Source organism: Thamnophis elegans, chromosome 14 (assembly GCF_009769535.1).
Source record: "Thamnophis elegans isolate rThaEle1 chromosome 14, rThaEle1.pri, whole genome shotgun sequence".
NCBI classification, from domain to species: Eukaryota; Metazoa; Chordata; class Lepidosauria; order Squamata; family Colubridae; genus Thamnophis; species Thamnophis elegans.
Genome location: NC_045554.1, coordinates 17,184,628 through 17,468,417, shown reverse-complemented (window position 1 = coordinate 17,468,417; position 283,790 = coordinate 17,184,628). Strand labels below are relative to the sequence as shown.

Below are 283,790 nucleotides of genomic sequence, written 5' to 3'. Positions count from 1 at the left end.
TCAGAAGTTGTGGGAGCTTTGTCACTGGAAGCTTTCAGGAAGAGGCTGGACTGCCTTCTGTCAGAAATGGTGTAGGGTCTGCTTGGGCAGGGGGTTAGACTAGATGACCTACAAGGTCCCTTCCAACTCTGTTAATCTGTATCTATTCTCTAAAGCACCAGAGGGCAAGACAAGAAACAATGGTTGGAAACTAATCAAAGAAAGATGTAACCTGGAATTAAAGAGAAACTTCCTAGCAGTGAGGACAATGAACCAGTGGAACAGCTTGCCACCGGAAGTTGTGGGTGCTCCACTACTGGAGGTTTTTAAGAAGAGACTCTAGACACTTATCTGAAATGGTACAGATTCTTCTGCTTTAGCAGGGGGAGGGGTGGATTAGAAGACCTCCAAGATCCCTTCCAGCTCATTCATTCTACAGTATTTTATGCTGGGAAACCAAACTGCAATCTGAGCATCTCTTTTAACCTGTGAATCAACCTGGTCCTTGTAAACTTCGTTGTTTGGTATGCTGTCCCTCACACTCACACACACACACACACACACACACACACACACACAGGCTTGCCATTATACCAGTGGAAGTAACATCCCAGATGCCCCCCCTCAAGGGGGCTTGGGTTTCAGAGGTCTTGGGGAGCGGGGAGCCTCCATTGTGGCTTTTCCTGGCAGCCTCCCATGATAGACTGTCCCCAGCTTGTTTAGCTTTTGTTTCCAGCCTGACATTCGACCAAATTATTCTCCACCCAGGCCTTTCAAGATTCCTAAAAGCCAGGGGAAGCTGTGATAGTGATCCTTTTTCCTCCCTCATCTGAATGCCTGCATTGAGGCCTTGGGGCCATTGAGATGCAGAGAGCCCCATGGAAAGCTGCTTTCTGTCTCGGCCTTATGAAAATAGGGTCGGGGTGGGAGTGGGCGTGCAAGGGTCTCTCCTCCCTCCCCGCTTTGACAAAAGCAAGCTGGAATCTCTCCCCCCCCCCAAAAAAAAAACCCCACACAATGCCGGAGGGAGAGGGGCTTTCAGAAGCGCTGACACCACCCCAAAGGTCTGGAAGGGGCTCATTAAGGACATTCTGTGTCCAGGAGGAGACTGGGAAGGGCAGGGTTGTGGGGAGGCAAGCCCAGATTAAGACTTTTGAAGGACTACATGAACCCTCTGTTTAAACTAATTGCTGCCCCACAGCTCAAGGGGTCAAGTGTTTGCATTCATGGCATTGAGTGGCACTACTTGTGGGGTTGACCAGGTGAAGCATCCACTTCATTCAATGAAAGACAATTTAAAACGGCCCTTTGTGGGCGGAGGAGAGGGGCGAAAGAGGAGGAGGGAGGGAGACCAGCTCCTTCCAGAACAGAAGCTTCTGCGTTCAAATAAAAATTTTGTGTACTGCTAAGGGTTTTGAGGAGTAAGCCATTTTACATAGGCCAGAAAGAGTCAACTTTCCATCCGATTTGTAGAATGTCAGGGGAAACCTTGGGTCATTGCCTGCTAGATCTCCCTTTGAAAGGGAATAAGTTATAATGGGATGTCTATAGAGATTCTCGCCAAGGTCATTGGTTGTCCCAAAGGTGATTTTTTTTTAGGAGGCAACTGCTCTGACTGGGGAATGGAAGGATTTTTGTTCCTTGCAGACAGATGGTCATTTGCATCCTTTTAGAGAGTTGTTGAGGCCACTTGGAAGTTTATCTGTGTCCTCGGGGTCACCTGAGTGGTGCAAATGGTTCCTGTAGTCTACAGTTTTTCCCTCTGGAACTTCCATTTCCACTCCCACACCATTCAAAGGTTGTTCATCCCAAATTGTATATCTCAAAGTCTGTAGAGATTCTCAGTCATCCAGGTCATGGTTGTCCCAAAGGTGCTTTTTCCGGAGGCAACTGGACTTTCTTTGTTTTTTCTTTTGAAGATGTTTTGCTTCTCATCCAAGAAGCTTCTTCAGCTCTGACAGAAGAGTGAGGAATGGAAGGATTGATATTCCTTGCAGGTAGCTGGTCATTTACATCCTTTTATAGGGTAGTTGAAGCCCTTGGAGGTTTATCTGTTTCCTCAGGGTCCACAGGGTGTCAACCAGGAGCATCACTCAGGTGACCCTGAGGACACAGGTAAACCTCCAAGGGCTTCAGCGACCCTCCAAAAAGATGCAAATGACCGGCTGTCTGCAAGGAGTGTCACTCCTTCCATTCCCCACATCTAGTCAGAGATGAAGAAGCTACTTGGATGAGAAGTGAAACGTCTTCAAAAGAAAAACCAGAAAGTCCAGTTGCCTCCTAGAAAAGATCTTTGGGATTATAATGGGATGGCATCTTAGTCCCTATTCTCTTTCCTCTTTCCCCAAACCTGGGCAATAGGATTGGATGCAGAGTGCAGGCATGATACATGATACGGGTAGTCCTCGACTTACAACAGTTCATTTAGTGACGGCTTGAAGTTACAACGGCAGTGTGGATCCTATCAGCCCCATTATTTCACAGACAGGGTCCAGTGGGAGAGCCTTCTCTGCCGTTGCACCTACCCTGTGGAACGCCTTGCCCCACCCCCCAGGGTTAAGGTCAATCCTGACCCTTCTGACTTTCCAGACAAGCTTAGAGAGATCGTTCTGCCACTCAGCTTGGAGCATCAATAGAGGTGGCTGATGGATTGATAATGGATCCCTCCTCCCCCCATTTTTAATTGGGCCATAAAGTTCTGGATTTTATATTAACTCATATACTTTTTTATTTTATATAGTTGTTCTGACCTAGGCTTCCCCAAAAAGCCCGAGGCAGAGTCCTGGTCCCGACAAAAGTCTTTTTATTAAACGAATGTAAATTCCTATCATTCATATCCAGCAAAGGCCTGGCAAAGAGTCTTTCAAAAGAGTATTTATGACCGCAGACCTTATCTAGCTTGGAAAGGTGCCATGTAAATATTGTCCAAATGAGGTTCTGTTCAAGGAAAGACTGGACACAGAGTCTCTGAGATTCACGGACAGATCTTCACACTCCTGAAATGAATCTAATGACCAAATGAACAAATTGTTTCCTGCAAAAGCCCCCTCCCCTTTTGCTCCTCTTTTATTTCCTATGGGAGGAGCCATTCACCTTCTGTGGCTTTACTCCCAAGTCAATCCTGATTTCTGAGTTGTTGTTTTTCTTGTGGCAGCTCTGCACATTTGCACACTGAGAACAGCTCCAGCTGTTCCTCTGCCTCACTGTTGTCTAGCTCCATAGGCACTTGAACACTGCCAGACAGCCTCAGCCCTGTCTCTGCCTCTGATGCAGAGCCCTTATCTGAGCCTTCCCCAGCCTCCAGGGCTGGCCCATGCTCCTCCCCAACCTCCTCACTGTCTGATTGCTGCCAGTTCCGATGGCCACTGGCAGGCCACAACAATAGTTTTATTTTATGGCTGTAAGCCACCCAGAGTTACCTTGAAGTAAGTTGGGTGACCTCTCAACTTTATAAATAAGTAAATGTCCAAAGAAATCAAGCACACAATATTAACAGTTTACTATGATATATGAACCCAGTATATTTCCCATTATTGGTTGTTCACACAAAATCAAAATGTAGAACAGGAATAATGTGTGAGAACAACCCAGAAGAAAAGAAGGAAAAGTAAAAAAGAACCACTTGCATGTGGGCATTTGACAGAATCTATGGCAATGCCAATGACATCATCGCACAAAATGACATTTGTTGGATGTCATGATGCATGTGATGTAAAGTTCTCATTTTGCTATAAATATGCAGTATCTGCTTGGATTTTGTCAAAAAAAAAAACATTGGGTCACCTACATGCCTTTATGATTGTATTTAAAAAGAGATTAATTTATGCTGGGGACAGTCATGGGCTAAAGTTGATGGCATATTATGGTCTTTTATAACACAAGAATTAATAAGGAAACTCGAATAGCAATAGCACTTAGACGTATATACTGCTTTACAGTGCTTTTACATCCCTCTCTAAGTGGTTTACAGAGACAGCCTCTTGCCTCTAACAATCTGGGTCTTCATTATACCCACCTCGGAAGGATGAGAGGCTGAGTCAATCTTGAGTTGGTCAGGATCGAACTGCTGGCAGTCAGCAGAGTTAGCTTGCAATACTGCCTTCTAACCACTGGGAGGGAAGGGAGGGAGGGAGGGCTATAGCAATAGCACTTAGACTTATATACAGTATCTCTTCACTGTGCTTTCCAGTCCTCTCTAAGCAGTTTCCAGAGTCAGTCTCTTGCCCCCAACAATCTGGGTCCTCATTTTACCCACCTCGGAAGGATGGAAGGCTGAGTCAACCTTGAGCCTGATGAGATTTGAACTGCCAAATTGCAGACAGCCGGTAGTTAGCAGAAGTAACCTGCAGTACTGCACTCTAACCACTGTGCCACCACGGTTCTTAATATGATTCAATATGAAATTAATGTGAATTTAATATGAAATTATATGTGATTTAATATGAAAACTTTCAGCCTGATCGCTGAGAGTATTGGAAATCTCTCTTTCGTGAATATTCCTTTGGTCAAGAAATACATGATTCTGCAGAATTCATTAGCATCCTTGCCAGCATCACTGTCCTCTCTCTCCCTGAGGCTCTTGGAGTTTTCTGCTGGGATTCTCACCATTTCAACATTGGGGAACTGAAGTGTCAGTTACTGTCACCCTTCCTGGAAGGGTCAGCGAGTGATCATGTGACCTTGTCACTCACTGGCCTCCCATTCCATCTCCCTGGCTTTCTCGTCATGTGACCCTGTCAAGCATTTGGACAGGGGGCAGGCTTTGCTGTCAGCTGAGATTAACTTGCCTGGGAGAGAGTTGGCTACACTGATAAGAATGTTTGGCATCTGCGAGAGATGGAGTCCACCTCAATAAATTCACTGCATCCCCCAAGCCATTAAGTAAGAAGTGAATTTTTTTTATTTTGTTTGATCGATGGGCCAACCGACACTCCAGAATGAAGAGCTGGTCTTGAATAACATAGAATAACAGAGTTGGAAGGGACCTTGGAGGTCTTTTAGTCCAGCCCCCTGCTCAAACAGGAGATCTTACACCATTCCAGACAAGTGGATGTCCAGTATCTTAAAAGCCTCCAGTGATGGAGCAGCCACTACTTCTGAAGACAAGCTTTTCCACTGGTTTATTGTTCTTACTGTTAGGAAATTTCTCCTTACAATAGCGACCAAAATTGTGGAAACCTTTTGGGAAAAGTGTACAATATTTTTGAGGTTTGATGGCTAATAACACCACTTTTTTTGAGTAGTACCATAACATTTCATATCAGTGGAAAGATAATCTAATCAAGAATCTAATTCCATAACTTTTATAAAGGATTTTCTATTAGAATAGCAATTATAAAGAAGAAAAGTGAAACATGTAGAAAAAAAATGAGATATATAAAAATTATCACCATAGAAAAAATGAGATACACAAAAATTATCACCATGTCATTTAATACTTATGGTAGTTAGGTAACCTTTAGCATGAATTTCTGCCTTACAACATCTTCCCATGGAGTGAACCAAGTCTTTTCTGCAGCTGTTATAATGTGTAACCAAGATTGAATGATTACTTCTATTAACTGGGTTTTATTTCTGGCTATATTTGGCTATGGCTTTTCATAGAATACAAATAATTTTGTTGCATTACATTCTTGATTAAATTATCTTTTATCAATTGATATATACTTTTATGGTACTACTCCAAAAAAAGTGAAGCTATTAGCCATCAAACCTCAAAATACACTTTTCCCAAAAGGTTTCCACAATTTTGGCCACTACTGTATTTCTAGGTTGTTTCTCTCCTCAGTTAGTTTCTCTCCATTGTTTCTTCTCTTGCTTCTCTAGGTTGACTCTCTCTCCTTTGTGGTAGCCCCTCAAATGTTGAAATAGTGCCATCCTGTCTCCCCTAGTCCTTCTTTTCACTGGACTAGACATACACGATTTCTACAATATATATTAGGATGAGTCCTCTAATCATTTTTGTTGATCTTCTGTGCAATCTTTCCAGAATTTCAATGTCTTTTTTATATAGTGGTGACCAAAACTGGACACAGCATTCTAAGTGTGGTCTTACTAAGGCTAATGCCCTAAAGAAATTTATATTTTCTCAGAGATAGAAAAGGAAAAAGGGTCATTTCTGGAATAAGTTCTTCATCCATTCTGACATCTGAAGAATTCGACCCAGGTTTTGAGAAGGGAGAAAGAGCATTCTAATTCAACAGTAAGTCTGCTGTTTTGAATTGATGTGTAATCCTCTGACACAGAATAAACGTGTGCCATATTGCCCACCTCCCAAAAGAAAATGAAATAACAAATGCCCATGCCTTGGGAGAAACGAAGTAATGATAGCCACATGTCTGCAAATTCTTTCCAAACCTTATCAAATTGAAATATGTGAAGTTACTCCACTTAACCATTATCACATGGTACCATCTTAAATGAGCATATAAGGAAAAGTACTGAACTGGAAAGGAAACCCAGCTGCCTCCTTCATATATGCACCGTTATATCCATTAAGAGATTCCTCGTGATTCCCTATGATTCCCTTCACTCACTAAGGGTGTCACGTTGGTTTGGAAGAAGCTCTTTAATTCAGGCTGGAACTTCAATTCAGTCCCATCTTGCACAGGTAGTCCTCGACTTACAACAGTATATTTAGTGACCGTTCAAAATTACAACTTTGCACTAAAAATGTGAAATACGACACAGTTACGACCTTTGCAGCCTCCCCATGATCATGTGATCAAAATTCAGAGGCTTGCCACCCGCTTCATATTTATGACCGTTGTTGAGGCCCAAGGTCATGTGATCCCCTTTTGAACATTAACGAAGAAGCCAGATTCACTTAACAACCAGGTTTCTAACTTATCAACTGCAGTGATTCACGTAACAGTGGCAGCAAGAAAGATCACAAAATGGGGATCCCAATCTCTTCTTGAAAGCCTCCAGTGATGGAGCACCAACAACTTCTGGAGGCAGGCCATTTCACTGGTTAATTGTTCTCACTGTTAGGAAGTTTCTCCTTAGTTGTAAGTTGCTTTTCTCCTTAGTTAGTTTCCATGAAATGTTTCTTGTCCTGCCCTCAGGTGCTTTGGAAAATAAGTTGACTCTCTCTTCTTTGTGGCAGATCCTCAAATACTGGAATACTGCTATTATGTCACCTCTAGTTTCTTCTTTTCATTAAAGTAGACATACCCTGCTGCTAGAGAAGACTCATGTGAGTCCCTTGGACTGCAAAGCGATCAAACTGGTCAGTCCTAGAGAAGATCAACCCAGACTGCTCTTTAGAAGGCCAGATCCTGAAGAGGAAACTCAAATACTTTGGCCACCTAATGAGAAGGAAGGACTCACTGGAGAAGAGTCTAATGGTGGGGAAAATGGAGGGCAAAAGAAGAAGAAGGGGATGACAGAGAATGAGGTGGCTGGATGGAGTCACTGAAGCCGTAGGCCTGAGCTTAAATGGACTCCAGAGAATGGTCGAGGACAGGAAGGCCTGGAGAAACGTTTGTCCATGGAGTCACAATGGGTCGGACATGACTTCGCAACTAACAACAACAACAGATATACCCAATTCCTGCAACCGTTCCTTAAGTGGTCTCTAGCCTTTAATCGTCTTAGTTGTTCTTCTCTGCACTCTTTCCAGAATCTCAATTTATTATATTTGCGACCAAAACTAGTATTCCAGATGTGGGTCTTACTAAGGTTTTGTAAAGTGGTACTAATGCTTCACAATGATCTTGATTTTATCCCTTTGTTTATTTAACAAAAGATCCGGGGGGGGGGGGGGGAGGTTTTCCACAACATTATCATCCATTTCCATGGGGGGAAAGTCAGGAGAATCACTGCAGTGACAAAGAACAGAGAGCAAGAGTGGCACCAGCAATGGAACATAATGTTGGGTTAACATTGGATGAATGGAATGCCTTGCAAAAAGGCTCAACTGAGTGTTCTCTCCCACACCAACCCAAGCCACAAGGGACTTAAAATCAATGAGACTTTGCCACCCATTTCCTTGGAGAGAAATCAAGAGATTGGAAGTGACTGGTAATCTCTCATGAAGGTGAGAGATTAATTATTGGTTGCAGACAGCAAATGCCACTGCAATCATCTTTTCTTCTGAATAGGGATTTGATGGCCTATCAACCATCACGAGTGTCTAGGGAAGTGTTTCAGAAACCTCACAGCTTTAAAATCAGTGTCAGGCCTGTCCCAGCTTGGGCTCTCAGGAAAGAAAGACCCTCAACTCCTGGCCCCCCAAGGTCGAACATAACCCTGCTGCGGCCCTCAATGAAATCGAGTTTGACACCCCTGGGTTACAACGTAGCAAAGCCAGATCTGAGGATTTCCCGTGTAATTCTGGTAATTTCCCCTTCTCCTAGGCCCTCTCCCCTTAGTCATGTTGGTGGTGCCCAATAAGGTTCAAATTAGGTATTTTGGTAACAGTTCCACCTTTTGGTGCCTCCCTGATGGGCCTTTGCATTCCATTCTCAGGCGTATTCCTTGGATCATTCAACTGTTGTCTCTGGATGGAACCTCTGGTTCCTGTCATTCCCCCTCCCATCCTCCATCGCCCCCTCTCCACACTTTATGGCAGGCTGGCATCAAAGGGAAGCGAAGTGGTTTGGTGGCAGATCTGCCATTAGGTGTGTTTCAGTTCAAAAATTCCCTAGCCAGCATGCAAGTTTTCTTACACCAGAACCTCTTCCTTCAAAAATCCTAAAATCAATCAATTTGCTTTGAAATGTTTTACACTATTCTCTCTGGCTCCATTTGTTTTCATTTTTAATTCCCCCGCCCCTGTAGGGATGATTCCCTGAATATTTTAATTTTATGCTTACCCGATCAATCAAGCATTTATCTTGCTCCTATTACAGAAAGAAAAATATTTTTACAACTAATTACTGTCAAAGGTGACCTGATAATGCTTCATTAACAACCTTAGTTAATTGCCTCCCATCTGTTCTACAGAGCTAGCCATTCCCTTAGCATCATAGCTCCTCCTCGAACAAGAGTGAGATTCGTGAGTGAGTCCAGCTCTCTGGCAAAGTTCTAGGGCATGCAACCATGGCAAACATTTACATGTGGTTTCCATGGTGTTGTCTTATATAAATAAGTTGTCTAAAATGATGGAAGTAAAGAAACTTCTAACAAAGCTGCGGCAAATGGAATGATTACTGTTTAATTCTGTTTGTGTCCATTAATTGCTTATTCTCAATTAAAATCCTACCACTCGGACTCTTATCTGAATCAACCCACATAGGAACGCAGTGTTCTGTGCGCTTTCGGCATTTAAGTCATGCCAGCCACATGACCACGAAGACATATTTGGACAGCACTGGCTCTTTGACTTTGAAACAGAGATGAGCACCGCCCCCTAAAGTCAGGAACGACTAGCCCATACTGTATGTGTGAGGGGAGCCTTTACCTTTTACCTTGGCCAGGGATGGGAAGTGCTGGATGATCTCTCTACCTGGGCCACATCAAAATGCTATGTAATCTTTAAAAATCCTTTTCTGGAACTTGGCTGGAAAAGACTGTGAGTCTAGGGTTAACTTAAAATACGGGCAAAAAGGAATAATTATCTAGCTGTCTCCTTTGGCCTCTTGAGTACAAACAATGCCTTTTTTGGGCTTCAGATGGAGCCCATGCCATGCCTGGAGGAATGGAAAGCTAATGAACATTGAATGCCACCAGTGGCTCTTTCCTATCCAAAAAAACAAAAACCCTCTCCTATTTTGTCAAAAATCTGGTTCCACTGTATTAAAAACAGAAAAACTCACCTGTTCATGAGGAAATATATGCTTGCTTGCATCATGCTATCTTCTTGACTGTGCTGTCAAATGATTTTCAATTCTTAGCAACCAGATCTATTAGGAGGGGAGCCTGGAACCCCCACAGAATGCATCCCCGGGTGGCAGATTGGGGCAGTGGTGGTTTGCCAACTGGTTTACTCCCACATCACTCCTGCTCGCACGCATGTGCTGAAGCTTCTGTTTATACGCAGAAGCGTCCAGATAGGTAGGTGGAACCTCCCATCGCTGCCCCTACTGGTTCAGCTGAACTGGGCCGAACCGGGAGAAAAACCCACCAGGGGTCGGATCCGGACGCCATTACTACCGGTTTGGTAGTTTAAAAAAAATTGTTCCACGCGCATGCGCATTTTCATTTAAAACAATCTCCACATGCGCACAATATTAAAAAATGAATGAAAATTACATTTTAAAATGAAGGCGCATGTGCAGAACAGAAAATCAAGATGGAGCCGCCGATCATAGAACCGGTATGGTCACGTGTCCGCTGAAGTTACTATCTAAACGAATAGTTAGGAACCCACCTCTGCACCCCACCTCTGGATTGAGGGTTCCCTACCCAATATCAAAGCCATTAAAAAGTGAAAGGTAGAATATTTCGGACATGTGATCCGCCATCCGGGAAAATGCGGCATCCTTCACTTAATCCTCCAGGGAAAGATTGAAGGCGAAGGAGGTCCAGGCAGAAGAAGAACATCAGGGCTTCAAAATCTAAGGGACCGGTTTGGACAAAACTCAGCAGAGCTTTTTCGTGGGGCTGTAGATTAAAATAGGATCGATAACATGATCGCCATGATGAATATGGCAGAAGAAGAAAAAGAGACCAGATAGATTTTTCCTCATGATAAAACTCTAGATGGTGGACATCATAAAACCCGGGGACAGCCAAATAGAAGAAAAAGAAGTGGAGAAAATCACAAAATATAAAGACTAACCCAAAAAAAGCACAGGTAGTCCTCAACTTACAACCACAATTGAGCCAAACATTTATGTTGCTAAGTGAGAAACTCGCTAAGTAACATTTGCCCTGTTTTACAACTTTTATTGCTGCATTTGTTGTGAATCGCTGCAGTTGTTAAATTAGTAACACAGTTGTTAAGTGAATCTGGTTTTCCCATCTGACATTTGCTGGTCAGAAGGGGATCACACGACTCTGGGACACAGCAACTGTCATTTGTCAAGCAGGTAAATGATGGGAATGCTGTGATAGTCGTAAGTGTGAAAATTGGTCATAAAGTCACATTTTTCAATGCTGTTGTAACTTTGAGTGGACTGTTGTAAGTCGAGGACTTACCTGTACAGATAGTCCTCCATTTACTCCTGGTATGTTTCTGTTAATTATTATTTTGGGGCCTTCAGGTCAGTCATCACTCCTGGCAATGGGACATCCCTGCAATTTTCTTGACAAGATTCCAGAAGTGGTTTTATCTCCCGTCCTATTTCCTGAGCTGAGAGGGAATCACTGGCCAAGATCACTCAGCTGCCTTCAAGAGATTCCCCAAAGGGTCACTATCAGTGGTGAAATTCAATTTTTTTACTACCAGTTCTGTGGGTGTGGCTTGGTGGGCATGGCAGGGGAAGGACACTGCAAAATCCCCATTCCTCCCAACTATGGGGCCAGCCGGAGGTGGCGTTTGCTGGTTCTCCGAACTACTCAGAATTTCCGCTACTGGTTCTCCAGAACCTGTCAGAACCTGCTGAATTTGACCCCTGGTCACTATAAGAACTGTTGTAACTTGAGGACTATCTGTAGCTACTACCGTGTTTTCCCCAAAATAAGACAGGGTCTTATTTTCTTTTGACTCTCGAAATAAGTGCTTGGCCTTGTTTTTGGGGAGGTTTTATTATTTTTGAGGTGCAGGAGGACCCTTAACCTCAGCCCATGGTCCGCGGATCAGCTGATTCAGAGAGGGCTGGAAGTTCTGTCTGTTTCTGGCACACTATTGCCAGCCATAGCGTCGCTGGGCCTGTTGCTGTTTTGCGTCTGCCACTAAGAGAAGGGGTGCGGTAGCTAGAATTTGCGGGAGTAGCCTCCGCGAGGCCCTTCTGCATGGATGGCAGATGCATGTGGAGTTCCTGGGGCATGTTCCCCCTCTCTCCCCAGGAAATGGCGAGGACCAGCTGCACATGCGGTTAAATATTTTAGGGAAGGGATTATTTTCGGGGGGGGGAGAGCTTATTTTAGCGCATGTGCTCAAAAGCCCAATTGGGCTTATTATCCGGGGAGGTCTTATTTTCAGGAAAACAGGCCATACAGTAACTGAGCTGCAAATGTTTTTAACCCCAGAAGATGGCAGCATATTTCCTTCATGTTTTCTTTCATTGCCACCTAGTGGTCTTACTACGCTTTGCAGCCCAGATCTGCTGAACCTAAAATTGGAGGAGTACAGTACAGTTTCCAAGCCTTAGTACAGTGGGTCTCAACCTTCCTAATGCCATGACCCTTTAATACAATTCCTCATGTTGTGGTGACCCCCAACCATAAAATTATTTTAAGTTTTCCGTATTTTTTTGGAAAATATGTGTTTTCCAATGGTCTTAGGCAACCCCTGTGAAAGGGTTGTTCGACCCCCAAAGGGGTCCCGACCCACAGGTTGAGAACCACTGCCTTAGTATAAGCTAGCCAAGCACACTGTGAGAACATAACTAGCACGTAAAGTTGCTGTATTAGGCAGGCTGAGATGCCAAATTGACAATGCTTGGGATTCCATCACGGATTGAATACAGAGATGCACAGTTGAACAGAGCATGCCAATGGAGCTTAAGTTTTGAAAAACCAGCCTGCCTCTTTCTTAGGCAGAGTAGGGTGAAGAAAGAGACGTGCAAGCAGATTTCAGACTTTGTTTTCCTTATAAAGTGTTCGTTGCCGTTTCGGACTGGCATTCATAGAAGAAAAAGAGGAAACTGACATAAAGCTGTGCTCAGTGCTTGCCTTGGTACCTTTTTCCAGAATATCTTCTGCATCATTTGAAAAATGGCTTTGATGATCTTTAAATGGGATGGAAGTTCCTGTTGGAAGAAAAATCCATCTGGATCAGTTCCAAGCCAGGAGAAACAAAATGGAGCTTTCGAATCCTACCATTCTGCCATTGTCAACAGTTCTGACCGAGGCTTCCCCAAAAAGCACAAGGCAGCGTCCTAGTCCCGACAAAACCTCTTTTATTAAACAATGTGAATTCCTGAGGGTAGAGGGAACCCAAAGGTGGGACAAAAAGCAATGGGTGGAAACTAATCAAGGAGAGAAGCAACTTAGAACTAAGGAGAAATGTATTGAGAGTTAGAACAATTAATCAGTGATCAACTTGCCTCCAGAAGTTGTGAATGCTCCAACACTGGAAGTTTTTAAGAAGATGTTAGATAACTATTTGTCTGAAGTGGTTTCTTGCCTGACCAGGGGGTTGGACTGGAAGACCTCCAAGATCCCTTCCAACTCTTTTATTCTGTTCTGCTCTGCTCTATTCCTCTGATTCACATTCAACAAGGCCTGGCAAACAGTCAGAGCCGAGGTGGCGCAGTGGTTAAATGCAGCACTGCAGGCTACTTCAGCTGACTGCTAGATCAGCAGCTCAGCAGTTCAAATCTCACCGGCTCAGGGTTGACTCAGCCTTCCATCCTTCCGAGGTGGGTAAAATGAGGACCCAGATTGTTGTTGGGGGCAATATGCTGACTCTGTAAACCGCTTAGAGAGGGCTGAAAGCCCTATGAAGCGGTATATAAGCCTAACTGCTATTGCTAACTGCTATTGTCTTTCAAAGGAATATTTATGACTGCAGACCTTATCTATCTTGGAAAGCTGCCATGTAAATATTGTCCAAATGAGGTCTTGTGCAAGGAAAGACTGGGCACAGAGTCTCTGAGATTCACGAACAGATCTTCAGACTCCTGAAACAAAACTAATGACCAACTGAACAAATTGTTTCCTGCAAAACCCCTTTTGCTCCTCTTTTATTTCCTATGAGAGGGGCCATTCACCTTCCACCTGTGACTTTATTCCCTAGTCTACCGTGATTTCTGAGTTGTTCTTTTCTTCTGGCAACTCCACGCATGCACACACTGGGAACAGGCTCCAGTTGTTCCTCTGCCTCACTGCTGTCTAGCTTCGAAAGCACCTGATCACTGCCAGACAGCCTTGGCCCCATCTCTGCCTCCGACAGAGCCCTCATCAGAGCCTTCCCCAGACTCCAGGACTGGCCCATGTTCCTTCCCAACCTCCTCACTGTTCAACTCTGGCGGGCCACTACATTAACTGTCAAACTTTGCTGCAAGGAATTTTGAAATATTTGCTACAAGGAATTTTGAAATATCCTGTCTTGAATGGATTTCTGCCGTATTTGCTTTGCTTATGAATAGATACATCTAGATAGTGGTTCCACCACAAAACCGTGAAGCTCTTATCCGTGCCGACATAAGTGCAGAGGGCAAATCCGCGCCGTCCGAACTGCTAAGGAAAAAGGGGACCCTACCGCGATGACATAACCGCGGAGGGCAAATCCGCGCCTTTTGAAGCACTCAGCACCCTAAACCTAACCCTAAACCTAACCCTAAACCTAACCCTAAACCTAACCCTAAACCTAACCCTAATCTAACCCTAACCCTAAAGCAAACCCTAAAGCAAACCCCTAAACATAATCCTAACCCTTACCTTAATTTAAATCGGCTTTCTGCCGCCGCACTGTTTTAAAGCGCCCTTCTGTCGCCGTGCTGTTGTTGCGGTGGTGATGACGTCGCGGTGATGACGTCACGGCTTCAGCAACGCGGTTTTATCACCGCTATTTTGACGAGCGCGGTTTTGTCGTGCCACGCTAGATAGTTGTCTTCCTCTTTCAATAAGTTCTTTATCTCTTAAGTGCTGCCATCTGCTGTGCACTATTAAGAAAGACTTGGGAGCTGCTTCCTACCTCTAAAAATATGTTTCTCCATTTCTCCTTTAGGGAAATAAAATATTCTGCCTTTTTAATATTTCCCAAATTATATCATTCTTCTAGGAGGGGGGACTTCCTACAGCCCATAGGATTTGGGGACAGGAGTAGAGGCAGAAAAGCATTTAAGAGAGGAAATGGAAGCATGAGAAGTATGAGACTCAAAGTATCTCTGCCTTAAATGCACTTGTAGGTATAGCTTGTACAGGAGAATGACTATGGAGGCTTTCAAGATTATGTTACATTACCCTACTATCATAAAGATTTTTTCCAGAAATCTAATGCTTCTTGCTTCCTGAGTCTGCCAGACTCACAGGGCTTCACACTCAGTAAAATTTTCAGAACATGTTTATTTAACCTTTCTCTCTTTTTTATTTGTTTCATTGACTTTAACTCAATCTGAGTGGATAATAATATACTGTTGAGATGTGTGATTGGCACTATGGGACTGGTATGGGAGGGGGCTGGAAATGTCAAAATAGTGGTCACGATCATGAGATTAAAGTTCACCTCCCTGGAATTTCAGAGAAGAAAGAAATGAGAACTAGGGAAGGAACATTTTATTTATTTAGAAAATTTATGTAGCTGCCTATTCACTCACATTGATTCTCTAGGCCAGTGGTCCCCAACCTTTGCAGCTCAGTTGGGGGGCAAGAGAGGGGAACTGGGTCGCATGAGTGGTGGGCTGGTGCACACACAGCCCTTGTGCAAGTGGTGGGCCAATGCGCACACACTGAGAAAGGGAACTAGGTGTTGTGATGGATCATCACTTCCCTAGGAATCAGCAGGAAGCTGCAGCTACCAAAAAACAGCCAATGCATCAACAGAAGGATCAGAGGGATAGCATCAAGATCCCTAGAAGTGACAGTACCGATTTATACTGCACTGGTGAGACCACACTTGGAATACTGGTCACCATCATATTAAAAAGATACTGAGGCCCTAAAAAGAGTACAGAGAGGAGCAACAAAGAAGAGTGGGTCAAATTATTCTCCAAACCACCAGAGGTCAGGACAAAAGGTTGGAAACTAACCAAAGAGAGAAGCAACCTGGAATTAAGGAGAAACTTCCTCCAGAAATCATGGGAGCTCAATAGAGGGAGGTTTTAAAGAAAATACTGGACAGTCTGTTGTTTGAGGTGGTGTAGGTTCTCCTGCTTGAGCAAGGGCTGTATTAGAAGACCACCAAGATCCCATTCTTATTCTATTCTATTTAACCTAACCCTAACCCTAACCTACCAAATTATAATGATACTCTACTCTACCCTACCCTACCCTACCCTACCCAACCCGACACTACACTACACTACATTATATTATATTCTAACAGATGTTAAGGGTTCTGGAGACTAAGTCATACAATGAACAGCTACAGGAACTAGGTATGTTCAACCTAATGAAGAGAAGACTCAGTGGAGGTGTGATAGCCGTATTCCAATACTTAAATGGTTATGACAGGGAAGAGGGTGTTGAATTATTTTCCATAGCACCTCTCATTGCCCACTCTAGCATCATCTGTTAGGTTCAGGCAAGATGTTTTCATAACGGTCAGTCCAAGCACAGTATAGTATGCGGTTCCCTCCTTCTTCCAGCTGGGTGACCTTGAGGCAGCGTTTCAAGGAGACACAGAACTTACTTTCATTTCCCCAAGCATTCCCTTCTCCAGTCCTCCTCCCCACAATTCATGGCAGTCTATCACCACACAGCAGCAAAGCACAAGCCAAGCATAAAGTGGCAGCCAACACAAGCCATTCAGTTGACAGGTCTTACGAGATGGCTGCTGTGGAATCAAGACTGTCCAGTCAAGACTTCTCCAGATGAGAAGAGCAAATTTGCAATTCGCAATTTAATAAGCTTATATGCTGCCCAATCCCGGAGGACTCCGGGCGGCTTACAAATACGAGGACTCCGGGCGGCTTACAAATACGAAACAAAAACTTAGGTCTTGCCATTGAATTGAATTGAATTGAATTGAATTGATTTTATTTGTAGGCCGCCCTTTTCCCTGAGGGGACTCAGGGCGGCTCACAGAAAACCAGGGAGGGGGGAATACAGCACTAAGACGACAACACATAATAAAATAATAAGCAACATGCATACAACATTCGGGCGGGGTAATGGTCCTTATCCCCAGGCCTGACGGGTGAGCCAGTTCTTCAAGGCTGTGCGGAAGGCCTGGACGGTGGAGAGGGTACGAATCTCTACGGGGAGCTCGTTCCAAAGGGTCGGGGCCGCTGCTGAGAAGGCCCTCCTCCTTGTGGTTGCCAGCCGACATTGGCTGGCCGATGGAATGCGGAGGAGGCCTAACCTATGAGATCTTATAGGTCGTAGGGAGGTAATTGGCAGAAGGCGGTCTCTCAAGTATCCAGATCCACTGCCATGTAGGGCTTTATGGGTGATCAATAGCACCTTGAAGCGCATCCGGAGATCGACAGGTAGCCAGCGCAGCTCGCGGAGGATAGGTGTAATGCGGGTGAATCGGGGTGCACCCGCGATCACTCGCGCGGCTGCGTTCTGCACTAGCTGAAGTCGCCGGATGCTCCTCAAGGGCAGCCCCATGTAGAGCACGTTGCAGTATTCCAGCCTAGAAATCACGAGGGCCCGAGTGACTGTTGTGAGGGCCTCCCGGTTCAGGTAGGGTCGCAACTGGCGCACCAGGCGTACCTGGGCGAATGCCCCCCTGGTCACAGCCGCTATATGATGGTCGAATGACAGCTGTGAGTCCAGGAGGACTCCCAAGTTGCGAACCCTCTCTGAGGGGTGTAAAATTTGACCCCCCAGCCATTCCTGTTATCCCGCATCCTCAAGACATCTAAAATATGGGGGCTGGCCAAAGAAATTCCATTACAGATCCAGAAAGGGAATGAAGCAAGGAAAATTCTCCAGTGCTCCAAAACTTCACTATCTCTTTATTTTCTGTCCCTCACCAGATTGGAGATTCATGCTGGAAAGAAAAAGAATGAAATGGAGGAATTTTGCGGCTGGTGCTCTGGTTAAAAGGCTGGAAAGAAACAAAGCAGGATCAGATGTGGGGTGTCTGAAGGCCTATAGAAGAGTCAGCTTTTAATTACAAGCTTTGGAATTCCCTCCCAGCTGGTTCATGTCATTGTCCCGCACTGGAATGGTTTAAGAACAATGCTTTTCTGCAAGGATTCTTTTTTTCTTTCTTCTTTCATCACACGTTTTCCCTCCCGCTCACACACACATGTACCACTTGTTCCATATGTACATCTTTATAGTTTGAGAGTAGGCAAGCATGCCTGAACCTTCACGACATCAAGCCTATATCCTACTTTGCAATATAAAATGTTGTTCTTTGAAATTGGAAGCAAAAATGCAGGACCAGACAGATACTACATTAGAAGGGAGAACCAGAAGAGCAAAGGTGTTGGATACCCTTGCCAAGGAATTCAATGTAAAATTATACCACTGAGTTCAAGGAGTCAAAGCCTTTATCTCCTATTTTCCCAATATTAGTCTTCTCTGACCTGCCTTAAAAAGGTAAAGGTAAAGGTTCCCATCGCACATACGTGCTAGTTGTTCCTGACTCTAGGGGGTGGTGCTCATCTCTGTTTCAAAGCCGAAGAGCCAGTGCTGTCTGAAGACGTCTCTGTGGTCATGTGGCCAGCGTGACTCAGCGCCAAAGGGGCACGGAACACTGTTACCTTCCCACAAAGTGTTCCCTATTTTTCCACTTGCATTTTTAATGTGCTTTCGAACTGCTAGGTTGGCAGAAGCTGGGGCAAGTAGCGGGAGCTGACTCTGTTATGCGGCGCTTCGAACTGCCAAACTGCCGACCTTTCTGATTGACAAACTCGGCATCTTAGCCACTGAGTCACCACATCCCATAATGTTGTATGTATGTATGTGTTGTATGTTGTACCATACAATGTGGCCTGCCTTACTTGAGATTAAAATCCTGCAGTCAAGCGCCAGGGAAATTTGCAGATCCAGGCAGTTCAAATGTGTATTCATGGCAAGCTTAAGCTCTCTACAAGAATCCGAACTACTAACAGTTAAAGCAATTTAGCGGTAGGTAACAAATTCATGGTGGGATGGACTTAGATCTCTTGTTGGTGTGAAGGAACTCATGCAGAGGTGGTATTCAGCCACTTCTGACAGATTCTGGAGAACCGGTAGCGGAAATCTTGATTTGTTCAGAGAACCAGCAAATAGGTTGGCTCCACCCCCCACTGACTCTCAGTCTCCCAGCTGATCTTCTTTTGTTGCCCTGAACAGGAGAACGCAGCTGGAAAACAGGTCAGTGGAATGGGGAGGGAATTTTGCATTAACCTTCCCCCAGGAGTGGGGAGGGAATGGGGATTTTGCAGTATCCTTCTCCTGCCACACCCACCAAGACATGGCCACAAAGCCACGCCCACAGAACCGGTAGGAAAAAAAATTGAATCCCACCACTGGACTCATGACTGATGATGTATTGGTATCTGAAAGCAGCAAGGAGGTGTAGAATTGCTCTGTCCATTCTAGGTATTTGTACAATACTGGTGAAATGCAGGGACGTGCAGTCAGGGGAGGCAAGGGAGACAGAGCCTCACCACTGTCATCATGAAAAGAAAAAAAATGTAAAAGGAAAAAGGCAAGAGCTGAGGTCAGGCTGAGCTAGTTGCTGCCAGAGTCATCGTGGATGACTCTGCTTAGTGCTTAACTGTTTAAAAAAGCCTCTTAAAAAGTGCCCTCTACAGGAGGAGGTGGGAGAACGACGTGCCTCATCTAGTCTGGCATTTTATGATCACTCGAGCAGAGTTAAGCAAGGATTAAAAGCTGAAAAATTCCTGACATTTTCTTTTCATGAGGGGGAGGAATTCAAAGTTCATCCTCAAGTGTAGATCCCTCCCCAAGTGTAGTTTGATTGCATGCAGAGCCACGTTGCCTTTTCAAACACATACACACACAACACACACACACACACACACACACACCTGGATAAAACTATATAAGCTCAACTTCACTGATTACAAGTTTGAAAAGGCAATGTGGCTCCACCTGCAATCAAAGGCTCGGATCGGAAGGCAGCAGGGGAATTGGTGGGGGGGTATGGCAAAGGAGCTGCTTTCAAGCCATTGGAAAATATATCCAATCCAACTTCTGTGTTTGTGTTTGTTTGTTTGAGAGTGAGTGAGAGAGGAATCCAACTTCTCTGTGTGCGTGTGTCTGTTTAAGAGAGGGGGGAGGGAGGGAGAGAGGGATGAAGGAGGGGGAGGGAGAAGAAAAAGAATGAGGGAAACTTTTTCGCAAAGGAGAAAAACAAATGCTATTGCTTTAAATCAGAACTGAGCATGCCTGGCTGTGGAATTCTGGGAGTTGAAGTCTACAAGTCTAAAAAAATTTGAAACCCCTGTGTCAGTGCCTCACCAGCCATAAACCTCACCGCACGTCACTGGTGAAATGATACTGGCTACTGCCCAATACCTTGAAGGAAACATTTATTGTGAAAGCTGCAAGCCCATTTTTGTTCCTACGACCATCTGTATGTTAAGCAGCCTATCCGCATCAGTTACAAGTTCTATGTGTGTATGTGTTGTGTGCAGTTGCATGGGGGTGAATGTAAAAAGGTAGAAAAGCAGCAGGACTTTTTAAAAAAATCGATGCTCTGATTTACTGATTGTATTTTAATTTTGTTTCTCTCCTTTCTGCTTCTCCCTCTGGCCTTTGTCTGACATTGATGGGTGACATCTGGTGTGAAAGCCAACCACCTAACGTGAACATGACTTAGCCATGTCAAACAAGGCAGAAGGTATAAATCAATGGCCATCTCTAAGCACTGCTAATCAAATATTGATGGGTTGGTGCATTGAAGGTGCAGCAGGCAGCAGGGCAGGGAAAATGAGCCCTCTCCTTCATTCATTCTGCGGTATTTTTAAAAATAGCAAAAGACAATACGGTGCATCTTTAAGTCCTTGCAACTGCATGAACATATTTCAGCCTAGACCACACTGGGATGCATTTAAGAAATGAATATTAAACTATGGGCAGCTTTGGTTATATTTTATATCCCCATATGTGCAGAAAAACTCAACGCAATTAGTGAAATCTCAGCTCCTAAATACAGAAAGCTATCCCATATTCAGCAATCATTTTGGAAATATTTTTTCCAGAAATGTGTGTACAATGAAAGACATCACTTCAAAATGTAATTTTCCTTTAAAAAAAAAAAATTCTTTAGTACACCAGTAATACATTAATGTCATAGCAATGGCAAGAGCACTTAGACTTATATACCACTTTACAGTGCTTTACAACTCCCCCTAAGCGGTTTACAGAGTCAGCCTCTTGCCCGCAACAATCTGGGTCCTTATTTTACCCACCTCGGAAGGATGGAAGGCTGAGTCAACTTTGAGCCTGGTGAGATTCGAACTGCCAAATTACAGGCAGCCAGCAGGCAGCAAAAGTAGCACTCTAACCACTGCACCACCATGTCATCATAACAGCTACATATCTGATTTTAATACAGGTAACATGACCACAATTAAGCCCAAAATTTCTGTTGGTAAGTGAGATGGCTGTTAAGTGAGTTTTGCCCCATTTTGAGACCTTTTTTGACCCAGTTGGTAAGTGAATCACTGCATTGTTAAGTTAGTAGCCTGGTTGTTAATTGAATCTGGCTTCCCCATTGACTTTGCTTGACAGAAAGTCGCAAAATGGATCACATGGGACAGGGCAACCGTCATAAATGGGAGTCAATTTCCAAGCGTATGAATTTTGATCAGCTGACGATGGGGATGCTGCAATGATAAGTGATAAGTGTGAACAGTGTCATAAGTCGTCATGTTTCTTTGAACAAATCCTTAAGAATGTGTGCATTTACTTTGAATCCGTTCCCTGATTTCAGCCCTTTTAACATCCTGTCTGCTCCTTTGGGAGGAATCTGTACCTTTGCTATATCCTAACCACTCACGTTCTTACCTTGCTATGCTTCCCATCGTTCCAGGCATCACTACATCATCCCCAGAAGGCAACAGGTAACAAAGATACCAGGTGTGCACTATATGGAAAGTTTTTCCTCCTGTTCTCAGTGCCTCCCTCACCCCTCCCCAACCTGTATGTTTTCTTTATTTTTTTATTAGCTTATAATATAAAACACAAAAGTACAAAAGAAAATAGTGGGGAAAATAGGGGAGGGAAAAGTGTAGGGGAAATAAGAAAGAAAATGTGTTGACACTGTATATTTTCAAGGAAATAAGACTGAATTAAAATTTTGGTACTGGATGTTCGCTTATTCAAAACAGGGCTTCCCAGTGAAGCCTTTTGAATCATCCTTCCATCAGCAGAGTGATTGATTTCTCCATCACTCTGCTGAACACCCAATTCCCACAGCACCCTCTTAGCCCTAAAGATACAGTATTTACCCATGTAGTAGGTTATGTTACTATTATCCTTCTCATTGTTCTCATTTCTGCTCTTATCTTTCTGTATCTTATGATTTATCACTTGTTGATTGTATCATGACTGTTCTGACCCCCCCTCGTCCTACACCAAAGCATGCTGAGACAAAGATACTGTAAGGATTTATTAACACAGACAGGACCTTGGCAGCAAGCCAGCACAGTCCAGGCCTTGGCAGCAATCCAGCACAGACAATACGGTGGCAGCAATCCAGCACAGACTAACCTTGGAAGCAATCCAGCCTGCCAAGCTAGCCACGAAAGTTCTCCAACGTTAGTGAATACGTTGACTCCTGCAAAAGGGCATGTGCACAATCATTCCTTTTATAGTCTTGAGAGGAACCTAATGACCACTAGCTGAGTGCAATTATCTCCTGTAACTGTGCAACTGTTCCTTACACCTATTAGCTTTTCGGTGCCGGGCATCCAGGAACAACTCCCTTGTCTCCTCCCCACTACTCCAATGCATGACGTCGGGATCACACTCCCTTGTCTCCTCCCCACTGGTCCAAGGCTCAGGCGCCTCCTGGTGGCCAACCAGCCTCTCTGCGCCCTGATCGGAGTCGGAACCCTGTCCAGGGTCCTCCACATCCTCCAGAGCCAACTCATAGGGTCCCTCGCTGTCGGAGTCTGGTGGCAGCTCCAATGGCTCCTGCTGGGCCACAACACTGAGTAATGATTGTAACTATATTTTACAATCTATGACACTTTGTTTTCTGTATGTGCACTGAAAACTTATACACCGGACACAAATTCTTTGTATGTCCAATCACACGGTTAATAAAGAGTTCTCTTCTCTTCTCTCTGCCTCTCCTCTCCCCTATGCTCTCCTTGCCTCTCTCCTTGCCTCCTCTTCTCTTTTCTTCTCTCCCCCTCTACCCTCTACTCTTCTTTCCTCTCCACCTCTTCTTTCCCCCTCTACCCTCTCCTCTTCTTTCCTCTCCACCTCTTCTTTCCCCCTCTACCCTCTCCTCTTCTTTCCTCTCTCCTCCTCCTCTTCTCTTCCCCACTACCCTCTCCTCATCTTTCCTCTCCTCCTTTTCTCTTCCCCTCTACCCTCTCCTCTTCTTTCCTCTCTCCTCCTCCTCCTCCTCTTCTCTTTCCCTCCACCCTCTCCTCTTCTTTGCTCTCCTCTCGTCTTCTCTTCCTCTCTACCCTCTCTTCTTCTTTCCTCTCCTCCTCTTCTCTTCCCCTCTACTCTCTCTTCTTTGCTCTCCTCTCCCCTCTTCTCTTCCCCTCTACCCTCTCCTCTTCTTTGCTCTCCTCTCCTCCTCTTCTCTTCTTCTTGTCTTCCCCTCTACCCTCTCCTCTTCTTTCCTCTCCTTTCCTCTCCTCTTCTTCTCTTCCCCTCTACCCTCTCCTCTTCTTTCCTCTCTTCCCCTCTTCTCTTCCCCTCTACCCTCTATTCTTCTTTGCTCTCCTCTCCTCCTCTTCTCTTCTTCTTCTCTCCCCCTCTACCCTCTCCTCTTCTTTCCTCTCCTTTCCTCTCCTCTTCTTCTCTTCCCCTCTACCCTCTTCTCTTCTTTCCTCTTCCCCTCTTCTCTTCCCCTCTACCCTCTACTCTTCTTTCCTCTCCACCTCTTCTTTCCTCCTCTACCCTCTCCTCTTCTTTCCTCTCTCCTCCTCCTCTTCTCTTCCCCTCTACCATCTCCTCTTCTTTCCTCTCTCCTCCTCCTCCTCTTCTCTTCCCCTCTACCCTCTCCTCTTCTTTGCTCTCCTCTCGTCTTCTCTTCCTCTCTACCCTCTCTTCTTCTTTCCTCTCCTCCTCTTCTCTTCCCCTCTACTCTCTCTTCTTTGCTCTCCTCTCCCCTCTTCTCTTCCCCTCTACCCTCTCCTCTTCTTTGCTCTCCTCCCGTTCTCTTCCCCTCTACCCCTCCTCTTCTTTCCTCTCCTCCTTTTCTCTTCCCCTCTACCCTCTCTTCTTTCCTCTCCCCTCCCCTCCTCTTCTCTTCCCCTCTCCCCTCTCTTCTTTCCTCTCTCCTCCTCCTCCTCTTCTCTTCCCCACTACCCTCTCCTCTTCTTTGCTCTCTCCTCTTCTCTTCCCCTCTACCCTCTCCTCTTCTTTGCTCTCCTCTCCTCATCTTCTCTTCCTCTCTCCTCCTCTTCTCTTCCCCTCTACCCTCTCCTCTTCTTTCCTCTCTTCCCATCTTCTCTTCCCCTCCACCTTCTCTTCTTTCCTCTCCTCCTCTTCCCCTCTACCCGCTCTCCTTTCCTCTCCCCTCCCCTCCTCTTCTATTCCCCTTTACCCTCTCCTCCTTTCCTCTCTCCTCCTCCTCTTCTCTTCCCCTCTACCCTCTCCTCTTCTTTGCTCTTCTCTCCTCTTCTCTTCCTCTCTACCCTCTCTTCTTCTTTCCTCTCTCCTCCTCCTCCTCCTCCTCTTCTCTTCCCCTCTACCCTCTCCTCTTCTTTGCTCTCCTCTCGTCTTCTCTTCCTCTCTACCCTCTCTTCTTTCCTCTCTCCTCCTCCTCTTCCCCTCTACCCTCTCCTCTTCTTTGCTCTCCTCTCCTCGTCTTCTCTTCCTCTCTACCCTCTCCTCTTCTTTCCTCTCTCCTCATCCTCCACCTCTTCTCTTCCCCACTACCCTCTCCTCTTCTTTGCTCTCTCCTCTTTTCTTCCCCTCTACCCTCTCTTCTTCTTTGCTCTTCTCTCCTCCTCTTCTCTTCCTCTCTACTCTCTCCTCTTCTTTCTCTCTCCTCCTCCTCCTCTGGTGCAGTGGTTAGAGCAGTGATGGCGAACCTATGACACGCGTGTCAGTGCTGACACACGTAGCCATTTGGGGTGACACGCACAGGATTTCATGCGATTCATCCTCGGCTCCTGCACGGCCGCCGAGGATGAAAGAATCTGTGCTGGAGGAACGGGGGGGGCGGGACGTGTGATCTCCCCCGCCCACACTCACTTACTGTATCGCCGCCGCCCCTTTCTGAGCGCAGGGGCTGCTGGTAAGGCGTGCGTGCCGTGCGCACACACGTCATCAGCGCAGCGAGGGAGGACCCGCAGGAGAGGAGCGCGGGAACAGTGCGCGCCTCTCTCCAGTCAGGCCGGCACAGAGAGTCTACTCCTGGGACTGTCGGTTATGACCGCACCACACTTATCTCAATTCACGGCAGGGCTGTGGAGTCTGCTGCTTCCAGCTCCATGTCCTCATCAACATGCCGCTCCGGCCCGCCCCCGCTATGAATATTCATATTCTTCGCCCTCGCGTCACTAGGAATATTCATAGCAGGGGCGGGCTGGAGCGGCATGTTGATGAGGACGTGGAGCTGGAAGCAGCCGACTCCACAGCCCTGGTTCACGGCACCCCAAACAAGTTCAATAATATCAAGGGCAACATACGAAATCGACTGATGAACAAAGAAGTTACTAAGCAGGTATGTTAAATAATTTGTTTTTGGTTTATTAAATACAATTATATATTGCAATTATACATTTTTGTAGTTTAAACTATAAATTGCGCAAAATTATGTTTTTGTCGAAGTGACACACAACGCGAGTTATGCTCGATTTTTTGCCAATTTTTGACACACCACGCCAAAAAGGTTGCCCATCACTGGGTTAGAGTGTAGTACTGCAGGCTACTTCAGCTGACTGCTAGTTCGGCAGTTTGGCTGTTCAAATCTCACCGGCTCAAGGTTGACTCAGTCTTCCATCCTTCCGAGGTGGGTAAAATGAGGACCCGGATTGTTGGGGGCAATATGCTGACTCTGTAAAACGCTTAGAGAGGGCTGAAAGCCCTATGAAGCGGTATATAAGTCTAACTGCTATTGCTATTGCTATATTCTCTTCCCCACTACCCTCTCCTCCTCTTTCCTCTGCTCTCCCCTCCTCTCCTCCTCTTCTCTTCCCCTCTACCCTCTCCTCTTCTTTCCTCTCCTCTCTTCTCTCCTCCCCTCTCTTCTCTTTCTCTCTTCTCTTCCCTTCCCCTCTCCCCTCCTTTTTGGCTTTGAAAAGGCAAATTCAAAACCTTGCCACCCAAATTTGCTTTGTAAGCCTTCCTCAAAATGTGTTGTTTTTTTGGGAAGTGATGGTCACATTTATTACATATGTATTTGTTTCCTTGCTTCCATTATGGATTCCCTGATACCTCCTTGACACACTTCCTTTTTCTGCAGAGGGGCCTTTGAATCTCTCCCTCCAGCACTATTCTTGCCCAGCAAAAAAAGCAAGGAAGCTCTCTCTGATCTTTTTTTTTACTTCCCAGAAAATTTTACATATGGCAATGACACATGCAAGAGAGGGAGGGAAGAATGTACCATCACCCCTTTTCCACTACTGCTTGCCAAACTCAAGGAAGAAACTGCTTTTCATCTTCCTGAAATGAAGAACCGCACTGGTTCAGTGTTCATGAGATGTGTTCAGTGGTGGGATTCAAAAAATTTAACAACCAGTTCTCTGCCCTAATGAACAGCTGGGTGGCCATGGCCAGAGTGTGTGATAGGCAGCACTCGGTCACCTGCACCCCCTGGGAGCAAACATGGGCCATGGGCGGGACGCCCCTACACCCCATTTTGGGCCTAGTAGGACTCCCTGCATTTACCTAGGAGCCAAAACAGGGTGTGTGGGGACTCCTGGAAGGGGCAGGGGCAGCCAGAAATTTAACAACCAGTTCGCCCGAATTGGTTTGAACCGGCTGAATCCCACCACTGGATGTGTTCCATAATTGTGTATAATTCTATCTCCATTAATTTAGTGCCTTAAACTATCAAAAGTTAACAATGTTCAACCCAGGTTGGTGGAAATCCTTTTAGCAGTTTTCATTTTGTTTCTACTACATCTGCCCTTTGTTCATTTACTTGAAAGTCTCTTCTTCAATGGACAGACTGTTGGAGTATGGCTCCCCAATATTAATTTCAATTAATGTAGTGTAATTTTTTTAAAGCAAAAAAAGAGAGAACAAAATAATAAAGTAAGTAGGTCTACCTCCCAACTCAAGCACAGGATCAGCTAAGATCGGGGGGGGGGGGAATGTAAACTCCATTGTCAAGTAACATTGATTGTACGTCAACAGTCTTGATGTACAATCACAATTGGGACAAGAATTTCCATTGCTAAGCAAGGAAGTTGTTAAGTTGTCTAGTGAAAAGAAGACTAGGAGTAATACGATAGCAGAATTCCAATATTTGGCACAAAGAAGAGGGGGTCAGCCTATTCTCCAAAGCATCAGAAGGTAAGACAAGAAGCAATGGATGAAAAATAACCAAGGAGTGAAGCAACGTAGAACAAAGGAGAAATTTCCTGATGGTGAGAACAATTAATCAGTGGAACGCTTGCCTCCAGAAGTTGTGGGTGCACCATCACTGAAGACTTCCAAGAAGAGACTGGATAGCCGTTTGAAATGGTAGGGTCACTTGCTTGAACACAGTGTTGGGCTAGAAGACCTCCAAGGTCCCTTCCAACTTTGACAATGTTCTATGTTCTAAGTAAAATCACATCTGATTTTTTTGTCATGTTAAGCAACTCACTGCAGTTATTAAGTGAATTATGCCACTGAAGGGAAATAGTAATTAGAATTAGTGTAACTCCTGCTATCGTGCTTCGGTTTGCTGTGCTGATGCCAGGAACATCATGATCAATAGATAAGAAGGGCAGAACAAAGAGATACCCAGGGTTGAGTCAAAATAGATAAAGAGGGCACAAACACACAAAGAACAAGGAAAGCTCAATAGATAAGATGAAAACACAAAGAACAAGGAACTACCCTGGTTTGGGTCAAAGGCTATTATCCCTGATTGGTTACATGAATGTATAAGATGTTCGCCTCTTCTTAGGCTTGGCCCTTCCTTGCATGCTGGCTTCCTGTGTGCTAGGGAACTGTCCACCCAGCTATTTTGCTTGGCCAAATAAAAGCTGTTTCTTTGTCCAAGCCTCTGCTTAAATCTCTTTTTGGCATTTTTGATGACTTGATTACAAAAGGACCTTACACAATCATTAACCAATCCAGCTTCCCACATTGTTAGGGTTCCAAGTAGCAGCCCAGATGAAATCAAAACTCCAAGGCCAAAGGTTTCCTCAAAGTATAGATTTATTAGACTGGTCATATTGGCACAGCTGGTGAAAACGCAACTAAGCTTCCCGGGTCTTCCCCACACAATTCAAAATGTAAAGTTCTCCCCCCCGCCCCCATTTCACACAACCATCACATGCCCCAATAAAAACCTCTCCCAGCTCTTGATGACTCCATCCATACCCCTCTAGGTTCTGGTGAGAATGTCCTTGGTTCTCAGAGGAAAGAATTCTATTTTGGCTACATATTCTCCCAGCTATTTCTACTCCCCTTTGCCTTTCCCACAGCTCCCCCAGTTTCGGTGTGGCAATCCTGAAGACATTCAAAGGTGGCTCCGGAGTTGAGATGCGCATTGTGGGAAGGCAGTTGGGAATGACACAAATGGCAATCACATGACTCTGGTATGCCACAACCATCATAAATACATGCAAGTTGCCAAGTGCATCTGACCATGGGGATGTTGTGACAGTCATAAGTGAGAGGGCTGATCATCCTTTTTTTCAGTGCCGTAGTAATTTTGAACAGTTACTAAATGAAAGATTGTAACCAGGGGCGAAATGCTCTGAAGTCTGCTACCGGTTTGCTTCGTGCATGCATGCGCACTAAGAAGCCTTTTCTGAGTCTGCAATACCTTATTTTTTGGGAGCGTAAGACACACTTCCCCCCCACCTCAAAGAGGATGAACATTTGGGTGCGTCTTATACACCAAATGTAGCCAAAAACACGAGACAAGGAGAAGGCGATGGTCTGAGGGAATCCTTGCAGCCTGGAACAGCTGATTGGGGGTATTCCAGGAGGCTGATCCACCCGCCAATCAGCTGCTCAGACTGAATCACGCTGCAATAATGTGCAGAAGCTGACTTGGCTGTTCACTATTTGCTGAAATCACATTCAGAAAACACACACAAGTAACTGATACAGCAGGAATCAATAACTTCTCTTTATATATAGTATAACACATTAAGCAAATATACAATACCAAAAGCAGGTTTTCCAATGTGGTAACTCAGCAGAGGAGAGAAGTTTCCATTTTAGTTTCAGATATCAGCACAGCATGCATAAGGTGACCAGATTTTCAGATTGGTAAAGAGGGACACCTTTGACCCGGGGGGAGGGGGGGCTTGATTAAAAATTTTATACGGAGCAACAAAAATTTTCATACAACGCAAAAATAGTATTGTAATATTTTTTTATTTCAACATAACTACAATTTACAAATATAAATTGTAACTGTTGCCAAACATCAAAATTTTGATCGCGTGACCATGAGGATGCTGCAACGGTCGCTAAGTGTGAAAATGGTTGCTAAGTGTGAAAAATGGTCATCAGTCACTTTTTCAATGCCACTGTAACTTTGGTCACTATACCACCTTTCTTGCCACAGTTCTTAAGTGAATAACTGCAGCTGATAAGTTAGTAACATAAGTGAATCTGGTTTCCCCATTTGACTTTGTCAAAAGGTCACAAAAGGCAATTACATGATCCCAGGACACTGAAACCATCATAAATACAAATGTTCTGCCAAACATCAAAATTTTGATCGCGTAACCATGAGGATGCTGCAACGGTCACTAAGTGTGAAAATGGTCGCTAAGTGTGAAAAATGGTCATCAGTCACTTTTTTCAATGCCATTGTAACTTTGGTCACTATACCACCTTTCTTGCCACAGTTCTTAAGTGAATAACTGCAACTGGTATTTTGTATTTTGGATAGAATCTTTTTTTAAATAGTCTAAGACAATTTAAAAAAAGAATCCACACAGAATAAATTGAAGTAAAACATTTCAAACTATTCCACACAGAATAAATTGAAGTAAAACTATTTTAAAAAATTCTATGCACAATATATTTCAAAGTATTGTGCATAGAATTTTTAAATTGGCTTCACTTCAATTTATTTTGGATAGAATCTTTTTTAAAATAGTCTAAGACAATTTAAAAAAAGAATCCACACAGAATAAAACTATTTTAAAAAATCCTATGCACAATAAATAAAATATTATTTTAAAATACATTAAAAAAATAAAAGAAAAAAACCCAGCTCACTTACCAGCAGGCAGGCACTCCAAGTCAATCCAGAATGATGTAGATGTTAATACAAAGAACTGAGCAAATTAAAATGGTGAAATTAGTCCCAGGGAAATATTTTTCAAAGAAAAAGAAAAATATTTCACCATTTTTCCCACATGAGCCGACCTCCAACCTCCGTGCCCCTCCCCTCCAGGAAATCCAGGAAGGATCACTTGCACTTCTCTAGCCAAACTATTTCCTGGAGCTCTATGGTACTGGGTCATCTTTTCTTATAAAAGTAAGTAAAATGGGCGCGGGGTGGGGGGTCCGTTTTCTTGCTTTAACGTTTTATCTTCAATGAAAGTACTGAGACATAGAGAGAGGTTAGACAGAATGTCTTTTGTCTTGCCCCGGTTAGGATTTCTTAAGCAAATCCACTGGGCTTTCAACATGAAGCCAGAAAATCGGGACTTTTTAAAAACGCCCCGGGGCACGGGACAAATTGTTATAAATCGTGACTGTCCCACCAAAATTGGGACGTCTGGTCACCTTAAGCATGCAGCTTTAGTACAGAACAAGCCATGCCCCGGCTCCTTGCTGTCTCCTTCCTTGTTGCTCAAACAGCAAATACTGTTTGTTTCTAACCAGCCCCCAACTCTCTCACACACTGACAAGATACTAGCCAGATGAATATCATGGATGCTGGTATGCAGAGGCAGATTTTTTTTTCTTATTTTCCTCCCCAAAAACTAAGGTGTCTCTTATACTCCTAAAAATACCGTAAGTAGAACAGCAAGGGGGGGGGGGGACAGCTATGCTGCACAATTTAGATTTTCTACAAAGCAGGATTTCCTGCTTTCTATCAAATATTGTTGCACAGATGATAGTTGGAACTTTTATTTTACTTTTTTAAAGCATTTTTTTTACTACTGGTTCAGGCGAACTGGTAGCATTTTTACTACTGGTTCAGACAAACTGGCCCGAACCAGTAACATTTCACCCCTGATTGTAAAATGACTACCTATATAACAACCAACCAAAATTACATCAGAGGGCAATAGTGTTAATCTAAGGTTTATAAACTAAATTGGCCTTCCCCACAAATAAGGAATAAAACAGAAATCTTTTGCTGGCATTTAGAATATAGGAAAGCCCTATTTTAGGAAAGTTTACTTCCATTCACTCTCCTAAAAAATATTAAGTGAGATCTTCAGCCAACAAACAATTGTCTATCTCTAATCTTATTTTATATGCTCATATCTAAACTCTCCAAGTTTTCAATGAAATTAGTGATGCATCAAAATCTACCGTAAAAATTCTCAGTTTTCCTATGCTGCAAAATGAGTGTTTTCCTACTGTACCTAATTGTGGGGATGCTTGAGAATTTCTTTCCTATTTTTTCCCCAAGAGTGTTTTTCATCACTAAAAGCACACTCCAGCCATGAGAAATTCAGCAATATTCAGTTTACTATCTTAAAGCAATCTTAAAGCCAATCTTAAAGATTTCCTTTACACAAAATGAATAATACCTGCTCCAAAAAATGTGGGATTTTTGTTTGTTTGATACAGCGTTATCTGAGCAATATTTTTGCTCTATTGCCTCCAGCAATGCAGCCATTTGATTTCAAGTTTCACTTTGACAAATACACTGGGGGGAAAAACACTGGGGCCAGCCAGGTAAGAAATGTTACTTCCTATTTCCCCAGGTGAACCTTCACCTTTTCCATGAAATCAGTTAGGGCTACTGAAAACATTTCCCCCAGGGCTCCTTTGATTGAGAGCAAATCCTTTACAAGGTATAAGCAAAGCCCTTAGATTGACGCATCATTTTTTCCTCTTCTACCTGAGAGATTTATGAAGACAGAAAGGAAAGTATGTGCATCAGTCACAGGGATCTGTAACCGAACGCCATAAGTAGCACAAAGAGCTTGATGTAAGAAGACACAGAGGCAAAAGGGTCATTTTGTGGCTTGGACCCTCTGTGGTTCCTCCACTTTTATTCTTGTTCTGTTCTTTCCATGACGCTAAGCAAGACTGAGGCTTGGCTTGGCTCTAACTAAACAGCCAAACTGCCATCCCTTCAGGGCAGAACAAGTGAAGAAATAGATATCACAGGAATACAGAATCATTGTTATATAATATGGTAGTCCTCAATTTACAATAGTTTGTTTAGTGACCGCTCAAAGTTATTACAGCACTGAAAAAAATGACTTATGACTATTTTTCATACTTGAAGACCTCCAAGGTCCCTTCCAGCTCTATTCTATTCCTCATTTTAGTCTACTCTATTCTACTCTACTCTACTCTATTCTTAGTTCTGTTTTATTCTATTTCTATTTCTGTTCTATTCTACACCTTGTTCTATTCCATTCCATTCCATTTTCTATTCCATTCCATTTCATCCTCCCATTCTATTCTGTTCTGTTCCATTCCATTCCATCCTCCCATTCTATTCTATTCTATTCCATTCCTCATTCTATTCTACTCAACTTCTACTCTACTCTAAGTTCTGTTTTATTCTATTTCTCTTATATTCTATACCTTGTTCTATTCCATTCCATTCTGTATTCCGTTCCATCCTTCTATTCTATTCTATTCTGTATTCCGTTCCATCCTTCTATTCTATTCTATTCTCTATTCCATTCCATTCTGTTCTATTCTCTATTCTATTGTTCTATTCTATATTATATTATATTATATTCCTCATTTTATTCTACTTTATTCTTCTCTACTATATTCTATTCTATTCTTAGTTTTGTTTTTTTCTATTTCTATTCTATTCTATACCTTGTTTTATTCCATTCCATTTCCTATTCATTCCATTTCATCCTCCTATTCTATTCTATTCCATTCCTCATTCTATTCTACTCAGCTCTAAAGTTCTGTTTTATTCTATTTCTCTTCTATTTTATACCTTGTTCTATTCCATTCCATATTCCATTCTATTTCATCCTCCTATTCTATTCTATTCTATTCCATTCCATTCTCCCATTCTATTCTGTTCTATTCTATTCTCTATTTTATTCTGTTCTATTCTATATTCTATTCCTCATTTTATTCTACTCTATTCTGCTCTACTCTACTATATTCTATTCTATTCTTATTTCTGTTTTATTCTATTTCTATTTCTGTTCTATTCTATACTATGAAAGCAAAACTGGGGCAGGGCGTACGCTCCCAGGTGGCAGGAACAAGCTACCTCCCTTTAAGACCTACTGATAAGCTTTTTCACAATAAGACGTAGGCATTCCATTGATCCCCACATTTTTTCCTTCCTCTGTTTTGCTTTCTTTTTATAATTTTTTATAACTGGACGACAGATCGAAATTTAAAGAAATCCATCCAAGTAAAGAAATTTCCCACCCCGCTCTGCATGCACTGAAGTAGGCTCAGGAAATGCTGCTTGGTTGGTTTGACAGACGGGACGGATGGTTGCTGCCAATGATTAAATTCTCCATTTAATGCAGGATGAAACTGTGTCTTCTCTTCCCCATCCATCCCATCGCTGTGCCCCCAAACGGTCCCCTGATCAAAGCCGCTGGACTGACTGTTACCCGCTCCCACCCCCGCCCCCTCTGAAAAGGAGCCAGGAAATGAAGGGCCTTTTCAATCACAAAAAGTTTCCCAGCTTGAAACTCCCCTGCCTGTCAAATGCAATGATATGGCTGGTCTTCTTTTCCATTGCATTGAATTTTTTTTTCTCCCCTTCTCAAAAGGGGGGAGGGCAGGAAATCTATAGAAAAAAAATGAAACTTTTAGCACTGTAACATCACAGAAATTGATAGAAAGCCCTGCCAGATGGAACAGCAAGGGGATAAAAGGCATGCCGAAAGGCCCATAATACAAAGCAATCCCAGCAAAAAAAAAAAACAACCCTCACCCTGGTCTCAAATTTCTGGAGCACACGATGAATATCTTTACGAATAAAATCACAATTCCAGAAGCAACAGAGCTGCATGCTGATCAGAGGGGAAATACCTTTCCCCCCCTGCATGCTGTGGACCAAAGCAATTTTTTTTTAAAGTTGCCAAAATGTATTTGAAAACCCCTTTTTCTGTTCCTTGCTCCTTCTTACCACTGGTCACCAAAACTTCCAGCCAGCTGGGACTGATAACAGACTGGATTCAAAGATGAATGCAATCCACAAAATTGAATGAGTGAAAGGTGCTGATCGCAATGTTGGAAGAAATGTCCATCTGGGTTCAGTTCCAAGTGTGGGGAGAGACACTGGATTCATGGAAGCTGATTGGAAAGGTTTTAATGGTGGACAGGATCCCATGCCTTGAAGATCTTGGGTGAAGGAAGAAAAAAGGGAAGAGATGCTGAGAGTGCCTGGATATATGCCCTCTCTGGGCTTTTGAATTTGAGCTTGTGTTCTGATTGGTTGTCAGACTCCCATGGGGCCATGCAGGGGCAACTCTGTAGGCTGTCCAGAGTCCCAGGCTTGGTTGAGCCTTGCTGGGTGATGTTATCTTGCCATGTGGTGAGATGGGTAGAGGGCTAATCCTACCTTTGTTGGATCTTGGTTGAGGGCATTTGCCTATGAATAGACCTAGCTATCTCTTTACCTCTTAAGAGCAGACATCTGCTGTGGGCTATTGAGGAGGGTGGGGGTTATTAAGAGTGAGTCTGTTTCCTGCCTAAAAACATGTTTCTCCAGGGAAATGTAATATTCTGCCTTTTTAAATATTTCCTAGAATATTTCATTTTTCTAGGAGAGGGGTGGGTGCTAACTTCCTACAGCAATGTCCGACCCATTGCAACCCCATGGACAATGTTCCTCCAGGCCTTCCTGTCCTCTACCATCCTCTGGAGTCCATTTAAGCTCAGGCTGACTGCTTCAGTGACTCCATCCAGCCACATTCTTCTCTGCTGTCCACTTCTTCTTCTGGCCTCCATCTTTCCCAGCATGAGGCTCTTCTCCAGGGAGTCCTTCCTTCTCATTAGGTAGCCAAAGTTTTTGAGTTTCCTCTTCAGGATCTGGCCTTCGAAAGAGCAGTCAAAGTTGATCTCCTCTAGGACTGACCGGTTTGATCACTTTGCAGTCCAAAGGACTCGCAGGAGCCTTCTCCAGCACCAGTTCAAAGACCTCCATTCTTTGGCGCTCAGCCTTTCTTACAGTTCAACCTTCACAGCCATCTATTGCAACTGGGAAAACCATAGTCTTGACTATATACACTTTTGGTGGGGCGGGGTGATGTCCCTGCTTTTTAGTATGCTGTCTAGATTTGCCATAGCTTTCCTCCCCAGGAAGCAAGCGCCTTTTAATTTCTTGGCTGCAGCCCCCATCTGCGGTGATCTTGGAGCCAGGAAAATAAAATCTGTCACTATCTCCATTTCTTCCCCATCTATTGGCCAGGAATTCAGAGGGCCAGATGCCATGATCTTAGTTTGCTTAGATAGTTATTTCCTTATTTTCCAGAACATAAAACCCTCCAGAGATTGCTGTCTTGCAAATCTCCTTACAAGAAGAAACTATCTGGAGTAAATGATCTCAAGGCCTTCTCCTTTCCTGATCTGGTTCTTCATCCCAATTGAAGTCATTGGCTGAAATTTTTATGAAGTCCTCTTCAATCCATCATTTTTTTCCCATTGGGAGGGAAGGTGGAATTTAAATCGGATAAATAAATGAATATAGGCAATAATGATCCATCACTCCTTGATTCTGATCAGAGGTAGGTTTCAAATCCCAGCGCTACCGGTTCGCTTGTGCTTACGCACATGTGGCGCTTTTGCGCATGCGCAGAAGTGTCTGGGTGGATGGGCGGAGCCTCCCACCACCGCCAGTCATGGTTTGGCCAATCCGGGCCAATCCAGGAGCAACCCACCTCTGATTCTGATCACTGCCTGATTTGAAGGCATGGCCCAGTGGTGGGATTCAAAAAATTTTTACTACCGATTCTGTAGGCATGGACTGCTGAGCATGGCAGCGGAAGGATACTGTAAAATCCCCATTCCCTACCTACCCCACTAACCGGTGTTCCAGCTCCATTCTCCTATCAGGGCAACAAAAGAAGACCCAGCCAATCAGCTAGGGCTTGGGAAGCAGGGAATAGATTGTGGTGGAGCCAGCCAGAGGTGGTATTTGCCAGTTCTCCAAACTACTCAAAATTTTCACTACCGGCTCTCCAGAACTGGTCAGAACCGGCTGAATTCCACCTCTGGTATGTCCCGTGGCAAAGCACTCTGAAACATGATCTAGAATTCCTCAATTTCTGTACTAGCTGTCTATGAACCAATCCAGCAGACTCTGTGCTTGATTTTTTCCCCCAAAGGGAAAGAAAGAAGTTATTCAAATAACCACATAATTCATCCTTTCTTTTTACCTCTGTCTCGTCTTTTTTGAATAAGCTTTTTCATGATAATTCAATCCATGTTGGTGTCAGGAAAAAAAAACCATGAAAACTATACACTATATCAGTGATGGGCAACCTTTTTGGCGTGGTGTGTCAAAAATCGGCAAAAAATCGAGCATAACTCGCGTTGTGTGTCACTTCGACAAAAACATAATTTTGCGCAATTTATAGTTTAAACTACAAAAATGTATAATTGCAATATATAATTGTATTTAATAAACCAAAAACAAATTATTTAACATACCTGCTTAGTAACTTCTTTCATCCTCACTTTTTTCCAAGAGCTGGGAATGATTAGTTTCAAAATGTCTATTTATATTCCACGTTCTGCTTACTACCGTTTCAGTACATAGAACGCAAAATGATCTGCCATTTTTTTCTATAATGCCATACATCTCGCTCCATGTCTCTTGAAAGGGTCGGCCACTGCCACTACCACTCCCTTTACTTAACCTTTGTTTTTTATTTTTTGGGTGCTCCATCAGTGGGCCAGTGACAGCAGATAGAATTATAGATAGCCAATTAGGGGTTAACTAGCCTAACAAGCTAACACAACCTCCCCCTCACTTATCTCAGTTATTGTGGGCAATTACAAGTCCATGGCACCCCAATAGTTGCTGCTAATGGCGCTCACAGTTCCCGTTGGCACTCCACTGTTCCCTGCTGTGGTGCGGTCGTAACCGACAGTCCCAGGAGTAGACTCTCTGTGCCGGCCTGACTGGAGAGAGGCGCGCACTGTTCCCGCGCTCCTCTCCTGCGGGTCCTCCCTCGCCGTGCTGATGACGTGTGTGCGCACAGCACGCACGCCTTACCAGCAGCCCCTGCGCTCAGAAAGGGGCGGCGGCGATACAGTAAGTGAGTGTGGGCGGGGGAGATCACACATCCCGCCCCCCCCCGTTCCTCCAGCACAGATTCTTTCATCCTCGGCGGTCGCATGAAATCCTGTGCGTGTCACCCCAAATGGCTACGCGTGTCAGCACTGACACGCGTGTCATAGGTTCGCCATCACTGCACTATATGCAGCCAAAACTAGGTAATAGACAGAAGACTACCCCCCCCAAACACACACACACACACATCCGGAAGAATGTCATATGCCAGTAATTTGATCCGTGCCTTTTCTTCTCTCCTGCTTCTTGTTTGAATGGAGGCGGTCAGTTGAAAACAAATGCAGGAAACTTGCATCTCCCTCGTATGGAGTCTTCCGACAAAAGATGAAAATTTGCTCTAATTGGAAGAGATTTCCAAGGCCAGATAGCATCGTCCTCCAGTCTGTTTTTGCTATCTGCTTGGAAGACAACTCTAGAAGTCAATGGACTTATGAAGCTCTGCTATGGATGAAGGAAAACAGACTTTCAGCAATATGTAGGGGTTTTTTTTCTTTTCAAAGCATTAAACTTATCTGCATTACGCAGTTTGGGGCTGTTGTGTTCTTTCTTTCTTTTTTCCTTCTGCGTAGACCCAAAATTCAAAGCTTTGGGCATTGTTGTATATAGAACTTGAAGGAACAATATAACTTAACAATTCTGCTTGCATTGACCACTGTGTGCAGTTTTTGGTCATTGCACTTTACAAGAGTTTTTAGGTATCATCATCTCCTTTTGATGACCCCATAAATCCCTTGCATGGTGGAGTCTGGGCAATTGAATGGAGCTGAGTGCTTACTGGCCTGAGGCCCTTCCTGTCACCAAGGCAGAATTTTATTCAGCAGATAAATTCTCATTGTGGCCCAGAGAGAGAAATATCTGCCTCTACCTAGGATTGAGCTCACAGCCTCCTGATTGTGAGGGGAGAGCTCCACCTCTAGGCTACCACACCACTTAGGTATCTACGTGTATAGCCACCTAAAATGATCAAAGGAAGGGTTACAGTTGGGGGTATCTACTTGGAATGAGGGGAGATGGAGATGATGATGATGATACACACTTCAGAATCTCTGGAGACTTCTTTATCATGCTATTACTTTCATTGCATTTTTTTCTATTTCCCAGTATAACCTGTATAACCTAGTGCAACATATAAAGAACGGTTGCTGGAACTGGATATGTCTAGTTTAATGAAAAGAAGGACCAGGCGAGACATGATAGCCGTGTTCCAATATTTGAGGGACTGCCACAAAGAAGAGGGAGTCAAGCTATTCTCCAAAGCATCTGAAGGCAGGACAAGAAGCAATAGATGGAAACTAATTAAGGAGAGAAGCAACTTAGAACTAAGGAGAAATTTCCTGACAGTTAGAACAATTAATGAGTGGAATAATTTGCCTCCAGAAGTTGTAAATGCAGCAACACTAGACATTTTTAAGAAGAGATTGGATAACCATTTGTCTGAAATGGTATAGGGTTTCCTGCCTGAGCAGGGGGTTGGACTAGAAGACCTCCAAGGTCCCTTCCAACCCTGTTACCCTATTATTCTGTTAACCTCTGACAATCCTAGGATTTCTTTGTTTTTCTCAACCAAGCACTTGGCTTTTTTTATACAAAACTTTATTTTATTGTCAAGAAAAGTGCTTAATTATTCAACAGCTTTTCTTGCCCAGAGTATATGTTGTCTTAAAATAGTACAATAAACCAATGCTTTAGTCTTCCAGTGCTTCTTTAGCTAAAAAGTATGCTATTTTCAAAATCTTATTATTCCACTGTTTCAGTAGAAATCAATTTAAAAAATGTAAAAACTATATTCAAATCAAATCATTTCATATTCTCAGTCTCAGACCATACACAAGAAAAGGACTAGCAATATAATGAATAAAAAAGAATAATAAAAAGTATGAGAAAACTCTAAAGCAGTTAACAATTAGCAATTCATAATAGGAAGAAGGAATTAGATGGTTTTTAACAATTATAGCTATTGATAAAAATCTTGCAGCTTTTCTTAGAGGTTTTGGAAGAATAATTTGCCCTCACCACAATAACCTTGCTAAGCAATTTGAACCTGGCTCTCAGCATTTTCCAATGCACCTGTCACTAAATTTCCTAAAGCAGATTTACTAAGGAGTGATAGCCATTGAACACAGCGGAGCGAATGACTCCTCATGTAGGAATGAAAAATAATCCAATAATGCAAATTAAGTAGTTTTATTGTCTCAATTGTTGCTCCTGATATTTGAATTGGGTTTGCTTCATATTTGTTAAGTTTACACTGAATCGTTTATAAGGTTGTTTTCGGCTTGATGTGAAAGTGGCCAAAGTTTAAGGAGTCCCAACAACAAGCACTTCTTGCCACTTTTCAATATATATATCTATATAACTTCCTCCCTTTTCCAGCACCTTAAAGCAACAGGACATGAAATTGATTTTGAAGGAACCAAATTAATCTCCAAAACTGAACATTTCAACAAGAGAATAATTATGGAAGCCATTGAAATAGAGAAACACCCCTACAACATGAATAAACATGACGATACCTCCTGCCTACCAGACATCTGGAAACCAGCCCTAGTCAACAAACGAACCCAACCACCACCCAGGTCATTACAACACAAAAGAAAACACCAGCCTGAAGATGGCGAGTGGGATCTCGCCGAAACGTTGCCAAGACAATCTCAATCTTACACGGAAAAAGACCCAAATATGTTAAGACCTGCATGCGCGCACACAAACACGCACACACACACACACACATATATATATATATATGCGCTGTGGGGGTAAGACACCCCTAACAGCCCTGAGGGGGGGGTGTTCTGTTAAGATACAGCTGTTGTGCCTTAAAATGGCTTCTACTGTACAGTGGAGTTGCCATGGTAACAGCTTCACAGTACTCCACAAGGGATTTCCCTCTGGTAAGGGGGGAAATCCAACACAGAAATTATGTTTGGTCTGGACATTTGTGATAAACATTCATGTATTAGACATATACAGGATTGGGATAAACAAATACCTGAGCAATGCCGGATTAGCAGTTATTAAACTATATGAGAACATTACTAGGTGTACGATGGATAACAGAATAACAGTTGGCAGGGCCCTTGGTGGTCTCCTAGTCCAACCCCCTTGCTCAGGCAGGAAACCCTATACCATTTCAGACAAATGGAAGTCCAATCTTGTCTTAAAATCCTCCCCCATTGGAGCAGCTACAACTTCTGAAGGAAACTCATTCCACCTGATTAATTGTTCTAACCCCCCCTATTCTAATCCAAGTAAGGCATTTAAAACAAGCGTTCGTTGTAGGCCGCTTTTTTCAATGTAATTAACAATGCTTATAAAACACTTCATTTCTTTCTTTCCAATTCTTGGAGACCACCTGGACAAGTTCCTGAAGTTTTCTCTGGCAAGTCCCCCCCCCCCCCAAATGTGGTTTGTCATTGCCTCTTTCCAAAGCTGGTTGGAGGCATGCTGTGAGTTGAAATCCACCAATTTTAAGTGATTGAGAAATATTGCACTTAAACTATGTTCCAATCTGAGTGGAAAACCCAGCCACTAAAAGCAGTCAAAAAAATATGTTACCTCATCTTGGTCACAACATTTGCGGCCAGGTTTCATTGTATAAACAGAGGCATAGAATCAAAATCATGTGTAATATTTAGTACTGCTTTATAAAGCCTAGTAAGACCACACCTGGGATACTGGGATAAAATTTTGGTCACCACACTACAAAAAAGATGTTGAGACCTTGGAAAAAGTTCAGAGAAGAGCAACTAAGATGATCAAAGGCCTGGAGACTAAAACATATGAAGAACAGTTGCAGGAAATAGGTTTGGCTAGTCTAGAGAAAAGAAGGACTAGGACCGGACATGATAGACGTATTCCAATATTTGAAAGGCTGCCACAAAGAGGATGGGGTCAATTTATTTTCCAAAGGACAGAAGGCAAGGTAAGAAACAACGGATGGAAACTAATCAAGGAGAAGCAACCTGGAATTAAGGAGAAACTTCCTAACAGTGAGGACAATCAACCAATGGAACAGCTTGCCTCCAGAAATCGTCGGTAAACAGTAACAGTTGGAAGGAACCTTGGCGGTTATCTAGTCCAACCCCCTGCATATGCAGACCTGTACCAGGGATTCAATCCCCCGAACTGCCAACCTTTCTGATCGACAAGCTGGACGTTTTAAAGAAGTGGCTGGACAGCCACTTGTCTGAAATGGTAGAGGGTCTTCTGCTTGAGCAGGGGGTTGGACTAGAAGACCTCCAAAGTCCTTTACAGCTCAGCTCAAGCCACAATACGGTTGTTCTCAACGTTAGTAATTACCATTGTTATCTATCCAAATTTTTGCAACTTGAATAAGGTTGCACTTGTATCCTCGGGGGACCGCAATACGTTGTCCGGAGTTTAGCTTTTAACTTTTCTACAAAAGTTCGGAACTCGGATTTCTCGAGAGCAAGCCAGGAATGGGAAATCATATTCCTGCAAAGGCTGAGCCATTCTAAACATCGCATCCAGTAGGGGCGTCGCAACTGCCCGCGGGCCTCTTAAAAAGTCGGGGTGGGAGGGAAAGAGAAGGCGCGCCTGCGCGGTGCCAATCCAGCGCTTCGGACTGGTGCGCCTGCGCACGGAGAACCACGCTGCTCTTGGTTTTTTTTTTCCCGCCCTTCGCCGATTGCGCTGAGGAGAGAGCCGCTGTGAGGCGGCTTTTTGGTTCGCGCGTTCCTTGACTTTTTAAAGGAACTGTTTAAAAATAAAACATGTTTTCTTTGCGCACGTTATTCACACGCCCCTATTTCTCATTGTTAGAAAAACCGCAAACATAAACAAGCCCCCCCCCCTTTTTTTCTAACTGGGAATTGGACAAATGAGTCCATGTTTTGTGAGCGGGTATTGGCGTCACTCGCCCTCCTGCCCACAAGTCATGGCGGATCTCCAGAACGCCTGAGGCCGGTCGTGGCTTGTGGCCTTTCCAGCCTTCTTGTCAGCCAAATGCAATGGGGAGACAATTCTCCAAATTCCCAGCTGTCGTTGGCCATGCAGGCTGGGAATTCTGGGTGTTCTAGTCCTTACACTTGTGGGGAGGAAGGGGCTAAATTAAAAAAGAAAGTACAGTAAAATAAATTTTAAACCATTCCTTTCTTTAATTTACTATGGAAAAGCTCAGAATATCACTACTGTTGTAGTTAACAGTAAGGATTGATAGCTGAGCAAAGAACCATAATTTGGATTATAAAATTCTTGCTTTAATAACAATTTCTTAAACATTGGGGGGGGGGGGATAAAGAAAATAAAATAAGCAGCTGCCCCCCACACACTTGACACACTGGCCATTTTATATTTACTATATTTGAGTTATGTTATACCATAACACAAATATTGTAAATGTAAATATATATAGAAAGAGAACTATATAGAAAATAGTTTCCTCATAAAGCCCCACAGCTTTGCATGACAAGGATGCCTCTTTTTTTATTACGCTAATTTTTTCCCCTATACGAATCAATTTTCAAAAGGTTCTTAGCCTACAAATAGAATTTTAAAAACTTCCCAGACCACAATAACAACCAACTTTCTAGTCATTGGCACACCATTTGTATCCTGTTTAGGCCAACCAAAAGACAACAGTACAAGGATTAACTATAAAGTGTGGCAATGAAACTGTTGCAATAAAAAAAATCAATATCATTCAAAGGGGTTTGTTCCCGTGAGGAATTTACCTCAGTCTCCAAGAGATTTCTCCTTCAAAACACAAGATTAAAGCATAAGTGCATTTAAAAATACATCTCAAATGTATGCCACACAATTTTTTTATTTTTTAACACCGACAGTTGTACTAAGTCATTTGCCCTTGGCACAATGTATTGTCTGAACTTCATGTGAATGTGACATGGAAACTATGGTTTGTGTGACGGAATTGATTCAGATATATGTCAAACTAAGTCTTGTTTGAGCCATGTAAATAGTGTGCTTCAATTATAGCCATACATCATGGTTATAGCCATACATCAAGCATAGCCATACATCATGTACAAATCACAACATATCATGTAAATATGCTAATTCCACATAAATCACTATGTCTTCAACAACCCATCGTTAAAACAATTCATGACTTTACAAGATGGATAAATACAACTATAAAGCCTTTTATTGGGAGCCTGAATTGTGTTTTTTCCTTAGCCCATGCAGCTCCATATATCTAATCTTAATATCTATCAGTGTCAAGCACTGTTCCTAAAAAAGAGTTTTAGGAAGACATAAATACATTAAATAATATAAATAATTGAATCTGTTTTTAATAGGACATTCTGACTTCTCTTTCTCCAATTTCAGGTAAAAAGAATGGCGTATTCCATTTCGTCACAAAATATTGTAGCCATTTCTGATCTGCATCCCAGCCTTGCTCATCCTGTAAGTCTAAGTACCATAACAATATTTTGTTCTCCGATGAAACTTTATATAAGTGTGTTCTGTTATAACATTATGTAATTGGTTTATCTTCATCTGCTCATAGCATTGACAGAATTATTAGAAACAAAATATTCCTGTGTCTCATGTATCCGCAGAAACTGAAAACTGATATCTCTGGCAAAAGAGAATGGATATTACGATCATTCTACGATGATTGGACTAAGTTAAATTATGGAGTTTTATGAAAGGATGGCTGGGTTTGCTCTCCATGTTTAACTCCCATGCTTGGTTAATGAAAGGGCAACCCCTGGTTAATTAAGGGCAATTAATAAATACTTGAAATAAATTAAATAATGACAAAATGTGAAAGCCTGTTTGTGTCTGAGTTTCCACAACATCAAAAAAAATTCTATGCCATTTTAAACTTGTAAATGTCAATAATGACCTTTCTCAAATCGGTCAGTTTAGCCACCTCAGCAAGTTTTGTCAATTTCACTAACCCTCCATAGTGGGTAATGTCAAATCTTTCCATATGTGTGCATATGTCGTGCTGCAATAATCATAGATTGATATAATTTTCCATGACTGTTTTCTAACTGCATCCACCAGCTTCTCATTTGGAGTACATTCTAGATTCCTCTGGCATCATGTACCAACAATACATCATTTCATAAAAATTATCTTTAAGATCAAAATATAAATTTCAACCCTTTTGACCACATATTTTCCCATTGAGCCATCTGTATATTATAACCAAAATTCTTAGCCCACTTTGTCATATATTTTTAACCTGTTGTTTTATTTTAAATTTCAATAAAAGTTCATATATTTTACTAATCACATGTTCCTAATCAGTATGAAATTGCATTTCAAATTATGTCTTACTTTGCTTCATACCATAAGTCTTTTAATCCACTTTAAATTTTTCTAATAACTGTAAATGGAAAAGCCATTGATAACTATATCCTGCCATTAGTTGCTATCTTGACTTAATTTTTGGTGATTCTACAATGATTCTGGTGTTTGATTTCTCTTTTGTTTCTCTTTTGTGAAATGTATTTTTGAGCACAGCTTGAATTTACATCTATTCCATATTCTCAGTATGGCACTAAACCTAATAAAATGTTTTTTTAAATCTATTTAATAATGGCCAAATATTTTACTTTTTTCTCAATTCTATTTGATCTTCTATTTTTATGTTGTTAATATCTTCATCTTCCAATTATTAATCTTAAAACTTACTAGCAAGTCAAGTAAGTAAGTAAGTCATTAATTTTCCCATTAATGTCTCTAATGGATCCTCCAAACACTATAGCCAGGTCATTGGCAAACATCATTACTTTTAGATACGAGGAGGCGCTGAGGTAAATTGAACAGGAACCTTTATTACAATAGAACTGACAGCAAGTTCAGAACACGCGCGCTGGACAGCGCTGCCTGACAGCTATTTATACTGATAGCTGTCAGGCGTCCAGCCAATGGGGTGGCCGCAATTCTTCCGCCGGCTGGCAGCCGCGCCGGGACCAATCAGCCTCTTGCAAGGCGTGGCTCGTCTGCTGGCTGCGTCAGAGACGCAACACCCCTTCCCCCCGGATAGTGCATGCATAGTCGTTCAAGTACTTCAGTAGACTACGCAGGCGCTGAGACCGCCTCAGTCTGGGTGTGTCTGCCGAGGGCGTCTGAGGCGGAGGAGGAGGTTTGTCAGAGTGACGATGCTGATCCGGAGGCCCAGCCCCTTGCCTCGCGCTGAGATTCAAAGACAAGTTCGCGGCCGCGGTGGTAGCTGGTGGTGAGCCGCCGGGAGGGTTGGGGCGAGTTGTTTGCGGCTGGAGACCAGTGTCGGCTGGAGCGGTGTCGGTCTGTTGTCCGGGTGGCTGGGCAGTTGTGCGGCAGTGTAACTGGTATATATGGCGCTGCCAAACTCGTCCGTCGCCAAGTTGGACCCTGTAGGAACAGGGCCCTGTTAATTCAAGCACCATGGCCGGCAACCACTTCGGTTCGCCCGAATAGTTTTGAGCGTAAACCCCCTCCCCCACCAAGAAGGTCTGTGGGCTGTCCAGTTGGGGAACGCACAGGGGAGCGAAGTGGGGGTGCAGCCGGTCCAGTGTGGTATGGAGCCGGCGGCCCATTAGGACCTCGGCAGGGGATTTTCCGGTGGTAGAGCATGGGCTGGAGTGTTGTGCCTGGAGGTAGGTGAAGAGCCGGGCACGGCCAGGGCAGGTGACTGAGACGGGCCAGGCCTTCCTTGGCAGAGCGAACAGCGCACTCAGCCATCACGTTGCTGGCGGGGTGATAGGGCGCCATGGGGCATGGTGAACCCCCAGGCTGGCCAGGAAGAGCCAGAAGTCGGGCAAATTGAGGACCGTTATCGGACACTAGGATGTCCGGCATGCCATGGGTCGCGAAAAAGGCACGTGAGGGACTGGATGGTGGCAGCAGAAGTCAGGGAACCCATGGGGATGACCTCCACCCACTTAGATAGCGCGTCAACGACTAGTAGGAAGGTGCGGCCATCCACAGGTCCAAAAAGGTCCGTGTGGATGTGGCTCCAGGGGGCGGAGGGGGTTTCCCACTCCCAGGAAGGGGACGTGGGGGGGCGGGCGGGCTGGATGGCCTGGCAGGGAGGACACCGCTGCACACAGCCAGCGATGTCCGCGTCCATGGAGGGCCACCAGACATACCCGCAGCCGAGGGCCTTCATGCGGACAATGCCTGGGTGGCCCTCGTGAAGGCGACGCAGGACCAACTGGCGCAGGGCAGGCGGAACCACCACCCAGGATCCCCAGAGGAGGCAGCCATGGACAAGGGAGAGTTCGGTGCGGCGGCGGAGGAACGACAGGAACTCGGGGGACTGCGAATCCGCCGTCCAACCCCGGCAAACAGCGTCCAGGATGCGCTGAAGGAGAGGGTCAGAGGAGGTGGACTGGGCAATGTCGGAAGCAGAGAGTGGCAGCTCCAAGTCGTCTACGAGGAAGACGCTGGAGGCCACGGACGGGGCAGGGTCGGCAACCTGGGTGGGCAGCGGACAGCGGCTCAACGCATCCGTGTGGCCCATATGCTTTCCCGGCTGGTAGTGCAGCCGGTATGAATAAGTGGCAAGGAATTCGGACCAGTGGGACATGCGGGGTGACAAGATGGGTGGGGTGGCACGATCCCCCGCCAAAATGCCCAGAAGGGGTTTGTGATCCGTAAGGAGGGTGAATGGATGGCCGTAGAGGTAATGGTGAAACTGCTTCACCCCTGCTATGGCTGCCAGAGCCTCCTTGTCCAGGTGGCTGTAATTCCATTCAGCCCTGGACACGGTGCGTGAATAGAAGGCAATGGGGGCTTCCGACCCATCAGGAAAGGAGTGGCTCAAGACGGCCCCCACGCCATAGGGGGACGCGTCACAAGCCAGTAAAGGCAAATGCTCGTCGTACTGTACGAGCATGGGGGAAGCTGTCAGCAGGCGTTTGACAACCGCGAGCGCATGCGTTTCACGGCTGGACCAAACCCAGGGAGTGGAAGAATTGAGCAGGCGGTGAAGGGGCTCCGCCACCGATGCCTTATGCGGAATGAAGGCGGCGTAGAATTTAAGCAGCCCACAAAACGCCTGAAGCTCTGCCTTGTTGGAGGGGGTGGGGGCATTGGTGATGGCCTCCACTTTGGCGGAAGAGGGGTGGATGCCTCGGGCATCCATGCGGAAACCTAGGAAGTCAATGGAGGAAACTCCAAGTTGGCATTTGGAGCGCTTCAGGTGGAGACCTGAGGCGCGGACCCGGGATAGGCAGTTCACAGGGTGGAGATGAGTCCTGATTGATCCAGAGCGGCAATCAGGACATCATCAAAGTATGGTGTCACGCCAGGGATGCCATGGAGCAGGCGCTCCATGAGTCCCTGAAAGAGACCAGGGGCAACACTGATGCCGAATTGTAGGCGCTTGCAGCGAAACATGCCCCAGTGCATGACTATGGTCTGGCCAGTGGCAGTGGCATCATCCACTGGCAGTTGCTGATACGCTTGGGCCAGGTCCAATTTGGCAAAAATCTTGCCCTGGCTCAAGGTATGCAGCACATGCTGGATGACGGGACCGGTAGGGATGAGCCTGCAGCGCCTTGTTGACTGTATTTTTGTAATCAGCGCAGACCCTCAGAGAGCCGTCAGACTTCAGTGGAAGGACAAGGGGCATGATCCACTGGCTCTAGAATGCCCTGGGAGATAAGTTTGTCCAATTTGGCATCAACTTTAGCTCGCAGCACAAGGGGCACCCTGCGAGTGTCAGCCTCTGCTTTGCTGCTGCTTCGGCTGCCATTGAAATGGGGAGGGGGCATGGTATTTGGGAGGGGTTTACTAATTGTGCTGGAGGAAGATTCTGGAGTTCTGCTGCCTGTCGGACTGCGCATGCGGAGGAGGTTCCCGTCAAGGCCAACGGCACCGACATTCCATCTCGGTGATGCCTTTCGAAGTTATCTCACAGCTGACACTTGGGAGAATTATGATTGGACTGCAACTGGGATGCCAAGGGGTGGGGAATGGGTTATTTTATATATCACTCGCTTTCGCGCCTAAATAATCAGTCTTCGTTTTGCTACGCTTCTAATAATTCATAATTAGTAAAAGTACACTTGATTTCTATCAATGGAGTCTCGTGGTCTTCTTTCCTAATTACTTAATGAAGAGGTGCTGACAGTAAGCGAAGACTCACTCACACCCCACCAGGAGGTGTCAACCTACCGTGGGGGGTGTACTCACAAGAAGGAATGAAGAAAATGTCATTGCGAGCGAGCTATGAAGAGGAGACTGAAAGGGAAACTGCAGACCCATCTTTACCTGAAAGGCTGGCTGGCCTAAGAATAGAGGAGCCTGCGGTTCGCCCTCGATGGACTTTAGGAGTGGGGCAAAAGGAGGATAGTGAGATTTTGGATGCTGGAGTTACCAGGAGAAAACAAAAGAAAAAACCAGCCGACTGGGAAGAAGCCATGACCGAGCGGAGGTCCCGGGAAAGAGAGCAAACAGAAGAATTTGAACAAAGGTACTCTATGCATAAATTTAGGGAGGGTGAAGAGGCCGAGGGGGGATGGGAGCAAACAAACCCAGAAACAGCTTCCCCCCCCAGCCAGAGCTGCTGCCAGAGTAGCCCCCCCCCGAAGACACAGAATGGCAAAAGTCCCTCCCTTGCCAGTAAAATATAACGGAAATCCCAGGGACCTGGGTCTCTTTGTTATACAGATTTGGAATTATATGGAAATTTATGGGCCCGATTTAGAAACAGATGAGATGAAGGTGCGAATGGTTTTACTTTTTTTGGAAGGAAAAGCGGCCGATTGGATGGTCAGCTTACACCAATGTAACTCCCCCCTCCTGAGGAATTTTGTTGTCTTTATGACTGCACTAAAAAGGAGATTTGATGATCCACTGATTGAGAAAAGGGGGAAGGTGAAATTTATGGCCCTCAAACAGGGAGATAGACCGGTGGCTGAATATATTCAGGAGTTTCAACAGCTTTCTTCTTATATGAGAGACTGGTCTGAAGAGGCGCTGCTCGACCAGTTTGCATTGGGATTAAATGAGGACATTTACCAACAATGCATTAACAGACACCTTCCCAAGCGAATTACAGCTTGGTATGAAAATGCAGCAGACGTTGAGCTCGACTTGATTAGACTTCAACGTGTGAAAGAGGAGAAAGCAGAGAGATCACCCCCCCCAGCTCAAAGGGCCCCATTCCGCATCAGGGGTGAAGGGAAGGGAAGCTCCGCCGGCAAGGCCAAGCCTTTCACGTGCTTCCGTTGTGGGAAAGGGGGCCATCGCGCCATGGATTGCCGCATTAAACTTCCTGCAACCGCCCCGTCCCCTGCCAAGAGGGAAGGGAAGACAAGCAAGACCCCGGGGAGGAAGAAAGAGGCTGCTTTCGCTGCTGAAAACACCCCCCAGCATTTCCGGCAGGAGGCGGAAGAAGAAGCGGATGTCACCACCAGCTCCGATGATGACTCCGATGATGACGCCTCGCCTCATTGGGTGAGTTCGAATAAAGGCCCCATGTTCAGATTCAGATTCAGATTTAATTTATTTGTATGCCGCCCTTCTCCGGGAGGGACTCAGGGCGGCGAACAACTCAAAAGGGGAAAGGGGATACAAACACAATACATATAATTAATATACACAAGAGTCATACGGCCATACAAGTCGAGAGGGGAGGGGAACTCATCAACCCTAGGCCTGCCAGCACAGCCAGGTTTTGACGGCTTTCCGGAAGGCCTGGAGAGGGGTGAGGGTCCGAATCTCCGCAGGGAGTTCATTCCAAAGGGCCGGAGCTGCAACAGAGAAGGCCCTCTCCCGGGTAGTAGCCAGATGGCATTGGCTGGTAGACGGAACCCGGAGGAGGCCGACCCTATGCGATCTAACGGGTCTGTGGGAGGTAATTGGCAGAAGGCGGTCTCTCAAGTACCCAGGTCCATCACCATGAAGGGCTTTATAAGTTACGACTAGCACTTTGAAGCGTATCCGGAGACCGATCAGTAACCAGTGCAGCTCGCGGAGGATAGGTGTAACGTGGGTGTACCGAGGTGCACCCACAATCGCTCGCGCGGCTGCATTCTGTATGAGTTGTAGTCTCCAAATACTCTTCAAAGGCTGCCCCATGTAGAGCGCATTGCAGTAGTCCAGTCTTGAGGTCACGAGGGCATGAGTGACTGTCGCGAGTGCCTCCCGGTTCAGGTAGGGGTGCAACTGGTGCACCAGGCGAACCTGGGCAAATGCCCCCCTGGTCACAGCCGACAGGTGATGTTCTAAGGTCAGCTGTGGGTCCAGGAGGACTCCCAAGTTGCGCGCCCTGTCTGAGGGGTGTAAATTTTCACCCCCCAGCCTGAGTGATGGAATACTGGCCAAATTCTTGGGAGGGAAACACAACAGCCACTCGGTCTTGTCTGGATTGAGTACAAGCTTGTTAACTCCCATCCAGACCCTGATAGCCTCCAGGCACTGGCACATCATGTCAACCGCTTCACTGAGTTGGCACGGGGCGGACAGATACTACTGAGTATCGTCCGCTTATTGATGGTATTTTATCCCGTGCCGTCGAATGATCTCACCCAGTGGCTTCATGTAGATATTGAACAGAAGGGGGGATAGGACCGAACCCTGAGGGACGCCATATTTCAGGGGCCTAGGGGTCGACCTCTCTCCCCCAACTAACACCGACTGTGACCTGTCCGAGAGGTAGGAGGAGAACCACCGAAAAACGGTGCCGCCCACTCCCACCTCTCGTAACCGTCGCAGAAGGATACCATGGTTGATGGTATCGAAGGCCACTGAGAGGTCAAGGAGCACTAGAATGGAGGAATAACCCCCATCCCTGGCTCTCCAGAGATCATCGGTCAGTGCGACCAAAGCGGTTTCCGTGCTGTAGCCAGGCCTGAATCCCGACTGAAAGGCGTCCAGATAATCGGTTTCCTCCAAGGACCGTCGGAGTTGAGAGGCTACCACTTTCTCAACAACCTTCCCAATGAAAGGGAGGTTGGAGACTGGCCGGTAGTTGTTCAAACTAGCTGGGTCCAACGATGGCTTCTTCAGGAGGGGTCTCACCACCGCTATCTTCAGTGCCGGTGGGAAGAAGTCCTCCCGAAGAGAAGCATTCACCATCGCCTGGATCCAGCTCCACGTCACCTCCTTGCTGTTCGCGACCAGCCAGGAGGGACACGGGTCCAGTACACAAGTGGCAGTACTCACCGCTCCGATGGCCTTGTCCACTTCATCAGGAGCAACAGGTTGAAAGTCAGTCCAGAGATGTTGTTCAAGACCTTCCCCCGGTACCCCGGCTGGCTCTGCGCAATTGGAGTCCAGGTCCATCCGAAGCCGAGTGACTTTGTCCGCGAGGAACTGGACATATTCCTCTGCTCTACCTTGTAAGGGTTATCCGCAACCCTCGTATTTAGGAGGGAGCGGGTCACCCTAAACAAGGCGGCAGGGCGTGACTCAGCGGATGCTATCAGAGCGGCAATGTGATTGTTCTTAGCTGTCCGTATTGCCGATAGATATGCTCCGATGCAGGTTTTCAAAAGTGCTCGGTCTGATGTTGATCCCAATAGAGTTAAGGGTGCCACTCGATGGGGAGACAGAACAGCTTCCCGCCCTCCTTGATTCGGGCTGTTCTAGATGTATGATTAATTCTGCAATGGTTGAAAAACTGGGCTTGAAATTGAGGACTTTGAAAACCCCTATTGTTTTTTGCCAAATTGATGCATCCATTGCAGGGGGTGGCCCAGCCCATTTCTACACTGAACCTCTAGAGATGAAAATGGGCACCCATGTAGAATTGATCTCTTTTATTGTGGCTCCTGGAATGGACAGACCCCTTATTTTTGGACTCCCCTGGCTTCGTAAATGGAACCCTCACATTAATTGGAGGGAGGGGTGGCTGCGTATTCGGACCAGCACAGCCCCAGATGGGGAGGCCGACACCCCAGAGCCTGCTGGCTCCAGCCCCGCATTGGCTGCCAGGGGCTAGGAGAAAATTGAGGGGGAATAAAAGATTCCAAAAGAGTATTGGGACCTGAAGGGGTTTTTTAGTGAAAAATCTTCAGATAAACTTCCACCCCACAGACCTACTGATTGCTCCATCGATATTTTGCCTGGAGTAAAGCTTCCAAAGCCCCAAATATATTCAATGTCCCCTAGGGAAATGGAGGAAATGAGGAAATTCATTGATAAAAACTTGAAAAGGGGTTTCATTCAGCCAGCACGGCCCAAGGTAGCAGCACCTGTGTTGTTCAGAGAGAAGAAAGATGGCTCCCTGAGATTATGTGTTAATTTCAAAAACCTGAACTGCATCTCAGCTCAGAACCTATACCCATTACCGCTGATGAAGGACATGCTGGCCCAACTGGGAAAGGGCCGTATTTTCACTAAATTGGACCTCAGAGAAGCATACTATAGGGTCCGCATAAAGGAGGGGAATGAGTGGAAGACGGCTTTAAACTGCCCCCTCGGTTGTTTCCAGTTCCGGGTGATGCCCTTTGGCCTGCAGGGGGCGCCTGCAGTTTTCATGCAATTAATTAATGAAATTTTGCATGACCACCTTTACAAGGGCGTTATCGTATATTTAGATGATATCCTTATTTACACTCAAACATATGACGAACACGTCAAGTTGGTCGGCACTGTCCTCAAGAAGCTCCGAGCCGCTGAACTTTATGCCAAGTTGTCCAAATGTGAATTTCACCAGGAGAAGATAGACTACCTTGGGTATCGTATCTCCCCCGCTGGTATTGAGATGGACCCCGCTAAGGTAAAGGCGGTCACTGAGTGGGAGGCGCCCCGTACATGTAGGCAATTACAGAGATTTTTGGGTTTTGCCAATTTCTATCGTCAATTCATACCTTCTTTTGCCAAAATTGCGCTTCCCATCACTAATTTGTTGAAGTCCAAAGGTGGGCCTAAACCTAAGCCTAGCAAGCCGTTGAATTGGACCATGGAGTGTCAAGGTGCTTTTGAGAAGTTGAAACGACTCTTTGCAGCGGAACCGGTTCTGAAGCACCCGGACATGGACAAGCCTTTTGTCGTTCAAGCTGATGCCAGCGACGTGGCAGTTGGGGCCGTCTTGCTTCAGACTAACGACCAAGGTAATTTACAACCTTGCGCATACACCTCCCGTAAGCTCACGGACACGGAAAGGCGTTGGGCAATCTGGGAGAAGGAAGCATTTGCTGTACGTTGGGCTTTAGCCACGTGGCGCCACTTTCTGGAGGGCGCTAAGCACCCGTTTGAGGTGTGGACTGACCATAAGAACTTGGAAGCTTTGAGGACTCCCAGGCGCCTCTCCCCTAAGCAGATGCGCTGGGCTCAGCATTTCAATCGGTTCAATTTCACACTCAAGTACATCCCAGGAGGGAAAAATTTTATGGCTGATGCTTTGTCCAGACTTCCTCAATACAACTGCTCTAAACTCAGTGTTATCCAGCCCGTGGTTCCCACGTCCAGCCTCGCTGCTCCTGTTGTTACTAGGCAGCAGGCATGTTCAAAGGTGGAAGTGTCTCAAGATTTTCTCTCTGATCTCAAAAAGGCCCTTCCTCAGGATGACTGGTTCCAGCAACATCAAGGTGAATGCACAATAAGAGACGATTTGCCATGGATTGGAGCGAAAATTTACATCCCTGCCTCTCTTCGTCTTGTTGTCCTCCAACGGGCTCATGATTGATTGATTGAGAGAGATTGAGATGCTTTATTTGTATGCCGCCCTTTTCCCTGGGGGGACTCAGGGCGGCTCACAACTCAAGGGGAGGGAGGACAAACGAGTCACAGACATAAAAACAATACATCATTAAAAACACAACAGTCATACAATTCGAGTGGGGTTGAAATCTTTAGCCCCAGGCCTGTTGGGACAGCCAGGACTTAAGGGCTACACGGAAGGTCTGGAGGGTGGTGAGGGTACGAATCTCCACGGGGAGTTCGTTCCAGAGGGTCGGAGCAGCCACCGAGAAGGCTCTCCTCCGGGTAGTTGCCAGCCGACATTGGCCGGCTGATGGAATTCGGAGGAGGCCTAATCTATGGGATCGTATCGGCCTAGTGGAGGTAATTGGCAGTAGGCGGTCTCTCAAGTACCCAGATCCAATACCATGCAGGGCTTTGTAGGTGACAAGTAGCACCTTGAAGCGCACCCGGAGATCAACAGGCAGCCAGTGCAGCTCGCGGAGGATAGGTGTTACGTGGGTGAAACGGGGTGCACCCACGATCGCTCGCGCGGCCGCATTCTGGACCAGCTGAAGTCGCCGAATACTCTTCAAGGGCTGCCCCATGTAGAGCACATTGCAGTATTCCAGCCTAGAGGTCACAAGGGCACAAGTGACTGTTGTGAGAGCCTCCCGGTTCAGGTAGGGCCGCAACTGGTGCACCAGGCGAACCTGGGCAAATGCCCCCCTGGTCACAGCCGACAAATGGTGTTCAAAAGTCAGCTGTGGGTCCAGGAGGACTCCCAAGTTGCGGACCCTGTCTGAGGGGCGTAGTATTTGACCCCCCAGCCTGAGAGATGGAACACTTGACCAATTAGTGGGAGGGAAGCACAGCAGCTAACTTGCTGATTCCAAGTTAGCGGGTCACTTTGGATTTGTGAAGACGCTGCATTTGGTGAAACGGCAGTTTTGGTGGCCCTCTTTGAAAAAGGACATTGAACTTTATGTTGCCAGCTGTCCGGAATGTGCAGTCGCTAAACGGCCACCAGGGAAGCCGCAAGGTCTACTCCAAACTGTAGCCCGCCCTGTCGCCCCCTGGAAGGAGATTTCTATGGACTTTATTGTCGAACTTCCTGAGAGCCAGGGGCACACCGTTATATGGGTGGTTACTGACTTATTTTCAAAACAAGTTCATTTCATTCCGTGCCAAAAGATTCCTTCTGCAAAGACACTTGCTAAACTCTTCATTTCTCACATTTACCGTTTGCATGGGGTGCCTGATCGCATCATTTCCGATAGAGGTGTGCAATTCACTTCTGTTTTTTGGAAGGAATTTCTTAAGCGCATTGGCTCCGCCCAGGGTTTAAGCTCCACCCACCACCCTCAGACTAATGGGGCTTGCGAGAGGACTAATTCTGTTCTAGAACAATATTTACGTTGTTTCATCAATTACCAGCAGGATGATTGGGTGGACTTGTTGCCGCACGCGGAAGTGGCTTATAATAATTCCGTACATAGCAGCACTGGATTCACTCCTTTTCGAATTGTATCTGGCCAGGACTTTGTTCCTATTCCCGAGGTTCCTCTTGAGCAGCCACAGGTTTCGTCCGTCTCCGAGTGGAGTGAGCGATTGAGCCATATTTGGTCTTTGGCACTTAGTACTTTGGATGCTGCGCATCGTGCGCATAAGAAACAGGCTGATAAGAAACGTGCACAACCTTATCAGTACAAGGTGGGTGATCAGGTTTATTTATCCACGAAGTTCCTTCACACTACGCAAAAGTCTAAGAAGTTGGGATCTAAGTACGTTGGCCCGTTTCCCATAATCAAGGTCATCAATCCTGTTTCGGTTCGCTTGCAGCTACCCAAGCACCTCAGCCGTGTTTATCCAGTTTTCCACGTTAATCTCATTAAACCTGTTCGTTTCTCGTCTTTACGTCCACCTGTGGACCCACCGCCTGCCCCCCTATTGATTGATGGTGAACAGCATTTTGAGGTCCGGGAAATATTGGACTCTCGGCGGCGGCGAGGGTTGGCCAGCCGGTAAGACGCGTAGGTGCATCTTAGCCCGGCCCCCTGTGGAAGTGGACACCGAGTCCAGCAGCCAGTCGGGAGAGAGCCCGTCGGGTTCCGAAACAGCATAGCAGCCTTGGCGGGAAGATGATGGCATGGACGCAGGCTGGCGCCCGGCGGGAGCTCTGGCAGGCCGTTGCGCTGAAGCAAGGGAGCGGCACACCGCGGTAATGTGGCCCTTCTTGCCACACTGGTGGCAGAGGGTGGCCCGGAACCGGCATGACGAACGGCCCCTGCATCCCTGATGGAGAGAGACCTGAGGAGATCCACGGAGAGGTCGAAGTCAGGCCGAGGGTCTTCTGGGCCCAACTGACAGTGGATTGAAGCAGGAGGAAGAGAAGCCGTGACCGAAGGAGGGAAACGGCGAAGATCCGGTGTGGACTGGTGGGCCATTTCATACGCTCATGCCTCATCAACTGCGATCTTCTTCGCGAGCTCCAAGCGGGAGAGGATGCGGCGGTGCAGGTTTATATCTTGGAGACCATAAATAAACTGCTCCAAGAGCGCGTCATCCAAGTCCAAGAACTCGCAATCGATGGCGGCGGTGCGAAGTGCCGCAACATACTGGCTTATAGACTGGCCCTCCCATTGTATGCAGCGATGGAAGTGTTGGCGCCTGGCGTAACGGGAGGGAGCTGGTTCATAGTGAACCTTCAGGCGAGACAGGAGGATGTCGAATGGAATCGAGTGGAGCGGCGAGTGAGCTGACAGGGCGCAGGTGGTGGCAAACATCTCCGGGCCACAATAATGGAGGAAAACACCCTGCTTTCGCCCCTCAGGAAGATCGGTGAGGCCGTAGGCCTGCAGGAAGATCTTGAATCTTTCAAGGAAGGCATCCCAACTCTCCGCCTCAGGACAGAAAGGCGAGAAGGAAGAAGCGGCAGCAAGAGCCGGGACGTGCACTGGGTTGACGTCGCTCATCCTCGTCTCCAGTTTTAGATACGAGGAGGCGCTGAGGTAAATTGAACAGGAACCTTTATTACAACAGAACTGACAGCAAGTTCAGAACACGCGGGCTGGACGGCGCTGCCTGACAGCTATTTATACTGATAGCTGTCAGGCGGGCGGCCAATGGGGTGGCCGCAATTCTCCCGCCAGCCAGCAGCTGCCCCCGGACCAATCAGCCTCTTGCAAGGCGTGGCTCGGCTGCCGGCTGTGTCAGGGGGACGCAACAATTACAAGTTTGTTTTTAATTTTTATTCCCACTATTCTCTCATCTTATGACTCTGTTCTGTTACCTGAATAACTAAAATGAACAAGAGTAGAAACAGCAAGCATTTTTGTCTTCTCTCACATGTTTTTTTTTTTTTTGGTTAATTCTCCATTAAACAATTATATGAGCTTTTTATGAGGTAAAACTCAATCTTATGTATTTAATAAAATTATGTCCAAAATTGATAACTTCCAGGACTCTAAAGAAGAAAATTCAGTTAAAGCTATCAAAGGTGTTAGTTGCATCTAAGAAAATCATTGGTTTACTTTTCATTATGTTGATCCAAATATCCAATACATCCAATATTCAATATATTTCTAATATTATCTTGTAATTTTCCCTTAAATTAAAACTCACATTGATTTCATGAATAAAGTCCTATAAAATTATTTTCAACCATTCATCCCAAAACATTTTAAACAACTTGTAGTCATGATTCAATAAAGATATTGGTTGGTAATTTCTTGTTAAAGTCAGCTCCTGGGATTCTTTAAGTATGAATCCTATACTTGCTTCTTTCCAAGTGTCAGGAATCTTTCTATTCTGTAAAATAAATATTCATTGTTTATTGTTCAGGTTGTAAAATTTAGTCCTCAAAACATAAGTCGGCAGACCAAGTGCCTTTCTGATTTTAGTCTTTTTAATAATTTTACAAACTTCTGTTATTCTTACAGATACATTCAAAATTACTGATTCTCTGTAATCTTTGGTAAATTCTGTTTATATAAATAATTGTCAATACTCCTTCATTTGGATAATCAGGAAAGAAAACCACAAGACTCCATTGATAGAAATCAAGTGTACTTTTACTAATTAAGCAAATGATATATAGAATAACCCATTCCCCACCCCTTGGCATCCCAGTCACAGTCCAATCATAATTCTCCCAAGTGTCAGGTGCGAGATAACTTCGAAAGGCATCATCAAGATGGAATGTCGGTGCCGTTGGCCTTGGCGGGAAACCTCCTCCGCATGCGCAGTAAGACAGGCAGTAGAAACTCCAGAATCTTCCTCCAGCACAATTAGTAGTCCCCTCCCAAATACCATGCCCCCCTCCCCCTTTCAATGGCAGCCGAAGCAGCAGCAAAGCAGAGGCTGACATCCGGCCCTCCTCCGGAAAAAGGCGGTCAGATCTGGAAAATGACAAAACACAAACAAACAGACGAACAACAAAAAACGGAAAAAGAAAAACACGGGGGGGAGAGAGAAAAAGTCAGGAAGGTGGGACAACTAGGGCTTGTCAGGATAAGCAGAATAGAACTGGCGGAGCAGCTGGGGGGCCCAGAGATGGGACTTGTCCACCCACTCGGCATGAGACGGGGGAAAATGCTTCCAAGCCACCAGGTACTGGATCCGATTCCGCCGTTTGCGAGAGTCCAAAATCTCCTGAACCTTAAAATGTTGTTCACCATCAATCAATAGGGGGGCAGGTGGCAGATCCATCGGCGGACATAAAGATGAAAAACGAACAGGTTTAATGAGATTAATGTGGAAAACAGGATATACACGGTTGAGGTGCTTGGGCAGCTGCAAGCGAACCGAAACAGGATTGATGACTTTGATGATAGGAAACGGGCCCACATACTTAGGCCTCAACTTCTTGGATTTCTGTGTAGTTTGAAGGAACTTCGTGGATAGATAAACCTGATCACCCACCTTATACTGATAAGGTTGAGCACGTTTCTTATCAGCCTGTTTCTTATGCGCAAATGTGCCCCTGGCTTTCAGGAAGTTCTACAATGAAGTCCATAGAAATCTCCTTCCAGGGGGCGACAGGGCGAGCTACAGTTTGGAGCAAACCCTGTGGTTTCCCCGGCGGGCGTTTAGCGGCCGCACAAACGGGACAGCTGGCAACATAAAGCTCAATGTCCTTCTTCAAAGAGGGCCACCAAAACTGTCGTTCACAAGATGCAGCGTTTTCACAAAACCAAAATGCCCCGCCAACCTGGAATCATGAGCCCGTTGGAGAACAACTAGACGAAGAGAGGCAGGGACATAAAGCTTCGCCCCAATCCATGGCAAATCATCCCTCATGGTGCATTCACCTTGATGCTGCTGGAACCAATCAACCCACTCAGTGACCGCTTTGACTTTAGCGGGGTCCATCTCCACACCTCCATGGGAGATACAATAGCCAAGGTAGTCTATCTTCTCCTGGTGAAATTCACATTTGGACAACTTGGCATAAAGCTCCGCGGCCCGGAATTTATTTAGGACAGTGCGGACCAACTTGGCGTGTTCGTCGCGTGTTTGCGTGTAAATAAGGATATCATCCAAATACACGATAACACCCTTGTAGAGGTGGTCATGCAAAACCTCATTAATTAACTGCATGAAGACTGCAGGTGCCCCCTGCAGGCCAAAGGGCATTACACGGAACTGGAAACAACCCAGGGGGCAGTTGAAAGCAGTCTTCCACTCGTCCCCCTCCTTAATTCGGACCCTATAGTATGCCTCCCGTAAGTCCAGTTTAGTAAAAATGCGGCACTTCCCCAGTTGGGCCAGCATGTCCTTCATCAGAGGCAAAGGGTAGAGATTTTGGGATGAGATTGAATTAAGGTTTTTAAAATTCACGCAGAGACGAAGAGAGCCATCTTTCTTCTCTCTGAATAGTACAGGGGCAGCCACCTTGGGTCTGGCTGGTTCAATGAAACCCCTTTGCAAGTTCTTGTCAATAAACTTCCTCATTTCTTCCATCTCCCTGGGTGACATAGAATATATTTGGGGTTTTGGAAGCGCTACCCCAGGCAAAATCTCGATGGAGCAATCAGTGGGTCTGTTATTCTTACAGATACATTCAAAATTACTGATTCTCTGTAATCTTTGGTAAATTCTGTTTATATAAATAATCATTTTTCCAAAGAAATTTCTGGACTCTTATATAAAGTAGAATAATAGTGGTAAAACACTTTCTGCGTATTTGCATTATCTGTTATTACAATGTTTCCTTCTTGTAACATTAGTATCACTTTCTTTTGTTTTTCTTTGTGCAGCTCATATGCCAACCATTTTCCTGGTTTACTTATAAACTCAAAATTTCATTGTTTTGCATAACTCATCTTTATTTCTATCTCACCGTTAACATAGATAATTGCTTCTGTAGAAAGAAAGTAATTGTCCTGTCTGAGGGCTCTTTAAACTTTTCCTTTTTTATGGCACCCCAAATCACTTGTGTGGTATGTATACTATCGGCACGAACCCTTGGTTGATTTGATACAAAATCAGATTATCAATTTCCTTCTAACAGAAATTAAAGGATACCATTCAGCCATAGTTTTTATAAAGTTAATTTTTATTTTTACCCCACCTTTACTGTGTTTATAAATAATTCAAGGTAGTGAGCATACCTAATACTCCTTCCTTTTCATATTTTTCCTATAACAACAACCCTGTGAAGTAGGTTGGGCTGAGAGAGAGTTACTGGCCCAAAGTCACCTAGCTGACTTTCATGCCTAAGGCAGAACTAGAATTCACAGTTTTCTGGTTTCCAGCCTGGGTTGTTGTAATTACCACATTGTAATCACATAAACATTTCCAAAGTATTGGAATCATGGATCAGTTATATATGTCCAGAAGGGTTTATTTATTTTACAGCAATGAGAAGAGATTAAGTATTAGAAAAAGGACTGAGCCAGAACCTAGTTTTTTTGTCATTTGACTTGGTAAACAAATCTTGCTTTCAATCTGATTCATCTTTTAGGAAGTTAGTAGCCAATAGTTAAATAGGGGTATGTGTAAATGCATGTGTTTCCTTAAAAGTAAACAACTAGCTCCAGAAAACTACATTGTAAAGCATTACTTCAAAGAAAGAATATATAATTGGGTCACTAAGTCACTGTTTTAAATTATGCAAATATTGTATCCAATACTCTAAATAATGTTACTTGAAGACAGAAAAGAAAAATAACAAAGAGTTGTTTGGCAAATGGACACAGAAGTTTTTTTCTTTTCCCCTTGATTAGCTGAACAATGTGGCTACAATCCCAACTGTACACATTTGGGAATCATTCACTCAAAATTAAAGATATATACAAAAGGTTTAGGAATAGATCTCATGCTTTTAATTTTGAATTATGGGATTTTGCTTGCTTAAAAGAGACTAAATAATTTTATAAAGATAAAATTTAAGAAGTCTTTGAAGTAAATACTGTTGTAAGTCCTAAAGCATTAAATGACATTTTGGATTCCAGGAACCAGTTCTTTTATTATCAGTAGAATAATGCACAGGATATGCTGCCATCTAATTAAATTACTGTGAGTAGGAAACATTTTGAATGTAGATTAATAGAATATGTTTTAAAAAGTAACTTTTGGATACTTTGAGGAAATTATATTTTATTAACACAGATACTCTGAATGAACTCATCCAGATAAATGGAGGAATTGTTTTCTTGCTCCACCTAGTGACTAAAATGGTCACAGAAATTTAAGCGACTGTTTTTCAGTACTTGTTAATTGTGTTTACCAGTGCTGGAAATTAAGAGAAATAAAATTATTGATTGTTTAAATTCTTTGAAACATTTTATATCTATGACATACTCATAAAAACTGCATATATTTACTTAAACAAATCCTTCTGCAGCTGGACAACAAAGTAAAAAATTGATTAAATAACAAGCTCAGAATAGCTTTAACTCATAAATGAAAATAGTAATGTTGTTCCTCTAATTTGGATATTCATCTGTTCACACATGAACGCTTAGAAGCTGCTTTTAGGTTTTTTTTTGTTGATTTACACATGCTTGAATATAATAGGAAGTTGGTCCTTGAAATAATCCATTCTTGAAAGTTCATGGAGGCAAAATAAAATGTGAGTTATATTAAACATGTGAAGAATTAGGACCACCCACCATTACTTCCTGGAATGTACAAAAAACTACAAGCCTTTATTAAGTGGACACAGTTCCCCTCCTCCTAATTAGTGCCATCATCATTTCTGTTATTCATTCACTACCATTAAAAGGGTTACTTATATTACTATTTCTTATTCATAATAATAATGTCCCTATTATTTCTCACACATCTTTTTGTATATTGCAAGAATGACTTCTGTTAATAAATTAATGTTTCTGTCAAGTATGTTAAAATAGTTAAAACATGTTTTTAATTAATGAAGGAATATAGAGAGTCTGTGAAAAAAAATCCATCCTGTACATCTGTATTTGATGTTTATATTCTGCAATCTCTTTTTCTCTCTCCATAGAATATAATTGGTGTGGTGATTGGGAAAACAGATGCCAAAGGCTTTCCGGATAGAAAAAGTAAAGTGGTTTTTAAGTATCTTATTCTCAGTTTCCCAGGCTCTATCTTTCCGTTAGTGTCTTGACTAATTTAAAAAAAATTGGTGCAATCTTTTCTGTACAATCTATGTTGAAATGACAATAGCTATTTCACTTTTGGCACAAGTAATATAAGATCATGAGAAGTGATAGTAACACTCTACAGTATATAAGCACTTAGACTTATATACCACTTCATAGTGCTTTACAGCCCTCTCTAAGCGGTTTACAGAGTCAGCCTCTTGCCCCCAACAATCTGGGTCCTCATTTTATTGACCTCAGAAGGATGGAAGGTTGAGTCAACCTTGAGCCACTCAGGATTGAATTGCTGGCAATCAGCAGAATTAGCCTGCAGTACTGCATTCTAACAAGATGGATGGATGGATGGATGGATGGATGGATGGATGGATGGATGGATGGAAGGAAGGAAGGAAGGAAGGAAGGAGAGGACTTAGACTTATATACAACCTCACAGTGATTTCAGCCCTCTCTAAGCAGTTTACAGAGTCAATATATTGCCTCCAACAATCTGGGTCCTCATTTTACTGACCTCGGAAGGATGGGTCAACCTTGAGCCTGGTGAGATTTGAACTGCCAGAAGTAGCCTGCAGTACTGCACCTTAACTACTGCGCCACCATGGCTCCTCCTATACTATACTAATGAGGCCACACTTGGAATACTGTGTCCAATTCTGGTCACCAAGATACAAAACAAGATGCTGAGGTCCTAGAAAGAATTCAGAGAAGAGTAACAAAAATGATAAGGAGTCTAGAGGCTAAACTGAAGGATTAGGGATAACATGACAGCTGTCTTCTGATACTTGAGGAACTGCTACAGAAAGGTGGGGTCAACTTATTCTCTGATGCCCCTGGAGGTAGGACAAGAATCAATGGGTAAAAACATGTCAGAGGGAGATCCAACCCAGAAATAATGAGAAATTTCCTGACAGTGAGAACAATTAATCATGGGAACGGCCTGCTTATCAGAGTTGTGAGTGCTCAATTGTTGGAGGTTCTCAAGAAAAGATTGGACAATTTGTCTGAGATAAAATAATGTCTCCTGCCTTGGGCAAGGGGTTGGACTAGAAGACCTCCAAGGTCCCTTCCAACCCTATTCTACTATATTCAACTGGTGATAAGAAGTTAAGGGGAGAAAGTTTCCCCCATATCTGTCATTTTTGTTGATGTGTCTCTCAGTACACTTAAGGATATATACCTGTTCCTTAGTAGTAGTAGTAATAATAATAATAATTCAATATTTTTGAAGCAATGAACATAAGCAAAACATTTTATTCATTATAAAATTCAATACTAAAGTTCATACTAGTTTCTTTTCCTAAACTTTTTCTTCTCATTCCAGAGAAAGTTTTAAAATTATGGTGACCTCTAGTGGTATGAATGAGATTGCCCTGCAATATTTGCATTCTAATTCCTCATATATCAACATTTATAGTACAGGTAGTCCTCAATTTATAACAGTTCACTTAGTGACCATCCAAATTTACAACTGTACTGAAAAAGTGACTTATGACAATTTTTCACATTTATGACCATTGCAGCATCCCCATGGCCATGTGATTTACATTCAAACATCTGGCAACTGATTTCTATTTATGACGGTTACAGTGTCCTGGGGTGATGTGATTCCCTTTTGCAACTTTCTGGCAAGCAAATTAAGTAGGCAAACCAGATTTACTTAACATGTTTGTTACTAATTTAACAGCAGCAGTGATTCACTTAAACCAATGTCGCAAGAAAAGTCGTAAAATGGAGCAAAACTCACTGAACAAATATCTCACTTGGCAACATAAATTTTGGGCTCAATTGTGGTCGTACATTGAGTACTACCTGTGTAGCATTTCTTCTTCTTTGCTGCTGCTGCTTGTATCTTAATTTCTCTGTTTCCAGAACTCAGTTTGATTCAAAACCATTATTCATAGCATGGTTTAAGTTTTGTAATAGCAGACAAAATATCATTTACTGTATATTATGTGTCTCACACCAAATTCAAATTTTAAATAGGGTTCTTAAATATACCCCTCTCTGCAGATATTGGATCAGAACGATATACTTTTTGTTTTACCATTCGTGATTCCCCATCATGGTTCATAAATGTGAATTCCTGGGGAAGAGAGGACTATATTAAATCACTTTCAGAAAGCTTTAGACTTGGTGATTGTGGTAAGATGGAATTTATTCTGAACATATTTCAATATGTTTTTCTCTTTCTTAAATCAGTATAATGTGGCTGTGATCTTAGGGTGTTTTTCTTCAAGGAATTACCGACCTGTTTAACTGGAACCAATTTTTTCAGTTAGACTAATTGAAAGAAGTTATATCCACATATTCTGATTAGTGAAGCTGTCATGAAGACATATAAATTTAGAACATAATTTCCCATATTCCTTCTTAGATCGTTGTACTATGTTTTTACTTTTAAAATGTTTCATAAGTATAAAAGTAATTGGAGTCATCCCCTACAGTGAATGTGGGAATAGCCTAGTAATTCCCATTGACACAACGGGAATTATTTTTGAATAAAATACATACATAGTATTATACGTTGCCCAGCCTTTCTTTCATTTAATTATTTTCACTAGACTAAATGAATCTTTAAAACATCCCCAATGCTTCTCAATAAAATTTTATTATGCGAGCCTGGAGACTTAAAATATAATATTATTTAATGTTATTATTTTTTTATTTCTGGTAATTATTTTATGTGTATATTAAGATCATTGCCAGCTCTTCCTAATTTTCTATACTGTCAAATAAAAGTTACTCCACACTTCATTTACCTTCACTGGCCACCAAAACCTAAGCCAGTCTAGATCTAGTTGATACTTGAATTCTACAACAGAATCTCAGGGCTGTAGGTTAGACAGATTATTTTTTTTAGAAAATGACAAACAGCATCAATGGCAAATCACATCCTTGTTGTGACTAAGAAAACTGCATGGATGTGGTTCCTGCAGTCACCAGGATGTAAGGCTGGTTCCAGAGTATCTTTATTATTTTTCTCTCTCTTTCATTTGAACAATTAAACCAGGAGAGATAAACTTAATCCAGAAAAAAAAGAAATGTCATTTTCTCAAGTGTCAGTCCACTTGTAAACTGTTATTTGATTTTTTAAATCACAGTCATAATTGAAAATCCTCTAGTACAGACAAAAGAGGTGGAAAAAGAAGAAAAGTTTAACCCAACTACAACAAGGTAAATTAAAAATAGAATTTATGTGGTTGGACTAGTTAGATTATTGTTATCAGAAGATCCAGAGGATTATTACTGCACAATTATACAGGTAGTCCTCAACTTAACAACAGTTCATCTAATTCAAAGTTCAAAGTTACAACAGCACTGGAAAAAGTGACTTATGACCATTTTTCACACGTATATCCGTTGTTCCCATGGTCACATGATCAAAATTCAGAGGATTGGCAACTGGTTCATATTTATGACAGTTGCAGTGTCCCGATGTCATGTGATCAGTATTTGCAAGTTTCTGACAAGCAAATCCAATGGGGAAGCCAGATTCACTTAACAACCATGTGACTAATTTAACAAATGCAATACTTTACTTAACAATTGTGGCAAGAAGAGTCGTAAAGTGGGGCAAAACTCACTTAACAAATGTTTCAATTAGCAACATAAATTTTGGGGTCAATTGTGGCCGTTACTCGAGGGCTACCTGTATACAAGCTAAGGAAAATATTCTACATGAATATTGCATATATCAGAACAGGCACAATGTACAGTGTAATTATTTTGGCTTCTGGTTTATTGGAGTAATGTAATTAACATCCAAATCAAAGTACAGAGGGGTTTTTTTCTGTAGTGTGGCAACAAAATGTTGTAGAAGCATTTTTTCTGCAAAGTACTGCGAGTAAAACTTGCCATACATAAGACAAAATCTTACCTATATTCATCTTTTATCCATATCAAAAAATAGTATAGTAATAGTGTTATTCTCCATATCCAGAAAATAGACATAAAATATAGCCAAAGCAGAAGGTGGTCAACCTATTTTCCAAAGCATTTGAGGGCAGCAGAAGAACTAATGGGTGGAAGATTGTTAAAGAGATATCCAACCTAGAATTAAAGAGAAATTTTCTGACAGTGAGAACAATTAATCAGTGGAATGGCTTGCCTTCAGAGGTTGTGGGTGCTCCATGAAGATGAGATAGGATAGGGCAATCATTTGTCCAAAATGATGTAGGGTACCCTACCTGAGCAGGGGGTTGGAAAACCTTCAATGTCCCTTTCAACTGTTATTCTTTGTTCTATGCCATTTACATGTTGCGAGTTTATGCCATATTTATGCAGTACCTCAGTGAATTACCTTGAAGTTAATAAATGTTTTAAAATATCCTAATTATCATCTACAGTAGGATTGGAAGCACTGTTTTGTTTTATTTTATTTTTGTTTTGTTCCAAGATAATCAATAGCTTATGTTACCGTCTTCACAGTGAATGGCCTGGTGGGCAATTCAGGAAGCTGAATACAGTTGTTCAGTGGTTCTCAACCTGTGGTCTTCAGATCCTGGGGGGAAGGGGGGATGATGCCATCACAGGGGGCAGTTTATTAGTTTATTTCATTGGGTTTGCATCCATGGTACAGAACTGCAGCCTAAAGAGTCATCAGTTGGTAACTACTTCTAAAAGATCCTCATGCATTCATAACATATATGGGCTGCAAAAATTCTCATGAGATTTTTTTTCCTCATATGCGATAGGCTTACCTTGTTCCAAAGCTTAACTACGGCATAAGGGACAACGTGCTTCCAGTAATTTTGTTTTAGTTTTGAATTAGTCAAAATAAGTTTAGATGTCAGGAAAGTAATTTGAAATTGCTATTTAATATGTCACTCATACAGTATTCAAATATAAAAAGTTTGATGCAACCAGTACAATATGTATGTATTTAAAAGTTGTAAAATATTATGTGCCCATTTGTCAGCAGTTACAAACTATTGCTCAGTGAGAATCACTCTGTGGTCAGAATCTATGAAGCAGACACTGGACTGCTGTCTCTGTTACATCTACCTGTAAAGAACCCACAAGATTTTTACTCATTGGGGGATATTGTGGCCAATGGACAAAGCTTGGATGGAAAAATAATTAATGTTCTTGCTGCTGTTAAATCAGTAAGTCATGTCATCTGTAACAAATCAAAGAGAGCCCACATTATAGCCTGAAAAATGTAATGGATTTCTGTATAGATAAGAATTTACTGGGTTATAGAAAAGCTAGGAGGAAGACTTTATGTGTTGCTCAGCAGTCTCTTGGCTTGATTTAGCACTGAGAAAGGTTAATGAATAACATAAATCAAATATTTTATAAACAATATTCTATAAAACTGTCATGGATTTAAGATGCAGCTTCAGTAAGGTACTAAAGGTTTAGTTAAAATTTCTGCATAGGTTAATTAGTAATCATGAGGTTAAGTATTAATGCTAAATGCAGTATTCAAATTAAGTTGAATCTCACCCTTGTACCTTTATCCTCCCTTTCCTGCATAATCCATGTAAACTCTTCTGCACAAACCATTTTGAAAAACGCATAAGCTCCTATTAAATGCTAACATTGGAGGGAAGAGGGAGAAATGGTGGGTGAGAGTTTCCTGCCTTCATTTATTGAGTTTAAACTTTCCTTCAGCTGGACTTGGGTGAATAGGGAAAAATAAAGAACCCTTATGTATGTATGCCTATTGAAAGAGAGAGAGAGAGAGAGACGGGGCATTAACTATATGAATAAAAAACACTTTGTTTTACTTGAAATATGCAGTTCTTTCATTTCAAAGCTTTATCTGGCTACTAAGAATTTAAAGTAATATCGTAGTTTTAATCATTCAGTCATGTCTTGGTGACTTTATAGGCAAGTGGTCTCCATGCTACCCTGTCAAGCACAGCTTCTATCAGTTGTTGGATGTTCATCTATGATAGTATCAAACCAGCGAGTTAACCATTAATACTTCTTAGTAATAAGAATTACTATTTAGTAATAAATAATTACTAAATAGTAACAGCGTTCTGTGCATCTTCGGCGTTTAGTCATTGGCCACATGCCCACGGAGATGTCTTCGGACAGCGCTGGTTCTTTGGCTTTGAAACAGAGATGAGCACTGCCCCTTGAGTTGGGAATGACTAGCCCAGATGTGCAAGGGGAACCTTTACCTTTACTCTTTAAAAGAGAATTGACAACTAAGATCTCAATCATTGTGTAAAAAACAGACTACCGGTATTTAAAAGAACACTCACAATTTATGGAGTCTGATCTCCACTCATCTACCATTTCATCATCCAAGTCTAACATTTCTGGACTTTGTCTTATGTGTGCGAGGGGAACCTTTACCTTTACCTAATAAATAATTGCTAATGAATTCTATAGGAGTTCTTATTGTTTTATAAGTGACAAAATGAGAACATTTCATTTCCTATAGCAATATTCCACAATTTGATAATATCCCACAATTTGATAAGTTGTTCTCAGAAGGTTGTGACTCTCTGAGAAGAATAAACTCTACATTTATCCACCCAAACACTGTAATTAAAACCAGTGCTTCTATAGCTAATTCCTGCTGAAATGGGTTTAAGTTTGAATAGTGGTACCATGAATATGAGAAACATTTCTATTTAACAAAACAAATATACATGGAATGTTATGATCAAAATCAGGTTTTCTTTTTCTTTTTTTCCCCTTTACAAAGGTTGGTGAAACAAAATATTTTGCTACTTCAGACAGGCGTAAAGGCCACAGGTGTGAAGTAAGACTGTATGATGATAGCGAGTCTTCCTTTACAATGATATGGTAAGCACTGGTTGAAGCCATAATTCCGTTTTATATGAATACAAAACTGTGAAGTCTGTAGAGATTCTCTGACATCCAGATCATAGTTGTCCCAAAGGTGCTTTTTCTATTATGAACAGAACTTTTTTATTTTTCTTTAAAAAAAAAACACAAATATGTCATCATTTGTCAATCATTAAGACATTGAAGTACAATTTTTTTTTGTTGTGTGTACCCCTCCCTCCCTCCACCCCCCCACCCCCCCTCCTCCTTCCCCCCCCCCGACTTCCCAGAACCCGTACACGGTATGGATTTTTAACTAACACAGTCTAAAATCTATTGAGAAAAAAGAAATAAAGAAATTAATGACATTCTAGATTGACCTTAGCTTCTTCTTACTGAACTGACTTTTAACAGTTTAAATCATTTCTGATCTTAAGCATAGGCTAACTGGAATTTCTTAGTCCCGTATTTATTTTGTATATAGTCAATCCATTTTTTCCAGTCTCGTTTATATATCTCATTTGAATGATCTTTGAGATATGCCGATATTTTAGCCATTTCAGCTAAGTTTGTTACTTTCAATGTCCATTCTTGGATTGTAGGCAAGTCTTCCTTCTTCCAATATTGCGCCACCAACAGTCTTGCTGCAGTTATCAGGTGCAGAATCAAATTGGTCTCTACCACTGTAAAGTCAGTACATATACCTAGTAAAAATAACTGAGGAATAAACTTTATCCTTCTTTTAAAAACATTTTGCATGACCCACCATATTTTTATCCAAAATGCCTTAACCTTTTGGCAGGTCCACCATATATGATAATATGTAGCATCGAGAGAACCACACCTCCAACATTTAGGCTGTACATTCGGATACATAGAAGCCAGCTTTTTAGGATCTAAATGCCATCTATAGAACATCTTGTAAAAATTTTCTCTCAGATTTTGAGCTTGTGTAAATTTCACATTTCTTACCCAGATTCTTTCCCATGTATCCAACATTATTGGTTCCTCAATATTTTGAGCCCATTTTATCATACAATCTTTAACTAATTCTGTTTCCGAATCCATCTGTATTAATACATTATATATCCTCTTATATGCATTAAGCTTTGATCTCTTATTTGTTTAAACAGATTATCCTCAACTTGAATAAAACCAATTTTTTGATCTATTTTCCACCTAGCCTGTAATTGCCCATACTGGAACCATGTTTGAACTACCTTCTCCTCTTTTAATACCTCTAAAGATTTTAATTGTAATACCCCCCTTTCCGAGGTAAGAAGCTGTCTGTAAGTAATTCTGTCCTGTTTTTGTGCTGTATTCATATTTTCAATTGCGTGTCTAGGAATTGCCCACATGGGTATCTTGTCATTTAATTTATATTGGTATTTCTTCCAAACCCGCAATAAAGCATTTCTTAAAATATGACTTTTAAAATTCTTATCCAATTTTTTGTTGAATAACAGATAAGCATGCCAACCAAATACCAGATCGTGTCCCTCAATATTCAATATTCTATCATTGGTTAAATGAATCCAATCACTAATTACAGATAATGCCACTGCATCATAATATAGTTTTAAATTAGGTAGTTTCAATCCTCCTCTCTCACGTACATCTTGCATTATTTTCATCTTTACCCTCGGCTTCTTTCCTGCCCACACAAATTTGTTGATACCCTTCTGCCATTCTAAAAGGTTCGCATCTTTTTTAAGTATAGGTAACATTTGGAAAAGAAATAAAAATTTTGGTAAAATGTTCATTTTCACTGCCGCTATCCTACCCAGCAAAGATAAGTGCAATTTCTCCCATTTTTTCATCTCTGTCTGTATGCTATGCCAAAGTGGTTCATAATTATGCTTATATAATTTCCCATTTGAAGTTAAAATGTTAACTCCAAGATATTTGACTTTTTTAACTACCTCACATCCTAGCATCACTCCTAATTCTTCCTTTTGTTTAATATTCATATTTATAGCTAATATTTTGGTTTTTCCTAAGTTTATTTTAAAGCCCGACACTTGACCATATTGATTAATCGTATTCATTAAAACCATACTGGATTCCTGCGGTTGTTCCAATATTATGACCAAATCATCCGCAAAAGCGCGGACTCTATATTCTTGCTGCCTAATCTTGATCCCTTTTAAACCATCCAAGCCCCGTATTTTATTCAACAATACTTCCAAAGTTATAATAAACAATAATGGGGACAAAGGACAGCCCTGTCTTGTACCTTTTCCAATTTGAAAAGAGTCTGTTAAACTTCCATTGACTATGATTTGTGCTGTTTGCTGTTGGTATATTGCTTTAATTGACTGTAAAAAATTATCTCCTATCTGCATTTTTTGCAGTATCTTCAACAGAAATTGCCAGTTAACTCGATCAAAGGCCTTTTCAGCATCCAAAAATATAAACGCAGCAGGGATCTGGTTGTTCTTTCCCAAATATTCTAATGCATTAATAATTAATCTAACATTACTTTTCATCTGTCTCCCTTGTATAAAACCTGTTTGGTCCGTATGTATCAATTGTTGAGTGACCAACATTAACCTATTTGCTAATATTTTAGTAAAAATTTTATAATCTACATTCAGTAATGAAATAGGTCTATAATTTTTGGGTTGAGTAGTATCTTGATCTTCTTTGGGTATCAAAGATATAAACGCTGTCTTCCAAGATGGAGGGACTTTACCTTCCGTTTGAATCATATTAAATAATTCTCTAAGAGGTTCTACCATTTCTAACTGTAAGTTTTTATAGTAAACCGCTGTCAAGCCATCTGTACCTGGTGCTTTCCCTGACTTTAATTGCTTAATTACCTGCAGGATTTCCCCCGAGGTTATTGGTTGATTCAATTTTTGCCTGTGTTCTTCTCTAACTGAAGGTATTTTCTCTTTGTCTAAATATTTGTCTATGTCTAAACAATTAATTTTATCCCCTTTATACAGTTCTGTAAAAAATTCCCAGAAAGCCTTTTGAATCTCTTCCTGTTGAAACACCTCCTTCCCTCTATAAATCAGTTTAGATATATTTCGAGTTTTCCTTTTTTTCCTAATCTGATAAGCTAACCATCTGCCAGGTTTGTTTGCATTACAAAAAGTATTGTGTTTTGCATATAATAAATTAGTACCTACCTGGTCAGAGATCAACATGTCAAATTGAGATTTTAATATGTTAATAGCTTCCTTAACCTTTGTATCGTCTGGGTTCATTGTTAACTCCAGCTCTTTTCTCTTAATTTCCTCTTCCAGTTCTGTTCGTTTTAACCCTTGCTTATTTCTATGTGTTTTATTTATATTCATCAAAACTCCTCTCATATACGCTTTGCTTGCGTCCCATACAAATTCCATAGATGTACCCTTATTCATATTCAAAACAAAATATTCAGATAGTAATTTTTTACAATCATTAATATACTTTTCATATCTAATAAGTTTTCATTCAATCTCCAAGACCTTCTTGCCTGCACTACCCTTCCCAACTCCATCCAACTGGGTTATGGTCCGAAAGGACCCTAGCTGCAATCTTTGTTTTCTTGACCCTAGAAAGCAAATCATTAGTGGTTAGAATAAAATCAATCCTTGAGAGGGATTGATGCCTGTCCGAGAAGAAAGTGAAGTCATATTCCTCTGCATTTCTTTCTCGCCAAATATCTCTCAATTCAAAATCATCCATAATGTCAAAGAAAGATTTGGGTAACTTTGCTCGCATCTTGGTATTTAGGCGGGAAATCTTCTTATCTCTCTTAGTGTCTATCACTCCATTCCAGTCACCCAATAGTATACAGGAACTATAGTCCCACTGTACAATTTAGCATGAAGATTTCTATAGAATCTATCTTGCTGTTGATTGGGAGCTTCCTGGGAGGAGCCTACTGGGGGCTTCCTGGGAGGAGCCTACTGGTGGTGGCAGCAAAAAATCAGCTGCCTCCGAATTCCTGGCTACGTACCTGTTTAGAGGATCTTCCATCTGACGTCTTATCAGGTTTTCTTATCCTTCAGGCAAGAAGGAAAGAAGAAACTGTTTTGCTGGCAAATGCTCTTCGATTTTTGCAGCTTTTGTGCTTGCAAGGAAAGGGGGGCTAGCCCAAGGCAGAACGGCTGTCCGTGCTGGGAACTTCAAACTGCCTTGTGCAGGACAAAGTAGGTCTCCCCCACTCTGATCAAAGTTTTGTTTGATTTAATCTTATCACGAGCTGAATCCGTTTACTGCGTGGACAATAATTGCTTATCAATATTTTAGCTTCTTTTCTTTTTCTCCTCCGAAAAATTATTTACTCAGAGGCTTTTAAAATGGCGCCGAGCAGGCTGGTTTCTCCGGTAATAATGAACACTTTTTGCTAATCCTCACAAGAATTCAAAACAAAAGAGATTGCTTATCATATGTTTTGGTTTCACAATAGAAGAATTTTACTCCTTCATTAACCTTGCTTATCTGGAAGTTAAATGGTGATGAATCTGCTGAACGGTCTTGTTACAATGTTTACTCACTGAAAGTTTTGCCAAGCCTTAAACTTCAAAATAAAAGCCTCTTTACTTAAAGCTGCATATTCAGGCAATAGAGTTTTATTAACTGCAGGCAGATAAATTTTGAAATGGCCTCAAAACCAAATATTAACTTGAAGTCGTCACCCTCTACTTCCAGGGGCATATCCTCAGTGCCTGGCACAAAGCTGCAGCCTCCGCTTCCTACGCCCCCTGCTGGGGATGTGTTAACGAAAGAATTTTCCTGAGTAATCTAAGCGAGGCTCTTAATGCACAGACAATTAAAATGGAAGATAAATTTAGAGATAATAGAGAGGAGAGAAAAGAGGAAATAAAAGAAATGAAAGAAGAAATTAAAAGTGAAATAAAAGGACTTAAACAGGAGCTGTATGAGAAATTTGAGGCTAAGGTTGATAAAATTAGAGACGATATGCTGAGTCTTGTAACTGTATTAACAGAACATATTTCTGGAGTGGAAGATACTCTAGAGGTTCTTAATGATGCCAATGCTAACTTGACATTGAAAACAGAGGTGGTGGAACAAAAAGTGGAAAATGCTGAAAAAGAAATTATTATGATACAGTACCGACAAATGGAGTTCGCATTAAGAGTAAGGGGGCTGCGTGAGGAGAAACAGGAGAACCTGAAACAGATCCTATCGGAAGCTTTTGACCGCCTGATGGGAAGACCAGGGACCAACCAAGACTGGCAAATTGACAAAGCTTACCGCGTTAACTCCTGGCTGGCAAAGCAGAAGCAGCTTCCTCGAGACATCGTTATATATTTTACTACAAGAGAGCTTAGAAATATGGTACTGCAAGCGTCTTATAACACTAAGCTTCAAATTGGCGGTCAAGACCTGGCTGTTTTGAAAGAGATACCACCTCAAATGTTAAGAGCCAGGAGAGACTACGTTTTTTTGGTCGAAGAACTCAGAAATCGTCAGATACAGTATAGATGGGATGCACCATTCGGCATCATATTTACATTTGATAAGCAAAGGTACCGCCTCAACTCTGTATGGAAAGCCCGAGATTTTTATTATAATATATTGAAGGCCGGACACCCTGCACCATCTGGACCTAGAGAAAGACCACAAGAAGGACAGGATAGACAGCAAACTACACAACCACCAGACAAGATGGAGCATCTCTCTTCTCTAGAAGTGCAAGGTGCTATGGAACCAAGACCTAGCCGCATGACTACTAGACGTATGGAGAAACAAGCTAAAAAGCAACAGCATCAACAATCATCGGCCATCGATCAAGGAACTACAATAACAAATCTGGAAGCAGTGGGAGGAGCTAGACCTAAGGTTAAACAGGCCGTGCAGGAAGCTCTAAAAATGCTTCAACCAACCAAAGATGACAACTAAGATTTTAACATGGAATGTCAACGGACTGAACTCTCCACAGAAGAGGAAGAAAATATTTCATTATCTCAAACAGTTTAAGAACGATGTAATTTGTTTGCAAGAAACTCATATCAAGTCAACTGATCAAAAATATTTGATCAACTCAAAACTTGGTCAACATTTTGCAGCTTCTGCTATGGAAAAGAAGAATGGTATAGTTGTATACTTAAGAAAAGATATGAAAGCTGAATTAATAGAAGCAGATCCCTTCGGAAGATATATTGCTTTAGACTTAATCTTAGAAGGGAAAAAGACATTACTTTTGGGAATTTATGCTCCCAAAGGTGCTTTTTCAAGAGGCAACTGGACTTTCTTGTTTTTCTTTTGAAGACGTTTTGCTTCTCATCTAAGAAGCTTCTTCAGCTTCCCCTCTATTCTGCTGTGAAGCAACAATGGGTAGAAATGCATACAATTATCACTAACCAAGCCTGCTAACTGTGTGATCTTTGTGAAATAAAGGATTTATTAAGGCATAAGGTTCTTAGAACTTTGAATATAAAAACACCTTTCATTTGAGTTACCACATCAAGAAAAGTTCTGCATCCAGAACTCTCTATAGAGAAAGGGAGGCTGCTGCATCTATAAGCTTTTAAATGGGGGGAGGGGAAGGTTTTTAATTCTATTGTTCACATAAAAGTATAAAAAGTAAAGAAACTTACCTTGATGGAAATATGCAAGAAACGTTAGCAAGAGGGTTGTATTCCTGAAAAAAAGAGATAACATTTGGAAGCGACTCAGATAGATGCCTCCCTGATTCATTGGAGAATAAGAAGGGGTGGGGGAGACACAGCACAAACTTTCAAGATTCTGTTACAGGACATCTCAATAAAAGTAGATCAAGTCTGCAATTAGTCAGTGGAACAGCTTGACTCCTGGAGTGGTGGGTGCTCCATTGCTGGACACTTTTAAGAAAGGACTGGACAACCAGTTGTCCAGGATGAATAAGGATTCCTGCCTTGCGCAAAGGGTTGAACTAGTACACCTCCAAGTTCCTGTAGAGTTGATTTCCTGCTTTCTTCTATCTACGGGGGGTTACAACAAGATAGATAATTGAGATTAACATTTTAGGAAAATGTAAGCTAAAATGCAGCCTGGAGAGGCAAAGAACATGTGCATTCTATGCTATTTGCTGTTAGTATGACCATTTTTTTCAGTCTTCAAATGCATTTAGCTGACAGTTCACTAGACTTATGCTTTCTGAGTTTTTTTGAGAGCTGTGGAGAACTTTAGATTTAATTCCAAAAAGGGGCTTCAGAGCATATGGAGACATAAACGTATCACCTGCCTATGACTGTTTTAAACAAATCCAGATATGTACTATATTGTATATCTTCCATATGTTCAGAAACGTCTTTTAAAAAGCATATCCAAAGTGCTGTACAGCCCTAATATTTTGAACCTCTTAAATCTAACCTGTCTGGCTGTGTTTTCCCATATTATATCTTCTACCTATTGAATAATACGAGCATCTTCCCATAGCAGATGCACATGGGAAGATAAAAGATAGGATCTTTCCATTTGCTCTAGAATTTATTTAATAGGATATCTCCCGATTATGAATTTCTAGGAAGGGAGGTAGTAGATAAACATCTGATCAAGTATTTGTTTTGTTTTTCTTTTTTATTTACTAGATTAAGTATGTATATGCTTACATGTTTTTAATATTTGAATACTTCTCTAATATACAGTCATATACATTTAAATAAATAAGCATTTATTTATAATAACCTAATTCTATTGTTTTCTCCAGCTGGGACAATGAATCTATCCAGTTTGCACAGAGCTGGATACCGCAAGAAACAGGTATCATTTTTTTCATTTTTCGTAAACGTTACCAGATTTCGTTAAAATATCTAAAGTTTGCCTGGGATAACAAAACACATTGTATTTTCTTTTCTCAGTAATATTTGCATCTGATATAAGAATAAATGTTGACAAATTTAGAAACTGTATGATTGCAACTGTAATCTCAAAGACCATCATTACTATTAACCCTGGTAAGTAATTGTTCTTAAGTTCGGCTTAAAGTATCATAAATGCCTTATTCTAGTTCTTTTAATGAACAGAAGTTTGGGAATTTAAAGTCAGTGGTTTGGATCTGAAATAAAACTCTCTATAACTATAAATAACGTTTCATAAACAATTGTAGCAAATTTAATTGAAATCCCCTGCTCAGTCTTATTTTTTCTTTATATGGCCATTTTATAAGTTTGAAGTTATAATGACTCTGTTCCCCAATCATCAGTATAGCCCCATGGATAATACTTTCATCTAAAATCGTTATTATATGTTGTGGCATTGCCCATATTTACTTGTATTAATATTATATTGAAAAATATTTTTTCAAGATACAGCGGAAGCCAATATTTTATTCAACTTTATAAGACAAAATCCAGAAATGTTAGACTTGGATGATGAAATGATAGATCAGTGGAGATCAGACTCCATAAATTGTGAGTGTTCTTTTAAATACTGGTAGTCTGTGTTTTTACACGATGATTGAGATCTTAGTTGTTAATTCTCTTTTAAAGAGTAACGGGTTCCCCTCGCACATCTGTGCTAGTCATTCCCAACTCAAAGGGCAGTGCTCATCTCCATTTCAAAGCTGAAGAGCCAACGCTGTCTGAAGACGTCTCCGTGGTCATGGGGCCGGCCTGACTCAATGCCAAAGGCACACGGAACACTGTTACCTTCCCTATTTTTTTACTTGCATTTTTTAAATATTTGTTTTTTAAACAAACACAAACGGACAGAACAAAAAACAAAAAACATTAAACCATCTTCCATGACAAATTATAGAAAGTGTGTCAGTTGGTTACAAAATTTCTATGCATCCCTTCCATAGTCATCACTTACACTCTACTTGCATTTTTACATGCTTTCGAATGGTTAGGTTGGCAGAAGCTGGGACAAGTAACGGGAGCTACTAGTGCTTATGCAGCACTAGGGATTCGAACTGCTGAATTGCTGATATTTCTGATCGACAAGCTCAGCATCTTAGCCACTGAGCCACTGCATCCCTTTTTTTTTAAAGACTAACCATGCCTTATAACTGATTGGAATTTTTTGCTTAAAAAATACTATTTTATCTATTTATGAAAAAAGATCATAAATTATGTTTTGTGAGGATAAGGCGCACAAATTAGAGAAATAATAGTTTTAAAATGAAGAATAATACAGATATATTCAGCCCCTATAGCATTGGCTTATGAATACAAGGTTAGGCCAGTCTGGGAAACCAGATTCATATAAAAATAACAATTCTAGTTATATCCACAAATGATGAAATGATTGTAATATCCACTGAAATGTGAGGAAGTTTCCTAAATCACACAACATGCTAACCCACAATATAATTATGGCTTATTACAGGTAATCCTTGATTTACCACAGTTCATTTAATGACCAAAGTTATGAAGGCCCTAAAAAAAACACCTTAGGACCGTATTTCGCAGTTACAACCTTTGCAGCAGCCCCATAATCATGTGATCAAAATTCAGATGCATGGCAACTGGTTCATACTTATGACCGTAGCTGTGTCCCAAGGTCATGTGTTTCCCTTTTGTGACTTTCCAACAAGCAAATCAATGGGGAAGCCAGATTCACTTAACAACCAAGTTACTAACTTTGTCAACTGCTGTGATTCATTTAACAACTGAGGCAAGAAATGTTGTAAAGTTGGACAAAAATCACTTAACAAATGTCTCAACAACAGAAATTTTGGGCTCAACTGGAGTCATAAGTTGAGGACTACCTGTATGATGTATGAATCTAGCCACTGGTTTATAAATCATAGTATGTTATTTGCTTATTTTAGGAATTTGGGGGTTATTTAGAGAACAGTTTGGTGTAGTGGTTAAAGTGGTGATTTAGAAACCAGGAGACTGAGTCCTACATGAAAGCCAGCTGATTTGGGGCCAGTCTCTCTCTCAGCCCAACCCAGCCCAGCCCAGCTCAACCCACCTCACAGGGTTGTTGTGGGGAAGATAGGAGGAAGGTGTATTATGTATGTTCCCTGTCTTGAGTATAAGGTAATAAAGGCAGGATAAAAATCTAATAAATAAATAAATAAATAAATAAATAAATAAATAAATAAATAAATAAATAAATAAATAAATAACATCACACTGCCCTTAGAGCCACCAGGCTTTGCAGAATGTCCTATTCATATTTGAGTCTTAGACTTCACTCTAAGTTCTGTTGTTTTCAGATGTGCTTTTCTTTTTTTCCATTTCTTATCTATAGTGCAGACAATAGTTGACGTTTATACAGTGGAACAATTAAAGATGAAAACTTTGCAAAATGAAGGAAAGCCAGAACCATTTTATGGCATTATTTTTGCTTACATTTCTTCATTGAATATTGATAATGAATCAAGTAAAGTAATACGAAACAAATGGTAAGCACCTCATTAAGGGAAACTGGGTAGCATTGTGGACATTTATTTCTTCTCAGTTTCAAATTAGCCTGGAAAACCATTGAGTTTGTACATTGAAATAAACTCTTTAGGCCCTGCAATCTAACCCCCTGCTCAGTGCAGTAAGCCTAATTAAAGCATGCCTGCCAGATGGTTACCCAGCTTCTGCTTTAATCTATTCAGTGAAGTCTACTATCTCCTTTGATTATGGATTCAACTGTTAAACTGCTTTCCATTCATCAGTCTGCTTAATTTGAAAAAAAAAGAGCTATAACACAGAAAAATCCATTTGAAAATCAGTTAACTGTATACCTATTAATGTTTCCTTTTTTTCCTTTGTAGTGTTAAATGCCACTATGTTATCAATGAAAAGACAAATACATGTTCTTTTTGTAGCAGCACTAACTCCTTAGCTGACACTGTGCCAATGTTTGCCAGCTTTGATTTACTAGTTGACCTAACTGACCATACAGGAACTCTTCACTTTTGCAGTCTCTCAGATACAATAGCAGAAGAAACTTTAGGTCACACGGTAAGAACATAGGAAATAGTTTCCTACTTCCTGAATTTATTCTTTTAGGTTTGTTATGCCAGTAAAAATCCTGGAATCTCTCATCAATGCTTGAGGCCAATTCAGATAATGTGAATTTGTGGATACCAAAAGGCTTGTAAATCTGCTGTATTTAATGAAGTGGGCATCGTTCAATTAAGCGCTATTCCAGCTTAAATTTTCTAAACTCTTAATAATTTCACAAAGCATCACTATTATGGTAGTTATCACAAGTTAGATATCAAAAGACTTCATTAGAGCCAGTTTAGCCTAGTGGTTAAAGCACCAAGCTAGAAAGTCCAGGAATTCCAGTTTGGTCTTAGCCATGAAAACCAGCTGGGTAACTTTGGGCTAGTCACGCTGTCTCAGCCCAGCCTACCTCACAGGGTTGTTGTTGTGGGGAAAATAGTAGACAAAGGTGTATTGGATATGTTCCCAAATTATTTCTAAAAGTAATAAAGGCAGGATACAAACAAAGAGATTTGCTTCACATATATTATGACGATTCTATAGCAATCAATTGGATAAAAATAATTTATTTCTGAAGTAGTGTTTATATTGAAGTGGTAATTACTGATGTTTAATAATTTTGATTCATTTTAATGTATTTTCTTTCCAGAGAAACTTTGAAAATTGCATTTACTGCTTTATTTGCCCTGTAGAAAATTTAACTTTCTGATAATTATACCACATTCTGGACATGAACATTTTATTGTTGAATTATGTTTGATAGCAAACCTACGTTTATTTTTAACAAACTGATCTGTGATCACTCCACTAGGTCCAAGAATTTCAAGCTCTGACAGAGACACAAAAGACAACATTAAAATGGCAACTCCTTCTAGAAAGAAGCAAAATTTACTTTAAGGTAAGTATCAGTATAATAAATAATAATGAAGCATGATAAAATATAGAAGAGCCATGTAGATGGAGTGATTAAGATGTTGATCTAAAAACTAAAAGGCTGAATTCTAGGCCTTCTTTAGCTGTGAAAGCCAGCTGGATGGGCCACTCACTGTCTCTCAGCCCAATCCCAATTCATGCAGGTTATTATGGGGAAATATGAGGCAGAAATATTAAATATGTTTGCTGCTTTGAGTTTATATATCTAATAATAAGAGTAATCATCATCACCATCATCATAAAATCATTAAAGTGGGGATTGTGCAAAGAAGCAGAGGAAACAGTAGATCATATACTCAGTTTGTGCAAGAGGATTGCATAAACTGATTATAAAAAAAAAAACCATCACAGTCACCAAAATGATTCATTGGAACATTTGTAAAAATTATCATGTTGCAGCACAGGTAGTCTTCGACTTATGACCGCAACTGAGCCCAAAATTTCTGTTGCTAAGCAAGACAGTTAACTGAGTTTTACCTCGTTTTACGACCTTTCTTGCCATAATTGTTAAGTGAATCGCTACAATTGTTAAGTTAATAACATGGTAATTTGGCTTCCTCATTGACTTTGTCAGAAGGTTGTAAAAGGAGATCACATGACCCCAGGACATTGCATCTGTCATAAATACTAACCAGTTGCCAAGCATTCAAATTTTGATTGCGTGGCTATGGAGATACTGCAATGGTTGTGTGAAAAATGGTCATAACTCACTTTTTTCAGTGGTGGTGTAACGGTCACTAAGCAAATATTTGTAAGTCTCTATATGACATCCTAAGTTCTTGGGAAGAGATTTGATGCATAGGAGAGTCAACATCACCTGTGATTCCACGTTGTTATGAATATAATTACACAATAATACAGTCCTAAAGATATCACTATTTCTTACAATTTGACCAGTATACTAACATCTCAAAATCTATGATCAGTTTTTCCCATTGAATAAAAAACTTTGATCTGCAAGAAAAAGACATGTCTACAATATTTTGGAACACAGTATCCAGAAATTTAAAAAACCCCAAGTTTTTTCTAAACCACACAGTAGTACAGAATGTTTACAAATTACTAAATGTATGTGTGTCACTGTTCAAATATTTTGTCAAGATTCTCTAGCAGTATAAGGAGATATTAGGAGATACAAATGGCTTCCATCCTTTTCTAATAAATACTATTTATGAAACATGCATAACATAAAATGTTCAGCCTGTGAACCTAGTAAAAAGGAGAGAAAATCTTTAAAAATGATGATTTGTACATTTACTTCCATAGGTTATTTTTTCTACCACAGCACGAACTGGGCTAAGAGTGAAACTGCTTTCTTGCAACCTAGCAGATCCAGTGGAGGCTTGTCAAAACTTGCCTGAAAAAGGAAAATAACATTATGCATCTTTAGAACAAATGGAAGGAATTCTTATTTTATTATAACAGGGCAAAATGACATCTGTAGAGGAGAATGCAGCCTCCATACAAAGGCTTGTAAAATATACTTTATTAAGGTGGCAAGATTTTATCTGGCTTTGAAGGGTTTGTTTCACTTTCCAATTTAGTTCTCCATTATAATGTGGAAGGAATATATGTTTTCAATATTCTTCACAAGCATGTTTAATTTCAGATAACCTCAAAAAGGAAGAATATTCAGGACTTTTTGTAGCGAGAGATGGTTCAGTAGTTAAGAGTTTCAGCTGGGACAGAAGCACCATCTTCATGTGTTGCACAAGCCATGAACTTATTAAGTGTCATGAAGGAGAGTCCTTCCTCAACACTTCCCCATTTCCCTACTTTAAGTGTTCAACAGAGAAAATATATCTATGACCAGTGTTGCAAAAATGCTAACTATATTTTGTTTCATAGATAACCGGCAAGTAATATTATGAACTGAGTGGCATTTATTCAGAGAGAAAAGGAGACATGTTTTGGCTTCATTTCAAAGTGCTTTTAAAATCTCATCATATAAAATACAATTTCCAAACAATACAATTTGCCGCAAAATTTCTTCATTACTTGGTTACGGTTTTAAGGAAGGTAGATTATAACTATAGGATATGAAGTGTTTTGCAGTCTTAAAAATATATAGGCTTTTTATTTATAGTTACAGGCTGGCCTTTTCCAGACAAGCCAGAAATAGGAAATAGACAACCAATATAGCTTCTAAACTTGAGCTTGCCAAAGGGATACAGCCAGGATATCTTATCTGCAAATCATAGCAAAAGGCTTCCAGTATTAAGGTTTACTTAAGCTGCTCCAATGAGGCAACTGGTTTATGTTTGTCAGTATATTGCTATATTCTGGTTTAATTTATCTGAAATAAAGTCACTGTATCTGGTACACAATAGGTTGGGATCACTGTGGGTGGCACTCTGTGTGAGAGAAGGAGATATCATTCTGAAAGCCTCCTATTTTCCATCTCGGAGCGGGGAAGGAAGGTGCTTTTTCATCTTCGAAGTGAAACATCTTCAAGGAAAAACCAACCACTTGCCTTTTGAAAAAACACCTTTTGGAACAACCACGACCCGGATGACTGAGAATCTCCTTAGTTGCTTCCAGAGAAAAGGAACTTCCACACATCAGGGCCGGCTTTTCTGCCGTGCCACATGAAAGCGTATGCTCAGCAGCCCCTCGATCCCAGCTTCTATTTCATCGTTCTCTTGCACAGCTGAAACTCCTTCGGGGGATCCCGTTAAGATGATATCTCCTTCTTCCAAGGTGACAATTCCACTGATGTAGCTGATGATGTACGGGATGGGGAAAATCATGTCGGACGTGTCCCCGTCTTGACGCAACTCTCCATTCACCTTTAGCCAGATCTTCAACCGATGTGGATCTGGGACTTTCTCCTTGGGCACAAAGTCACTTACTGGACAGGAGGTATTGAATCCTTTGGCCAGAGTCCAAGGGAGCCCTTTCTTCTTGCACTCCTCCTGAGTGTCCCTGGCTGTCATGTCCAGGCAGAGAGCGTAGCCTGCCACGTGACCCATGGCTGCTTCCTGAGGGACGGTCTGGGCTCTCTTCCCAATCACCACGCCCAGTTCCACCTCGTGGTGCAGCTTATTGCAATAGTAGGGCTGGATGATGGGACGGCCCTCCCTGACGTAGGCCGAGGAGGGCTTGAGGAAGAAGAGCGGCTCAGTGGGGAGGGCATTCTTCAACTCCTTGGCATGGGCTGCGTAATTCCTCCCCACACAGAAGATGTTCTTGCCCCATTCCCAGAACTTGCCTATAGGCTTGGAGGAAGCCATGCTACAATTATCAGCTCTTCAAAATCGTCAGCTCTGGAGGCAGCAGCGGTTGTGTAGCTTTGCTTGAAGAGCAACAATTTCTCCACACAGCAATCTGGATCCCGATTTCCAGTCCGGGGGGGGGGGGGGAATCAATAATTTAGAGGGTTTGACATTTTTCCCATACAGCTTCATACATACATACATACATACATACATACATACATACATACCAGTATTGGGTTGCAGGTGGTATGCCCCAGTACGGGAGTACCAGAGACTGCCCGGAGCATCGGATACCGGTACGGTACGGTGCTCTGGAGGTCCACCCGCCCGCCCGAGTTCCTTACCTGTCTTTTAAGGCTTCCGCGCATGCACATGGCACATACAACACCTGTGCGACGCTCCGCTGAGCAGCGTCCATGTGGACGCTGTTGGGCCCATTCCAACCGTACCAGTTGGAACAGAATCCGGAACCCACCACTGATTGATTGATAGATAGATAGATAGATAGATAGATAGATAGATAGATAGATAGATACTTACATACATACATACATACATACAGTATATCTTAAACATTCTACACCCAGGCCATACACAGGTAGTCCTCGACTTTCAACAGTTTGTTTGGTGACCATTCAAAAAGTGACACTGAAAATTGTGACTTATGCACATTTTTCAAAGTTACCTTTGCAGCTTCGCCATGATCATGTGATCAGGATTCAAAGGCTTAGCAACTGGTTCATATTCATGACGGTTGCAGTGTCCTGGGGTCACGTAATCTTTTGCGACCTTCTGACAAGCAAAGTCAACGGGGTAGCCAGATTCACTTAACAACAAGGTTACTAACTTATCAACTGCAGTGATTCATTAACAACTGTGGCAAGAAAGGCCATAAAATGAACAAATATCTCACTTAATGACAGAGGTTTTGGGCTCAACTGTGGTTGTAAGTCACGGGCTACCTGTATTTCTTTGCTAGATTTTAGAGTGGACAAATTAGAAAAAAAACTCAAGCCGACCTACATTAAAAATGACACAAAAGCCATTAGAATGCCAAATGCACAAAATGAAACAATGCTCTGGGGATTCATCACGAGAGGCATGCTGTGGCTCCCATGGGCAAAAGAGTGTGTGGTTTTGGATCCAGAAAGTGGGCTGCTTCTGTGCCAGCATCTGCTCTTTGAAACCCCAATCCTACCAAAATTAAATTTGCCTTGACCACGAGGATTCTTTGGAAGCTTTAACAGATTAACAGAATTGGAAGGGGCCTTGTAGGTCATCTAGTCAACCCCTCCTCGCCCAAGCAGGATACCCCTACTTGAAGACTTGGATGTCTTCCTGGCCAGAAGGGGTCAAATTCTTAGCTGGAGCCTGCGAGGTTTTTTTAAAGGCCAACACAGATGAGGCCAAACAAGAGATAGGAGGTCCTAGGGTTTTCAAATCTTTTCAGGCTGGGGAACCTGTCTGGAACCCCTGATCAAGAGACAAAGGTCTAATGACAGAAAATGTGCTATATTCAAGGGTTGGGGTTTTTCTTGGGGGGGGGGGGTGTTGATTGTTGCTATTTTGCCCTAAGCACCTAATGAAACCCTATCTAGTCCTTGCAAAAGAACTCAGTGGGACACAGTTTAAAAATACTTCTCTATGTAACCAGAACAAGTCCATCCTGTGTCTTTTTGAAACTTAAAAGTAATTGCTAAGTCATCCGGCAAAGCGAAAATACGGATGAAATCCAGGTTTCTGCTGCTTCACATTACAGCTTATTCAGCAACTGCCTTCTCACATCTGGATTTGCAAAACCACCATCCTGATTGCTGCTTCTAGCAGAAACTAACAGTGCTAAAAGGGGGCGGATAACAGTAATACAATAATATTAATAACATAATTATCTTTTCTCTCTTTTCTTATTTCACATTTTCTGAAAAATGCTATTTTGAAGCCAGAGAAAAGCCTCCATATGCTGGGATTGAACTCTGCTCCTCAAGAGAGCCTTCTTGCATTTGGTCACTGATTAATTGTTTTTATCAGGTCAGTTTGGACTCAGATTCTCTGCAAAGCCTCCCTACTTCAACATCTATTGAAAACCTCGGCCTGATGTAAAACTGCAGAGGAAAAGCTATCCAAAATTTGCAGAGGCTATAAATGAAATAAAAGAGGAACTGGGGACTGAGTCCCTGCCCAGGCAAGAGAGCACCTGTGTGGGGCTCAGCCCCAGCAAGCCTGGCTCCCACACTCACCTGCTCAGCCAGAGGGTTCATTTCCAGAATAGAACAGAATATAGAATAGAACTAAATATAGAATAGAATGTAGAAAATAGGATAGAAAACAGAAATAGCAATAGCACTTAGACTTATATACCGCTTTACAGTGCTTTTACAGCCCTCTCTAAGCGGTTTACAGAGTCAGCCTCTTTCGCCCCCAACAATCTGGGTTCTCATTTTACAAACCTCAGAACGATGGAAGGCAGTCAGGATTGAACGCCTGGCTGTGGGCAGTTAGCCTGCAATATGGCATTCTAATCACTGTGGAGGAAGGAAGGGAGGGAGGGAGGGAGGGGGGGAGGGAGGGAGGAAGGAAGGGCAATAGCACTTATATACCGCTTCATAGTGCTTTTACAGCCCTAAGCTGTTTACAGTATCAGCCTCTTGCCCCCCCAACAATGTGGGTCCTCATTTTACCCACCTCGGAAGGATGGAAGGCCCGAGTGAACATCGAACTGACAAATGGCAGGCAGCAGAGGTACTACAGTACTGCACTCTAACCACTGCACCACTGCAGAAATTAATAGAATAGATTAAATATATAATAAAATAATATATACACTGCAATGGAATACAATACAATACAAGAATAGAATAGAGCTGGAAGGGCCCTTAGAGGTCTTGTAGTCCAGCCCCCTGCTTAAGCAGGAGAACCTATACCATCTCAGACAAGTGACTGTCTAGTCTCTTCTTAAAAGCCTCCAGATGAGAAGGATAACAATAACAATAATACTACAGCCCTACTACAGGGGTAAAGAAGGGAGCTGCTCCCAGCTTCCACTCACCTTCCCGACCGTCCAGGAGTCGCTTCCTCCTCCCCCCCCCCGCCCTTGGCACGCACACCGCCGCGCACGCCCCGTCTGCAGGCCGGGCGGCCATTGGACGGCGGCGGGGGCGTGGCGGGGGCGTGGCAGTGCGCCTGCGCCAAGGGAGGGCCCGCCGGGGAGCGGCTGGGGTCGGGGCGCGCGGGCTTCGGTTGTGGCGCCTCCGCCTCGGACCATGGTCTGCGCGGGCGGCGGGAGGATCGGCCCCGCTCTGCTGCTGCTGGCTGGCCCGCTTCGGAGGGGTACGTGCAGGAGGGGCCCGGGGAGGGGCCCGGGAAGCAGGCCCGCTGGGGCCGGCTCCTCTCGCGGAGGCCCCGCTGCCCTCCGAGCGCCGTCTCTGCGGAGGCTGCGGGCGGAAGAAGGGAGGGAAGGAGCGAGCGGGCCGGGCGGGTCCCTTTTCCCGGGAGGGTCGAGCCGAGCGGGAAAGACGTTGCAGTGGCGGCGCGGATCGGAGGTCCAGCGCTTCCCTCTCCGCCTATCCAGTAGTCCTGGAAGCCCGTAACCGCCGGTGTCGCCTGAGTGGAAGTGTTTTCCTGCCTTTTCCAGGTCAAAAGCAGAAAAAATGGCCGTTAGGACAGCACAGAATAGAGCTGGAAGGGAACTTGAGGTCTTCTAGTCGAGCAGCAGAACCTATAACATCTCAGACAAGTGACTGTCCTAAAAACCTCCAGATGAGAAGGATCATCCTATCCTATCCTTGCATCCTTGGAGGTCTTCTAGTCCAACTCCACCTGCTCAGGCAGGAAACCCAATGCCATGAAATGTCTTTGAATATTACTCGCTCTGGTTGGTAGTTAGGCTGTTGGTTTGAGCTCCGAGCTTGGCAGTGTGGTTTGGTTGCAAACATTTTGAGGAGACGTCATCGGTGCACTATGAGTTGTGCTCGTCGGTCAGAACTCAGGCCTATAAATCCCTTTTTATGAGATGCAAATTAGTCTGAACGTTGTTTGTTCGAATATCCCTATGCTATGCCAGGCAAATGACTGTCCAGTCTCTTCTTCAAAGCCTCCAGTGATGGAGCACCCACAATACCTAAAAGCAAGCCATTCCACTGGTTGATTGCTCTCTTTGTTAGGAAGTTTCTCCTTAGTTCCTTCAACTCATAGCCTGGTTTGTAATTTCTTTTAAAAACACGTTGGTACTGATTTTTTAAGCCTTTTTAGCTTAGGTTGCAAATGAATACATGACGATACGATATTAAAAACCAAATAGGTATTCCATATTTTTCACTCAAGAATATAATTTGATTTGATCAAACTTTCATTTTCGTTTACAATCTTTAAACGTGTTGGTAGCTCCTAATGCAAAAAATAATAAATCCCATTTTGGTTGATTGTGCAATAAAGAAGACAAATTTCAGTTTCGGGTTATATAACTAAGTTCTCTGTTGCAGCTCAGTTTTGAGTTGCTTGCTGTGTGATTTGCTGCATTGTGTGTTGGTATAGAAATATGCACACAAAGTTCAAAACCTTGAACCATTGGCAGGTTTATCCAAAATGTGTTGGATACACTTCATAAATTCCCAGCTTGCATGTTAGTGAGCCAAGATTTAAAGAGCATGATTTCAACTAAAATTTGCCTATTTCTCATAATTATTCCACGCTGTTGCGTGCAATATCTTTGTTTAGAATGCTGAAACCCAAAACATGTTATTTGTGAGGAAAAAGCAGTTGCTTTGAAGGTGGCCAGGTTGCATGTTGATTCAGTTTAGGTACCAGCTCCATTCGATCACCTTCCCAGGCTATAGACCAAATTTACATTGGCCTTCCTTCATCTAGTGTCCTCCAGATGTGTTTGGAATATTAATCACAGAATTCTCAGGCACAGTTCTGAGAGTCATGGTGCTAAAAACATCAGGAGAGCAGTGAGTTGAGTTCAGCTCCTGATGACATAGAATAATAGAGCATAGAGAAACAGGATTGGAAGGGAGCTTGGAGGTCATACTCCAACCCCCTGCTCAAGCAGGAAACCATACACCCTATAGCCATCTCACAACATCATAGACTCATAGGGCTGGAAGGGACCTTGGAGGTCTTCTAGTCCAACCCCCTGCTCAAGTACGAAACCCTACACCCTATAGTCATCTCATAACATCATAGACTCATAGGGCTGGAAGGGACCTTGGAGGTCATCTAGTCCAACCCCGTGCTCAAACAGGAAACCCTACACCCTATAGCCGTTTCATAACATATAGACTCATAGGGCTGGAAGGGACCTTGGATGTCATCTAGTCCAACCCCCTGCCTAAGGTAGGTGTCCTTATTCCATCCTGGTCAAATGGCTGTCTAGTTTCCTCACTGGCCTCGCTGTCTCCTTAGTTCTTCGTTAGATCTTAAATGATCTTCCACCTGTTACTTCTTTTCTTGCCCTCTCCTCTGTGACATCCCCTCCAATACAGGAAGAACTATCCTATCACCCCTAGTCTTTCTCTTTGTTAGAGTAGACATACCTAGTTCCCTCAATTGTTCCTTATATGATTTAGCCTCCAGTCCCCTGGTCGTCTTTGTTGCTCTTCTCTGTGCTTTGTGCAGCCTCAACATCTTTTCTGTATCCCATAGTGAACAAAACTGGATGCAGTATTCCACGTGGGCCCTCACCAGTGCAATATAAAACCAGACTATCACTTCACCTGACCTTGAGGCTGTCCCTCTGTTGAGGCAAGCTAGGACTGCATTAGCTTTTTTGGCAGCTGCAGCACACTGCTGGCTCCTACTTAAGTGGTAATCTATTAGGAAGCCTCTCACAGTTGCATCATCTACTCCAGTGTTGGCCTTTTCACCTCCAAGTGCTGTAACTGGAGCGTGCGTGCGAGTGCTGGAAACCGGAAGAACAGTTCCGCAGTGCCCATGTGTGCACTGGGAAGCTAAGCTTCCAGTTTCCGGTGTGCACGTGTGCGTCGGTCACATGGTCTTCCGGTTTCTGGTACGCATGCATGCGCAAAGGCCAGCTGGCTGGCCCACATGCGTGCTCCGGAAACTGGAAGCTCAGCTTCCTGGCATGCACATTCGCACCAGGGAGCTGCAATTACAGTTTCTGGTGCTCCTATGTGCGCCAGAACCTGGAAGAGCAATGGGCGATGGCTGGTGTGCCCAGAGAGATGGCTCTGCATGCCACTTCCGGCATGCGTGTCATAGGTTCGCCATCACAGGTCTATTCTATACCTGTGCATTTGGTTTTTCTGGCCCAAGTGTAAAAAAAACCTTATTTTTGTCACTCCTCAATTGCATTGTGTTGGAAAGGGCCTAGTGTTATCCTTCTGCATCTTGAGCCTTCTGAATCTGACCATAATGCTAAACCCATAAAAAGATAAAGGGAAACCCTCTTGAGCTGATCTCTTGATGACTACAGAAAAAAGTTGTTGGAAGAAACATCCATCTGGCCCAGTTCCAAGCCAGGAGAAAGCTACTGCAGACAAAACGGAGGCTGATTGGAAAGAGGATCCATTTATTGATGAACAGAATCACCAAGCACATGGTTCTGGTGCGGCTGACCCCATGAAGTTGAGAGAGGGAGATATTTATATTTGCACTTGAGCTTCCTGTTTCTGTGCAAGAACATGTATTCTATTGGCTTTTGTCAGACTCCCATGGGACCATGTACAAATCCTAGGAGTTTGTTCTGAGCTTAAGTTTGGTTGAAGTTTGGCTGATGCAATGACGGGACTTGTTGGGCAATCCCTATGGTGGCAGAGGGCTAATTCTACCTTGGTTGGCTCTTAGGTGAGGGTATTTGCTTATGAATAGAGCTCTCTCTCTCTCTTTATCTCTTAAATGCTGACACCTGCTGAGCACTATTAACAAAGGTGGGGGCTGCTTTCCAAGAGCATGTTTTTCTCTATTTCCCATGCAGGGAAATATGATAGTCTGCCTTTTTAATATTTCTCAAAGTATTTCATTCTCCTAGGAGGGGGGTGGGTGCTAACTTCCTACAATGTCTACATGGTTTCTTTGGTAGCAGTATGGAAGTCATTTCTCCTTTTCCAATTTTTTAAAACTTTCCAATGTATGGTTCAAAGCTGAAATTTTCTGACTGGTGACCTCCCATGGGAGTAGTAAACTTGCTTAGTATTTTGAGATCAGCCAAAAACAGCTGGAGTTGTGCTGTATCTATCATGAGTGATATGAGAGTGTCTTCTGCCCTTAGCTAATCCATTTGATTACTGGATTCCCAGTGTTAAATCTGCTGCCATCAGCCATATGATCAATCTAACCAGGAGGCTGGTGAGAAAAGCCAAGTTTCCGAGGAATACATATTCTGCAGCTAAGGGCAGTAGAATCAACACAATGTTCTATTCTTCTTCTGGCCTTAGCTACAGAATCTCTAGTCCTTGGACACCCATTGTTTTCTCACCAGCCTGTTGGTTAGGTTGATCGTATGGCTGATGGCAACAGATTTTAACGCTGGGAATCCAGTAATCAAATGGATTAGCTGGTTTGCAAGAGAAGTGCCCAACATAGGTATGGAGTATGGGTGGGGGTATAGAACCAAATGATTAGTTTCTTCTCTGCTACTGGTATATTTTCTAATTCATTCACGCCTTCTCTTTTTTTGAAAAGGAGGTGTGATTGACATCTGCAAGAGAGTATGGTGTGGGCAACGTATACGACAGAGCAATACTGATAGTCCTCTCTTAATGACACTAATTGGCACTCCCTCACTAAAAGTCTGTAGAGATTCTCCGTCATCCAAATCATGGTTGTCCCCAAGGTGCTTTTTCAAGAAGCAACTGGACTTTCTTGTGGAGACATTTCACTTCTCATTCAAGAAGCTTCTTCAGCTCTGACAGGATAGTGTGTGAGGGCAATCCTTCCCTTTCCCACCATCCTGTCAGAGCTGAAGAAGCTTCTTGAATGAGAAGCAAAATGTCTTCGAAAGAAAAAAACAAGAAAGTCCAATTGCCTCCTGAAAAAAGCACCTTTGGGACACTCCATCGCTAAGCGATGCAGATAAGAAGCAATGTTGTGTGACCATGCTGATTTACAGTGGCAGTTCCAGCAATCCCAGTTGTTGTTGTTAGGAGAATCCCATGCAATTTGTAACATCCTGCTGTCACGTGATCGCCATTTTCAACCTCCCGCTGGCTTCCCCATTGCCAGAAGCTGGCTGTGAAGGTAGCAGATGGGTGATCAAGGGCTACTTACATAACACTACTGCAATGTGCTCTACATGGGGCAGCCCTTGAAGAGTGTTTGGAGACTCCAGTTGGTCCAGAATGCAGCCGTGCGAGCGATTGTGGGTGCACCCGATACACCCACGTTACACCTATCCTCCGCAAGCTGCACTGGCTACCTATTGGTCTCCGGATACGCTTCAGGGTGCTTTACTTATAAAGCCCTACATGGTATTGGACCTGGGTACTTGAGAGACCGCCTTCTGCTGATTACCTCCCACAGACCCATTCGATCCCACAGATTAGGCAGCCTCCGTATTCCATCTGCCAGCCAATGTCGGCTGGCGACTACTCAGAGGAGGGCCTTCTCTGTGGCTGCCCGGCCCTTTGGAACGAGCTCCCCATGGAGATTCGGACCCTCTCTACCCTTCGGGCCTTCTGGATGGCCGTGAAGACCTGGCTGTCCCAGCAAGCCTGGGGTTGAGTTTCCCCCCTACTCGAATTTGCTGTGTCTGTTGTGCTTTTAAATTGTTCGTATTGTCCGGTTGTTTTTGTCTTACTTTTTGTAATTTCCCCTCCCTTGGGTTTTGTTCAGCCGCCCTGAGTCCCTTCGGGGAATAGGGCGGCCTACAAATTGAATAAACTCTAAACACTCACTCTCTAAACATTTCTTATGGAGCTTTGCCATGTAGGACAGGTGAAAGGAATTTGCCCAAATCTTAAGAACAGAAAAGAATTACAGAGTTGGAAGGTACCTTGGAGGTCTTCTAGTCCAATCCCCTGCTCAAGCAGGAGACTCTAATACTTCATGAAAGCCTCCAATGATGGAGAACCCACAACTGCAAAGGCAATTAATTTTTTCTCACTGTCAGGAAATTTCTCCTTAGTTCTAAGCTGCTTCTCTCCTTGATTAGTTTCCATCCATTGCTTCTTGTCCTGCTCTCAGGTGCTTTGGAGAATAGCTTGACTCCCTCTTTGTGAGAGTCAACCTATTCAACTTTAATTAACCTTCCTTTGAAGGTTTACTAAGAGATGCATATGCTGTGATGACAAAGTCCTTTTTGGACTCTTGCCTCTCCCTTCACTCTCTCATCACCTGTCAACGAGAATTGCAGTTCCAGCCTTTCTAGTTTGGTGACCAGAAGTGGTGACTCTTATGACGCAGGGAGCTTCTAATTTACTTTCCCCACTTCTGTGTTGCTACTACCCTGTTTCTCCAAAAATAAGATCCAACTGGAAAATAAGCCCCAGCATGATTTTCCAGAATGCTACTAATGTAAGCCCTACCCCAAAAATAAGATCCAGTTAAGATCGTCAACCAGAGGGATGCATTTAGTACCGCATTTCCCAGAAAACAAGACCTAACCAGAAGATAACCCCACAATGCATCTTTTGGGGCAAAAATTAATATAAGATCCAGTCGTGTTTTCAGGGAAACACAGTATGCTGCATTGGTGATTTGGAAATTGCCTAGGCCAGTGTTTCTCAACCTTGGCCTCAGTGGTGAAATTCAATTTTTTCACTACCGGTTCTGTGGGCATGGCTTGGTGGCATGGTGTGGTTGATGGGCGTGGATTGGTGGGCGTGGTAGGGGAAAGGATAGTGCAAAATCTCCATTCCCACCCCACTCTGGGGCCAGCCAGAGGTGGCAATTGCTGGTTCTCCAAACTACTCAAAAGTTCCGCTACTGGTTCTCCAGAACCTGTCAACCTGGATTTCACCCCTGTTTGGCCCCTTTAAGATGTGTGGACTTCAACTCCCAGAGTTCTCGCTGTGGAATTCTTGGAGTTGAAGTCCGCACATCTTAAAGGGGCCACGATTGGGAAACACTTGGCAAAGACACAGCTGTTCTTGAATTTTGGTGCACAGAGCATTAGGAAACCACACGAATCTTTTCCGTTTGCTTATCCCTTTCGGTGCCTGACAAAGGACAAATTAATCATCTGGCTTGAGCTGCTTTTTCAATGCCTTCTTCCAAAAGGATTCTCAGTGACTTGAAAACATACATTTAAAACCTGGTCCCCAACTTTGCCTGCTTTCTCCCTCTTCCCCCCTCCCTTGCTGGCTACCTTATTTTTTCATTATTATTGTGGTTGTTACAGATTTTTTTGCAGGCAGATTTTTCTTAGAATCTGTTTGGAAGAAATGTCCATCTGGTTTCAGTTCCAAGTGGGGAAAAAGACACTGGAAACATGGAGGCTGATTGGAAAGAAGGTTTTAATGGTGGACAGGATCCCATGCCTTGAAGATCTTGGGTGAAGGAAGAAAAAAGGGCAGAGATGCTGAGAGTGCCTGGATATATGCCCTCTCTGGGCTTTTGAATTTGAGCTTGTATTCTGATTGGTTGTCAGACTCCCATGGGGCCATGCAGGGGCAACTCTGTAGGCTGTCCTGAGTCCCAGGCTTGGTTGAGCCTTGCTGGGTGATGTAATCTTGCCATGTGGTGAGATGGGTAGAGGGCTAATCCTACCTTTGTTGGATCTTGGGTGAGGGCATTTGCCTATGAATAGACCTAGCTATCTCTTTATCTCTTAAGAGCAGACATCTGCTGTGGGCTATTGAGGAAGGTGGGGTTATTAAGAGTGAGTCTGTTTCCTGCCTAAAAACATGTTTCTCCAGGGAAATGTAATATTCTACCTTTTTAAATATTCCCTAGAATATTTCATTTTTCTAGGAGAGGGGTGGGTGCTAACTTCCTACAACAATGTCCGACCCATTGCAACCCCATGGACAATGTTCCTCCAGGCCTTCCTGTCCTCTACCATCCTCTGGAGTCCCTTTAAGCTCAGGCCGACTGCTTCAGTGACTCCCTTCAGCCACCTCCTTTTCTGCTGTCCACTTCTTCTTCTGGCCTCCATCTTTCCCAGCATGAGGCTCTTCTCCAGGGAGTCCTTCCTTCTCATTAGGTGGCCAAAGTCTTTGAGTTTTCTCTTCAGGATCTGGCCTTTGAAAGAACAGTCAAAGTTGATCTCCACTAGGACTGACTGGTTTGATCGCTTTGCAGTCCAAGGGACTCACAGGAGTGCCATGTGATGAGACGGGTAGAGGGCTAATCCTACCTTTGTTGGATCTTGGGTGAGGGTATTTGCCTATGAATAGACCTAGCTATCTCTTTACCTCTTAAGTGTGAACATCTGCTGTGGCTACTTCCTACAGTCCTTTCCTGATTTTTGTCTCCTTTTCATTTCTTGTTTTCCAAGCCCTGTTAAGTGTTGGGCTGGTACTTCCAAACAACACCTAAGGAGGTGCCATCCCAAAAAAAACCAACAACCAAAGTTGGGAATCCTGTCTCACCCCACCCCTCCTCCGTTCCCTGGGAGCGAAGGAGACGGGCGGAGGCCAGCTGGGTTAAGGCAGGCTATCCAGCCGGATTGTCAAGCTGCCTGCTGAACCCAGAACTGGCTGGAGAAAAAGTTTATCAGAGACCTGCAAGCCGAGGAACAGCAAAGAGGCCAAAGTTTGAAGCCGAAGTGGGTGATGCTTTTAAGGCAATTCGTAAGTTCTCCCTTATCTTTTAATAGGCTGTGGCAGGCAAGCATTTCCTCCAGACGACCAGCTTAGGCAATACTTTATTAGAAAATAAAGTCAATAAAGCAGCATATTAAGATATTTTTTAAAGTTTTTTATTTTTTCATTTTTATACAAATAACCACATGTATACTGTTTCATAACCAACATTATTTTGTATTATTAAATATTTACATCAATTTGTCTTACCATCAACCCCCAAGAACGATTAATGGCTCTTCTACTCTCCATACACCCTGTTTGTACCTATCCATCATTTTCTTCTCCCTCTCTCCTCCTCCTCCCTACCTCCTTTCTTCCCTCTGTCATCCTTCTCTACTTCCCTTTCCTCTCTCCATCTCCCCTTTCCACTCCTTCTTTCCTTCCTCCTCTCCCCCCCTCCTAACCCTCTCTTCTTCCCTTTACCTCTCTCCTCTCTTCCACGTTCTTCATCTCATTTACTTGATGTATTTCAGCCTCTGAGCTGGCTCCATTTTAATGTTGATGGTATTTATAATTTCATTTCAATAAGCATCTTTAATTTTAACATATATCCTTTTTTTAAAGAAAAAAGTATACATATATAGCAATTATATTTTAAACCTGAAATATTTTTGTTGGGCATCCTTCCGGAAAAAATATAATAAAAAGATATATATCTGGTTTTACATATGCTAACTGCAGCCAGAATTGTATTTGCACAACAATGGAAAAACGATGAGATTCCATCAGGATGCAATTAAGAAAATACTAGAATGCGCAGAAATGGATAGGTTAACACTTATTATTAAGGATAAAGAAGAAACCCAATATTTTTTGATGTGGGACGTATTTTATGAACCGGGGTCTGGAGGCCGTTAAGAACTGGATGAGTGCTAACAAACTGGTACTCAACCCGGACAAGACCGAGTGGCTGTTGTGCTTCCCCCCCAATAATTTGGCTAATATACCAACGCTTAGGCTGGGGGGTCAAATTTTATACCCCTCAGATAGGGTCCGCAACTTAGGAGTCCTCCTGGACCCACAGCTGACTTTTGATCACCAGCTGTCAGCTGTGACCAGGGGGGCATTTGCCCAGGTTCGCCTGGTCCGCCAGTTGCGGCCCTACCTAGACCGGGGGGCTCTCACAACAGTCACTCGAGCCCTTGTGATCTCTAGACTGGAATACTGCAATGGGCTCTACATGGGGTTGCCCTTGAAGTGCATCCGGCGACTGCAGCTAGTCCAGAATGCAGCCGCGCGAGTGATAGTGGGCGCACCGCGGTTCGCCCACGTTACACCTGTCCTCCGCGAGCTGCACTGGCTACCTGTTGGTCTCCGGGTGCGCTTCAGGGTACTGATGACCACCTTTAAAGCACTCCATGGTAGTGGATCTGAGTACTTGAGAGACCGCCTTCTGCCGATTACTTCCCTAAATCGACCAATTAGATCGCACAGACTGGGCCTCCTCCGAATCCCATCTGCCAGTCAATGCCGACTGGCGACCACACGGAGGAGAGCCTTTTCTGTTGCTGCTCCGACCCTGTGGAACGAGCTCCCCATGGAGATCCGTACCCTCACCACTATCCAGACCTTCCGCGCAGCCCTCAAGATCTGGCTCTCCCAGCAGGCCTGGGGATAGGCTTCCAATTCACCCGCCCGAGTGTTTGATTGTTGAATGAAAGTTGTGTTTTACTATCTTTCTTTGTTCACATATTGTTTTGTTTTTGACCTTGCACCCCCCCCTCCCCTCCCCCTGTGGTTGTAAGCCGCCCTGAGTCCCCTCAGGGAAAAGGGCGGCATATAAATCCCATCAAAATAAAAAAATAAAAAAATAAAATAAAATAAAAATAAATTTTATCAATGGTTAGACAATAGAAACAGACATTAGAATAGAGGAGATATAAAAAAGAGGAAAGAAATGTTAACATGGAGAGAATTTGACCATGAAGATGTTATGTATTATTCTAATTATATTGATAGTTACATTATTAATATTATTGTGATGAATAAAATAAAAATATGTGGATTATGACTGTTTAAATAACTGTACCCAGAACATACTGTTTGCTGGAAATGGAAAGTCATATAAATAAAATAAAAAAACATAAAAAAGAAAAAAAATACTTCTAAGTTCCTTTCCTGGTAGCTGGGATTGTGAATGCTTGCTTGTTTACTTACAAGGAACTTCGTTTTTCTTCTGGGTTGTTTTTTATTTTATTTATATGTTTTTCTTTAGTAAGCATAAAAACCCAATATCTACATGAACAGTGTGTTGTCTTGAGTGCAGTTAGTTTTGAAAAATAATGGTAATAATAACAATATTCATAGCCTTGATAATGATCACACAATAATATTTGCTTCTCCATACAAAATCCCTTCATTGCCTATTTAATCATTCTCTTAAACTTTTGAATTTCTAACTTCTGTTTCTGTATACTAATCATTGGTAAAATGTTAAAAAACTATTGTTTCTTCCTTCTTCTTTACTTTGAGCGTTAATCTATCCATCCCTGCGCATTCTAATATTTTATTACACTTTTTGTTTTCTTCTGGGTTTTAATTCTGCTTTTGATAATTCCTGATCCCTGACTTTTATTGCAGGACACTGGAATCTTTGGCCTCAAGGAAAAGGAATTTACTCCCTGATTCTTGAGGGGACATGGTGGTTGGGGCTATGTAGAGAGTCAGGCAGAAGGAGTGAGACATTTTTTAAACTCTTAGCATTTTGAGATAATATTTGAAAGCAGACGCTTCCCTAATTCACCTGGAGTATAAAAAGAAGGAGGGGAGGTTTACAGATTAACAGAGCTGGAAAGGACCTTGTAGATCATTTAGGGAGTTGGAAGAATTGGAAGCGACCTTATAGGGTCATCTAGCTCAAGCAGGAGACCCTACACCATTTCTGACAAATGGCAGTCCAATCTTTTCTTGTGTTGTGGCCCACCAGTGGAGCTGGTGGCAGATTCGGACAGTGAGGAGGTTGGGGAGGAACATGGGTCAGTCCTGGAGTCTGGGGGAGGCTCTGATGAGGGCTCTATGTCAGAGGCAGAGAGGGGGCCATGGGCATCCGACAGTTATCAGCTGCTTTCAGAGGCAGACATCAGTGAGGCAGAAGAGCAGCTGGAGCCTGTTTTCAGTGTGCGCATGCGCAGAATGGCCAGAGGAAGGGAACAGCTAAAGAACAGGGGTTGACTTGGGAGTAAGGCCACAGGTGGGCGATGAATGCCGCCTCCCCCCCCCCCCCGAGGAAATAAAAGAGCGAAAGGGGAGTGGAGTTTGCAGGAGGCAATTAGTTCGCTCAGAACATCTTGAAAGTTTCCAGTATGAACCTCCCACATCTTCCAAAGAAGTTTAACTCTGTCAGACTTGAAGGGTTCTGTACTTTTAGCCAATCTCTGAAGTCAGCTTCCTGGTCTGATCTTCCAAGTGGGGCAGAGGTGGGTTCCTATCGGTTCAGCCCTGTTCGGCCGAGTAGGTAGTGCCGCCCACGCACCTGAACCTGTTCTATTGTTGGCGTCGCCATCTTGTTTTTTGGTTCTGCACATGCGCAGAACAATCTACATTGCCGAAATGTAATTTCCCCCTCTTTTCTAACGTCTGCGCATTTGCAGTATAAATGCTCATTTGCGTACTGAACAGGCAGTAATGCTAGTAGCAACCCACCCCTGAAGTGGGGGTGATCCCCTGAAGAAATCCTGTCCTGGAGATCCTGCCTTCCTTGTTCTGCATCTCCAGGCACGACCGGCTGCTATCTCTAGTCCACAGAGCAGCTTCTGGTCTGGCGTGATACGATACTGAGCGATTAATCATCTAGCTAGCAGGAGTTCTCCCTGGGTGCTTATTAATCTCTTTCTTTTTCCTATCCCATTAAAAGTTTGCAGGTGGGTGTTGTGGTTATGTGGGGGTTTCTGGACACGCAACAAAGGCTTGTAGCAGTCACGGGCAGCCCTGGGGAGCGTCTCTGTGGGGTTCTGCATTACACATCTAATAGTCGATGGTGGCCAAACTTCTATGAAGGAAGAACTTTGCTTTCTAAAAGAAGGCCCCCCAACCTTGGCAACTTTAAGCCTGGAGGACTTCAACTCCCAGAATTCCCCAGCCAGCAAAGCTTTAAGCCTGCAAAGCTTTAGGACAAAGCTTAAAGCCAACAAATTCTGGGAGTTGAAGTCCTCCAGGCTTAAAGTTGCCAAGGAGGGAGCACCCTGTCCTAAAAGACATGAGCTGTTAGCCAATCCAGGCAACTCTTGGTTCTTACTGTTTTTCCATCTTCCCTTTAGAGCAAAAGAGGGGTGGATACAGAGGTGATATTCAGCCAGTTTGGACCAGTTCGTCCAAACCAGTAGCGGAAGCCATCCTGGGTATAGGACTTTCTGTCTGAGCAGGGGTTTGGCTTGGAAGACCTGCAAGGTCCCTTCCAGCTCTGCTAAATGCTAAATGCTTTCTTCTATTGTGGGAAAAGTTAACTTGGAAAAGTTAACCAATTTAGTTGTATTTAAGTACAATGAAAAATAAAGATTATACTTATACTTGGTTTCTCGTCTTCCAAAGGTTTCTGTGCCGTCCTATTTAGGCACGTTTTTGAGGCTGGGCGCATGCATGGAAGGTGCACGAGCAAAGCATATATGTGGAAGGCCGGGTGCATGTATGGAAGGGGTGCATGTGCCCGCGGCAAGCCGGTGGTAACCAAATGTGAAAACCCACTGATGGGTGAATCTGATGTGTCTTTGATTCGCTTGCTTTGTGAATCTGTGCTCTCAACGTTACCTGCCTCTCATCTCTTTATGTGCCTGTTGTTTAAAGGTGAAAATGCCCCAAAAGAAGAACACTTAAATAGGGGGGAGAGAAAGGGTTAGGGTTAGAGTTGTATGGTTATATGGACCATATAACATACAGTAGTATCCAATATCTCAGGGGCTGCCCCAAAGAAGAGGGAGTCAAGCTATTCTCCAAAGCACCTGAGAGCAGGACAAGAAGCAGTGGGTGGAAACTAATCAAGGAAAGAAGCAACTTAGAACTAAGGAGAAATTTCCTGACAGAACAATTAATCAGTGGAACAACTTGCCTCCAGAAGTTGTGAATGCTCCAACACTGGAAGTTTTTTAGAAGAGATTGGACAACCATTTGTCTGAAATGGCATAGGACAGTGATGGCAAACCTTTTTCCTATGAAATGCCAAAATTGTGTGTGCACGCAACCCCTCCCAGGCTATAGAGGCTTTCCTGAAGCCTGGGGAGGGCAAAAAATGGCCCCAGCAGCCAAACCGGAAGTTCAGAAATGATTCGTTTCTGGCTTCAGGAGGCCTTCAGGGAAGCGGGGGAGGCCGTTTTCGCTCTCCCCAGGGTTCAGGGAGGATGAAAAACGAAAACGGCCTCCCCTAGCCCTCCGGAAATGTGAAAAATCAGCTGGTGCGCCGGAGCTGATGGCTGGCATGCCACTCAATATGGCTCCACATGCCATCTGTGGCACGCTTGCCATAGGTTTGCCATTCCTGGGTGTAGGACTTCCTGTCTGAGCAGGGATTTGGCTTGGAAGACCTGCAAGGTCCCTTCCAGCTCTGCTAAATGGTAAAGGCTTTCTTCTATTGTGGGAAAAGTTAACTTGGAAAAGTTAACCAATTTCATTGTTATTTAAGTACAATGAAAAATAAAGATTATACTTATACTTGGTTTCTCGTCTTCCAAAGGTTTTTCCACGTTCCAAGTCAACTTCGCCCATCCAGAATTTGAGCAGCGGCCTCCTCAGATCATCTCGCAGGCCAACATGAAGGTGGAAATCCTCCCAGCCCTCACAGACAACTACATGTACCTCCTCGTGGATGAGGAGACCAAGGAAGCAGCCATCGTTGACCCCGTGCAGCCCCAAAAGGTATTTTCTTCTGGATCACCTCACTTTCCTCGGGGGCTCCGGGGCATCCATTAGCAGAGACAAGCATCCTATCTTCTGGAGAGCAAGAGTTTGGACTGTGTGTGTCCCCAAAAATACGACCTACCCCGAAAACCAGCCCTAGCCTGAGCTTCATGCTTGCCCTAATATAAGCCCTACCCAAAAATAAGCCCTAATTAAGCTCCACCCACTGCCTGGTTGTACTAGTTGGGGTGAGGAGGCATAAAAATCAAGCTGGGGGGGGGGATGGAGCTGCCCCACACCCCCCCATACCCGCTTACCTTAGGACCACCATAGCCAGGTCTCCCATGCCCTGACACCTGTCATGCCATTGACTCAACTTCTTCAGTAGCCTCTTGGGGTTGTTCATGGCCGGATGCCACATGGCACATTGTTCATTACATCATTGCTGTCCCTCACAGCTTGATGCTGTGAGGTTCGGCGCGCTGGTGCCGTCGCTTGCACACATAACAGCACAATACGCACATTCAGAGTTCTGCCACAAGTGGCTACATCAGCGCAATGAGCCACATGGTGTCTGGCCACCAGTGGCCGCAGAAGTCAGGCTGTGGAGTGGCAGGTTTCAGGGCACGGGAGGCCTGGCTGCAATGTTCCTAAGGTAAGCAGGCAAGGCATTCCCCAAAAATAAGACCTGGTGCTTATTTTGGGGGCGAAAAGAAAATAAGCACCAGGCCTTCGAAAACAGACAATTTCAATACATAATACTACACATATACTCACTGATTTGATTTGATTTGATTTGATTAGGTTTGTATGCCACCCTATTCCCGAGAGACTCAGGGCGACTAACTGCAGCTAAGATGGCTTTTGCACAAAACTGGAAACAAATCAATACATCCGCAGATGAAACAATAATTAGAAAAGTACTTGAATGTGCAGAGATTTCTATAAAATATGGAATAGAATTCATAAGTGGCTAGAAAACAGAAGCCAAAATAGGAAATAGAAGTCTTTCTTTGTGTTTTGTTTTTCCTAAACTAGTATTGGATAAATTTAACCAAAGTTATCAAACTTAAAGTATCGACTACAATGTAAATATAATGGCGATATGAAGAATTAATATTATTGCAAGTGTTAGTATTACTGCTATTACATTATTAGAGAAGGTAAAACCAATAGGAAGGCAATGGAGAATGGAGAACTAAAAAGGCTAAACATGAATGACGATACAGAAGGCTGTATAATTACTTTATATTGTTATGTCTGTCTTGTTTTTTTCTTTTTTTTATTGTGTTTTTCTTTCTGTTTTTAAAGGTAAAATGTCTAATAAAAACTGTTGTTTGTTAAAAAAAGTAAAGTTGAGAAGACAAAAAAAAAAAGACTGGGTCTTATTTTCGGGAAAACAGTGCTAGGATTCAGGCCTGGATGCATTATTTGGATTGGTGGGTTGGCGTTTCTTCCCTCGTTCCTTTGAGATTGGTGGAAGGAGGTGCTGCAAATTTGGCTCAGCTGTTTTGAGAACCTGAGTCAAAAGGAATCATTTAAGATGGGCGTCCGCTTTATCCTGAAATCTTTCTTTGGTTTCCTTCTTCAACAGCAATTTATAAATAAGATCCTGCAGGTATTCTGAATCACATATTACCAGACTGTCAAATTCCATCAAGTCTCTAAATATCACCCCCTTTCTCCAGTAGTATATTCAGTAATAATAGTAACTCTTTAAGTAGCATGCTACTTATTTGAAAATAATGGTTATCTTTCCTGATGGTTACTTTTAATGAGCGCCAAATCTTGGTTTCTAGAGACATTTCAGTAAAAATTTCAGTCTTTTGTTTGAGTGTAGGATTTTTTTGGCACCTCTTGAGATATTTTCTATCTTCACTGATTGATTGGTTAGTCCATGTCTTTGTTTGCCCTCAAGAAGAATGGACATTTGCAACGTTTTGCAAAGAGTAGTAGTAGTAATAACAACATTTCCACGTTCCACTGTTTTTACTAGGTTCTGGATGCAGCCAAGAAGCATGGAGTAAAACTGACCACTGTGCTTACTACACATCACCACTGGTAATCCTTTTTTTTAATTTCGTGGCTTAAAAGGTTTTGCACCCGAGTAGCAAGGGGCACCGAGGGGACAGCCCTATTTTTTGGTGAACCAGGGTTTTTCCCGTGCAAAGAGTAATGTCCAGTTTTGTATTAAATTTATATTTATCGACAAAGAAATAAAAGGAGACTAGTATAGATCTATTTGAAGCTATTTAGCTCTCGTCAGCTAGCCATACCCTTCTGGGATTCGAACCCGAGCTATTTACATATTACATGGATGTATTAACCTCTAAGCCACAGGCTATCCTCACTTTGTCAGCTATACCAGGGGAGAGATTAAGTGTTTTTTTTTTAATCAGGGCAACCTGGTCTACCCAAATATGGGATACTGCATACTGCTTCCGCTTTTGCCTTTCAGCCCCAATCCTGGAGCCTTCATGAGCAATCGCTTTTGTGACAAACTATTTTTGTATTAAATTTATTTTTATCGACAGAGAAATAAAGGGAGACTAGTATAGCTCTATTTGAAGCTATTTAGCTCTCGTCAGCTAGCTATACCCTTCTGGGATTCGAACCCGGGCTGCTTGCATATTAGGTAGCTGTATTAACCTCTAAGCCATAGGCTCTCCTGGCTTTGTCGGCTATACCAGGGGAGAGATTAAGTGTTTTTTATCAGGGCAACCTGGTCTACCGAAAGTGGAAGCAGTATGCTCTGTCCCATATTTGAGTAGACGAGGTTGCCCTGATAAAAAACACTTAATGCCCAGTTTCTTCTCCTGGGCTGCTGATTCAGGTTAGATCTGCAGCTGCAGCTGTCATCCCATTTCAGTTATTGCTGTCATCCTGACGTCTCAGACAAGTAGTTGATTTTCCAAAGTGGAAGGCTTTTCCAGGGAGGAAAGAAATACAGAGTTCTTTTGAAATTAACTATTCACTGAGTTTGCCTTCGTGGAATGGACCGGGTCAATACACTGCCGGACAATTTAACAATTCAATTTAATTCTTTAAAATAAAGTTAAAAATCCTTTTAATTTTTGCCAATAACATTTCATTCCGTCCCTCCTCCTGCCTCTTTTCTTCAATGATTCCATTCCACCATTTCTTCCATATTAATGTAACTCTTGTCCTGTGGGCAAGGAGGTGCCCATGGCAAGCCAGTCGTGGCAAGTGAGCTGTGGCGAAGGGTCTACAGCAAATTGCCGTAGACCCTTGGTGGAAAGCTGTGGCCGTCGGTGGGAGTTTGAGCTTTACCACTTTTGAAATGACATTTGGGAGAATTCTATAAGCCCCCTGTGGTTCCCAAACTCTGCCCTGCTGCTGCACTTCACAGCAAAGCAACAGATATTCCGCAGGGGATTGAGAGGAGTTTGTTGGTTTGAAAAAGAAGTAAAACAGCGTTTGCCACTTTTTAAAAAGTGTTTCATTTGTCATTTTTCTACAAACGTATCATTATGTGAACCAGAGTTACATTTTAGTACAAATAAAACAATACTCTTCATATTTAACCCAATGAATAGTCTTATAGACTTTTAGTAGTAATGCACATATTTTGATTAATTATAATCTTAATTATTCCACATTTCAGTATATTGTTTTTTATGCCAATCTCCATATCCTTGATATCACTCCTTTTGCTACATATAGAATACCAATAATCATATTTGTTATGTTTAACAGACTTACATAATTCTAACGGTAATACACAGATTTATATTGAATTATAATCCCTCCATTTCCCCCCTCTAATTTTTACTTTATGCCACTGTTATATTTTAAAAATATCCCCTTTCTATCACATTTTAAAACAAAGAAAGCAATGTTCATCTTAAGTTACATTTGACAAGTTCTATAATTCTAATAAAAATAATACACTATTATTATGAAGATCTTTCATTATTATCTTGTTCAATAGTTCAACATGTTGTTTTCATGCCAATCAAATTCTAAATATCCTTTTACATATCCTTCCTTTTACTACACATAAAATGTTTATATATTTATATTTATTTATATTTATATTATTTATGTTTATATTATGTATTTTATATTTTATATTTTATATTTTATATTTTATATTTTATATTTTATATTTATTTATATTTTATATTTATATTTTATATTTTATATTTTATATTTATATTTTATATTTTATATTTTATATTTTATATTTTATATTTTATATTTTATATTTTATATTATTTTATATTTATATTTATATTTTATATTTTATATTATTTTATATTATTTTATATTATTTTATATTATTTTATATTTTATATTTTATATATTTTATATTTTATATTTTATATTTATTTTATATTTTATATTTTATATTATTTATATTTTATATTTTATATTTTATATTTTATATTTTATATTTTATATTTTATATTTTATATTTTATATTTTATATTATTTTATATTTTATATTTTATATTATTTTATATTTTATATTTTATATTTTATATTTTATATTTTATATTTTATATTTATATTTTATATTTTATATTTTATATTTTATATTTTATATTTTATATTTATATTTTATATTTATTTTATATTTTATATTATTTTATATTTTATATTTTATATTTTAATTTTATATTTTATATTTTATTATTTATATTTATATTATTATTTATATTTATATTATTATTTATATTATTATTTATATTTATATTTATATTATTATTTATATTTATATATTAAAACCCGCCAATGGTGGCTCGATGGTTCACATTTTTATTAGGTTATAAAGTATTATAAAATACGAAATACAAAAGTAAATAAGAGGGCAATGAGGGGGGAAGGAAAAGGGTCGCAAAGGGAGGAAAGATAGAGGGGAAAAGAAGTATTGACTTCTGACTCTCTCTATTTAGAGTAGAATAAGGTATTAACAACCAATCACAGCTTTTTGCTTTTCCATAATAACATGAACCAGCCATTTCTATAAAGATCTGTCTGGCAACTGGAGAGCAGGCCGAGGGATCAGTCAAACCCTGATCCTGTCAATCTAATCCGTAGAACCCAAAGTCAAAGTTTCATTCTTTTCCACATCAAGCGTGAAGTTCAGAAACTGTTTCCAGTGGTGGCTTATTCATTATAATACGACTCTTCTTTTTCCGAGAGCGCGGACCAAAAGGCCATTGAGTTGGATGTGCGTTTTCGGCGGATGCTTCTTCCTGGGTTTGCACCGCCTCCAAAGTCTGACATTTTTACCTTCTAGGGACCACGCTGGTGGCAATGAGAAACTTGCAAAGATGGAGCCGGGGTTACGAGTGTACGGGGGAGATAGCAGGGTTGGAGCCCTCACCCAGAAAGTGTCTCACCTTACGACCTTTCAGGTAAAAAAGCACCAACAATGGTGGCGGGGAGGGGAAGGATAGATTGGCCGGGCCTTTTCTGAAACATGCATCCTATTCAGGCTTGACGGCGTGTGCCTCTCCTGGGGCTGGTGGTTATGCTGACCCTTTATAGCCACGTAACAGGGGTGTGGTTGACCTCAGGGGGAGTGTGGGGCGTGGCTGACTCGGGGTGTGTGGCCAACATGACACCAGTCGCCAAACTGCTGGCATGTTTCCTCTTGGACTGGGTAGACCGGGCCGTACTGGCCCGATGTTTCCTCTAAGAGCCAAGGTGGCGCAGTGGTTAAATGCAGCACTGCAGGCTACTGCTAGATCAGCAGGTCAGCGGTTCAAATCTCACCGGCTCAGGGTTGACTCAGCCTTCCATCCTTCCGAGGTGGGTAAAATGAGGACCCAGATTGTTGGGGGCAATATGCTGACTCTCTGTAAACCGCTTAGAGAGGCCTGAAAGGCCTATGAAGCGGTATATAAGTCTACTGCTATTGCTATTGCTATATTGCTCTTTGCATTGGGTAGACTGGGCCGAAGTGATGCAGTTAAACCGGGATGAAGTGACATGGGCCAGGCCCTTACATTTTTCAGGATGGCCCTGCGGGCCAGATCCAACCACATTGCGGACCGGATCTGGCCCGCGGGCCTTGAGTTTGAGACCCCTGCTTTACAGGTTGTCTTCAAGTTACGACCACAATTGAGCCCAAAATTGTATGTTTGACTTGGTGGGCCAGAGAAGTTCATGCAAGCAAAACAGGACGGCGGGGTTTTGTTTTGCAGCAAGCGAAAAGCTGTGTTTGTTTTTCACAAGAAGAATTTTAAAATAACCAAACTACACTCGGTAGGTGTGGAAACTGGTCATGGGTGCCCTTGGTTGCCTCCACCCAGGTCCTGGGGAGGAATGTGGTTGCCAAGGTTCCAAATGACGAACCCAAGCAAGCTAGCAAGCACCGTTGAGACGATCCAATCTCTGAGTGCAAAACTTCATTGAGTACATCGTATCGGCACAGATTGAAAGCAAAACCAACTCTAACTACCATATTTTTCAGAGTATAAGGCGCACCTTTCCCCCCCCAAAAGAGGATGAAAATCAGGGTGCATCTTATACACTGAATACAGCATTTTTGGCCTACTGAAAGCCCGTTCCCTTTGCAAGAATGGCTGCGCATAGCCTTTAGGAGGCTTCCAGAGTGCACCTGGGGGCTGGGAAGGGCATCAATGAAGGAAAAACGGGCCGTTTTTTGCTCATTTTTACCCCCCAGCCCCCAGGAGCACTCTACAAGCCTCCTAAAGGCTAAGCATGCCCTTTTTTTGACAAAAAATGGGCCCATTTTGCAAAAAATGTGGTGTTTTTGGGAGGTCTGCAGAGTGCAAAAACTTTTTTTAAAATTTGCCTCTTCAAAATCTGGGTGCATGTTATACTCCGCTGTGTCTTATACTCCCAAAAATACAGTAATTCCCGCGGTTTTCACATAATAAAAAAAATATATGCCCTGGAGTTTTACTTCTGTTGGGGGTGCTCCTTGGAACCCTAACATAGAACCTCTCCCTCCCCTCCTATTAGTGCAGATCGCATTGTCCAATGAGATGGCCACTGTCAGTGTTATGGCAACTGTCCAACTGCCTTGGTTGAACATCTGGTTAGGTGACCTTGGTTCCCATGAGACGATTTGTTGCTGCGGCCTGGAACTGGCCTTCCACTCCCCCCTCCCTCCCCCCCTCCATTATTGTGGCAAGCTGAAAGCGGGAATGGCTGTGACAGCAAAATTGCGCTTTGAAGTTTGCCTTTGTAAGCTTTTCAAATCTAGGTGCTCCTCCACTTACAGCAGTTCATTTAGTGGCCATTCAAAGTTACAATGGCACTGAAAAAAGCGACTTAGGACCAGTTTTCACACTTATGACCATTTCAGCATCCCTCTGGTCACGTGATCAAAATCCAAGTCAGTTTGGCAACTGACTCATATTTATGACGGTTGTGGGATCCCCTTTGGTGACCTTCTGACAAGCAAAATCAAGGGGGAAGGCAGATTCACTTAACTGCGGTCACTAACTTGACAACTGGAGTGATTCACTCAACTGTGGCCAGATAGGTCGTAAAATGAGTCAAAGCTCACTTAACCAATGTCTCACAACATAAGTTTTGGGCGCAGTTGTGATCGCAAATTGGTAAAAAAGTTGGCCTCGTTCTTTGCCCGGAGCTACCAAGGCCTCTGGCCACATTCATTCTTCAGTTAAATAAGCAGTTCCTTACCTCTCTGCCTAAAGCAGGGGTGTCAAACTTGATTTTGTGGAGGGCTGCATCAGAGTTGTGTTTGACCTGGGGGGGGGGGGCAGAGGGCATGGCCAGCTTGATGTCACTCATGTTGCGGGCGCCTCTGGCCCAAGCCCTCTCTCAGAGAAAACGGGCTCCTGAGCTCTGTTTTCAGCTGTGACGGCTTCCTGAAACTCTCTGCCAGTGAAAACTGACTTCAGCAGGGGGGAGTGTGTGGCCCTTACAAGCTCCGTTTTCAGCTGCGATGGCCTCCTGCAGTCTTCTGCCAGCGAAAACCTGAGCTCCATTTTTGCTGGCAGAGGGCTGCAGGAGGCCGTCGCAGTCTAAAACAGAGCTCACAAGAGCCGTGTGCAGCCTTCCCAAGTTCCGCTTTTGCTGGCAGAGGCACCCCTGGCCGGCCCTTCACTGTTTCCAGGGTGACTGCGGGCCAGATGGAAGACTCTGCGGCCCTTGAGTTTGACACCCTTGGCCTAGAGAAAAGTTTTCTGCAACAGAAAATCCCTCAACAAAGGCTGGCAAATGTGCGTCCAGCTCCAGAAATGGGACCGATTGGCGCAACCAAATTTGCAGCACCTCCTGTTTGGTGCTCTGCTTCTTTGTACTTCTGCTCTGTCAGCCGAGCTATATCAGAGTCAGAAATGGTGTCGAGGCCTCCCTGTCAGTAACCAGGAGATTTCCTCCCCTCCTCAGGTGGGCTCCCTCAACGTGAAATGCCTCTCAACTCCCTGCCACACCTCTGGACACATCTGCTATTTTGTGACAAAGCCTAACAGCTCAGAACCACCTGCGGTGTTTACAGGTAGGCTCCATAACCAGAGCTTTCTAAACAGATTATTATTGCCATTATAATATTGTGTGTTATATATAATATTATATATAATATGTTGTACGTAATATGTTATTGTTATTATGTGCCACGGTGGCGCAGTGGTTAGAGTGCAGTATTGTAGGCTACTTCTACTGACTGCTGGCTGACTGCAATTGGTAAAAGCACAGGGAAGTGGTATATAAGTCTGTGCTAAGTGGGATGGGTGGGTGGGTGAGAGGAAGGAAGGAAGGAAAGGTAGGAAGGAAGGAAGGAAAAGAAGGAAGGGAAGGAAAGGGAGGAAGGAAGGAAAGAAAGGAAGGAAGGAAAAGAAGGAAGGGCAGGAAAGGGAGGAAGGAAGGGAAGGAAGGAAGGGATTAAGGAAGGAAGGAAGGGCTATGGTGGTGCAGTGGTTAGAGTGCAGTACTACAGGCTACTTCTGCTGCCTGCTGCTGCCTGCAGTTTGACAGTTCAAATCACACCAGGCTTAAGGTTGACTCAGCCTTCCATCCTTCCGAGGTGGGTAAAATGAGGACCCAGATTGTTGGGGGACAAATAGGCTGACTCTGTAAACTGCTCAGAGAGGGCTCTAAAAGCACTGTGAAGCGGCGTATAAGTCTTAAGTGCTATTGCTATTAGCAATATTTCCATAATTGCTTCCTTCTCGAAGGGAATCTGTGCACAGAACAAGCCCCTGTTCAAAAAATCATCAGCCATACAACCACAAAAGGAATCAAACATTAAAATAAGTTTCCTTAAAACAGAAAATCAAGCTGACGGCAATCTAACGACTGTCTTGTCTGGAAGAAATTGGGACACGTTCTTGCCTAGCATCCTAGTCCATTTCTATTTTTTCAACCTCATCTTTCTCCCCAGGTGACACCTTGTTTGTGGCTGGCTGTGGAAAGTTCTTTGAAGGAACGCCGGAAGAAATGTACCGAGCTTTGATTGAGGTCTTGGGGCGCCTCCCTCCTGAAACGGTATTTATGTACAAACCCCAAACCCCTTGGAGGGCTCAAAGGGAGCTGGATCTATACACCATTCTAAACCTGGGCTAGCAATCCAGTGTTTTCTAACAAGTCCCAATCGCAAAGGCCAATGTCACCCTCCCTCTGGGGCTCCGAAGATCAACTGCCCTCTTTTAAGCAATTGAGGCAAATAACATTGTCAAATATAAACGGAACTGTCATTAATTGAGCCATAGTAGTTAGAGTGCGGTACTGCAGGGCTACCTCTGCTGACTGCCGGCTGCCTGCAATTTGGCAATTCGAATCTCACCAGGTTCAAGGTTGACTCAGCTTCCCATCCTTCCGAGGGGGGTAAAAGATTGTTGGGGACAAGATGCTGACACTTAGAGAGAGCTGTAAAGCGCTATGAAGCAGTATATGTCTAAGTGCTATTATTATTGCTAAGAACTGTGGTGGCACAGTGGTTAGAATGCAGTATTACAGGCAAATTCTACCGACTGCCAGGAGTTTGATCCTGACCCTCTCAGCCTTCCGTCCTTCCAAGGTGGGTAAAATGAGGACGCAGATTGTTGGGGGCAAGAGGCTGACTCTGCATACCGCTTAGAGAGGGCTGTAAAGCACTGTGAAGCGGTATATAAGTCTAAGTGCTTTTGCTAATTTGCAATTGTTAAATAATTGTTTTGGGAAGCATCCAGTGAGGTTGACCTGCCATTTGGTGCCTTCTAATGTTCTCTTTTCCTGCTTCTTTCCTGGCTAGAAAGTCTATTGTGGCCACGAATATACCATCAACAACTTAAAGTTTGCCCGGCATGTGGAACCAAATAATGCTGCCATCCAACGAAAGCTATCATGGGCAAAGGTAAGAGAGTTTGCCCTTTCCTTCCCTGGGGAAAGAAATAGGAGTGGTTCCTAAGAATTTTCAGCTTGTTCTCTTTGGCCGCAGGAAAGTCCCGTTTGAATTTCCCCAATGCATTAATATAGCAGATGAAAGTGGTGTGGTAGCCTAGAATTCTCGCCTCGCAGTCAGAAGGCTGTGTGTTCGATCCTTGGTAGAGGCAGATGTTTCTCTCTCTCTTGGCATGATGAGAATGTATCTGCTGAATATAACTTCGCATTGGCAACAGGGAGGGCATCTGGCCAGTAAATCCTCTGCTAGCTCCATTCAATTGCCCAGACTCCAGCCAAGGAGATGATGATGATGATGATGATGATGAATGTAGCAGTTGGCCATCGCAGCTCTTTGACCGTCCTTCTTACCATGGTTTTCCATGATTTGTTCAGGGCCCTGGCAGAAATAGCCGGTCCTTCTGCTGGGTAGGGGAAAAAATGCTTAGTCCCAAAAGTGGTGCAGCAGGTTATCTCTGATGGAGTTGCACAACAGGTGAGTCCTTCAAGGATCCTTCTGCCTGTTGGACTTTTCTCAAGCTCTTCCCTTCTTTTTCTGCAGGCCAAATACGATGGAGGGGAGGCAACCATCCCATCCACCATCGGCGAAGAATTCACATACAACCCGTTCATGAGAGTGAGGTAATTTCCCTGTGGCAGGAGGGTTGCTCTATTAGAGCAGGAGTGTCATAACTCAAGAACTGGCCTGCGGGGCCATCCTGGAAGCAGCAAAGGATCAGAGGGCTAGCAAAAAAAGGGAAAAAATTTCTCCTTTTGCACTTGAGCAAAAGGGAAGAAGAAGGGACAGGAAAGGAGAAAGGGAAAGAGGAAAGACAAAGGGGAAAAAGGAAAGATGAGAAGAGAGCAAGGAAGGAAAAAGAAGGAAGGGGAAAGGGAAGAAAAAAGGAAGGAAGGAAAAAAAGGAAAAAGGAAGGGAAGGAAGGAAAAAGAAGGAAGGAGGGAAGGAAAGGAAAAAGGAAGGAAGGAAGGAAGGAAAAAGAAGGAAGGGAAAGGAGGAAAGGAAGGAAAAAGAAGGAAGGAAGGAAAAAGGAGGGAAGGAGAGGGAAGGAAGGAGAGAGATTATAATGGGAGGGAGGGTCTGAGAGAAGTCCTGCCTTAGCACTTGGCCACCACAGGTGCCCCCGACATGAGTCCTGTGTCACGCCCACCCCGGCCACACCATGGCCACGTCACGGCCCCAGCCCTCCGAGGTCAAACACAGCCCTGATGCGGCCCTCAATGAAATAGAATTTGACTTCCATGTATTATAGCGTTTCTCAACCTCAGCAATTTTAAGATGTGTGGACTTCAACTCCCAGAATTCCCCATCCAGCTGGGAGATTCTGGGAGTTGAAGTCCACACATCGTAAAAGCTGCTGAGGTTGAGAAAGGCTGTCCTATTACATTAATAAAAGGCAAATTAAGTATTTGCTGAATCAGGTACCTCACAGCATTCTGCTGTCCTGTGGGGCTAGGGGCAGGGGTCAGCAACCCACGGCTCTGGAGCTGCACGTGGCTCTTTCATCCCTCTGCTGCAACTCCCTGTTGCTCAAAAAATATGTCACAACCACCAATGGGTGACACCCGCTGGCACGTGATTTATTGAGCTTTTCAACCCCTGGTAGGCCAACCATGGTTAAATCCAAGAAAAGGAAAGTTTCGAGAAGAAAACAGAACATTTCATTCAACTACATATACTAGGTTTTTTTTTTTTTGTAAAAACATTTATTTTTTTCTTTCCATATACATTCACAAATACATTTAATATTTATCTGTTATCTTCTAGCATTTATCACAATCTGTTTAAACATACTGTATAAAAAGCATAATCGGGGTCGCTTTCATTCCACCCTGTACATCCATCTTATTTTGTAACAACCCTACTCCTCCTTTCTTCCCAACCTCTCTTCTCTACCTCCTTCTTTCCTCCTCTCCTTCCTCTTTTCTTCTTCCCCTCCCTCTCCCCCACTCCTCCATTCTCCTCCTTACCCTCTCTCCTACTCTTACTACCCCTCTCTTACTTCCTCTTCTTTTCCCTTTTCTTTCTCCCTCCTTCCGTCGTTGCCCTTGCTTATTTTCTTCTTCCCTCTGATGGGTTTTCCGGGTGAAATTCCAGCGATCCCGGTCTCATATTTACATAAAAAAAAGAATTCCTCTTCCCCATTTTTATTTCCCTACTAATAATTCCACTTGTATCATCCTTGAAACTGTATAGTTGTATCTTAATACTTTTCTATTTTTCCCTTTCCCTCCCCTCGATTTGATAACGTGTCAGCGGGGTTGCTTAATCTATAATCTTTTTCTTTTTTACTTATATTCCTTTTCTAACCAATCATAAAATCGCCCCTAAGTCCTGAAGTACACCGATTCCTCTTTGTCCTTTATTCTCAGTGTTAACCTATTCATTTCTACGCAATCCAATATTTTCTACACATGCTAGTTTTGTGGCCGTTCAGGAAATAGTCAGGCCCCGGAAGGATTTTGTGGCTCCCAATGTTTTCTTTTTGGTGGAAAACGGGTCCAAATGGCTCTTGGAGTGTTTAAGATTGCCGACCCTTGGACACAACCCAGAAAGGAATAAGAGGCATCCTCTCGCTTAGGTACTGCTGAAGCCTCCCCTGCCCACTGGGGATTCTGGGAATTAATCTGTCCAACTCACGTGGAGGCAGCCAAGCTATGGGAGAGTCCTTGAATAGGCTGAAAGCCTCTTCTAACTGCCAGGCTCCCCTCATGAGTCTTCTTTTCTGTCTGGACAGAGAATCAACCGTGCAGCATCATGCCCGGGAAACGGATCCTGTCCGGACCATGGGGGCCATACGCAAAGAGAAGGACAGCTTCAAAGTGCCGAAAGATTAAAGGAACCAAATCCCCCCCCCCGTTGTTTTTCTTTTCTTCTTCTTCTTTCTGTTATTCAGTTCAGGAAATTGGTGTTTTTATTGTTCTGTTACTATTGAGTTCATTCGCATTATGGAATTCAGTAGGGGGAGGAGGGAAAAATAAATCACCGAAGCACTTTGCTGTTTAAAAAAAATTTAATTATTCTCGTGCCCTTGGGACTCAGTTAATTATTATTATTATTTGTATTATTTTTAGCGTGATGCACGGAAGTGGTATGGGTGTCTCTGCTGGGAGCAGAGGCTCTGTGGGTTTTTGCCAGCGGGGTCCAGTGCAGACCTTCTTCCGGGGGACTAGACTAAGGAGGGTGAACCTTTTCGGCACCAAGTGCCCAAATCGGAACACGCATGAATGTATGTGTGCCAGAGCGCCAGAAACTTGAAGACTAGCTGGCCAGTGCACATGCCTGTTTTTTGGCCATTATTTGGGGCCATTTTCAAGCCGTTTTCTGGCGTGCCGGCACTCGCAGAGACATGTGCACTGGAGACCAGAAGAGCAGCTGGCGATGCAAGTGCTCAGAGAGAGGGTTTTGTGTGCCACCTCTGGTATGCGTGTCATAGGTTCGCCATCATGGACCTAGACTTTCTGGGAAGCTGGCTTTGAACCCTCTCTGCCTCTTGAGTCAAAATGCACCTTTGAAAGTCTCGGTGATTTCTCTAAAGACTTCAAAACGAATCTTTCTAATCTGCCAAGGAGTGTTTTCCGCTATTCTAAAATGCTCCTTCCCTCCAAGTGTTTGCAATCTTGCATGTGCTCTTTGCATGCGAGCACGCCGTTCCCCCTGAGCAAACGTGCCCGTCCCTCAGGGAACTAAGCAGCGGGCTGGGAAACCCAACAGAGGAGAAGTGACATTGCAGGAGCAAGTAAATAGCGGTGTTTGTAGATCTTTAAAATAGGGAAACGATGATTGTTTTAACAGCACAGCACTTTAAAAAAGGAAAAAGAAACAAACCTTTAAAATCTATTTTAACTGGTCGTGGCTTCAACCAGAAGTGATTAGCAATTCCATTTAAATATTCTCAGCACTCTGGAAAAACTCTGAATTTTCAGAAATCAAAACTAGTGACGGTAGAAAATGGTGTGTTTTCTTTCTTTCTTTTTGCTTTATTTAAGCTGCCACGGCAGAGTTGCACTTGCAAAACCTTCATTGTAGACAACCTCCTTCTTAAAGCTTGAATTGTCATTTCCCCGTTGATTCAGCTAATGTACATGTAAATAAATATTATATCTAATAAATATTACTTTAAGAGATTAAGATGTTTGAAGAGCCATCCTTCCCTCGTCTGTTTTGGAAAAACCCTGATGGAGTCTGGCCAAAGAAAATATAAGCCTATCCATGTCAAATTCTCAGGCTACCTTATTAAAAATGTCATTTCCTCTGTACTGAACGCTCCTTGCCTTGAGTTTGCACTGGCTGTGAACAAAAATGTGGTTTTAGTTCTTTTCCTCCATCTTCCTCCAAACTTCAGGATATTTTACAGGTGGGACAGATCTTTCTTCCTGAACTTTTTCTAACCCTTCCTGAAATTACCGGAGTGACTTGTACTAAATAACAACAAAAGAGCATCTCTTTTTAACTTTGGAAAATGAAAACAATTGTTAGGGCATCTCTGGGAGTTTTCACAATAGTGTTTGGATTTGAAAGCTAAGCTGGGTTGAGAAGGTGGGTGATCCTGTTCTATAATAAGTGGACAGAAGATTCACAAGAAAACCAAGCCTGAGAAGTAAAAAAAAAATATCCCAGAAGAAAGCTGTGGTCAGCTATCTCCACCTGACTGCCAAAACTACCTGAAAAAAGGACATGGATTGAGACTCTAGAAAGCGTGCAGAGAAAAGCAACAAAGAAAGGGTTTGCAGGATAAATCCTACGAGGAACGGTTAAGCAAAGTATGCCTAGACTGAAGAGGCTAGTATGAAGAGAAGGATTAGGGATGGCATATGATAGCTGTCTCCCAGTACCTGACCAGCAATCACAGAGAAGGTCAACCAACTCTTGAGGCTAAAGAAGAAGCAGCTAAAGAAATTTCCTGATAGATCGAATAATGTTGAGACTCTAGAAAAAGTGTAGAGAAGAGCAACCAGGATGATGAGGGGACTGGAGACTAAAACATATGATGAACAGCTGTAGGAACTGGGCCTGGCTAGTCTAGAGCAGAGAAGGACCAGGGGAGACAGGATAGCAGTCTTCCAATACTTGAAGGGCTGCCACAGAGAGGACGGGGTCAAGCTATTCTCCAAAGCACCTGAAGACCAGACAAGGAATAATGGATGGAAATTGATCAAGGAGAGATTCAGGAAATAAGGAGGAATTTCCTAACAATCAGTAGAACAGAAGTTGCCTTCGGAAGTTGTGGGAGCTTCATCACTGGAAGCTTTGAAGAGACTGGACTCTCATCTGTCAGAAATGGTATAGGATCTCCTGCTTGGGTGAGGGGAGAGTTGGACTAGATCAGTGGTCTCCAACCTTGGCAACTTTAAGACCTGTGGACCTCAACTCCCAGAGTTCCTCAGCCAGCTTTGCTGGCTGAGGAATTCTGGGAGTTGAAGTCCACAGGTCTTAAAAGTTGCCAAGGTTTTGGAGACCACTGGACTAGATGATCTACAAGGTCCCTTCCCACTCTGTTAAGCAGTTAATCTATTAATTCATCAGTGGAACAGCCTTGTGGATGCTCTGACATGGGAAGTTTTTAAGAAGAGAGTGGACAAGCATTTGGTCAGGATGATATAAGGTTTCCTGCTTTGGGCAGGACATTGGATTAGAAGACTACCAATGTCCCTTCCAGCTCTAGGCTCTCATGAAGCCACGTCTCCTCTTTTCTTTTTTTACAGAGGGCAAATTTTGGTTGTTTTCCAACACCTCAGTAGAATGCCTACTAGTTTACTTTGGGGTGGAAAACCATCAGTGAATATCACAGTGGTTACCCCTAGAATAAAAGAGTTGGAAGGGACCTTGGAGGTCTTCTAGTCCAACCCCCTGCTCAAGCCGGACACCCTACGCAACAAAGTTTGGACTGCTAGAAAACAAGAGGGTGGATGAGTGTTGTCAATTATTTCTTTTATAGTTGAAAATCAAAGATGTTTTCAGCAAGAGTCAAGCACTCTGGACAAGCAGGGGTGCTTTCCCCATATTGGGATGTGATGCGGTGACCCAGATATGAAGGCCAGAGGGCAGCCCAGTCACTTCCCACAGAAACAGCAGCAGCAAAGGACTAATTGACTGAGACAAAACAGAACAGAATAGCAAGAGTTGAAAGGGACTTTTCAGGTTAGAATAGGAATAGAATAGAGAATAGAATAGAAGAGAATAGGAAATAGAAGAGAATAGGAGAACAGAAGAGAAGAGAAAAGCAAAAGAATAGAAGAGAAGAGAGAATAGAGAATAGAATAGAATAGAAAATAGAATAGGAGACCAAAAGAGAAAAAAATAAAATAGAAAATAGAATAGAATAGGAGAACAGAAGAGAAAAAAATAAAATAGAAAATAGAATAGGAGAACAGAAGAGAAAAAACAAAAGAATAGAATAGAAAATAGAATAAGAGAACAGAAGAGAAAAAAGATTAGAATAGAATACAGAATAGGAGAGAATATAGGAGAGAATGGAATAGAAAATAAAATAGAAGACTAGAAGAGAAAAAAATAAAATAGAAAATAATAGGAGAACAGAAGAGAAAAAAAGAATAGAAAATAGAATAGAAAATAGAATAGAAGAACAGGAGAAAAAACAAAAGAATAGAATAGAAAATAGAATAGAATAAGAGAACAGAAGAGAAAAAAATAAAATAGAAAATAGAATAGGAGAACAGAAGAGAAAAAAGATTAGAATAGAATACAGAATAGGAGAGAATATAAAAGAGAATAGAATAGAATATAGAAGAGAGAATAGAAGAACAGAAGAGAATAGAAAAACTAAAGAATAGAATAGAAAAACTAGAATAAAGAATAGAAAAACTAGAATAGAATAGACAAGAGAAGAGAGAATAGAATAGAAAATAGAATAGAGTAGGAGAACTGAAGAGAAAAACAAGATTAGAATACAGAATAGAAGAGAAAAGAGAGATTAGAATACAGAAGAGAAGAGAGAATAGAATAACATAAGAGAATAGAAAAATTAAAGAATAGAATAGAATATAAAAACTAGAATAAAGAACAGAAGAGAAAAACAAAATAGAATAGACAAGAGAAGAGAGAATAGAAGAGAAAAAATAGAAAAGAAGAAAGAACAGAAGAGAAGAGAAAAACAAAATAGAATAACAAGAGTTGGAAGGGACCTTGAAGGTCTTCTAGTCCACCCCCACCCCAACCCCCGCTCAAGCAGGAAACCTCATAGTAGCGCTTCACAACCTTTCTAGTTTGCCGTCCCCTCCCGCGGCTCTTACGAGCCGTTGTCTCTCCCTCCCCTTTCTATGGAGAAGAGCGCGCATGCCCAGAGACAGGAGCGGGGGCGGCGGCGGTTCCATCCCGCCTCCCGGAAGGCGGGGGTTTTCGTTGGCTGCGGCGGCTCGCCAGGCAAGGGGAGGGCGGGGGGGGGAGCGGGGCTCCGGGGAAGGGCCGCGGGTCAAACAAAGCTTCCTGGAAGGGGGGGCGTGGAGGGGAGGGGCATCTTGGCCTCCCAATGTGGCTGTTGGTGGGATTTAAAGTGGCACCTGACTCTGCAGAGCGCTGTTTGGCCACTTTAAGATAGGCGGACTTCAATTCCCAGGATGCCCCTTCCCCGTGCCTCGGCTGAGGAATGCTGGGAGTTGAAGTCCGCCCATCTCAAAGTGCCCGTGATCGAGAAACACTGGACTGGGTGAAGTTGGGCCGGCATCGAGAGGGTGGCTGGCAGAGCCCCGATTTCAGCTTTCTTGGGGAAATCATCCCCCTCGCTGGTTTCCTCCTGCCAAAGATCTTGGGATGGGGCCCTGAGCAGCCTTCCCCAGCTGGAATCCATTCAGTTCAGTTGGAAGGGACCTTGGAGGTCATCTAGTCCAACCCTCTCGAGCAGGAGACCCTATACAATCTCAGACAAATAACTGTCCAGTCTCTTCTTAAAAACCTCCAGTGATGGAGCACCCACAATTTCTGGAGGCAGCTTCTGTTCCACTGGTTAATCGTTCTCACTGCTAGGAAATTTCTCCTTAAATCCAGGTTGCTTCTCTCTTTGGTGAGTTTCCAACCGTTGTTTCTTCTCCTGCCCTCCGTAGCTTTGGAGAATAATTTGACCCCCCCCTTCTTCGTGACAGCCCCTCAAGTACTAGAATACTGCTATCCTGTCACCCCTAATTCTTTTTTTCTTTAGATTAGCCAAACCCAAATCCTGCAGATGTTCTTCCTATGTTTTAGTCGCCAGGCCTTTGATCGTCTTAGTTGCTCTTCTCTGAACCTTTTCCAAAGTCTCAACATCTTTTTTGTAGTATGGTGACCAAAACTGAATGCAGTATTCCAGATGTGATCTTACAAAGGTTTCATTTGAAATCCCTCCTAGTTCAAGACAAATCATTCCACTGGTTAATTGTCCTCACTGTTAGGAAATTTCTCCTTAATGCCAGGTTGCTTCTCTCTTTGGTTAGTTTCCATCTGGTTTTGTTTGTTTGTTTGTCTTGCCTTCTGATGCCTTGGATAATAATTTGACCCCTCTTCTTTTTTTTTGGCAGCCTCTCAAATATTGGAATGCTTCTATCATGTCCACCCTAGTCTTTCTTTTCTCTAGACTGGCCATCTCCAAATTCTGCAATTGTTCTTCCTATGTTTTAGTCTCCAGGCCATTAATCATCTTTGTTGTTCTTCTCTGAACTTTTCCCAAAGTCTCAACATCTGTGATGACCAACACGGAATGCAATATTCCAAGTGGAGTCTTACTAAAGTTTTACATCCATTGGGGCTGGTTCCCCAGAAGCCCTGGGTCCAATGTGTTTCTGCTGGTTCCTTCCCGTGTTGGGAAGGTGGGATGCTGCTTCAACTTTCACTTGTAATTCTTTCTTTCAACTGGTTCCTTCTTCCTCTCCAGCTGAACCATAGCAGTGGTTTCCCACTGGAATTCCTCTGCTGGAAAACTGCTGCAAATATATGTCAGGTTTTTTTCCCTTTTATTCGGGTAAAAAGACAAGCCTACCTTCACCCAATAGCAGGCACAAAAGCCATAGTCACTTTTGCTGTGTAAAGAACCTGGGTTCTCCCCCTCCCCCCTCATCTCCATCCCAAGGTCTTCTGGTAGATTTTGCCAAAATTGTTAGGGACTCCCCTACTGAACTTTCTTCACAAACCATTCCCATATTGCTTGCTCAGTGAGTAAAACTGAAGGAAGGGATTGTGCAATCCCTGCATTGAATAGTTAGATCAGTGGATCTAAAAGATTCTCTCTCTCTCTCTCTCTCTCTCCCTCCCTCCCTCCCTCCCTCCCTCCATCCATCCATCCATCCATCCATCCATCCATCCATCCATCCATCTCTCTCTCTCTCTCTCTCTCTCTCTCTCTCTCTCTCTCTCTCTCTCTCTCTCGGCAGAATGAGAATATATCTGCTGCAAACTCCGCTCCATTCAGTTCCACCGACGCAAGGGATTATGGGGGTCATTAAAAGACAAAGAAATAAATCTAAAAGTATTCTATGTTTCTAGTCCTTGCGGCTGCCTAACATAAGAATTTGAAAGGGATTTCCAGATATTAAGAACAGCAAAGGAAAAGCGGGATAGGTTTAGTGAAGAAAAAGCTGGGATGCATTAGATCATGTTGCTGCAACTACAGAGTGTGTGGAAGTATGCAAGACCATTAAAATGGACAAGGGGGGGGGGCGTGTTTGGAATTGCTTTTAATGAATGTGGTTTTCCTTTGGGTAGTTTGGCTTCCCTGAGACCTTGAATCCCCTGGAGCATGAAGGTCAAAGTGATTTCAATTTTAGAAGATAATTACATGTACCTGATCATTGAAGAAACCACGCGAGAGGCCATAGCGGTGGATGCAGCGGTTTCCAAGCGGGTAAATGGGATCAGAAGAGGCTTGGAAAAAATGATAAAATAGAGGCAGGTGGTATAGGTTGCTTCCCTTTGGAGTAGCTTTCAAGACCCCTTAGGGCAGAGGTCTTCAAAGTTGGCAACTTTAAGACTTGTGGATTTCAACTCCCAGAATTCTCCAGCCAGCTATGCTGGCTGAAGAATTCTAGGAGTTGAAGTCCACAAGTCTTAAAACTCTGCTGGCTGGAGAATTCTGGGAGTTGAAGTCCACAAGTCTTAAAACTCTGCTGGCTGGAGAATTCTGGGAGTTGAAGTCCACAAGTCTTAAAACTCTGCTGGCTGGAGAATTCTGGGCGTTGAAGTCCACAAGTCTTAAAACTCTGCTGGCTGGAGAATTCTGGGCGTTGAAGTCCACAAGTCTTAAAATTCTGCTGGCTAGAGAATTCTGGGAGTTGAAGTCCACAAATCTTAAAACTCTGCTGGCTGGAGGATTCTGGGAGTTGAAGTCCACAAGTCTTAAAATTGCGAAGTTTGAAGACCTCCGATCTAAGTGGAGAGATTGCAGAGGAAGGGATTACAAGAGAATAAATTATGCTGGCTGGAGAATTCTGGGAGTTGAAGTCCACAAGTCTTAAAGTTGCCAAGTTTGAAGACCTCTGATCTAAGTGTAGAGATTGCAGAGGAAGGGATTACAAGAGAATAAATTATGCTGGCTGGAGAATTCTGGGAGTTGAAGTCCACAAGTCTTAAAGTTGCCAAGTTTGAAGACCTCTGATCTAAGTGTAGAGATTGCAGAGGAAGGGATTACAAGAGAATAAATTATGCTGGCTGGAGAATTCTGGGAGTTGAAGTCCACAAGTCTTAAAGTTGCCAAGTTTGAAGACCTCTGATCTAAGTGTAGAGATTGCAGAGGAAGGGATTACAAGAGAATAAATTATGCTGGCTGGAGAATTCTGCGCATTGAAGTCCACAAGTCTTAAAGTTGCCAAGTTGAGGGACCCCTGCCTTAGGGCATTGGGGAGTTGGGGGGCGGGTGGAGAGTTGAAAAGGTTGGCAGGCTGTTGTAACTTTGAACAGTCACTAAATCCATGATGGAGAACCTATGGCCCATGTGCCAGAGGTGGTAGCAGAGCGCAGTCATCAGCTGTTCTTCTGGTTTCCAGTGCACATGTGTGCCGGCCAGCTGATCTTCGCAGGCACTGAAGTGCCAGAAAACAGCCTGAAAATGGTCCCAAAAAACCAGGCTGTTTCTCGGGACATTTTCCAGGACATTTTCTGGCCGCTTTCTGGCTGTTTTTCAGCCCAGAAAAACAGCATGTGCACGGCAGCCAGCTGGTCTTCAGATTTCTGGCACTCCGGCGTGTGCACATGGACACACATGCACATATGTTCCAGTTTGGCCACTCGGTGCTGGAAAGGTTCGCCATCCCTGCACTAAATGAGCAGTTGAAAGTCGAAGACTTTGTGTACGGCATTCTAACTATTGTGCCACCGTGGCTCATAGATAACAAATTAAAGGACTTTAAAAAAAAAAAAGTCTTTTGGAATAAATCTATGCTCACTATGTTCTTTGTGGCTGTCCCCCCCTCCCCCTCCCCAATTAGCTCCTAGAAATCATCCGAAGAGAAGACATCGTTCTAAAAGCCATTCTGACTACCCATCACCATTGGTAAGAGTTCCGCCTGGCTCTGGCGCTGGTCCTTTGGGAGAAAAGAACAACCTTTTCTCCCTCTTCAAGGGGGGCTGAATTTGTGAGGCAACAACGAAACAACTGCAGCCTCCCTTCAAGTCCAAGGGGAGAGTGTTCCCTGAGGATTTTCTTTCAATAGAATAGAAAAGAATATAGAATATAGAATAGAAAATAGAATAGAATAGAATAGAATAGAATAGACTATAGGATATAGAATAGAATATAGAATAGAATATAGAAAATAGAATAGAATATAGAGAATAGAATAGAAAAGACAATAGGATATAGAATAGAATATAGAAAATAGAATATAGAAAATAGAATATAGAAAATAGAATAGAATAGAAAAGAATATAGAATAGAATAGAAAATAGAATAGAATATAGAGAATAGAATAGAAAAGAGTATAGGATATAGAATAGAATAGAATATAGAATAGAATAGAATATAGAAAATAGAATAGAATAGAACAGAGCTAGAAGGGACCTTGGAGGTCTTCTAATCCACCCACCTGCTCAAGCAGGAGTTCCTGTACCATTCCAGACAAATGGTTGTCCAATGGTTGCCTTCTTAAAAACATCCAGTGATGTCCACGATTTCTGGAGGCAAGCTGTTCCACTGGTTAATTGTCCTCACTGTTAGGAAGTTTCTCCTTAATTTCAGATTGCTTCTCTCTTGGATTAGTTTCGAACCATTGTTTCTTGTCCTGCCCTCTGGTGCTTTGGAGAATAATTTGACCCTCTCTTCTTTGTGGCTGCCCCTTAAATACTGGAAGAATGCTATGATGCCACCCCTAATTCTTCTTTTTTTTTTAGATTAGCCAAACCCAAATCCTGCAGATGTTCATATGTTTTAGTCTCCAGGCCTTTGATCATCTTAGTTGCTCTTCTCTGAACTTTTTCCAAGGTCTCAACATCTTTTTTGTAGTGTGTTGTGTGTTGATCAAAAATTGCAGTATTCCAGGTGTTACTAGGGTTTTATAAAGTGCTACTAATATTTCACATGATTTTGATTCTATGCCTCTGTTTATACAAACTAAGGATTGTATTAGCTTTTTGGGTGGCTGCTCCACACTGCTGGCTCATATTCAAGTGATCATCCACTAAGACTCCAAGGTCCCTCTCAAAGCTACTGTTTTTTGAGCCAGGTTTCACCTAATTTTTTCTTATACCTTTGATTTTCCTGCCTAAATGTAAAGTTTTTGCTTTTCTCTAGATTAAAATTCATTTTTTTGGATAGGGCCCATTCTGGAGAAATTAAAGGATATTTTTTTAATTCTTTAAAATTGGGGGTGGGGTGGAAATCAAAGAACTTCTCAGCCTGCAAATGAGGTGTGAAAGTTTTGAAAAATACTACCATAGAAGAGTTCTGCTTTCTTTTTGATAGTCTCTTCTCTCTCCTCCAAATTGGAGATGGCCGAAGAGAAGGAAAAAACCTTCCCTCTTCCTCCTTTTTTCCCAAGGGATCATGCAAGAGACAATGAAGAACTGGCCAAACTTTATCCTGGCCTGGAGGTATATGGTGGGGACGAACGGGTGGGAGCTCTGACACACCGCGTGACTCATGAGGAAGAATTAAAGGTAAGCATGGAATGGATCACACCCTTCTTCAGCATTATTATGGTATCACAGTATGTGTAAGGCCCGGCCTCGTCTCCTTATTCAAGAAAGTAAAGACTCTTGAAACTTAGCATTTCAAAAGGAATCTTTTATTGAACAGAAGTGATAGCAGGATGTAATCAAAGCAGGCTCTGAGGGCCCTCAGGCCATCCAGTTAGAATAAAAGGAATTAGAAACCCCTCCTAACAGTCCAGTGTGGATTCAGCCAAGCCACCGGTGTGAAGATATTATTGTACTGGCCACTCTGAGAAAGTGATAAGGGAACTTTCTCAGGGGTATCCTCTTCTGGCTTTCAGGAGATACAACCCACATGGCTCTCTCTCCCCTTAACATTCCTCAAAAGGTAAGAAAATGCCAGGCTTCGACACACAACATCCACCCATGTCTTGGGCTTTGACACACAACACCCATCCTTCTTTTCTTTTGTACAGTTTGGCAGTATCAACGTACGGTGCCTTCTCACTCCAGGCCACACCGCGGGGCACGTCTGCTACTTCGTGTGGGAAAACGATTCCCTGAATGCTCCTGCAGCTTTCACAGGTCGGTCCTGAGAAACGAACGGCAGTTATGATGCGTCCTGGAGCCAGCTTTAGAGAAAGGGGAAGTTGCTTATTGCATATGAAGCTGTTGAAACAGTTTTAGGTTAACTTGTTTTCTTTTTTTTTAATATCTGAGAACTATACTTTATTTCTCTGCCAGTGAAAATGGGCTCTTGGGCCCTGTTTTCGGCCGTAACGGCCTCCTGCAGCCCTTTGCCACTGTGAGAGAAAAAACAATGATTAAATCCTCACAACACAGAGAGAAATCTGGTTCACAATTCAAAAAGGTTTATTTGCAGAAAAATAAAAAAGTGTTTGCAAAGGTGGCCTCCAAGTCTCTTCCCAAGTAGATCGAGTACTACTCCTAAGAAACTCTCCCCCTCCTGCTCATTCATTTAAGTCATTTCTTTCGTCATTCCATACTCTAGGGCCAACTTGACAATTTCTTGAGAAGCCCCTATCTCTTATTTGGTTTCTTTCTGGTGCCTTTTGTCTGAGCAGATGGCTTCCTATCTAACTTGTAAGTTGGCTCCTGTAAACGGCTTGGAATAACAAAGGTTATCTTGTCCTGCTTACTGAACACATTTAGTGGTTAGCAAAAGCACAGTAACTTATTACATATTTTAGGCAAGAATTTAATGGTTTATACGTTCATTAAGTGAGTTTCGCTCCATTTTACGATTTTTCTTGCAGTTGTTAAAGTAGATAACATGGTTGTTAAGTGAATCTGGTTTTCCCATTGAAACACAAACACACACACACCAGGACACTGCAACTGTCGTAAATATGAATCCATTGCCAAGCCTCTGAATTTTGATCTTACACTTATGGGGTCATAAGTGTAAAAAATGGTCGCCAATCCCTTTTTCCAGTTGTACGTTTGAATGGTCACTAAGCGTACTGTTGTAAGTCGAGGTCTACCTATAAACAAACATTGTAACACAATATCTGAGACTCAATCGCTAGGAAGGTGGGTTTTTTTTCCCCTGCCAAGGTTTAAGGAATTTTTATTAAAACAAGAATTTTATAATCTAAATTATGGTTCTTTGCTCCACTATCAATCCTTCCTGCTAACTACGACAGTGGTGATATCCTGAGCTTTTCCACAGTAAATTACAAAATTAAAGAAAGGAATGCTTTAAATGTTTTGTACTGTGCTGAAAATTATTTTCCCTCTTTTCTCTGTAATGTTTATAAAACATTAATTTGTTTTTTAACTTTTGCTATATTTGTTTTTTTTTTGGGGGGGGGGGATTTTTAAATCAATAGGTAATCTAGGACTAGCAGTTTTGCTAGCCCTGGCATTTGTTGTGTACCTAAGCTTCAACGTTTCCTTTCCTTTTTAAATTCATTTTATATTTTGTAATGTTTTTCTCAATTTTACCGTATTTTTTGGAGTATAAGACGCACCTTCCCCTCCTAAAAGAGTGTGGAAATGTTGGTGCGTCTAATACACCGAATACAGGCATTTTTGGTCTCCCAAAGTGCCCCCCCCCCCGCATCCCATTCCAAAAACATGGGGGCGTTTTTTCCTTCCCCCAGCCCTGCTGAAGTCTGCAGAGTGCTCCTGGGAGCCAGGGAGGACAAAAACTTTTTTTTCTTACTTACCTCTTCGAAATCTTAGTATGTCTTATACACCGGTGCATCTTATAGTCTGAAAAATGCAGTAGTAGTTTTTCCATATTTAGATTTTTTTCCTTCAGAGGAAGGTGTTTTAATCGCCCTGCTGATGTTTGAGTAATGGGCCCACCAAGTGACCAAGTGGTTGGAGTGGAGGGGGGAGGAGGAGGAGAATCAAGGGGGGAGGGGCATTGTGGCTTGATTGTGCATCTTTCTTTTGTTCTTAGGGGACACCTTATTTGTCGGTGGTTGTGGGAAACTCCTGGAATGCACAGCTGAGCAGCTGCATAAGAGCCTGGCGGAGGTCTTGGCCGGGCTGCCAAAGGAGACGGTAGGTTGGAGCTGCTTCAGAGGCCGCTGAGGTGCCAGCCAAGGAAAAGACCCTCCTGCCCTGTGCCCTGTTCCCATTTGAAGGCCAGCAGTGGGGAGAGAAGAGGATAGGAGGTTTAGTCTTACCCAAAGGCAGGCCTGGTCCTCCAGTCAACCCCTCAGCCCTGGCTGCCTCTGCTGTCACTTTCCCATGGTGGCCACCTTGCTACTACCCAACCCAGTTTCCCAATTTCTTGTGCTTTTAAGTCTTTAAGATCCGTGGTGGCACAGTGGTTAGAGTGCAATACTGCAGGCTAACACTGCCCACTGCCAGGTGTTCGAATTCTATTTCTATTATTTCTTACTGTATTTCTTATCCATTTCTTACATTCTATTCATATTCTTCTCTCTCCCTATTCTATTCTATTCTATTCTATTTTTTCTATTCTATTCTATTTTTTCTTTTCTATTTTTTTATTCTATTCTAGTCTATTCTAATTTTTCCTATTCTATTTTTTCTTTTCTATTCTATTTTTTTCTACTCTATTGTATTCTATTTTTTTCTATTCTATTCTGCTCTGCTCTGCTCTACCCTACCTCTACTCTACTCTATTCTATTCTTCCTGTAATGACACGGTGGTTAGAAGCCAGTATTGCCGGCTAATTCTACTGCCAGAGGTTTGATCCTGATGGGCTCGCTCAAGTATCCTTCCGAAGGTCAGTAAAACGAGGACTCAGATTGTTGGGGGCAATATGCTGACTTTGTAAATTGTTGAGCAAGGGCTGTAAAAGCACTATTTATCTATCATCTCTCTATCTAGCATTTCTCTCTCTCTCTCTCTCTCCTCTCTTTCTCCCTCTCTCTCTCTCTCTCTCCCTCTCTCTCTCTCCCTCCCTCCCTCCCTCTCTCTCGCTGTGGTGGTTCAATGGTTAGAGTGCAGTATTGCAAGCTAATTCTGCTGACTGCCAGGGGTTCGATTCTGACTGGCTCAAGGTTGCCTCAGTCTTCCCTCCTTCCGAGATAGGTAAAATGAGGACCCAGATTGTTGGGGGCAAGAGGCTGACTCTGTAAGCAGCTTAGAGAGGGTTGTAAAAGCTCTGTGCAGCGGTATATAAGTCTTAAGCTAGTGTGTGGTGTTTTGATATTCAAGCTCTGCTTAGTTCTGGATAGCCCTGAATTTTAATCTGGGATTGTAGTGGGAAGTGATTCAATTTTATGTCATGAATTTGTTTCGATAGTGATTTTTATTTGATTAAAAACGTTTAAAGCTGTACAGTGCCTGGGGAGCACTTAGGTTTGGCAAAGGACAAGAATATAAATTGAAACATCCCTGAAAAGAGTGGATAATATCACATATGATTGGAATTTTTTTATGATTCCCCTCTCCCAGATTGAAGGAGAACTTGGAAAAGGTTCAGTTCCTAATTTTAAAAAAAGTAACCCTATTTTATGAATCACATTGTCTTTTTGCGTTTTCGCTTCCTCAAAAATCCGAGAAACCACATTTCCGGTTCTTGACACTATTCACTAGGTGTTGTGGTCCACTGGCAGCCTGCGGAGCTGGCAGCAGAGTCGGACAGTGAGGAGGTTAGGGAGGAACATTGGCCAGTCTTGGAGTCTGGGGAAGGCTCGGACGAGGGCTCTGCATCGGAGGCAGAGAGGTGGCCAGGGCCATCTGGGAGTTTTATGCTGCCTCCAGAGCATCCAGAGTTGGACATCAGTGAGGCAGAGGAACAGGAGGAGCCTGTTCCCAGTACACACATACGCAGAGCTGCCAGAAGGCAAAAACAGTTAAGACAAAAGGGATAACTTGGGAGTACAGCTTGAAGGTGATTGGCCCCTCCCATAGGACATAAAGGAGGAGCAAAGGCACATCAGCTTTTGCAGGAAGCAACTTTGTTCATTCTGTTCAGTTTAAATTCTGAAGCTCCTTTTTGACTCTTTGCTCCGTGTGGCCTTTCAAGCTAATTGCCAATCAGAACTTTGGCAGCATTTCAAGGGAGATAAAGTTGGGTGCTTATCAGCCTTATCCCAAAAGACTTTGGCAGACTTCTGTCAGACTCTTTACAAACTGTTTGTGACTCATTATGGGCTTGTGAATGAACATAATTCACAGCCGTTGAAATAAAAAGAGGGTTTTGGGGACTAAGCGTGTGCTTTGTACTGTCTCAGGAAGCCAAGGTCACAACACTAGGGACTTTGGAGAGCACAGCAAAGAGGTTTGTGGATGGAACGGATTCCAAGGGGAATCACTCTTAAAGCGGTAGCCTGAAATTAAAAAAAAATTCCTTTTCAGAAAATCTTCTGTGGACACGAGTACACAATCCAGAATTTGAAGTTTGCCTCAAAGGTGGAACCCGAGAATGAATTTGTGAAAGAAAAGCTCATTTGGGCTAAAGTGAGTGGTTCTATACTGTTCTCCCAATTTTTTTTTATCTATCCAAAATGAGGGCCAACAGCAGAGGTCTTCAAACTTGGCAACTGTGAGACTTGTGGACAAGCCTCAAAGTTGCCAAGTTTGGGGACTCCTAGCCAAAGAGGGAAAATTGACCCCTTATAAAAGTCAGAATTATAACCAATAACATCAGCCTCTAATTAGTTTAGTGATTGCTTCAAAGGTCTTGCTAGACTCTGGATTGTTTCAATCATGACTTCTGGTATAAGCCAACATCTGTGGCAGAACAAACCTTGATTGCTTTCAGTGGTGTTAGTGGGATGGATATGTGGTTAAAAAAAAAACTAACTCCGGATGGCCATGTGATTGAAAGACTCCCTTCTTTTATTCTTCCACTGCTTGCTTGTTTTTTTAAAAAAATCAAAAGTATTTGAAAATGCCGCCGTTTGATGGATCGGAGATAAGACACCGGGCTGTCTTAATGCATGGGCCTGTTGGGCTCCATGAGCATAGGGGCTCCATACTAATCTGTGTATGTTAACCCTTCAATGCACCTTGTATCATATAAATCAGTGGTCTCCAACCTTGGCAACTTTAAGACCTGTGGACTTCAACTCCCAGAGTTCCCAGCTTTGCTGGCTGAGGAACTCTGGGAGTTGAAGTCCACAGGTCTTAAAGTTGCCAAGGTTGGAGACCACTGATATAAATACAGCAACATATTTATGACATTTTACTGCATTTTTTAAATTAATACTAACATGGAAATATGTTTAGTTTTATCAACCATTTACATTTTTATCCCTGTGATAGTTGTTGTAGGACGCGGCTTTGCCTAGGGCCCACAATGCTGTTAAGGTGGCCCTCATCCCCTAAGCCTTTTGTAGTTCCTCAGGGTCAACCACAAGGCATTTGGTACATTTGAAAAGGCCTGTCATCCATCCCAATTAAGTTAGCTAGTTAGCAAACAGACTCAAGTGGGTTAGTTAGCTAAGAAAGACTCCTGGCTCATTGTTTCTTAGAGCAGTGATGGCTAATGTTTTTGTCATCACGTGCTGAAAGCACATGCGCGCGCGCCCTCACACATAATGCAATATGCATGCGACATGCCCTCACATCCCCCACCCCCCTGCGCCCCCACCCCCTTGCGCATGTGCACGCGACCCTGTGCTCTCCATGCATGAACGTGTAACCCCCCCGTCACCCTGCATGTGTGTGTGGCCCCCTAGCCCCCCACACATGCGCGTGCATCTCCCGCATGCCCCCTGTGCATGCGCGGTAGAGACCAGACAGGGCTCGCCGGCTGGTGGCGCACGTACATGCACATTGGAGTTGAGCTAGGGCAACGGCTTGTATGCTCACAGAGAGGGCTCTGCCATGGGTTCACCATCACAGTCCTAGAGTATATGTTACTGAAAGCAAAAGTAGTTACAGAAGTAGTGAAGCAGAATCTGATGGTTTGGCACGCAAAGGATAGAATTAACTTTCCCTTTCCTGCTAGCCACACCTCCCCTCCACCCCCGATTATTGGTCAATGTCCAATGAAGAGTTCTGCTGTTTAGGTGACGGATGTTCTGATCCAGGCTTCCCAAAAGCCGACTCCTCAGCCAGGTAAAACCCCTTTTATTTAGGTTAAAGGGAATTCCTCTCCAGCAAAATCCTGGCCAACAATCTTTTAAGAGATTTCACAACTACAGGCCTTCATCAGGCTTGGAGAGCTGCCAGGCCAAACGCCACGCTTAGCAGCAATTACTTGGCAAGAAGTCAAGAACAGACCTTCACCCTAATGAACTAATTGTCTCCTGCAAACTCCACTCCCCTTTTGCTCCTCTTTATTCCCTATGGGAGGGGCCATTCACCGTCCATCTGTTGCCTTACTCCCAAGTTGACCCTTGTTTCTTAGTTGCTCCCTTCGTCTGGCAACTCTGCACAAGCGCACACTGGGAACAGGCTCCAGCTGTTCGTCTGCCCCACTGATCTATGACTCTGAAAGCAGCTGATAACGGTCAGATGGCCCTGCCCCCCTCTCTGCCTCCAACACAGAGCCCTCATCACAGCCTTCCCCAGACTCCAGGACTGGCCCATCTTCCTCCCCAACCTCCTCACTGCCCAAATCTGCTGCCAGATCTCCTGGCAGGCAACAACAACGAACTCTCAATTTGCACCTTCTCCGTCTCCTCATACTTTCGGTTGACTTGGACTGGATTGGTGAGTCTCACTTTTCACACCAGCATAGATTAGTTCCCAACCCTCAAACCCCCCCCCCCACTCCATCCCCATCCTCCAATAGTCCAACCTCTCTCCCCCTCCACCCACCCCTTTGCGAGTATCAGGTTGGCTGGATGTGATGCAAAGCTAAAAGAACGACAGGTCTCCCTGATTTATTCTTTCACAGCTCCGAGAAGATGAAGACCTTCCAACAGTGCCTTCTACTTTGGCCGAGGAGTTTCTCTACAACCCGTTCCTTCGCATCTTGTGAGCCCACGTTTCTTTAATGGAGCGGGAGGGAGGGGTTTGTTTTTCCCCTTTGGTTTCTGTCCCATCTTTCCTCCAGGAACTCAAGGCAATGTGTTTATTTATTTATTTATTTAGCAAGTCAAACATGTACGAGATAACAGGTACAAGTAAAAACATGGACATGAACACAGGAAACAGCTAAATGGGGACAGTAGGATAGGGATGGTAGGCATGCTGGTGTGCTTATGCACGCCCCCTTTACGGACCTCTTAGGAATGGGGTGAGGTCCACGGTAGGTATTTTAAGGTTGAAGCTGTGGGGGGTTGAGGATGTAACAACGGAGTCGGGTAGAGCATTCCAGGCGTCGACCTCTCTGTTGCTGAAGTCGTATTTTCTGCAATTGAGTTTGGAGCGGTTAACCTTGAATTTGTATCTATTGTTTGCCCGTGTATTATTGTGGTTGAAGCTGAAGTAGTCATTGACAGGTAGGATATAGTAGCAGATAATTTTGTGTACAATGCTTAGGTCAGACTGAAGGCAACACAGTTCTAAGCCCAAAATTTCAAGCCTAGTGGCACATGGGATTCTGTTGTGAGCAGAGGAGTGGAGTACTCTTCTCATGAAATACCTCTGGACCTGCTCAATTGTATTAATGTCCGATATACAGTGCGGATTCCAGGCAGATGAGCTGTATTCGAGAATTGGTCTGGCAAAGGTTTTGTATGCAGGACAGTGTTACCGGAGAAAGCGCTTCTCAAAATTAGGTTAACAACTCTTAATGCCTTTTTGGCGATGCTTTTACAGTGAGCTCGGAGGCTTAGGTGAGTACTCCTAGGTGTTTGACTGAGTGAGGATCGTCTACGAGGTCGTATCCGCCCAGCTTATATTTGGTGTTCTGATTTTTGTTGCCAGTGTGAAAGGCAGAGCATTTGTTGGTTGAGATTTGGAGTTGCCAATTGTTCAACTATTCTGACACACAGTCAAGGTCGCTTTGTAGGAAAGAAGTATTGTGAGTGGTGAGTGGGTGCACCCCACCCACTCACGACAGCCACCCATGAGATTGGTGGGCTAAGAGGCTGATTAGCCCATCGTTCTGGGCTCAAAGTGGGCCTCTGGGTATTGCTGCACTCGAGGGCGTAAGCAGAGCACTTCCTGAGTGGATCTGAATGTGGGTCTCTCCAGACCATCCAACTTCTGAATCCTGTGCTTTAGGTTTTAAGGGTCTGTTTTGTCTGGGTTCACACAATACACTATATAACAGTGATGGTAAGCCTATGGCTTGCATGGCAGAAGTGGCACGCAGAGCCATCTCTCTGGGCACGCTAGCCTTTGCCTGTTGCTGCTTCGGGTTTCGGTGCATGCGTGCCAGCGCCAGAAACCGTAAGAGCTGCTACCTGGCATGCATGCACACGCCGGGAAGCTGAGCTTCTGGTTTCTGGCGCACATGTGCACACCAGCCAGCTGGTCTTCGTGTGTTCATGCATGCCAGAAACCGGAAGACCATATGACTGGCATGCATGCGTGCATGGGAAAGTGAAAGCTCAGCTTCCTGGCACGCAGATCCAGAACAGGTAGGTGATGCCTTTCGCCAAAATAAGCCTTTGTGGGATTTTTTTCCAGGATATCTGCAAGGGCAACATCAAGGCGTCAACAGTTCTAGGCCTGATCATGGCATTGAACCTTTTCCCTTTTTATGTTTAAGCATGAAATGTGAAAGGCTCCAATCACACGATAGCAATAGGACTAACAGATTTATATACTGCTTCACAGTGCCTTATAACCCTCTCTATATAGTCAGTATATACTGGGAAGGAAGGAAGGACCATAGCAATAGCACTTAGGCTTCACAGTGCTTTACATCCCTCTCTGTGATTTAGTCAGCCTCTTGCCCCTAACAATCTGGGTTCTAGTTTTACCGACCTCGGGAGGATGGAAGGCTTAGACAACCTTGAGCCTGGTGAGATTTGAACTGCCAAACTGCAGGCAGCTGGCAGTCAGCAAAAGTACCCCGCAGAACTGCACTCTAACCACTGCACCACCACGGCTCCTACTGCATTCTAACCACTGCACCATCCAGAAGTAGACTTATTATACTTCATTGTGCTTTATAGCATTCTCTGATCGGTTTAGAATCAGCCTACTGCTCCCAACAATCTGGCTCCTCATTTTACTGACCTTGGAAGGGTGGAAGGCGGAGTCAACCATGAGCCGGTCAGGATCGAACTCCTGGCAGTGGGCAGAGTCAGCCTGCAATACTGTATTCTAACCGCTGTGCCACCACGGCTATCCCAAACACCCCTGCTCTGCAGAATATTCCATGAAACCAGTTATAACTCAAGGTATAGTGATGGTAGGGTGTGGCTCAGTGGCTAAGAGGCTGAGCTTGTCGATCAGGAAGTTCGGCAGTTTGGTGGTTCGAATCCCTAGCACCGTATAACAGAGTGAGCTCCCGTGACTCATCCCAGCTTCTGCCAACCTAGCAATTCGAAAGTATGTAAAAATGCAAGTAGAAAAAGAAGAACCACCTTTGGTGGGAACGTTATAGCATTCCATGCGCCTTTGGCGTTGAGTCATGCCGACCACATGACCATGGAGGCGTCTTCAGACAGCGCTGGCTTTGCAACAGAGATGAGCACAGTCCCCTAGAATCGGGAACAACTAGCACCTATATGCAAGGGGAACCTTTACCTAACGATGATGGTTGCATTTTGGCACCTGTGATCCCTGCTGGAGGAACCAGCTGGTTTTTGCAAAGGACCTACAGGCTCCTTTCACCGTCTTGTACTTCTGTACAACGTGATCCATCTGAAGATCCGGTGACAACCTATTTGTTGAGTTTGCTAAATGGGCTTATTTGCTGTTCCAGGGAAGAGCCGGTCCAGAAGTTCACGGGAAAGTCGGAACCTGTTGAAGCCTTCACGGCTCTGTGCAAGGCCAAAGAGAGCTTCCGGAAGCCCAAAGAGCGGCTGAATCCTCAGGCCATGTTGGCATTCGAGTGGGGGCTCTTTGACCCACTCCTGCAGAAGTGAATCCCTCCCTGCCATGATGGGGATACAGGTGCTGTCGTTGAAGGGCTCCCTCCCTCTTCCCCCCTGTGCTGTCAGAAAATGTTGAGCACCTATTGCAGAGGTCCTCTCAAGCAGAGGTCACCAACTGGTGGTCCGTGGACCCCTGGTGGTCCACGAGAAAATTTTGGTGGTCCCAGAAAAATTATTTGCATTTTTTATATGGCGCTAAATCAGGGATCCTCAAACTACGGCCCCTTGGCCGGATATGTGCAATGAATGCTTGTGTTGCTGCAGAGTCTCCACCTTCGGGGTCTTTTTGTGTGGGCCGGGGGGGGGGGGTAGCAATCTCAACTTGGGGTCTGCTTCAGCCTCCTCGAGGGGGGGGGGCTTTGGGCGAAGGCTGGAGGGAAGGGCCGCTGCTGGCGATGAGCCGGAGGGCCTCATTCCAGTGGGGCTGCATCATGGCCTGGAACTGGCTGACCACCTCAACCCGCTGAGCCTCCAGGTGCCGGTACCTGACCTTGTACTCCTGAAGGTCTTCCCTCTACTTGGAAAGCCTATGCTCGTAGTCCTCAGTAAGGTGCTTCTGCTGAGCCTCCTTCTCGGCCAGATCCAATTTGAACTGAGCTGTTTTGTCAACTCTTTCTCCTGGTGGCTGCTGAGCTCCAACAACTGCTTCCTGTTGGGGTCCTAAGAAGCCCAGGCAGGCGGGTGAGGTCTGGCTGGGAGGGGAGGGGCGAGTAGAGGCTGGCAAGGCACCCCTGGACATGAGTCGCAATGAGTTGGCCACGCTCACCCAGTTACATGACCACATTGCCACGCCCATACATCTGCTCATTAGGCAGATCATATTAGTGGTCCACAGGATTTAAAATTAAGTATTTAGTGGTCCCTGGGGACCAAAAGGTGACCCCTGATCTAAAGCACTAGGGGGCTATCCATTTTACAGGGTCTGAATCTTGGGATTATTGTCCCATTTTTTTTGACAGCTGCAGCAAATACATCTGGATTTTACAGCCCCTTTCCAGCAGCGTCCAATGGGGCAGAAGGTTTGCCGAGGTGAAGTTGCCTTCTTCCATTTCACCAAGGAGGGAAATGGCCTCCTTTCCTTCTGATTCTTAATTATCTTGCTGTAAATATGGTGACAAGTATCGAAGTAAATTCCTTACTTCTGTGAAGGCAGGCACGATGGAGTTATGCAAAATGGAGGAAAATATAGTTGCCTGCCTCAAAATTTACCATGAATTTAATGACAACTATTTGTGCATCTTTTAATTAAAAAAACGTTTTAAAAAATAAAATTGTTTTGTTGGGATTTAATCCAACCTTTCCTTCAGGTGCTCAAAGCAAGTATTGTTGCGGCCCGCCAGCGGCCAGCAGAGGTGGCAGTAAAGTCAGAGAGTGAGGAGCTTGGGAGGAACATGGGCCAGTCCTGGAGGCTATGGAAGATTCTGATGAGGGCTCTGTGTCGGAGGCAGGGAGAGGACCAGAGCCATATGCCAGTTATCAGCTGCCTTCAGAGTCAGACATCAATGAGGCGGAAGAACATCTGGAGCCTGTCCCCAATGTGCGCATGTGCAGAGTTGCCAGAAGGGAACAGCTAAGGAACAAGAGTCGACTTAGGAGTAAGGCCATAGGTGGACAGTGAATGGCCCCTCCTAGAGGAAATAAAAGAGGAATGAAAGGGGAGTGGAATTTACAGGAGACAATTAGTTAATTCCTGCATTCTTGCCAAGTATTGCAGAATCTGAAAGATATGGGCCTGGCCACTCTCCAAACCTGAGGTCAGTGATTGCGAACTATCTTGAAAGACTGTGGGAGAGGAAAGACTTTGCTAGAGAGGAATTCATTGTAAATTAAATAAAAAGGGACAAGGACTTGACTTTGTCCTGCTGGGAAAGCCTAGGTCAGAACAGGCAGGCTGAAACAGTGCAACAATTCCATTGTACTGCACCTTTCTCATTTGAGTTATTTGGGGGGGGGGGATTTACATGGTAGGCAAATTTGGGGCAGGCCTTATAGAAGAGACAACATGGAAAACTGATTCTATGTTCTGTGATCAATTTCTTATTTTATTGATGGTTGTTGAGTGTTCACATACACCGCCTGTGTGATATATACCTCAACAGAGTGGGAGTCTGCATTTCTGTTTCCCCTCCTTATGTTGCATGTGGACTTGGACAAGGGAAGGCTGCAAATGCTCCACTTTGTGCCACATAACCGGAGGGGAAGCCAGAATGGTGCTACTCAATGCCCCACCCATCCACTTTTTTTTTCTCTCCATAAGCCTCACAGAGTTCCAAATTATTTCCTTTTAAAAAAAAAATTTGGTCCCTTCTCCTCAAATGCCAAATTCAGCCTGGTTCCATTTTGCTCTCCTGCAATTATTCAGAAGAGCTCCTTGCATAAATTCTAACTTTGTGGGAGTAGGGGAAAAAAGGGGCGAAGCTGTTGAAAGCATAAACTAACAAGTCCAATTTACTGCCTCAAAGATCTGATGAGGTTAAGAAATCCAGTGGAGGGCACGGATTTCGTCTGCTGTGAAGCCAAGGCTTCACCTTATCATTTTTGAGAATTCAAATATAAATCTTTGATACCATTCTTTTAAAAATGAAACTTTCAGCTTTGTCTGCAGCAATAAGGGATGTGCTACATCAAGCGGTCCCCAACTTTTGCAACTTGATAGCTCCGATTTTGGGGTGGTGGTGGTGGTGAACCAGGCTGCACAAGCAGTGGGCTGACAGCTTGATTGCAAGCTGCTCATGCGTGCATGCTGGCTGCTCGCCGCTTGTGCGAGTCAAGCTACACGTGTGCAGTCCACCACTCACCCAACCGTGGTTGTGAATAGGCCACAGCCTGCTTGTGGGCCACGACCTGGGTGTTGGGGACCCGTGTATTACGTTACACGAGCTGAGCCAATTTACCACTTAATATTAAAGCTGGTGCTGCCTTTCTCCACAGCGTGGTATTGTGTATGGAGATGATCTTGAGCCTGTGGAGAAGTGGGGCCACCAAGCCACTGGTCATAGAGGTCACTGACGGCTTTGTTCATCTCGGGGTCTTCCGGCTGGGCCATTTCATAGAGTCTCTCCACATGATGGAGCAGGTCCTTGCTGGATTCCCCTTCCGCTCTGATCTGTCCCCCTCCATTTAAGCACCCTGGAAAATAAGGATTTACAGCTGAAGGCAGGAGACGTGAAAGAACGTTTAGCTTAAACTGGGAGTTGCTAACTTGAGGGGGTGGGCCAGAGGTTGGATTTTTGGCACTGTTGCCGTTAAGTTGGAAACATAGGTAATCCACGACCATAATTGAGCCCAAAATTTATTAAGTGAGACATCTGTTAAGTGAGCTCTGGCCCATTTTATGACCTTTTTTGCCTCCGTTGTTAAGTGAATGGCTTCAGTTGATAAAAGTAACAAAGTTGTTAAGGGAACCTGGCTTCCCCATTGACTTTGCTTGTCAGAAGGTCACAAAAGGGGATCAAGTGACCCCGGGACATTGCGACCGTCATAAATGACTCAGTTGCCAAGCATCTGAATTTTGATCACGTGATCATGGGGATGCTGCAGAGGTCATACCTGTGAAAAATTGTCATGTCACTTTTTTCAGTAACTTTGTAACACTCACTAAAGTAGGGGTCGGTAACACTTAAAGAGCCACAAAGGTCCTAACCAGAAGCCCCCCATTCAATTCTGGAGCCAACCGGAAGTCCAGTTCCCCCACCATAGAGTGAGTTCCTAGAGCGGCATCCTTTTTCCTCTACCTGCTCTAACCGAAAGCCCCATCTATTGTGGAACCGACTGGAAAACCCGCCCCTTGCATGAGTGTCTCCTCCAGGCGCACTGTACTTCCCCGCCCCAACCAGCAGCTCCTCTCAAAACTGTGGCGCCGACTGGCCACAGAGTTTTAGCAGAGGGAAGAAAGAGCCACATGCGGCTCCAGAGCCGCATAGGTTGCTCACCCTGTACTAAAGGAAGTGTTGTAGGTCCAGAACTACCTGTATGGAGCTATTCTGGGTATACAACGGAAAAGGGAAGGGATGAACTACTCACAAAATGTGGATATGTAGGACACTGTCTATGACTCCTACTTATCTGGGTTGATTGGAGTCGATGGTAATCATCTAAACCCGTGATGGCAAACCTATGGCACCCATTCCACAGGTGGCATGCGGAGCCATATTTGCTGGCACACTAGCAGTTAGCTCCAGCGTGCCAGCTGGTTTTTGGCCTTCTGGAGGGCCGGGAGAGGCCATTTTCTCCCTCCCCAGGCTTCAGGAAAGCCTCCGGAGTTTGGGAAGGGGTTGTGCGTGCATGCATGGGGAGGGGGGGTCACATGTGCATGCGCAGGTGGGCGGAAAGGATTGAATTGGGGTGGGTACGCGCGTGCACAGACAATTTTGCCATGCCACAAGAAAAAAGTTTGCCATCACTGATCTAAACCAAATTCTAAAATACCAAAATGCCCATCAATTTCATTTTCTAAGTAAGTTTCCGTATTTTTCGGAATATAAGATGCACCTTTTTCCCTTAAAAAAAGCTGAAAATCTGGGCGCGTCTTATACACTGAATACAACATTTTTTGCCTCCCAAAACTTGCCCCTTCACCAAAATGGTCGTGCATAGTCTTTAGGAGGCTTCCAGAGTGCTCCTGGGGGCTGGGAAGGGCAGAAATGAGTGGAAAATGGCCCATTTTTTGCTCAATTTTAACCTCTCAGCCCCCAGGAGCATTCTATAAGCTTCCGAAAGGCTATCCATGCCCTTTTTTTTATGAACGGGCCCGTTTTTGTGAAAAATGGGCTGTTATTTGCTCGTTTTTGGCCTCCCCATCCACTTAGAAGCACTTTGCAAGCCCCCTAAAGGCTATTCATGCTTTTTTTGGAGGGAAAACTGGACCCATTTTTGCAAAACACGGGCAGTTTTTCGGAGGTTTGCAGAGTGCAAAATTTTTTTTAAAAAAATTTCTGTTCAAAACCTCGTTGCATCTTATACTCTGAAAAATACGGTATTTTGTAAACCAAAGGAATTCTTGGGAACAAAACATAGGCTGGCAGCCTGCCTTTTCTTTGCATCCTTCAGTGTCCTATTGGCCAGGGAAACGTAGCAGGCCGCAATGGTACCTATGCAGCCCTCACTAGCCTACCATTCCCCCTCTTGAAAGAATTCCTGAAAACGTCCCAGGGAGTTCTGGATCAAACATTTGTCTCTTCCCTTCCAGCCATTTGCCAACTCAAACCTGTAGGCATCCTCACCTGAGGGACAAGCCATCACCTCCAGGTAATGGTAGGGCAGCTTTCCGCGTTTCAGTTTCTGCACAAAGTTTTGGATGTTCCGAAATCCATAGGCCAAGGCAAAGTGCAGGAGGGTCTGGCCATCCTTCTCCAGCGTCACCTCTTGAAAATCCTTGTTTCTGAGTGGATGAACATTAGAGAGCATAGAGGATTGACAGCCAAACTGTAGCTTTTCCTCCAGGCTCGTGAGGAGAAAGCAAGTTAGGCTTCAGCTGCGTCACAGATTGGGGGAAAATAAGAAATTTATCCTCCAAAGTCTATGGAGATTCTCAGTCAACCAGGTCACGGTTGTCCCAAAAGATGCTCTTTTTTTTCTGCAAAAGGCAACTGGAGTTTCTGTTTTTCCTTGAAGGCGTTTCGCTTCTCATCCAAAAAGTTTCTTTAGTTCTCACTGAAGAACTAAAGAAGCTTCATGGATGAGAAATGAAACGTCTTCAAGGAAAAACAAACTCCACGCCTTTTGAAAAAAAGCAGCTTCCAAAGGAAAATCTGTTTGGAGGTGAATTGCAGAATCAAGCAATTCCTGACATTTATTTTGGGACTGCACTGGCAAGATTCAAGCACTTGCAGGCAGCAGCTATTCGATCTAAGGGTTTAACAGCCTTTTTCTTGGGGGGTAGCTTATATAGAAGGGGTGAAAGCCCCAGTGGGACCAGACAGTGATGGAAAGAGCACTGGTAATAAAGACCAAACTTTTTCCTCCTAGGCTTGGGCAAAGTTGTTCCTCTTTAAAAAAAACACTATGCAGAAGCATTAGGTGATTCTCCCTGTTGCAAGGTAGAAAAAGGCTGATCTTAACAAACTGCCCCTCACAAGTTATTTCATGAAGCTTCAAAAAAGTGGGGGGGGGGATCAATGTACAGACAGTTTTTACCCCCAAAATTTAGAACAAGAGGAGGGTGGGGCGGGAGGGCTAGGAAGGAAGTTGAGCTCCTTACTTCAGGGTCTTGTACTGAAGCTCCTTAACTGGAATGCCAAAAAGCTCCTTGGCTGCATATTTGAATATGTGCTCCAAATATCCCCCAGAGCCACCTCCAGGATGGCCCAAGAGCTGATCTTCCAAACAGTTGCCAAACCTACAGCGAGGAGGGGGGGGAAGGGGGACAAATGCCACAAAGTCAAGCTGTCAACTCCTGGTAGCTTCATCCATGTAGCTTCCTTTTCTGACTTCCCTCTCTAGCTAACAATCATGGGGTTTTCCCAAGACCAGCCAAGACTGGCTAAGGGCTACCACCCACAGGGCCCGAGTGACTCCGAGTATTCTTGGACACGATACGGAAATTCATTTCTGCTGCCTTCTTTCAGGATATTTTTATTTCTACTTCTCAGTTTAGTCTTCAGCCCCGGGCCTTCCTGCTAGCATTCCCAAACTAGCTGTTGCCATTAAAGGTAAAGGTACCCCTCGCACATATGTGCTTGTTGTCCCCGATTCTAGGGGGCAGTGCTTATCTCCGTTTCAAAGCTGAAGAGCTGTCCGAAGATGTCGCCGTGGTCACGTGGCTGGCATGACTCAATGCCGAAGGCGCACGGAACGCTGTTACCTTCCCACCAAAGTGGTTCCTATTTTTCTACGTGCATTTTTACATGCTTTCAAGCTGCTAGGTTGGCAGAAGCTGGGACAAGTAACAGGAGCTCACTCCATTAAGCGGCGCTAGGAATTCGAACCACCGACCTTTCTGATCAACAAGCTCAGCATCTTAGCCACTGAGCCATTGCTACTGTTGCCATTAAATATACCGCCAAATGCCCAGCAGTGTTTTAGTAAAACCAAAGTCCAATGTAGAGACAGAGGAGAGGGGATCAGCACAGCAGCCAAACGCAACCACTGGAACCTACCGTCGGCCTCATCTGCAATGGCAGAAGACGCGTTGAGGTACTTATTGCTAGGCAGATGGCAAACATGGTCGCTTTTGAGATGTGGCCGATCTCTAAAACTGGCCTGTCTCATTAGTGAGAAATGCTCCAAATTGTGATTGGACTTTGGCCAGGCTTTTGAATTGAGTTGAACAACTTTTCATAAGCCTAACTTGGCCTTTAAACAATGTGCAATTCTAAATTGAAGTGGATCCAGCCAGGACAAAACTAAAACCAGCTCACTTGGGGTGGGGTGGGGGTGTTAGATCATTTGGATATATTTGTGAGTGAGCTGTAATGGCCAGGGGGAGGGGGTGCACCGTGCCTTCTCCTGGCCATGGTGGCTCTCCTTTCGCTGAATGTGTTGCAGAAGAAAGTGGAGAAAGCAGGCAGCAGCTTGGCAAGTAGATGAATTCTCAGGGAGGGTCTTACATGCTATCCAAAGGCATGGGATTCACTTCAAGAAGGGATACTCCTTCCTCGTCCAGCAGCTTTAAGACTTCTCCTGAAATAAAGAGATATGACAATTAAGCAGATCCAAGAGATCAAGCCCTGGCCCAGAACAAAGACGAAAAGCTTCACAGGATTCCAAGGCAATCCCAGGTGAGTCTCACTGACATACAAGGGGAAACGTACAGCAAAAAAGTTAAACGAAAGTACAAGGATCCAATAGTTGATTTATGCTGGTTTTTTTGGGTATGAGTCCATTTTTGAAAAAGGAACTATTAAATATATGATGCGTGACCTCAAATGATAGGAATTTGGGAAAGGGGGCTATGGATAGAAAAAATAATGTCAGGTATTTAACCAGCTGACTCCCTTAGCCTGTGTGTGCTGTAGCTATTGAGAGAATATAATCCTTTCCCTTCAGTCACCAGCCTCTTTCTATCTTGGAATTAAGTACAACTCATTAGATTGCAAGCTTGTCAGAGGCAGAAATGATGTTTCTTGGATCTGCCCCTCAGGTCACTGGGATCAGGTGGCGTATAAAAATACATAACTAATTCCTCCTTATGGTAAATACTAGGATTCTATAAAATGTCTCAAATCTGCCATGCTTGGAGCAACAAAACCCCATCTTGCTTTGAGTTCAAAAAATCCAGAAAAAATGATTCTAATTCAAAATAAAAGTGTTTTACACTTTTTAAGTTATTTGCACAGCCTAGTAAATATATCAAGAGAGTAGTCTGAATTGTCTCTTTGTCCCCAATTGTGTGGCTGAAGTGCTTATTTGGAGCTTCCCCCTCTCCACCTGTGACAAATGAGACCCTGGCCTCTATCAAGATTCCTATCGGAGCAGGATTAATTCACGGGTCTGATGAAGGAGAAGCAGGGTCCTTCCCTCTCAAAGATCAGTTAGGCCTGCACTTTACCTGTTGTAATCACACAGTCAACCTCACGGGTCTGGTATTTTTGAATGAAGAAATCTGGCCTGGAAGCTTCTAGCTTTTTGTCATAGCAAGGCATCACAGTGGCATGGTAGATTTGGTCTGGTGTCAAGCACTGGAATAAGAGAGTTTCGAAATTGCATTGAAGCTGGCAAAAGAATAGGGGATGCAACCAAATAGCACAGCACAAAGGACCTTCCAATTTGGGGGCTGAGTGGTTGGGCAATCAGAAATTCACCATTTGTCTCACCCTTCTCCTTCCCAAGTGTTTATATCTCTTCCCCTTCTACTGCTCTCCGAATGATGGCTAGGGGATTTGTGAATATGGAGAGTAACATATACAGAATGGCTAGTCTAAGTGCCTCAGTGGGGGCAATCACATCATGGGTAGCTCGCATTGCACTCATGGCAGAAGCACCAAGGCACTTCCGGTTCGATAAACTGAATTAGCTGGTGACATTGCTGTTGACCAAGGGATGCCCAATTGGGAGCTCCTTTCATGACCCCAGCAGGAGCCGGAGCAAAGAACGGGGGCTCGGCCCATCCCACGGCAGCACTTGGGTCTCAAACGCGGATTTGCTAATTCCCAACCCAACATCCTAACCATGCAAGCCACTATACTCCTTATGGGTAGATCGTTGAATAGGAAAGAAACAGCTGGCTGCCCCTTTGGGAACACAAACACACACAAACAAATCCTGTTTTTACAGAGGGAGCAAACGCTCTGAGTTAGAGCTGCAGCAGAGATTTGTAGCACATTTGCCAATTTGTCCTTTGCCTCCAGTGTTCCAAACTTCCCCATTACATCTGCTGTCTTGCTAGTAAAGTTTGAGCAACACCTGTTGTTTGGCAAAGTGGTCCTTAATCAGGGCTCCCATGATCTGCTGGGGTGATCTGGTAGTACTGATGTATGGGATGATAAAATTCCCGTGGGTTTTTTCAGCATAACAGATCCAACCTGTAAGGGAAACATTTTTAAGAATTAAACCAATCCTGCTATCTATCTTTGGGTCAATGAAAGCTACGTAGCAAAGGTGAACCTTGGCCCAATTTAAGGGTTGCACAAGGAGTTCTTTTTCCCATCCATTAAACTGAATATAACTAGACACCTAAATATGTAGCAAGCCCCAAATACTTGGGCAAGACAACAAAAGCAATTACTTGGATTATGGCAAGGTATATTTAATGCTATTTTTGAGATAAAGAAATGGAGTAATTGCAAAAGGAATTGCTGAATCTCCTTCACAGTGAGTTCACAAAGGCACAATCTATTTGCATGATTTGAAACACTTCTTGTTATTCCCCCCCCCCCCGCCCGCTAAATTGCCATTTGTGAAAAAAGCTGCCAACCGACTGCACTCTGTCTCTCAATCTATTATGCCCCATGCCTTTCCCAGCTTCCATACCATCACTCACAGTATGGAAATTAGGCAGGACATAAGTCTTAAAATTGCCTGCTTGGTTCTGAAAATGCAAATAAAAGTAAGTCCTCTAAAGACTTAATTATAGTTCCCTATAGCTGGACAGAGAGTCTTCCGGACGGAGAGTCTTCCAGTAGCCAGCCTACAACCATAGAGTGCACTCCTAGAGCAGCCTCTGCTGGAAGACTCGGCAGCCGAGTTTTGGAGTTTGGAAGCTGGAGAAGTTATGCTCGGAGCGCCGCTGCGGTGCCCTGCAGGCAGAGCTGGCCCAGGGCATGGTGAGGCTGGGGGGCATGGTGAGGCTGGGAGGCATGCTTGCTGGGGGCGGAACAGGTGCTCACGCAATCCCTCTCTCCAGCCGGGCAGAGCTCCATGCACTGACCTAGGGGGCCAAGCCGCGGGAGCTGGGAGATGGGCAGAGCGCCACATGGCTTGGCACCTTAGGGATACCCCCTAGGTCAGTGAATGGCGCTCTGCCCGGTTGGAGAGGGGGTGTCAAGCATGCCTCCTTCAATATCCAAGAAAGGAAAACCTCAACTCCATTTTAATAGAGATAAAGTACTTTTACTAGATATGAAGTAAAAACAGCAAAAAGAAAGCAAGATCTGAGCCAGAAAGGCGGGAACATATATATATCAAATGTTTACCCAGCACCCACCCCCCAATTCCACAACCCACTGTCCAATCTGCAACTCCCTAAGGTGTCATGTGGGGTTCATCTTCAAAAAGCCTCATCAAGTTGGTATGTGGAACGGTTGGTCTTGATGAAGTCCAAACATCAGCCACCAGCATGAGCAGAAGATGGTGAGAACAAGACTCCTCCAGTACAATATAATTCCCTTCCCCAATACTATGCACACACACACACCGTTCCTATGGAAGCCGATAGCAAGCAAGCATACCAAGCAAAACAGAGGCTGACATGGGGTTTGCCAGGCGGCTGCTCATGAGCGTGGTCACCACATGGCTGCTTCGCCCGAGGCTGTGCCTGGCTCTTCGGGAGCCTGCTCGCAAGGGAGCAGCCGCCCAGCAACTCCCCCCTCTGGCCAGGCAGAACGCCACTCCCCAACCTAGCGGTATCCCGAAGGCGCCAAGCAACGTAAGTGCCTTTCCCCTCCCCGGCTCCCGCACCTTGGTGCCTTCGGGATACCACTAGGTTGGTGAGCGGTGCTCTGCCTGGCTGGGGGGGGGGGGGTGTCCAGGGGACTTATTTTTGGGGGTGGGCTTATATTTTTGCCCACGCGAAAAATGTTGCAAGGAGTTAGTTTCAGGACAGATCGTATTTTCGGGGAAACATGGTGTGTGTGTGTGTGTGTGTGTGTGTGTGTGTGTGTAGCAAAGCAGCGAAATATGCCAGAAACGGTTAGAAACATGGTGTGTGTGTGTGTGTGTGTGTGTGTGTAGCAAAGCAGCGAAATATGCCAGAAACGGTTAGAAAACTATGCAAATCAGTCAAGTGACCACAGGATGCTGCAATCAGTTGTAGTGCCTAAAATCCAGTCATGTGTCTGGGGGAGTAGCATGCTTTACAACAGCCGTCATACCTTCAAACTTACCGTGTTTCCCCGAAAATACAACATGTCCTGAAACTAAAGCCTTGCCACATTTTTCGGGTGGGCAAAAATATAAGCTCCTGTCCCGAAAATAAGCCCCCTGTACACCCCCCCCCTCCGGTGAGGCAGAGCACCGCTCACCGACCTAATGGTATCCCGAAGGTGCCAGGGGGCGGGGCGGAAGAAAGGCACTCACGTTGCTTGGCATCTTCAGGATACCGCTAGGTTGGGGAGTGGCATTTTGCCTGGCTGGAGGGGGGAGTTGCTGGGCAGCTGCTCCCTTGCGAGCGGGCACACAAAGAGCCAGGCACAGCCTCAGGGGCGAAGCAGCCATGAGGTGACCATGCTCATGAGCAGCCACCTGGCAAACGCCCTCTCCAGCCGGGCAGAGCACCATTCACTGACCTAGGGAGTATCCCTAAGGCGCCAAGACACGTGGCGCTCTGCCCGCCCCCCAGCTCCCACGGCTTGGCACATTTGGGATACTCCCTAGGTCAGTGCATGGAGCTCTGCCCAGCTGGAGAGGGGGTTTGCCGGGTGGCTGCTCATGAGCATGTTCACCTCATAGCTGCTTCGCCCAAGGCTGTGCCCGGCTCTTCGGGAGCCTGCTCGCAAGGGAGCAGCTGCCCGGCAACCCCAAAACAATAAGCCCTCCCCATCTAATAAGCCCAAGGCCATATTTCATGGGTCAAAAAAGTATAAGACTCTGTTGTATTTTCGGGGAAACACAGTACTAGTTATAAGTCGAGGACTACCTGTAATTACTTTTTGAATTTCTTTAAATGTTTTGCTGAAATTTTGTATAATGTGGTGTGCAAATTTGGAGCCAGTTATGGTGGTCAAATCTAGAGTACATTACATCAAGGGGAGTCTTGCTTCAGTCTTCACTCCCCTCTGGTGCCATGTGGTATTTACTCACCAGGGCAAGCAGCAGCTAACATGGGCAAAGATTTCTTATCTTCTGCTCGTCTCTGGAAACGCTGCACAAACTCCCGCTGGCTCTCCAGCAAACTGAAGTTCCTGGCGAAAGTTGTATCAAGGACAAAATGCACCCCTGATAAAGGAGAAGGAAGAGAAGAAGTGTTGAATAGATACTACAACGAAGTGCAATTTCAGGATGGTATTTGGTCAACTCAGCTGCAGGAAAAAAAGAGGCTGCAACAATCGATCAGCAACATTTTACAGGACCTATGACTGGTACTTCATTAGCTCATGCAGCTGGCCAAAAGGACTGTACAGATTTCTATTAAGACATCTTGAATGCTAAGGTATGGGTAAAGGTTCCCCGTGCACATATGTGCTAATCGTTCCTGACTCTAGGGGACGTTGCTCATCTCCGTTTCAAAGTCGAAGAGCCATCACTGTCCGAAGACATCTCCGTGGTCATGTGGCCCGCATGACTCAATGCCGAAGGCACATGGAACGCTGTTACCTTCCCAACAAAGGTTGTTCCTATTTTTCTAGTTGCATTTTTTACGTGCTTTTGAACTGCTCGGTTGGCAGAAGCTGGGACAAGTAATGTCAGCTTACTCTGTTACGCATTGCTAGGGATTCGAACTGCTGAACTGCCGACCTTCTGATCGACAAGCTCAGCATCTTAGCCACTGAACCACCGCGTCTTTAATGCTAGCCTGGAATAAAATGCATAATCTTTGATACTATAAAAATTTCCAACCTTACTTACAGTGAGTTCTTTACATACTTTTAATGCTGCTTCTTTCCTTCTACTTAGGCTCAGTTGCTATTTATAAGCAACTGCCATCAGATTCACCTTGTGTTGCTTGAATTTTCAAATCTGATCTCTCTTCCATTTTTTCCCAGCCTCCCCACAAATTGAGTGCAAATTAAAGTATTAGATTTGGAAAGCATTGGGAAAGTACAATAACTGAATACAAGAGTAGAGACTGAATAAGATTACTTTTTCATTTACACTGTGTGCTTGATGATTTCCACCTAAGTGCAAGAAGGGGGTTTATTCTTATAGCCGCCCTGTTCAATTTCTCTGCAAGTATTTTAGAACAGCATAATCCAGAATTCTTCACAACTTCCCAGAAATATGATTGAAATATTTTGTAGGCTAGTTTCCATGCTTGTGGGTGACAATAATGATTGAATTATTATAATTGGTATAAGATGAGGAAACACATTTTACCCCCATTTAAATATGTCCGCTTATATAGATGCCAATGCATATATTTCAAATTTGTTTTATTTTCTCACATTTTCAATATTTCTGTCTTCAATGCTGCTTAGGTGTGACACACAAATGACTGATTTGGATTAATTTCCTGGGATTAGCTCAGCATCCCTTTTGAGAATTTTAAGAAGCAAACTGGACGAGAGATGCCACTGAAGACTTTACATGCAAATCTCTTAGCACCATTTTCAAATCAAATACTACTCACCTAAATTCTTAAAGAAGGATGTCAGCTTCTTAGCTGTGTCTAAAGGAGTCATTCCGAATCTTGCAGCTAAAGAAGCTCTGGATTGGGGAGATACAGACACCACCACCAACTTCTTGGGAGAATTGGATGCCTTTTAGTTCAAAAAAGAAGAAAACAACCATAACTCTCCACTGACCTAGCACACTGATATTTATATAACATTAAGGCAGGTGAATTATTTCAATGTGTTTATTATCTAACTAGCTGATAAGCCGGTGTTGCCCGAGTATTTATTTATCCTGATCCTGCATTAGACAGGAGAAGGTCTGATTTTGACGACAATTAAATTAGTTACAAATGTTTTCCCTGTGCCCTCAAAAGCGTCAAGGAAAGTGATACCACGTTGTTGTTTTGCTAGCTGATCCATGATCATTTGGTATGCTTAAAAATAATCAAAGCCTTGTTGAAAATGTCCGGACCAAACATAATTTCTAATGTTGGATTTCCCCCCTTACCAGAGGAAGTCCCCTTGTGGTGTACTGTGAAGCCGTTATCATGGCAACTCCACTGTGCTGTATAGTAGAAGCCATTTTATCGCAGTATGGTAGAAGCCATTTTAAGGCACAACAGGCTGTATCTTAATAGAACACACACACCGAGGGATATTAGGGGTGTCTTACCCCCACAGTATTTGTTTCCAGAGAGTAAGTCATCTGTAGGTTTGGTTGAAATTGCTCAGACTTACGCTGGAACATACACACACACACACACACACACACACACAGCCATTTTTATATATATTAAAACATACCTCTTCACTAGAGGAGCTAAAATTAATATTAAAGATTGACTGCTGATGAACACATCCCTTCTCTCTTTCTCCCTTCCCCCCAATATTCAAGGTAGATAATGATTAAAAAGGTAATAGAAAAAGAGAGCTGGAGGCCATTAAAGCACAGCTCCCTGTTTAAATCACTTACCTTATTGGCATGTAACACTTTGTAGAGCTCTTCGTGGCTCTGCTGAGTGATTAGGACGCTCTCTGCTGACGTGATGCAACCACTGCAAGCCAAGCAGTCATTAAGAGTAATCTTGGCCTTTTCCAGTTTTTGTGGCCCACCGTCCTAGGAAGGAAGCCATCGAATGGACTGCTGTCAGCATCCTGAAAAAAGTAATTGTGATGGGCATCCACAGGGAAGGTCAAAAGGCCAGGATGATAGATGTAGCCACACAAACAAAGCTTCACCCCTTTCTTACATACAGCATGGTTGTGTGGCTACCATCTTGATCTTTTGGACACACACACACCCCAGGTACAGGTAGCACTCGACTTATAACAGCTTATTTAGTGTCTGTTCAAAGTTACAACAGCACTGAAAATGGCAGTTGGACTTACCTGAACTGCATGTTTAGAAGAAAGGCGTGGGAGGAGTAACAGTTGGGTATTAACCCAGCCCTCTTGCCTATAGGAGACTGAGGTAATCTTTTGAAGCCACACCTACGGACCTCCTCTGACTTCCCCAGATTAACCGATGGATCGTAGCAGCATCTGAAAGGAAGGACAAACAAGAACAGCCAACACATATCCTTCCTAACCGTTATAGCTGAACCTGGACACGCTCAGGCCCCCCTAGACGTGGGGCGCCCAGGACGGGAGGGAAGTGACTCCTCCCACGCCTTTCTTCTAAACATGCAGTTCAGGTAAGTCCAACTGCCAGTTTCCGAAGAGAAGGCGTGGGAGGAGTAACAGTTGGGACATACCAAAGCTAGATGTCCTGGGAGAGATTAGATGGGCCTGAGTCCCCTGGAGAGTCCAGGACTCCCTGTAGTACCCTCCTGCCGAAGGCAGCCTCCGCAGAGGCGTATGCGTCAAGTCTGTAATGCTTAATGAAGGGAGAAGGGGAGGCCCAGGCGGCCGCCCGGCAGATCTCCTCTATGGGGGCCTGGGTGGACCAGGCTGCTGAGGTGGCTGCACTTCTCGTGGAATGTGCTGTGATGCCCTCTGGGACCTGGAGTCCTTGTGCCCTGTAGGCCTGTGAGATGGCTGCTCTAATCCATCTGCTGATGGTGGCCAGAGAGACCTTAGCTCCCCGGGAGGAAGGTTGGTAAGACACAAAGAGGGCCTCCGAATGCCTAAAGGGGGCCGTGCGCTTCAGGTATATGCGCAAGGCCCTTCTGACATCCAGCTTGTGCCAGGATTTCTCCCTCTCACCGGAGGGATGGGGACAGAAGTCCGGGAGAATAATTTCTAGAGCCCTGTGAAAGGGGGAGTTAACCTTGGACATGAAGGCGGAGTCCAGCCTGAGGATGACCCGGTTATCTAAGAAGGTACAGAGGTCCGCTCTGTTGGAGAGGGCGTTGATCTCGGAAACTCTCCTGGCCGAGGTGATGGCGACCAGGAAGACGACCTTGAGGGTTAGGAGCTGGAAGGAAACCTCCCTCAGAGGCTCAAACGGTGCTTCCGTGAGGGCCTGGAGAACCGTGGGAAGGTCCCAGGTGGGGAATCGATGGACCACTGAGGGTTTCAGATTCGCCGCCCCTTTGAGGAAGCGTTTTAACACCGGATGCTGGGACAAGGGAGGAGCATTCACCCCCCCCCCCAGCACTGTGGACAGAGCGGAGACCTGTCGCCTAAGCTGGGTGGAGACCCTTAGCTCGGCACCAGTCCGCAAAGGCCACACAGGAGGCGTTGTAGATGCGTGTGGTGGACTGTCTCCTGGATGCCTCTACCGTCCTGATGACACTATCGGAATATTGGGCCTCCCTTAATTGTTCCTGCTCAATCGCCAGACAGTCAGATGAAGCCACTCCGGGTCCGGGTGCTCCAGAGATCCCTGGTGCAGGACCACCTCCCCCGCTGGAATCCTCCAGTGGGGAGCTGTGGACAGATCATCATCTGCTCCCTCCGCCACCACCCTCCTCAGGACCCCGGGAATGAGGGGAAGGGGGGGAAAGGCATAGAGAAGACCTGGTGGCCATCTGCATCGAAGGGCGTCCGTGTCCATGGCTCCCTTGGTCGGAAACCTCGATACAAACTCTGGCAGCTGGGCGTTTTGCGGGGTTGCGAAGAGGTCCACCGTCGGATGTCCGAACCTCCTGCAGATCTGACGGAAGATTGAGGGACGGAGTTGCCACTCTCCGTTGTCGACCGTCTCCCTGCTGAGCCAGTCTGCCTGATGATTTTCTGTTCCGGATATGTGCTCGGCTTTGATGGACTGTAGGTGTCTCTCTGCCCAGTTCCACAGTTGCAGGGCCTCGTCGCGAAGGGCCTTGGAGTGGGTGCCGCCCTGTCTGTTCACATGGGCCTTGGCCGCTACGTTTTCGGTCAGGACTAGGATGTGATGTCCAGATATCGTGTCCTTGAAGTGGCGAAGCACCAGGTGGATGGCTCTGAGCTCCAACCAGTTGATGTTGTTTCGTAGATCTATTGGAATCCAGCGGCCCTGGGTGATCTGGTTCTCCAGGTGGGCCCCCCAGCCGAAGAGACTTGCGTCTGTGGTGAGGGTCCTTCTCGTCGGTTCTCTGAAGAGGCAACCCCTGCTCAAGGCTGGGGACAGCCACCAACGGAGGGATAGCAGCACCTGGGGTGACACTCTGACCCTGAAGGTAGCGTCGCTCGTCCCGGCTCTCTGGTGAGGCAGCAGGAACCACTGGAGCTCCCTGGCGTGTAGTCGAGCCCACGGCATGATCCCTATGCACGAGATGAACTTCCCCAGGAGCCTGGAAAGAAGAACTACAGGGACAGAGCGTAACTTGCGAACCTCATGGATCATTTTAACGATGCTGTCCTTGCGATCTTGGGACAGAAAAACCTCCCCAGCCACCGAATCGATGATGGACCCTAGGTGAAAGAGTCTGGTGGATGGTACCAGGTGACTCTTCTCCAGGTTAATGGAGAAGCCCAGGGCCCTAAGAGTGTCAATGGTGATTCCCAGGTTCCGTTCAGCCAAGTCAGGCGACCTGGCTAAGACAAGGATGTCGTCTAAATAGCAGAACAAACGGACTGGGAGGGAGCGTAGGTGGCCCGCAGCTGCTGCTAGCACCTTGGTGAATGTTCTGGGGGCTGAGGCCAGCCCAAAGGGAAGGGCCCTGTATTGGTAGTGTTTCCCTTCGTGAGAAAACCTGAGGAATTTACGGTGTTCCGGGGCGATCCTGATGTGTAGGTATGCCTCTGTGAGGTCGATAGAGGCTAGGAAATCGCCCAGACGGATGCCCTCCAGGATGGACTTCAGGGAGGCCATCTTAAATTTGCAGTATACCACCCTGGAGTTCAGGAGCTTAAGGTCCAGGATGGCTCTCCATCCCCCTGAGCTCTTGGGGACTAAGAAGAGGTTCGAATAGAACCCGGAGCCCTCCTCCCCCACTGGGACTCCTTCAATGGCCCTGATGCCCAGAAGATGTTTAATGGCTTTCGCCTTAAGGGCCCGCTTGGTCGGGTCTGTGGAGGAGGCGAAGGGCGGAACCTACTGGGGGGGAGAGAACGAAACTCCAGGTGTAGCCCGAGCCTTACAGTGTGGAGTACCCACTCATCCGAGGTGATACGTTCCCAGGCATCCGTGAACAGGGAGAGGCGACCGCCGATGGGGTGATCTGGGGCCGGATCACTTGAATCTGCAGAAGGGGCGACCGCCTCCTCCTCGAAAGGGCCGTTTGCCTTGCTGCTGGCCCCTAAATCTGTCTCTCTGGAATTGTCTATCCCCCTGCCTATGGAACCTAGGGTTCTGGTACCTCTGGCTCTGGTTGTCCCCGTCGGGTGGTCCGCTGAGAACTGCGTTGCCGCCAGCATCTTGGATATGTCCTGCAACAGGCGAACCTCTGAGGCCGGAGTCCTGTCCCTCAGCTGCTCCAACCATAGGACCGTGGACCTGTTAAAGAAGGAAGCAGAGGCGGCCACCCTGATGGCCCAGGTGATAGCCTGGAACATTTTGCGCAGGACGATGTCTGCCTTCTTGTCCTCAGGCTTGAGGCAGTTGGCAGTGTCCCCTGCGACAACCGTTGAGGCAGATGCCAGGGTGGCCACCGGATTGTCCACTTCAGGAACCTGGAGAGCTTGGGCAAAAGCCTGATTAAGATTGTAAAATTTTCTCTCATTTCCCCCTGGGGTGGGGAAAGACCCTGGCTTTACCCACTGCGACTTGAGTACCTCCATGAACATCTCTGGCATGGGGATCTCCTCCTTAGTCACGGGGGGCCTATGAAAAGGACCCTTTTTCTTCTTACTCTTACCCTTGCCAGAAGACTCAGCTACTGGTTTAGGATCCGGAGGGGGATCCAAATCCGCTGCGGCAACTGCCTTGTGAAGCAAGGAACTGAATAAGGATGGGGAATCATCCTCTACCTGGGGATCCTCATCCTCTGAGAACCCTACGTCTTTCAATTCCCCCTCCTCCAGGTCGGAAGCCTCACTAGCTGTGGATGGGGAGGGACACCTGACTTCCCTGGCTGCTGAAGTGCTGGAGCGTCCCTGAGGGGCCCTGGCAGGCTCCTGTGGGGCCCTGCTCCTGGAGGTCTGCGGTTGCTGGCCTAAGCTAGAGGCCATAACCTGGGCCAGAGCCCTGGCTAGCATGTCCTGGAAACCGCTGGAGAGATCAGGCAGGGCAGGCTGGAGCTCTGGAGGCTGGGGGTACTCTCTGGGGTCAGGGGATAGGGGAGCCAAGCGGGGCCTGGCTGGACTGTTGGCCCTGCACCCAAAGGGATCCGCTCTCGACTCCGCTGGGGGAGCAGGCGAAAGGGGGGGGGGGGCGATAGGGAGCTGTGCCCCCTGTGGGAGCCTCTTGGAGAAGCTGGAGATGCTGCCTGGGCCTCAACCCGGGCTGGAGGCCTGCGGGGAGATCGTGATCTGGAGGGGGAAGGGCTGATGGTTGCCCTGAACTCCCTGGCCGAGGCCCTGGTCGCCCTGGCCTCCTTCCTAGGGGCCGCCTTCTTGGGGGCCCTGGCCTTGTCCCTCCTCACTGGGGATCTCCCCCTGGGAACCGGTGAAGTGCCCCTGGAGGTCCCCTCGTCCGGGTCCGCACCCCCTGAGGCTCTGGGCCTGGCATCCCTGCTTCTAGTCACCTCCGCCATTACTTACAGTTAGGTGCTCACCAAACCTCCTCCTCCTTGCAGCCGGCTGTGAGGGCAGATCTTTTCCCCCGAGGCTCGAGTCCGCTCCTTTGTTCCTCTGCCGCTGGATTGCGGCTTCAGTTGCCGGCAGGCACAGCCTGGGAATACCCCCCGGATCACCGGCAGGGTAGAGCCTAAACAAAGCCTCTTCCGGCTTCCTGGTGCCTTTTTGAGCGCTTTCGGCATCCGTAGGGAACGCTGATCACGCGCTCAGCTCACGTGCTCCAAAATGGCGACCGGACCTAAGATGGCGACCGCCGACCTGCGGACCGATCTCCTGTTGCTGGGGATCGTAGGGCCGATCTTCAGGCCTTGCAGGTCCCTCTGCTGCTTACCAGAAGCCTCGAAGCCGCTCTGATCATCCCTGCCGGGCGGAGGCTTCCTCCCCTTCTTACGCGACCAGCCGGTCGCACGGGGCGCACGCGCACACACTGGGCAGCGACGAGGCTTTCCCCAGCAGCGCTGAGCACAGTAGAGGAGAGGTGAGAAATCTTCTAGTGGTGTGAATTAATTCCTTGATGCTGATGTAATCGCTGCTAAGGATCCTGCAGAAAAAACTCCCAAGTCTTCGAAGAGAAGGGAGAGTCAGAGAAACACTCATTTCAGGCCATAGACTGAGGTTAAGCTGGGGAAGTCAGAGGAGGTCCGTAGGTGTGGTTTCAAAAGATTACCTCAGTCTCCTATAGGCAAGAGGGCTGGGTTAATACCCAACTGTTACTCCTCCCACGCCTTCTCTTCGGAAACAAGTGACTTATGGTTGTTTTTCACACATTGCAGCATCCCTGTGGTCACAAATTCAGACACTTGTCAACTGATTTATATTTATGACAATTGCAGTGTCCCAAGATCATGTGATCCCTTTTTGTGAACTTCTGATAAGCAAAGTCAATGGAGAAGTCAGATTCACTTAACATCCATATTACTAACTTAAAAAAGGCAATGATTCACTTAACAGCTGTGGCAAGAAAAGTTGTGAAATGGGGCAAAACTCACTTAATCAAGTCTCACTTTGGGCTCAACTGTGGTCCTAAGTCAAGGACTACCTGTTCACTTCCCACTTGTGTTACAGGGTTTCCACTATCAAAGGCAATAGAGATTTCTTTTTGTCTGCTCCACAGATTTGTCCTAGACTATATCCTTGAAAACAGTAATCTGTTGTCAAAATTTCTGAGTTTCACAGCAAAAACTAAGTTTCTGATTATGACAAAAATGACCCACATCAATTGCTGGTCCTCAAATCTAGAGCGCCTTCCAGCCCAACAAAAACTCCATTGCAGAGTTGGAAAAAAATGGAAGAGTTAGAAAAAATGTTGGGAAAAAAGCTTGTTCCTAAAACATAGACAGGGGAAAGAAAAACTTTACCTGGCCAACTTGAAAATAAGTTCCATCATCTTCAATACGAATCCTAGCTGCTGCTTTTCCAGGCTTGTCAACTTTGATTGGTTTTATACATTCCTGAAAGGGAAATCACACAATCAAATTATCCAACAAGTCAACAAACATTTATAACAAAAACAAATCATAAATATAAAAATATGTGGAATTAATAAAGATTAACTTAAACTAAGCTTCCTTGGTGAATCATAAATATTGCTAACTTTGATCTGGCTGGCAATATTCATATTCATCCCCTGGCCTCTGAAGTTTTCTGAGTCTACTATATTGGGTTCCACAGGCATCAACTTTTCCAAGCTTAAAATGTAGCTATGAAACTTAAGATGTCTAACATGGAAAACAAATGAAGCCAATGTGCAGCAAAAGAGAAAATGAAACAAGATGTAATTTGCTTACAGTAAACCTGTATAAGAAAAAAAAATTGTAAAACATTTGCTTTACAAAAATTTGGGGCAAGAATTTATATCCTCAGGATCAATGAAGAAAAAGTGAGTTGTTTTATATATAAACCCATATATAAATTACAACTACTGTGCGGTTGAAAATGATTATCTTGATATGTAGGTGTAGAAATCAAATGAGAATAAAATCATAATAATCGGAATATAATATCTAATGAAAACAAATATATATTCTTTAAAGGACATGGAAAAAATAAATAGATTTAACATGAAACTTGGTTTCTCTTGGGAAATTGGAATAATTTCTCCAGAATTAGTTTAAAAAACTGTTTTCTGCATCAAATTAATGCAAGATAAACTGCAAAATAAACCATCAAAAATATGTTTTGAAATGACAGAGAAATTTGAGCTCATAAATATATGGAAACATGTAAATGGAAATGCTAAAGAACATACATACTTTTCTGAAAGACACAGATCCTTTTAAAGATTAGATACGTTTTGGATTTCTGAGAAATTAGCCGTATTAGTAAAAACAAAGGTAGTAACAAAAATGATCTCACGTTATAATCCAGTGACATTGACATATAAGGGAGAAACTAGAATTTAGAGATGGAGGTTAAATGGGACTCAAAAAGAATTAAGGACTATAAAAAAAGAATTGAAATGTTTAAAGAATTATCTAAATAAAAGTACAGAGGTAAGAACAAAGTGGAACACACATAAAACTTTTACAAGAGGATAATTTGTAAACAACAACAAAGCTGATTAGGAGCCCAAAGACTAAAACATATAAAGAACAGTTGCAGGAACTGGGCATGGTTAGTCTAGTGAAGAGAAAGACTAGGAAGGATAGCAGTCTTCCAATATTTGAGATTCTGCCACAAAGAGAGGAGAAACACATTTCCAAAGCACCTGAGGGCAGGGCAAGAAGCAAAGAGTAGAAACTGATCGAGAGATTCAACCTGGAACTAAGAAGAAATTTCCTGACAGTTAGAACAATTAATCAGTGGAATGATTTAGTCTTGATACAGGAGTAATTTCAGATGAAACCTTAGTAAGACCACACTTGGAATGCTTCATCCAGTTTTGGTCAACATATTATAAAAAAACGATATTGGGACTCTGGAAAGAATGCAGAAAATAACAAAGATGATGAGGGAACTGGAGAATAAAACATACGATGAACGATTGCAGGAATTGGCTATGTCTAGTTTAATGAAAAGAAGGACTAACAATGACATGATAGCAATGTCCCAATATTTGAGAGGTTCCTACAATGACAAGGGGGTCAAAACTATTTTCCAAAGCACTGAAAGGTCGGACAAGGAATAAGGGATGGAAATTGAAGGAGGAGAGATTCCACCTGGAAATAAGGCGGAACTTTCTGACAAGGAGGAACAATCAACCAATGGAATAGAAGTTGTGGGAGCTTCATCCCTGGAAGATTTCAAGAAGAGGCTGGACTGCCCTGTCAAAAATAGTGTAGGGTCTCCTGCTTGGGCGGGGGGGTAGGGGGTTGGACTAGATGACCTCCAAGGTCCCTTCCAACTCTGTTATTCTATGTTCGGAGGCCGGAGGGGAGGGCGAGAGCGGCTTTGCGGGCCCGATGCCAAGCGGACAAGAGGGCCGTCAACAGCCATTGTTATACCGCCCAGATCCTTTTTCAAGGCACCCAAACTGACTACCGTTGTCACAGCTGGCAGAGAAAGGAGCCATTTGAAGTGAGGCCGCTTCCTCTCTTCCTAGAGAGGGAAACCCGGAGGCCAACCGCAGCGAAGGTGTGAGGGAACCCGTCCTCACTTAGGCCGAGGGAGAACCAGACAGGCTGGATCCCTTCGGCCTCTGCAAGCGACACTCGCCCACCTGACGGGGCTACAGATAAAGCCCGCGAGCGCCGCTTCGGTCAAGGGAAGCGGAGCCCGGCCTGGCGCCCACCTGCGAGGGGCCGATGAAATCGTCCAGGTCAGTCAGCTGCAGAACGCCGCTGAAGGGCGACGCTACCGCCATTTTGCCCCCGCCGTAAAGCGTCGAAAAGCGCCGTAAAAGCGGGAGCCGCGCTTTCGCCAAAGACGGCGACGATGCTTCAGGGCCTTTTGTCGTAAAAGCCACCGCGAGGGAGGCGCACGAGGCTCCGTCCATTCCCCTCGGGGAAGGCGGTTTGAGGGACCGCGAGCCAAAGACACGAGACTCCGCCCATTCTCCAGATGGCTGGCGGTTTGAGGGACCGCGAGGCAAACAAACGAGACTCCGCCCATTCTCCTCCTGGGGGTGTGGCGGTTTGAGGGACCGCGAGAGAGAGACGCTCGAGACTCCTCCCATTCTGGGGTTGGCGGTTTGAGAGACCGCGAGGGAGACACGCGAGGCTCCGCCCACTCTCCTCATGAGGGAGAAAGTGGCGGTTGGCGGCGAAGAGCGCCCCGCGAGCCTTTGGCCGTGAGGGAGAAACTGACCGGGGCTTTCAGGGGCTCCCCACCGGGACTAGGCTCCGAAACCTCGGACGGGGGATCGCGCGAGTTTATCTCAGCCGTCGCTGGATAAATGGAGACCCCCAATTTACAAGGCGGTCCTTTTGGCTGCTCCCCCAAAAGGGATGAAACTAACCGAATTTAATAGTCGCCTACCAGCCTTGCGAGGTAGTCCAGACACGAAGCACACCCCAGAAGGACTAGCTCTGATGTTATTGTAAGGTTATATTCACTTTTGAAGGCAGCGAAGTCCACCTTTTGGATAAAGAGGACCACTGGGTTCAAAGAAGGGTAAAAGAGGCCATTTATGTTAATACTAGCTGATAACCCGATATTTATTTATCTCAACCCTCCTTCCATGAACGTTGCTGTAATTTCTATTGTTGGATTTTCCCCCTTACCAGAGGAAGCTCCCTTATGGAGTACTGTGAAGCCATTACCATGGCAACGCCACTGTGCTGTGCAGTAGAAGCCACTTTAGGGCAGTATAGAAGTCATTCTAAGGCACAACAGGCTGTATCTTAACAGAACATCCCCCCCCCCCCCAGGGTGTTGGGGTGGGAATAAGATTACCTGCCCCCAATTTACAATTTGGCTGCTCCAAGAAAGCATCAGAGACTAAACTAACCAAACTATTAGTCGCCTATCAGCCTTGTGAGGTAGTCCATCCAGACAAGAAGCACACCTAGAAGGATTAGTTCTTAACTTTATTGTAAGGTTATATTCACTTTTGAAGACAGTAAAGTCCACCTTTTGGATAAAGAGGACCATTCGTTTGAAAGTAGGTGTAGGAAGACAAATCCATCTGTTCAGTTCCAAGATGGGAGAAAGATGCTGGAAATAAAATGGAGGCTGATTGGAAAGAAGAACCAGCAACAAACAGCCTGTGGTTCTGGGGCAGCTGGCCAATTAGCTTGATGAGTGCAAGGATTTTTGTAGAGTTTGCACTGTATTTTGTAATTTTCAGGTTTGCTTTCGTGCTTTTATTATTTGATTGGTTTTACTTGTTTTGCAAAGGTTCCTGAGGGGATCTTAATTTCCTTGGTCCTAATCCTGTCAGGCATGTGTAACTGATTTTATCCTGTTATCTATGGCCTCTAGCCTGCTTTTCTTAATGGACCGGTATTGTTTTCACTTTTCTCAATGGATGGGGTTAAGGTCATCTCCTGTCCTTAATCCCATCACCTGGAGCTGAAGGTGTTTTGTTTGTGAATAGGCTTGGCCCAGGATTTCTTAATGGGCACCTGCTGTAGACTATTAAGAAAGACTGGGGGCTGCTGTCTGCCTCTAAGACCATTTCTCCTTTGTGGGGGAAAATATTCTATCCTCTTTTAATATTCCCCAAAATATTTCATTCTCTAGGAGGGGGCTTCTCACAAAGGGTAAAATATGCCATTTATGTTAACATTGAGCAGCCTCCTCCCAAGGGGTGGGGGATAACACACCACCTATCCCAAATTTAAAATGCAGTCCTTTTGGTTGCTCCAAGAAGATTCCATGCCTCTAGTTCAGATGACCCTGAGGTCCCAGGTAAAAACCCAAGGAACCACAACAGCTCTCCGGAGCGTGTTAAGACTAGGTGGACTGCATAAAAAACACACTCTTTCCATTCCCCTCCCCATCCTGTCAGAACCCATCATTTCCCCCTCCCACCAACCAATCTCAACTGTCAATAACTGTCTTTCCATCTCTCCTACAACATCCAATACAACTGATGAAGCTTCCTGGATAGGAATCAGTCCAGTTGCCCTTTCAAACTAAATACCACTTTTGTTACTCCCCAAAATCATAGAATATCATCAGAACTGCCATCACTGAATCAAGAAGGCATGTCCGATATCCTTCATTGCCCAACAGTGTGTTTGAATTAATTTGGTGCGTTTGTTTTTTCTTAAGCTTTTCTTCCTTGACTTGTCATAAATTGTTCTTTAAATATTAAATTCCAAACGTGGTGCAGAAGAACTCGGATGGAGGAAGGCAGTGTTTGGATTCTTGGCCTTGGAGGCTGCAAAAAGCCAGCAGATCAAGGACTTGTGCAAAGGAAAACAGGACCTGGATGAAGGGAGAGCTGTTGGGGGCCCATTAGATAACTTGGATACTGTTTCTACTGCTGGCGCCCTGTTCCTTTTATGGACTTCTGGGTGAGGCCATGGAGGCTATAAAAGCTTGAATAGATCAAGTCTTTGTTGAGGGCAGAGGGATTTGTTGATACGAGAAGTGAGTGAGACAGAGACATTTTTGTAGATGAGCATAACTTGGTTTTCTTCTTTTGGGTTTGACCTTGGGATGGTTGGCCTTGGAGGGGAACCACCACCCACTAAAGCCAGAAATTTTCTCTTCTGCCCCTTTTCTCAGAAATGGAATACTGTACTATGAACTTGTGCGGCCAAACCAATACCAACTTAAAATAATTTCTTGGGATCCCAGGGATTACTACTTTAGTAACCGTTGGCCCTATGTGCTAGTTGGCCTTTGTTATTTTTCTCCACCAGTGCAAATAAGTTGCTTCTGTTGGTTCCGACAGAGTGGCATCACTGCGACCTGGGGAACCCTAGGGCACTGAAAGCACTATTGAAGCAAAATGGATAAACTTGATGATTACCAGTGTGATCTGTATGTGTGATCTGCAATGTTTAATATTGGTATTAAACTGTAGACTCTCCTGTAATGCTGGGAATATAAGTAGATAAATTTTTACACCCAACTGAGACTTCTAGGCACTTCACTTGATATTCATAATCTCGATCACAGCAGAAGCTCAGCGATCTGACACAGCTAGTTATTTTATTGTAGACAAGAAAGAAGCCATATATATACACATAGAAGATTTGCCTACTGCAGAAGACAAAAAAGCCAACTATTTCTCTGTATCCCTTACATTGTTTAAATTCTAGGCCCTTTCTGAGATTCTGGAAATTTGTTTTCTTTTTGGCCTCTAGAATAGGACATCTCTGCTCTAGGATTGCAAAATGGTTTTATACAGTGGCGGGTTGCCAATTTTTTACTACTAGTTTGGACATGCTCCCGTGCGTGCTTGACTGATCTGGGCTGAACTGGAAGCAACTTACCTCTGGTTCTATATTCAGATTAACAGTTGGAAGGGACCATGTACGTCATCTAGTCCAACCCCCCTATCCAAGCAAGACACGATTTCTGACGGATGGCAGTTCCGTCCAGCCTGAGGTTCACTTGTTTCCATCTCATTAGATCCAGCTCTTGCCAGAATGAAGCCCAAGCGGCCCCTTGCCATTTTTATGTGCTCTTTTTGGCACTCTCCAACTATTATCACTACAAACTGGCAACAGCTACCTGGCCTTCCAAGTTGATAGGATGGGGGAAAGGAGGTATTTTAGCTTCTGGTCTTTCAGCCTCATCTTCTAGCGTCCCAAAAGTCATAATCCTGCTTCTGAGTTTGTCCAGGGATGACAGAAGCAGGGTAGGGGGAGATATTCTGCCCCAGTGACATTTGCAGGGGATTGGGGTTACATACAAGAAGTCCTCAACTTACAACAGCTGATTTACTGACTGTTCAAAGGCCCTGAAAAAAAGTGACTTATCATTTTTCACCCTTAGGACCATTGCAGCATCCCCATGGTCACAGGATCAAAATTTAGACATTTGGCAACTGGCTGACATTTATGATGGTAGCAGTGGTCCTGGGGTCATGTGATTCCCCCTTTGCGACCTTCTGACAAGCAAAGTCAATGAGGAAGCCAGACTCACTTAACAACCATGTTACTAATTTATCAACTGCAGTTAACTGTGGCAAGAAAAGTCGTAAAATGGGGCAAAACTGACTCAGAAATTGTCTTGCTTAGCATCAGAAATTGGGGCACAGTTGTGCTCATAAGTCAAGGACAACCTGTAACCAGGTCACAAAGTGTATAACAATATCTTTTTTTTTCTATCCATACACTCACCTCTTCATAAACTAGCTTGCAGGTTCAGATTCTGGTTAAAAAGCAGAGGAGAAAGTTTCAAATGGTGTATTCCTGTTTTCATGAGGACCTCATTTGGAACAGCAAAAGAAGATAGCAATAGCACTTAGATTTATATACCGCTTTATAGTGCTTTACAGTCCCCTCTAAGAGTCAGCCTCTTGCCCCCAACAATCTGGGTCCTCATTTTACCCACCTCGGAAGGATGGAAGGCGGAGTCAACTTTGAGCCTGATGAGATTTGAACTGCTAGATTGCAGGCAGCCGGCAGGCAGCAGAAGTAGCCTGCAGTACTGCATTTCAACCACTGCGCCACCAGGGCTCTTACATACAATCTGCTTCATTTCCAATCCCTTCAAGAGGCAGCTTTCCTGTTGGAAAGACTTCCGAGTCCACTCTTGTAAACGTCTTCCTCATAAACTGAGAAGGATAAAATTGACCTCCATGGATGAATGGGAGCAATACCAAACATTGGGGCTAAATCATTTATAGCCAAGGCTATAAATGCTCTCCTTTTGCAATCTGATTTGGGATTATTCCTCCAAAAGCTCCACGGAGGTGGAAATCACTGGTCAGGAAGACCACTTCAAACAAAGGACAAAGCTAGAACACAAGCTAAGCCAAAATGAATTAAAATTACATTAGAATTCATACAATCATTCCCCAAACGCACATTTCCTTCTTGCTGTATTAAAAAAAATGCAGTAAGACAACAGCTTTTGGGGGGTTCTGGAGGCTGCAGGCACGGATGGGGAGGGCTGGGTGCCATTACGAAGCCCTGGACGGTGCACCACAGCTATAGATGATGATGGGTTTACTAATTTTGCTGACTCCATTTGACACCCCCCCCCCATTGCAAAAATTCTACCCTCTTTCTGCCAGAGTCCTTCCAAATACCTGGATTTGTTTTTAAAAAAACCTGTTTGGTCGCCAAAGGAAGTTCCATCGGCATGTCTCCTAGTGAAAATGGCCAAAAAAAAAGTAAAATAAAAGCAATGGCAGAAATAGGTTTACAAGCACCGAAGCAGGGAAGGAAGTTGGCACCTGCAAAGTCCCAAATCCACACAAGGAACTCCTCTGTTAAAAGAGATGAGGATCAAGGCTTGGAACAGACGGTGTTAGTCTTCCAAGATCCATAACCACCTTTTGGAAGAGGCCCGTAGCCCCTCAGAGGCGGTGCAAATAACAGTCTGGTGTTAGCAGACGTGAAGACGTGGAGGGATTTTGCCTTTTAAGTTTCCATGTGTGCTTCAGAAGAGACCACACTTTGCATTGGGACTCCGGAGACGCACATGGGTGTATCCAACAGCTGCTTTCTCCTTGGAAGTCCACCATCATTCTCTGTTCAACAGTGCTATGGATCCGTAGCAGTAGAAGTGCATTTTTTCAGACTCGAGTGTTTACAAACCAGTTGCAAGAAAACATACCCAGGGACTCAAATTCCAGGCCAAGATTTGAAACTTGAAACCGATCACTCTTAGCCTTTGCTAGGCCAAAGGAGACGGCTGAAGAAATCAAAAGCGTGTCCACATTTTTTTTCTTTTTTAGCCAGAAGCAGTTTGTGTTGGAGGTGAGCATGATCAAACCAATATTTTTTTTTAAAAAGCACTTTATGAATTCCATCTTTCCTATTAGTGAAAATATATATTATATGTATATACATATATATTTATGATCTTAAATAAACTATTCTCCAATTCTGAGAAGATATTTGGCCTCTTGGTGCAAGATGGGATCCTGGCTACTTGAAAGCTGCCAGAATATCGCTGAAGATGTTCAGGAAAAGATGTGCGTGGTGGTCTCGGAAGACCAGAGTGGGTCGGAAACGGATCGATCGGTCCCCACTGCCGCCTAATACCACACCTGAGGGAAGAGAGAAAAAAAGGAAGTTACAGATTCAGCTCTCACTGAGAATTTTCCATCACAAAATCCCCTGGATCCTGGCAAGGATATTATCATATTTAATATCAGAATCATAATAGAGCTGGAAGGGGCCTTGGAGATCTTCTAGTCCAACCCCCCTGCTCAGTCAGGAGACCCTATACCAGACCAGACAAGTAGCAGCAATAGGCAATGGCAATCCCTGCAGCCTGAAACAGCTGATGGTTGGGAGGCCAATCCAACCAACAATCAACTGCTTGTGCTAATCAGGCTGTGCTGAAACTGAAACAGGCTGTTCACCGCTTGCTGCAAGGAGGCAAATTGCTGGGAGGCAGAGGCCAAACGGGCTGGAGGGGGGCTATATTTGGTGTAAAAGATGCACCCAAATTTTCACCCTCTTTTTGGGGGTGGGAGGAAAAAAGTGCATCTTATACTCTGAATAATACAATACTTCCCCGCCTTTGAAATCCAGGTGTAGGACACAATAATCCAAGCCCTGGTTCAAAGCACCACATCTTACCTTTGTTTCTCGCTATTTCAATGAGCTTGTTCCTGATTGCGTCATTTGGAGTGTCAAAAGAGCAGAACGTCCCTCGTCCCCGGGCTCGGCTGATCAGATGGGGATAGCGACTCTACAAAAAGTGGAAAAGAAAATCACAGTTTGTCATCATCTTGGAAAACCAGCCAAGGCATGCTGAAAAACAAAACAAAACAGGGAAAGGAAATATAAGAGCTGTGGGTGGCGCTGTGGTTAGAATGCAATATTGCAGGCTAATTCTGCTGACTGCCAGCAGTTTGATTCTCACCGACTCAAGGTTGAATCAGCCTTCCATCCTTCCAAGGTTGGTAAAATGAGGACCCAGATTGTTGGGGGCAATAGGCTGATTCTGTAAACCGCTTAGAGAGTGTTGTAAATCACTGAAATGGTATGTAGGTTTTATTGCTATTGCTATAATTCCCAGATACTGCTTTTTTTTAAAAGCGCCTAGTTTTCTTATTAGCAGAGAACATTAAAAAAAATCACAATTGTGACTGGCAGATTGTGGCAGTGCTGTAATAGCCACACATTTGCAAATACACTTGGTCTGAGGATCCTTAACACTTACATAAATTCCATGGGAATAACGGCTCTTGGATTTTGTACACATTCTTCAAGTAATCAGATTATTGAAGGCAAACTAGTTAATTGTTTTTAACTGCCAGGAAATGTCTCCTTATTTCTAGTTTAGTTCTGTCCTTGACTGGTTTACATGCATTGCTTTATAGAGTTTTAGTAGCACATAGATGGCTTCTTAATATTCTCAGCTTTCAGCCATTCCTGATTGATTCCACTTATTGTGGGCTTCAACTGTAACAGCAGGTATAGGTGAAACAGAAAATGGCTATGGAGTCTGGTTCTAGCCCAGGGTCATCAACCCGTGGCTCTGGAGCTGCATGTGGCTCTTTCATCCCTCTGCTGTGGCTCCCTGTTGCTGGTTGGCACCATAATTTTGAGAGAAGCTTCCAGTTTTTTTTGGGGGGAAGCACAGCACGCCAGGAGGAGACTCTATGCACTGTTCCCTCTAAGGTGCGCGCCTGCGCGGCCGCGCACATGGAAAGAAATCCCCACGCAGCAGTTTCTAACTGCCGCGCAGAGATTTCTACCAAAGCAAACGTGGGGAAGTCCTTTGCAGGTGGCTAGAACTGGCCGCCCGCAAAGGACCTCCCCAGACTTGTTTTGATGAGCCGCCAGTCCTCTTGCTTCTTCTCCTTCACCAGCAAAGCTCCCGCTGGCTTCCCCGCCCATGGCAGTGGCAGTGGTGCCTCTCCCTCCACGCAGAGCACCTGAGCTGGCTCCCGTGTTATTCCTCCCCCTTCCTCCTCTGCCGTGCTTTTGAGGCCGCGGGAGCTAGTAGGAAAGCGGCGGAGGTGGAGGCGGCGGCAGGGATAACCCAGAGCCCAGCTGCCGCCTCCACCTCCGCCACTTTCCTACTAGCTCCCGCGGCCTCAAAAGCACGGCAGAGGCGGAAGGGGGAGGGATAACGCGGGAGCCAGCTCAGGTGCTCCGCGTGGAGGGAGAGGCACCACTGCGACTGCCATGGGCGGGGAAGCCAGCGGGAGCTTTGCCGAAGGAGAAGAAGCAAGAGGACTGGCAGCTTTGAAATGCAACCCCCTGGTCCCGCCGGCCGCGGATTTGATTTGACGTAAGTGGGGGCCGAACAAATGCTGAGCCGACTTTGCGCAATGAGGCAGAGTAATTCAACCCCCGCAAAGAACGTGTGTGTGTGTGTGTGTGTGTGTGTGTGTGTGAGAGAGAGAGAGAGAGAGAGAGAGAGAGGGAGAGAATTGGATCAAAATTGGTGGCCAAAGGAGTGGAGAGAGGGAGGGAAGGAAGAGAGGGAGGGAGGGAGGAAGGAAGCCCTGCCCCCTGTGAAAAAAAACTGAAGATGGAGCAGTGAATGAATAAACCATAAAAGCAACAAACAGTTAATGCGTAAGTAAGCTGAGGAGCAAGTTCTCAACTAAGGAAGCAATATAAGAAAGAAATATAAAAAGCTCAATATGCCAAAACACTTATTTTAGTCTTCATTTAATTACTTGTATTGTAGTCTGATGTAACATCTTTTTAAAGTTAACGTTAGTTAGAAAAGATAGGGTACAAAACTTAAATAATAAAAAAATTGTACATTCATTTTGAAAAATAAATGCAAGACTTGATTAATTTCATATCTTTATTTAAAATAGTTTTGGCATGGCATATGATTTTATTGACTCAGTTGGAAATGATGTGGATGTTGTATCTGATTCTGAGGTATATATATTCTTAAGTAACATAACATATAGCATATTGTCCAAACTTGCTAGACTATTTAATTGATCTTACTACTTTAAAGGGGGAGAGTTTCATGATAAATTATTTTGTTACATTTATGTTGCATTTATTTATTATATTTATTACATTTATATTCCACATTATATATTTGTATTGTTATTTTAGTGTATATTGTCAATTTCGATAGATATTATATTGATATATCAATACTGATTTTAATCATACTAAATAACAATTACTGCTATTATTTATCAGCATTACATATTTACAGTTTTTAATATCGAGTTAGTCATATTTTAGATTAATAGCGTTATCTTTTAATAGGATAATTGGCAAAATCTAATTCACATGTGATGGGTTGCATTCCAAAGGAATGTGAGAGGACAGGTTGCCTGCAAAATGCCAGGACCCAGGACCCTGTTGGTGCCATGTCTCTCTCTAGCCAGTCTAACAATCTAAAAGGGTGAGCGGAAAAGTATAGTCTTTGAGTGGCACTTTTCATGTCTGGCATTCATCAGGCTGAAACCTCGCTAGCAATCGGCGCTTGACGCTTGGTATGTTGCGCAAATGTCCAGCAGACGTGACAGCAGTTCAAACTGTGGCTCTCTTAGGTGCTCAGGCATGAAACTGTGCCGCTCAAACACTATACTTTTCCGCTCATACTGAAAAAAAATTAGAGGGAACATTGACTCTATGGCAAGGAATGGGTTTTCTGGTCAGCTCCACAGTTGATAGGGCTTTCGGTTAGGACAGGTAGAGGAAAAAGGATGCCGCGCTAGGAGGAGACTCTATGGTGGGAGAAGCGGACTTCAGGTTGGCTCCAGAATTGAACGTGGGGCTTCCAGTTAGGACATTTGTGGCTCTTTGAGTGTTTAAGGTTGCCAATCCCTGTTCTAGCAAGAGATGCCCAGCAATAGCAACTCCATTGTTGTGCATCAGAGACCCCATGTACCAAAGAGATCTTGCCCACCTCTTTTAATATTTAAGTATAAACATCCAGTTTGCTCTGCATCCAACAAACTGTCCAAATCTGTTGTTTTGCAATAAAAATAATGGAAGATAATAGCAGAGTTTTCACCACCCAAAATTAGCCTGCAATACACGGAATCACAGATTACACAGACTGGGATACCCAATACAGCAAATCACAAAAAAGGTAATTGAAGTTGTTTACCAGCCTTGGGCTGTAAAACAGGGGACACATATATTCGTTTAAAAAAACCTAACAGATTTAACAGATTAACAGAGTTGGAAGGGGCCTTATAGATCATCTAGTCCAACCCCCCCCAAGCAGGAGACCCTACACCATTTCTGAAAGATGGCAGTCCAGTCTCTTCTTGAAAGCATCCAGTGATCAATAGCAATAGCAATAGCAGTTAGACTTATATACCGCTTCATAGGGCTTTCAGCCCTCTCTAAGCGGTTTACAGAGTCAGCATATTGCCCCCAACAACAATCCAGGTCCTCATTTTACCCACCTCGGAAGGATGGAAGGCTGAGTCAACCCTGAGCCAGTGAGATTTGAATAGCCGAACTGCAGAACTGCAGTCAGCTGAAGTAGCCTGCAGTGCTGCATTTAACCACTGCGCCACCGCAGCTCCCACAACTTCCGAAGGCAACTTCTATTCCATGGGTTGATTGTTAATTTCTCCTTATTTCCAGGTTGAATCTCTCGTTCAGTTTCCATTGATTATTCCTTGTCGGGCCTTCGGGTACTTTGGAGAATAGGTTGTCTCCTCTGGTCTTTCTCTTCACTAGACTAGCCATGCCCAGTTCCTGCAACCGTTCATCGTATGCTTTAGCCTCCAATCCCCTAATCATCCTGGTTGCTGTTCTCTGCACTTTTCCTAGAGTCTCAACATCTTTTTTATAGTGTGGTGACCAAAACTGGATGCAGTATTTTAGGTGTAGTCTTACTAAGGCTTCATAGATTGGTATTAATAGCTCACTTGATCTTGATTTTATTCCTCTGTTAATGCAATTTAGGATTGCATTGGCTTTTTTGGCTGCCGCTGCACACTGTTAACTCACATCCTAGTATCATCTGCAAATTTGGTAAGTTCCCCTTCTATTCTAGTCATTTGTGAAGATATTGAAGAGTCGGGGGCCTAAGACGAAACCTCGTGATACCCCACTGCTTACTTCCCTCCATGTAGATGTAGCACCATTAAGGACTACTCCTTGAGTATGCTTTGTCAACCAGTTACAAATCCATCTGATGGTGACGCTATCTATCCCACTTTTTTCTTCTTCTTTTGCTTGTTAACTACGTATATCGAATCCACACTATGAACCAAATTTATTTCACAAATCCCAATTAAACAGAAGGGCCATTTTAAAAACGGCACCCACATCCTGAGATTTCACATCAGACTGCAAGAACCACTTATCACTTAAGGTCTCCTTACCTGTAATTCCAGCAGCCCCATCAACAGGACCTTCCCGGCATGGGTGACGTTGCTTAGAAGGTCTTCCCTTTTTATGACACTGATGACCTCTGCTAGCAGAAGATTCTTGGAAGGCTCTCCAAGCCACGTGTTAAAAATCCTATATGGCTGCAGGGAAAGGCAATCCAAAAGAGAGAAAAGAAGGAGTGGGGGAGGAACAATTAGTTGGCCGCAGAGAAGTTGTCCCAGTTGGCCTACAACTCCCAGAATTCCCCAGCCAGCATTTGGCAGTTGGAAGTCCACAAAGTCTTAAAGTGACCCAAGGTTGAGAAACGGTGGCTTAAAAGCTCTTCAAAATGGAACTTACTGCATTTGCCCGGAATTCCTCCTTGTGGAAAAATCCTCCGGTCATCATCTTCTTGCTGAAAGTCAGGACGTCCGCTGGATCTTCGAGCCCCCAGTGTTCATGGGCCCAGAATTTGCCAGTACAGCCACCTCCCGTTTGTACCTCGTCTAGCAAGAAACCGCAGCCATGCTGTTGAGAAAAGCACACCTCGATTTCAATCCCTTTTAGGAAAGGAGTTGGGAACTGGCTTTGCTTGCTTAGGAGGTAGGAGGTGTCCAAATTTGGCAACTTTTAAGGCTTGTGGACCAGGGGTGAAATGCTACCGGTTCGGGCCGAGTCACCCAAACCCTTTGTAAAAACTGCTGCTGGTTTGCAGAACCGGTAGCAAAAAATACTAAAAAATGTAAAAAAAACAAAAAAACAAAATGTCCCAACAATCGCACATCACCCAGCTGAGCTTTGGAACTTTAAAAAAAAACTTTTTAAAGCATTTTTTTACAGGTTCTCTGAAAACGCAGGGGGTGGGGGTCTGTTTTTGCTCCCAGCAAGCTTCCCTGAAGCCTGCTAGGGGGTGGCGGGTGCTGAGAAAAAGAAAGGGAGAGAGAGAAAGGGAGAAAGAAAGGAAAAAAGAAAGAAAAAGAAAGGGAGGGAGGGAAAAAGGAAAGGAAGGAAGGACTACTAAGCTGGCACTAGACACAGGATAATCCAGGGCTGGAAGGGATCTTGAGGTCATCTAGTCTAATATACCCATGCAATGCCAGGTTAAAAGCTAGTTAGAACTAAATGCAGATGTTCAATTTCGTAGGATTCCTCCTGGGTTTTCCCAGATCAGCTTGGAAGCTGCTACTCAAAGATTAGATAGACTTATTGCTCAGGAGACAAATCTTAGGCTTAGAAAACGTTCTGTTTTATGTCGAAGCTCACCTTTCTTGCAATGTTTCTCAATTTCCTAAAAAAGTCATCCGATGCGTGATTGTCCCCCCCTTCGGACTGAATGGGTTCCACAATGATTCCTGCAACAACTTTATTCTTTTTCCTGTATTTAACAATCAAATCCTCCACCTGCAAGTTAGAACATAGCAAGATTTTGCTTTTAAAGAAAACAAATCACTAATGTGCATTTTATCTTCTTCTGATTTATTGAAACAATTTATTAAATTCCAGGGAGCAATCAAGGAGGATTGGTGACATTTTTGCACCACTGAATAACCTTCTCCAAAAGGGAAATTGCCTCCAGATGAAGGCAATTTTTTTCCCTATCTGGCTTGGCAATTACGGAAGTTGAGATCCACACATCTGGATGGGATCCAAGGTTGGAAAAAGATGACCCATGGGCCAATTAGTAAGGCAAAGGTAAAGGTTCCCCTCGCACATGTGGTAGTTGTTCCCAACTCTAGGGGCGGTGCTCATCTGTTTCAAAGCCAAAGAGCCAGCGCTATCCGAAGACATCTCCTGGCATGACTCAACGCCGAAGGCGCACAGAACGCTGTTTCCTTCCCACCAAAGGTGTTTCCTATTTGTCTACTCGCATCTTTACCTGCTTTCAAATTGCTAGGTTGGCAGAAGTTGGAACAAGTAATGGGAGCTTACTCCATTACGCGGCACTAAGGATTCAAACCGGCAAACTGCCAAGCTTTCTGATTGACAAGCTCAACGTCTTAGCCACTGAGCCACTGTGTCCTTTATTTTCCCTTAATTTGTTAGTAAAATCTGGTCTTAAATAAAAGAATCTCATTGATGGCATACCCTTCTGGTTAAAGTGAATGATATACATGAAATAAATGAATCAAACTAAGAAAAAAACCTGAGTGATATTAATAAAGGGAGACACATGATTATTAGTAATGTTTTATCCAAAGCAACTGTTCCAAAAACAGAAACCAAACCACACCTAACTGAGAAATGCCAATTTCTTGGGGGATCGCTCCCAAATTCTAATCTGACAGATTCCTTCCTCCATTGGTCTGTTTTTTAAAAGAGCATGAACCATAGTGCATTTTGAGGAGATTATTATCTTCAGCTTGAGTTTCAGCTTCCGATCCAATGGAAGCATTTCTTCGGTCTCGACAGAGATCTGATAAATCAAGTCCTACCCTGAGAAGCACTCAACTCCTTCAAACCCAACCAAGGCTAACTTGGAGAATTAGGACATCCCATCAACATGGTCTTTCTTCAACTTTGTTTTTCATTCTCTGATGAGCTTTCTAGGCTATTCTGCCACGTTTTGCCCTAAACCCAAACCATACCAATATCAAGAAGGTCCATAATCTGCTTTCTCTAACTTAGCCTCTGCAAGAAGGTGGCTTCTTACAGTGGTTTTACTTAGCCTCCTTGTGATGTCAGTTGTAATGCATTCAAAACTAAACCTAGTTTAGCGTTGTTGGTGAATGTCAGAATATTCATGAACAGACAGAGAAATGGTAACAAGGTCAGCCAATGAGGGCTGTTTAGAAACTGAAACAGTATTTGCTGGAGACAGCGAGGAGTCGGCGTGGCTTAGGCTAAGTTTAACTGCCCTGTATAGAGGAGATTCTCTTTGTTTGTATTACGTTCTGTGCTGGAAATGAAACTAATCTGGACCTGCTGTCCTGATCTGAAACTGAAGAACCACTCTAGCAGGGGTGGGTTCCTGCCAGTTCTAACCTCTTCTATAGAAGAGGTTCCACAAATCTACCGTGCCGTTTAGAACCGGTTCCAGCTCCCTCCCCCACCCGTCCACACCACACTTGCCCCGCCCACCACTCATTGATTGGTTGGCTCACCAATCTCCCTGCCCGCCTCTAAGAGTCCTATCTAAACCTTAAAGTTTGAACATCCCTGGGGTTTTTTTTCCTAAAGGTTTAAGGGTGCCAGGGTATTGTAACTTGACAGCTTTAAGACTTGCACACTTCAATGGCAGAGTTCCTGAGCCAAGATGACTGAGGAGGAATTCTAGGAGTTGAAGTCCACAAGTCTTAAAGCTGTCAAGTTTGAACACCCCTGGTTTTTTTTTTTTCAAAAAAGTTAGGGGTGCAAGGGTCTTGTAACTTGACAGCTTTAAGACTTGCGTGCTTCAAATGCCAGAGTTCCTGAGTCAACATTTTGGTTGCTAAGCAAGAGCATTGTTAAGTGAGTTTCACCACATTTTACGTTGGCCACGCCCACCCAGTCACATGACTGCCAAGCCACTCCCACTCAGTCACATGGCTGGCAAGCCACTTCCACAAAGCAGGCGACACCTACAAAAGAGGTTCTAAAAATTTTTGAAACCCACCACTGCACTCTTGGTATTGGTACATTTACTCCTGTGCTATGTATATAAAGAAGTTAATGAATCCTGCTGAATCATTTATCTGTGTATGCTTTCTGGATTTGATTTTTCTGCAACAAACTCTTTACAGTGAACGCAATCACCGCCTCCAATTGCCAGGCCCTGCGGCATTTTGTATCTGAAATCCTGAAGGGTTTGGATCAGATGTCCATCCATGATGCACCTAGAATTTCAGAAGACTAAACCTCTGGTCCCAGTGTCCAATTGGATCTTGCAACATTATCCTGGGACATCTTTATTTGCTTTCATTCGTGAGGCTGATTAAACCCAAAGGTGCTTTTTTTCAAGAGGCAACTGGACTTTCTGGTTTTTGTTTGAAGATGTTTCACTTCCCATCCAAGAAGCTTCTTCAGCTCTGACTGAATGATGGGGAATGGAAGGATTTAGACTCCTTGCAGAAAGCTGGTCATTTGCATTCTTTTAGCATGTCATTAAGGTCAGCTGGAGGTTTATCTCTGTCCTTAGGGTAAATGGGTGTGGAGCCTTCTTGGAACTGCTGAAAGGACTGTGTTGCAGATCAGAAATAGATGATTGGTCATATCCTTCCCCTTCTGTTGAGAGAGAGCTGTCCAATTTTGACATAGATGGCCCCTTTGACCCCTTTTTAAAACCAGTGGTCATCTCTGTCCAAAATATGGACAGAGTCTTTCAAACGCAAGTGGGCTGCTGAATCTAGTCCTGATGTGTTTGTTCTCCAATCTACAGCACAGTCCTTTCAGCAGTTCCAAGAAGGCTCCACACCCATTTGCACCACTCGGGTGACTTTAATGACCCTGATAAACCTCCAGGTGACTTAACAACTCACTAAAAGGATGCAAATGACCAGCTGTCTGCAAGGAGTATAAATCCTTCCATTCCCCACCTTTCTGTCAGAGCTGAAGAAGTTTCTTGGGTGAGAAGCGAAACATCTTCAAGAGAAACAAGAAAGTCCAGTTGCCTCCTGAAAAAGCAACCTCGGGACAACCAGGACCTAGATGACTGAGAACTTCCATAGACAATGAGGCCGATTAAAGTTAACTTGGTTTGCTCAGGGCTGAACTAAGTGAGGATGAAGATGTTTTGCGAGCGTCTTCTCTCTTCCAGGAAAGGCAAAGGGTGAATGTCTCTTGTGGTCCTTCTCCTCCATCTTATGCTTGATCTTTCTGTGCTGGGTTAATTGAGCGAAACAAACTCGCTTTCCGTTAGCCAACACTGTTGCCCGAGGCACCTCATGCACTCTGAAGATGGGTTGTCCTCACCTCCTCTAAGCAGCGTGCTTCCTCCTGCTCGTTCTCTCGCACAAAGTCTTCCAAAGGGTACTGCAGCCTTGGGAAGGGAGCGATGGGCCAGTCAAAGGATGGGATGTCCAGCTTGTGAATGGCCTTGGAGTGCGTAGTGGCCAAGCAGCCTAAACAAAGAGAAATGAAACCATGAAAACCAGAGGAAGCCTTCAAAGATAGCACCTCGTTCTGGATAGATAACATCCCTGCAGAAAAATGCTTGCTCAACTGGATAGTAAGTTCCTGTCAAGCCTGCAGCCATCTTTTCTTTTGGATCTTTGACCTGCCTACACTTTTTATTATTCTACTATGCATTTTCTATTGTGGGAAAATGGGAGGGGGGATTGTAAGGAGTGAGATGCTATGTAGCCATAACCACATGCTTTCTAGTAAGCCAAGGTCATCCTTTGTCTTTGCACCTCTGCATCCGACTGGAACTGAATGGGAGGAACTGCCAGCATGGCAGTGGAAGATTGGACGATGTGATGGACTTGTGGGTGTGGGGGCAAGATCTAGAACTTTCAACTGAGTGGGAAAAACCGGGAGGCTTTCAGATTCGGGTTTTCCCAGATGTGCCAACGTGGCTCTCTTAATAAATTGGAACTTTGAGGAATACTTTGCCTTGGACTCTGATTTACTTTTGGATGCTACTTGGAACCCTGACAGTTCCTTTCACTCAATTCAAACTTGCTTTCTGAAGCTAGATGATAGAAGTTACAGATCTATCTCCTTTCTGTGCAAAATTTCTTTGGCAGCCCTTTGTATGTTAATTATCCCCAATGCCTGCACACAGCATCACGGATCTGTCAAGTTCAAAGTGTGATTTTTGTTGAAAAGTCATTGCTGCTTTTCAGCTTGCCACAAACTCCGGGGGAAAGGGAAGCCACTTTGGGAATGCCAGTTCCAGGCACCCACAAGAAACCATCCTATGGGAACCAAGGTCATCTAACCCAGGGGTGTCAAACTCAATTTCATTGAGGGCCACTTCAGGGGCTGTGTTTCAACTCAGGGGGCCGAGTGACCAGCGCACAGCCCTCTGCCAGTGTGCAGCCCTCCTGAGCTCTGTTTTCAGCTGGGATGGCCTTCTGCAGCCCTCTATCAGAGAAAACAGAGCTTCTGAGACCAAGCGTGGCCTTCCTGGGCTCCGTTTCAGCTGGACAACCTCCTGCAGCCCTCTGCCAGCAAAAATGGAGCTTCTGAGGCCTTCCTGAGCTCTGTTTTCGCTGGCAGAGGATTGCAGGAAGCCATACCAGCCAAAAACGGAGATCGGGAGCCCGTTTTCACTGGCAGAGGCACTGTGTGCTGGTCCTTCACTCTTTCCAGGGCGGCCCCACGGGTCAGTTCTAAGCACTCTGTGGGCCAGATTTGGCCCACGGGCCTTGAATTTGACATCCGTGATCTAATCAGATGTTCAATCAAGGCTCAGACAGTTTCCATAACAGTATTTAGACACCTGATTGGACAATGTGACCTGTGCAAATGGGGGGGGGGGAAGGAGATTCAATTCTTTAATTCTGTGAAAACCGCGGAAATTAAACAGAGTTTGTTTTGCTTTCAGTCTGTGGCAAAATGATGTACTCAATAAAGCTTTGCCTTAAGAGATCGGATTGTCTCATCAGTGCTGGCTCAGTTGGGATGAAAGCTCTTGAAATATTAGGCCTTATCTGATGTCACCTTGATGGCCTATAATCAATCAAGCCAACTCATTGATCATCCAAGCTTGTATTAATGCTATTTGCAACAACAACAACAAAGCAATAACTCTTTCTTACCCATGGTTCTCCCGTGAAATGCACCCATAAAGGAAAGCATGCTGTATTCCGGGCAACCCGGGGGCTGAAATGCAAAGAGGAAATGAATATTTATTCATTAGTTAATTAATTTTCAAATTGGGCCACAAGGAGGCAGCCTCTTCCCCACAGCTTCGCTAACTGGAATGACCAACTGAATGATAAAATCATTCAGGTGGAGAACTTATTATATTTTTTTCAATTCTGCTGTGCTATTAGGAGAAAGTTCTCCTCTATTATGAATCTTAATTCAGAGGGCTGGCATTCAAATCCAAGCAAAGCAGAGTTCCAAAACCAAGAAAAAATTATCCCTCAAGATTGCAGTTTTATTTCACTCTTCTTCAAGCCTTATCTTCACAGACTGCATCTTGGGTTAGGCTAGGAGTGATTGGCCCAAAGTCATCCAGAGGACTTTTTGGCTGAGCAAAAGATGAGGTGTAGACCCTCCCAAGTCCTAGGGCTCTGACCCAGCACCACAAACACAACAGACCCTCTGCATTTAAATCAAGGATTCCTTTATTGGAAGAACCAGCAGCCCCGGCAAAAAAGTTTCTCTCTCACTGCAGGCTAACAAGTTTGTCCGGCAGGGAGATGAATAGTTCTCTGCTACATCTATTCATCTCTACCTCCTGCCTTTGATCCCCAGAGCTAGGGTGGGGCTTCACTAGCAGTGGTGGCTCTTCTGTCTCAAGGACCGGCCCATAGATTTCCACTGCTCTCCTCTCCCCTGCCTTCGGCACATCAGGCAGTGGACCTAGCTATTCTTCTTCCTCATCAGCCATATCCAGACCTGGGGGCTGTTGACTCTCCATCTGAGGGCTCCCTCCCGCCCTCCCTCTCTCCCTCTCCCTCTTTCTCTCTGACAGCTCCATTCCCTCTTCCCACTCGGAGTTCTTAGATTGCCTTGATGCTGGCCCTGATTTCCATTCCTCCTCCTCCTCTGATTCAGCTGCTGGAGGGGCCAGTGGTGGACAGGCGACAACACCTAGGTTGACTTTGATCATTAGCTCCTTTGATGTGACCAATCACGTAGGTAAGAAAAAACAAATGTACAGGTACATATTTGGTGAAACTTGGCTTAATAGCAGCTCACTGCAGAAGGGATCTTGGAATCCAAGTGAACAATCACTTAAATAGGAGCCAGCAGTGTATAGCAGCAGAGAGATAAAATCAAGATCACATAGAGTATTAGTACCGCTGTATAAGGCATTGGTAAGACCACACTTGGAATACTGCATCCAATTTTGGTCCCCACAATATAAAAAAGTTGGTGAGATTCTAGAAAAAGTGCCGAGAAGAGCAATAAAGATGATTAGGGAATTGGAGGATAAAACATATGGAGAAGAGTTGCAGAAATTGGGCCTAGTCTAGTGAAAAGAAGGACTAGGGGTGACACAATAGCAGTGTTCCAATATTTGAGGAGCTGCCACAAAGAAGAGAGGGTCAAATTATCCTCCAAAGCACCAGAAGAGCTAGACAATAAGCAATGGATGGGAATTAATCCAGGAGAGAAGCAACTAAGAACTAAGGAGGAATTTCCTGACAGTGAAAACAATCCGCCAGTGGAACAGCTTACCTTCAGAGGTTGTGGGTGCTCCATCACTGGAGGTTTTTGTTTTTTTTAAAGAGACTGTGCAGCCATTTGTCTGGAATGGTATTGGGTCTCTAACGCTTGAGCAGGGGGTTGGACTAGAAGACCTCCAAGGTCCCTTCCAACTCTTGCTATTCTGTTCTGTTTTTTGTTTCAGTCAATTAGTCCTTTGCTTTCTGTTAAAAGAAGCTGCTGTCTCTGTGGGAAGTGACTGGGCTGCCCTCTGGCCTGCATATCTGGGTCACTGCATCACATCCCAATTTGGGGAAAGCATCCCTGCCTGTCCAGAGTACTTGACTCTTGCTGAAAACATCTTTGATTTTCAACTATAAAAGAAACAATTTGCAACACTCATCCACCCTCTTGTTCTCTAGCTGGCTCAAACCTTATTGTGGACATTGTCCAGCTTTTAAGAACATCAAGTATGGAAATAAAACAAGAAAACCAAGATAAGATAAAATGAAAGTAAAGGTCAATAATACTAATAGATAAGGCAACACATTGCAACTTTTAGATAAACTACACTCCTTTAAAGTGTGGCTTATCTAAAGGAGTGTTCCAGTTTCAGTGGAAGGAGCACCAGACATAAAGCTAGAAAGAAATAAAGCGGGGAACCATTTTTATGAGAAAATATTTATTTGAAATGTATTCTCAATTAAATATCTATAGAATATAGAATTAAATATCTATCAAATATAGAATGGAATGGAATATGGAATGGAATGGAATAGAAGGGACCTTGGAGGTCTTCTAGTCCAGCTCCCTGCAGAAGCAGGATAACCTATACCATTTCAGATAAGTGACGATCCAGACGACTCTTAACCTCCAGTAATGGATGTCCCAAAGGTGCTTTTTCAAGTGGCAACTGGACTTTCTTGTTTTTCCCTGAAGACATTTCACTTCTCATCCATGAACCTCTTGGATGAGAAGCGAAACATCTTCAAAGAAAAACAAGAACATCCAGTTGCCACTTGAAAAAGCTCCTTTGGGACAAACATGACCTGGATGACTGAGAATCTCCATGGAAAGATGTACAGAAATGACAAGTTTGCCCCAGATACAAGACAGAATGCATTTGATTTAGTAATAATGAAGGAAAGAGAACTAAGACTATCAAAATGAAACGGTATAGGGTTTCCTGCACAGGCAGGGAGTTGGACTAGCTCCAAGGTCCCTTCCAACTCTGCTATAGTATTGTATTATTAAAATGATCTCTTGTTTTATCGCATCTGTTTTGGCTACATAGCTAATGCTCTAACTCATGGCTAACTGAACCATGGTGTACAGAGTCAGGAATCAATAGAAATAAGAATAGAATAGAAATAGAAAGGAATGAAATGGAATAAATATAGAATAGAATTAAGAATAGAATAGAATAAATATAGAATAGAGTAGAATGGAATGGAACGGAGTAGAATAAATATAGAATAGAATTAAGAATAGAATAGAATAAAAATAGAATAGAGTAGAGAAGAGTAGAGTGGAGTGGAGAGTGGAATGGAACGGAACAGAATAAATATAGAACAGAACAAAATTAAGAATAGAATAGAATAGAATGGAATAGAATAGAATAGATCAGAACAGAATATATATATATATATAAGATTTTTACAACCCCCAGTATGCCCAAATATGGGAGGAAGATCACTACTTCCATTCTCTGTCCTTCGGCTCGTCACAAGAGACCATCCAGGCAGAAACCCAATATTTTTACTGTTGCCTTTTTGCACAAATACAACATATACACACACACACACACAGATAGATAAATAGATGGATGGATGGATGGATGGATGAATGGAAAGGAATAAATATAGAATAGAATAGAATAAAAATAGAATAGAATAGAATAAATATAGAATAGAATAGAATAAGACATTACTTGCATAAACACAGAAAAATGGAGCAGTGGCATTTACTATAAATTTGCAAAACTGATTTAAAGGATGATGAAACGGACTATCAGGTGCTATGAGGAAACTGAGTTGTGAAAGAGAATGACGTTCTCTTGGGACTTTGTTGGGAAAGGTTTGTTGGGTTTTTAAAAAAAAGGGCTGATTTTTTAAATAAAAGGGACATCCACTCTACAGGAAAGCAGGAGTGAGGGTTGGAATACAGAAATGTTTGTAGTCAGAAAATTAGAATAAAAACAACAAAAGGTGGCAAGTGTTGTGCTGACCACTACTCAGTTCACATTGTCCTTTAGTTGCCAGTCCTCTGAGGTTGCAAAGTGTGTGTGTGCTCACATTCTAATTTCAGTATAGGTAGTCCTCAAATTATGACCACAATTGAGGCCAACATTTATATTGCTAAGTGAGAAATTTGCTAAGTGAGTTTTGCCCCATTTTACGAATTTTCCTGCCACATTTGTGAAGTGAATCACTGCAGTTGTTCCATTAGGAACACGGTCGTTAAGTGAATCTGGCTTTCCCATTGACTTGGCTTGGCAGGAGGTCGCAAAAAGGGGATCACATGACCCCAGGACACTGCAACCATCATAAATGTGAGTCAGTTGTCTTTCCCCTTTTCCTTTCCCCTTCACTGGCCTCTTATTTGCTTCTGTATTTTGTCTTTTATAATACTTTATAACTTAATAAAAAAAATGTATTTACTAATTTGTTAAGCATCCTAATGTAAATCCTGCGACCAGGGGGATGCTGCAACAGTCATAAGTGTGAAAAATGGTCATAACTCATTTTTTGTGTCATCGTAACTTCAAACGGTCACTAAGTGAACTATTCTTTAAGTTGAGGACCAGCTCTATGTCTTATGCTGCCTTGCTGGGCAGGTGAACCTTGAAGCAAAGACCCAGAATGTAATTTGACATGGGCTTTTTGCTCTGCTGAATGAAGGAATGTCCCTTACCTGGTTAATCATGCAGGTTTCCAACTCTTCTTTGGTAACTCTGTTGTCTCCCCTTTCTTTGTTCTGGAAAATAAAAGTTTCCCATCATCATCCTAGTCAAGAATTGCCTTCCAACCCATCTGAAATGGAGATGAACAGTGCCCCCTAAAGTCGGGAACAACTAGCACATACACTATATTGCCAAAAGTATTCGCTCACCTGCCTTTCCTCGCATATGAGCTTACTGTAAGTGACATCCCATTCCTAACCCATAGGGTTCAATATGACGTCGCTCCACCCTTTGCAGCTATAACAGCTTCAACTCTTCTGGGAAGGCTGTCCACAAGGTTCGGGAGTGCGTTTATGGGGATTTTTGACCATTCTTCCCAGGAGCGCATTTGTGAGGTCACACACTGATGTTGGACGAGTTTACGTGGCCTACCACTTCGTGGCTGAGTTGCTGTCGTTCCCAAACACTTCCATGTTACAGCTGACAGTTGACTGTGGAATATTTAGGAGCGAGAATGACTGGATTTGTTGCCCAGGTGGTATCCTATCACAGTTCCACGCTGGGATTCACTGAGCTCCTGAGAGCAACCCATTATTTCACAAATGTGTGTAAAAACAATCTGCATGCCTAGGTACTTGATTTTATACACCTGTAGCCATGGAAGTGATTGGAACACCTGATTCTGGTTATTTGGATGGGTGAGCGAATACTTTTGGCAATATACTGTGTGAGGGTGACCTTTACCTTTATCTTAAGGGTCAAAGAAATTCTATGAGGGAGGGGGGAGAGTTGGATCATTTGTGGCAACGTAAGGACTCTAAAGTGATGACATGTTTAACTCCACCCTCCAGCTCTGTCTGCCCTTCTCCTACATGGACACAAAGATTTTGAAATTGAACTGAGGGTCTCCTCTCTCTCTATATCCCACTTTGAGCAAATACCACCCTCCCAGAGCATCCATATAGCTTTTACTCACCCTGTACCACATAAATATAGTTTTAAAAGCGTTTTCATTGGAGCAAGATCCACAGGACATAGTTACTACTTGAGAGAGGCCTTTAGGAGCAACCTGGCAGCGGAGAAGAAACACAGATCTTTTGATTCAAAGAGCATGTAAGGCTTGTCATAACTGAGCATTGCAACAAAATGATGCTTATTTTAACCACCACCCCGCAAATGTTTAAAATTAGCCCCAGTGCCTAAAGGATACGGTTATGGAATCTTAAGGGTTGGAAGTGCCATTTAGCCCACTGACTAAACCGTAAAGTCTACAAACTTGAAATTTGGCACTTATGTTCCTCTTGACTTCTAGGTGCTCGCTAAGAAAGGATTTTTCAAAATGAGCATCAGATCATTAGCTTTTCTTATACAGTAATTAACACGCTCCGATGCTAAGGAGTTCTACATCCCCTCCCCACCTGAAAAGAACTCTGTTCCAACTGCCAGTTGCCTCACATTCCATTACCTCAGTTCAAACTGGCAGACATTCCACTCCTTCACTCAGGAGCGGTCTGGGGCTCCTTAAAGTACTAAACATTGGTACATCACCAAAATGTCTACGCCTTCTACCTATGGAACTAATTCCAGACTCAAGGTGGCAGGAGCGATATTCCCTTATATGTTTCAATCATCGACTACCACTGAGCCAACGGATTGAACCGGAGTGAACCAGATTTCTCCTGCATTGCCCAATCACATAGTTTCATCACGAAGCATGGGTATCTATAATAACTCATAATGTTCCATGTTGCATCTTTTCAGGTGTTTGGGCTATCATTCCCTTATCCTTTTAAAATGCCAGACCTATCCAGTTTTCTCAGCCTCTCCTTGTATTTGCCAGTCCTGGAATTCTTGGCAAAACCCAATGCTGGATGTCAGTTTCACTGCTCCTTCGGTGCTAGATTAAAACTTACCGAAAGCAAAGATTCCTTTAGCTTTTCAGCAAAATTTTCTGGAGGCAAAATTCCTAGGGCAGGTCTGTTGACAAAAGTGCTCTGAATAAAGAAAAAAGAGAGAGAACAGAAGAAGGGAAGGAGAAAAAAGGAAAGAGAACAATGAAAGAAGAAAATAGAACAGAGAAAAGAATGGGAGAAGAGAAGGGAAGGGAAGGGAAGAGAAGAGAAGGGAAGAAGAAAAGGGAAGAGAAGAGAAAAATGAAAGAAGAAAATAGAACAGAGAAAAGAATGGGAGAAGAGAAGGGAAGGGAAGAGAAGAGAAGGGAAGAAGAAAAGGGAAGAGAAGAGAAAAATGAAAGAAGAAAATAGAACAGAGAAAAGAATGGGAGAAGAGAAGGGAAGGGAAGAGAAGAGAAGGGAAGAAGAAAAGGGAAGAGAAGAGAAAAATGAAAGAAGAAAATAGAACAGAGAAAAGAATGGGAGAAGAGAAGGGAAGGGAAGAGAAGAGAAGGGAAGAAGAAAAGGGAAGAGAAGAGAAAAATGAAAGAAGAAAATAGAACAGAGAAAAGAAAAATAAGAGAAGAGAAACAAGAGAAGAGAACTTTATCATGAATAGAATATAAACTTATCAAAGGGTCAACCAAAAACAGTGCATGAGGTGACCTTAATTGCCTTAAACAAAGAACACCCCCAATTTTGAGGCTTGCAACCACTCTTCCCCCAAACCTGTAAGCCAAGCAAGCTCTTTCTGGTATCAGAATTTAGCTGGAGTGGAAACTATTTGAGAATATCTGCAGATGGAAGATGCTACTTATTACTGAGACGCTTTGGTGTCCTCTAGATTTTGAACAGATTTCTTTTCTTTGTGCCCTCTAGATCAGTGTTGCTTGACCTTGGCAGCTTTGAGATGTGTGGACTTCGACTCCCAGAATCCCTCAGGTGGAGAACCACTGCTCTAAAAGATTGCTTGGGTTTAACTTATGTCCAAATTTCTAAAAAATAACCAGGTTTTGCTGGTTTTGCCTTCAAAACTATTCCGTTGGTGATCCATCCTTGGCTCATCAAGAAAGATCGATCTTGTCATGGACATCCAGAGAAAAAGCTTATAATCAGTCTAAAACCCTCTTCCATACATGTAAGAGGAGTTTACACAACATGCTAAAACCATTCATGTTAATAACACAGTTGTCTAAAGGGCATGTGGTTCTGTTCACATTACATGCCAGTCTAGCACTTGGGGTTCCCGAAACACCGAATTATAAGCTACCAAACCAGGGGTGGGTTTCGGCAGGCACTACTGCTGGTTCACTCATGTGCATGCTTCATGCGCATGCATAGTGCAATTAAAATTGTTCTGCGCATGTGCAGAACTAAAAAACAAGGTGGCGGTGGCACTACCCGGGGAACTGGTTTGGGGGCGTGGCAAGCCTGGGTCGATGCTGGAACTAATACGAACCGGTAGGAACCCACCACTGTACCAAACACATGTTAACCTAGTCTAGTTTGCTGTGAGCATCCTCCATCCATTTCTGATGCCTTGTGGGCGGCCTTGTCCAGCACACACATTAGCTTTGCAATGAAGAGCAGTGGCGATTACTGTCAGAATATTCATGAACTGGAATGGGCCATAGCAAGAAGTCAGCCATTGGAGACTGGCTGGAATAGGACAGGGAGTCCCACTCCGAGACCAGATGGCGTAAGCAGTCAGGACCCTGGTCTCAGGCTGTTGTCGCTAAATGCCAGGTCTGTTGTACATAAAGCTCCTCTCGTCCGGGACTTAATTTTAGATGAGAGGGCAGACCTGGCATGTATTACTGAAACCTGGCTGGGCCCAGAGGGAGGAGTCCCCCTTGTAGAACTGTGCCCAGAAGGATTTCAGGTGCTACATCAGCCGAGAGCCCAGGGAAGGGGTGGGGGTGTGGCCGCTGTTATCCGAGAGTCGTTAGTTCCTCGTAGGGTCCCTGCTCCGGAGATTGTCGGGTGTGAGTCTTTGCTGTTAAAGTTGGACCTCAAGGGTCAAGTGGGTCTGCTGTTAACGTACCTGCCTCCCAACAGCGTTGCAGCAGCCCTCCCCTCGCTCCTCGAGTCGGTAGCCGAGCTGGCAGTTGAGTTCCCTAGGCTGATGGTCCTGGGGGACTTTAATTTGCCGTCGCTCGGTGAAAACTCGGAGGGGGCGCAGGAGTTCATGGCTTCCATGACAGCCATGGGCTTGACCCAAGTAATTCGAGGCCCAACCCATTCGGCGGGACACATGCTTGACCTTGTATTTCTCTCGGAGCAGTGGATTTGTGATCTTGGTCTGAGGGGGAACGACATCATACCCCTGTCGTGGTCAGACCACTGCCTACTGAGGCTCGACTTTCGGAGACCAAACCCCCACTGTAGGGAGGAGGAACCGACCAGGTGGTTCCGCCCCAGGCGTCTTATGGAACCGTCAAGGTTCCAGACAGAGCTTGGGGCTATTCCTGACACTTTCGCCCACAGTCCGGTGGAGACTCTGGTTGCTGCGTGGCACTCGGCAGCATCGGAGACCCTCGACCGGATTGCGCCACTGCGGCCCCTCCGAGGCGGCGGATCCCGGAGACCTCCTTGGTTCACCGAGGAACTCCGGGAGATGAAGCGCCGGAGGAGATGCCTAGAGCACCGTTGGAGGTCCGATAAGTCCGAAGCGAACCGAGCAATGGTAACCACCTGCACCAAGGAATACACCAGGGCACTTAGGGCTGCAAAAAGATCCCATATAGCCACCTTGGTTGCGTCCGCTGAGTCCCGCCCGGCCGCCCTGTTTAGGATAACCCGCTCCCTACTGAACAAAAGGGAAGCGGGGGAACCCTTGCAGGGCAGAGCCGAAGAGTATGCCCAATTCTTAGCGGACAAAATTGCTCGGTTTCGGTCGGACTTGGACTCCACCCCTGCAGCTCCAGCCGAGGCACAGGAGGATCAATTTGAACAACTCTGGGTTGAGTTTCAAGACGTTACCCCCGGGGATGTGGACAAGGCCATGAGGGCTGTAAGTACCTCCACCTGTGTACTGGATCCGTGTCCCTCATGGTTAGTTACTAACTGCAGTGAGGTGACACGAGGCTGGATCCAGGCGGTTGTCACCGCCTCACTTCGGGAGGGGAACTTCCCCGCCGCACTGAAAGCGGCGGTGGTGAGACCCCTCCTGAAGAAGCCATCTTTGGATCCAGCTATCCTTAATAATTATCGTCCAGTCTCCAACCTCCCCTTTCTGGGGAAGGTTGTTGAGAAGGTGGTGGCCTTCCAGCTCCAGCGGTCCTTGGAGGAAGCAAACTATCTAGACCCCTTCCAGTCAGGCTTCAGACCCGGTTACAGCACAGAAACCGCTTTGGTCGCATTGACCGATGATCTCTGGAGGGCCAGAGATGGAGGACATTCCTCCATCCTGGTTCTCCTCGACCTCTCAGCGGCTTTCGATACCATCGACCATGGTATCCTTCTGCGACGACTGCGGGAGGTGGGAGTGGGAGGCGCCGTGTTGCGGTGGTTCTCCTCCTACCTCTCGGACAGGTCGCAGTCGGTGTTAGTGGGGGGGCAGAGATCGTCCCCTAGGCCCCTAACTTATGGGGTGCCTCAGGGCTCGGTCTTATCCCCCCTACTATTCAACATCTACATGAAACCGCTGGGTGAGATCATTCGCAGGCACGGGATTAGATACCATCAATATGCGGATGATACTCAACTGTATCTGTCCGCCCCGTGCCAACTCAATGAAGCGGCAGACGTGATGAACCGCGGCCTCGAAGCTGTTATGGACTGGATGAGGGTTAACAAGCTCGTGCTCAACCCAGAAAAGACCGAGTGGCTGTTGTGTTTCCCTCCCAGAGATTCGACCAATATTCCATCACTCAGGCTGGGGGGTCAAATTCTACACCCCTCAGAGAGGGTTCGCAACTTGGGAGTCCTCCTGGACTCACAGCTATCGTTTGACCACCATTTAATGGCTGTGACCAGGGGGGCATTCGCCCAGGTTCGCCTGGTGCGCCAGTTGCGACCCTACCTGAATCGGGAGGCTCTCACAACAGTCACCCGGGCCCTTGTGACCTCTAGGCTGGAATACTGCAACGTGCTCTACATGGGGCTGCCCTTGAAGAGCATCCGGCGACTTCAGCTAGTACAGAATGCGGCCGCGCGAGTGATTGTGGGTGCACCTCGGTTCACCCGCATAACACCTATCCTCCGCGAGCTGCGCTGGCTACCTGTCGATCTCCGGATGCGTTTCAAGGTGCTATTAGTCACCCATAAAGCCCTACATGGCAGTGGATCTGGATACTTGAGAGACCGCCTTCTGCCAATTACATCCCTGCGACCAATAAGATCACATAGATTAGGCCTCCTCCGTATACCATCGGCCAGCCAGTGTCGGCTGGCAACTACAAGGAGGAGGGCCTTCTCAGTAGTAGCCCCGACCCTTTGGAACGAGCTCCCCGTAGAGATTCGCACCCTCGCCACCGTCCAGGCCTTCCGCACAGCCTTGAAGAACTGGCTCGCCCGTCAGGCCTGGGGACAAGGATAATTCCCCTCCCGAATGATGAATGTATGTTGTTTATTATTTTATTATATGTCTTATCTTAATGTCTGTATCTCCCCTTCCCCTATTTTATGTGAGCCGCCCTGAGTCCCCTCAGGGAAAAGGGCGGCCTACAAATATTAATAAATCTCTAAATCTCTAAATCTCTAACAAGGTCAGCCAGTGCATAGGCATGGGAACTGGGTCAGCCAATGGGAACTATTTGGTGACTGAGAGCCATGCCAGATAGCTCAGAGCCTGGGCGTGGCTTACCTATGTAGCTCTGAGACTGTGCAAGAGAATTAATCTGGTCCGCTCTCTGAATTGAAACTACTTACAGCCTCTCCTCTCTACCATGTTGGAAGAATCTGCTGTTGGTATTGTACATTTATTCCTGTGTTATTATGTCTATAAAGAAGTTAATGAATCCTGTGGAATCCATTATCTGTGTCTGCCTTCTGGATTTGATTTTTCTGCAACAAACTCTGACAATTACACAGAGAATTTAAATTATGATGGAGATTAGTAGCCCCAGGGCAACACAACCCCAGGAAACCTTGCGGTAGCTCTTCAGACTCTCTCTCTCTTTCTCTCTCTCTCTCCCCTTTGGCTGCCAACCAAAAGATGGTTGATATGAGAACCAACCCAGAACCAATCAGGGAATGAGTTCCTTTGGTCTCTCCTAGCTCAAGAGAGCAAGACAAAATCGTTCATGCCAACTCCTATCATTCTCAGCCATTCCCGTAAAAATGGCTTATTTTGGAGACTCATCCCCAAGTAGGTGGGGAGGCTCCTGGTTCCAGCCTCAGAGACCCTGAGCAGTGGGTGAACGGCCCTGGGAAAGGACAGGCAGACACTCTGGGATCTTGGGGAGAAGAACGGAAGCTTCACAAAGAGGCAATTTATGCACTGTTTTGGCAACTTGGTACCTTCAGCAAAAGGTCACTTACCAGATTCTGGGGCTGTTGTAAAAGTTTGATCAGAGATGGGTGGCTGTAGCCTAGAAGGAAACACAGAGACCATTGTCATCTGCTTTCAAGAAATTTCCCACTAAATTGCTCCCCAGGCAACTGGATTTTGTTTTTCCTTGAAGATGTTTTCTTCTCATCCAACAGGCTTCGTCAATTCTGGTTGAATGGTGGAGGATGGAAGGATTTATATTTCTTGCAGTGATCTGGTCATTAGTGCTCTCTCTGAGAGTTGCTGTGGCTACTTGGAGGTTTATCTATGCCCTCAGGGTCACCTGAATAGTGCAAATGGTTTGCCGATTGCACAGTGGCAGATAGGAGAGTGCTCCAGAGGGTCAACATCATTGCCCAGAGGATCATGGGTTGCCCTCTCCCCTCTTTGGAAGAGCTCTATAGCTCCCACTGCCTTAAGAAACTTCAAAACATTCTTAAAGACCCATCTCATCCTGGGCACCCTTTTTTTCCAACTATTACTATCTGCCAGACGGTACAGGATAATAAAAACAAGGACAGACTGAAAAACAGCTTTCCAGAGCAATAACTATACTGAATTCTACTGTATAGTGCAATATTAATGCAATATCAGGTTTTCAATTATATAGCATGTGAAGGATGTGTGTTTGTGTTTTATTTTTATAATTATAATGTACACTGAAGATGTCATTTAATTTTGTTGTATGAGGTGCAATGACAATAAAGTAAACTAAACTAAATGAACGTGGAACCTTCTTGGAACTACTGAAAGGGATTGTGTTGTAAACAGGATGTAGGTGGTATCCTATACCCCCCCCCCTTCAAAAGAGGGAGGGCTGTTCAATTTTATTTATTTTTTAAGTATATATTTTTTAATTTTTAATTTAAAACAAATACAGCATCCTTCTTTACATGCTATAGAAAGTGTATCAGTTGGTTACAAAAAAATTTTTTCGTGCATCTCTTCCACAGTCAACAAACATAATTCATATTAACTTAAGTATTTTAACTCAAATATTTGTACATGTCACCATCATTATTATATCTCCATTTTCATTTGACTATAATTGTTTAAGGGTCCTTCATCATAAAATATACCAAAATTAAATTTTTGTATAGATGTCTCTTAGCAACTCCTTGCTTATAAGATCTCTCATATAATCTTGATGCCTTCTTTCTGTTTCCTTATTCAGCTTATCTTTGATTGTCAGCAGTGCTATCAATGCTTTTGCTAATAGAATTTCTTTCTTTAAGTCCATAGATTCTTTAGTTTTTTCTTCTTTTGTATCTTGCCCTCTGGAATAGATTTCCTCTCCATTTAATTCCTCTTTTAGTATTTCATTCTTTCCATTTTCAGGAACAAACCAATTACCATAAATATCAGCACATTTAATCTCTTTATATTCATTTTCCACTTCATTTTTTGAGTTTCAATCACCCCGTTATGCATTTGATAAACATCCTCATTTTTTTCATCATATTTTATTGTTATGTGCTCTAAGTATTCCAGTTTTTTCTCTATTCTTTCATATGTATTTGATAATTTCTGTATTTCTGAAGGTATCTTTTGCAAATTTGAGACTTCTATTTTCTTTTGAAGTTGTGCCATTCTAACAAACACGGCTGCTCTAGCTTGGAAGGTTAATACAATTAAAGCATAGATTCACAAAGAAAGTTGTTTCCACTTTTTCTGATTAGAAATATACTTCAAAGGGACATCTGTGTGCTTCCCTTCTTATCACTCTCTGTAACCAAGCAGTAAAACCTTGTAGTGCCAAGTTAAAAGAATCCATGAAGAACAAAAAAGTGTTCCGTTTTCAATACACAATGCTCCAATCAACAAAACCTCCCAGCCTCTGAACAACGGTAACCCTGTTAAAAAGTTTCCTTTTGTATCTTTTTTGTATTTCAAGTTAAAAAATAGAGTCCAATTTTTAAATGAATTAGAAAAATACCCACAGCAATGAAAGAGGAAAACTTTAGTCTATAGGTTACAGAGAACAATAAAGAAAAAACAGAAGAAGAAAACTTAATCCATCCATTTCAAAAGGCTTACATAAATTCCATCCATGAAGATAGCATTTTAAAAGTAAGATAAACACTGTCCAAAACCATTCCAAATTTAATTCCGCTGCTTGATTCTTCTATTCTTCAATTTAGATTAATTTTTAAGTTTTCATAGGCAGTCTCTTTTTAAAACAGTAAAAGTTCCTCACCAGCTAGAAACACTTTCTCATTCTGTATCCTTCCGTTCTGGAGCTGCCCCGACTTTGTCAGCCATGGCTGGATTTTTGTCGCCGACTTGAAGAACTTCTCTTGCTTCTTTCAGGGATTTTGCGATATCCCTGAGATCAGCAAGACTTATTCTTCCTGTTCACCATCTCTTCGGGACGGTTTAGGTCCGTTTGGACCACCCAGCAGCAAAAGTATTGGCTGCAGTCTCAGAGCATCGAGACTGCACAACCATATTGTCGCGACATTGGCTCCTCCTCAGGGATGTTCAATTTTAATGTAGATCTTTGATCCTTTTAAACCAATGATCATCTCTCTCTCTCTGTCCACCATCTTCAAAGGTGTGACCTTTGTTTTTCAAATGCATATTTCAAGTTAAATATGGCAACCTTTTTAGAGCGCAGAACTGTACTTCCAATCAGTCCTGAAAAGTCACATTTGCAGCAGGACTGAAGTATGATGTGCGCTAATATTTTTTCTTGAGTGGCAGGTCAAAAGTGGCTGAAAAAAGGACACCTGGCATCATTCCAGAACTATCCTATCCTTAGAAGAGATTAAAAAAATAAAGTTGTTGTGTCCCGTTGGCTGCCAGCAGAGCTAACAGCAGAGTCAGACAAGGAGGAGGTTGGGGGGGGGAGGAAGGCTCTGATAAGGAAACAACTTCAGAAGTCAGAGCCCAGCCCTTCCATCCTCCCCCAAGTGGAGAGCCAGCTGTCTTCAGGGCCTGAGCTGAGTGAGGGGGAGGAAGAGATGGGGCCCATCCCAGATGCACGTATGCACAGAGAGGAGAGGAAAACAAAGGAAATCAATAAGCCGGCTCTCAGGGAAAGGCAGACGTGGATATTAGCCAGCTGGGAAATAAATAGTAGAGGTTTGGGAGTGGCCAGTTGTCACAGTCAACTGTTCACTTTTAGGATACAGCAAGCAATTAGGATTTCTTGGCTCTGTCTGTTGGGACTAATTACATTTGATTTTTTTCTTTATCCATGTAAAAAGACTTCCTATCCTGTTTGAAAAGGGGTTTGTTTGTACTCGCGAGCAAGCGGCTTATCATTACTTGGTAAGGCTGAGTCAGAACAAAAGCTACCTAAAATTGAAGACTTGCTGGTTAAAAACCTGGTAGATTCAAAATACTCCCATTTAGTTTCACCTGAGTTGCCTCCTTTTTCCAGAAGCTCAGATGAAGCTTTTTCCCTTAGATTAGGGGTCAGCTCTGGAGCCGCATATGGCTCTTTCATCCCTCTGCTGCAGCTCCCTCTCGCTCAAAATAGGCATCATAATCACCAATGTGCGACACCTGCCAGCATGAGATTTATTGAACTTTTCGACACTCCCCCTCCCCCTATGGTCGGTAGGCCAACCATGGATAAATCCAAGAAAAGAACTTTCAGGAAAAAATTAAGTTTAATTCAACTACATATGCTAGTTTTGTGACCGCTGAGGAAATAGTCAGGCATGGGAAGGGTTTTGTGACTTCCAGTGTTTTCTTTTCTGTGGGAAATGGGTCCAAATGGCTCTTTGAGTGTTTAAGGTTACTGACCCTGGCGTTAGAACAAGACTCTCCAAACCAGGTGACTCTTTCAGTGCCATTCACACAACGAATGTCAAGGACTATCTGTACCCTTTTTCCTGCCTGTACTCCCAATTTGACATACGGAACTTTGGTGTGGCTCTTGATGCTGAAAAGGAGCGTTTTGGGTGCTTGGCTGCCCACTGTTGCTCCAACCGAGATAGGAAATTCTTGCAAAGACTCCAAAAAATTCTTACCAATTGGGATGGATGAAATCTGAGAGTAGAGATCCAACATCCGGTTCCCATCAGCATCCACAAGATAATTTCCTCGGCTTTCTTCGTAGTTGCAGAAAAAGTGGACTGCCTCTGCATTCTGAGAAAAACAGATGAAACAAGCTGAGATTTCCTGGTGTGATGCCAAAGTTGAGAATCAAGCAAAATAAGCCACAATTTAGGCTGGATAGGAAGGAGAATAGGAAACTCTGGTTGGTTTCCCATTTCTGTAAATCGTTTTTCTCTAAACATGCTTATCTTGGAAAGACAAGGGAATTCTGATAGTTTTGGCATTTGGGGACTAAAAAGGGGGAAAAGTTTAGGATGACAACTACAGTTGTACAATTCTGCTTTTCTTTTTTTCAGGTTCTCTCGGAGGTTTTATTGCTTAGTTTCTATCTTTGTTTTTGTTTGTTTTGTACATTTTATTATAGTGAAAAATTATATAGTGAAGGTAAGGGGATTCTAGGATTGTCTTATTGTTATGTGAGTCCCGTTTACTGAATTTTCAAACGGAAATGAATTTGAAAAGATCAGTAATGCAGTAAAGTGTCCATTTTACAGAAGTGGCTAGCTGAGGCTAAATGCAATGAGCAATTGTGCGAGACCATCCACTGCATTTTTCATTGAGCTCGCTGAGCCAAGGAATGCATTGGGCATGTGTGTTTCTGTTCCCCGCCCCTTGTCTTGCATCTGTTTGTGTTGGGGTGCACCAGGAAACAGGGCAGGCTTCATTCATTCATTTTCTGGGCCATGTGACCAAGGATCAGAGCAGTGGCCAATATTCCAAATCTATGCCCAAGTGCCCTTCCCATCAGGAAGCATTGGGGAATTTTGGCAGGATTATTTATTAATTTTTAGGTATTTATTTATTTAATTTCACCCACACATCCTCTCATTTTTTTTCCTGCAGCACCCAGTTATATCCAGATTATTTTTCTGCCACCAACAAATATGCTCCTATTCTGTTTAGCTTCATGGCCTTGCTGATTACAAAACAGGCATACGTATGTCGCTTAGCAACCTGCCATTCATACAATTTTGTGATTCAGCAGCCAATATTTGAAGGGTAGAAGATCTGGGATGTTTTTCAAGTGGAATCTGGAGAAATTACCTGAATCCCATTCAACTGTTTCATTAGTTCCTGAAAGAAGAAGAAGAATGAATATTATTATACAGATTGACCAATTGAAAAACCAGGAGATGAAACGTTCCTGTACAACCTATTCAACTTTTTTTGGTTTCTCTTTTTTATTTTTTATTTTACTTCATTCAACCCTAGGAAGTACAAAGGGCATCTAAATGTCATGATTTAACCAGAGAGCCAGTCCGGCCCAGGGGTTAAGGCCAGGGGTGGGATTCAGACGGTTTGGACCTGTTTGAGTGAACAGGATGTTAATTTTAATCTGGCCGCCGAACTGGTAGTTGCAAGGACTGGCTGGCCCTGCCCACCCCACCCCTTCCCTCCCAGGAGTCTCCATGTGGCCCGTTTTGGATACGAGGTAAGTGCAGGACCCACACGGAGGCTCTTGGAGGGCGAAAAAGGGCTTACTGGAAGTACCGGAAGTCTGAAAAGGCACCGTTTTCGTCCTCCTGGAGCCTCCAGAGCCTGGGCTGAATGAAAACTCCCTCCCTCTGCCATGGTGCAGGATGCTGACTAGGCCATAACACCCCCCCCCCCCATGGCCACACCCACCCAGCAACCGGGCAGAGAACCGGTTGCTAAAAATTTTCAATCCCACCCCTGGTTAAGGCACTAGGCTAGAAAACAGGAGATGGTGAGTTCAACATCTACCTTTAGCCATGAAAGCCGGCTGGATGATTTTGGGCCAGTCACTTTCTCTCAGCCCAACCCACCTCACAAGGTTGTGGGGAGAATAGGAGAAGGAAGGTGGGTTGGATACATTTGCTCCCTTGGGTTATTTTAAAAAATACAAGATAAATAATAAATCTAAAGCATAACAAATAACAGAGCTGGAAGGGACCTTGGATGTCTTCTAGTCAAGCCCCCTGTTCAAGCAGGAGACCCTACACCATTTCAGTCAAATGGCTGTCCAGTCTCTTCTTGAAAGTCTCCAGTGATGGAGCACCTATAACTTCTGAAGGCAAAATCCATTTTATCCCAAATCCATAAGCACTAGAAGTATTTTTTAAAATAGGAATGTGTATTAGATCTTCGCTCCCTTGAGTTATTTATAAAATAATAAAGGCAGGATATAAATAAAATCATAAAATAATAAACTAAAGTACACTAAATAAAAAAAATAAAAAAATAAAAAATAATAAAATAAATAAAATATAAAATAAAGTAATAAAATATAATATAAAATATAAAATAAAATAAAATAAATAAATAAAATAAATAAAATAAATAAAATAAATAAAATAAAATAAATAAAATAAATAAATAAAATAAATAAAATAAATAAAATAAATAAAATAAATAAAATAAATAAAATAAATAAAATAATAAATAAAATAATAAATAAAATGAAATAAGGATTATAATGATAAAACAGTATTCCAGAGTTTGCATTCATCTCCATGCAATGGGAATTAAAGTCCAAGTAGACTGATTGGAAAATTGGACTTTTTTTAAACAGAAAAAAATAAAATGACTTTTAGATTTGATGATTAGAAAAAAATTGTAGAGAATAGAAAACAAGGAAAGCAGTGATATTAATTTAGCATAAGAGTTTCATGTAAATTTATACTTGTTTCTGCTGTAAACGAAAGTAGGAAATAGTTCATACTTGTTTTTCTTTCATTTTCTGTCTGCACTTCTGGCTTAGCTTTTCTCTCTTTTTTATTTTAATTATTAGTTTGTCTTTTTCTTTCCTTATTTGAAAATCTAATAAAGTTATTTTAAAAAAAGGAATTAAAATCCAACCACTAAGTCAAGGAAGGACTTTTAAGGTATGTTTAATCTCTTGTGTCCCCCACCCCCCGTCCCAAATATTTGGAGATAATGATAGTGGAGTTGAGGAGTATTAAGGATGGGAGTCCTCATCTTGACTTACCCTGGATCTCGGCCCAGGGACTTCAGTCTTCATCAGTGGTCCATCATAGTCAAATTCCATGTCTATTTTAGCTGCCACTTGGCTAATTCCTCGGAATCCTGAAAAGAAACAAACAAAAATAATTTAAAAAGTGACTCTAGGACAGTGATGGTGGACCTTTTCGGTACCGAGTTCCCAAACCAGAATGTGCACACATGTGCGTGCTTGTGCATGCGCTGGACCACTGGAAACTTAAAGACCAGCTGGTCTTTGCCTAGTTTGGGGCCATTTTTCGGGCTGTTTTCAGTCTGTTTTTTGGGCTGTTTTCAGGCGAATTTTCAGTTCGAGAACAGTCTGAAAACAGCCTGGAAACTAGCTTGAAAACAGCGAAATGTGTGCAAAGCAAACCGGTAGTAAAACCGGGAGCAACCCACCTCTGTGTTAGGGGTGTCTTACCCCCACAGTATTTTTTCCAGAGAGTAAGTTATCTGTGTACCAAGTTTGGTTGAAATTGCTTGAGCCGTTCCAGAGTTATGCTGGAACACACAAACATGTTCACACACAGCCATTTTTATAGGTAGATAGGTGATAGAGATAGATAGATAGATAGATAGATAGATAGATAGATAGATAGATAGATAGATAGATAGATATAGATATAGCTAGAGAGATAGCTAGAGATAGCAATAGTTAGCAATAGTTAGACTTATATACCGCTTCATAGGGCTTTCAGCCCTCTCTAAGCGGTTTACAGAGTCAGCATATTGCCCCCAACAACAATCCGGGTCCTCATTTTACCCACCTCCGAAGGATGGAAGGCTGAGTCAACCTTGAGCCTGGTGGGATTTGAACAGCTGAACTGCTGAACTGCAGTCAGCTGAAGTAGCCTGCAGTGCTGCATTTAACCACTGCGCCACCTTGGATAGATAGATAGATAGATATAGAGAGCTAGAGAAATACCTAGAGAGAAAGAAAGAGAGCTAGAGAGCGAGGTATGTATGTATGTATGTATGTATGTATGTATGTATGTATGTATGTATGTATGTATTTGTGTTGCATTTGTGCTGATAAATAAATGAAGTGAGACTAGTATAGATCTATTTCAAGCTATTTAGCTCTAATCAGCTAGCGATGCCCTTACTGGGATTTGAACCTGGGCTGTTTTTACATATTAGGCAGTTGTATTAGCCTCTACGCCAGCAGATGAGAGCTAAATAGCTTGAAATTGATCTATACTAGTCTCCTTTTATTTATTTATCAACACAAATGCAACACAAAAATGATTTTCTGCCTAGAAGGCTCCTAGGGTGGAGCTGAAAGGCAAAAGGGAAGCAGTATGCTCCCTCCCATATTTGGGCATACCAGGTGTTTTCACATACACACACTTGTGTGTGTGTGTGTGTGCGCATGTGTGTGTGTGTTTGTGTATGTGTATGTATGTATATGTATGTATGTATGTATGTATGTATACATAGATAGATAGATAGACAGATAGAGCTAGAGCTAGATATATGTATGTATGTATGTATGTGTGTGTGTGTGTGTGTGTGTGTGTATGTATGTATGGGGAGAGAGAGAGAGAGAGAGAGAGAGAGAGAGAGAGAGAGAGAGAGATAGATAGACAGACAGACAGACAGACACACAATTCTTTTGGATACATTTTATGTTTATCAAATTGAATGCCCTTAAAGTAAAAGAAGGAAGAGACCAAATGCCCCCTTGGTCCCCCCAGAAAAATAAGGAAGAGGAGAAAATTTGTGGGCTTTTCCAGGAAATTGCATCATCAGCCAAATGTGCTCGGTCATTTGAACAGCTAGAAGAGCAGCCACTGGGCAGGAATCTTCTCAGCAAGTAAACAACTCTTAACACGCAGCCTGGGAACGGGAGCTTTATTTATAAAATGCTTCCAGGGTTTCAGTCATATGTGATTGAGGGCAAACAAGATGCAGGAGGCTCCCACCCACTCAGAGGTATGCTTTCCCTACCACGGGGATACAGATGCCAAAATAATAATGATGATTATCTAAACTGCAACGAACCGTAAGCATCCATGGGAACCAAATCGGGGCTGCTTGCGCAATGCTGCACGCATTCCTTGGGTGCAAGGCAGGACAGCTACAGGAGCTGAAGAGAAGCTCCCAAATCCTTCAGATGTGCAATGAAGGCCAAGGGGAAGAGTAAACTGGGGCTGGATCTCCTTGAAGGATTTTCAAACGCGAAGGATCTGGGGCAGGAGGGACCATGTTTCGAGGCAACTATTCTGGGGAGTCACCTCAAAGTGGTTATGTCTTCAGTAGCTTCCGCTAAAATGATCAGAGCAGGGCTCAGAAAGTTTGCTTGAAGCCCCCTAAAAGAGGTAGACAGAGGATGCGCAGAAGGCATATTTAATCACCAACATTTTTTAAAATTATAAGCGGCCTAGAGCAGTGATGATGGCAAACCTGTTCTTCACCAAGTGCGCAAACTGGAACATGTGTGCATGTGCGCACCGGAGAGCAAGAAACCTGAAGACCCGATGGCCGGTGCACGCATGCCTGTTTTGGGGGCTGTTTTCAGGCCAAAAATGGCCCGGACAACGGCCCAGAAAACAGCCTGTATTTTGGGCGTTTTTGGGGCCATTTTCTGGCGCTCCAGTGCCCACAAAGACCAGCTGGCTAGCGTGCATGTGCGCGCCAGAAGTCAGAAGAGCATCTGGTGATGGCGCATGTGCCCACAGAGAGGGCTTTGAGTGGCTCCCCTGGCACCCGTCCCATAGGTTTGCCATCAGGGGCCTAGAGTCATTGATTGAGGTGGGCGGCTAAACTGAAGATGGATGGATGGATAATAGACAGACAGACAGATAGATAATCTTCCCAAAGCACCAGAAGGCAAGACTAGAAACAATGGATGGAAACTAATCAAGGAGAGAAGCAATCTGGAATTCAGGAGGATTTCCCAACAGTGAGGACAATCAACCAATGGAACAGTTTGTGCCTCCAGAAGTTGTGGATGCTCCATCACTGGAGACTTTTAAGAAGAGACTGGACAGCCACTTGTCTGAAATGGTATTGGGTCTCCTGCTTGAGCAGAGGGTTGGACTAGAAGACCTCCAAGGTCCCACCCAACTCTGTTATTCTGTTTTTTTTTTAATTTATCTCACCTGGAATCTCCCAAAATGTTATTGGTGCCTATAATTTATTTTACTCCTGCATTTGAATCATGTTGATGCCAGATGGTTTTATTGCTGATTGTGTCAGCTAATTGCTCTGGTTCTACCACAAAACCGCGGACAACAAAATCGCGGTCGACGAAAGCGCGTATGTGACGTCATCACAGCGCGACGAAAAAGATCGAAAAAGATCGAAAAATGTAAAAATAAAGCTAAAACCTTCCCCTAACCCCCCCAAACCTAACCCTAAACCTAACCCTAAACCTAACCCTTAACGTAACGAAAAACCTAACGCTAACCCTTAACCTAACGCTAAACGTAATGCTAACGCTCTAACCCTAACCCTAACCCTTAACCTAACCCTAACCCTTAACCTAACCCTTACCTTTATGTGAATCGGCTTGCTGTAATTTAATTTTTATTTCAATTTTTCGATCTTTTTCGTCGCGTTGTGATGACGTCACATACGCGATTTCGTCGACCGCGCTTTTGTGGAACGCGCTTTTGACGGGTCACGAATTGCTCTTATAGAAAATTTTGTCCAGGGCTCCTTTCAGCGGTACAAAAATAAATTAAGCTGATTTATCTTCATTTCGTTCTGGGGATCTGAAGGACTGGGAGTGCTCCATGGACTTCCATATTTATAGCTACTGCTAATGCTTTTGAGGGCCACATATGATATTTTTTCTTCATAGCCCAAGCATTGCAACATCAAAGGGTTTTAATTTCATGTTGACCTCAATCCTCTGCCAAGATAGCTACTCATATATGCAGAGAACCGAAGTCTGGCTGAACAGGCCAGGTGCCCCACTGTGATTTAGAGTCTAAGGCCATGTTTCTCAAGTTTTAAGATGTGTGAACTTCAACTTCTAGAATTCCCTAGCCAGCATTTGTTGAAGTTCACACATTTCAAAGTTGCTAAGGTTGAGAAACACTAGTCTACAATAACGGAGTAAACAACTCTAGCTCTAAATCAACTCCTGATGCTCTCTTCTTCAGAGCTGAAGAAGCTTCTTGGATGAGAAGCGAAACATCTTCAAGGGGAAAAAAACGAAGTCCAGTTGCTTTTGAAAAAAGGCACAGTTGGATCATTGAATAGAAAATAATAATAATCGTCCAATCCTTTCATTCATGCAGGGTTTCTTCTAATAGCTTTCTACTTTGATTAATCCCAAGGTCTTTCCCACAGTGCAGTTTAGAAAATAAGTGTGCTAGGCTATGAAAACTGTAAAAAGCTATTTTATGTATATATTATTTATATGTATATATACACAAGTCAGGAAACAATGGATGGAAACTAAGGGTGGGTTGCTGCCGGCATTACTGCGTTCGGTGCATGTGCAAGTTTGCATGCACACCTGCTTTGCTCACACGTGTGCATAATTGCCCATAAATAGGTTTACACATGCGCAGAACATTAAAAAATGGAAAAAATGCCACGCTGACCAAGGAACTGGTTGAAAGGCATGGCAGGCCTGGGTCGCTGCTGGTTCTTGCGACCCAGGCTGGCAAATCACTACCGGTTCAGCAGAACCGGTCCGAACTAGTAGGAATCCAACACTGATGGAAACTACCGTATTTTTCAGAGTATAAGATGCACCAAGATTTTGAAGAGGCAAAAAAAAAGTTTTTGCACTCTACAGACCTCCCCAAAACGGCGCATTTTTCATGAAAACAGGCCTATTTTTTGTCAAAAAAGGGAATGCATAGCCTTTAGGCGGCTTATAGAGTGCTCCTGGGGGCTGGGGGCGGGGCAAAAACAAGCAAAAGCCCCAGGAGCAATCTGGAAGCCTCCTACAGTAAGGTGACCAGACATCCCGCTTTTGGCGGGACAGTCCCGATTTTTAACAATTTGTCCTGCATCCCGCGGCGTTTTAAAAAAGTCCCGATTTTTGTATAAATAACCGAGTTGCATAGAGGTCACACACCTTGTTGGAATGGCAGCCTAAGTAAGGATGAGGCCCAGAAGCACGGCTAATCTGAAGCATCGGGCAGGAAAGGGCAAGACTGTTAGCTGTGAAAGAGGGCCAGGGAGGGAGGGAGAGATGGGGATGAATGGTCATACGCAATTTGCACCGAGTGGCGCTCACCCAGGGTACTTTAGTAGGAGCTGGGTTTTCCCCCACCTTTCAGTTGTATTAAAATAATAATCCTGGGAGACTTTTGAGGGGTTTGCAAAACGGATAGCAATTTGCTAGGAAGAGGGGGAAAAATCCATCCCAGATGGCCCGACAAGCAGAAGGCTGGTTCACTTGCAAGCCACGATCATTTTGCACCTGGGAGGAAGTGCTTGCTTGGCTTACGTGCCGCCGGCAAAGGGTGGGTGGGTTCCGTGGGCGGAGAATGGCCAAGCGAGCAGCCAGGTGTGCGGGATGTCGGCCGCGTGCCTCTAATATCCTAGGCCGGTCACACACAGGTGCGAGGAGCACAAGTGTGGTGCAAGGAGCACAAGTGTGACACGATTGCCGGATGTGCCGGGCGGAGTGAAAAAGGTGTGCGTGGGAGCGGCTGCTTTGCCTAACTCGCTTGTTAAGGAGTAGACTTGGATCGTCTGGGACTCTGCCAAGTTCAAGCTTTGGTTGGGGCTTTTATCAGGTTAGAACCTTGTCGAAGTGGTGGGGGGTGAAAAGTGGGTGGGTGGAAGGAAGGAGGGGAGACTGGTTTGCTACCGCCTTGCAGTAGGCTATGAATTAGGGTGCAGTACTGCAGACCACTTCAGCTGACTGTTATCTGCAGTTCAGCGGTTCAAATCTCACCGGCTCAAGGTTGACTCAGCCTTCCATCCTTCCGAGGTGGATGAAATGAGGATCCAGACTGTGGGGGCGATATGCTGACTCTGTAAACCGTTTAGAGAGGGCTGAAAGCCCTATGAAGCGGTATATAAGTCTAACTTCTATTGCTATTGCTATTAGCCAAGATAGGACTTAGTTGGTTTTCACATTTTCTTGCGGCGCCCTTTTAACCGCAATATAGTCTGACTTTTTATACTTTCTTTTCCAAGGTTCCTGTAAAAAAAAAAACCCAACTTAAAATGTAGGGGGTTGTGTAGGTAAAAACCTAAGGGCATCTGTTGTGCTAAAGCCGAGGACCGTAGGCGTATTTGGGTGTGGTGTGTATGGACCATGGACCATATAGACCAAATTTTTAATCAAGAACCCCCCCCCCCCCGGTCAATGGTGTTCCGCTTTACCAATGTTAAAATCTGGTCACCTTATCCTAAAGGCTATGCACGGCCATTTTGGTGAAGGGGACAAGGTTTTAGGAGGCCAAAAAATGCTATATTTAGTGTATAAAATGCACCCAAATTTTCACCCTCTTTTCTGAGGGAAAAAGGTGCATCTTATACACTGAAAAATATGGTAATCAAGGAGAATCAAAGAGAAACTTCCTAACAGTGAGAACAATTAACCCGTGGAACAGCTTACCTTCAGAAGCTTGGAGTGTTTTGTCACTGGAGGTTTTTAAGCAAAGACTGGACAGTCACTTGTCTGAAATGGTATAGATCTCCTGCTTCAGCAGGGGGTGGAGTAGAAGACCTCCAAGGTCCCTTCCAGCTCTATTTTAATTGAATATTCTGTGTCCTTTTTTTTTGATGTACATATTAAAATATCTTGTTTGAGTTTATTTTGTCAGCGTGCACACATTGTGACTATTTTGAGACAACCCAGGAGCAAAATACAGTAAACAGGTTTGTCTTTCAAACAGTGGTTTATATACAAGGAATATATACATACATGTACAGGGGAAAGTCAGGCAATCATCAACTATAGCACGGAAGCACACGAGAGAGACCATCAAACCTCTCTTATAATACAGTCTCTTAAAGTGGTCAAATAACCCTGCTGACTCATTACTACCATTGCATCATCATTACAGCAGCTGGCCAGCTATTAAATCATTAAATCATCATTGGCTTGACATATTTTATTTCTGTAAAAACATTTTGTTTTTGTAGTTTTATATTTTAACTTTTTTTGAATAAAAAATAAACATCTAGCTATCATCTACCGATATAAATAGATATAGATATAGAATATATGGATATATAGGTAATTCTTGACTTACAACAATTCATTTAGTGACTGCTTAAAGTGACAATGGCACTGAAAAAATGACTTTTGATCATTTTTCACACTTACGACCGTTGCAGCATCCCCATAGTCATGTGATCAAAATCCAGGTGCTTAGCAACTCATATTTATGATGGTTGCAGTTTCCTGGGGTCATGTGATCCTCTTTTGCAAGTTTCTAACAAGGAAAGTTAAGTGGGCAAGCCAGATACACTTAACAACCCTGTTACTAACAACTGCAGTGATTCACTTAACAACTATGGCAAGTAAGGTTGTAAAATAGGGCACAACACACTCAATAACTGTCTCAGTTAAGAGCGGACATTTTGGGCCCGTAAGTTGAGGACAACCTGTACAGATACTGTATAAGGTAAAGGTTCCCCTTGCACATAAGTGCTAGTCTTTCTCGACTCTAGGGGGTGGTGCTCGTCTCTGTTTCAAAGACGAAGAGCCAGCGCTGTCCGAAGACGTCTCTGTGGTCATGTGGCTGGCATGGCTAAACACCAAAGGCGCATGGAACGCTGTTCCTATTTTTTCTATTTGCATTTTTACATGCTTTCGAACTGTTAGGTTGGCAGAAGCTGGGACAAGTAATGGGAGCTCACTCTGTTACGTGGCGGTAGGGATTCGAACTGCCGACCTTTCTCATCTTTCTGATCGACAAGCTCAGCGTCTTAGCCACTGAGCCACCGCGTCCGTAGATACTGTATATAGATACATAAACTCTTTTTCTGTCCCACTCACCTCCTGCAAATATCCTGGAAGTCTGTTGCAGTGCCCATGCTGTGTGCCGATTGAGCAGCATCAGGGCCATTGTATTCAATGGGATTTTTCTTCAGTCACAAAATGAATTTTTCTTTCCGCCTCCAGCTAATGACCTGGAAAGAGAAATAGACAAAACTCAATACTTTTACCATGGAAGACCAGCAAAACAGGACTCCTCTTAAAAAACACACCAGGAAGCCTCTAGATCTCAAGAGCCTGGTTTGCAAAACCAACGAATCAGCAAATGGAGCATTTGTGGCCAAATCCCTCTCAGGTTGCAATTTCCGAAGCTTCAGCTGGCTACTGAAATGTTTCTGGCTTTGGCCAAAGCTTGAACTATCAATTAACCAAACCAGAAGGTTAATGTATAATAACATAATGTACCACACCTAGAGTACTGCATCCAGTTTTGGTCACCATACTATAAAAAAGATGTGGAGACTCTAGAAAGAGGGCAGAGAAGAGTAACAAAAGTGATTAGGGGACTGGAGGCTGAAACATATGGAGAATGGTTGCAGGAACTGGGGATGTCTAGTCTAGGGAAGAGAAGGACCAGGGGAGGCAGGATATATATTTTTATAGAAATCAGTGGTGTAAAGTTATTTATTTTTTCATTTTCATAACATATAATCACATGTATACTATTACATAGCCAGCATCGTATTGTATTATTAAATGTTTACATCAATTCATCTTAAATGAAGATGAACTCCCATCAACTCCCAAAAAACAATTATTGGCTCTTATTGGAGAAACAATTTCTCCATACACCATATTTGTACCTTATCCATCACTTTCTTCTCCCTCTTTCCTCCCCCCCATCTCCTTTCTTCCCTCTGTCCTTCTTCCCTTCTCTACTTCCCCTTCTCCTCTCTCCCCTTTCCACTCCTCCTCTTCCCCCCCCTCCTTGCCCTTTCTCCTCTCTCTTTCTTCTTCCCTCTCTCTCCTCTGTTTCCTACTCTTAATCTCATTTACTTTACAAAGAAAAAAGAAAGAAATCAGGGATGGTATTCAGCCAGTTCAGATCGGTTTGGGAGAACTGGTAGTGGGAACCTGTGGGGGGGCCTGCCCATGTGTCCCAACACTATGCCATCCTATTTAGCCCTGTTTTCTAAGCCTTGTGCATGTGTGCAAGCCACATGTGCGCAAAATGCATGCACGGAATGCTGCGCATGTGTGTGGAAGGCGCATGCTCACAGTTTCGGTGCGCAGCACACCAGTGGTAAAATTATGTGAAACCCATTTCTGATAGAAATGGCTAGTGTATATTATTATGGGAAAACAAAAAGTTGTGGTTTGATGATAATGCTTTTTTTAACACTGCAACAGAGGGAGTCGGAAGTCAACATTTATTTTTCTTTTTTTCCTTTTCCCCAGTTTCTCCTCACTTTTCTCTCCCCTCCCCCCGCTGTGTCTTCCTGTTTACTTTTGTATATTATCTTATAACCTAATAAAGATGTGAAACATGGAAATATGGTTTTCGAAACTAACTCTCATCCAGCTGAATGAGCATGAAAATGTTCAGCACAGCAAGGCCGTTTATCTCCTTTTGACTTGTTCTCCATATCGCAGGGGGCCCAGGCAAGAAACAGTGGGTGGAAGATAACAGAATAATAAGATCATTAAAGAAAGATCCAATCAGAAGGAAGGAAAATATTTTCTGACTGTGAGAACAATTAATCAATGGAGCAGCTTGCCTCCCGGAGTTGTGGGTGCTCCATCACTGGAGGTTTTCAAGAAAGGCTGAACAACTGTTTGTGTCAGTTGCTTGCTTGTGCGGCAACAGCCTGCCATGAACTGTGGAGAGGATTGAAGGGGGAAGGCTTGGGGAAATGAAAGTAAATGCTATGTTTCCTGAGATGATGCCTCAAGGTCACCTAGCTGGGAGAAGGAGGGGAGCTGCACATGAAATTGTGCTTGGACTGACCATTATGAAAACATTTTGCCTGAGCCTGATTGGTGATATTGGGGTGGGCAATGAGAGGCAGTGAAGGGAGAGAAAAGTAGAACTTTGGGATTTTGGCACGCAAAGTGGTATAGCAGAAAAGTATACATATATAGTCACTGTGCTTTTAAACACCCCCCCCCCCAACCTAATTTTGGTCAAACTGTAGACTGTTCCCAGCTATTCTCATCATTATCTTTATATAGATCATTATCTTTATATAGTTGTACATCCTTTCTGCCCCCAGTTTGTGATTCTGTCTTGTTATCACAATAGTTTCCCATTGTAGGTATATTTCATGTTCCCTCTCCATTTTTCTATGCCTTGGATTAGATTATCCTTAATTATCTCTAGATGACAATCTTCGCTGGTCAGTGTTCATTATACTTCCCCGAATGTATTATATAAAGTAACATGCAGTAAACATCTCACTTTGTTCATTATCTTAAAGGTTCTATATATGTCCATGTTTCATAGATTTTGACCCATGCTTAGCTGTTCCTCTATTGTCATATTCACTCAATTCGCAACTCAATTTAATTACCATGTCAAATAGGTAAATCACAAACCTCTGCTTTACAAGCTTGAGTGGGATGACATAAGGTTTCCTGCTTTGAGCAGGGGGTTGGACTAGAAGACCTCTAAGTTCCTTCTATCCCTATGATTCTATGTGCTATGTTGAAAACAACTGTCCCCAGGATTCTTGGAAGAAAATACAACACAAATAAATATAGAACATAAATAATCTAAACTGGTTGGCTGAGAATCTCCAGGACCAGAAATGCAAAAGAGATTTCAAACCCAGCTTTCCATGCAGGGAACTTCTGGTGGTTTTCATGTTGTTTTTATGATTCTACATTGCTAGTGTTTCATCCAGAGTTTAGATGGGAGGCGATTCCAACTTTCGGGCTGCAGCGTTACCTCATGTTCTCAAAAAGCCTGAAATTAAATCCGTTGCTCAGCTACAGGCAATTTTCATCATTTGAAAATCCTTTGGCTGCTGCTGTTTAAAACCACTCAGGCTTGGATTAACATCAATACAAGGCAGTGAATTTAAAACACTTAATTAAAATGCTGGAAACATCCCCCGGTGCTCCTCTCTCTACCCATTTCCTTTTTAAAAAAAGCGACCGCAAGCAAAATTCAGTCAACAAGTCCAGAGCCAAATTCAAAAACGCTCCCGCGGACTCTGATGACAGATAAGCAAGTTCAAAACTTCCTCCTTAAATAAAACCTAGATTGAGGACACCAATTTAAAGGCTAGCTTGGGTTGTTTCTTTGCTTTTTATCTTCTAAGAAAATGCGGCTTGCTTCAGTTAGAGTAGTACTGAAAATCCAATACAGTACTGTCAAAGCAGAGGTGGTATGCTCCCAGTTCGCACCGGTTCGGGCAAACCAGTAGTGGCGGTGACGTGAGGCTCCGCCCACCTACCCAGATGTCCTCAAGGATCTTCTGCGCATGTGCTTCCGCTACTGAACCCATAGTGAAGAAGATAGAATACCATTACTGTTTCAAAGCACATTTTCTGGTTAAAGAACTGCAAGCCACATTAAGCACCAGAGGTGGGTTCCTGCCGATTTGGACCGGTTTGGCCGAGTAGGTAGTAATTCAGCCAGCCACGCCCCCGAACCGGTTCTAGTAGCAACGGACCTAGAAGGTCTTCTAGTCCAACCCCCTGCAGGAAACCCTACACCATTTCAGACAAATGGATAGCCAACATCTTCTTAAAAACTTCCAGTGTTGGAGCATTCACAACTTCTGGAGGCAAGTTGTTCTGCTGATTAATTGTTCTGACTGTCAGGAAATTTCTCCTTAGTTTTAAGTTGCTTCTCTGTTTGATTAGTTTCCATCCATTGTTTCTTGTTCTGCCCTCAGGTGCCTTAGAAAATAGTTTGACTCCCTCTTCTTTGGGGCAGCCCCAGAGATATCGGAACACTGCTATCATGTCTCCCCTAGTCCTTCTTTTCATTAAACTAGACAGACCCAGTTCCTGCAACCGTTCTTCATATGTTTTAGCCTCCAGTCCCCTAATCCTCTTGGTTCTGCATTCTTTCCAGAATCTCAACTTCTTTTTTACATCGTGGTGACCAAAACTGAATGCAGTATTCCAAGTGTGGATTTACCAAGGCATGATAAACTGGTACTATCACTTCACGTTATCTTGATTCTATCCCTCTGTTTATGCAGCTTAGAACTGTGTTGGCTTTTTTGGCAGTTGTTCCTCAGGATTGCATAATTGTGGTCAGACGAACAAATGCATTAGCCTTCCATTCAATCATGTCCAATTCTTAGAAACCAACTGGACAACTCCCTGCGGTCTTTCTGGCAAGATTTTCAGAAATGTTTTTGCCACCTTCTTCCTAGGCTGAGAGAAAGTCAAGGTCACCCAACTGGCTTCATGCCCAAGGTGAGACTAGGTGATGTCCGGTCTCCTTGCTTCTATCTAACCACTACACCCAAGGTAGCTTAGTTGATGAATGTTCGGTGTTAGTTTGTTAATGTCCGTAGCCTGAAACATCCTCAAATAATGATACCCATCCAAGAACAGACAGCTCAAGTCTTGAGTTTATTATCTGCACCTCTATAACGGTCTGGTTTGGTTCTGCAACCCAACAAGACAGACACAGACTTCAGAGGATAATTAGAACTGCAGAAAAAACAATGGCTACCAACCTGCCTTTCATTGAGGACCTGTACGCTGCACGAGGCAAAAAGAAGACCGTGAAAATATCTACAGATCCCTCACATCCAGGGCAGAAATTGTTTCAACTTCTATCCTCAAAACAACCATATAGAGAACTGCAACCAAGATGACTAGACACACAAACAGTTTCCCCCCGAATGTCATCACTCTGCTAAACAAATAATTCCCTCACCACTGTCAAACTATTCACTAAGGCTGCATTACTATTACTATTAGTCTTCTCATTGTTCCTATCACCCATCTCCTCCCACTTATGACTGCATGACTGTACGTTTGTTGCTTGTATCCTCATGATTTATATTGATATTGATTGTTCCTGATTGCTTATCTGTACCCTATGTACATTATGTGTTGTACCTTACGATTCTTCATGAGTGTATCTTGCCTTTTTACACTGAGAGCATCTGCACCAAAGACAAATTCCTTGTGTGTCTAATCACATTTGGTCAATAAAGAATTCTATTCTATTCTATTCTATTCTATTCTATTCTATTCTATTCCTTTTTAGAGTTATGAAGGTATAAGATGAACGGAAGAGATTCAGGCTTAATCCCAGGCTGAAGTTAGAGTAGTTCAAACTTCAGAAACCTACTGCAGCTGCATATAAGGAAAACTTATATAAAATGTGCAAAGTTTGCAAAGTTTGCAAAGTTGTTTATATTTCCTCCTTTGGGTTTGTGCACCGCCCTCAGTCCTGCCGGGAATAGGGCGGCATATAAATAAAATGAACCTTGAGCCTTGAAACTTTCCAACATTTAGTGGACATGTTCTTAATCAGTTATTGGGTTTATGTTATCATATGTGGTGGACATGCCCCAAGGCAAAAATATTGGACAAAAATACATACATGGTTAGGAAAAAATGGTAAAGCAACATATAGATTGAAAACCAGAAATAGTGTTGTTGGGTATCTTACCAGAAAAATATAATAAAGGGAATACATTTTTAATTTTACACATGTTAACAGCATCTAGAATTGTGTTTGCACAACAGTGGAAAAATGAAGAGATCCCTACAGATGACAATGTGATAAAAATAAAAATACTAGAATGTGCAGAAATGGATAGATTAACACTTAAAATGAAAGAGAAGTAAGAAACTGAATACTTTTAACATGGAATTGTGTTATCAGTGGCCAACTAACAGAAACAGAAGTTAGAAATTTAAAAGCATAAAAGAATGACTAATTATGTAAGGAAGGTTCACAAAGATGTATAAGTAAATACTATTATTATTATGTAATCATTATTAATGTTATGAATATTAGTTGTAATATTATTATTATTCTAAGTCTGGTAATCTGTTGAAGAGTCTAGTCCTTCTCTTATCCACCGTTTCTTCAGTCTGCTTCTGAGGCTTGTCTAACAAAATTTCTAAATAAACTGACAGCAAAGGGGTCAAGCCACAGATGTCTGTCACATCTGGTTTCACTCTCTGCAGAGATCTGGGTTTGCACACAGTTGGATCCTGATTTAACCCCAAATCTCAGCCATTCTGAGATGCAGCTGGCCGCTGAAGAGATCTCCCTTTAGTTATGCCACAGCTGAAGGCTGAGAGCAGCCTTCTCCAACCAGATGCCCTCCGAGTGAATTGAAACTACAACTCCCATCACTCCTCGCTAGATAAACGGGCTGCTTCAACAGAGCAAGGGGGATTGGTCTTTGCATGCTACATTTTGGCAAACAGGTGAAACACTTTCCAGACTGAAGGGGTAAAGCCCCCGCCTTCCCCCAGAAGAATGAAATATTTCGGGGAATATTAAAAAGCGAGTAGAACAGATATGGGTTGCTCCCAGTGCGGCCAAACTGGTAGTGGAATTCAGGCCTGGGTCACAGAACCAGCAGCGACCCAGGCCTGCCACACTCCTGAACCGGTTCCCTGGGGTGCCATGATTTTGTTTTTTAGTGACTGCGCATGTGCAGTTCACTGTAAATTGTTCTGTGTATTTGCGCAGAACAATTTACATTGAACAGCACATGCGTTGCAGGCGGGTTGCAAACCAGTAGTAAAACTGGTAGCAACTCACCCTTGGGGTAGATAAAGGTAAAGGTTCCCTTCACACATATGTGCTACTTGTTCCTGACTATAGGGGGTGATGCTCATCTCTGTTTCAAAGCCGAAGAGCTAGCACTGTCCGAAAATGTCTCCGTCATCATGTGGCCGGCATGACTAAACGTTGAAGATGCACGGAATGCTGTTATCTTCCCACCAAAGGTGTTTCCTATTTTTCTACTTGTATTTTTACCTGCTTTCAAACTGCTAGGTTGGCAGAAGCTGGGACAAGTAATGGGAGCTCACTCCATTATGTGGCACTAGGGATTCGAATCGCCGAACTACCAATCTTCTGATCAACAAGCTCAGAGTCTTAGCCACCGAGTCACCGCATCCCTAAGTATCTAGATAGTTCTATTCACAAGCAAAGCAAATACTGCAGGCAGAAGTCCATTCAAGCCAGGATATTCCGAAACTCCTTGCAGCAGATCTAACAAAGGCAGAATGGCAGGATTCGAAAGCAGACCCTCACCCAAGATCCAACACAGGATGCAAGGCCATTAGCCACAATAGGAATTGCCCAACACCCTTTCAGAACATAAGGCCCTCTGTTGCACCCCTCACCCCACCCCAGAAGAGCTCTAACTTCAAAGTTACAACAACCTATAAAGTTCCATCCACTCCTTCAACCATCGGATCAGCTGACCCAGAAGTGCACCCTGTCTTTGTGGTTCTGTTCAATAAACCAATTTTCCAATCAGCCTCCAATGTTCTTCCCAGTTTCTTTCTCCCGGCTTGGAACTGGAACTAGATATTCTTCCAATGGCCCTTTGAAAAATTCCCATCGAATAACAAAAAGAATCGGCTGGGTGAAATTTAATGAGAGATAAAATAATGAAGCATTGTCCCATTTCTGAGCTGGGATGGGGGACATCCTAGAAGTGCTAATCCAATATATTTTAAGAAATCCCTTTAAAAATATCCATTAGAGGAAAAGGCCCCTTTTTTCTCCTTTGTAAAGATTTCTTAGTTGGCTATTGAAGAAAGTTAGCACCCACTCCTCTTAGAAGAATGAAAGCAGAGTATTATATTTCCCTGGATGAGAAAAGGAGAAGCATGTTTTTAAAGAAAGCCAGGGAGCAGATATTGGTGCCCATTGAGAAGGACTGGGCCAGCCTATCTATAAGACAAAAGACCTCCAGCTCCAGGATGATGGGATTAGACACAACACCCATCTAGCAGCAGAGCTCACCACATGGCACAATCTAAGGACATTGCATCAGCAGTCCAAACTTCAACCAAACTTAGCTCAGACAAACATGACCCCTACAGGGCCCCATGGGAGTCTGACAACAGCCAATAGAATACATGCCCTTGCACAGGAACAGGAAGCTCATGTGCAAAGTCCAAGAGAGGGTATAAATAACACTCACTCTCCACTCCATGGGGTCAGCTACCCAGAATCAAATGTGCTTGGTGGCTCTGCTTCACCATTAAACTATTTTTCCAAGCAGCCTCCATGTTTCCAGGGTCTTTCTCCCCATTGAACCCAGATGGATATTTCTTCCAACACTATGGTTTTCCTCTGCCCTGTCCATTTTTTCCTCCATCCTTTTAAGTACCTCTCCAATTACATAATTATTATTTCCATCAAAGTCCATTGCGGGGTGCTTTCTAAACAACTGTTTCCTTGCTGGACTAAATCCATGCCCAGCCTCACAGCCAACCTTCTGGATGCATCAGTGCCCAAGAAAATTTGGGGGGGGGGACCAACAACCCCAATCATTGGTGGAAAACTGTCCACTGTGGGAGATGAATTTGGCCATATTTTTCAGAGGGACCGTTTTCGCTATTGACGAAATATGAAATATTAGCAACCCAGAGGGAGGTTTAATGCACTTTAAACATTGCCTTGTGCTTTGTTTTTGGGTGCTATTGTTGTTGCTGCACGGGGGTGTTGCGTTGTGCAAACACAGTGAATGCAGCAAAATATGGCTGAGCAACCCGCAGACATTGTTGGAGCTGGGCCGGCTGAATGCGCGTGGGTGAACCGACCAACTGGCTTCCTTAAACATTCCTCCCCCCTTCCCAAAATGATGCTGAGATTGTTGCTGTCTCCTGGTGCTGCCCAATGCGCCAATGGAGGTGTGACGTGCCAGCACCATGGTCAATCCAGGGCCCAGCATGAAATCCGGGTGCAAAACCTCTTTTCTTTGGGCAAACATTCAGCACATACAGCCACTGTTGGGTGCCAACCTTTGTACACAATGCGAGTCCCTGCAGCGCCTCTCCCTCCCCCCTCCCCTTCCTTCCTTCCACACGAGGGGGGGGCTGGCTTATTCCAAGGGAGTTGCCATGGCACCCATAATAGGACAGGAATGGGAGCAAGGGATGGGGGGGAGGAAGCAATGAAGGGGATGCAAAGGGGAGCTGTGCACCATCAATCTCCCAGCAACTGCTTCATCTCAGCAATTACCCGGTTGCTGTAGTAACCACCCAGAAGAAAGTCAGGCAGGAAATTTGCAATTCTCCCTTCTAAAGATATTGGTGGAAAGAAACGAATGGGGCAAAACAAAATTTGGAGATGGTTAAAATTAGACCTTGTCCAGCTCTGCACGGAGCTATTTCTAAAAGGAAGAAATGCTTCTGCCCAACTAAAGTTTGTCCTCCTTATTATGACTATTTGTTGTTGTTAGTTGGGAAGTCGTGTCTGACCCATTGTGACCCCATGGTCAATGTTCCTCCAGGCCTTCCTGTCCTCTACCATCCTCTGGAATCCATTTAAGCTCACGCCGACTGCTTCAGTGACTCCATCCAGCCACCTCCTTCTCTGCCGTCCCCTTCTTCTTTTGCCCTCCATCTTTCCCAGCATGAGATTCTTCTTCAGGGAGTCCTTCCTTCTCATTACAATTTCCTCTTCAGGATCTGGCCTTCTAAAGAGCCATCAGGGATGATCTCCTCTAGGACTGACCAGTTGGATCACCTTGCAGTCCAAGGGACTTGCAAGAGTCTTCTCCAGCACCAGAGTTCAAAGGCCTCCATTCTTTGGCACTCAGTCTTTCTTATGGTCCAACTTTCACAGCTATCTATTGCAACTGGATGCAGTATATCACTCTATAAAGCCTTAATAAGACCACACCTAGAATACTGCAACCAGTTTTGATCACCACACTATAAAAAAGGTGTTGAGACTCTAGAAAGAGTGCAGAGAAGAGCAACCAGGGTGATTAGGGGACTGGAGGCTAAACATGATTGCAGGTGAATGATTGCAGGAACTGGCGTGGCTAATCTAGTGAAGAGAAGGACCAGGGGAGACAGGATAGCAGTCTTCCAATATTTGAAGGGCTGCCACAGAGAGGAGGGGTTCAAGCTATTTTCCAAAGCACCCGAAGGCCAGACAAGGAATAATGGATGGAAACTGACCAAGGAGAGATTCAACCTGGAAATAAGGAGGAATTTTCTGACAGTGGGAACAATCAACCGATGGAACAGAAGTTACCTTCAGAAGTTCTGGGAGCTTCATCACTGGAGGCTTTCAAGAAGAGACTGGACTGCCATTGTCAGAAATGATGTAGGGTCTCCTCCTTGGGTGGTGGGTTGGACTAGATGACCTACAAGGTCCCTTCCAACTTTGTTAATCTGTTAAAGAATCGCTGGACCAGTATTTCTCTTGCTCTGTTTTAAAAACATCCCTCCCTTTCGTGAAAGTGACACTGTGATTCTTCTCTAATCTAAGAAGGCTTGAGAATGTCTCTGAATCTCTCCTGGCAGCCTGTGCAAATGTGTTCATGCTTGTGGGATAGCAGAGATTATTTCTGCCACCGTTCTGCTTTTTACAGCGTATTTTTACCTGGTATACAAACTGAAAAATTCCTCCCAACCTTCCCCTTAGGATTTCCTGGCAGGCTGAAGGAGCTACTGAGACAGTGATCCACCGAAGATTGCACAACGAAGGACATTTGCCTTCACCAAGAAATTCAGGCAGAAACATTAAACTCCCATCTGCAGGGGCCTCATCCAACCCCCTTCCCTGGAGACTGATTGTCAATGCTACAGTAACTCTCTTTCATGATAATAAATGAAAAGAGCTGGAGAAAAAAATATGCAGGCTTATTTTTCTGCACTGGACAAGTTCAAGCTGCAGTGGACAATTATGGACAAAAGGATTTCTCTTCCTTCCATTTTTCACGATGCTGAAATTTCAGGGCATTCATGGGAATCGACAAGCAGAAACACAAAAGGAGCCATTTCTGCCTCATTTCATAAGGGAACAAATGCATATTATTCAGATTTTGTTTATGTCTTTCATTCGAGGCTAATTTGGACAACAGCCTTCACTGTGTTTATGAAAAGGGCCAGATATGTAGTGAAAGAAAAAAAAAGTAAATGGCTAAATAAAGAGAGCAAGGAAAATGATCTGGTAGGAGAAATGCAGGAATCATGATATGGGCGTGTAGGAAGTTATCACCCAGCCCTCTCCCAGAAAAATGAAATATCCTAGGAAATATTGAAAAGGCAGAATATTTCTCTGGATGTGAAAAGAAAGAAACATGTTTTAAAGACAGAATAGCTGCCTGTAGCTTCCTGCCCATCCCCACTTTGTTAATGGGCCATTAAGAAGGCCAAACTAGTCCACTTTACATAATAAAGACTTCTCCACTTCAGCTACAGGAAAGCATGATAATGTTGGCCCCAACTGACCACATGGCATCTGAGAACTCAACCAAACCTGCATTCAAAACACAGCCCAGAGAGCTGCCTCTGCATGGCCCTATGGGAGTCTGACAACCAATCAGAATACATTTCTTACACAGGAACAGGAAACAGAGAGGTGGGACTGAACAGGTTATAAAAAGCCTAGCAAGCCCCTTCCTCAGCCCTTCTCTTCTTCTCCACCAACATTGAAGCATGTGATCACCTTTTCTGTTCAGGGCTCAAGCCATGTGATCCTGTCCAACAATAAACCATCTTTCCAAACAGCCTCTATGTCTCCAGTGTCCTTTTCCCCACTTGGAGCCGAACCCAGAAGGACATTTCTTTCATCAGGCAAAAGGAGCCTGAAGCATTTTTAGTCCAGAAAGAATGGCTGCAGGGTTTGAGTTTGGCTAGTCTAAAGAAAAGAAGAATTAAGAGTGACATGATAGCAGTATTCCAGTATTAGAGGGGCTGCCACAAAGAAGAGGGGGTCAAATTATTCAGAAGTTGTGCGGGGCTTCGTCACTGGAAGCTTTCAAGAAGAGGCTGGACTGCCTTCTGTCAGAAATGGTGGTAGGGTCTCCTGCTTGGGCAGGGGGTTTGACTAGATGACCTACAAGGTCCCTTCCAACTCTGTTAATCTGTATCTATTCTCTAAAGCACTAGAGGGGAAGACAAGATACAATGGAAGGAAAGTAATCGAGAAGCAACCTGGAATTAAGGAGAAAATTTCCTAACAGTGATGACAATTAACCAGCAGAACAGCTTGCCTTCAGAAATCGTGGACGCTCCCTCCCTTTAAGAAGAGATTGGACAGTCACTTATCTTGAAGGATCAGATGATGGCATGTATGTCCAGGTGATGCCCTGGGGATCAGAGGAGATAGGACCCAGGTATGGATGGAATGGACATGAGAGTGAGGAATATGAATTCTGATAAAACATTTTCTCTGACTTCATTTCTTTGCCTTGACAATTAAGAGCATTGTCCTTTCCTGTCTCTCTCCTGTCCTGAAGAGGGAGGGGGAGGGTCTGGGGGAGCTGTCTCAGATAAAACCGTTTGTTCTTTTATTCGGCTCTGCAATAGGAAGGGTGGGGGGCTGCACATTAACAGCGAGACAGAAGTTAGCACCTTAAAACCACTAGCCAGGATATTCGGGGCAAGAATAGCTCCCTTATAAGAAAAAAAACCCAAACCCGCATAGCTGGCATACTTGCAAGATACCGGTGACCTGGGGTGAAAATCAGGTGACTTGACATTTAGCTATTTAACATAACAAAGTGTAAAGTGGTTTAGGAGGGCTGAAATCCAAATAGCCAATCAATATTATCTGTTATGCATGGATTATTTAAGGGGAAGAGCAAAGGGTTGAATGCAACCATCCCTTGACTATAAAAACTGCTGTAAGATTCTACTCTTGGCCCTTGGTTAGCTTTTCAAACCGGGGTCCTTAATCTTGGTGCCAAAATAAAAGTATAATTCTATATCACACCTTGTGTCCGGTGACTTATCAGCTTCGACACCAAGCAAGAGCCCAGTTTTGGGGACAACAATCTGAAATGGTATAGGTCCTCCAGCTCTAACAGAAGGTTGGACTAGAAGACCTCCAAGGTCCCTTCCAGTTCATTCATCATTCACTCTCACTCATTCATTCATTCAACTAGATAAATTCAGAAGTGATTCTTTAATTTACTAAATCATAAGAACGGTGAGGAGATGCAGCACAAGCAGATTTGCAAGTTTCTGTCATTATAGCCAGTCTCAATTTAAAAGTAGTTTAAGAATTCCTTCGCCAGTATTTGTTGAGGCATGTGGATTTCCATTCCCGGAATTCCTCAGCAAGCATGCTTTAAGATGGATGGACTTCAACTCCCAGAATTCCCCACCCAGCAAGTTCTGGTTAGTACTTGGATGAGACACCACAAGGAAATCCCAGGCCTGTATAGGCTGGACTTGGAAAGGAAAGAAAAATACGTGTTTCTTGACAAGGGGAAACTTATTGGTGTTGTTGCCAAGGTAACAACGTGAAGATGTTGAGCTCAGCGGTTCAACATGTTTTTAAAGAAAAAGACGCTTTGTTGTGATTGAGAACCTCTGCAGAAGTTCAGGCAGGCATTTTCTCCAGCCTTTCCTGTTAAAGCACTAGTGATTCATCTCTGTAGAAAAGCAGGGTGGATAATTTGGTGCTTTCTATCAGGTTGCAACCTGGGAATAGCTTTTCAAGTTATGCACAAAATCAATCGGTCTTCTCTCATTTCTAAGCTATGCACACATTCTGGGCTTGTGTCCAAACAAAAATAATATTAACCCACATAATAAGAAAGTCTAGCTCGTCGGCGTGCTTCCTTGATCCTGCAAGGAAAAATCAACCCCCATTTTCTCCATCAAAACTGCCTCAAAACAGAGAGGATCTGCTCTGTATTTCTGTAGTTCTGCCTTCAGAAGGTGTGGCTGCTCCATCCATGGAGCTTTTAAAGAAGAGCTTGGACAGCTATTTGTGTGAAGTGATATAGGGCAGTGATGGCAAACGTTTTCGGCACCGAGTGCCCAAACTGGAACATGCATCCATGTGTGAGCAGGTGCACACACTGGAGTGCTGGAAACCTGAAGACAAGCTGGCCTGTTTTTGGGCTGTTTCTTGAGCCATTTTCAGCTATTTTTCAGCCTCAAATCAGCCCAAAAGTGGCTCAAAAAATCAGCTGAAAAAAGGCCCTAAAGCGGCCTGTTTTTTAAACAAGAAGAGCAGCTGATGACGGCATGCATGCCCATAGAGAGGGCTCTGTGTTCCACCTCTGGCATGCGTGCCATAGGTTCGCCATCATGGGTATGGGTCTCCTGCTTGAGCAGGGAGTTGATGCCAGTCCATGGGCCAGGGGTTGGGGACCCCTGGTTTAGAGTCTCCTGCTTGAGTCGGGGGTTGAACTAGAAGACCTCCAAGGTCCCTTATCCTTATCCCATACCATCGCATCCCATCCTACTTGACTTGTTCTCAACCTGTGGTCCATGGACCCCTGAGAGGCATAATGTCATGCTTGCAGAAATGGTATGATTTAAATCTTGAATTAAGTCTGGTTGGTCCATGGACACAAAAGGTATTTAAAGGGGGGTCTATGGTAAAAAGAAGAAGAGAGAACTGAACTTTTTTGTTCTTTCTCCAAAAGACAAAAACCAGAAAGTCCAGTTGCCTCCGGAAAAAGCACCTTTGGGATAACCATGACCTGGATGCCCGAGAATCTCTACAGACTTTTAGCTATTCAATTTGGGATGGACACCCTTTGAATGGTCCAGGAATAGGAATGGATTTCCGGAGGAAAAAATTGCAGACTACAGGAACCAGGAGCACCAACTCAGGTGACCCCGAGGACACAGACAAACCTCCAAGTGGCCTCAACATCCCTCTAAAAGGATGCAAATGTCCAGTTGTCTGCAAGGAGCATAAATCCTTCCATTCCCCACCATCCAGTCAGAGCTGAAGAAGCTTCTTGTGAGAAGCGAAACATCTTCAAAAGAAAAAAAACAAGAAAGTCCAGTTGCGCTTTCAACAATGGAAGCATCGACACATCCAAATATCAGTAGCATGAAGAATATTATTAGATACAAAGATCTTAACAGAAAGGGGGAACTTAAACACAAACAGGAATTAGAAGAATAAGGGATTGATATAGGTTGGTTTTCGCAATTGCAAATACAATCAAGATATGAAAAAGATAAAAGGGAGTATGGTTTTAACCTGGGACACTCAGGGTTGGATAAGATACTTACGGAAACAGAAGAAATAATAATTAAAAAACTATATAGCTATTTATTAAGAATTAGACTAGAAGAAGAAGTGGTTAAAGATACAATGTTAGCTTGGGCAAAAAAGTTTGGCTACACAATTGAGTTAGAAAAGCGGCAACAACTATGGGAAAGGAATTATAAACTAACCATGTCAACGGCCTATAAAGAAAACTTATACAAAATGTTTTATAGATGGCAGATGTCACTGGAAAAATTAGCAAAGATGTTAGACTGTGCAGAGATGAACAGGTTGACTTTGAAAATAAAGAACAAAGGGAAATCAGTGTATTCAAGACATGGGGAAGATTTTATGATTGGCTAGAGAAAGGAATCTAGAAAAGAAAGTAAGGGGAAGAAACAGAAACCAGATGATACACTATTAGAGAAAGCAGGGGTGAAGAGGGGGAAAACAGAAAATACTAAATATGCAAGTTTATATTCAAGAGTAAGATATAAAGGGGAAAAAACATAGTTGGGATAGATGAGCGAAGGGAAGGAAATAAGAAATGATACTAAACTATATTTGGGTTTACGGTAATACTATCCCAAGAAAACATAAATTGAGATTTGAAAGAGATACCTGTAACAACAGAAAAACAAAGGGAGAGATGAGGACGACGAGAGGAAGAGGAGAGAAGGATGGAAGAAAAGGAGGTGGAAAGGATGGTAAATAAAGCAACTCAAATTGTATACAATAACCTTTTAAATGGAATAACAAATGCATAAGAATGACAAATGTAAAGAAAAAGAATAACTATGTGAATGTATACCTATAATTGTAAGAGAATAAAAATTAAAAAAACTTTTTTAAAAAAGAAAGTCCAGTTGCCTCCTGAAAAAAGCACCTTTGGTGCTGTATTCTATTCTACTCTCTTCCGTTCCGTTTCATCAGCTCTGGCTCAAAACCAAGAAGGTCTCCTCTGTATTTTTGGAGCTTCTGACTGAACCCTGCAGTCACAGCTGTGAAAGGCAGAAGCTCGGTGTGGTTGTCAGAGTCCTGAGATTTAATTGTTGGCATTTCTGCTTAAAAGGCTGGGATAAAAAGGCCAACCGTCCTCAAGGCAGCACCTGTCAATCAAGAGAGAGTGGCAGGCTTTTCCAATATTCACACTCATCAACTCTTGGTGAAAACTTCTCAGGTGGCCCATTGGGATCCACCAGAGTGAAGGCAACAGCAGGGAGTTGGCCATCAATCGCTCCTTCTTCCACTCCCATGACAAGGGGCATTTCTCCATTTTACAATTTCAGGCATTTTTTCCACCCTTTTGCTGTCTTAAATTTCCTCTGTTTTCTCCTGTCTCCCGTAACCTTGGCCCAGCTGAGATTGGTGCCTTCCTGGTTCCTTCGATCAATCAATGTCATTGATTGGGATCCAGGAAATGCACAGCCTGCCCTCTGGAGCAAGATTGCCCCTCCCAAGATCTAAATGGTCCCCCATCTCCCAAGCAGGCAAACCTAGCGAAGTCTCCCTGATGGTGAAAGCAGTCAACCCATGGAACAGAAGTTGTGGGAGCTTCATCACTGGAGGCTTTCAGGAAGACTGGACTGCCATCTGTCAGAAGTGGTGTAGGGCCGTGATGGGTGGTATGCAGAGGCATATTTGCTGGCACGGCAGCCCTTGGTAGCCCTTGGCTCTGGCACGCATGTGCATGCTGGCCAACTGATTTTCTGCCTTCCGGAGGGCCACAGGAAGCCGTTTTCGCCCTCCCAAGGCTTCAGGAAAGCCTCTGGAGCCTGGGGAGGGCAAAAAAACAGGCCCAACGGCTCAACCAGAAGTTCTGTTTGGGCCGTTGGGCCTGTTTTTTGCCCTCCCCAGGCTCCGGAGGCTTTCCTGAAGCCTTGGGAGGGTGAAAATCCCCCCGCACAGGGGTCGCTTGTGCATGTGCAGGCAGGTAGTTTTGGCACACCTTTAGAAAAAGGTTAGCCATCACTGGTGTAGGGTCTCCCGCTTGGGTGGAGGGGAATGGACTAGATGACCTATTGTCAGCTGGCTCTCCAGCCTGGGTTTTTCCTCTGATGCATGCTTGCTATCGGCTGTCATAGTAATGTGTGTGTGGGGGGGGCGGGGAACATGGTATTTGGATTGGGGAAGTGGGCTGGTGAGGTCAAGGTCCATGTGGACAATACAGGAGGTTTGCTCTCAAGAATCACTGCACTGCTGAGTGGAGTCGTTTTCACCCAGTCAAGGCCAACCGTCCTAGAACTCCAGATGGGTGAAATACCTGAGGATGAGCTTCACTTGGCATTAGGCAGGACGTGGATTGGACATTCAGTCTTGGACCCTGAAGGGGGGGAGACTGGGGAAACTTTCAACCCGTAACTTCCTTTTGAAGCAGACCTTGCCTTGCTTTCACTGTGATCGTTTCAAACTCAGTACAAGGACCTCTTCTCTAGCACAATGGAGTCGGGCAGGGGTGGGATTCAGCCGGTTCAGACTGATTTGAGCAAACCGGATGCTTATTTTATATCTGGTTCTCCGAACTGGTAGTTGTAAGGACTGGCTGGTCCCGCCCACCCTGCCCCACCCTTCCCAGGAGTCTCCACATGGCCCGTTTTGGATGCCAGGTAAGTGCAGGGCCCATGTGGAGGCTCTGGGAGGGCGAAAAATGGGCCTCACCGAAGTTCTGGAATTTTGGAAATAGGCCTCTGGAGCCCGAGGAAAGATGTTTTTGCCCTCCCCGAGGCTCAAAGAAAGCCACTGGAGCCTGGGAGGTGAAAATGCCCCCTTCCCTGCTGTGGTGCAAGAGGCTGAGTAGGCCATGCCCACCATGGCCACGCCCACCCAGCAACTGGGCAGAGAACTGGTTGCTAAAAATATTGAATCCCACCCCTGCATTTTGAACCAGAGATGGGTTCTGGCTGCTGTACTGCCAGTTTGCTCAGGGATGCGCTGTGCCCGCTCGCGTGCTTGATGCGCGCTATGCATGCACAGTACTTAAAAAAAACAAGATGGCGTTGCCGTAGGCGTGAACCAGTTCAGGGGCGTGGCAGGCCGAGTTACTGAGTTACTCGGTTGAACCAGTCCGAACTGGTAGGAATCCACCTCTGTTTTGAACGGAGGCAGCTACAAGGTCCCTTCCAACCCTGTTAATCCATCTCTCTCTCTCAAGCTGCAGGCAATCCTTGCCTCTCATATCTTCTCCAGGAAGATCCTTGGTAGCCCCTCTGCTCCAAAGGCCACAGCAAAAGCCTCCATTATCCTCACTCACATCACTGACCAGTGCACCAGGCTGGGGCCATCAACAAGAGTCGTGCAGGAATTTATGAGCCCCGTCACATGCTCCCTTAATGAACTGTGGGATCATGCCAACTACAACTTGCACGGCTGGGGAAACGACAGTTGCCAAAAAAGAGCTTTCTGCTCTTTTTCAGAAGAAGAACTCAGCAGCTGTTGGCAACGTAACACCTGTTTGGTGGAAATAATATTTGGGGGCTGTTAGTCAGCGGGGAGCCCACCAGCACTGAAAAGACTTCCTTGTTATCACAGCGTAGCAAATTCTGGAAGGTGGCTTGCTTCTCCTCCGTCTTCCCCAACTGCACTGCCAGACGTTGCAAGCACAATAAGTGAAATCCCCTGCCGGCAAGGCTAGTCAAACCCGATATCTATGGACTTGGAACAAGGTTGGGTTCTGGCTTCTGCTACTGCTGGTTCGCTCAGGGATGTGCTTCATGCGCGCTATGCACACATGCACAGTAGTAAAAAAATGCTTCTGCGCATGCATAGAAGTAAAAAACAAGATGGCAATGCCTACGGTGGCACCGATAGAAGCGGTTCGGGGGTGTGGCAGGCTGAGTTACTACTTACTCGGCTGAACCGGTCCGAACCAGTGGGAACCCACTTCTGACTTGGAAGGCATTAACCCTAACCCTAGCCCTAACTAAGAACCTGAGCTCAAGGCAGGAAGGCTTCGAAAACTCCAAAATTAGCATACACACAAAAAATGTTCAATATTTTGCATCGCTTCATTGAAAGCATAGATGAGACTCTTCCCCAAGAAATTTGGGCAAGGAACAAAGCAGAAAGCAGAACCGATTAGAGCTGGAAATATGAATTCATAGATTTGTGCTTGCAAAGCACAAAATACCCATTTCAGGGAAATGAATATTCTACTTGTTTATTTATAAAATTTAGGCCGCCCATCTTAACTCAAGATTACTGGAGGTTTAAAAGACGGCGGCAGATGGTTAGAGAAATGCACACAAGGATATTTGCTGCTCCAAATAGCCATACCCCCAAATTAAAGATAATGCCGGGGAAGGGGGAGAAGACCACAATATTACCTGATCCATTTATCTGATTCTCCCCCTCAAAATTTGAATAGAATAGAATAGAATGGAATAGAGCTGGAAAGGACCTCGGAGGTCTTCTAGCCCAGCCCCCTGCTCAAACAGGAGACCCTTCCAGACAAGTGGCTGTCCAATCTCTTCTTAAAAACCTCCAGCAACAGAGCAGCCAACCCTTAGATATCACACTGCCTAATCACAAAACTTATTTTTCCATTTCCTGGCCATTTTCAAGGCCTTGTTGTTTACAGCAACAGATAACATTCCTCGACTTGCAACGTACATTCATCTAGCAACTGTTCCAAATGACAACAGCACTGACCGAAGTGACTTACGGCTGTTTTTCACCCTTATGACCGTTGCTACCAGGGACGTGCAGTCACTAGAGGCAAGGGAGGCGGGGCCTCACCAGTCTCCTCAGGGAAAGGAAAGACTTTTAAAGAATTTTTTTTAAATAATTAAAGCCAGGATAGTTGCTACCAGATTTCAAGTCACAGTGGCTTGGTGTCTGCTCTCAGTGTTAACTATGGGAGGAGGCCAGAGAACTCGGGGCTCGAGGTAGGTAGGTAGGTAGGTAGGTAGGTAGGTAGGTAGGTTAGGTAGGTAGTAGATAGATAGATAGATAGATAGATAGATAGATAGATAGATAGATAGAGATAGATAGATAGATAGATAGATAGAGTGTGGTGGGTGGGTGGGGATAGGTAGGTAGGTAGGTAGGTAGGTAGATAAATAGATAGATAGATAGATAGATAGATAGATAGATAGTATAGATAGATAGGGTGGGTAGGTAGGTAGGTAGGTAGGTAGATTATATAGGTAGGTAGGTAGGTAGGTAGGTAGGTAGGTAGATAGATAGATAGATAGATGATAGATAGATAGATAGATATATATAGATAGATAGATAGATAGATAGTTAGATAGATGATAGATAGATAGATAGATAGATGATAGATAGATAGATAGATAGATAGAAGAAACATAACGGATATCTAAGAGATGTAAAGTGTTGCAAAGACGATATAAATGTATATTATTTTTTAAAAACAAATAAATAAATGTAAACCAATTTAGTTGCATACATGATGTAAAATGGCCATAAAGGCTATTATTATTAAACCAAGCCTTGAATCGAGATTTAAATCGAGTTGACTTTAATCATATCCACACTGGTTCAGGGCAGTGGGTTTTAGTTGCTCTTCTCTGCACTTTTCACTGAGATTGCAACCTCCGTTGGCTCCTTTTCCTTCCCAGCCCCAGTGTGTCCCTTGACACCTGCCACAATCGGTTGTGACCCCTGGCTTTGCTCATCCAGAGAGCTCAGGCGGTAAACGACAGGGAGAGATCTGGCTGCTCCCTCCCGGATTACACACCTGGTGCAATCAATACTGTCATTGGCCAACCTCCCAGAATTGGCTCAGGAGGCAATTGTATAATCTTGACATCTTCAGCTGAGTCATGACTAAACAAAGTTCTCTTGGCTGTTGCCACACATCATGATTACCTCATGGTACAGAGAGATCTGAGGGAAGACACATTGCTTACAGTGCAAAACTCCCTGCAGGGTTGTAGGCCAAGCTAACTAACGAAACGGGAGAGGAGGTTCAAACCAGATAAAGGTGATTTAGCTTAACGGTACTACTGTCTACATGGAGGGAAATAAGCAGTCGGGTACTGCGAGGTACTACATCTTAGGCCCAGTACTCTTCAATATCTTTACAAACAACTTAGATGAAGGGGAATTGATCAAATTTGCAGACGACACTAAACTGTCAGGAATAGCCAATACCCTAGATCAGGGGTCTCCAACCTTGGCAACTTTAAGACTTGCGGACTTCGACTCCCAGAGTTCCTCAGCCAGCTTTGCTGGCTGGGGAATTCTGAGAGTCAAAGTCCACAAGGCTTAAAGCGTCCAACGTTGGAGACCCCTCCCCTAGATGATAGGCTCAAGATCCAGATGGATCTTTACAGACTTGAACCCTGGACACTATCTAACAAAATGAAACTCAATGTAGAGAAAAGTAAAGTCCTACACTTAAGCAAGAAAAACCAAAAGTACAGAAATAGACTGGCTTAACAGCAGCAACTGTGAGAGGGATCTTGGAGTCTTAGTGGACAACTAGCTAAATATGAGCCAATAGTGTTTGGTGGCAACCAAAAAGCCCACACAATCCTAAATTGCATTAACAAAGGGATATAATCAAGATCAAGGGATGTACTAATACCACTCTATAAAGCCTTAGTAAGACCACACCTAGAGTGCAGCATTCAGTTTTGGTCACCAGACTATAAAAAAGATATTGAGACTCTAGAAAGAGTGCAGAGAAGAGCAACCAGGATGATGAGGGGACTGGAGGCTAAAACATACGAAGAATGGTTGCAGGAACTGGGCATTACTGGTCTAGTGAAGAGAAGGACCAGGGGAGACAAGATAGCAGTCTTCCAATACTTGAGGGTCTACCACAGAGAGGAGGGGTCAAGCTATTCTCCAAAGCATCTGAAGGAATAATGGACGAAACTGATCAAGGAGTAATTCAACCTGGAAATAAGGAGGAACTTTCTGACAGTGAGAAAATTCAACCCATGGAGCAGAAGAGCTTCATCCCTGGAGGCTTTCAAGAAGAGGCTGGACTGCCATTAGTCAAAAATGGTGTAGGGTCTCCTGCTTGAGCAGGGGTTGGACTAGATGACCTACAAGGTCCCTTCTAACTCTGTTAATCTATTAAAAGACTGACTAATGACAATGAGAATCAGAGGAACAACTTGTCTCCAGATGTTGTGAATGTCTCATCAATTGATGTTTTCCAGGCATGTTAGTGACTCTTTTCAGCACTAAATACCAAAATGGGAGTGAACGCACACATGGGCGCACATGCATACCGGTAACTGGTATATGTACACACCGGGGGGGCTGCTCTTCCGGTTTCTGGCGCATGATAGTAAGGATATTGCAAAGGTCCTAAGCCACATTTTTCAATGCAGCTGTAACTTTGAATGGTCACCGCATGAGGTGTTGTAAGTCGAGGAGTACCCGAATTTACAACAGTTGCAGCATCCCAGGGTTACATGAGTGCCATTTATGACCTACCCAATTAGCTTTGGACTAGCATACTCAATGGGAGGAGTCCAATTTGCTTAACAACCAAGTGATTCACTGAATAACTGAGGCATGAAAAGTTGCAAAATGGATGTGGTTCACTTAACGACTGCCTTGCTCAGCACCCACAGTTCCATTCCCAAGTGTGCTAATAAACTGAGGACAACCTGTGATCTTTTTACTGCTTTCATCCACCAGATCGGCACATTCGTTTCCTGAGATTCCCTCTTTCAATTCACTGGAATGTGCACATTTCCCCTTTCAAAGCTCAGGAAAAAGCTTGCAATGACAGCAGCTTGACAGATCCCTACTGCAAACCTGGTAGGAAAAACAGCATTTGATGAAAGGGTGATGTGGTGGGATGGGGAATAAGCCTCGATAAATTGCAGGAGGGAGACATGTAAAGAACGTGGGGGAATTGTTACCCAATGGAGATTCCAGTGGAAAGACCTTACAGGAAAAAGCGAGGTAGATGGAGAAGCAGACAAAATATTTAGATTAAATAGGAGTGATGTCAGGAGATCTAAGATCCCAAGGGAAGAACAAGGGAGATTGGTCAAAAGTCAGTAAGAGTTGAAATACTAAAAGAGCAAGATATGATGGATAGATATAGAATACTTCTTAATATAGGATTTGATTGATTAAGAGTTAGAAAATAAAGGGTATAAATTAGAGATGGGGGAAATATGATGTTGTACACTGCTATATAAAATATTATAATTACCACTTAGACATAAATGTTAGAAGTTGAAAGATTATTACTATGTATACCTGAATAGTATTACTATTGTTATTCGTATTATGTAGAAAGTAAATTGATCCAGACAATACACTGTTCACTAAGCGCTTATGTATGTTAAAGAAAAAAACTATAAATAAAATTTATAGTGGTGGCTCAGTGGCTAAGGTACTGAGCTTGTCAGGCAGAAAGGTTGGCAGTTCAATGGTTCGAATCCCTAGGGCCGGGTAACTGAGTGAGCTCCTGTTACTTGTCCCCCGTTTGAAAGCACCTCAAAATGCAAGTAGAAAAATAGGAACCACCTTCGGTGGGCAGGTAACAGTGTTCCATGTGCCTTCGGTGTTGAGTCATGCCAGCCACATGACCACGGAAACATCTTTGGACAGCGCTGGCTCTTTGGCTTTGAAACGGAGATGAGCACTGCCGCCTAGAGTCGGGAACGACTACCACATATGTGCGAGGGAATCTTTACCTTTAAATTGATTCAGACAATACACTGTTCACCAAGTACTTATGTATGTTAAAGAAAAAAATTGCATATATATATATTTGTTTGCATGAATACGAAATTTATGGATAAAGGAAACAGACTGGAGGTGTGTGTGTGTGTGTGTGTGTATGAGAGAGAAGAGAGGAGGTGGGGAGGGAGGAGAAACTGAGGCTTGAAAAAGCAGAGCGAAGAGCGGTGGGATGCTGCATGGCCAGATCTGAGCCAAATCTGATAGCATCTTGTCACCAAGATGAATTGGGGGTATTTAGGAGAAGAGCAACTGGAATTTCAAAATGAATTCCTTCTCGTGGAAATGAGCTTTGGGGATTCAGCTAGGAATGCAGCTTCCTCACTTCCCACACTGGTCTACCAGATCTTCCTGCCAAACAGAACTGCACACACTTAGTCCAGAAATGATAAAAGGAACAGAGGGGATGTTGGGTTGAAATTGGATGGATCCGGTTGCGTAACACCTCTGCAAAAGGAGGAAACATTCAAGGGACGGAGGGATGTTTATGTCTCAGCAACAGAATTCAGCATCCCTCCCCTCCAGCAAGTTAGGTCTTAGAGAACACAGAACATGCTTTAGGATCGTAAGGCTGGAAGGGACCTTGGAGGTCTTCTTGTCCACCCCGCCCCCCGGTTCGTATAATGGCGAATCAAATGGGAAAATATCAAAAGTTCACCAGAAGCTGCTTTTCTCCCGGCCTTCCCGAAACACATTATTTCTGTAAGCCTTTGAAACAATCTGGCTGACATGGGTTGACCCAGAAAAATTATACATCTCTATGGTGCACATATCATTCTAGATCAAAAAGGTGAACCTAACATCTCCTTGGCCTTTTGAGACATGGAGAGATCTTTCTTGACACCCCCCCTTCCCCCCTCTGGGAATGTATTCAATTTTCCAGTCAGGCCAACAGCCCCAGGTTACTTAATAATGCCTCATCCAAGCACCAACCAAGATTACACATGCTTAGCCTAATCTTGAAGGACCAGGGCAGACATGATAGCAGTGTTTCAATATTTAAGAGGCTGCCACAGAGAGGAGGGGGTCAAACTGTTTTCCAAGGCACCTGAAGGCAAGACAAGGTATAATGGATGGAAACTGATCAAGTGAGATGCTAATACCACCCTATAAAGCTTTAGTAAAACCACACCTAGAGTACTGCATCCAGTTTTGGTCACCACACTATAAAAATATGTTGAAACTCTAGAAAAAGTGCAGAGAAGAGCAACCAGGAGGATTAGGGGACTGGAGGATAAAACATAGGAAGAATGATTGCAGGAACTGGGCATGGCTAGTCTAGTGAAGAGAAGGACCAAGGGAGACTGATATGAGTCTTCCAATATTTGAGGGGCCACCACAGAGAGGAGGGGGGTCAAGCTATTTTCCAAAGCACCCAAAGACCAAACAAGGAACAATGGATGGAAACTGACCAAGGAGAGATTCAACCTGGAAATAAGGAGGAACTTTCTGACAGTGAGAACAATCAACCCATGGAACAGAAGTTGCCTTCAGAAGTTGTGGGAGCTTCATCGCTGGAGGCTTTCAGAAGAGACTGGACTTCCATCTGTCAGAAATGGTGTAGGGTCTCCTGCTTGAGCAGGGGTTGGACTACATGACCTACAAGGTCCTTTCCAACTCTGTTAATCTATTAAAAGACTGGCTAATGACAATGAGAATCAGAGGAACAACTTGTCTCCAGATGTTGTGAATGTCCCATCAATGGAGGTTTTCAAAAGTAAGTTGGCCATCCATTCTTGCCTTGAGCAGGGCGTTGGACTAGTAGAACTCCAAGGTCCCTTCCAATCTTCCCTTCCCTTCTGCCATTCTGTTATTCTGCTACGGTACAAATACTGCCCAGCCGGTGCAAAGGGAGTTTTTGGAATCAAACGCTGAACTGTTACAGCTTGGGCAGAAAGATGACTCAGCCTTTCAACTCTCTGAAGCTCCGATCCATCTTATCTCTAATTTGATAAGACTGACTTTTTAAATCATTGCCTTAATGATGCCTAGGTTTGCAGAAGAGATTTTATGATCTATTAACAGAACTGTGAAAGTTCTTGTTATTTTGTTAGCAGGTTGTTAATTATTGTTGGGTGGAAAAACCATCTTAGGTCGGATGGGTAAGAAAATAAACCTGCCTTGAAATGGGTAAGCCTTTAACTTTAAGCTCTAATTATGAAAACTGAAGGGCTCTTAAACATTTGTCTTCTCAATGTCCTCTTTTTCTTTTTCCTCTGGGATTAAAAACTAGGTAGGCTTCTCATCTTGTCTTGCTTTTAATGTTTTTGGGTGGTGGTGGTTGGTTGAATTTTTAGGACAACTTAAATAATATGTTTGTTTTGGGAGAAGCAAGTAGCTTCAATTAGATATTCAGAACAATGAAATTCCCAATGAAGCAGAAGTATTAGTACCACATTAAGAAGCCTTAATGGGGCCACACCTAGAATACTGCACCCAGTTTTAGTCACACTACAATAAAGATGTTGAGACTCTAGAAGAGTGCAGAGAAGCAACAATGATTTTAGGGGGCTATAACATAAACACAGTTACAGAAATTGGGTGTGTCTAGTCTAGTGAAAAGAAGGACTAGGGGTGACTTGATAGCAATCTTCCAATATTTGAGGGGCTGCCACAATGAAGAGGGGTCAATTTATTTTTCAAAGCACCAGAAGGCAAGATAAGAAACAATGGATGGAACCTAATTAAAGAGAGAAGCCACCTAGAACTATGGAGAAATTTCCTAACAGTGGGAATAATAAACCGATGGAATGGCTCGCCTTCAGAAGTTGTAGGTGCTCCATCCCTGGAGGTTTTTAAGAAGAGACTGGACAGCCACTTGTCTGGAAGGGTGTAGGGTCTGCTGCTTGAGCAGGGGGTTGAACTAAATGATCTTCAAAGTCCCTTCCAACTCTGTTACTCTGATCCAAGATAAGAAGTCAAGTTTCATAATTGCAGTGTATTGCAAAGCACATGAACATTGAATGCAGCTAGAGAGCTCTGAGCAACATCTGAGAAGCTGCATCCAGTGGCCAGGGAAATCGCAGACAGAGCTGAAGGACGGAGAGGCTCAGAATTATCCAAAAATTGGAGAAGAAGCCAACTGGTAGAGCAGAAGAAGATAATGGCCATGTTCTGAGTTGGAAGACATCCCCCAAATAAACCACTGGCTGGGGGAAAAAAAGCAGAGTGATGTTTGTCCAGAATATGGTATCCTGCTCGAGCGGGTTGGACTAAATGACCCCCAAGTCCCCTCCAGCCCTATGATTCTACAGTATATTCTGTTTCTTTCTTTTAAAAAACCAGAGAAACAGGCGAACACGGAATGAAACCTCCCAGAAGGATCGGTTGAGCCACAATAGCTCTGACCCATCAAAAGGATGACCCTGGATGCTCTAATTTACAAACAACCCTGCAAGGCAGACCGAGGGGAAATGAAGGCAATCCATACAGAGGTCCTGGAGAAAATTTCGGGGGATTTCCCCCCACCCACATGAACGGATATTAAATGGAGGGGTTTTTCTGGGGGGGGGGAGTTGAAATAGGCAAGGAGGAGCTAAGGGAGCAGCTGAGACCTAGAGGGTTTGGAGCAAGAATGTCTGAGTGGGATGGAGGAACGAGGGTGGTCTTGAGAAGAGAGAGCTGCTGAGGGCCTCCAGGGGCTTCATCTCCCACCTTCCCAAAGTGGGAGGGAAAAATTCACAGTCTGAATGAATTGGGCTAGAAGGGGTCTTCTCAGAAGCCGGTTGCGGGGGTGGGGAGAAGGGGAGGGGAGGTTCACTATGGGTGAGAAAGATGGGAGGGGCTTCTCAGAAAGCCAGGGAAGGGTGGGAGAAGGGGAGGGGGAAACTATGGAAGAGTGGATGGGAGGGCTTCTCTCTCAGAAAGCTAGTGGGGAGAGAGAAGGGAAGCAACTATGGGGCAGAGGAATGAGAGGGAGTTTCTCAGAAAGCCGGTGGGGGGGAGGGGGGGAGGGGGAAACTATGGGGCAGAGGGATGGGAGGGGGCTTCTCAGAAAGCCACTGCAGCAAATAAACGGAGGGAGAAGCAGGTCCCAAGTTCGCGTTGCCCGTTTCATTGATGGTGTGCAAGGAAAGGAAGACAGGAGGGCAGCCGCGGACCCTCGCCCGCCCTTGATTCCGCGGGGGGGGCGTGCAATACCTCCACCCTCTCCCCACTCACCGCGTCCAGCGACCGGCGTTCTCGGCTTGCGACCCCTTTCGCCCCGGCGTCTCCCGGCGCCGCCACAGCCGCCCCTGCTACAACTGGCGCGGCCGAGAGAAAGCCAGCAGCTGGCTCGGCTCGCCGAACGCGCCGCAGCCAATCCGAGGGCAAAGCTCGCCGCCCTGCTACGGCCTTGGCCAATAGCATGGGCCGCCCAGGACACACCCCTCTCTTCGGAAGGGAGGGGTGGCGCGGGGAAAACACTGACGTCTTCTGCTTTCCTCCGCCAGAGGTATGGGACTTGAGCTCCCATGGTTCCCAGCCGTGAGAAGTGGAAGGGCGGAGGTTGAGGGCGTGGGGGGGGGGGGGAGACACTTGGAATTCGTTTTTCTCCTGATCACGGAGAATAGAGCCGCAGGGCAGATCAGGGACCTCCATCCTGGAACAATGCACGCCTGACATGCTCAGAGATATCTTGGCCTTGCTCCTGTAAGTGAGGTGTTAAAGGTTGGTTTTCCTAGTTGCAATGGATGGCTGTGAAGGTTGGACCTTTCGGCTGAGTGCCAAAGAAACGCCTGGTCCCAGCCACCCAGCATTCATGGTCAGATTCCGCTTGCTCCGTTTTGACTTGAGAAACAAGGCAGCTCTGAGGAAGGTCTCTTTAAAAAAAATCACCACTTACCCTCTAAGACAAGGGTCTTGCTGGCTGGGGAACTCTGGGAGTTGAAGTCCACAAGTCTTAAAGTTGCCAAGGTTGGAGACTCCTGATCTAAGAGATTGTTGTTTCCTGAACTCCCCAATAGTTTCTCTGTTTCAGATAGTTTAGAAGGTATAACTTCAAACTTTCACAGTTTGGGCTTGCGGGTGTGGTGGGAATGGAACAGCCCACCTTAATTGTTGCATTTATATGCCACCTGTATTTAGTGTACATATTGTTCCCACCTCTTATTTTTCCAACAGCGGCCCATCCTGATTACTGATGGAAATTCCTGTCCTTAACTGTGGATTTAAGTCAAGGACAGCCTGTTCTTTCTTCTCTGGTTAACTCATCTTGACATTATTAGATTTTTATCTTGCCTTTTATTTAAAATACACACGCACACACGCATCTCAAGTGACAATCATAAGAGAAAGAGACTGGCCCAAAGTCACCCAGGCAGCTTTCATTCTTTCATGCTTTACAGCCCTCTCTAAGTGGTTTAAAGAGTCAGCGTCTTGCCCTCAACAATCTGGGTCCTCATTTTACCCACCTCGGAAGGATGGAAGGCTAGTCAACCTTCAGCCGGTCAGGATAGAACTCCTGGCAGTGAGCAGTGAATTAACCTGCAATACTGCATTGTATTGAACTATGGTTCTGGAGAAGACTCCTCCGGAGTCCCTTAGACTGCAAGGCCATCCAACCGGTCAGTCCTAGAGGAGATCAACCCTGACTGCTCTTTAGAAGGCCAGATCCTGAAGAAGAACTCAAGACTTCTGGCCACCTAATGAGAAGGAAGGACTCCTGGAGAAGAGCCTCATGCTGGGAAAGATGGAGGCAAAAGAAGAAGGGGACGACAGAGAAAGAGGTGGCTGGATGGAGTCACTGAAACAGTTGGCGTGAGCTTAAATGGACTCCAGAGGATGTAAGGACAGAAAAACCTGGAGAAATGTTGTCCATGGGGTCGCAATGGTCGGACACAACTTCACAACTAACAACAACAACTGCATTGTAACCATTTCCACACCAAGGAAGGAAGACTAGAACTCAGGACCACCTGTTTTATAGTTCATTGCTTTAATCCTACCCTTATACTGAATCTCGGGCAGCAACAAAAATCAATTCCTGGGACATCTCTCTGTATATGAGGAAGAAACCTCCAAATCCACCCACTTAACCTGGCTCCAACTCCAGGGCTTTACTTACCCTACTCACCCTAAGTGTGATGCTTAGTTCACCAACAAGCTTAATTAAGGATGAAGTCAGCCTTTCAGGTAGACATTGTGGGATTATTTTTAGCATTCAAAGCCACTCAGGAGCCAAGAGGCTGTCGGAATATCTTACAATTGCAAGCCGGGAAGTAGACAGAGGCTCCATATCTGGTCATTTTTCACTAGGACCATTGACGTAGATTCCTGCACGATCTGGTAGTTGCCTCAAAGGCAACAAGGGAGCAAAGGGCAGCCGATCTACAGGCAGTCCTAGACACATGATCACAACTGAATCAGAATTTCTGTTTCGCTAAGCAAGGCTGTTGTTAAATGAGGTGCCCAATTTGACCACCTTTTTTTGCCAAGGTTGTTAAGTACATCACTGCAGTTGTTCAGTGAAGCACACATTCAGGTAAAGCCACATTGGTCCCCACACTATAAAAAGATGTTGAGACTCTAGAAAAAGTGCAGAGAAGAGCAAGCAGGATAATTAGGGGACCGAAGGCTAAAACATATGGAGAACAGTTGCAGGAACTGGGAATGGCTAGTCTAGTGAAGAGATGAAGACAGGAGAGCACTCTTCCAATATTTGAGAGATTGCCACAGGCACCTGAAGGCAGACAAGTATAAATGGATGGAAACTGATCAGTGAGGTACTATTACCCCCCTAGAAAGCCTTAGTAAAACCATATCTAAAATATTGCATCCAGTTTTGGTCACCACACTATAAAAGGATGTTGAGACTAGAAAAAGTGCAGAGAAGAGCAACCAGGAGGATTAGGGGACTGGAGGATAAAACATACAATGGACAGTTGCAGGAACTGGCATGGCTAGTCTAGTGAAGAGAAGGACCAGGGGAGACAGGATAGTGGTCTTCCAATGTTTGAGGGGCTGCCACAGAGAGGAGGGGCTCAAGCTATTTTCCAAAGCACCTGATGGCTAGACAAGGAATAATGGATGGAAACTGATCAAGGGATGTATTAATACCACTCTATAAAGCCTTAGTAAGAGCACATCTAGAATACTGCATCCAGGTTTGGTCACCACACTATAAAAAGTTGTTGAGACTCTAGAAAAAGTGTAGAGAAGTGAAGAGCAACCAGGATGATGAAGGGACTGGACTGGAGGCTAAAACACACGATGAACGGTTTCAGGAACTGGGCGTGGCTGGTCTAGGAAAGAGAAGGACCAGGGGAGACAGGATAGCATGTTCCAAGTTATTTTCCAAGGCACCAGAAGGCCAGAGAAGGAATAATGGAGGGAAACTGACCAGGGAGAGATTCAACCTGGAAATAAGGAGGAACTTTCTGACAGTGAGAACAATCAACCCATGGAACAGAAGTTGCCTTCAGAAGTTGTGGGAGCTTCATCACTGGAAGCTTTCAAGAAGAGACTGGACTGCCAGCTCTCACAAACGGTATTAGGGTCTCCTGCTTGGGTGGGTGGGGGTTGGATTAGATGACCTACAAGGCCCCTTCCAACTGAGATAATCTGTTAATCAACTCTGCTTGTCAGAAGCCACAAGGTCATCGATGGTGATAGCATGACCCCAGGATGCTGCAACTGTCATAAACACAGTTGCCAAGTGCCCATATTTGAACACATAACCATCGGGGAGGGTGTGTACTGTAATTGTCATAAGCGTGAAGACTGGTCATAAGTCACTTTTTTCAGCGTTCTTGCAACTTTGAATGGTCGCTAAATGAATAGTTGGAAGTCAAGTATTTTGTACAGGTGATCCTTGATGTACAGCCACAACTGAGCCCAGAATTTATGGGCCTGAGTGAGAAATTGGTTAAGTGAGTTTTGTCACCGCTTTACCATTTCTCTTGCCACGTGTGTTAAGTGAATCAGTGCAATGATCAAACGAGGTTGTTAAGTGAATCTGGTTTCCCCATTGACTTTTCTTGGCAGAAGTTCCCAAAAACATGGTCACATGAGTCGGGGGTGGGATTCAACTGGTTTGGACTGGTTTGGTTTAATCTGGTTCGCTGAACCAACAGTTGCAATGACTGGCTGGCCCCACACACCCCTCCCCTCCCAGAAGTGTCCACGCAGCCCGTTTTGGATGTGAGCTAAGTGCAGGGCTCATGCGAAGGCTCTGGGAGGGTGAAAAATGGGCCTCCCGGAAGTTCCGGAAGTCCAGGAACAAGCCCGTTTCCGACCTCCGGAGGGCCTCTGGAGCTCAGGGGAGGCCATTTTCTCCTTCCCAGAGGCTTGAAGAAAGCCTCTGGAGCCCCGGGAGGGTGAAAACGCCCTCCCCGCCATGGTGCAGGAGGCTGAGTAGGCCACGCCCACCCAGCAACCAGACAGTTTGATGAAATTTTGAAGCCCACCCCTGCACATGACTCTGGGACACTGCAACCGTCATAAATAGGAACCATTGTCAAGCATTTGAAGGTAAATTGTGGTACATGTGAAAAATGGTCCTAAGTCACTTTTTTAAACGAACCGTTGTAAGTCGGGGACTACCCGTAGTGTGATAATTTTTGGCATCCCAAACAACTCCTGTTGGTAGCAAACTAATTCTGATGTCCCTTTCTTGCTTTCTCTTAGGTGCTGTGTGTGGGGGCAGAGATTGGAGTGTGCTTACTTCAGCAGAAATATCTCTAGATAAAATTTAGCCGGGAGAGGACTTGGCTGGCTAACAAGGAAAGGTCATCGTGATCAGAGAGTTACAGGACTGATCAACCAGAATTTCTGCAGATCAACACTTGCAATTTAACGGGTTTAACAGATTAACAGAGTTGGAAGGGACCTTGTAGGTCATCTAATTCAACCCCCTGCTCAAGCAGGAACCCTACACACCGTTTCTGACAGATGGCAGTCCAGTCTCTTCTTGAAAGCCTCCAGGAATGAAGCTCCCACAGCTTCCGAAGGCAACTTCTGCTCTATTGGTTGATTGTTCTATCAGGACATTTCTCCTTATTTCCAGGTTGAATCTCTCCCTGTTCAGTTTCCATCCATTATTCCATGTCCGGCCTTCGGGTGCTTTGGAGAATAGCTTGACTCATCCTTATTTCTAGATTGAATCTTATAATTAATCTCAATTAATGCAGATGATATCCCCGGGGGATGATCTGAGAAACTACCCCCAGTTTATGTCTATGGAGATTCTCAGTCACCCAGCTCATGGTTGTCCCAAAGGTGCTTTTTCTTCCCAAAGAAGCTTCTTGGATGAGAAGTGAAACGTCTTCAAGAAAAAACAAAGTCCAGCTGCCTCATGAAAAAGTAACTGCTCTTTAGAAGGCCAGATCCCAAAGAGGAAACTCAAATACTTTGGCCACATAATGAGAAGGAAGGACTCCCTGGAGAAGAGCCTCATGCTGGGAATGATGGAGGGCAAAAGAAGAAGGGGACAGCAGAAAATGAGGTGGCTGGATGGAGTCATTGAAGCAATAGGCTTGAGCTTAAATGGACTCCAGAGGATGGTAGAGGACAGGAAGGCTTGGAGGAACATTGTCCATGGGGTCGTGATGGGTCGGACACAACTTCACAACTAACAACAACAACAAAGCAGTGGCTAAGATGCTGAGCTTGTCACTTAGGTTAGCAGTTCAGCAGTTCTAATCCCTAGCGCCATGTAACGGAGTGAGCTCCTGTTGCTTGTCCCAGCTTCTGCCAACCTAGCAGTTTGAAAGCACGTAAAAAATGCAAGTAGAAAAATAGGAATCACCTTTGGTGGGAAGGTAACAGTGTTCTGTGCTGTTGCCATGACCACAGAGACGTCTTTGGACAGCGCTGGCTCTTTGGTTTAGAAACGGAGATCAGCACTGCCCCCTAGAGTCAAGAATGACTAGCACATATGTGCGGGGAGAACCTTTACATTTACATCATTTGACCCATGCTAATGTTTAACAATTGTCATTCAATTGGTGGTCATAGGAGATGGTGTATTAGCCTCCCAAAGCAAACGTAAACATTTGGAGGTAAAATTTTGTATAAAAATCTCAATGGTTGGGGGGAGAAGGAAAATTTTGCAATAACTGCAAAACAGGCAGTTGCTTTCAAGTGCCAAATAGATTTCTTTTCTCAAATTCTCGAGTTGAAAGCATTGTCCCATTTTAATATTGAGTAATGGGTGCTTTTGCTCTTTTGATGCAGCAATTTTCCCGTATCTCTAATTCCCCTCCTCTCCCTCTTATTATCTTTATTGTTCTAAAGTCGTCCTTCCAATCTCTCCGCTGAGTCATGAATGCTCAAGGGAGTTGGCATTTTAATTACAGTGCACCAAGGCAATCGGAGGCCAACAGGCAGTGGATCAAAGCTCTGGTAGAAATGGGCCTTTTCTGCTGAGATTTCCATGTATAACGTTCAAGAGGGACACAGAGAAAATAGTCAGGACTGGAGAAAAAGATGGAGTGTTTTCTGCAGGATTTGACAAAAGCACACTGTAAGAAGAATTATCGGCAGAGAGAAAAGTGCAGGAATTGGGTATGTCTCTGTCTGTTGATATAGGGACGCGATGGCTCAGGGGCTAAAGGCGCTGAGCTTGTCGATCAGAAGGTTGGCTGTTCAGCAGTTCGAATCCCTAGAGCCGCATAATGGAATGAGCTCCCGTTCTTTGTCCCAGCTTCTGCCAACCTAGCAGTTCAAAAGCAGGTAAAAATGCAAGTAGAAAAATAGGAACCACCTTTGGTGGGAAGGGAACAATGTTCTGTGTGTCTTCGGCATTTAGTCATGCCGGCCACATGCCACAGAGACATCTTCGGACAGCGCTGGCTCTTCGGCTTTGAAACAAAGATGACTGCCACCTAGCGTTGGGAATGACTAGCACATATGTGTAAGGGGAACTTTTACCTTTATGTTTAAGTCTGGTGAAAAGAAGCACTGGGGGTGAAATGATAGCAATGTTCCAATATTTCAGGGGCTGTCAGAAAGAAGAGGCAGGAGAAAAAGCAATGGATAGAAAATTTATGTTTACTGAAAAATAAATAAAGGGAGACTAAAGGTAAAGCTTCCCCTCACACATATGTGCTGCCCCTGACTCTAGGGGCGGTGCTCATCTCCGTTTCAAAGCTGAAGAGCCAGCACTGTCCGAAGAAGTCTCTGTGGTCATGTGGCCAGCATCACTAAATGCCGAAGGAGCACGGAATGCTGTTACCTTCCCACCAAACGTGATTCCTATTTTTCTAACTTGCATTTTTATGTGCTTTCAAATTGCTAGGTTGGCAAAAGCTAGGACAAGTAATGGAAGCTCACTCCATTATGTGGTGCTAGGGATTCAAATCGCCAAACTGCCTTCTGATCAACAAGCTCAGCGCCTTAGCCACTGAGCCACCGCATCTAGTATAGATCTATTTCAAGCTATTTATCTCTCGTCAGCTAGCCACACCCTTCTGGGATTTGAACCCAGACTGTTTACATATTAGGTAGATGTATTAACCTCTAAGCCACAGGCTCTCCTCACTTTGTCAACTATACCAAGGGAGAGATCAATCAAATAGAATGGGTTGTCTTCAGAAGTCACAGATGCTCCAACACTGGAGGCTTTAAGAAGTGAATGGACTGCCACTTGTCTGGAAGGATGTAGGGTTTCTTGATCCAAAGTCCCTTCTAACTCTTGTTATACCATTATTAAGAACTGCCTCCTTATCATAGACCCATGAAGAATGAATCCGCACCTGCCTATGGCAATGAGCGTACTGAGATTTTGCAAGACAACAGATTCAAATCAAAGTGATAATCTCTTCTTAAACTCTCTCTGGTCTTTGGACTTCTACAAGCCTCTTCCCTCCCATGTTCTCCCCCAGAACAGCCTCTTCCGTCCCATGTTCTCCCCCAGAACAGCCTCTTCCGTCCCATGTTCTCCCCCAGAACAGGTAGTTCTTGAGTTACAATCATTCTTTTAATGACTGCTGGACTTTACAACCGCACTGATAAAATGGAGTTATGATCACTTCTCACATTTACGATGACTGCAGCATCCCCATGTGTTCAAAATTTGTGGTGCATGGAAAGAGACCTGTGTTTATGACCGTTGCAATGTCTCGGGCCTATGTAATCACCATTTGTTGACCTTCCCAGCTGGCCTCTGACTACCAAGTCAATGAGGGAAGCCAGATTAGCTTAATGACTGTGTATTCACTTAACAACTGCAGTGATTCACTTAACAATCATGGCCAAAAGTTCGTAAATTGGGGCACGGCCCATGAAACAGCTGTCTAGCTTAGTAACAGCAATATTGAGCTCCATGGTGGTAGTAAGTCAGGATTACTTGCATTTTCTTTTCTAAAATTGTCTTTAATTTCTCAGCAATTACCCCACCCCACTTCTGCTCCCCTCCCCCCAAATCAGGACTTCAACAGCAATTCAAAGTGTGTGTGTGTGTGTGTGTGTGTGTGTGTGTGTGTGAGAGAGAGAGAGAGAGAGAGAGAGAGAGAGAGAGAGAGAGAGAGAGAGATCACAAAGAGCTTCTTTGTTGTAAGGAGAACTTGCACAGACTGGATTGCCATCTGTCAGAAATGGTGTACGGCAGTGATGGCGAACCTTTTGGGTGCCGAATGCCCTAAGCGCACTTGCCCCCCCCCAAAATACAATGCGAGCATCCCCATGCATGTGCTCCCATCCTTGCATGCATGTGCGTCCTCCGCACATGCAGGCGCTCCACCTATTTTTGGCTTCCAGGTTGGTGTAGGCGGCCTTTCATGCCCAAAACGGGGTGCGGGGGAGCGCATGCACTCAAACCTCTAAAATGCAATGTGGGTGCCCCCCCACACTCGCGCACACACATCCCCTGCATGTGCCCCACCCCCATGCATGCGCGGCAGAGACCTGAAAATCAGCTGGCCAGCGGGAGGCGGGTGTGCATGCACAGTGAAGTTGGGCTGGGATGATGGCTGGCGTTCCTGCAGAGAAGGCACTGCGCGCCACCTGTGGCATGCGTGCCATGGGTTCCCCATCAGAGGTGTAGGTTCTCCTGTTTGGGCGGAAGGGTTGGACTTGATGACCTATAAGGTCCCCCCCAACTCTGTTAATCTGTTAAATCAGAACTTTAACTTGCATATGACTCATTAGAAACATGGAGAAATATTTGTTACTGGAACTGAGACTATGCAGAGGTATTCCATGGAGTTTGGAGGATGTGTTGTGAAGTGGTGTGTGTGTCTGTGTGTGTGTGAGAATCACAGAAATGGAGGGCAGAGTTTGGGGGTTCAGACTGAAGATACAGGAACAAGTAGGTGTTCCCAACCTTTTCTTTACCAGACACCCCCCCACAACCTTTAAATACCTTTTATGGCCACGGACCCCCAAGATGTAACTCAAGATTTAAATCTAACATATCTTAAATCTAACATTTCTTCACGTCTTCATGGACACCCTGTGATGACATTGCCCCCCCCCCCTGGGTTCCACCTGGCAGCTCCCTGGGACACAATGGGGCGTTTCAATGGGAAGATGATATCCTGTACATTTCAGATTTGCAACTAGTTGGAGTCGCTGTAGTTTTTGAAAAAAAGATCTTTCCCCCTAAGGAACTCTAAGACTCTTGCTTGGGCAGGGGGTTGGACTAGATGACCTACAAGATCCCTTCCGAACTCTGTTAATCTGTATCTGAACTACGGAATGATGAGAATTGGAGGGGACCTTAGAGGACATCCAGTCCAACCCCCTTAGCAATGCTGGATTAAGGGAGAGGGAGAGAGGGAAGGAGAGGACAGAGAGAGATATGGCCTTTTATTTGGTGGGCAAGACTTTTCTAAGCTTAATCAAGCCTCATTTGTACAGCTGTATTGGCAATTTTATTGAAAGTACATGTCATGTTCCTTATCCTCACCAAAAATCAATACCTGGCATGAGAAAGAAGGAAGGATTAGAAGTTCCAGGTCAATGGGGCGATGTTAAGAGCAAACAAACTGAACTTTTAGTGACGAAGGGAAAAATAAACGGAGAAATGTTAAGACACTGATAGAAAGGGGTGAATTGTGGAGTCCAGGGTTTATCTAGGTCAGTGAGGGCTAACCTTTTTGTCGTTGCATTGCACCCATAATGCAATGCACATGCAACACCCCTCCTGACCTTTTCCCCTACAAATGGACGTAACACGCCCCCCCCCCCCTCCATGCATACACCCCGCACATGCATGGCAGAGACCCAAAAATCAGCTGGCCATGTGTGGTAGTGCTGAGCTGGGATGATGGCTCGTATGCCCGCAGAGAGGGCTCACACGTGCCACAGGTTCCCCATCACAGGATGTAGGTGGAAGCTAACTGATTACTCAATAAAGCTCAGCCATCACCAGTTCACAGTGACACCTAGTGGCAAGATTTGTTCATTTCTCTGAGCAGTTTTTTGTTGCTTCTGTACAGTGAAGAAATAGTCTTAAGAGTAGAGAAATGGTTGTAAGGGTGTTGTAGAAAACTTAACCCTCATAAAAATCCCAGTATTTATTGTACGGGGGTAATCAGTATGGAAAAGTTTAAGAGAGATGAGTACATATTGTAAGAGCATCTCACTGCCAATATTAAGCACCGGTGCTTCTATGGATGTGCTTTTTTCTTCTCTGTGCTCCCCCCACCTTTATTTTATAAATTTGTTTCTATGGCTGTTCTGCCTAAACATTGGCATTGAGGCTTGGTAATCTGACAGCAGAGAGATGGTGGTGAAGAGCCCAGCAGACCAAGGAATCGTATTTATTCTAGGTCTTGCCGATAAAAACGAAGGGGGAAAAAGGTCCGAGCATCAGATCCAGTGCTGGGATTCAAATAATTTAACAACCGGTTCTCTGCCCTAATGACCAGCTGGGTAGGTGAGGCTTGGTGGCCATGTGACTGGGTGGGCGTGACCAACTCAACATCACTCACATCGATGGGTGCTTTGCCTTAGTTAACCGGAGAGGCAGTTTCTGTAAGCAGGCAATAAAGATTAGCCTAGAACACCACCAGAATGTTTCCTTCCTGCCTTCCTTACAGGATTAGCCGTCAAGTGGGAAAAAATAAATTGAGATTTCTTCCAACAACCAGTTCTCTGAACTGCTTAGAAAGTTAACAACTGGTTCTCCCAAATAGGTGCGACTGGCTGACTCCCACCACTGATCTGATCTGATAAACGTAGGAAACTACCGTATTTTCACGACTATAAGCCGCACTGAAAATCCTAAAATTTGATAAAAAACCGGCAGTGCGGCTTATAACCCGGTGCGCTTTATATATGGAAAAAGATCGAACTTGAAGCTCGCACACGTCCCTTGGGTCTCTCCCTCCCGATTTTACTTAGTACGCTCAAACTTGAAGCAGGCACACGTCCCTTGGGTAAGGTGACCAGTGTACATAAAGAAAAATAAAATAGTAAGATAGTGGGATCCTTGCCCATGAAGCTCAGAAAACAGCGATCCCACGATCTGTCCCACACCTCCTCTTTCCCTAAGAGGTGGTGGGGTGGAGAATCCTTGCCCATCAAGCTCAGAAAACAGCGATCCCACGATCTGTCCCACACCTCCTCTTTCCCTAAGAGGTGGTGGGGTGGGAAATCCTTGCCCATCAAGCTCAGAAACCAGCGATCCCACGATCTGTCCCACACCTCCTCTTTCCCTAAGAGGTGGTGGGGTGGGAAATCCTTGCCCATCAAGCTCAGAAACCAGTGATCCCATGGGCGGCACAGACTGAAACAGAAGCAATTACCTTGGGTCTCTCCCTCCCGATTTACTTATCGAAGGTTTCATGGAAGATGAATAGAGCCGACTATAAAAATAAAGCTGTTTAAAAGTTTAAAAAGTTTAAAAAGTTTTCAAAAATAAAAATAGATACCAATAATGTTTTTGAATAGTATCCTTCCCCTGGAATGGGGAGGAATTGGGGATTTCATAGTATCCTTCCCCTGGAATGGGGAGGAATTGGGGATTTCATAGTATCCTACCCCTGGAGTGAGGAGGGAATGGGGATTTCATAGTATCCTACCCCTGGAGTGGGGAGGGAATGGGGATTTCATAGTATCCTTCCCCTGGAGTGAGGAGGGAATGGGGATTTCATAGTATCCTACCCCTGGAGTGGGGAGGGAATGGGGATTTCATAGTATCCTTCCCCTGGAGTGGAGAGGGAATGGGGATTTCATAGTATCCTTCCCCTGGAATGAGGAGGGAATGGGGAAACGGAATGCAGGCAGGGGGGGGAAACGAAATGAACGAGTGGCCAGCCAGGCTAGGAAACGGAATGCAGGCAGGGAGGGAAACGAAATGAACGAGTGGCCAGCCAGGCTAGGAAACGGAATGCAGGCAGGGGGGGAAACGAAATGAACGAGTGGCCAGCCAGGCTAGGAACGGAATGCAGGCAGGGGGGGGAAACGAAATGAACGAGTGGCCAGCCAGGCTAGGAAACGGAATGCAGGCAGGGGGGGGAAACGAAATGAACGAGTGGCCAGCCAGGCTAGGAAACGGAATGCAGGCAGGGAGGGAAACGAAATGAACGAGTGGCCAGCCAGGCTAGGAAACGGAATGCAGGCAGGGGGGGAAACGAAATGAACGAGTGGCCAGCCAGGCTAGGAAACGGAATGCAGGCAGGGGGGGAAACGAAATGAACGAGTGGCCAGCCAGGCTAGGAAACGGAATGCAGGCAGGGGGGAAACGAAATGAACGAGTGGCCAGCCAGGCTAGGAAACGGAATGCAGGCAGGGGGGGAAACGAAATGAACAAGTGGCCAGCCAGGCTAGGAAACGGAATGCAGGCAGGGGGGGGGAAACGAAATGAACGAGTGGCCAGCCAGGCTAGGAAACGGAATGCAGGCAGGGGGGGGGAAACGAAATGAACGAGTGGCCAGCCAGGCTAGGAAACGGAATGCAGGCAGGGGGGGAAACGAAATGAACGAGTGGCCAGCCAGGCTAGGAAACGGAATGCAGGCAGGGGGGGAAACGAAATGAACGAGTGGCCAGCCAGGCTAGGAAACGGAATGCAGGCAGGGGGGGGAAATGTTGCAAAAAAAAGTGCGGCTTATAACCCGGTGCGCTTTATATATGAAAAAAGTTTGAAAAATTAACGTTAACTGATACTGCGGCTTATAATCCAGTGCGCCTTATGGTCGTGAAAATACGGTAATTTAGGAAGGCCTGGTTCAATTCACAGGAGGACTGCCATAGTTCAAGGATCTGAATTCTCACGATGCTGAGAAGACATTTCAGTATAGGAGAGAAACTCAAAGCAAATCATTTTCAAAGAGGTTCCAGCAGCATCGACTGAATGTCTGAGATGTCTTCAGCAATAACACTTAGTACTTAAGACTTGTATAGCGCTTCAGTGATCTACAGCCCTCTCTAAGCAGTTTACAGCAGGGTGGATTTGATTGAAATCAAATCACTAGCAAAAAATCATCACTTAAATCAACTCGATTTAAATCATAATTTTTAGAGTCACCTCAGTTCTGCAGCAGCTCCTTCTGACCTGCTGTTGACTCACCGACAGCCCCATTCACTTTAATGGTGATGTGGCAGGGACACAACAAGGTGAGGGACGTGGCCGCAGGTGAGTGGATGCCCGCTAACAGGCTCTGCCAGGATGGATCTGAAATGACAGGTGATCTTTTAATGTAAGGACTCCTTTTTGCTGGTAGTTAGAATCTTTCATATTATTATTTGCAAACAAAATGAAGGTTTCCTGTTTGGAGGGCATGTTACCTCATCTTGCAGAACTTGGATTCGTTGAATGAGCTTACCAAAAAGGTAAATATTTCAGAATCTACAGCCTCATGCTACATAACTAAGCTCCATTTCATGCTGAATAAACTAAACGATTAACGTATCTTAAATAGAAAACTATCTTTAGATAGATTTTCACTCCAAAAGCATTTCATTAAAATAAATTTGAGAATTTTTTTTTTTTTAAATCTGATTTAAATATTTTAAAAAAATCTGATTTAAATTTTTAAAAAATCTGTTTTTGTTTTTTTTATTTTAAAAACCATCAATTTTTACCCACCCTGGTTTACAGAGTCAGCCTCGTGCCCCCCAAAATCTGGGTCCTCATTTTTACTGACCTTAGAAGGATGTATGGCTGAGTCAACCTTGAGCCAGTCAGGATTGAACCCCTGGCAGTGAGCCTGCAATACTGCAACTCTAACCACTGCACCATCAGGGCTTGTAATGTCTTTTTTTTAAATTATTACATGCAAATAAGTATATTGAGCAGTGTGATCATCCTGGTATTCCATCTGCCATAGAAACCAAAGTGAAAGACAAATAACATATATACTACTTACACAGTGCTAGTCTTATACAATTATTTTTGACCAACGTATTCAATATATATATATATATATATATATATATATATATATATATATATATATATATATATATATATATATATATACATACATACATACATACATACATACATACATACATACATACATACATACTTAAAGTCACAACCCCTGGTATGCCCAAGTATGGGAGGAAGGTCACACTTCCACAGGTTCGATTCCCAAACTTGGGTATGGCTAGCTGATGAGAGCTAAATAGCTTGAAATAGATCTATACTAGTCTCCCTTTATTTATTTATCAGCATAAATATAACATATATATATATATATATATATATATATATATATATATATATATATATATATATATATATATATATATATATATATATTCAGGTCTACTTAGCCTAATTTCAATTCCCACCTCGTGTTTCCAGCCATTGATAAAATCTATTCCATGTGTCATAATATTCTGTCTCTTCTTTGTTTTTTTAATTCTAGTGTTAGTCTATCCTTTTCTGCACTTGTTAATATCTTCGTTATTATCTCCTTTAAAAGGGGGTATTTTCACTTTTCCATTGCTGGGCATACACCATTCTCGCTGCTATTAGGATGTGAAATATTAGGTATATTGAGCCTTTGCCTTTTGTAATAATACCCAACAGAAATAAATCTGGCTTGAATTCTATATGTTGCATACGAGTGGCCAGCCAGGCTAGGAAACGGAATGCAGGCAGGGGGGGAAACGAAATGAACGAGTGGCCAGCCAGGCTAGGAAACGGAATGCAGGCAGGGAGGGAAACGAAATGAACGAGTGGCCAGCCAGGCTAGGAAACGGAATGCAGGCAGGGGGGGAAACGAAATGAACGAGTGGCCAGCCAGGCTAGGAAACGGAATGCAGGCAGGGGGGGAAACGAAATGAACGAGTGGCCAGCCAGGCTAGGAAACGGAATGCAGGCAGGGGGGGAAACGAAATGAACGAGTGGCCAGCCAGGCTAGGAAACGGAATGCAGGCAGGGGGGGAAACGAAATGAACGAGTGGCCAGCCAGGCTAGGAAACGGAATGCATATGTTGTCCAACCATTTTTTCTAGCCACATCTGCATTTGTAACCAAAATCTCTTTGCTTTTTTACAGGTCCACCTGTAGGTGCCTGGTGATTGTTTACATTTCCAACATTTTGAGGATGTGTTGCTCTTCATGTCTTAATGACAAGAGAGACTTTGAGACTAAATCTTCTGGACCAGAAAAATGTCAAGTGATCCCTGATGTTCTGTTGTGCTGTGCTGTGGTCACATCTGGAAGCCTGAACAGCCAACGCCCTCTGAGAATACCTTTTCTGCCGACCTTTTGCACTCCCTTAACAATATAGCAATCCCATCATGGCTGACATCATTTGCAAATCACAACCAACGTATTACTATCATGGACACCGTATGTATTTAATCTGTTTTTGACATGGGCCTGAATTCTATCTGCTTCCTTATTCCGTTTAACAAGGCCTTTAGATCGTAAGATCAGTTGAGAGAAGCCACCGTGTCTTCTTTTAGTCTCTTGGGGGCTGAAGATGGGATCCGTCGAGTATCTTCTGGGCACTAAGCTTCCACAGCTCCTACCAAAGGAAAGAGATTCAACATCCTTTAGGGCTCTCATACAATTCAGGACTGTACCATTGTTTATGAGGATGGGAAAGCAAGAAGAAACTTCCGCCTCCCCCGAAGTTCTACACTATGTTTCATACATTAAAACAGGATCTGGGATCAGCCTGTTTCTTCCTCAACACTTGATGGAGATGCAATTGCAGCCAAACTGCTGTAACCAATCAGTCCCCAACTCCTTACTCAAATCAGATATGGGCTGCAGCACATCACACACCATTCTGTGCAACATGTTCCAGTTTTACAATAGGCCAGCATGGAAACAATTCATAAGGCTTATTCAATGTTTGTCTTTCTTTGTAGAGCTCAGAACTTCAAATACAGGCGTCCAGCAGGGGAACGTTTTGTAACTGTCCTTGCTCAATCCAGATGTTTTTAAGACTGCTTACATTAAACTGGCACAACAGTTCACAAACAGAAGAGTAAAATCTAGTATGTTCTCTTTGTGTGTATTGGAAACAATGGGTCGGGCGAAGATTATACAAGCTGTTTTACCAATGCAGCAAGGCAACGAATACAAAAATAATGTGAATAGCAGAGTTGGAAAGGAATAGAATAGAATAGCGTAACGGAAGGAACCTTGGAGGTCTTCTAGTCCAACCCCCTACTCAAGCAGGAGACCCTATACAAGTGATGGCTATATCAGGCCTGTGGTTATATTCCTTCTTAGGATCTTTGGCCTGCCACACTCTCTCTTATTTCTTTATCCTGTTTCATTAGTGTAGAAATTGGGAGGGGGAATAGAAAGGAGTAGAATTGTGGAATGCATTGTTGTCATTCCTTTCTAGAAGCCCAAGGTCATCTTTTGTCTTTGCGCCTCTGCACCTGACCGGAACCAGCTGGGTGGAGATGCCAGCGTGGCCGAAGAAGATTGGACCATGTGATGGATTTATGGGGGTGGGGATAAGATCATGAACTTTCAACTGGGTGGAATCCCAGGAAGCTTTTAGATTTGGGATTCCAGAGTTTGTTGCCAACATGTCTGTCTTATTAAATTGGAACTTTAAGGATAGCTCTGCCTTGGACTCTGATTTAATTCTGTAAGATATTTGGAACGCTGACAGGCTAACCTTTTTTGGATTGCGTGCCAAAAGCAGGGGAGTAGTGTGTGGGCATGCCATACCCATAGTTATGCACCCAGTGTGCATACAGCGTGTCACACACACACACACACACACACACTGCTTCTGGCGTACTTTTTTCGCCCTCTTCAGGCCCCAGAGGCTTTCTAGGAGCCTGGGGAGGGCAAAAACAGCTCCCATCCCTCCTGGAGGCCCTCTGGAGGGAAAAAAATTAGCCATATGGGCAAACCAGAAGTTCAGGAACAGACTTCTGGTTTGCTCGTAGAGCAGTTTTTTTGCCCTCCGGAGCCTTTAGGGAAGCCTCCTGAAGGTTCTGGAGTGCATAAAACGGCCCTACGAGCAAACCAGAAGTCAGTTCCTGGACTTCCAGTTTGCCTGTAGGGCTGGTTTTTCGCCCTCCGGAGGCTTCAAAGAATATACCCATGATGGCAAACCTGTGGCACGCATGCCAGAGATGGCACGAGGAGCCTTCTCTGCGGGTATGTGAACCATCGCCCAACTCAGCTCCACTGCGCATGCCTCCCACCAGCCAGCCGATTTTCAGGTCTCTGCCACACATGTGGAGACGTGCATGCATGCATGGGAGGGGGGAGTATGGGGTGGTGGAGGTGCGGTGCCCTCCCCACTCCAGCGGTCTGTTTTTGGTCCCAGGAGGCTTCAGGGAGGCCTGCTAGGCCAAAACAGGGCACATGGGGGTCATGAGCATGCTTGCGGGGGGATACATGGGGGTGGGGGGAGAGCACGCACATGTGCAGGGGAAAGGGCGCAATGCATTATGGGTGTGGGCCCGTGCATGTGCCTGATTTCAGCATGCAAGGAGAAAAAGGTTAGCTGTCACTGCCCTACACCATTTCAGGCAAATGATTGTCCCCTCTCTTTTTAAAAACTTCCAGTGTTGGAGCATTCACAACTTCAGAAGGCAAGCCATTATACTGGTTAATTGTTCTCACTGTAAGGAAATTTCTCCCTGGTGCTAGTTTGCTTCTTTCCTTGATTAGTTTCCATCCATTGTTTCTTGTCCTGTGCTTGTTCTATCATCCTGGCTTTCTACCACTTGTATGATTGCACCAGAGAAGTAGTTTGCCAACACTGATACCCACCAGTTGCGGAACTCGCTCGTAAACAATATGCTGCGGAAAAGACAGCTCTACGGGCTGAACGCGGTATCTCATCTCGCCATCGCTGGTTTTCAGCAGCTCTTCCAAAGTACTCCGGAAGTGATTATAGGCTTCGCACACAACGTCCATTTGTCTTAAAGTGAAGTTGAACCTGGGCAAACACATCCCACAAAGCATCTCAGAACAGTTTCAAAGAGATCTTTTTTCTAAATGTGGCTGCATCTTCGCCCCCAAATGACAGCAAAAGGCATCAGAATATAAAATCAACCTGACAGGAGATGCTGGAGTTACAGAGAACAAGCAAATCGCCTGTACTTGTTCTGACCGAGGCATCCCAAGAGCCTGAAGCAAACTCCTCGTCCCCACACAAAGCCCTTTTATTAATTGACTCTGAATTCTGCTCATTTACATCCAGCAAAGTCTTTCAAGGGAGGATTTACAGTCATAGACCTTATCTGGCTTGGAGAGCTGACAGCCCGATATCTGCAAAACTTGACAAGGAGCCTCGGAGAGTCATGAACCAATTAAGCGAACTAATTGTCTCCTGCAAACTCCACTCCCCTTTCTCCCCTCTTTTATTCTGTCTGGGAGGGGCCATTCATTGTCTACCTGTGGCCTTACTCCCAAGTCGACCCTCGTCCTTCAGCTGTTCCCTTCGTCTGGCAACTTTGCACATGTGCACACTGGGAACAGGCTCCAGCTGTTCATCTGCCTCACTGATGTCTGACTCTGAAGGCAGCTGATAACTGGCATACGGCTCTGGCCCCCTCTCTGCCTCCGACACTCATCAAAGCCTTCCCCAGACTCCAGGACAGGCCCATGTTCCTCCCCAACCTCCTCACTGTCCGAATCTGCTGCCAGCTCTGCTGGTGGGCCACAACAGTACTTAGATAACACTGCCAAAGGTGAAGATCCTGCGTTGTTAGTGCCTATTGCTGTTCTGAACTTTTTTCAGGTCAAAACCTCTAGAAAGAGAATGCTTACATGTCCACTTTATTCAGCTTCAAAAGCTGGAACGAGATAAAGTCAAGACAGTGAAGTCAAAGGGAGGGAGGAGAAAAAGGTCAACTCCTTTTGTAGAATTTATAACCTGCTCATAGTATAGACGCCATGCTGGAATACAGACAATTCCCAACTTACAACCATTTGTGAGCATTCAAAGGTACAAAAGGGCCGAAAGAAGTGACTTATGCACTTACAACCATCACAGTCACATGATCAATGTTTTGGGTTTTTGGCAACCAGCATGCATTTACAATAGTTGCAGCATCCTGGGTTCAGGTGATCACGATTTCTGACCTTTCAAGACAGCTTCTGTTAAGCAAAGTCAATGGGTAAATAGAATTCGCTTAATGACGACTCTGATTCACTTAGCAACTGTGGTAAAAAATTGTAACATCGGGTGGGACTCATTTAACAAACGTCTTGTTTGGCAATGGAGATTCTGGTCTTCAGAATCAGAATAGATCCGGAAGGGGCCTTGGAGGTCTTCTCATCCAGCCTCCTGCTCAAGCAAGAGTCCCTATACCATTCCAGACAAGTGGCTGTCTAGTCTCTTCTTAAAACCCCCCCAGGGATGGGAGCCCCCACAAGGTCTGAAGCTTGTTGAGGATTATCTGTAAACTAAAGGCCCTTTCTAAACTGGTCCAGAAATGAAAACGATTTAAAATCATTGCTTGGTATTTTTCTACGTTGATTGTGATTGTGCTGGAAACTCAAAGAAGCAAATGTTGCCTTAGTTGCAAGCTATGTTTTTGCTTGGTTTGTGACAAACAAGACGCCCTATTTACGTTATGGTGCATCTTAAATGCATCACCAACCTCTTTTCCATAGAGAAGTAGACGGTGCAAGAATTCCTCAGGTTGCGAGTGATTCGGGACAGCGTTTTGAAAAAAGCATCTGTTAGGTCATCATCATAAAATACTGCAATATAAAAGATGGAATAGTGAAGGTTTTCAAGGCTACCCAGAAGCATTACCCTCCCATCTTAAAGCTGATTTATGCAATCAATTATTGTTCAGGATACACTGCATTATAATGCAAGCAGTTAACTTCACATTTTAGTAACTAGGACTCCAGATGAATTGCGGTCATTGAGCAGAGAGGATTTTTTGCAACTGCAAGAGACAGGCATGGCAACACACACACACACACACACACACAGATCTGCCACGTAGCTACACATTTAGTTTTTAATTTCACTGAGAGACTTTTATGCAATAATAGGAGGAGGAAGATGCAGTGGATATAAGTTCATTGTCTTGATATCTATGGAGATTCTCAATCGTCCATGTCACCATCATAATCATCTTCTTTTAACGACCCCATAATTCCTTGCAAGGCAGAGTCTGTGCAACTGAATGGAGCTGAGTATTTACTGGCCAGATGCCCTTCCTGTCGCCAATGCGGAGTTATATTCAGCAGATATAATCTCAACGTGCCCAGAGAGAAATATCTGTCTCTACCTAGGATTGAATTCACAGCCTCCTGAATGTAAGATGAGAGCTCTATCTCTAGGCTGCCACACCCCTCTTCTCCCTTTTCCTCCCTTATTTCATTTTTTCTTTTTATTTATTTTATATTATGATAAATTAATAAAACTTTTGGGAGAAAAAAGAAGTTTTCTTTTAAATAATGATTCCAAACACTTCATTAAAAATGTTCTGGGCAAGATCTGTTTAACTTGCACCTGTTTTAATTTTGTATTTTGTATTTTAAACTTCATGTTGTACAGTATGCCTTATCTTAATTGGGATGCTTTTGACATGAATAAACAAATGTTTTTAAAAAAACCAGAGTGTTATCAGAGCTGCACAAATATGCGGTTGTGATTTCATAGCTGTTCCTCCGATAATTTAAATTTCTGAGCCAATTTGAAGCAGAGTGTGAACCTGAGTTTTGTCAAATTGACTGGCAGCCAAGTCTACTGAACTGAAAGATTACTGCACATCCTAACCTGAAGCAACTATCACTTTAAATCACTGAATCAACCTGGTTCTGACATTCCAATCTCGTTAAGGCTGATTAGCATGTTTTTATAGCCTCAATCCATTCCCAAACCTTTTTCGTACCATCAGCAGCCAGTATCACAGTGGTGAGGTCATGCAGTTCAGCAATCTCTTTTTCGGACCAGCTAAAGCAATCCTCAGGATCTACAGCAAAAGTGGGGGGAGGGGGGGAGGTATACAATACTTATTTACTGCATATCCCAAACTGTCTAAAGCAGAGTTGTCAAACTCATGGCCCGCGGGCCGGATTTGGCCCTCAGGGCTAGCCTGGAAACAGTAAAGGACAGCCCGGGGTGTTGTAGTCCGCTAGGGGCCCTCGGAGCTGGCAGCAGAGTCGGACAGTGAGGAGGTTGGGGAGGAACATGGGCCAGTCCTGGAGTCTGGGGAAGGCTTTGATGAGGGCTCTGTGTCGGAGGCAGAGAGGGGGCCAGCGCCATCTGGGAGTTATGTGCTGCCTCCGGAGCCTCACATCAGTGAGGCAGAAGAACAGGGGGAGCCTGTTCTGAAGCTCCATTTGACTCTGTGCTCTGTTTGGCCTTGCAAAACTAATTGGCAATTAGGTCTCTGGCAGCATTTCAAGGGAGATAAAAGTGGGTGCTTATCCGCCTTACCCTGAAAGACTTTGGCAGACGCCTGTTGGACTCTTCGCAAACTGTTTGTGAATCATTATGGGCTGTGAATGAACATAATTCACAGCCGTTTAAATAAAAAAGGGGGTTTGAGGACTCTCTCTCTCTCTCTCTTCTTTACATGAAGATTTAGGTTTGTCTGTGACAACCTCAATTTTGCATCCTGTTCTTCAGGACTTTGACCTCTCAATTAAGCCAAGCAACACTATGGTTTACTCAATGAAGGGCAAAAATGTATTTTGCACATGCTCAGAGGCAAGGCCTTTAGTGTCATCATCTCAGATAAATCCTGAGTTTTAAATGAGAGATTGGAAAGAAACCCTCAAAACCAGCTGTAGAGAAGTTTTACGCACCAGTGCAGAAATCGTCTTGCTGCCAATCCAGCTTTTTAACTCTAATTTCACTTCCTAAAAATCCGCAAAGGAATAAGTGGTCAAGAAAACTATTAGGATACAAACGATACAAAAAATAAACAAGAACGTAGCGGCAATGCTGTTATGATGTGCTTCTTATACAGATGGTCCTCAACTTACAACCGCCATTGTTGCTAAGCTGGTCACATGCTTGGGACTGATTTTACAACCATTTTTACTGTGGCTGTTAAGTGAATCACCACGGTTGTAAATCGAAGCACGTGGCTTTTAAATGAATCTGGTTTTCCCTATAAACTTTGTTTGTTGGAAGCTGGCTGTGAAAGTTGCCAACTGTGATCATGTAGCTGCGGGAGATTGTGTTGTGAATGTGAGTTGTCTGCCAAGAGCCCAAATTGCAATCATGTGACTACCGTATTTCCCCCCAAATAAGACTGGGTTTTATATCAATTTCTGCTCCAAAAGATGCATTAGGGCTTATTTTCAGGGAAATATGGTACTAAATGCATCTTCAGTGAAGGGGGGGGGGAGTCCCAATACGTACGTCACGTAACACTGCTGTGACGACACGAGTTTGACACCCCTGAGTTAGAGGAATGCAGTACATTTTTATTCAATCAAGAGAAGAAAGTGTAGCACACAAATACTCTGTCAGATATCCACTGGGAACCATGAGGACTGAAGGATAGACAGGGGACTAATATATTTTTTGGGTTCAAAATTTGTTCTTCTATAGAGCTTCCAACACCCAGACTAAAATGATAAAACAATATTAGCCACTTATCCAGAAGCAGGCCTCAAGAGCATACACTTTAAAATAGACTGCAAGTACCGTATTTTTGGGACCATAAGACGCACCGGAGTACAAGATGCACCAAGATTTTAAAGAGGTAAATTGAAAAAAAAGTGTTTGCATTCTGCAGGCCTCCGAAATCCTCTGCATGCGTCATTTTTTTGTGAAAAATGGGGCATGGAGAGTTTGAAAGGCCTGCAAAATGCTCCTGGGGGATGCCCCCCCCCCCAACGAGCAAAAAACAGTCCATTTTTTTGCAAAAAACAGGGCATGAATAGGCTTTGAGAGGTGCCCCCAGGAGCACTCTACAAACCTCCCAAAGCCTCTGCACATCCATTTTTGTGAAAGGGGCAAGGTTTCAGGAGGTCAAAAATGCTGTATTCAGTGTATAAGACACACCCAGATTTTCACCCTCTTTTTGGGGGGAGGGGGGGGAAGGTGCGTCTTATACTCCAAAAAACACGGTTAAGTGCATGAGCTACCTACCACTAAATAATACTTCTCAGATTTGATGCTTGTTTTAGTTTGCTGGATGTGAAAACATTGACCAATCTTGAAAGCACATTGTGATATAATCCTATGTAGGTTTGTTCAGCATCAGACCCCTCTCATAGTCAGTGGAAGTGACTCATTTTTTACCTGTTGGCTCAGTGATGTGTTTGTTTAAGGCTACATTTCGTTCACACATGTTCAGCAGGTCTTCACCAACATCTTTAAGAACAAAAAAAGATGAGATATATCAGAATTCCAAAGAGCCAGTTTGGGGAATGCGCTGCCCTAGAAGTCAGGAGACGGTGAAGTTTTAGTCCCACGTTAGGCATGGAAGCCAGCTGGGTGATTTTCGGCCAATCACCCGAAGAACTGTGAATTCTAGTTCCGCCTTAGGCATGAAAGCAGCTGCATGACTTTGGGCCAGTCCCCCCACCCTCCCCTCTCTCTCAGCCCAATCTCACTCACAAGGTTGTTGTTTTGGGTGAAAATAAGAGACAGGATATTATGTATGTTTGCTGGCGGGGGCAATTGGGAATGGGAAAAGGGAAAGTGCCCCCTCCCCTTCCTTTAATTTGTCGTAAGGGTATCCCTCTGCCTGTGATGGTCAGTGATTTCCATGACCCTTTTCATATGTATGTTTGCCATCTTGAGTTGACCAATGTATGTGTCCTTCAATAAATAAGAGGCAGAATAAGTATCTAATAATAATTTCATGCTGAGTTAACCGAAGTAAAAGGATACCAGGTAGTCCTCAGCTTATGACAATTGGGCTGGGACTGCCACAAGCAGTGTGGTCATCTACTAAGTCAGGATTGGTTTTATGACCTTTTTTCCTTGGGGTCATTAGGCATCCAAATAGTGACCCCATGACAGCGCGAATACTGTGACAGTCATAAGTCATTTTTTAAGCACTTCTGTCGCCACTAAACAAATGGTTATAAATTGAGGACTATTGTAGGCATTTTAAAACCATGGGACCCCTTTTTGAAATGTTGTTTTGAATAGAATAGAATATTGGAATGAAGAATAGAATAGGAAAGGATAGGAATAGAGTGCAGAATAGAATAGAATGAAATGGAATAGGAATAGAATAGAATGTATTTAGAGTAAAGTAGAGTAGGAATAAGGAATGAACTGAAATGAAATAGGAATAGAACAGAACAAGAAATTAGGAAAAGGAAAGAATAGAATAGGAATAGAATGGAATAGGAATGGGAAAGAATAGGAATAGGTAGAATAGGAGTGGAATAGGAACAGTACATAATATAATTCTTTATTGGCCAAGTGTGATTAGATATGAAAAGAATTTGTTCCAGTGCATAAGCTCTCAGTGTACATACAACAATAGTGATAGATCATTATCATAGTCATTGTAATATATATATTCATTATAAAACATTAGATACAACACTTAGGGGTAGTCATGGAAACTGAATAAGCAATCAACATAAATTATACTAGGATACTAAGTAAACACTATAAATCGTAAGATACAAGGAACAAAGTTATAGTCGTAAGAAGATAGGTAACAGGAGAGATGAGAATAATGATTGGTAATACTGCCTTTCTAGTTTGACAGTGTTGTGGGAATTAGCTGTTTAGAGAGTGATGGCATGGGGGGAAAAACAGTCCTTGTGTCTAGTTGTTCTGACGGGCAGTGCCCTACAGCATCATTTTGAGGGTGGGAGTATATCCCAAATCACCCGAAGAGTTTTACTAGATACCTGTGCAGTAAATGGTCTTGGCAGCTTTGGCCACGATGATGCTGACAAGCCCGATTCCTCCTCCAAGCTCCAGCACTGTGCAACCCTTGAACAAATCTTGCTTCCCGAGGATGTAATCGGCAAGCAGGAAAGCTCCTCGCCAGACCTTCAAAACCAGAGAGAAAGATCATACGTGGGGCGGACTTAAAAAAAGATGGGAAATGGACAGCGGACATGCTTCCTACCTGCTTCCCAACATCTTCTAAAGGGGTCGCCATGGTGTGCTCTGGAACAGCAAAACAAACGAAGAATCTTTTCCATTAGTCCAAATTCATTATCCCTCCTCCTCCCAATGTATTCTCCTCAAAACTGCTTTTGCAATAAAATGCGGAGCTGGCGGCAGAGTCAGACAGTGAGGAAGCTGGGGAAGAAGAGTCCTGGAGTCTGGGGAAGGCTCTGATGAGGGCTCTGTGTTGGGAGGCAGAGAGGGGCCCAGAGCCGTCTAACACTTATCAGCTGCCTTCGGACTCAGACATCCGTGGGGCAGATGAATAGCTGGAGCCTGTTCCCAGTGTGCGCATGCGCAGAGTTGCCAGACGAAGGGAACAGCTAAAGGACAGGGGTCGACTTGGGAGTATGGCCACAGGTGGACAATGAATGGCCCCTCCCAAAGGGAATAAAAGAGGAGCGAAAGGGGAGTGGAGTTTGCAGGAGACAATTAGTTCGCTTAATTGATTCGTGACTCTCCTTGTTTTGCAGGTATCGGCCTGTCAGCTCTCCAAGCCAGATAAGGTCTGTGACTGTAAATCCTCCCTTGAAAGACTTTCCTGGATGTGAAGGAGCAGAATTCACACTAAATTAATAAAAGGGGTTTGTGTCGGGACCAGGAGTTTGCTTCAGGCTCTTGGGAAGCCTTGGTCAGAACATAAAGCTCAGAAAAGACAAATACAAAAAGGCAGAAATGAAAAATACTTCTCTTCAGATATTGTTAGGAAAATGCATAATTTGCATTCTATCAGAGTAGGAAGAGTGAGAATCAGAAATGGAGAGAATTGAAGTATGACCTGTTCGCCATTATAATAAAAATATAGAGACTGTCTTCTGCCCAAAAGCGAAAAACGAACCTTGGACAGCAGTGTTTCTCAACTGTGCAACTTTTAAGACGCGGGGACTTCAACTTCCAGAATTCCGCAGCCATATTATAAATGTTGTAAATTGGAGAGGTCATGTAACTGTGGGATGTTGCAATCACTGTAAACGCTGGTCAGCTAAAAGGTAAAGGTTCCCCTCGTACATATGTGCTAGTCATTCCCGACTCTAGGGGGTGGTGCTCATCTCCCTTTCAAAGCGGAAGAGCCAGCACTGTCCGAAGAGGTCTCCGTGGTCATGTGGCCGGCATGACTAAATGCCGAAGGCTCACGGAGCGCTGTTCCCTTCCCACCATAGGTGGTACTTATTTTTCTACTTGCATTTTTTACATGTGTTTGAACTACTAGGTTAGCCGAAGCTGGGACAGGGAACGGGAGCTCACTCGGTTACGCGGTGCTAGGGATTCAAACTGATGAATTGCCAACCTTTCTGATCAACAAGCTCAGCATCTTAGCCACTGAGCCACTCTGTCCCATGCAGGTCAGCTATTAGTGTACCAATGGGATTTCATGGCTACCCTCCCTCCGCTGTCAGATTCTTCAGCACCAGTTCTGTCCTCTGTAATTAATTCTTCCCTCACTTCTGCTATGGCAGCCCAGGGATGTGTTTCAGGTTTTAGCCCTGGGAGATCCATTGCAACTTTGCTAAAGCAATTGGCTATAAGTTCAGCACTATTTGCATGAGAATAAAATATGATGGTGTTACTGACCTATTTTAACGATATTGAAACTGTTGCTCTCGTGTTCTTCTTCCAAGACATCTCCATCCTTAGTCAAAATGATGGGGAAGGACTTAGTCCTTGTCTGACCCTCACCTCCTGCAGGAGGGAGGGGAGCTTTTCGGACCACCTGCAGGTCTCCATCTTCATCCAACAAGGCCTCAAACCCTTGACGGGGGTCACCTTTGTTTTCAGGACTGTCTGGGGAATCGTCAGCACCAGCTCTGCCCTCTGCAATGAATTCTTCCTCACTTCTGTGCTGGCAGCCAAGGGATGGTTCTTGGCCTCTCTCTTCTGTCTCAGGGTCACCCTGGATATTGTCCAAAAGGAGCCTGAACTGCGAGAGAAAGACTGAGAGGCAATAATTTCAGTTGATACATTTCCTTGCAAGCAAATGACCTACACATTTAAAGAAACTTACAAGCAGAATTAGACTTTCAGAGGTTCCAAGGACTGTTTTCCCTAGAACTTTGTTGTACAGTTATTTAGCACGCCTCACCCTTCAATTTAACTGGGCATTTCATGTGTTTTTGGAAACTACATGAAACTGAATTCATAATGATGTATGTAGAGGTTTAAAATTCTTGTATTTAATGATTCAGCTTTCTTCACTTCTATCATCTACCGATCCTGTTCTTGCCCTCTTATATTATTCAGCAATAATTCCAAACAACAATACATTCTGAGGATTTCAAACCAGATATAGGGAAATATCTTCTCTCTCTCGGGCTTTGCAGATGTGTTCCATTTCTGTTCCCATCAAGCCCAGTCATGTGCTGTCCTCAGGGGTGGGCTTCAAAAATTTCAGCAATGGGCTCTCTGCCCGGTTTCTGGGTGGGCGTGCCCATGGTGGGCATGCCCTAGTTGGCCTCCTGCACCATGGTGTGTGTGTGTGGGGAGTTTTCACCCTCCTCAGGCTCAGGGGAGCCCTGAACTTACCTCGCATCCAAAACAGGCTGTGTGGAGATTCTTGGGGGGGGGGAGGGGGGAGAGGGGCCAACCAGGGGTGGGATTTGGAGGTTCTCTAAACTGGCCATAACATTAGCTACAGGTTCTCCTGAACCAGCACCCCACCCCTGGCTGCCCTCCTTTCCTTGTACGTAAATGTTCTATCAGCCCCTTCATGGTCCTTTTCTTCCTTGCATGCATTTTGCCAGTCTCTTCCCCCCTCACTCTTCAGTTTCTGTTATCTGATGCATATCCTTCTTTCTCCTTTTTGTCACAGCTAAATTCCTCTTCTTCCTTACTGCATCCTCTCCTAAGCATATGCATTAAACTATAAACCCATGATGGCGAACCTATGGCACAGGTGTCACACGGAGCCATTTGTTAGGGCACGCAAGGCGTTGCCCTGTCAGCTCCAGCGCGCATGCATGCACTGGCCAGCTAACTCCGGCCTTCATTTTTGGCCATTTTTCTCCCTCTGGAGGCTTCAGGGACGCCTCCAGACAGGTGGGAAAGTCTCCTAGAAAGCCTCTGGAGCCTGGGGAGGGCGAAAAACGGGTGCATCTTGCGCCAAAAGCAGGGGGGGAGAAGGGTCGCATGCATGCGCATGGGGTTGTGTGCATAGAATTATGGGTGTGGGCACGCCCGTGCACAATCCCTCCTGCGCTCTTCCCCCTTTTGCCACGCAATGGAAAGCAGGTTAGCCATCACTGCTGCAAGCCATGGCAGAGACCTGTGGCTGGTTAGGTGCACAATTTGAGTAAGCCAAAACCAAACAACGACACAACAGTCCTGGAAGCTCTGTTGAGTTCAGCACTCTTCCTCTCTCTCAATCAACAGCATCCACTCTTGATGGGGATGGAATTAAATGTTATATTACCTGGCTGGCCAACAGAGTTCAACCTCACCATAAAATGCCTTCTGTTTGCAGCGTGGAGATGAATATCAGAGAGTACTGTATCACTTCGAAATATTGTTTCATCCATAGCCTCTCTCACCTTCTCCAACTAAGATGCGCTGAGGACCAGATCATCTATAATTACAAAAAGCAACATCCCAATTGACACAAAGAAGATTGAAATATTTCACATCTGCTTATAAAATGCAACATGGGTGCATCCCATCATCTTGATGCTGCAATGGTTGTTAAATGTGGAAAACAGTCATAATTCATTTTTTTCAGTGCTGTTGTAAATTCGAATGCTCACTAAACAAATGGCTTTAATTCGAGGCAAGTCCATACTTCACACATCTTTAAATTAACCTATTTTGAAGGTGTGGCACTCTTAGCTATACATTTCACAAAAAAATACAGCTTTCAGAGTGCAATCCTCTACTTATTTATCTGGGAGTAGGCTCCAAAGAGTTCAGCGGAACTTGCTTAACAGCAATAAGATTGAATTAATGGTTTAAAAAGAAAGAAAATAAAATGGATTACTTGCTATTTTACGCATGCTATTAATAAAGGGAGAAAAATCAGCAATCTCAGATATGCGGATGATACCACGATCTAAAGAGCCTCTTGATGTGGGTGAAGAAGGAGAGTGCAGAAGTTGGCTTGAAAACTAAAATCATGGTATCCGGCCCTCTCAATTCCTTGCAAATAGATGGGGAAGAAATAGAGATAGTGACAGATTTTACTTTCCTGGGCTCCAAAATCACTGCAGATGGGGACTGCAGCCCAGAAATTAAAAGACGGTTGCTCCTGGGGAGGAAAGCTATGGCAAATCTGAACAGCATACTAAAAAGCAGAGACATCACCCTGCCAACAAAAGTGTGTATAGTCAAGGCTATGGTTTTCCCAGTTGCAACGGATGGCTATGGAAGTTGGACCAGAAGGAAGACTGAGCACCAAAGAACAGAGGCCTTTGAACTCTGGTGCTGCAGGAGGAGTCCCTTGGACTGCAAGGCGATCAAACTAGAGATCAACCCTGACTGATCTTTAGAAGGCCAGATCCTAAAGATGAAACTCAAAGACTTGGCCACCTAATGAGAAGGAAGGACTCCCTGGAGAAGAGCCCCATGCTGGGAATGATGGAGGGCAAAAGAAGAAGGGGATGACAGAGAAGGAGGTGGTTGGATGGAGTCACTGAAACAGTCAGCGTGAGCTTCAATGGACTCCGGGGGATGGTAGAGGACAGGAAGGCCTGGAGGAACATTATCCATGGGGTCGCGATGGCTCGGACACGACTTCACAATTAACAACAAATTTTTTTGAAGGTGTGGCACTTTTGGGTATACATTTCACAAAGAAATACAGCCTTGTGTGCAAAACATGGGAGTTCAGAATGCAATCCTCTACTCATTTACCTGGGAGTAGGCTCCAAAGAGTTCAGCGGAACTTGCTTAACAACAAATAGGATTGAGCCTGCATGGTTAAAAGAGAAAGACAATAAAACGGATTACTTGCTATTTTATGCAGGCTATTAATAAAATTTGTATACGGTATTTCACAGAGAGTCTTACTGTAGAAAAAATAGTACAGTGTATAAAGAAAGCATGTAGTCTCTAGATAAATTAGGTAGGAGCACAGTGCACAAACAAATCCTTTAAAATCATTTTTTAAGTCTGTTGAATTTGTATGGATGAGCACATTTATAAATGGGTAATATTATCCTCACATAATAAACCATGGCTTTTCTCTCCACTGTAAAAAGTCTCCTTTCCCTTGAAAATATATACCCAGGTACGATGGGGAGCTACAGCTAATCTGCTTATGGGCAGAGACACTCTTTTTCACAACGCTAAACCGAAGAGAGCAGATCTTTCTGCTGGTGGTGGTGGAGGGAGGAACAGGATGACGACGGCACAAGGAGGGGAGGAAAGCAAGCAAGCTCACAGAGCTATACAGATGAAAACTTATCAAGGGAAAATCCAGTTCAGAACTAAGGAGAAATTTCCTTTTTTTTTTAATTAAAAAGTTTTTTTAATTAAACACACATTAAAACATTGGACACAGTGTAACCGTCCTGGCAATGTCTTTGCCATACATACTAGAATATAAAGTTAAATATTGTAACCACCATGCTTATTTACAATTGGTCTATTCAGTATTTACAAATATAAGGATATCGTATTTCCATCCATGTTGCTTTGTCCTTGGTCTTATACAGAGAAATTTCCTGATAGTGAGAACAATCAGCCGGTAGAATGGCTTGCCTTCAGATGTTTTGTATGCTCCATCACTGGAGGCTTTTAAGAAGAGACTGGACAGCCATTTGTCTGGAATGGCATAGGTTCTCCTGCTTGAGCAGGGGGTTGGACTAGAAGACCTCCAAGGTCCCTTCCAGCTCAGTTGGAAGTTACTGCTTTGGAGGACAGTTAAACCGATGTCGCTTATGACTTCCAAATTCATCCTTATTTGTGTCTCTTTTAAGAATTATCCAGACTTTGCCATCAATCCTGTTGGGACCTTTTGTCCCTCCTTCCACCTTTCTTTCCCTGTCTTTCCATCTTCCTTCCTTTCAATCCTTCCTCCCACCTTTCTTTTCCCATCTTTCCACTTCCATCTTTCTTTCCGCCTTCCTTTCTTTCAGTTCCTCCTTCCACTTTTCTTTCTTTCTATCTTCTTTCCTTTCAAACCCTCCTCTCGCCTTTCTTTCCCCCTTCCTTCTAGTCCCTCCTTCTGCCTTTCTTTCCCTGTCTTTTTTCATCTCTTACTTTCCGTCCCTCCTCTCACCTTTCTTTCCCTATCTTTCCACCCTTCCTTCCTTCCAATCCCTCCTTCCACTTTTCTTTCCATCTTTTTAACTTTCATTTCCTCTTTCCACTTTTCTTTCCCTCTTTCCACCTTCCTTCCTGTCTTTCTTGCCATTTCTTACTTTCAGCCCCTTCTATTTTTCTTTCCCCGTCTTTCCAGCTTCCACCTTCCTTTCAGTCCCTCCTTTTGCCTGTCTTTCTACCTTTCTTCCCCATTCCTTCCTTTCAGCTTTCTTTCCCTCTTTCCACCTTCCTTTCAGTCCCTCCTCCTGCTTTTCTTTCCCTCTTCCTTCATTTCAGTCCCTCCTTCCACCTCTCTCCCCATCTTTCCATCTTCCACCTTTCTTTCCACCTTCCTACCTTTCAGTTCCTCCCTCCATCTTCCTTTCCCTCTTTCCCCCTTCCTTCCTTCTTCCTTTCCACCTTCCTTCCTTCCATCTTTCTTTCCTTCTTTCCCCTTCCTTTCTTTCACCTTTCTATCCCTCTTTCCTCCTTCCTAACTTTCACCTTTCTTTCCCTCTTTCCTCCTTCCTTCCGTTCAATCTCTCCTTCCACCTTTCTTTTCCCACCTTCCACTTTTCTTTCCACCTTCCTTCCTTCCAGTCCCTCCTCCCAGAGAGAAGGAAGCAGCTGGCACTCTGCATGCGCGCAGAAGAACCCTATCTTCCACTATCCCCGTTCCCCCGTTGCTTCCTGCAGCCCAGCACAGCACTTTTGCGCGCCGAGTCAAACGGCTCGAAAATTCCTTTTCGCTCCGCAGGGACTCACCTGCCGACGCGCCTCAGAGACGCCACCCCCCCCCTCTCCATTATTGTTTCATTCCCCCCTCCCACCAGCTGCTTCCTGTTTCCGACTTCCGGCTTCGGGCCTTCTGTAGCGCTCGGTCACTCGCGCGAACTGGCCAATCATTGACGAGGGTACCTTACTGGGCGGGGCTATAGTTCTCCGTCCTAAAAGGATCGCCCTCCTCCCGCGTTGCAGGGTTGCTATGGCAACCTGCTCCCTAGCCACTAGGGGTAGGTTAGTCCTCCTTTGGAGAGTTCAGGGAACTTAAACTGCTGTGGCCGTTTCCATTCGCTGCAGTTAACAGTCCAGTATATCAGACGTTGTGATCCTCACTGGAGGATTTTTAAGAAGAGACAAGGAAGGCAAGCTGTTCATTCGTCCAGGATATTACAGGGTTTCCTGTTTGAACAGAGGGAGAATGGAATGAAATGGAATGGAATAGAATAGAATTAAGAATGGAACGGAACAGAACAGAAGTAAGAATGGAATGGAATACAATAAGTAGAATAGTAGAAATAGCATAGCATAGAAGTAGCAATGGAACCGAATGGAATATCAGAATGGAATAGGCATAGGAATGGAATGAGAATTAGAATGGGAATTAGAATCGAATGGAATAGAATATAATAGAGAATCAGGAATGGAATGGAAATAGAAGTAGAAGAAATAGAAATAGAATATCAGAATGAAATAGGAATAGAACAGAATACGGAATAAAATAGAATAGAATAGGACATAACTAAGAATGGAACGGAATGGAATATCAATGGAATAGGCATAGGAATGGAATGGAATAGAATAGAATAGAGAATCAGGAATGGACTGGAATGGAAATAGAAGTAGAAGAAATATAAATATAATAAGAATAAAATAGAAACAGAAGAGGGAATAAAATAGAATAGAATAGAACATAACTTGGAATGGAATATCAGAATGGAATAGGCATAGGAATGGAATGGAATAGAATGGGAATTAGAGTGGGAATGTGGAATGGAATAGAATAGAGAATCAGGAATGGACTGGACTGGAATGGAAATAGAAGTAGAAGAAACAGAACTAGAATATCAGAATAAAATAGGAATAGAATAGAATAGGGAATAAAATAGAATAGAACATAACTAAGAATGGAACGGAATGGAACAGAATGTATTTACAGTAAAGTAGAGTAGGAATAATAATAAGAATAGGTTAAGGATAGGATAGGAATAGAGTGTATTTAGAATGGAATGGAATGGAATGAAATAAAATAGGAATAGAAGGAACCTTTGAGCCCAATCCCCTGTTCAAGCAGGAGAACCTATACCATTTCAGATAAGTGACTGTTAGGCTAGAAGACCTTCAAGGTTCCTTACAACTCTGTTACTTTATTGAAATAGTTCACAATACATAATTCCATTGCTAACTAAACTATAACTTACTGAATATGCCCAGCTAGTCTTGTTAGAACAGCAGCGGGAATACACAACACAAATACGCTCTCAACCAACCACATAAGAATTCTTTGCCCTGACCTGCAGAAGGAATCCTGAAAAATAACCAAAAAGTCCCAGGGAATCTTAAAAATTAATGTATTTAATAAGACGCCATGCTGTTTATTAGCTGGTTTCCTCAAATTACACTGTGGCTCAGAAAAGCAGGTGCTGGAGATGTATTAATTTTTGCAAAGTTGCAAAAGTTTTTAAAGAAATTCCCCATATTCTGCAGTAGACTGTATAAACATATTTTGAGGGGTGAAACATGTATTAGATATTGGACAAAAATATTAAAGTTTCATATCTGGGTAATGTTTTATGCCTAGAAGAGGCATCTCTTATGATTTGAAACTGATTTAGTCTGACGGGTGTGTGTAACATGATAACTATCTTCCAATACTTGGATAGCTATCAAAGAAACGAGGGGATTGATGTATTCTCCAAAGTGCCAGAAAGCAGAACAAAAAATAACAGATGGAACATCATGAAAGTGAGATCATATTTAGAAGTAAAGAGATATTTCCTGATAGGGAGAACAATTAATCAATGGAATAGCTTGCCTCCTGGAGTTGTGGGTGCTCCAACACTGGAGGTTTTAAAAAATAGACTGGACAGCCACTTGATTGGGCTGGTGTCCCTTGAGTAGGGGGTTTGACTAGAAGATCTCTGCGGTCCCTTCCAGTCCTATGATTCTATATCAGACCTGGGTATTCTATGGCCTGTGGTCCACATCTCACCCTTTGCCTATCCTTGTCTGGCTTGTGGTGACAGCGGCCCTATTGATTCGGCCCACAACAGTTCCAGTTTTACATGTGGCCTCTTGGAAATTAATTGCCTAGGACAGGCAAAGGGTGACATGTGTTCTATTTTCTATGATAATAAGGCTTATATGTAGTCAGAACAGGAAAACAAGAAAACACAGTCAATTTCTAGCACACTGCAGACAGAATTGTTATCTTCTGTAGAACCAAGAGATTGGATAAAAAGAGGCCTGGGTCTGATCCTGCCTTGTGCTCAGATGTTTTCATCTCTTTTGTAAACCTATCATTCTGATCTTCTCATTTTCCAATATTTTATTAAGCTACCTCTCTATTTCGCCTACCTTCCTGATTGTTCTATGCTTTTTTTTTCTCTATTTGCTTAGAGTGCTAGAATATTGTACTGACAGATTATATTTAATTTTCTTCTTATCTTGAGATAAATTGTACTTGTGCTGGCTGTTTTATTTTTTAAATTGCTTTTATGTAATGTCTTCTTTACATAATCCTTCAATATTGCAAAGCCATTTGATAAAGCATTCAAATTGATTCGGTATTTGAATAAAAACACCCTGATTTTTCTGCAAGATCTTTGATAATTAACTTATTTGTTGCTTGCAATCTTCATTTTTATTATATTCTCCTTTATACTCTGTTGCACAGCATCTAGAACCTCTGGATTCAGCCAGTTTACAGTTAATCCTCAACTTTGGACTCTAAGTGGGTCACCATGTAGTTGGACCCATTTTTATGACCTTCCTTGTGGCAGTTGTTAAGTGAACTCACAGTTTGCTATAGGCCAGATTTATAAACCTGTCATAAATCATGATCATATGAGTGAAAGACACTGCATATGGCCATAAATGAGGGCTGGTTACTGAGCATGCGAAATGCAATAATATGACCAATAAGGGAGGCTGTATTGAAACCTTAAAACTTGGTTGTAAGTCTTAACTTTGAATAGTCTCAAGTGTGAGGACTATCAGTATTAGTTTTATTAATATAGACCACCAACCTCAAAAACATGGAGGTAGGTTACATTTAATCAGTGGTGGGATTAAAATAATTTAACAACCGGTTCTTTGCCCTAATGACCGGCTGGGTAAGTGTGTCTGGGTAGTCATGTGATTGTTTGGGTGTGGCCAACTCGATATCACTCACGTTGAGGGGCACCTAGCCTTGCCCAGCCATGCATCAACCCTTCCCTCCCAGCCACTCCTTGTCACTCCTAGTTACTGGCCCTGCCACCCAGCCAGGTAGCTGGGTGAACGTCCAGGCAGCGCCCAGGCAGCAGAGGCGAGGAGTGGCTGGGAAGGGAAGGGTGAGGTGTGGTGAGGCACGCTATTCAGCCGGTTCGGCAAACTGCATAAAAAGTTAACTACCGGGTCTACCGAATCCCCCCACTGCATTTAATCTTAGATGGGTACTCAACAATGAATACTCTGCTTTTTTCTTTCTGCAAGTTTTTCTTTTCTTTTCTGCATAGTAGAGATATCTTGTTGTGGGGATATTTTTCCATGAGTAGTTCCTTTTTTCTTAAAGTGACTTGTAACACTTGTTACCATCATTATTGCATCAGTGCTTATCTCTTAAAACCCTTGTTCACAGGGCTGCATGGATGAGATTTCAGTTGCGTCGTTGTACATGGCATCCAGTTCTGGGCACCATAATTCAAAAACAGATGTTGAGATATTCTAGAAAGGATGCAGAGAAGAGCAGCAAATATGATAAGGGGGGAGGGTAACCATATGATGAATGGTAGAATGGAATGGAATGGAATGGAATAGAATAGAATTCTTTATTGGCCAAGTGTGATTGGACACACAAGGAATTTGTCTTTGGTGCATATGCTCTCAGTGTACATAAAGAAAAATAAAATAGAATATATTCATCAACAATCATAAGATTAGTGATAGTCATAGGGTACTAATAAGCAATCAAATCCTACTAGGAAACAAATAAAACAATATAAATTGTAAAGATACAAGCAACATGGTTATAGTCATAAGTGGGAAGAGATAGGTATTAGGAAGGATGAGAATAATAATAACAATAATAATAATAATAATAATAATAATAGTAGTAGTAATAATATGGTCTTAGTAAATAATTTGACAGTGTTGTGTGGCTGAGGAAAGTCACACAATGACTGAGGAAACCAGGTATATTTAGTCTAACGAAGAGCATTATTAAAATATTTATGTTTGTTGTAGTTACTGTTATTTTAGATTCTATTGTGAACCACCTAAAGATGTGTAACTGTGGTAGTATAGAAAGTGAATATAAATAAACAGCTGCCAATTTGTCAGGATCCAAAATGGAGTTATGGCTTATTCCATATGGTTTCAAAATGTGTTTATTTATCCTTCCCTTCATTGTGCATTCTGGTTTTCCAGATCTGAAGGACTAAGTCCAACAGAACTTTTTATAGCTAAGCATAGACGTGATATCAGGAACAGTTTCACTCTAAGGTGTTGGGTGGGAAGAATAGCTCATACTTTACACAATGAGAAAGTGTGGGAAACTGGTTGCCCAGAAACTAAATCTCACAGACTGGGCAATCCTTTTTTACTCAAAATGGAACTTTGAAATATTGATACTATATGAACTCCATGCAAATGTCATTTTTAGGTAGTAAATTTAAACAATTGTTCCAAAACAAACTATCAGTTAGTAGATCCACCCCCCCCCCTCCTTACAGGATCAAGCACAACTCCTGTCTTTAGTTCTGGGCCATTCAGAAAGATGTTTTTGCTTCATATATTGCAAGGACTTAAAGTAGATGGTTATTCTAAGATTCCATCAGATTAAACTTCTGCCTACCAACCGAGTTGTAGACAAAAACCTTTACTGTATCTCAGAAGTTCAACCACCTTTCAGTATGTTCTAAAAGAAGAGAGAAAATAAAGCAAAAGATCAGGACGTCAACCTGCTTTAACAGCAGGCATGAATGGATCTTCATAGCTCAAGTTCAGGAGTATGAAAGTCGAGGCCCAGGGGCTGGATCCAGCCCACAGGATGCTTAGATCTGGACCCTGGGGGCCACCCTGGAAACAATAAAGGACCGGTCCACAGTGCCTCTGCCAGCAAAAACAGAGCTCGGGAGGGCTGCACAGCCCTGTGCCAGCCAAAATAGAGCTCTGTTTTCACTGGCAGAGGGCTGCAGAAGGCTGTTGTAATTGAAAACGGGACCCAAGAGGCATCCATGGCCCACCCAAGCTCCATTTTTGCTGGCAGAGGCCTGCAAGAGCCCATCACAGCTGAAAACAGAGCTTAGGAGCCTGTTTTCACCAACAGAGCACTCAGGCCGCCACAGATGACCCCGACATAAGTGAGGTCAAGCTGTCCATGCCCACCCCAGCTCCCGAGGTCAAACACCATCCTGATGTGGCCCTCAATGAAATCAAGTTTGACACCCCTGCTCAAGATGATGAAGTCCGTGGAAGCTGCTTGAATCTATTGACCATTTAGTGAAGCTAATTGAACTGTGAAAACTGACTCCTGTGTACAATTAGCATGCACGGTGGCTATTTTTCCTTAGAGAATTGGAATTGCATACCACTAGCTTGGAACGCACAAGATGTACGGGGTTGGCTTTTCCAAAACACAAGTGGAGAGCTATAAGAATTACCCCAAAGGATCTCTTGAGCATATATGGTGAAGACTGTATGAAGAAGGACAATTGCAGACTTCTCCAAATGCCTCATCGTTTTTTTTAAAAACCACAGGATTTTCTGGGGGAAAACTCATTCTTCTACCATCCAAAGACCCACGCAATTCACACCTAAGGAGCTATCCATGGTGCTGGGAATTACTGGTTTCCTTTGGGTTTCCTTCCATGTCAACTAGACATTGAAGTCTAGTCATAAATAGAAATAGAAGTAGAAATAGAAAACCCAAGGTCTAATCGGGAGCTGTTTGGCATTTTAACAAAGAGGAAATGTTAGCACTGAGTATCTTACGTATTTACTTAACCACATGACAACTGGATGAAATGCGAGGGACGCTGCTAGTCAACACCTCCCCTTTTCCCAAAGTAACTGGGCATCAGCTACCAACAAGAGAAGAGTAAATAAAGAAAAAGGGCAGAATTCAATTTCCATCCATGACTGTACCTTCCAGTAGATGATCGAACTATCAGTAGGCATACACATCAGTAAAATTTAAGGAAACGCTGCAGACATTGGCCATCCAGGGAAACTCCAGAAGGTGGGCTTGCAAGAGATGTCCCTGGCAGTCCTGTTCATTTATTCTTAAAGACCAGTGGAGAATACCATCCATCTCAAGGGCCAACGCAGACAGCAACAACCATCGCCATGAAAGTCAAACTGAACAAAGTTTCTGTGTTTGCAGTCTTGGCGGGTGTTTTAAGTTTCACCTTCCTGGTGGCTGCCCTGGCCACAGACTTTTGGTACCAAATTGATGCTTCAGGATTGGAGGGCTTCACCAACCTTACAGGTAGCGTGAAGTTCCATAGAGGACTCTGGAGGACTTGCCAATGTAAGTACATCCAGGGTTTCCCTGGGAAGTTGGTGGTTTGGTTTTTTGGAGCAAGGAATCGGCATATTTAATTGGCATAACTGAATGACCCTTTCCTAAAGCTAGACTCCCAAGTGGTCCAACAATGGGGTTGATGGATACTTTTAATGCCAAAGGAGAAGATTTGTGTATTTTGATAAGGAGAAAGCTTTAAAAACGTTGGTGTCATTTTGAATTTGCATAAGGTTGGACATAAATTGTTTCAACTTCTACCCTCAAAAGGATGCTACAGGACACTCCACACCAGAACAACTAGACATAAAGAGAGTTTTTCCCAAATGCCATCACTCTGCTAAACAACTAATTCCCACAACACTGTCAAATTATTTACTAAGACTGTAATACTATTACAATACAATTGTTTAAATTTACTACCTAAAAATGACATTTGCATGGAGTTCGTATAGTATCAATATTTCAAAGTTCCATTTTGAGTAAAAAAGGATTGCCCAGTCTGTGAGATTTAGTTTCTGGGCAACCAGTTTCCCACACTTTCTCATTGTGTAAAATATGAGCTATTCTTCCCACCCAACACCTTAGAGTGAAACTGTTCCTGATATCACATCTATGCTAAAAAGTTCTGTTGGACTTAGTCCTTCAGATCTGGAAAACCAGAATGCACAATGAAGGGAAGGATAAATAAACACATTTTGAAACCATATGGAATAAGCCATAACTCCATTTTGGATCCTGACAAATTGGCAGCTGTTTATTTATATTCACTTTCTATACTACCACAGTTACACATCTTTAGGTGGTTCACAATAGAATCTAAAATAACAGTAACTACAACAAACATAAATATTTTAATAATGCTCTTCGTTAGACTAAATACACCTGGTTTCCTCAGTCATTGTGTGACTTTCCTTAGCCACACAACACTGTCAAATTATTTACTAAGACCATATTACTATTATTATTATTATTCTCATCCTTCCTAGTACCTATCTCTTCCCACTTATGACTATAGCCATGTTTCTTGTATCTTTACAATTTATGTTGTTTTATTTGTTTCCTAGTATGATTTGATTGCTTATTTGTACCCTATGATTATCATTAACTGTTGTACCTTATGATTCTTGATGAATATATCTTTTCTTTTTATGTACACTGAGAGCATATGCACCAAAGAGAACTTCCTTGTGTGTCCAATCACACTTGGCCAATAAAGAATTCTATTGTGTTCTGTTCTGTTTCGTTCCATTCCATTCTCACCCCCTATTTTGTTCTCTCATCCTAACAATTGTTAGGTTCCATGACTAGAGTTTCGTTTTCAAACAAGATTCATCTGAACTCATGACCTTTCTAATATTGTCAAGGCTTAGGAGAACAAAAATAGTGCTGTACTGTGTCTCCCTGCCCCTCCCCCACCCTCAGTGATTTAGTCTAATGAAAGAGAAGTTAGCATGGAAGTTCTGTGGAAGGGGAAGAGAATTTTGGACAATCTGTCCTATGTGCCGGTGTGTGTGTGTGTGTGTGTGTGTGTGTGTGTGTGTGTGTGTGAGAGAGAGAGAGAGAGAGAGAGAGAGAGAGAAAGGGTGCCTCTTTAATGACAAGGTGGCCAGGAAATGTGTGAATATATCTTGTCTTTCATTGTGTAATCCTCTCTACAAATCCCCATGTACCCAATTTGTACCCTATGACTATCATAAAGTGTTGTACCTTATGATTCTTGACGGATGTATCTTGTCTTTTTATGTACACTGAGAGCCTATGCGCCAAAGATAAATTCCTTGTTTGTCCAATCACACTTGGCCAATAAAGAATTCTATTCTACTCCTACTCCTACTCCTATTCCATCCCATCCCATCCTATTATTCTATTCTATTCTACTCCTACTCCTATTCCATCCCATCCCATCTTATTATTCTATTCTATTCTATTCCTACTCCTACTCTATCCCATCCTTCCCTTCCCTTCTCTTCTCTTCTCTTCTCTTTTCCTTTCTTCTCTTCTCTTCTTTCCTATTCCTATTCCATCCTATCCGATCCTATCCTATCTTATTCTTTCATAGTCCTATTCCAATACCATCCTACCCTACCCTATCCTATCTTATTCTATTCTTCTAGAGGATATTCCAGGTAGAAATGTCTTCCAAGCATCTATTCTTTACCATTTAAAGAAAATTGTGTGTACTTTCCCTGCAAGGATTCAGACATCCATTTTCTTCTCATATTCAGTGGAGGATTTTGAAAGGCCATATTTTTTCAACTGGGATACTTTGAGAAACTATGAATGAGAAAAGTATAAACCTATACTTTATAGCCTAGAGTCTCTAGGTGGGCAATATATAATATAATGAATTGTTTTTATCAATATTATACAGACAAAGAGCATATAAAGAAGGGTTGCTGGAACTGGGTATGTCTAGTCTGATGAAAAGGAGGGGCGACATAGTAGTGTTCCAATATCTCAGGGCTTGCCACAAAGAAGTGGGAGCCAGGCTGTTCTCCAAGGCACCTGAGTGTAGAACAAGAAGCAATGGGTGGAAACTAATCAAGGAGAGAAGCCACTTAGAACTAAGGAGAAATTTCCTGACTGTTAGAACAATTAACCAGAGGAACAACTTGCCTCCAGAAGTTGTAAATGCTCCAACCCTGGAAGTTTTTAAGAAAATGTTTGATAACCATTTGTCTGAAGTGGTGTAGGGTTTCCTGTCTAGGCAGGGGGTTGGACTAGAAGACCTCTAAGGTCCCTTCCAACTCTGTTATTCTATTTCTATTTCTTGTTCAGATCAGCAGGATTTCAACTATGCTATTTCTCAAAATATTACAGTTTAGGTTCTTAAGTAATTGCCCTAATTGAATGCAAGAACTTTGGACAATACATATCCACACAACATGCTAACAACATTCTAATAATGAGGCAGAGAACATTTGGGTGGCTACGGCTGTATTTCATGGCTTCTGTTTTAATTGTCAGATTAATCAACTCGAAGCTTAAGTCAATTAAGCGGTGGTGCCAGGTGGGAAATTGTTGACCAAAACCGTTGGTTGATGTTGATGGTTTCCTCTTTTCTTGCAGTTAATAGGACATGCCTCCCTATGGTAAACCCGTTCAAGTCTAAGACTGCAAACATGACAACTTCGCGTAAGAATCTCCTGTGTAAGTAGCTTCTAAGTTGTATTTCCTGACAGCAGTTGCCGTACAGGGAAGTCACCATTGTCTACCAACACTGCCCTCAGACTTGTGAGATAAAAACCCAATAAATAAAATATATTAAAATCCTCACAACACAGAGACAAGTCTGGTTGACAATTCAAAAAGGTTTATTTGCTGAAAAATAAAAAAAGTGTTTGCAAAGGCGGCCTCCAAGTCTCTTCCCAAGTAGATCGAGTACAAGGAGAGCAAAGAATAGAATTCAAACAATACATTTTATAGACTCTACTCCTAAGAAACTCTCCCCCTCCTGCTCATTCATTTAAGTCATTTCTTTCGTCATTCCATACTCTAAAGCAGTGGTCCCCAACCTTGGCAACTTTAAGACCTGTGGACTTCAACTCCCAGAGTTCCAGCTGCATCTCAAGAGTTTCCAGAACATGGTTGTACACAGTCACAAACTGCTTCCGGGACTCCGGCTCCGGATATTGCCTGGAGGTTGACTCCTGAAGCCTTTTCCAGTAATGGATATAGCCACAAGGCAGTGGAGGTTTGTAATCCGAGCTTCCCTTCTCCTAGAAGATGGTTCTGCTGCTTGATCTGCCGTTGGGGGCGTAGAGTCCTCTTCCGCCTTCAAAACCGTTGACCGTCTTCTCCTGTAACCCTGGAAAGGGGCCCTTACGAGGTGCTCCCAGCCAGGCCAGCTGGACCAAGGTTCTTTAAGGAGGTGTTACTCCTTCATCACTCACCCTTTGTCCTGGCTTGTGACAGGCAGAGCCTGACCTCCCAAACGTTGGGCCCAGGATGGCGGGTTTAGTCTGGAACCACAAAGGGCTTTAATGGCAGCAGCTTGAATTGCACCTGGAAGCTAATTGGCAAACAATGCCACTCTTGAAATAAAGTTGTTATATGTGTGTCTTGAAGTGAAGTGATAATGATTCAGACTTGAGAAAGACGAATCTAGTAATTCTGATTGTACTATTTCTGTATCGTGCAAGATTCATCTTACATCTATTATTCTTTCTTTGACGTCTTTTCAACATGATGATGATGTTTGTCCATTGTTTTTGAAGAGGACCTTGACATCTAGTGGGTAGTGGGCTGTCCACAGTGTGTCCGCAAATGGCTGGTAAGGCCAATACTGGCATGGAATGTTCTCTGTTCTTTCCTCTTTGCAGGCTGGATCCGACCACATGACGGGCTGCATCTGGGCCATGGGCTTTGAGTTTGAAACCTCTGGACTCTAGAGCGAATGTGGGCAATCCCTTGTCCTCTCTCTTATCCAGAGAGACTTTGAAGAACCAGTTCTTTAGTCATTGTCTCTGCTCTCCATGGAAATATGTCTACTGGGATTCAATTTAGAAAAAGGGATTTGGAGGATGATGATGACCAGCAATTTCTACTGAATAAGAACAATGTGGTTATAAAATTTATTCATTATGAAACCCGAGCCCACTCAAAATTGTGGGGGGAAACCCTTCCAACTGCTTAATTAGCAGCTTCTCATGAAGAAATGTGCCAATATATATGTATATTGGCACAATAAATTAGGGTCTAGAGGGAAGTCCCTTCTATAGGGCAGCATATTTAATTTTCCCTTGTGTTGTGGCATCATTTTGATAGATGACAGACATTCTTCCCAAACAGCCACAGAGCAGGTTATATAATCTTGAAATGACTACTTTGATAAGCCAGCCACTCATCAATTGGTAAAATCCTTTTTTTTAGCCAAACAACTTCCATTTGTTTTATTGTGAGCACTTAAAATTTGAAAGCAGGCAGGGGAGAGAGCGAGAGAGAGAGGGGGAGGGAGGGACACACACACACACACACACACACACACACACACAGAAACAGACAGACAGACACTAGTGGTATTTTCTGGTTCTTTGAAGGAAAATGCATGTCTATTAATTTTCTATTATTTCAAATGTATGTCTAGTTTAATGAAATAAGGACAAGGAGTGATGATAGCAATGTTCCAATATCACAGGGGCTGCCACAAAGAAGAGGGGGTCAACCTATTCCTCAAAGCACCTGAAGGCAGGACAAGAAGCAATGGGTGGAAACCAATCAAGAAGAGAAGCAATCTAGAACAAAGGAGAAATTTCCTAACATTGAGAACAATTAACCAGTGGAACAGCTTCTCTCCAGAAGTTGTGGATGCTTCAACACTGGGCGTTTTTAAGAAGAAATTGAACAAGTCTGTTATGGTTTAGAGCAGTGGTTCTCAAACTTCTCAATGCCGCGACCCTTTAAATACAGTTCCTCATGTTGTGGTGACCCCCAACCATAAAATTGGTGTCTCAGTTCCTAAGACCATCAAAAATATGTGTTTTCCAATGGTCTTAGGCGACCCCTGTGAAAGGGGTCCCGACCCACAGGTTGAGAACCACTGGTTTAGAGTTTCCTGCTTGAGCCAGGAGTTGGACAAGAAGACCTCCAAAGTCCCTTGTTACTCAGTTATTCTGTTATTCTGAACATATAAGCGGCCTTTCATTCCTGTTCAGAGGTAGTAGGAGCTGCCATTAGGTTCCCCTACCTTGGTTGGGACCAGTGAAGAAGGAAATAAAGCAACTGGAAGCACCAATCCTGACTACTCTTAGAAGACCACATCTATGAGATGCCCAAAGCTACAGAGAGGCACCTAGCAACCTTCTGTTTGGGCAGCTGGTAGCACAATGGTCCTGGGGTGATGGGTCAGAGAGAGATGGAAAAACAATTGCATTGGGAACAAAGCCAGCGATAAAAAGCCATCATGTGGAGGGCTCCTAGGACACAGGAGAAAACTTCAAGGAAAGCTTATCCATTAGTGGTTAATGATTATCTCGGTGCAGCGAGGAGAACTTGCAAATGAAAACAGCTGTGCCACGAGGTGCTTGGCGAGATGCAACACGGCCGTTTACTCAGATGAAAAGGAACCAGCCAGAGGATTTAAAAAGCAGTTTGCTTATTTATTTATTTATTTATTTATTTATTTATTTATTTATTTATTTATTTATTTATTTATTTATTTATTTATTTATTTATTTATTTATTTATTTATTTATGCGGATAAGTAATCTCCCAGCACCTTGGAAGTTAAACGGTATTCAAGGCCAAGAGACCAAGAGACCGGCACTCCTGAGATCTGGACTGAGATTGCCATCAGTCCATTGGCTGGTTGTTGAAGTCCTGTTCTGAGAAACACGGATGAGTTTTGCTGCCCACAAATATGAATGCTTCTCCTCTGGAGCATTAGCCGAGTTGCCCCAAATCAGAGAATTAGTTCAGGTGAGCATGTCTGCAACACCAATGCGGACCCAACGAAAGAGACAGCTATAGTACCCCCTTGCCAGGCATGGTATCAAAAGTCAATTTCTTTAGTGTTATGTCATATCATGCATGGATTAATGGTATAAATTAACATTTCAACTACCAGTAGATTAGTACAAGAGAAATCATTCTATACTGCATTCGGTTATGTGATAACGGTTGTGTTTAAAGAATGAGCTTCAGCTGGGCAACCCGGAATCTGGACTTATTGATGCAGCAATCTTGGTTCATACAATACTGCAAGCTATAGGACCAAAACCAACCCACCCACCAACCAACCACAATTACGTTCAGGTAGGTTTAGCATGTTGTGTGAATCAGTGGTGAAATTCATTTTTTTTTACTACCTGTTCTGTGGGCGTGGCTTGGTGGGCATGGCAGGAGAAGGATACTGCAAAATCTCCATTCCCACCCCACTCCTGGGCTAGCCAGAGGTGGTATTTACTGGTTCTCCGAACTACTCAAAATCTCCACTACCGGTTCTCCAGAACCTGTTGGATTTCACCCCTGATGTGAATCCAATACAACGTCTCTGATTTCATGAAGCATTTTGTGAATCCAAAAAGTCTTTTCTGAATAGATTCATTTTCATTTTTGGTCACATTTTCTCTGATGTGTCCTCCCCCCGCCCCTTTCCCCCAATTTCCACTGAGCCATGACCATGTCTTGGCTAGACTTCCATCAGCATAAACTATTGGATTTTGGTGTAAGGAAGCCCATGTTACTGCTTCTACGATCCTGGGTATGGCATTTTACCAATCAAGCTGAACTCTCTTTCCCCAAAGATTTTCATCTGAAATATTCATACAAGAGAGAGTAGAGAGAAAATGAATCAAGGGCAGAAGAGAAGAAATGGTGGCATTTGCAGCTAAATGTGTGATGGATGGATTGCAATAGGAAGTAGCTCCAGATGGAGAGAGTTTTCAATATGGCTTTAGCTCTTGTTACCTGTTGTGGCCTGCCAGCAGCCAGCAGAGCAGCCAGCAGATTCGGACAGTGAGGAAGTTGGCTAGGAAATTGGGCCAGTCCTGGAATTTGGGGAAGGCTCGGATGAGGGATCTGCATTGGAGGCTGAGAGGGGGCCACAGCCATCTGGTAGTTATTTGCTGCCTCTGGAGCCTTTGGAGTCTGACATCAGCAAGGCAGAAGAACAGCAGGAACCTGTTCCCAGTGTGTACAGAGCTGCCAGAAGGCACAAACAATTAAGAAAACAGGGTCAACTTGGGAGTATGATTGGCCCCTCCCATAAGAGATAAAAGAGGAGTGAATCGGATGTGAGCTTTTGCAGGAAGCAATTAGTTCATCTGGTCGGTTCAAGCTTTGAAAAGTTCTGTTCGACTCTGTGCTAAGTTTGGCCTTGCTCTGCATTTGGCAATTAGGTCTCTGGCAGGATTCCCAGGGAGATAAGGTGGGTGTTTATCAACATTTCCCTGAAAGACTGTGGCAACTTGAGCAGACATCGGAAGCTTCACAGACTGTTTGTGAAGCCTTGGGGACTGTGAATGGCCATAATTTACAGGTGTATAAATAAAAGACAGTTTTTGGGACTAAGATTGTGATTTATGTTTTCTCAGGAAGCCTAGGTTAGAACATTACCCTCCTTGGGGGTCAGCATCTACATTGCTTATTCCGCTGCCCTCTTCAGGCATGTCGCATCTTTTCAGGGAACGAAGAATCTCTTGGAAAATCTCATCATTCACTTTTGCTGGTCTTTGGCCTTTGCCTGGGTCTCCATCCAGTGGTGGGCTTCAAATAATTTAACAATGGTTTGCTGCCTGGTTGCTGGATGGGCGTGGCCATGGTAGGCATGGCATAGTCAGCCTCCTACACCATCGTGGGAGCGAAAACAGGCTGTGGAGGGCCAGTTTTCCACCTCCCCTGGCTCTCCAGAGGCTGGAAATAGGCCTGTTTATATCCTCCACAGACCTCTGGGAGGCCCATTTTCTACCTCCCCAGGCTCCACATGGCCCCTGCACTTACTTGGGACCCAAAACTGGCCGCATGGGGGCTGCTGGGAGGGGCGGGATGGGGCGAGGCCAGACGGTCGTTGGAACTACCGGTTCGACAAACCAGATGTAAAATTAACATCTGGTTCGCCCAAACCGGTCTTAACCGGCTGAATCCCACCCCTGTCTCCATCGGCACTGAGCTTCTCACCGGGTTGGCCTTCGTTCTCATGGCCAAGGTGGTGGGCCAGAAATGCTGGTGGGACAGTTTCATTTGAGGGTGTTGGAGATGATGCTCTTCACTTGCTCTTTCCATCCCTGTCTCCTGTCTCTTTCTCATCACTGCTTTGAGCTACGTTGAAGTGATTACTTCTCTCCCTCTCTCTCCCTTCCAGACCTTAATGGGGCATTTGTGGTCCTGTTGCCTCTAAGTCTCGTCATCATCATCTTGGGAGGAATGGCAGGTATCCTTAGCATCTTCACCCAAGCTTTCTGCCTTATGCTGTTCACCGGGGTGCTCTTTCTTCTAGGAGGTATGTGGTCAAACTGATCCTTGAGGTGGACCGATTATCATGTCAAGTGTTCGTACCAATTTATACTGCATTGTGAGACCACACTGCATTCAGTTCAGGTCACCATGATACGAAAAAGATGTTGAGACCCAAGAAAGAGTGCAGAGAGGAGCAACTAAAATGATAAGGGATCTGAAGACTAAACTATGATGAACGATTGAGGGAACTAGTAGGTGTTCTGAAACCAGCTCCCCAAACACAAGAAACCCTCCGATGTGAACACAGAAGATTCCTTTATTAGGAATGCTGGCAGCCCTGGCAAAAGGTTTCTCTCTCAGGCTAACAAGTCTGCCCATCCGGGAGATGAGTAGTTGTCTGCCACACCTATTCATTTCCACCCCCTGCCTTTTATCCCCAGAGCTAGGGTGGGGCTTCACTAGCAGTGGTGGCCCTTCCTTCCCAAGGACCGGCCCATATATTTCCACTGCTCTCCTCTCCTCTGCCTTCTGCGTATCCACGCATCAGGCACTGGACCCAGCTGTGATTCTATGTTCTATGATTTGAGAGTCCAAAAGTAACATCTTTGAGTTGACTTAGAGTCGGCTGGCCATTCAGCTGGCTCTTCAAACTTCCCCATCAAGTCTGTGGGCAGGAAAAGTGGGATGGATTTTTCCAGGCGAAGGAATCTGGAGTCTGATAGGACCTTTCTTGGCCAAACACGTTTGATTAAAAGGCAGAAGCTTTGTGTGAGTTCATGAAAACCTCTGCTTTTTAATTTTAGTGATTTCCTTAAAATGCCATCTGACATTATCAAATGTATAAAACAGATACAAAAAATACAAATAAATACGAAGGAGACAATAGGACATGTTCATAGTAAGTCATCACGCCTACAGGTAAGTGAGTCAAAGCATTCCTATCGATGTTTTTTTTTTAAAACCGAACATCGAAAAGGCTGATTTCTGGCAAGAAAGTCATAAATTGTATCCTGTGACTGTGGAATGCTCCACTGGCTGCAAAGCTTGCCAAGTGCCTAAAATATGGTCATATGATCACAGGGGGTCTAGGGCAACTCGGCACAGCCAACTTGCGATGGCCAACTCACTGCAGGAAAAGAGTTGCATTCATATCGAAGAAACGGTGGAATAAAGACCATTAAAGAAAGGGTGCAAAAGAAGGGATAGAACGAAATGTGAATGGTAAAAAATACTTACATTGAATTGTCGAATTGTCCCACAGCGAGTTGTTCCATGGTGTGTTGGCTGTGGCAGGTTGGCCACGTTAGTTGGCCACATCAAGTTGTCCCATTGCATACCATAGGTGTGTCTCTCTGTGTGTGCCATCATCCGCACTAAAGAATTTTAGCCTTTAGGGAGGGTTGGGGCCATCATAACTTCAAATGGTACTCATGCGTTTGTACTCATGCACTCATGGTTACAATGACCAAATTCCTTCTAGTCTTCAGAATCTGCATAATGGTTTATAGAGTGGAATGCAGTGGTGGGATTCAGCCAGTTCGCACCTATTCGGGAGAACCAGCTGGTAACTTTCTAAGTAGTTCAGAGAACCGGTTGTTGGAAGAAATCTCCTTTTGTTTTTTCCACTTTACAGGGCTAATCCTGTAAGGAAGGCAGGAAGGAAACATTTTGGTGTTGTTCCTAGCCTAATCTTTATTGACCTGCTTACAGAAATTGCCTCACCGGTTAACCCTTATTACATTGTAACAGCTAAGGTGAAGCACCCATCGACCTGAGTGACCTTGAATTGGCCAAGCCCACCCAGTCACATGACCACCGAGCCCCACCTACCCAGATAGTCATTAGGGCAGAGAACCAATTATTTGAATCCCACCACTGGTGGAATGGGACAACTCGCTGTGGCCAACTCACCATGGCCAACTGGCTATAGGACAACTCATTGTGGCCAACTAGCCACGAGACAATTCCATGCGGGGTAACTCAATGTGATCAATATAATCCACCACTGTTTCTTTGGCATTATTTCTATTGACAAAAATGGAAATAATGTGGAAGAAACAGTGGCGGATAACATTTATTATGTTATTATCCCATGTGTTTAGTTTACTTTATTGATTAGCCCTTGGGCCATATCCAAGTGCAGAATTCCAGACACAAATTATTACTAAAATCTGATAAAAACAGTTTAAAATGAAATTGGAATAAAATTTGATTTAAAATGAAATTGGAATAAAATTTGATTTAAAATGAAATTGGAATAAAATTTGATTCAAAATGAAATTGGAATAAAATTTGATTCAAAATGAAAATGGAATAAAATTTGATTTAAAATGAAATTGGAATAAAATTTGATTTAAAATGAAAATTGGAATAAAGTACAATAATTTAATATATAGATAAATAAAATATGATAAAATTATATTTTGGAAACACCCATACAATCTACCCCAATCAGTCCCACAGATGCCGATCTCAACCAAACCATTTTGCTCAACCATTATGCTGTGTTAAATGTTCAGATTCTTACCCGATGTGGATTGTCCCGTGGCAAGTTGGCCGTGGCAGTTGGCCACGGCGAGTTGTTCCTAGATCCTTATGGAGAGAGTTTTCAATATAGAGGCCTCTGACTCTGCTTGTGTCCTTTTTAGCTCTCGTTACCCTCCTTGGGGTGAGCATCTACATCGCTTATTCTGCTGCCCTCTTCAAGCACGTCACATCATTTCAGGGGAGGAAGAAGTTCATGGAAAATCTCAACATCCAGTTTGGCTGGTCTTTGGCCTTTGCCTGGGTCTCCATCGGCGCTGACCTTCTCACCGGGTTGGCCTTCATTCTCATGGCCAAGATGGTGGGCCAGAAACGACGGTGGGACAATTTCATTTGAGGGTATGGGAGATGGTGCTCTTTCCTGCTCTCTCCATCCCTGCCCCCTATCTCTTTCTCATCACTGCTTTGATCTAAGTTGAAGTCACGCTTCAGGGTTTTTTGCCACTGCTACCATGTTTCCCTGAAAACAAGACAGGGTCTTATTTTCTTTTGACACCCCCCCCCCAAAATAAACGCTTGGCCTTATTTTTGGGAAGGTCTGATTATTTTTGAGGTTCAGGAGGCGGCAAGCATGGTCACCTCACGGCTGTTGCTGTGTTGCGATATTTTCTGGGAGGGCTTATTTTCAGGGGAGGGCTTATTTTAGTGCATGCATTCAAAAGCCTGATTGGTCTTATTATCCAGGGAGGTCTTATTTTTGGGGAAACGGTACAAGTAGTTGAGTATTTTCACCCAAACGAAGATGAAAAACCCAGATTTGTGCAGAGCTGTGACTCCATGAAATATAAGCAAATAAAAAAAATATGTATCCTCAAATACTGCATTCCATAGGAAACCAATGCTTCCTTGAACAAATTAACACAACATCTTTATTTTGTCTAATTTATCCTTCTTCCCCCTTTTAATTGTATTTAAGTACAATATTTAATATTAAATAATATTAATTACATTATTAAATTATTGATTAATTAATTAAATTATTAAAATATTAATAATATTTAAGTACAAATACATTGTATGTAAGTACAATGACAATAAAGATTATACTTAATACTTAAAATTATTCACTGCAACTTTGGTTGTTGCCAGTTAGACTGGCACATTAGGGTTAAAGAAGAATGGGTTGCTCCCGGATTGGGCGAACTTGTA

The 283,790-nt window shown here is 43.9% G+C and overlaps 8 protein-coding genes across 13 annotated transcripts; 4 read left to right on the top strand and 4 right to left on the bottom strand.

Annotated features, from left to right (window-relative positions):
* The first annotated feature begins 59,930 nt into the window (after positions 1–59,930).
* MEIOB (meiosis specific with OB-fold) lies at positions 59,931–83,450 on the top strand. The gene is made up of 13 exons (XM_032231034.1): positions 59,931–59,942; positions 62,376–62,433; positions 64,501–64,632; positions 65,592–65,664; positions 67,409–67,595; positions 69,158–69,258; positions 76,892–76,944; positions 77,043–77,138; positions 77,490–77,594; positions 79,387–79,540; positions 79,901–80,090; positions 80,890–80,976; positions 82,278–83,450. Exons 1-13 carry the CDS (start codon positions 59,931–59,933, stop codon positions 82,383–82,385), a joined length of 1,356 nt encoding a protein of 451 aa, XP_032086925.1. The 3' UTR covers positions 82,386–83,450.
* FAHD1 (fumarylacetoacetate hydrolase domain containing 1) lies at positions 82,927–87,316 on the bottom strand. Of its 2 annotated transcripts, XM_032230142.1 has the most exons (3): positions 87,276–87,316; positions 86,912–87,001; positions 82,927–84,338 (listed from the first exon to the last, which is right to left on the bottom strand). In XM_032230142.1, the coding sequence occupies exon 3, from the start codon at positions 84,242–84,244 to the stop codon at positions 83,573–83,575; it is 672 nt and encodes a 223-aa protein (XP_032086033.1). In that variant the 5' UTR covers positions 84,245–84,338; positions 86,912–87,001; positions 87,276–87,316; the 3' UTR covers positions 82,927–83,572. The 2 variants fall into 2 exon arrangements, with proteins under 2 accessions (XP_032086033.1, XP_032086034.1); XM_032230143.1 differs by lacking the exon at positions 86,912–87,001.
* Positions 87,317–87,407: 91 nt separating this feature from the next.
* LOC116517285 (hydroxyacylglutathione hydrolase, mitochondrial-like) lies at positions 87,408–116,236 on the top strand. Its single transcript, XM_032230141.1, has 9 exons — positions 87,408–87,556; positions 101,597–101,778; positions 103,757–103,821; positions 107,027–107,144; positions 110,119–110,227; positions 111,110–111,213; positions 111,959–112,060; positions 112,649–112,728; positions 114,843–116,236. Exons 1-9 carry the CDS (start codon positions 87,490–87,492, stop codon positions 114,940–114,942), a joined length of 927 nt encoding a protein of 308 aa, XP_032086032.1. The 5' UTR covers positions 87,408–87,489; the 3' UTR covers positions 114,943–116,236.
* A 3,168-nt stretch (positions 116,237–119,404) lies between these two features.
* On the top strand, positions 119,405–136,845 carry HAGHL (hydroxyacylglutathione hydrolase like). Of its 3 annotated transcripts, XR_004256495.1 has the most exons (11): positions 119,405–119,488; positions 121,796–121,934; positions 123,514–123,578; positions 125,062–125,179; positions 125,650–125,758; positions 127,605–127,708; positions 129,984–130,085; positions 131,581–131,690; positions 132,475–132,554; positions 135,403–135,593; positions 136,534–136,845. XR_004256495.1 is itself a non-coding variant. In XM_032231212.1 (10 exons), the coding sequence occupies exons 2-9, from the start codon at positions 121,830–121,832 to the stop codon at positions 135,563–135,565; spliced, it is 846 nt and encodes a 281-aa protein (XP_032087103.1). In that variant the 5' UTR covers positions 119,405–119,488; positions 121,796–121,829; the 3' UTR covers positions 135,566–135,593; positions 136,534–136,845. The 3 variants fall into 3 exon arrangements, 1 of the variants encoding a protein (XP_032087103.1); XM_032231212.1 differs by lacking the exon at positions 131,581–131,690; XR_004256496.1 differs by lacking the exon at positions 119,405–119,488 and having other exon boundaries at positions 121,454–121,934.
* Positions 136,846–137,588: 743 nt separating this feature from the next.
* CIAO3 (cytosolic iron-sulfur assembly component 3) lies at positions 137,589–159,540 on the bottom strand. Of its 2 annotated transcripts, XM_032230245.1 has the most exons (11): positions 159,272–159,537; positions 156,900–156,992; positions 150,416–150,559; positions 149,457–149,586; positions 147,971–148,105; positions 144,917–145,035; positions 144,063–144,192; positions 143,122–143,194; positions 141,774–141,911; positions 140,797–140,954; positions 137,589–138,703 (listed from the first exon to the last, which is right to left on the bottom strand). In XM_032230245.1, exons 1-11 carry the CDS (start codon positions 159,473–159,475, stop codon positions 138,465–138,467), a joined length of 1,563 nt encoding a protein of 520 aa, XP_032086136.1. In that variant the 5' UTR covers positions 159,476–159,537; the 3' UTR covers positions 137,589–138,464. The 2 variants fall into 2 exon arrangements, with proteins under 2 accessions (XP_032086136.1, XP_032086137.1); XM_032230246.1 differs by lacking the exon at positions 141,774–141,911 and having other exon boundaries at positions 159,272–159,540.
* A 4,892-nt stretch (positions 159,541–164,432) lies between these two features.
* Positions 164,433–232,361, bottom strand: ABAT (4-aminobutyrate aminotransferase). Its single transcript, XM_032230876.1, has 16 exons — positions 232,251–232,361; positions 204,314–204,447; positions 196,373–196,470; positions 194,467–194,496; positions 193,335–193,452; positions 189,345–189,394; positions 183,882–183,962; positions 182,945–183,037; positions 181,980–182,042; positions 177,506–177,569; positions 175,713–175,861; positions 172,089–172,226; positions 171,186–171,353; positions 170,840–170,986; positions 166,140–166,251; positions 164,433–165,601 (listed from the first exon to the last, which is right to left on the bottom strand). The coding sequence occupies exons 2-16, from the start codon at positions 204,381–204,383 to the stop codon at positions 165,480–165,482; spliced, it is 1,503 nt and encodes a 500-aa protein (XP_032086767.1). The 5' UTR covers positions 204,384–204,447; positions 232,251–232,361; the 3' UTR covers positions 164,433–165,479.
* Positions 232,362–247,742: 15,381 nt separating this feature from the next.
* On the bottom strand, positions 247,743–264,546 carry METTL22 (methyltransferase like 22). 2 transcript variants are annotated; one of them, XM_032231179.1, is made up of 12 exons: positions 264,461–264,546; positions 262,304–262,361; positions 260,874–261,026; positions 259,040–259,399; positions 257,427–257,467; positions 257,203–257,347; positions 255,626–255,697; positions 254,176–254,229; positions 253,257–253,337; positions 252,006–252,108; positions 250,168–250,336; positions 247,743–247,939 (listed from the first exon to the last, which is right to left on the bottom strand). In XM_032231179.1, exons 3-12 carry the CDS (start codon positions 260,977–260,979, stop codon positions 247,874–247,876), a joined length of 1,197 nt encoding a protein of 398 aa, XP_032087070.1. In that variant the 5' UTR covers positions 260,980–261,026; positions 262,304–262,361; positions 264,461–264,546; the 3' UTR covers positions 247,743–247,873. The 2 variants fall into 2 exon arrangements, with proteins under 2 accessions (XP_032087070.1, XP_032087071.1); XM_032231180.1 differs by lacking the exons at positions 262,304–262,361; positions 264,461–264,546 and adding an exon at positions 261,339–261,384.
* Positions 264,547–271,024: 6,478 nt separating this feature from the next.
* Positions 271,025–282,978, top strand: TMEM114 (transmembrane protein 114). The gene is made up of 4 exons (XM_032230349.1): positions 271,025–271,208; positions 274,272–274,352; positions 280,003–280,140; positions 282,746–282,978. Exons 1-4 carry the CDS (start codon positions 271,025–271,027, stop codon positions 282,976–282,978), a joined length of 636 nt encoding a protein of 211 aa, XP_032086240.1.
* The last annotated feature ends 812 nt before the right edge of the window (positions 282,979–283,790 follow it).

What these genes read in the sequence shown, in the direction of transcription:
- MEIOB (XM_032231034.1), top strand. An exon ending in TCTTCCTTTACAATGATATG is followed by an intron (nt 69,259 to 76,891) that starts GTAAGCACTGGT and finishes TGTTTTCTCCAG; the next exon opens with CTGGGACAATGAATCTATCC. An exon ending in CATCATTACTATTAACCCTG is followed by an intron (nt 77,139 to 77,489) that starts GTAAGTAATTGT and finishes TATTTTTTCAAG; the next exon opens with ATACAGCGGAAGCCAATATT.
- FAHD1 (XM_032230142.1), bottom strand. Translation starts at nt 84,244, where the DNA reads ATGGCTTCCTCCAAGCCTATAGGCAAGTTCTGGGAATGGGGCAAGAAC.
- LOC116517285 (XM_032230141.1), top strand. Translation starts at nt 87,490, where the DNA reads ATGGTCTGCGCGGGCGGCGGGAGGATCGGCCCCGCTCTGCTGCTGCTG. An exon ending in GAAAGCTATCATGGGCAAAG is followed by an intron (nt 112,061 to 112,648) that starts GTAAGAGAGTTT and finishes CTTTTTCTGCAG; the next exon opens with GCCAAATACGATGGAGGGGA. An exon ending in AACCCGTTCATGAGAGTGAG is followed by an intron (nt 112,729 to 114,842) that starts GTAATTTCCCTG and finishes CTGTCTGGACAG; the next exon opens with AGAATCAACCGTGCAGCATC.
- HAGHL (XM_032231212.1), top strand. Translation starts at nt 121,830, where the DNA reads ATGAAGGTCAAAGTGATTTCAATTTTAGAAGATAATTACATGTACCTG. An exon ending in ATGCAGCGGTTTCCAAGCGG is followed by an intron (nt 121,935 to 123,513) that starts GTAAATGGGATC and finishes CTCCCCAATTAG; the next exon opens with CTCCTAGAAATCATCCGAAG. An exon ending in CCGGGCTGCCAAAGGAGACG is followed by an intron (nt 127,709 to 129,983) that starts GTAGGTTGGAGC and finishes ATTCCTTTTCAG; the next exon opens with AAAATCTTCTGTGGACACGA.
- CIAO3 (XM_032230245.1), bottom strand. Translation starts at nt 159,475, where the DNA reads ATGGACGGAGCCTCGTGCGCCTCCCTCGCGGTGGCTTTTACGACAAAA. An exon ending in ATTTCATCGGCCCCTCGCAG is followed by an intron (nt 156,993 to 159,271) that starts GTGGGCGCCAGG and finishes TTTCCCTTTCAG; the next exon opens with GAATGTATAAAACCAATCAA. An exon ending in CCCATGCCTTTGGATAGCAT is followed by an intron (nt 141,912 to 143,121) that starts GTAAGACCCTCC and finishes TCCTCGCTGTAG; the next exon opens with GTTTGGCAACTGTTTGGAAG.
- ABAT (XM_032230876.1), bottom strand. Translation starts at nt 204,383, where the DNA reads ATGGCCCTGATGCTGCTCAATCGGCACACAGCATGGGCACTGCAACAG. An exon ending in TGAGAAACATTGCAAGAAAG is followed by an intron (nt 171,354 to 172,088) that starts GTGAGCTTCGAC and finishes TTTTCTCAACAG; the next exon opens with CATGGCTGCGGTTTCTTGCT. An exon ending in TGAAATAGCGAGAAACAAAG is followed by an intron (nt 165,602 to 166,139) that starts GTAAGATGTGGT and finishes CTCTTCCCTCAG; the next exon opens with GTGTGGTATTAGGCGGCAGT.
- METTL22 (XM_032231179.1), bottom strand. Translation starts at nt 260,979, where the DNA reads ATGGATGAAACAATATTTCGAAGTGATACAGTACTCTCTGATATTCAT. An exon ending in TAGAAGATGTTGGGAAGCAG is followed by an intron (nt 257,348 to 257,426) that starts GTAGGAAGCATG and finishes CTGGTTTTGAAG; the next exon opens with GTCTGGCGAGGAGCTTTCCT. An exon ending in ACACATCACTGAGCCAACAG is followed by an intron (nt 254,230 to 255,625) that starts GTAAAAAATGAG and finishes GCGGATTTTTAG; the next exon opens with GAAGTGAAATTAGAGTTAAA.
- TMEM114 (XM_032230349.1), top strand. Translation starts at nt 271,025, where the DNA reads ATGAAAGTCAAACTGAACAAAGTTTCTGTGTTTGCAGTCTTGGCGGGT. An exon ending in ACTCTGGAGGACTTGCCAAT is followed by an intron (nt 271,209 to 274,271) that starts GTAAGTACATCC and finishes CTTTTCTTGCAG; the next exon opens with TTAATAGGACATGCCTCCCT. An exon ending in TTCGCGTAAGAATCTCCTGT is followed by an intron (nt 274,353 to 280,002) that starts GTAAGTAGCTTC and finishes TCTCCCTTCCAG; the next exon opens with ACCTTAATGGGGCATTTGTG.